Genomic DNA, 280,449 nt, shown 5'->3' on the forward strand with positions numbered 1-280,449 from the left:
TTTAAATTATATATATCTCTATATATATACACACACACACATACACATAACATATACATATATATACATGATTTAAAGATCAAATATAGGGATGCCTAGGTGGCTTAGCAGTTGAGAGTCTGCCTTTGGCTCAGGCCATGGTCCTGGGTCTGAGATCCAGTCCTGCATCAGGCTCCCCACAGGGAGCCTGCTTCTCCCTCTGCCTATGTCTCTGCCTCTCTCTTGTGTCTCTCATAAATAATAAATAAATAAAGATCAAATATGACTTTTAAATGCCTAAGAAGGACTGAATGGAAATATACCAAAAATATCAACATTGACTATCTTTAGGAAGTGGAATCCTGCATATTTTTTCTTCTTTCCATATTTAAGTTTCTTCTGAATTGTTCTTTTTTTTTCTCTCCCAAGATTTCATTTATTCATTTGAGAGGGAGAGAGAGCACAAGCAGAGGGGAGAGGCAGAGGCAGAGGGATAAGCAGACTCCTCACTGAGCAGGAAGCCCGACATGGGACTCAATCCCTGGATCTGGAGATCATTACCAGAGCCAAAGGGAGACACTTAACCATCTGAGCCACCCAGGTCCCCTTCTTAATTGTTCTAAGCATGTGCTACTTTTTTCCTTACTCTGTATTTTGAAAAAAAATTCAAATAAAAAAGGAAGTTCAATGAACTTCTATACACTCTTCATCTCAATCACCTACTATTCACATTTTGCCATATTTGTTGTATGTCTCTCACTATAGATATGTACATATTCTTATTTTTGATCATTTAAGGATAATTTGCAAACATCATGACTCCTTCACTACTATATGTTTCATGCATTTCCTAAGAACACAGATATTCTCTTACATTACAGAAATACGTATTTTTTTTAATCCCAAAGAACTTCAGTTTAAGAAAAACAAATAACTAGGGGTGCCTGGGTGGTGCAATTGGTTAAGCGTCCCACTCTTGGTTTTGGCTCAGGTTGTAATCTCAGGGTCTTGGGATTGAGCCCCAAGTCAGGCATCACACTGAGCGGGCCTCAGGATTCTCTCTCTCTCTGCCTCTGTCCCTCCTGCTTGTGCACTTACTCTCTCTAAAAAAATAAGTAAATAAAAGCTAAAAAAAAGAAAAAGAAAAAGAAAAACAAATAATTAGTAATAAACTAAGGCAAACTAAATATTTTCTGTTCTATTACCATGCACTGCAGGTTAAACAGCCTTTCCTTGCTCACTGAAGATCACTTGTCCTGTTTAATCCTTGTCTACCTGCCCAGTTTACCTCATCTCTGCTAGGGAACTTTTCACAACACTCTTGACTCCTTGACATCGCTGAGCCTCAGTTTCCTGTTAGCATTTTGAGTGTCTAAAGTACCAGTCTGAAAGCCAACAAGTTGCTTATTTAATTACCATAACACTCAGATTGAAGTTAGTATTTTTATTTTATTACTGTAATGGAGAATTTTAAATCCTAAAGATTTTAAATTATTTTTTCATAAAATCTCTCATAATTACAACTTAAGTAAACAGGGCCCCTCTTTCAATTTAACAATTTTTCAACTAAAATAATTTATTCATTGAACTAGTATTTATTGGGCATCTACTATATCTATCTACTATATCTTAGGCACTAGCACTTTTGTTTTTCGTTTTGTTTTTTAAAGATTTTATTTATTTATTCGTGAGAGACACACAGAGAGGCAGAGACACAGGCAGAGGGAGAAGCAGGCCCCATACAGGGAGCCTGACGCAGGACCCAATTCTGGGTCCCCAGGATCACATCCTGGGCCGAAGGCAGCACTAAACCGCCGAGCCACCAGGGCTGCCCGTAACTAGCACTTTTGAACAATTAACATTTGCCAGGTACTTCACCTGGGACACCTGAGTTAATCCTCACAACCATCACTATTCCCATTTTCCAGATGGGTAAACAGAGAAGTTAAGTAACTTGCCCAAGATTGCACAGCTAGCCAGGATTCTGACGCAGGCAATCTGCTTCTATCCAGAACCCATGCTCACAGGCAACAGGTGATAGAGCTGGGGGAGGCTCATTTGTGGGGCCAGCAAGAGCACCAGCACTTGTGAGATACAGCAGGAGGGATGCTTGCCTTAGATGGGATTGGCTGTGGTAGAGGGAGAAACCCAAAGGCGGTTCCATTTCCCCTGCTTCTGGGCTCTAGTAGATAAAATAGATAACAGCAAGAAAAGGATGCCTCTGTGTGGGTAGTTTTTTCTATAAAAACTGACAATAGAGTCTTGGCCTTATTTAGCTTGGCTTCCAGAATATTCTTGGTGTTTCTACTCCCTCTAGCCACTCCTCCCATCTCCTCTGCCAGCTTGGTCATCCTCTTTTACCCTGGCTTCAATGTCTCAAGGACTTGGGCTCTGGCTCAAGCCTTGATTCCCTCTCGTCCTACCCAAGGTTAAAACTACCATCTGGAGGGCGCCTGGGTGGCTCAGTTGGTTAAGCGGTTAGGCGTCTGCCTTGGGCTCAGGTCGTGACTCAGGTCCTGGTTGGAGCCCCCATTGGGCTCTCTGCTCAACGCAGAGCAGAGCCCGTTTCTCCCTCTCCCTCTGCTGCCTCCCCACCCACTTGTGCTGTCGCTCACTCGCTCTCTCTCAAATAAATAAATAAAACCTTTAAAATAAAATTTAAAAAACCTATCATCTGTGCTATGTATCTTCTGTTTGGCATAGCCTTTTGCCTCCTGCTCTGGGCTCTGAAGGTTGTCTTGGATGCACTGTATCAGGCTCCTTTCCCTGGGCTTCCATTTGAGTTTTGCAGAGAACTACAAACAAGGGACAAGGTAGAGAGAGAGGCCAGGGTATTTATTCATGAGGGGTCACTGAGCTTTGACAGTGTCACTTACAGAAGTCCACGGCTACTGGTAGGCCACCACATAGCTCTCACTCTGGAGTCCTGTAACTTCTCTGGCCTGGGGAGGAGTAAGGAGAATGGCTCCCTGTTTGCTGGTCCCAGGATGCTGTACCCTTTATAACTGATTTCGGCCAACTCTACCTACACCTTAATTAACAACATCCTCCTTACATTATCCGCCTGGAGCATGCCCTCTGCTTCCTGCAGGGTCCTCTGCCCAACCCCCAGGGACTGTCATATCAATATCCCCCATCCAGACCAATGTCCACTATCTTCTAGAGCTGTGTGTTCAGCTACTCCAACCTCTCTACCAGGATTTCTCACGGGTGCCTCAAACTCAAAACATACAAACCCAGTGTGGTATAATAAGAAATCTATATGGTCTTTGTCCCCTGTTTCTGGCACAGAGCTCCTAAAACCCTTGGAATTTCTAAGTGATAAGAGTGATAAACCACATCTTCTTGGTTTATGTATACAATGGAATATTACTCAGCTATTAGAAATGACAAATATCCACCATTTGCTTCAACGTGGATGGAACTGGAGGGTATTATGCTGAGTGAAGTAAGCCAGTCGGAGAAGGACAAACATTATATGTTCTCATTCATTTGGGGAATATAAATAATAGTGAAAGGGAATATAAGGGAAGGGGGAAGAAATGTGTGGGAAATATCAGAAAGGGAGACAGAACGTAAAGACTGCTAACTCTGGGAAACGAACTAGGGGTGTTGGAAGGGGAGGAGGGTGGGGGGTGGGAGTGAATGGGTGACGGGCACTGGGGGTTATTCTGTATGTTAGTAAATTGAACACCAATAAAAAAAAAAAAAGAGTGATAAAGGTGTCTTGATATTCATAACAAACCCCTTTGAACCACATCAGAGTTTATGTTAATGAGGTGACTTCTGGAAAGCACCTAAGGGTAGGTTGCCAAGGGGGACCAACCTTGTGATTAGCGAGTTGGAACTTGTCCTTCTCTCCACTGTGACCTGCAGGAAGGGAAGAGCAACTGGAGGTTGGTCACCAATGGCCAATGATATCATAAATCGTGCCTTTGTAATGAATTCTCCATAAAACCCCAAAAGGATTGGTATTCAGGGAGCTCCTGGGCTGGTGAACACGTGGAGATGTGGGGAGAGTGGTGCACCCAAAGAGGGCATGGAAGCTTCTTACCTTTCCCCCCATACTGTCTCTTCTATCTTGCGGCTCCTGAGTTCTATCTTTTTATAATAAACCAGTAATTTTGTAGGTAAAATAGTTCTCTGAGTTCTGTGAGCCACTTTAGCAAATTAATCCAACCCAAGGAGGGAGTAGTTGGAACTCCTGATCCATGGATCTATTGTCAGCCTGTCAGAGCACAGGTGTGCTTACAAGTGGCATCTAAAAGGAAGGGGAGGTGGGGTTAGGGTGTCTTATAGGACTAAACCCTCACTCTGCAGGATCTGACACTATCTCCGGGTAGATGGTATCAGAATTGCCTTATCAGACACCCAGCTTGTGTTCCGAAAATTGCTTGTGGGACATGAGGGCAAAAACCCTCTCCACACACTGGAATCAAGTCCAGAACCCAAACGAGGGGAAAGGGGATAACTATCAAAGGGTATGGGCATTCTATTTTTAAAGATTTATTTATTTATTCATTCAGAGAGAGAGAGAGAGAGGCAGAGACACAGGCAGAGGGAGAAGCAGGCTCCATGCAGGGAGCCCGATGCGGGACTGGATCCAGGGTCTCCAGGATCACACCCCTGGCTGCAGGCAGCACTAAACCGCTGGCGCCACCAGGGCTGCCCGGGTATGGGCATTCTATGGGGAGGTGATAAAAATGTTCTAAAATTAATGTTAGTGGGGCACCTGGATGGCTCAGTCAGTTAAGCACCTGACTCAAGTCATGACTCAAGTCATGATCTCACAGTCATGAGATTAAATCCCAAATTTGGCTCTGGGCTGAGTGTGGATCCTGCTGAGGATTCTCTCTCTCTCTCTCTCTCTCTCTCTCTAAAATAATAAATCAATAATTTAAAAAACATTTTTTAAAAAGCAAAATAAAATAAAATTGATCGGGGATCCCTGGGTGGCACAGCGGTTTGGCGCCTGCCTTTGGCCCAGGGCGCGATCCTGGAGACCTGGGATCGAATCCCACGTCGGGCTCCCGGTGCATGGAGCCTGCTTCTCCCTCTGCCTGTGTCTCTGCCTCTCTCTCTCTCTGTGTGTGACTATCATAAATAAATAAAAAAATTTAAAAAAAAATAAAAATAAAAAATAAAATAAAAAATAAAATAAAATTGATCGTAGTGGTTATTCCACTCTGTGGATATACTTAAAAAACAACAAATTCGGGACGCCTGTGGCTCAGTGGTTGAGTGTCCATCTTCAGCTCAGGGTGTGATCTTGGGATTGGGATTGAGTCCCAATTCTGGCTCCTTGCAGGGAGCCTGCTTCTCTTTCTGCCTGTGTCTCTGCCTCTCTGTGCATCTCTCATGAATAAATAAATAAAATCTTAAAAAAAAATTTGTACACTTCAAATGGATGAATTTTACAACATGTGAATTATATCTCTTTTTAAAAATATTTTATTTATTCATTCATTAGAGAGAGGGCGGCAGAAGAAGCAGGTTCCCTGTGGAGCAGGGAGCCCAATGTGGAGCTGGATCCCAGGACCCTGAGATCATGAACCTAAGCTGAAGGCAGATGCTTAACTGACTAAGCCACCCAGGCGCCCCTGAATTATATCTCAGTAAAGCTCTGTAGAGAGCAAAATGGAGTCTCTCATGCCAAGCAGGAGCCTGTGTCAAACAACACAAGCAGTTAAGGTACTGCAGCTAGGAGGTGATGCCCAGACCAACGTCAGCTGACACCCCAGGACTGATGGCGAACAGAACCAGAGGAGGTCTGCAGAGACCCAAACCTGATTAAGTCCCTTTAAAAAGGGAAAGATTTGAGGAGCACCTGGGTGACTTAGTGGTTGAGCCTTTGGCTCAGGTCATGATCCAGAGTCCTGGGATTGGGTTCTGCATCAGGCTCCCTGCATGGAGCCTGCTTCTCCCTCTGCCTATCTCTCTCTCTCTCTCTCTATGTCGCTCATTAATAAATAAATAAAATCTTTAATAAGTCAGTAAATAAATAAGTAAATAAATAGGGAAGGATTTTGGCAGCAAATGGTCAGACTCTTCAGACCTAACCCCTTCTTAAACCACTGAAAAAAGGGCAACTGCCACCCAAGGCTCTACCCAATTAATCTCAGAACAGAACCGAGATCCTTCAAGGCTTGAAAGAAGAAGCAGTAGGTGCTGAGAGCTGCCCCATACCCAACCAAGGCCTTATCTCAACTGCGCGCCCACAGACTGACTTCAAGTTTGGTTCGTTCACTTCCAGCCCCCTCCCTTATCCTGTTTGTTGTGTGGCTTGTCTTCTGTCCTGCTCCGTGTGCTGTGTAAGAAGCCAAGTTTAATTACATGGGGACTTGTCATTGAGTTTGGAATCTTGAACCTGCTGTATAATTGTGATTTCACTTTGCTTTGTGATTGAATAAAGCTAACATTGTGGAAAGACACAACTCATTTTTTTTAATCTTTTTATTTTTTAAAGATTTTTTTTACTTATTTATTCATAGAGATACACAGAGAGAGAGAAGAGGCAGAGACACAGGCAGAGGGAGAAGCAGGCTCCATGCAGGGAGACCAATGCGGGACTTGATCCCAGGACTCCAGGATCGCGCCCCGGGGCCAAAGGCAGGTGCCGAACCGCTGGGCCACCCAGGGATCCCCACAACTTGTGTTTGAGCCTTCATAGCGTGCTCGGGACAAGCTCTGACCGAAAAAAATTATTTATGTGACCTCCAGGAGCTGGCTTAATCTGGGCGTTGCCCCCTCATCTCCCTCCATGTTCGACCGCCTAGCTCCTGCAGATGTCTGGGCACCCTGGCCTCCTCTGGGCTTTTGCTTAGACCTCTCCTGGGCAGCCCTGGTGGCTCAGCGGTTTACTGCCACCTTCAGCCTGGGGTGTGATCCTGGAGACCCGGGATCAAGTCCCACTTCAGCCTCCCTGCATGGAGCCTGCTTCTCCCTCTGCCTGTGTCTCTGCCTCTCTCTCTCTGTGTATCTCATGAATAAATGAATAAAATCTTAAAAAAAAAAAAAAACCTCTTCTGAGAACTCTGTGTCCACTTCACATAGTAAATCCCTCTATGGTCCAAATCACTTTCTCAAGGAAACCTCCCTGCCCACCTACCCCACCCCACCCCCATGCCAGCCCAGGTCAAGAGCCCTTGCTGGGCCTATTGAGCAGCTCCCCTTTACCCAGCTCTCCAGCACGTCACTTTGTGATTATCTGAGCCATGTCTGTCTTCCCCACTAGACCCTAAAGCCCCAGGAAGGCAGCACCATGCCTGCTTTGATCACCGTTGTGTGTGAGCTCAGGGTCTTAGGCAGGAGGCCTCAGTGAGTCTTTGTTGAATAATAATGGAAAATATACAGCTATTTGCTGAAGAACTGGAAAACCAGCTAACAAATTATAGATGTGAGTCGCTTAGAGCCCCACAAATGACTCAATAAAAAGACATTCTTAGGCACTCCCAACTCAAAATTAGAAAGAGGTAGAAAACCCAAAGGACAAGGCAAGCTTATGCGGAATAGAAACACTGGCCGCTTCCCAGAAGAAGTTGACTCCCCAGTAGGCGAGGAACCAACTCTCTCAGCCACCCATTCTAGGAAGTCATGACTAAGGCTTGGTGCTGTTTTGCAAGATAGAGACTGATCCTCCAAGGTCCTAGGGTAAGAGAGATAGCGTTAACGGAATCTTGCCTCAACCCTATGGGCTTTCAACATAGGATGTTTGCTTTCAGCCAGTGGTCACAGACCTACTGGTCTCATTGCCTCAGCCTTGGGACACTGCAGTTCTCTGTCACCTTGAAGATACTTTGGACAAATGCAGGGAAGACACACACAAAATACCACAATGACAACAGAACATGTTATTATCATACAAGTAAGTATTAATACCATGATGTCAAGCTTCATCTGTGCCATCGTTAAATACGCTTTTACCTTCCTGCATCCCCTTTCCAGGGTTGTTTGACACTGTCCTAGGTTCAGAGCAGTTTTTTTATTCCTATATCTTTGTAGGGTTACAGCGATCTTCAGAACCAAAAGGAAAAATAGCAATGTCTCTGAGAAGCCAAGTTTCAGTTTCTGCATTGTAAACTACCTGATGCTGGACCAGAGAATGGACCTGGTCACTCTTTCCAACCCGAGCTTCCATTTTCTGTTTAAACCTGACTAGAGGAGCCCCTGAGTGATTGAGCGGTTGAGCATCTGCCTTTGGCTCAGGCTGTGATCCCACAGGGGGCCTCGGGATCAAGTCCCGGATCAGGTTCCCCTCAGGGAGCCTGCTTCTCCCTCTGCCTGTGTTTCTGCCTCTCTCTGTGTCTCTCATGAATAAATAAATAAAATCTTAAAAAAAATATATGACTAGATACATCAATAAGATCTTAAAAACCTATCCCTCGGAAGTTGGTGTCTCTCACTAAAATAGTGCTTTCTTCTAATCTTGAGTGTTTCCACAAATCCCACCATCTCATCATTCGAATATGCAGTATTGACCAGGTCTGTTACAATGATTAAAAATAATCCTTATCAGGGCAGCCTGGTGGCTCAGTGGTTTAGCGCCACCTTCAGCCCAGGGCCTGATCCTGGGGACCGGGGATCGAGTCCCACATCAGGCTCCCTGCATGGAGCCTGCTTCTCCCTCTGCCTGTGTGTCTCTGCCTCTCTCTGTGTGTCTCTTTCTCTCTCTGCCTCTCATGAATAAATAAATAAAATCCTTAAAAAAATAGACCTTATCATATCTCATTATGATGAACAGTGAGCTCCAGAAGCTACATCATCTCTCTGTAGAATATTTGGGTAATTCTAGGGCACCTGGCTGGCTCAGTCAGCGGAGCATGGGACTCTTTTTTTTTTTTTTTATAATTCACAACATGTGAATTGTATCTTTTTAAAAATATTTTATTTATTCATTCATTAGAGAGAGGGAGGCAGAAGAAGCAGGTTCCCTGTGGAGCAGGGAGCCCAATGTGGAGCTGGATCCCAGGACCCTGAGATCATGAACCTAAGCTGAAGGCAGATGCTTAACTGACTAAGCCACCCAGGCGCCCCTGAATTATATCTCAGTAAAGCTCTGTAGAGAGCAAAATGGAGTGTCTCATGCCAAGCAGGAGCCTGTGTCAAACAACACAAGCAGTTAAGGTACTGCAGCTAGGAGGTGATGCCCAGACCAACGTCAGCTGACACCCCAGGACTGATGGCGAACAGAACCAGAGGAGGTCTGCAGAGACCCAAACCTGATTAAGTCCCTTTAAAAAGGGAAAGATTTGAGGAGCACCTGGGTGACTTAGTGGTTGAGCCTTTGGCTCAGGTCATGATCCCAAGTCCTGGGATTGGGTTCTGCATCAGGCTCCCTGCATGGAGCCTGCTTCTCCCTCTGCCTATCTCTCTCTCTCTCTCTCTCTATGTCGCTCATTAATAAATAAATAAAATCTTTAATAAGTCAGTAAATAAATAAGTAAATAAATAGGGAAGGATTTTGGCAGCAAATGGTCAGACTCTTCAGACCTAAGCCCTTCTTAAACCACTGAAAAAACTGCTGACCCACCCAGGCTGCCCACAGTCAGTCTTTCTGTTCTTGTATAATTTCTACCTTTTTCTAGAACTATTCATCTCACAATAATTTCTTGTATTACCCTTTCATATTTGCACAGTAAAAAGCACAAACCTACTTACATATTATTTTTTTATTTAAAGATTTTATTTATTTGAGAGAGAGTGAGAGAGCACAAAGCACAAGCAGGGGAAACGGCAGAGGGAGAAACAGACTCCCACTGAGCAGGGAACCAAACACGGGGCTCAATCCCAGGACCCCAGGATCATGACCTGAGCCAAAGGCAAACATTTAAACAATTGAGCCACTCAGGCACCCCGAAACCTACTTATTTTTTTCAATTTGTATTTATTGACCATCTTTTATTGCCTAAAATCAACATATCTTGAGGGGGCACCCGGGTGGCTCAGTATGTTAAGCATCTGCCTTTCCCTTAGGTAGTGATCTCCAGGTCATGGCATGGAGCCCCAAGTCTGGCTCCCCACTCAGTGGGGAATCTGCTTCTCTTCTCCATCTGCCCCTCCCACTGCTGTGGATACTCTCTCTCTCTCAAATAAATAAATAAAATCTTTTTTAAAAATTAACATATATTTTCATAAATCATATATATTACCTTTTTTGTTTTGAGGTCTTTCACACACTTAAGTTATTTTAGTTCATCATAATTACTTTTCTCTTTCTAACGTCAAAATTATTGCAGTTTGGTCAGTGACTTCCTTACGCTTCCACCACTACTGTCTGAAACCCTTGTTTTCTAGGCCGCTTCTAAAGTTGCCCTGCTCCAGGATGGAGAATCATTCTCCAATAAGTCTCAATTCTTTTTAGTGAGAGCCAGAGGTCAGCACAAGCGCTGCTGTGGCTGGGCTACAGTCAGGATTCGAACAGAAGAACACATTTTTGTTAAGAGTCATGAGTTCACAGGGATGTTTCCAATCAAATTTACTTTTTTTTTTCCAATATAAAATCTTTTAGCTTACCTTCTTTACAATACTTCTGCTTCCAGTTTTTTATTCCTTCAACAATAATGCCATCACATCTCCTTCTGTTTTGTATTCCTCCTACACCTTGCCAGCCACCATCATGCCATCCCTTTGTTGACAATGATGTCTGTTGGGAGGACCCACCTGTCCTCTCTCCATTAACAGCAGGAAATACAAACCCCCAACACACACATATACGCACAAACACACACACACACACACACACACACACACCACACACATGGACCAGAGCCAGCATCCTTATGCACACTGCTCCCAAAGGCCTTCTGACAGCCAGACATCCTTTAAGACAATGACTCCTTCTGGAGTAAAATCATAACTGAGGGAGTTTCAGGGAACATTCGGTTTTTGTTGTTACTGTTTTGCTAAATTGTCATTTGGGAAGCTGACATTTATTCTTGCAGTCTATTTTAATTTAATTTTTTAAAACTATAGTTCTTGCTTTTTCTGATTTGAAAAGCTTCACACAAAGGAATGATAAAGAAGACAGTTTCCTTTCAGAAGTGCTGGAAACCACTGAAAAGCATAGATGAAAATGAAAATCACTCCAGTCTCATCACCCAGAAATAACCCCTGCTAACATTCTGAAATAAGACATGTTGACTGTAACAGAAAGGAATCAACATGAACCTGAAAGAGCTGCTCAGCCTTAGGCAAATATTTCATCTGAGATTTCTTAGAGTTTCTCCAAAAGGTTAAAAAAAAATGTGAGAAATAATAAGAGCCAGATGGGCCACTATGATTTTTTAATCCCCAGCCTTAAGAGTTCTAATGAAAAGCTATCAGTGATGTATAATCCTGATTTAAAACTATGTATTTGGGGGCGCCTGGTTGGCTCATTCAGTGAAGCATGAAACTCTTGATCTCTGGGTGGTGAGTCCAAGGCCCACATAAGATGTAAAGATTACTTAAAAATAAAATCTTTTTTAAAAAGTATGTATTGGGCAGCCCGGGTGGATCAGCGGTTTAGCGCCGCCTTCAGCCCAGGGCCTGATCCTGGAGACCCGGGATCAAGTGCCACATCAGGCTCCTGCTTCTCCCTCTGCCTGTGTCTCTGCCTCTCTCTCTCTCTCTCTCTCTCTCTCTGTGTGTGTCTCTCATGAATAAATAAAATCTTTAAAAATATATAGTATGTATTCTTTTTAAAAGATTTATTTATTTATTCAGAGGGAGAAAGAGAGGCAGAGACACAGGCAGAGGGAGAAGCAGGCTCCATGCAGGGAGCCCGACGTGGGACTCGATCCCAGGTCTCCAGGATCATGCCCTGAGCCAAAGGCAGCGCTAAACCGCTGCACCACCAGGGCTGCCCTATAATATGTATTTATGAGAAAACATAATCTTTACAATCAAAATGGCAGGATAAAAACTGTAGGATCTGAGGTTCTCAGGCCTTCCCTACTTTTTGTTTGTTTGTTTGTTTGTATACTATACTTTGGGGTTTTATTAATATAAATGATTCCAGGACCCAGGATCACACCCTGAACTGAAGACAGACGCTCAACTGCTGAGCCACCCAGGCATCCCATTAACACATGTTACTTAACAAGAAACAGTTGTTTCCAGGTAAACTTAGCTAACTGTCCCATAAAAATCAGAAAACCTGGGATACCTGGGTGGCTCAGCAGTCGAGCATCTGCCCTCAGCTCAGATCATGATCCCAGGGTGCTGGGATCGAGTTCCACAGCAGACTCCCCACAGGGAGCCTGCTTCTTCCTCTGCCTGTGTCTCTGCCTCTCTCTGTGTATATCTCATAAATAAATAAATAAAATCTTTGTTAAAATATTTATTTTTATTTAGAGTGGGGGAAGGGCCAGAGGGAGAGAAACCCAAGCAGACTCAGCACAGAGCTGATCCTGGGGCTCGAGGCCAGGACCAGGAGATCATGACCTGAATCCAAATCAATAGCTGAAGCCTTAACCAACTGAGCCACCCAGGAGCCCGCATGACCACCCTATTTAAAATGCTTACTTGGGATGCCTGGGTGGCTCAGCAGTTAAGCATCTGCCTTCTGCCCAGGGTGTGATGCTGGAGACCTGGGATCAAGTCCTGCATCAGGATCCCTGGATGGAGCCTGCTTCTCCCTCTGCCTGTGTCTTTGCCCCTCTCTCTCTGTGTCTCTAATAAATAAATAAAATCTTTAAGAAAAAAAATGCTTACTACCCTTCTTACTACCTTCCTCTCCCCTGCCACCCTATGTCCCCAATCTCTCTCCCTTTCCTTCTACCTTTTCTTTTGCTTTCGCGTTTTGATCAGATTCATGGTTTGCTGTGTGTCTGCATCACTAAAATATAAGCTCAACTAGGGCTGGAATTGTCCCATTAACTGATATATTCCAAGTCCCTAGAATTGTGCCTGGCACATGGTAGGCACCCGGTAAAGATTTGATGAAATCAGCCGGTGCTCATGCCATAGCAATTGGTAAATAATTTAAACACATCAGCTAAAAATACCCTATAAACACTATCCTTTAAAAAGCAGCCTAAGGGACACCTGGGTGGCTCAGCCGTTGAACGCCTGCCTTTGGCCCAGGGCATGATCTTGGAGTCCTGAGATCTAGTTCTACATCGGGCTCCCTGCGGGGAGCCTGTGTCTCTGACTCCCTCTCTCTCTATCTCGAATGAATGAATGAATAAATACAATCTTTAAAAAAATTTTTTTAATCTTTTTTAAAAATTAAAAAAATAAAAAGCAGCCTAAGGATAAAAGAAACAAAGAACATTATGGGAAAAACTATTGTGGTTAGCAACCATTATAAATCTAAAATGACTGAGTGTCTGGGTGGCCCAGTCGGACTCTTGGTTTCAGCACAGGACACGATCTCAGGGTTGTGAGATGGAGCCCCTCCTCGGGCTCCCTATTGAGCAGGAAGCTGGCTTGAGATTTTCTCTTTCTCCCTCTGCCCCTCCCTACTCTCTCTCTCATACACAAAAGAAAGAAAGAAGGAGAGAGAAAGAGAGGAGGGGGAAAGAAAGAAAGAAAGAAAGAAAGAAAGAAAGAAAGAAAGAAAGAAAGAAAGAAAGAAAGAAAGAAAGAAAGAAAGAGAAAGAGAAGAAAGAAAGAAAGAAAGAAAAAGAAAGAAAGAAAGAAGAAAGAAAGAGAAAGGAAGGAAGGAAGGAAGAAAGAAAGAAAGGAAGAAAGAAAAGAAAGAGAGAGAGAGAGAAAGAAAGAAAGAAAGAAAGAAAGAAAGAAAGAAAGAAAGAAAGAAAGAAAGAAAGAAAGAAAGAAAGAAAGAAAGAAAGAAAGAAAGAAAGAAAGAAAAGATCAGTCTGAAGTGGTTATACACAGAATGAGAATACCCACCACCCGCTGCCCTGCCACCCATGCCCTGAATTACCAGACTAAAGGAGGCATGGCCTTGCTGGTATAGAAAATGCTGCTCCTTCACGTTCATTTCAGAGTTAAAGCTTGCTTTATTTCAGATTGTGACTTTCTCGAACCTTTGGAAATTTCTAATCAGCTCTTGGATTTCCAATGCTCGTTGTCTTAGGATGCGGCTCTCACTCGAAATGTCTTTACCTAAAATTCTCAGTTGCAGTTTCTTACAGGCTATGTTTTCCTCTTTATTGAATTCTTCTCTTGTTTTGCTGGGGTTTCTCCAACACGTCGTATCAAATCAAGTGTTATTTGTTCCAGAAAGGGAGCGCAAGCAGTAAGCTTGCTGAGTCCCTCAGCCCGTGTGTCTCTTTTGTGCATGTCTAGAATGTTGTCGAGTTTACATTCCAGGTAACTGCAATACCACAGAGGCCACTCTTTGCCACCACAACTTCCTTCGTGGGTTGCTCAAGCTCCTGTGATCCCCATCTCCCTCAACCTCCCAGTGGCTGTGAAACTGCACAAGAAGGGTGGAAGCCAGCTTTCTGAGATAGATGACGTTCTCTCTGCTTGCAAGAAGTAGTGACATTCAGTATGTGTCCGTCCAGTTATATTATGAACTCATCAGCATGTCTTGCCATGAAAGCCTACTGTGAAGACTTTTATAAAAACAAATCACCCACAGGCGCGCAAAGTTGGCAAAGCACCTGACTTTGGCTCAGGTCATGATCTTGGGGTCCTGAGATTGAGCCCCATGTCAAACTTCCCACTGGGCAGGGAGTGTGCTTCTCCCTCTCCCTCTGCACTTTCCCCCACTTGTGTTCTCTCTCTCTCTCTCTCTCTCAAATAAATACATAAAATCTTTTTTTAAAAATCACCCACTGATTCATCGCTGGAGAATGTCTAGATTCTTATAAAGCAAACTTGGCTAGAGCAAAGGATAAGAGAAATAGCCAGAAATGAGGACCATTGATCCTTTCCATCAACAATCAAGATGTAAAAGAGCTGTAGAAAGTCAAGCAGAGGGGGAAAAATGAGACAGAATGTCAGGGAAATGGAGAAAAATTGAGAGACAACCTGGACGTAACATTCAAGCCTCAGCTTAAAAAGTAATGAAAAAAAAAAGAGGAAAAAAAAAGTAGCCTGTTGTCTTGTAGCCATTGATAGAATCAGTACAAAGAAATTCAGTGGGAGCCTTGGAAAACAGGAATAATGAATATCGTTTTCTGAATTAAGGTAGAATCCAGTACTACTCAAAGTCTCTGGTCTTGGTGGACTTAAATGCATAAAATATCAAGCATTTATTTAATCAGAGAAAAGTTAAAACTCTCAAAAACACAAAGGACAAATCATTTCCAGAAGGCCACACTGCATCTCTTGATTCCCTGTTTGCATTTTGGGAAACAGCAGATGACCCCACATCCCTCAGACAAGGTCTTCAGAGCAATGAGGGAACAACTTGATTGGAAGCCTTCTTTCAGACTGGCTGAACTAGCAGGGGCTCTTTTATCCCTTTTTTTTTCTCCCTGGCAGAGGCCTAGGCAACCACAGGCCCACAGCACCCTCTGCTGTTGAATTGCAAAGGATGGTGCCTGGCAAGACAGCTAACGGATTCCGGTCTCTGAGCAAGCAGCAAATTACAAGAGCAGAAATTTGAAATTTGAAATTAGTTTCCATGCGAAACCTCAGGATGAGTTCATCTTGTTGGGAACAGACAGCAAAGACAAAGCAAAATAAAACTGGACAACTGAACTTTTCCAGCAAGGCAGCTTTTCAGCCTTTCCCAAGCTGAGTGGAAAACCCCAATTCACCCACACCAAAGCTCCCGAACAGGGAAAAGATGCTTTTTCTAGTGTCGTTTGTGAAGCACATGTAAAACTGTCACCATAGAGATTGAACTCAGAGTAGCAGGGAGGGGGAGAGAAGTGGGCTTAGAATTAAATAGAGGAATTTAGGAACTTATCTTCTGGACCCACCCAAAGAATAAACCCCTAGGTTTTTGGTTCCAGCATTATAATGTACGTGCATGTCCTAACAGAGGTAAAATTAGAGGCTACGTGGCAATGTTATAATGGAAGGTTTTCACTTCTATTTGTAGATTGCTTAATTGATCCTTTTTCCTTGCCAAAGGCACCAGACAGCCTTAAAATCCTTAAATGTTCCCATCTTAAAATCACTTATTTAGGGGCGCCTGGGTGGCTCAGCGGTTGAGCATCTGCCTTCAGCTCAGGTCGTGATCCCAGGGTCCTGGAATCAAGTCCCGCATCAGCCTTCCCGCAGGGAGCCTGCTTCTCCCTCTGCCTATGTCTCTGCCTTTCTATGTCTCTCATGAATAAATAAATAAAATCTTTTTTTAAAAAATCACTTATTTAACCATGAGATACTAGCTTGTAGACAGATATTCATCACATACATAAATTTGTGTGACCTTTTAAATTATATTAGCAGAGAGCAGCTACACAGCAGATGGTGGTTATGGCAGATGGACTGGGGAGCCAGGCTGCTAGTTCAAAAACGTGCCCTGCCATTTACCAGCTGAGTGACCTCAGGCAAGCCCCTTAACTCTTGGTGCCTCACTCTCCTCATCTATGAAATGGGGATGACAATAGGCTCTATCTCATGGTTGTTACGGGAATTGAGTGAGCTGACATCTGTAAAGTGCTATGAACAATGTCAGCCAGATAAGTGTTGGTTTGATGTTGCCATGAAAGCCTACTGTGAAGACTTTTTTTCAAAGTTTTTTTTTTATTTTTATTTATTTATGATAGTCACACAGAGAGAGAGAGAGGCAGAGACACAGGCAGAGGGAGAAGCAGGCTCCATGCACCGGGAGCCCGACGTGGGATTCGATCCCGGGTCTCCAGGATCGCGCCCTGGGCCAAAGGCAGGCACTAAACCGCTGCGCCACCCAGGGTTCCCCTACTGTGAAGACTTTTATAAAAAGAGAGACCAATTAGACCCTCCCTGGTTTACCTGACAGGGCACCTGAGTGGCTCAGTCTGTTGGGCGTCTGCCTTCGGCTCAGGTCATGATCCCAGGGTCCTGGGATCGAGCCCCACATCAGCTCCTTGCTCAGCAGGGAGTTTGCTTCTCCCTCTCCCTCTGCCTGCTCTTCCCCCTGCTTTTGCTCTCTCTCTCTCTCTCTGTCGAATAAATAAATAAAATCTTTTTAAAAGGAAACAGTGCTTGACAATAATAAGAAGTGTGTGGTGGCACAATACCTGGGATTATAACCAGCAGAGGTTTTTATCAAGCATTCCTGCCCTGTGTTCATGATGTTTTCAACTGTGATGTCTTTGTCTTTTTTTTTTTTTTTCTTTAGGGGAGAGAGAGAAAATTCGTGCAAGAGGGGAAAACCAGAGGGAAAGAGAATCCAGAGAGAATATTAAGCAGGTGCCATACTCAGCATGGATCTCAACATGGGGTTCGATCTTGCCACCCTGAGATCATGACCCCAGCTAAAATCAAGAGTCAGACACCTAACTGACTGAGCCACCAGGGCACCTCCTCTTTGTCACCCTCTTTCTCCTTAGGTGCAATACAAGGTTTCCCTTCTGCTAATGGGAGAAAAGTGGCCTCTTAGGGTTGGAAAAAATGGCCCAGCAGCAGTGTGAGAGGTTCATTTGGGTGAAGAGCAAAATGAGCTTCATGTCCGTCTGATTTTCCTTTTTTTTTTTTTTTTCCTCCTCGTAACACCCAGATAAAATGCACCCAAAATATATATGGTCATGGATGAATCCAGCAGCCCCTTTAAGACCCTGGTCACCGTCTGGGGCGAGGGGACAATTCGCAGCTTTAGAATTTCTATAAAGGGCTCAGTGAGGGCATCCCGGGTGGCTCAGAGGTTTAGTGCCTGCCTTCAGCCCAGAGCGTGATCCTTGGGTCCCAGGATCGAGTCCCTTGTTGGGCTCCCTGCATGGAGCCTGCTTCTCCCTCTGCCTGTGTCTCTGCCTCTCTCTGTGTGTCTCTCATGAAAAAATAAGTAAAATCTTAAAAATAAAAATAAAAGGCTCAGTGAGGGCCATCTGGCTGGAAGGAAAACTAACAGAGTTGTCAAAACACACTGGTTTTGTTTGCCTGTTCAGCACACTGCTTTATCTGAGATGGCCTGGATGCTGGGGATGGTGAGGTGCCTACACTCTGTCTGCACCCCCCCCTTACTGCCACGACTCCCCCCTGCTCCCCTCCGGCATTATCCTCTTTTACTTCACCCTGTTCTTTTCCTCTGTGACTTAACAGAGTGTATAATTTTACGTTTATTTGCTTGTCTCTTTCCTGTCTTTCTCCTCCGCGGCTGCACATGCCGTAAGCATGGTGACCGCAGCTGTGTTATTTCCCGGTGCGGCCTAGTCCTTACGACTGTGTCCAGCACACATTACCTTCTCACCAAGTAGCCGTGGAATAGACGGACAAATGAATTCTGTGGTGGCTTATTATATGCACAAGTCAACAACCACAAAAAACGAGTTTGATGAGATGAAAGGAAGACAATGTGGATTCCTCCCTTAGGTCTGAAAAACTTGGCTTTGAGGTTGGTGTCTGAGGACGGATGGGGTATTTCCCAGCACGCCTTGACAGCAGGGTACTTCTCCAGAGTTTATGAAAGGACAAAAGAGAGGGAGAGAAAGCTGTCCCCATGGGAGCCCCTTTGCTCTGGACAGAAGACCCGCTCTCCTTCCTTCAGGTTGAGAGGCTGGCCCTCTGCCGGCTGTCGTCTGCACAGAAGGTACAGACTTTTCTGGAAAAAGAGAAGGAAATTTCTCCATCACCCTTTCCCGAATAGCCTTGGTTGCCCTCCATCGAGGACACTTTAGTCACCGTCTGGATCTAGTTCAGGAAAGGAATGGGAGACACAGGAGCTTTCTGCAAGAGTTTTTCACTAGGGGTATGTTGGGCCATCTGTTTTCCCAGTGAGGCCCATGAGTTTAAGTTCCTATTAAGGAGAAGACCTGGCATTCCAGCAGAGCTTGGCTGACTCCCTGGTTTCCGCTAAGAACTGGAGGACAGGGTGGGGCGACGGGACATGCAGGCATATCGCCTCCCTGGATTCAGTCTGTCTCCTGCTCTCTCTCCCTCTCTCATCTGACATCTTTTGTTTTCCATACTAACATCACACAGGAGCCCCTCACCTGGGGACGAGCAGCACCATCCACATCTCCAGCAATTCACTGGCACTTAGGTCATAAAACTTAACAAGGAAAAGGAGCCTCTTTTATTTCTATGCCATAAAAGTGGGTTACAGCAATGTTCCTGAATACGTAATCTAGGTGTATGTAAAACTCTCACATTTTGTGCAAATACCTTTTATTCTGCTTGTAATCATTTCATGTTACTCTAACAAATGATTCAATTCATTCTGCCTTGTTTTCTGTCACCAAAGACAACCAACCCTGCATTTTCCTAATGGAGTTATCCTGAAAGTTCCTTCTTTCTTAGGATGCTGTGTTCACATCCCTATTTTCAAGTCAAGAAACGGAAGTCCAGAGAGAATCTCAGCAGGGAGACCATCCTGGTTTGTGACTGTGGTTCTGGAGCACCCCTTTCATGCTTAGAGGTGTCTGACTTTGGGTAATAAATGATACGCTTACTCTGGGTTTTGTGAGCAGAGCCCACCTGAGTGATGGCAAGCAAGGGTGGTCTCTAGGCCACTGCTCTTCATACACCCTGATGAAGCAGAAACAGAGGACTAGACGAGATGTCACACACATTCACAAGAATACTATGGGTCTTTGCTCAAATGGGTCTTTGTTGAAAGGAATCCTGCCTGAGGCCTTCCGTAAACACAGAACCTTCTGTGAGGTATCATTTCCCCATCTCCCGCTAATGACTCTTTTGTATTGCATGACTTTTATACTATAGTTTTATCTTAAAACATGGCACTCACTTAACTGAGAAAAGCAAGATGCAGAGGAGTATGTTGCCATTTGTTTCAAAAGAGGGAAGATTCATGCACATCTGTGAAAAATACTACTGGAGGATACATAAGAGATTGATAACAGTGGTTGTCTCTAGCCAGGGAAATTGGGTAAGTTAGGGGCATGGTTGGAGAAACACTCTAAAAATATATTCAAAAAACTTTATTGGGGCACCAGGCTGGCTCAGTCAGTAGAGCATGCGACTCTTGATCTCCAGGTTTTGAATTCGAGCCCCACACTGGGTGTAGAGATTACTTAAAAATAGAATCTTTAAAAAAAAAAAAAAATCTTTTTTGTAAAAAAGTCTCTGACGCCTTCCATACCCCTAGGTGGCCTACTGATGCGGCATGAATGCCTAAATTTTGCCTCCAAAATTCAGATTCCCCTATCTTTCTGCCCCACCCCCACCAGGCAGCCCAGCTCTAATCTGCCTCCTGAGGCTGAAGTCCTCAGACTGGACTCTTTTCCTGACAAAGTAGGCTGCCTTGTGACTTTTGATATTACCAGAGAGCCATCTCAGCTTCATTCTCTTTGAGAGACCAATTAGACCCTGTCATGCCCTCCTCAGGGGGTCTTGACATGAGGGAAAATGATTCCTCACCAGAGCTGTTATCGACCCAGGGGCCCAGTGTACTTACAATTAATACTCAATTTGCAAGTAAAGAGGAACAGAACATTTAGGCAATCAAAAATTAAGTGTTCTTGGGTCATCTCAGGGAACACACAAGTGGTTCTCCTACTTAACAGTTGAATGTTAAGTACTGCCATTACTGCCACTTCACTGGTGACCAAACTGAAGGTTGAAAAAGCAAAAACACTTTCCCAAGGCAAGTGACAGAACCCAGAATTTTTTTTAGTTGTATTCTTATACGGTGAAATACAACATCATGGAATAAAACAGACTATAATGAATAACTATTAAATAAACAACTATGTAACTTCCACCCAGTCCAAGAACACTGCCGGCACCCCAGAAACCACCCTCGCATCCCCATCTCGGGTCCCTTCTCCATCCTTTTCACTTCTTTCCCCCAGAGGTAAACACTATCTTTTAAAAATGAATCACTTCCTTTTTTTTATTCCTAGTTTTACCACCCATGGGTGTACAATGCTGGGTCCACTCAGGTCTATGAATCTCTGATGTTCACGTTCTTAATGAGGTAATGCTTCCTGTTGTGCCATCAGTTACTGAAAGATCCATTTAAATCTTCCATCGAGCATGAATTTGTCTGTTTCTTCTTTTAGCTGTCAGTTTCTGCTTTATGTATTTTGAGGCCGTTATTAGATGCATGCAAATTTAGAACTGGTCTGTCTTCCTTTCATCACTACACTTCATCTCTACCAAGGATTCTGAAAGGCTCATGGTCTGACATGAATAATGCGACACTAGCTCTCCCTGGGTTAGTCTCCCGCGGTCCCTTCCTCCATCCCTCCTCTGCCTCCGCAACAGACAGGGAGTATCCTCCTCCTTCTGCATTTGTGTGGCCTCTTGACCTATGTGCAAAGTCACCGATACTTTTTAGTTATAAAACACAGGAGGAGGAGGAAAATCAGGACAAAAAGAAAACAAAGCAATATGAATGAATTAAAGCCCTACGCAGAGCCTCCAGGCTGACTTGCCCTTCCCTCAGGCAGTTGAATTTCCACAGGAAGTACAGTTGCAGCTGCTTTAGAGAAATTAGTACACTTTATCAACATAATGCTCCCTGGCGAGGGTGATGCCTAACAGGGGCCAGATTAGAAAGCTGTTTATTCACAAATACTCCTCACATAAACACACCAGAGAATACTGTACAAATCAGTCATATCCGTGTGGTACCGCGACCATTTCAAGTCAAACTATTTTATTGTCCAAGAGACTCTCTCTGTGGTCCTGAGAGGCCCATTCTCAATGGCAGGAGCCCCTGGGGGGTGGCAGAGTCCTCAGAGTCCTCACTCCTCAGCGCTCTGAGTGCTGATGTAGTCCTGCAGGAGTGCCTGCGCCTCTGCCCGCCCGCTCATCTTGGTGGCCTTGCCCTGGAAGCGGCCTTTCTTCCCAGCTCCTTTGCCCTCCAGGACCTCAGCCACCCTGGGGAGCAGAGAGACAGTCAGGGAGGAAGTCTTCAAGGGAAAAGCCACAGAAAAAACAAAGGCAGCCCTGAGTCTTTCCTCTAGGACTGTGGGGAGGGAAAGGAAGAGTAGATGGCTTCTAGAAACCCTTCTTAAAAATACCTGCACATGTGCACAGATACATATGTACCATGTTTATTGTAAGAGTGAGTAACTGGGGGAATAAAAAATGAACTAGTATTTGTTGTTCCAGGTATTAAAAAAAAAGAGAGAGAGAGAGAGAGTGAATAATTGGGACACAATAGAAATGTCTAGAGGGCACCTGGGTGGCTCAGGGGTTGAGCGTCTGCCTTTGGCTCAGGGCATGATCCTGGAGTCCTGGGATCAAGTCCTACATCAGGCTCTCTGCATTGAGCCTGCTTCTCCTCCCTCTTCCTATGTCTCTGCCTCTCTCTGTATCTCTCATGAATAAATAAAACTTAAAAAAAAAAAAAAAGAAATGTCTAGAAACAGGGGCCTAGATAAATCATGGTCACCTCCAGGAAACAGGGCAAGTGCCCACTAGAGGTAAGGGGCTACAGACACAACACCCATGAGGAGCAGCAGTGAAGCAAGCTGGGGGTGAGAAGGGGGGACTGAGGCAGAGGGACAAGCCTATCCTGTCTGAAGAAGGCAGTCACCACCCATTTCCTTGCAGCTACTGCCATGTGGGAATGCAGGCCTAGTCTTGCCAGAGTGTACCTTCTTTTCCTTTCTTGAGAAAAGCTAGAACTCTTTATTACTTTTATGTACAAATCCAATTTTAAAACGTAACATAATTTTGAAGATTTAAAATAGTACACAGGCCAAACCAGTCTACAGGCCACATCTGGTTGCCTGTCAGAGAATTGTGCTTTAAATTCTTATGTTTTCCTGGGGCACCTGGATGGGTTAAGTCAGGTAAGTGTCTTCAGCTCAGGTCATGATCCCAGGGTCTTGGGATGGAGCCCTTCATTGGGCTCCCTGCCTGGTGGGGAGTAATCTTCTCCCTCTGTTCCTTCCCCCAACCATGTTCTCCTTCTCTCTCAAATAAGATAAATAAAATCTATATATAAATAAATAAATTAAATTAAATTAATAACTAAATTTGTTCATTCGTTTGTTCATTCATTCATTCTTATGTTTTCTTTTCAACACATATTCATCAGAGCCAGCTGGGACTCTGAAAACTCTAAACATCAAAAAGAACATAGGGCACTACACCTCCGTATTTAATTTAAAGAAAATATCAACAATAATATGAGAATAAAGAAATGCAACAAAGTTCTAATTTTTCCGTAACAACTACATCAATGCCTATTTTTACTTAGTCTCAAAATCCTAATTTTTTTCTCTAAAAAAGTTGGTCTGTGTCTCTGCCTTGCTTGTGCCCTAAGCACCTGCTTCATCTTCCTCACGATAATCCAGCACCTGAATTCATGTATCATTTACACACTTCAACTCCTAAAAGAAAAACAGAAAGCACAGGAGATTTGGAGCGAGAAAGACCTGGGTTTGAGTCTCAGTTCTGCCACTGTTCTTGTGAGATCTCAGGCACATGAGGTGCTGTCCCTTATGTGCAAAATCAGAAACGATGGCAGTGTTATATCCTGCTCAGCCCACCTCACACGCCTGTGATGTGACTCAGAATGAGAGCGCAGATGTGGTGGCCCTTTTCCTCGGTCAAGGACTATATCCGCAGGTTAGTGCAGGCAGTCCACAGAAGATTACCTGGGGCCCAGGGTCTCCACGGCCTCAGCTGGCCCTGCCAGTAGGAAGAGCCCAGCACCTTTCTCATCGCCCACAGTTAAGAACAGGAGGGTCTCCTAGGAAGTAAGATAAGGAGATAAGCCCTGATACTTAAGAAACTGGGGTCAAACCCCCTAAACCCCGCCCTCTCCTCAGTCTCAAGTTCAGGTTTTTTGCTACTAAACCATGTGTAATGTTCCTGATAAGTGATAATGCAGCCCCTATACTCTAGCCTACCAAGACCAAGATACTTTTCAAGAATGACTATGGGAACTTATATTAAACACCAAGAAGCAGGCAGAAGGCTGCTATGGCCAGGTGCTAAAGCCATTTGTGATCTGACTCCCACCAACCTTTGCAACCTAGCCACCGCCTTCCCCCATGCACCCTGCGCCTGCCACTAGCTAAAGCTCTGTTTCCCTCTGCCTGGAGACCTCTGCTGCCTTGTCTGTCTGATGACCACTAAGCAGTCCTCCAGGGCCCCTGTCCTGAGGCCTCCCCACTCTTTCAGGTGACGTTCCTCCACCCCCAGCACTGACCACCCTCTATTAGAAATGTTGACAAACACATTTGCCTCCAGACTTGAGTTAGCTCCTTGAAAATCAGTATTCTCTACCTGGAATTATGAAGAGAGACATACATACTGTTTGGCCTGGAGCAGGGACCCTAAAAGGTGTTTTTTGGAGTAAATGCAAAAGAGAGACCTGGAAATCACGAAGTTGCAGACTGTCAGGATGGGCAGAGGCACTCGAAGCCAGAGGCAAAGGAAAATGGAAGCGACAGCCTTCAAATGGCCTACACATCACTTGTAAAACCAGGCTTTCAGCACACATAAATCTGCGTGGCTTGGAGGAGTTCCAGCTCTGATATGAGGAGCTCAGAAGCTAGTAAATGTTCTAGCCAGAAAGGTCAATATCATAGATCTAAGTCAGCACCTAAAACAGTGCTTGGCTCACAGCTACTGCTAAAAAAACAGTACTGAATTTCAATTCCCTGCTCTTCATGTATTCATGTGTATTCAGCTGAGCTAATGCCCCTCACTTAGATTTCTACTCAAGGTGGACGGAGAATCTCATGCTCCTCTTACCTCTGACCCAATCTCATTGGCGATGATATTCATGAACTCAGAATCACCCTCCTTCCTACAACAAAGGACACAGACGTGAGATCCAGCTCAAAGTGGGACTGGGAAACCACTCCTCCTCCTAAGGTCAGCCTTGCTGCTGTCTGTGCAAAGTCCCAGACTCCCTCAGCCAAGACAGATTAAGACTTTTATTTATTTATTCATAGAGACACAAAGAGAGAGAGAGAGAGAGAGGCAGAGACACAGGCAGAGGGAGAAGCAGGCTCCACGCAGGGAGCCCGACGTGGGTCTCGATCCCGGGCCTCCAAGATCACACCCCAGGCTGCAGGCGGCGCTAAACCGCTGCGCCACAGGGGCTGCCCCCTCCTCAGCAGTTTAAAGCATGCTTTGCATCTGTGTGTGCCTCTCCTAAACAAGATCAGCCAGGTAAGGAGAGATCTGGTAGATGGTGAAGGAGGTAAGGAAAGGTGATGATGAAAGTTATAGTTCACAGCGTTGCCGTGAAAATGCTCTGATCAAACCCAGGAAATCTGGAATCTGAAGGTAACACATCTCCTGGGGTCTGCTCGGCCTTGGGAAATCAGCGAGCAACCTGTCTCCTACTATGCACCACACACAGCGGAGAGGCTGAACCCCAAACCCAACACTCCCACACCCTGTCTCTCACCTATGTAACGTGACCACACCTCCCCAGTCCGGGCTGTTCCGAAGGCTGTGGGCAACGTGCACGGCCAGGTCTCTGAGTAGATTCAGGTTGTTCTGAAATGGACGCCATAGTTCAGAAGATCAAAGGACTAACAGGAGAGTTCACCATCTTCCCACCACTTGGCCCTCCCATCACTTCCCGCCCTGATGAACAACACAGCTGGTTGGGCAAAGGGGTTGGGTCTGGGGAGCCTATTCTAGGCAGAGCCCATGCCCTCTCCATTCTCTGTGGAATAAATCACCTTCTGCAAGAGCTTGGTAGAGTTCTGTAGCTTCTTCACTGCTTCTACGTGATCCTCCACTCCACATCTGCAAGAGAAAGGTGTGTGATCACCTGCCCAGCTTCCCAAACTGCTTTTGGTGTGGGCGTCAATCCATAATGCCTTTCTTGATAGTTTATCTCCCTCCAGATGAGGACCTGGGCACATTCCAAAAGGACTGAGGAAGAGGATATAAAATAAACCATTTTGTGTGGGTCTGACTACCTCTCCAAAGCGCTTTACCATTTATGATTGTATCTTACCCCGCTGAGCTAAGAGATTACTGTCTCTCCTCCAGGTAGGGAAGCTGAGCTTGGGGTGTCCAGGAACTAAGACAGGGGGCAGCAGAAGGGGGCATACTTAAGTAGTGCAGTGAGTGCTTTTTCAGTTCCATGGCTTCTCTCCATCCACTTCAGCACCCGGTTCCCAGCCAGAAATGCCAGGTTGGTTTTGTTCTTTTTCCCCTTTTCAATGCCCAGAATTTTAATAACCTATATGAGACAAGGGGGCATATGCATGAACCTCAGTGAGTGCTAGGCCTGAGTGAGGGCAGGCAATCCCTAGACCTGCCGCCCACCCCGCCGCCCCCCCGCCCCCCACCAGCTCGGAAACAATATTTTAGTATATGTGCTGCCGAAGCGAGCACGAGCTTGGAAACAATAAAGGAGCGACTTCACCTAGGCTGCCTCCACTGTCCCCTTCGATCACTCCCAGATCATGGTGATCCCCACTTCCCTAGTACCCTCTCTCCCAAACACTCAGGAGCCCTTCTTCACCTACCTGAAGGTCACTGAGATTGCTCACATGGGTCCCACAGCACATGTTGGCATCAACATTCTCAATGGTGACAACTCGAATGGGCCCCGCATGATCATCTGGCAAACCTCGGCCCCTCACCTGGAACATGGTGGAGGGAGAAGGGCTGGCTGTCTGAATTCTGATGAGGGTCTCACAGAGGGCCATTCTATAGAAGCCACCAGACTGTCTCTCCCTCACCTGCTCCACCTCAGGGTCATCCAGGCTCAGCTCCCGCACATTCACAGGCAGCCGGTCCCTGATTTTTTCATTGACGCTCTGCTCAATGGCGGCCACTTGCTCTATGGTCACAGAGGGGCTGTCCAATTCAATCACACTCCGGAGTCGCCCTAACTCCCTGCCGGAAGAAGTAGAGTAGTCACAAGATGCTGATGATGACAACAATAACATAAGACATTTGTATAAATTAACCGTATTTAATGCTCACAGGAATCCTGTAAGGTAAAGACTGTCATTTTTTTTTCATGAGTGAGGGGCAGGAAGGAATGTGAGCAAGATCATGTAGCCACAATTCACCCCCTGGGTCTCTAGGCCCCCAACTCCATGTTCCTTGCTTCTCCCATTCTCATGTTTCCCCTGAGACACACCCCATCCTAAGGTCACCCACCCCATCCTAAGGGGAACAGAACACAGCAGAGTTTGAACACTACCCTTTCTTTTCTCCTCCTACTCCCTGACCCATTACTGGGAAAGGAGCTGGTAGTTAGAGACCTGTGACCTACGGTTAGTCTTAAGCCCCCTGCTCACCATGATGTAGTCTTCAACCCAAACAGATGGTCCGCAACTGCTGTGATGAGATGCTGCCCTGAGCAGAGACAGGGAAGAGTGAGCGGTGCTGCCAGCCTCATATTCCCACAATATCATCATAGACATTCTTCCCATTGAAGACCTGCTGGGGAACTGGCTAGTAACTCTTGACAGATATTTTATTGAAAATCCTCATCTGGGGCACCTGGATGGCTCAGTCAGTTAAGCATCTAACCCTTGATTTCCACTCAGGTCATGATCTTTGGATCATGGGATTGAGCTCCATAGCCAGCTCTGCTGTACATGGAATCTGCTTAAGATTCTCTCTCTGAAAAAAAAAAAAAAAAAAATTCTCTCTCTGCCCCCTGCCCCTTCCCTTCTCGCACACTCATGCACTTTCTCTCGCCCTCTAAATAAAGAAATAAAGAAATAAAGAAATAAAGAAATAAGAAAATCCTCATGAGACCTCTACGAAAAGCTTTATGATGCCATTTCATAAATGACCTATCTCAGTGGTCTGGGGTAAAGACAATGAGAGCTGGGGCCAGGATGATTGTACTGACAGTGGAAGGAAGTGGAAGTGGAGAGGTATTTTTAGAAGATAAGTTGACAGGACTTCATGACTGGCTTTCCCGAAAGAGGTGTCTGTCCTGACTTTCAGGATTTGAGTAACTAGGTAGATGCTAATTGAAGATCAGGTCTGGAGGAGCCTTTTTAAGTCCATTTTGGACATACTGAATTTAAGAAGCCCAGGATATATCCAGATAAAAATAACAAGTGGGGGGCACCTGGGTGGCTCAGTCAGTTGAATGTCTGCCTTTGACTCAGGTCATGATCCTGGAGTCCTGGGATTGAGCCCCACATCAGGCTTCCTGCTCAGCAGAGAGTCTGCTTCTCCCTCTGCCCCTCAACCTGCTGGTGCTATCTCTTTCTCTCAAATTAAAAAAAAAAAAATTATTAAAAAAAAATTATTAAAAAAAAAGATAACAAGTGGGAAGTTGGTAATACTCAAATCCAGCAGTGATTCTAATACTCTTGTGTTCACATTGTTTTTATACCATTTATACCATTTATATACCATTTATCATATTGAATTGAATTGGAGCTGATTCTAAATGTTGGTCCTTTCCAAAAGTTTTAACTCCTAAAGAACCCAAACCACATCTCAATCACCATGGTACCCACATGTGCAGCAACTGCCTCTCCCTCAGGTCCCCCAGGCCACCTTGCCTACCTGAATGCTGCTGCATATGGTCAAACCGCCGCTCCCAGTCCACCCGGACCTGGACTTCGGTACCAGGGGCCAGGGGTGTCTGTGTGAAATGATCAGCCTGGGCCCCTCGGCGGGTTACTCGCAGCACAGAGATGCCATTGATTGTACCATGGTCATCAGGCTGGGGAAAGAATTAAAGCTAATCAGTGGTGGGAGGCAAAACTCATCTTAACTCCTAGATACAAAGACCCTCTAGGGAAACTGAGAAACACACCAGTAATTTAAGATTCCCTAAGGGAAAAGAGGCAATGGCAAGTGAGGTAGTCTACTCTGTTCTGTGAGAGACTGTTCTCACTCTGAACACCCATATATATAGTTCTTCAGAAAAAATAACAGAATTGAGACAAAGTTGTAACTACAACAACGAAGATTTTAGTAAAACCCAAAAAACCTTGTCATTCTCATTGCCTTAATTTAGATTCTTATCTTTCAATAGTTTTTTAAATGTTTTGAATTTTCCTCTGCTCCATCCTCCTCACTTCTACTAGAATTAGATTAAAAAAGATTCACTCATTTTAGGGATGCCTAGGTGGCTCAGTCGGTGGAGCATGTGACTCTTGATCTCAGGGTCTTGAATTCAAGCCCCACATGGGGTGTAGAGATTACTTTAAAAAAAAAAAAAACCCACTCGTTCATTTAAAAAAAGACCTAGTGCCAACTGCTTACAAGACACTGCAAACAAGAAAACTAAGCAAACAAGACAAGGTCCCTCAAGGAACTTAAGAGTCTGGAAAAGAATACAGACACACACAAGTCATTGCAATAGGATCTGCAACACGCCACAATGTAAAAAAGTATAATGCTCTAGAGGAGCTCTGAGGAAAGAGACCTAATAGTCTCAGGGAATCAGGGAAGACTTCCTGAAAGAAATGATTTATAAAGTGAGTCCTATAGTTGCCTGAGGCCACAGGTTTTCCTTCAGCAGAAAATGATGATGATGTGGATATGAAATAGAAACTTCCTCACTATCAAGTTTACTAAACATGTTCTCTTGTGTCGCTTCTTTGCCTAAGTACACTCCATGGCTCACCATAGCTTCTTTTCTTTTTTTTTTTTTCTTTCTTTCTTTTTTTTTTTTTTTTTTCTTTTTTGAGAGAAAGAGAGCAAGCACAAGCAGAAGGGACAGACGGAGACAGAATCTCAAGCAGAACGACGCCTGGGTGGTTCCAGTGGTTTAGCGCCTGCCTTCGGCCCAGGGTGTGATTGAGTCCCACATTGGGCTCTCTGCATGGAGCTTGCTTCTCCCTCTGCCTGTCTCTCTCGAATAAATAAATGAAATATTAAAAAAAAAAAAAAAAAAAAAAAGAATCTCGGGCAGCCCTGGTGGCTCAACAGTTTAGTGCCGCCTTCAGCCCAGGGTGTGATCCTGGAGACCCAGGATCAAGTCCCATGTCAGGCTCCCTGCACAAAGCCTGCTTCTCCCTCTGCCTGTGTCTCTGCCTCTATCTCTCTCTCTCTATGTCTCTCATGAATAAATAAATAAAAAAAAAAAAAAAAAAAAAGAATCTCAAGCAGACTCTGCACTGAGTGTGGAGCCCAACACAGGGCTCAATCCCACAACCCCGAGATCATGACCTGAGCCAAAACCAAGAGTCCAACACTTAACTGACTGAGCCACCCGGGCGCCCCTCACCACAACTTCTTGAATGAAGTCCACGAAGCTTAAAACATCCTCCGAGTCTCTGTGAACGGGCTCCAACTTACCTTTCCAAGGTCATCTCCAGCCTGCCATTAACACACACCATAGGCTCCAACTACAGTGGACCATTTGAAGTTAACTAAACTTGTCAGATCCTTCAGGTTTCCCTGCCTTGTGCTATTATCGCTGCTGGAAAAGCCTCTCCAGTAATGCCCACCTTTCTGCTTTTGTTACCCTCCTTTCTCGTGTGCACAATGGACTTTGTTCCTATCCAATCCCGGCATAAATAACTCTGTCTTCTGCTGTGCTTCTTCAGGGGAACCTTTTCCAGGCCCTGGCAAATACCCTAAACTAATTTCTAATCCCTCTGCACTTGCTGTTCTCGATGTCTAGAATACTTTCCTCTTCCCTACCAGCTCCATTAAATAATTGCAGTGGCTTACCCCTTAAATTCGCCAGGTCTCTACGGAAATAACCTGCCCCCTACCTAGGAGAACATCCCATCAACTGTCTCTCCCTCAAACTTTAATTTTCTTTACAGCACTCACTGTACCGGGCATTCTATTTTATCTATTCACCATTTTGTCTGTCTTCCCCGATAAGTATTCTACGTACGGACAGATGCTGCCTTGTTCACTCCTTATCCTTAGCCCCTAGAATAAGTACCCAACGTATGTTATGGCACGATAAACATCTCTTGGGTGAACAAATGACCGGCTTGAACTAACTTCCACCTGCATTCATCACGGCTGGGGCGGAGGAGCAGGAGGGCATTTCCCACCTGAGCAGAAAGGAATAAGGGGCTTCCCGGGAGAGGATCGGGTGAGGCAAGGGCCTGGTACCTGTCCCCCGCCCTCGGGGAAAAGCAGCGTGTCTTCCAGCACCACTTGGAAGCCACTCAGCACTTCCTTCTTGCCGTTGTTTCCTTCGGTCTGCAACTCCGCGGGACGGCAGGAGACCACTGTGGTGGTGAACTGCAGGGAGCAACGGAGATTAAGTCCGACCTCAAACCTAAGGCCACCGGGACTGACTCTCTCTCGGCACCTCCTCCCCGCGGCGCCCTCCGCCCGCCAGCCGCAGGTCCCCTCGCCCAGCCGGCCGCACCTCGCGGGCGTAGCTGTCTCGCTGACACCGGAACGCCATCGCCGCTGTTTCCCGGGACGCCGGGACCCGCGCACGCTGGACCGCCCGCGGAGCGACGGAGAGCCGCAGGGGACAATATTCACTGCGCGAGGGTCTCCGCGCAGAAGCACGAGGGCAAAGGATGGGGTGTGGCTTGGACAAACTTACTGCAAACGCGATTTGAGATTTGCGATCCTGCGGAAGTTCCCGGGTGCCTAGCAACCGAAGAGTTTGGAAAGGACCGGAAAACAAAAATAAAACTGCTAGCGGCCTGAACTTGTCAAGGCAGTCCATTTAGCCCCGCACAGTCTCAGCTGGGGAGAGGGGAGGACGGTACTGATTTAGATACAAGGCAGCGCTGGCCAGTGGAAATTAGTGCAAACCCCGTATGCTGATACTGTTGAAATCAACAGATCCAGAATATTATGTCATTGTGTGATAACAAGTGTAAAAATAAGTGAGATTTTTTCGGCACAAAATTTTCGAAAGCTGATGTGTATTTTGCACTTATAGCACATCTCAGCTTGCACTAGCCACATCTCAGTACTCAATAATCACATGCACTCAATAATCATAGGTGATTAGTGCTACTTAAATGGACAGTATAGATAAGAAACGCTAACAAAGTTACAAACTGCAATCAGTACCTTAAAACGTTAAACGGATTAGATGTTAAAATTAACTTTCTGCTCTCTTAAATCAGCTAATAATAAAGCTTGAAGACTCCAGGTGCTTCAAAATTCAGGATTTTTCAGATTTTAGGCAGTAATGCAGAGCATACCCCGTGTGTTATATAACACACTCCATTTGGAACTCTGGAGCAACATCATGTCATCAAACACATCATTTATGCTGAGAAATGCACTACATGGAATAAACATACTATAAGTAGCTCCACATCATTTTAAGTAAGGTTTTGCTGCCAAATGAGTTTTGCTGTCAGTTTTTTAAAGTGGGTTTTCAGAACTTTTTGGTTTTCAGAACTGTGGGTAAGAGGGATATATGCTATAAAAGTTCAAGTCCCAACTCTGCCACTTATTGTGACCTGTTCAATCACCTATGAAGAAAATACCTGATTATAAGATTAATATGAGGTTCAATTTTTTTTCTTAATTTTATTTATTTATTCATGAGAGACACAAAGAAAGAGACACAGGCAGAGGGAGAAGCAGACTCCCTGCAGGGAGCCTGAGGTGGGACTCAATCCCAGGACCCCTGGATCATGCCCTGAGCCAAGGCCAATGCTCAACAACTGAGCCACCCAAGCGTCCCAAAATTCAAAAAAATTTAATGAGATAACTAGAAAGATTTCATAAATTGTCAAGCACAATATGAATACAGCTTTGTATTCTCCAATTTTGTTTAAAGTTTAAGAACTAATGTTAACAGCAAAATGGGCAAAAGATATGGACAGAGCACCTTAAAAGAAATATCAGTCACTGATAAAAAATAAACAATGAACAATCATAGTTAAAAGTAAATTAAATCAGGTGCAATTTGTTATCCTCACAAATGTCTACAAAGTTTTGGAGAATGGAGAACTCTGTTGGTGGCCGCAGGAAGCTGTCCAATTTCATCTAAGAGCAACTTGGCAACAGCTATCAAAATGTTTAAATGTATCTACTCTTTGACTTGGCAATTCCACTTCTAGAAATCTACCCTACAGGTATTTTTGCCAAATATGTAACCATATTTAAATGTTCATTGCAGCACTGTTTGAAAATTGAAAAAAAAAAATGGGAAAAATCACCACCAACAATCTAAATGTCCCTCAATATGGGATTCCTGAGTGGCGCAGTGGTTTAGCGCCTGCCTTTGGCCCAGGGCATGATCCTGGAGACCCAGGATTGAATCCCACGTCAGGCTCCCAGCGCATGGAGCCTGCTTCTGCCTCTCTCTCTCTCTCTCTGTGTGTGACTATCATAAATAAATAAAAATTTAAAAATTTAAATTAAAAAAATAAATGTCCCTCAATAAGGAATCAGTTAAATTATGGAAAATAGGGACGCCTGGGTGGCACAGCAGTTGAGCGCCTGCCTTTGGCTCAGGGTGTGATCCTGGAGTCCGGGATTGAGTCCTGCATCCGGCTCCCTGCGTGGAGCCTGCTTCTCCCTCTGCCTGTGTCTCTGCCTCTCTCTCTGTGTGTCTCATGAATAAATAAATAAATATTTTTTTTTAATTATGGAAAATATATTCAATTGAATACCATGTAGCCATGAAAAAGATTTAGACCTGTGTATACTAATTTGGAAAGAACCCCAAGGCAATCCCTGGGTGGCTCAGCAGTTAAGCACCTGCCTTCGGCCCAGGGTGTGATCCTAGAGTCCGGGTTTGAGTCCCGCATCGGGCTCCCTGCGTGGAGCCTGGTTCTCCCTCTGCCTGTGTCTCTGCCTCTCTCTCTCTCTGTGCATCTTTCATGAATAAATAAATAAAACCTTTAAAAAAAAAACCCAAGATATATTAAGTAAAAAAAAGCAGGGCTCAAAATGTACATAGTATGATTCCAATTGTGTACACACACTGCATTTGCTTATGTTTATTAAATTTTAATATATACTATATATAAGTAATATACAAAACTATATGTTTGTATATGTATTGTATATTGCTTTACTTTTTTTTTTTACAAAAAAATATTTTAATTGCTTTGTAATTGGCATAATTGGCACAGATGGTACAACTCATTTTTTTTAAGATTTTATTTATTTATTCATGACAGACAGAGAGGCAGAGACACAGCAGAGGGGAGAAGCAGACTCCTTGCAGGGAAACTGATGCGGGACTTGATCCCCGAACCCAGGATCACACCCTGAGCTGAAGACTGAGCCACCAGTTGTCCCTAGATGGTACAATTCAAAGGCACATTTTTATTTAATACACTTTGAAACATCATGTTATAATTCTGATTGAAACAGTAATCATAATGGTTTTAAGTTTTACAAAATTACATGCAGCAGCAGCTGGTTCTGAAAGTTGTTTCATGAAATTAAAGATTGGGGCTTGAATAAAGAAAAACATCTAGAACATAAGGCAGAGTAAAGTCATCTACTATGAATATCTGAGGATTGTGCTTTCTGGTTTTTGAAGATCTTGCTACTTTATTAACAATCAAGAAGTTACAAAATTCTGGCTTATCAATGTAGCAGGGGAAGGGAGGCTATATAGATGTGCCTGGAAAATGTTTGGCAGGGATGGAAACCTCAAAGCCAGACCTCATTGAAACTGTGAACCTGAACTGGCCTTGAAGGAATTTCTGGGGAGCTATGAGATTCATTGGTCTTTGGTAAGAAATCACCATTAAAAGGATTATGGTAGAGAAGAAATCATAGCATTGAATTCTCATCACAGGAGAGCCCAAGGGAGAAAAGCTCAGAGCTTTCACTTTGGTGATTGTAGGCATCAGTGGCCACATTTTAACCTGGGGAAGGCATTCATGGGGTGGTTGGTGTTCCTGGGCATGATTCAAAACTAAATTTAGGAACACCTGGGTGGCTCAGTGGTTAAGTGTCTGCCTTTGGCTCAGGTCATGATCCTGGAGTCCCAGGATCGAGTCCCACATCGATGGAGCCTGCTTCTCCCTCTGCCTATGTCTCTGGCCTCTCTCTCTCTCATGTCTCTCATGAATAAATAAACAAAATCTTAAAAAAAAAAACAAAAACTAAACTTAATTCCTGGCTACTGATTTGATATCTGTTCTGTGGGAATGTCTGGATTTCTGAAATCCAATCCAAAGCCACTACCTGAAGTGAGCTTCTTATGTCAGACCCTAAGTACAGATGGTTTCTATCAACACATATAGGCATTGGCGTACTCTCTCCAGGTCACAAGGAGCATGGTTGTGCTGTAACACAGGGGATATCAAAATGGAGCGTGTGGTTAGTCTTCCTGGACGGGCCCACCGGCCGTGAGCCACTGCTGGTTCCCTACTGAGCAGATGAAGTAGATCCTGCTTCAACTGCATGTTGGAAGTCCATGGACATGCCCATACTTAGCTCTACCTGCTTAGTAGGGTTCAGCTTTTTACACAGCTCCTCTTGGAGAGATAGTAACATTGTAATGCAGAAGTCCGCATTTGGTCCTTGACTGAGATCATATCCAAAGCTTCGTATGGTCATCAGCTCCACGAATTCTAAGCTGGGGCACTTGGCATTCATGTGTTCCACTATAGCTACTGTCTCTGAAGGTAGAAGGCCACGTTTACTCTGCTCTCCACTGGTGTTAACCTGGTGTTAACCTGTTAATTTTTTTTCAAGATTTTATTTATTTATTTAAGAGAGAGAAAGAGAGAGCATGAGCGGGAAGGGGGGGCAGAGGGAGAGGAAAAGCAGACTCCCTGCTGAGCAGGGAGCCTGATGTGGGACTCAATCTCAGGACCCTGGGATCATGACCTGAGCCGAAGGCAGACACCTAATGGACTGAGCCACCCAGGCATCCCTGCTTTACATATTAGATAACTATATAATACAATATAATTATATAAGGTATAGGTATTAATGGAATTTATAATGTGTAGAGTGTATATACATATACATAGAAATTTATCAGAGAAACTGTTAACAGTGATTTCCTCTATTGAGGGAATACACATTCTACTTTAAATTTTATACCCTTCGGAGCACCTGGGTGTCTCAATCAGTTGGCCTTCCACTTGGGTCATTATCTTGCAGTCCTGGGACCCAGCCCCACATTGGGCTCCCTGCTCAGCAGGAAGTCTGCTTCTCCCTCTCCCTCTGCCCCTCCACCCCCAATTCATATGCACATGCTCGCTCTCTCTCTCAAATAAATAAAATCTTCCCAAAAAACTTTAATAAATTCTATATTCTTCTATACTATTTTGTTAAACTATGTCTCTATATTACCATTATAACCTTTAAAGTTCAATTATTTAAACAAACCTCAGTATTTTACCATGAGTTCAAGGGCAAAGTCTGGGTATGGCATTTTGTTTAAGGCACTCAAAAAATGTTTATGGATGAATGGGGTAGCTAACAAATAGAAGAGTAAACAGACGAAGGCATTATTAACTAATATAACAATCAGCTTTGAACATATAAAGAAATTTCTGAAGAATGTAGAAAACTGAGGTAGGTTTCTGGCTAGTTCTAGGGATGGCAGTACATACACAGTTCTAGGGGTGGCAATATGGCAAAAGGCTGGTTATGGTCTGAGAAACAGGAGTACTGATATGAATATGGGGAAATCCCCCAGCTTGTTACAAGCCTGCTTCCAACATCTTTCTGCTTTCAATCTCAACAATGAGGACAGGACCTGTGACACCCACCCTTCCCCTTGAGAGGAACAATAGAGGTAGAAAAGGTTTGCCTTCAAGTAGAAGAAGTGCAAGAAGGAAATAAGACAGAAAACAGTTCTTACAGATTTATTATAATCTACCTGCTGCTTCTTTGGCTTTTGCTCTACCACGTACACACACATGCTCAAATACTCAAGAGAGCCCTGATGAGTGGCCTAAACACAAGGATTACAGCCAAATGGGAGAAAGGAAGGAGCCCCAACAGTCTATTCCTCTCCTATCCTGCCATCTGATGCATCTAGGCACCTTCTTCCTCAGGTGCCTAGGAAGAAGAAATAAAATATGAAGAGGATCCTTAAAAAGAGCTTCAAAAAAGGGATACCTGGTTGGCTTAGTGGGTTAAGCAATTGACTCTTGATCATGATCTCAGCAGGGTCCTGAGACTGAGCCCATGTCAGGCTTCACGCTCAGCAGGGAGCCTGCTTTAGGATTCTCTTTTCCTCTTCCTCTGCTCCTCCCCCTGCTCACATGTGTGTGTACACACACTCTCTCTCAAATAAACTTTTTAAAAAAGAAAGAGCTTCTAGGAAAGTTCAGAGATCCCAGATCCCCACAGCTGAAGAGCTGGCAAAGACCCTGGCCCTAGCTTTTTGGAGCTACTGGATGATGCCCCAACTTCTTCCCCAGCTCTGCTGTCACAGAAGTTAATTACTTGTTGCGTCAGCGCTGTCAGAATCATCCTAGGGAAAAGAAAAAAATGACAATAGCACCTGTAGAATCTACAAACAGTAAACATTTGTGTTCACAAACTCTTCTCACTCCTTCCTGCTCTTCAAGTTTTCTTTTGTGATTTTCCAAATCACACAACTTCCTGGTAGGCTAATACGGAAGGATTTATACTTTGGAAAATAAAATCAACTCCTGGTGCTCAATAAACAATCCTGTGTTGAGCATCATTTGGTTTCAGAATTTCAATTCATGCTGCTGTTCATTACAGCTGTAAAGACAGTCAACAGGGCCAGGTCAGCTCCAAGATAGAGAAGGAGAGGGGAAATGGAGGGAGGAGGGTCTTGCTGGAGTTTTCTACAGCCTGCAGAAGAACATTCAGCTTCCTATGTCAAATTCAAATTTGACATGCACTGAGAAGTACTACTGTGTGCTAGGGACCACAGTAAGAGCTTTCTAGTCTCTTATTTTTTTAGGGCTAAAAGGAAACTGAAGGGCTGAAGGGCAGACTTTTTTTTTTTTTTTTTTTTTTCTCGAAGGGCAGACTTTACTTACATCCAGGTCATCCATGCCAGGGGGAGGTCTCTTGGTGCTAACCTTCTTCAAAAGCTAGTGGAAAGAGAAAAGTAATTACAAGAGAGAAGGGCCAGGGGAGAGCAACCTCTATATTGATGGACCACAGGAAAATGGTCCCAGCCCAATAATTGCCCTATCTTTACAGCCCCTCACACATCACTGGAACGAATTGGAGAAAATAAATTGATCCCCTTTTCATTTATTTTTACTTTTATTTTTATTTCTTTTAAGATTTTATTAAGTAACACCTGACATGGGGCTTGAACTAACAGTCTTTTTTTTTTAATAAGTATTTTTTTAAATTTATTTATTCAGAGAGAGAGAGAGACTGAGAGGCAGAGACACAGGCAGAGGGAGAAGCGGGCTCCATGCAGGGAGCCCGACCCTGGGTCTCCAGGATCAGACCCCAGGCTGCCTGCGGCGTTAAACCGCTGCGCCACCAGGGGTGCCCTCGAACTAACAGTCTTGAGATCAAGAGTCCCATGCTCTACCAACAGAACCAGACAGGTGCCCCAATCGCCTTTTTAAAAGGAAATTGACACACAATGGAGCATCCTTCCTTACTAATCCAGGTTAGGGTCTGTTGGTGTTTTTGCAACTTGAATAATTAGTACCTAAAATTCTAAAACCAAATAATGTATGGTAGGGTGCAACTTAATGGGATCTAGTAATTTGTTTTATGATGTGAATTTTTATAATGCTTCATTTGAGCTTCGGTGAACTTGTGTGGCTCAGGAAAAACATACACACACATAGAAAACAGAAGAAAGAACAAGAATTACAGAAGAGTTGGGAAAGGTTTTGCCAAACTTTCTCAGAATTCTGTTAACTTAGTGAGTAAAGGCATATATATGGCTTCACTAGTGTTCATTTCTCTTGTCCCACTAAATAAACGTTGCACAAAACATGTAAAGAATATGAGCACCAATGAGGGGCGCTCATATATGTCTGTCTAGCCCTGATGACAGTCCTCCAGAGAATGTGTGGAGGGAGACACAACAATGGGCAGGAGGGCAGAAAATGGTGTTACCTCTGCGTAATGTTCCACCTGAGCCAGCTCCACTTCTTCATCCCCTTCCCAGTCCCTCCAGTTATCAAAGTCCACAGATAACCACACCGGCTGCAGGAGGAAATCATAGAGCATTACAGGGCAGGAAGCACAGAAGTGCCAGAAGAGCATGGCCATGTGCACAGAGGTATGCTTGGGGAAAAGAAGGTCAGTGAGAGCACAGTCTTTCCAACAGCACCTCTTTGACTAATTCCTCTCCAGGCTGTTATCATCACCCTCCACAAAGATTTGTCAGGAACCTACTAAGTGCCAAGCACAATGCCAGGCATCATAGGGTCTAGAAAAGCATAGAAATTTGGCCCTCCAGAAGCCAACCAACTAGAAATAATACACCTAGAAAGACGTCATAAAGCATCATGGGAGTCAACCAAGCAAGATAGACAAGCTGCATTCCCTGGAGTCGAGAGAAAACCCTTGGAGGCCCATGTTCCAAGTTCCCACACTTAGGGAAAGAAGTCATTCACTCATTTATTTAACAGCCATTTATGGAACATATCCTATGGGCCAGACTCTGAGCTTGGCATTGGAATTACTAAAATGTTTGATATATAGTCCCAGCCATCATGAAGCAAGTAGGGAAGGGAAAACTAAATAAATCATTATAATACAATGTGGAAAGTGTGGTAATGGCTTACACAGGGGATACTATGGAAATCCAGAAGGGAGCTATAGGAACCTATGCTTCTTAGAGTAGCAGAGACTTCACGGATGAGCAAGGGTTAGGTGGGCACTGGTAGTGATGATGGAGGCTTTCCAGGAAGAAGGCCCAGCTTGAGCAAAGGTAAATTAGTGAGAAATAGACTGGTGTGTGCCAAAGAGCTGCAGGCCATTTGCTGTGGCTGGAATGTGAAGTTTAAGGTAGAGAGACTAATGGGATATAATGTTACAGAAGGAACGAATAGCCAGGTCATGAGCTTTTATGTCATGCTATGGTGCTTGATTCACTTCCAAAGGGCAGGAAGTGACAAACTCAAATGCCTGAAAGAGTTAGGGAACTAATGAAAGGGATTAAAGTGTGGTGTGCACACAGCTCTATCTAAAGCTCCAGCTCTAGGCATTTGGGAATTTGTTTTCTTAATAAATAATTGAAACTATTTATCGAGTCCTACATCAGGCTCCCCACAGGAAGCCTGCTTCTCCCTCTGCCTATGTCTCTGCCTCTCTCTGTGTGTCTCTCATGAATAAACAAATAAAATCTTTAAAAATATATTTTATTTATCAATTTGAGAGACAGAGAGAGATATCAAGAGAGAATACAAAAGGGGGAGGAGAGGGAGAAGCAGGCTCCCTGCACAGGGTTCCATCCAAGGACCCTGGGATCATGACTTGAGCCAAAGGAAGATGTTTAACCAACTGAGCCACCCAGGCACCCCCCCAATTTTCAACTTTTAGCCAGGAAGAAGCCACTGGAGGGTCTTAGGTGGAAGAGTAACAGGATCAGATGTGTGTTTTAGATAGACCATGCTGGGAGCATTGCAAAGGATGCACTGAGGGTAGGGCTACAAATATGCAATAAACCTCATCCAGTGATGGATAAGGCCTGAAGTAGGAAAAGATGAAATAATAGATTCAAGAATATTTAGTAAGTCAAATAGGACTTTGTGAATGATTGAACGTTGGTGGGAAAGGAGCCAAGGGTGATTCCCAGACCTATGTCTCCAGGTGCATAGGTAGCACAGGAAAAAGAATAGGTCATTCCCCAAACACCTACCTTGATATCTTCTTTGGTGAGTCGGGGCCAGGCCACCTTCTCCTTCCATTTCCTCACAAAGCAAGTAATGGAGCGACCAGAGCGCTTATCCTGGGAGTCCTGCCAGAGAGAGAGCCTCATTCTTAGGATGTGAGGTTTAGAATGAATCTCCAATTTTCCAGGCAGCCTTTTATTCAGACCTTGATGTCGCACCCCACAGTTACCTTGGAGTTCACCTTGGCATAGAATTCAATCTCGTTGTACAACTCCACTCCATCGGCATTCTTGCAGCTGAGGAGACAATGGAGCTGAGGCGATCAATGCAGGAGGCTGAGCATAGGGGAATCAGAAGGGAAAGGCTCCTGGAAACCAGGAGCTCCAGAGAGGTGGGCCATTACCTGAACACAATACGGTGGTCTTCAATGAGCACATGGACGTCGGTGCTGTCCTCAACACAAAACTCCATGAACACATACTTGGGCCGGTCGTACCACAGCGTCCGGGCATGCTGCCTGCAGAGGAGTTGCGGTGGGGCTTCATAGGGGTGGGAGAGGGGAGACTGAGGGCATTTGGGAAAGGTGGAAGGAGGGGAAAATTTAGGGACGTTTTATGGTAACGGGCTCTGTCAAAGTGGAGCTAAATAAGAAGGGGATGAAAGGTGAGTGATGGGAGTGGGGGTGGGGTGGGGGGGGTGAGGCTGGGAAGAATAGAGTGTCAAGAGTTGAGAGGCGGGGAGTTATGGAGAACATTCAGGTCACACTTTCCTCACCACCCCAAAGTTAGAGAGACCTGGAATCTGGAGTTTCCATGGGACCTCACAGGACCCAAAGCGCCCAGAAAATGTGGGACAAGCAATATCCAAGGAACAGGGCAACCGGAAACACTCACCTTGCCATGGCGGCTCCCGCTACCCGGTGGCATTTGGAGTCCTGAGGCAGGGACTGCTATCTTTAGATCCTTGGGACGCCCCCAGCAGCTGCCTCTCCTTATATGGTGGGGAAGGCTTTAGAAGAAGGGGGAACGTGGCCCTTCGGCCAAGGGATCTGCACTCCGGAGAAACAGGGGAAGAGCATAATCCCGGCAGCCCTTCATATCTCAGGGTCTCCAGAAACGTACAGATTAGGAACAGACGACCCACCCGCGGGGAGCCAGGACAAGGGCCACACTAGACGCACACCGAAGGTCTTGTCCCGGCTTCATTCATCCGTTTCCCCAACGCTTAGTGCATCCAGTGTCTGATTCACAATAGGCGCTCAATAAAAAATTATTGGCCCGATTTTATTTGGGAAGGCCCGCCTCTGGTGACCGCGAACCATCTGACGTGTAGCCCCGCCCACCCGCCCCTTCGGGTTTCCCGGACAGCGCGCCGTTGCCATGGCAGCGAGGGGGCGCGGCTGACGTGCGGCGGTGTTTCCGGGAAGATGGCGGCTGTCGAAGCGTCTGCTGAGCCGGTAAAGGTGGTGGCAGCCGTCGGTCCAGAGGCGAAGGACGAGGACGAAGAGGAAGAGGAGTCGCTGCCACCGTGCGAGGCAGTGCGCTGGGCCCCGGTGGGGGCAGTGGCGGAGGCCGGGCCTGGGACGGCCGCGTTCTCGGAAGAGGCTGCGGCGGAGGAGCCCGGCGCGGCCCCTGGCTCCCCTCCGGACTCGCCCGGCCGCACGCTGCGGCGGCTGCGGGCAGAGCGGCGGCGTCTGGACTCGGCGCTGCTCGCGCTGTCCTCGCACTTCGCGCAAGTGCAGTTCCGCCTGCGCCAGGTGGTGCGCGGGGCGCCCGCGGAGCAGCAGCGCCTCCTGCGCGAGCTCGAGGACTTCGCGTTCCGCGGCTGCCCGCACGTCCTGGGTTACGGGGGGCCCGAGGACCCCGCCAGCGACGATGGCGATGGGCTGCCAGGGGACCGGCCACGATTGCGGAGCGAGAACCAGGTAGCAGCCGGGCCCCGAGGGACGTGGGAATAGGGGGTTAGGTGGGTGGCAGTGCTGAGGGGGCGGAGGTAGCAGTGGCGTTTAGCCGGCGGGTCTCGGTGAGGACTACGCGCGTCCCAGACGTGGTGGTGAGACAGGTGTGCGAGGCTTGCTGCAGGGAAGGCGGACAGGCCTGGGAACCTGATGCTGAGGGGTGTCCACCTAAGGTGTGGAAAGACGTACAAGTCTGGTGACGTGCGGGACGGAAGAAGAGTGGTGAGCAGAGTGTTCAGAGGGCAACAGCAACCAACCGAAGCAGTGCTGCTCCCGCTCACCTTGCCATTGCTTCATAATGTACCTATGGCCTGAGCACATTTGCCGATAGAGTACCCCGACCTGAGGTTGAGAACATTGGCTGATGAAGGGCAAGTGAACTGGAATCCATGGAAATTTAGATGTACTGCCTGTTCCTGTTTCCTGGGAATTGGGAAAATGTCTTTAGTATTTGGACTTTTGTGTGGATGGGAGCTTCCGTGAACAGCAGGATCACTTAGTAATTAAAAGAAACACGACTCTTGGTTATATGCATTTCCTTACGCTGGGTTTTTTTTTTTTTTTTTTTGCATTTCCTCACGCTGGTATTTTAAACTCCCTTGCCCATCCTGCCTAATAACTAGGTAATTATAAATGATTATAATATTATAATATTTATAATTATAAATTATAATTCCCTTTGCTAACTGTGACAAGATCCTCCACTGAGTAATGAGAGTCAGTATGCCATGCCAAGGGAATATTTCCTTACAGTCTTTGAATCTCTGGAAGTGCACAGTCGCAGATAGCTTGTTGGAGGTATTGAAGAGACTTGTTGTCTTCTCCATCTTTTCATTCGTCAAGTTACAACCCATTTGTGCCTTTCTTCCCAATGAAATTTTAACCAAGAAGACTTATCAGTAGCAGATATTGGCTTATTTTAATCTGAAATGTTTCCAGTGCAGTCTTGTGTTTACTGTTCCACCCTTCTCTCCACATGCCCACAGCTCCTTACACAAGGAGCAGCCACCTTAAATTGCCAGACTCTTAAGGAATAGAAAGCATAGAAAGAATTCCTGTGGCCAGAGTCCTCCTCTTCAGGAGTGAGGAGCATCAAAGTTTCTTTGTGAATGTGGTGCTCTTTGGTTATTCATTTTCACTTTTGGAAACAGTACAACTTAAAAAAAAAAAAAAAAAAAGAAAGAAAGAAAGTGATAGAGATGCCTGGGTGGCTCAGTGGTTGAGATCTGCCTTTGGTCCAGGGCGTGATCCTGGAATCCGGGATCCAGTCCCACATCAGGCTCCCTGCAGGGAGCCTACTTTTCCCTCTGCCTGTGTCTCTACCTTTCTCTGTGTCTCTCATGAATAAATAAATAAAATCTTAAAAAAAAAAAAAGTGATAGCACCACTTTGGTACTACCTGATCAGGTGTCAGGCACACAAAATTACATAAAATACTTAAGTGGGGGCAGCCCGGTAGCTCAGGGGTTTAACACCGCCTTCAGCCCAGGGCATGATCCTGGAGACCAGGAATCGAGTCCCACGTCGGGCTCCCTGCATGGAGCCTGGTTCTCCCCCTGCCTGTGTCTCTGCATCTCTCTCTCTCTCTCTCTGTGTCTCTCATGAATAAATAAATAAAATCTTAAAAAAAAAATACTTAAGTGGGGGGACATGTTTGAGCCAAATGCTTTTACTTCTTATTAGTCCTAGTTTTTTTTAAAAGCAGTATTTATCTCACTGCATACTGGCCATGATTTCCATTATTCATTGCCTGAAACCGGAGCTCATTGTCTCCTGTTACCCTCATTTACCCCCATTCCAGTAAATAGCACACTGTAACCTCCATGGCAAATGACAGAGTTTGGCAGACATACTCGTGAAAACAGAATCGGAATTCATACCCTGTTTTTTTTTTTTTTTTTCTTCTTCTTCTTTCTTGGCTTCACAAAGTTGGGATACAATGAAAACAAAAACAGACTTTCCCTGTTCTTTCTCCTTGATCTGGCTAGACCATGTCATCCAGTCAGAACTCATTATTTGGAATGTGTCGTTCTGTGCTTGTTTTAGTTCAGTAGCATGTAGCAGATGTGTATTGAGAGCTTACCCTGTGCCAGACATGGTGCTAGGCATTGAGGGTGCAAAGTCAAGGCCTTTGCTCTAAAGGAATTCATAGCCTGGGGGACAGAATCCTCAACAAAGTATTACAAAGTGACTTGAGTAGGATGCCTGGATGGCTCAGCTGTAGAGCTTGGCTCAGGGCGTGATCCCGTGGATCCTGGGATGAGTCCCACATTGGGCTCCCCAGAGGGAGCCTACTTCTCCCTCTCCCTCTGCCTGTATCTCTGCGCTCCCCCCTCTCTGTGTCTCTCATGAATAAATAAATAAAACCTTAAAAAAAAAAAAAAAACGAGGAGACACAAGCTAGAGAAGAAGTATGAACAGAACACAGAGCGAGAAGTGGTCAGCCTTGCCTAGGGAGATCTAGGAAACCTGAAGGATAGCTAGGCACTCCCATGGTGGGGTGAGGAATAGGATTCTAAGAAACCATGACACTCAGAAAGGTATATCCTGAGGAAGTACCCTGAGAAAAGGCTTGCTTTCATATTGAATAGAGCTAAAGTAGGAAGATTGCTTTTTTAAAAATAGTTTGAACAAAAAAAGTAAATTTGTTCTTTTGCATTTGTTCTTTCATCTTCTGGAGGGCTTGGTAAGTACTATTTGAAGGTTAAATTTAATATCTTATAGACTGCTGGTTTAAAATGCAACCTTACACCCGCACGTGACTTGCTAGTTTTGCTTTGTTTTGTTTTTGATGCCCAAAGTTAAGGAAGAACTAGTATTTGAGAACGTACTAGCAAGATTACCACCCTGAAGGGTTTTTAATCATTTAAATGCAGGAACTACCCAGCAGCCAACAGTGGAGAAAGGACTCACTGGTAGGGAAACTTACCAGACCTTTTCTTTTTTTTCTTTTATTTTTTTAACATGGTTACCTTCCCACTCCTATTCCTTGGCTTTGGGATTTTGTTGTTGTTTTTTGTTGTTGTTGTTTTGTTTTGTTTTTTTGTTTTTCACTGCTCCAGGCACCTGCTTTAATTCTTTTGATTTTACAGAAGTCTATAATACATTGGAGGGGTTTTGAACCTTAAGAAAACCGGTTATGAGTTATAAATCCTTTCTCTACACCCTTATCTCTAGATTCTCTTGCAAATTTTGGCTGCAGAAAGTATTCAGGAGTTGATCTGTGGTAATTGGCTGTGGAGGATGGCATGTTTAGTTCCTGGGAGGCTGTCTTGGCTAAGATAAGTTGTCTTAATCCTGACTAGACCTTTTGGGCAGGGGGGTAGAAAAGCTGTCTTAACAAAGGCTTCATTATATTCATACTCTACTTCCCATGAAGGACAAGTATCTTCTTAAAACTTATTTAGTAAGTTGCCTTGGATGAAATCTTTATTCTCATTTTGAATCTATCTTATGAGTACTGTATGTCATTGGGATTATTTGGAAACATTATATGTTTCACTAGTCATTATTATAAGCTTGAGAGGATTCGTAATGTGCCCCGGTTTTTCCTTTTCCTATGAAATAGACCTAAGTATTTTCTTGTTTTAGAGTGAGCAGGAAAAACGAGAACGTCTGGAAACCCAGAGGGAAAAGCAGAAGGAACTTATACTACAGCTCAAAACCCAGCTAGATGACCTGGAAACGTTTGCTTATCAAGAGGGCAACTATGACTCCCTGCCACAGTCCGTGGTCTTGGAAAGACAGCGGGTGAGCAGACACTACAGGCGCCCCCACCACTAACCTAAGGTTATGTTGTCCTTTCTGGCATTCACGGGACGTTCTTTTTTAGCTTGTTCACCCTTGGCCTTAATGAGAATCCCTTTGCTGGCGCAAATCAAAGAGAAGTGGGACATGTCTTGATTCACACATGGAAACACAAGTTCCAAAGCCTTATAATATGATAATTGAGCTCTTTCTTTTGGGTGGTTATTAGTAAGAATAGTAATATATAATAATGACAATAATAATTTTTCATTTGATTGTTAAAACAGTTCCACTTGGGCACATCCTACAATGTAAATTAGCTTTTTTCCCCACCACTGGTTGATAACTATTCCAGGAATCCAGACTGTCTTTAATGCCCTATTTATTTAAGCAACACCTGGGTAGACAGGTAAGTCTGCTGGTAGAGTACAGCTACAGTCTCCCCTACAAACATGTTTGTCTCACTGTGATGTGGCTGTTTCTCTGGCTGAGCTGGAGTTAAATTATCTGGATTTCAAACTGTTCCAATACTGTCACCGGGATATTTTGGCTATAAGACACTGATGTTTAGCAGAGATTTTTATTTGGTTGCGTAGAGTAGGGCAGGAAGGGTGGAGGAGGACTAGAAACGAAAGGAAATCAGTATTCATTCTCTTGGAGGCCCTGGGAGAAGCTGTGAGCCTTTTTGGATCATCAGCCACTTTGGTTTATTTACACTGTTGTTCTCCTGAAAGTTACCTGGCCTGGTAGAAAATTTGCAGTGAGAGGAGCCATTTCTGTCTGAGAGGAACCAAGGGTCCTTGTTACTATAGGAGAAGTAGTCTGTACTCTCACCTTGATCAGCAGTTACATCATTTTCTCACACATTTAGGAGTTCTATCTTTGATTTCCATTTAAAGGTAGGGAGCATTTTTCTCTTGCAAATATTCTCCTTCTTCCTAACCGTCTCCCTGAAAATTCCAATGGGGGGATCCCTGGGTGGCTCAGTGGTTTAGCGCCTGCCTCTGGCCCAGGGCGTGATCCTGGAGTCCCCGGATCCAGTCCCACGTCGGGCTCCCCGCATGGAGCCTGCTTCTCCCTCTGCCTGTGTCTCTGCCTCTCTCGCTCTCTGTGTCTCTCATGAATAAATAAATAAATAAATAAAATCTTAAAAAAAAAAAAGTGAAAATTCCGATGGGAATTTCCAAATGCTCATTACTTGTTGTCTTGATAGGTAATCATAGATGAATTAATAAAGAAATTGGACATGAATTTGAATGAAGACATCAGTTCATTGTCCACCGAGGAGCTCCGGCAGCGTGTGGATGCAGCTGTGGCTCAGATTGTCAACCCAGCCCGAGTGAAAGAACAATTGGTTGAGCAGTTGAAAACTCAGATCCGAGACCTCGAAATGTTCATCAACTTCATCCAAGGTCAGAGGAGGGGATGGGAAGAGAAGGTGGACAGATGCCCTAATAATTATATGTAATCCAAGTACTGATACCTAAAGGTGCCAGTTCTTGATGGACTACATAGGAGGTTTGATCACTCAGTAAAGGAGGCAGCATGGTAGAATGGAAAGAAAAGAGATTTTATTTTATTTTTTTTAAGATTTTATTTTGGGGACATCTGGGTGTCTCAGTTGGTTACACATCTGCCTTCAGCTCAGGTCATGTTCCTAAGACCCTGGGATCAAGTCCCACATCAGGCTCCCTGCTCAGGTGGGAGCCACCTTCTCCCTCTCCTCTTCCTCCCTTCTCGTGCTGCGCCCACACACACACACACACACACACACGCTCTCTCTCTCTCTCTCTCTTGCTCTCTCTCTCAAAAATAAATAGGGCAGCCCGCGTGGCTCATTGGTTTAGCACCGCCTTCAGCCCAGGGCATGATCCTGGAGTCCCGGAATCGAGTCCCATGTCGGGCTCCCTGCATGGAACCTGCTTCTCCCTCTGCCTGTGTCTCTGTGCCCCTCTCTCTCTCTCTCTCTCTGTCTCATGAATAAATAAAAATAAAATCTTAAAAAAAAAAACGAAAATAAATAAATTATTTTATAAATAAATAAATATTTTACTTTTAAGTAATCTCTACACCCAGCGTGGGGCTTGAACTCATAATTCCAAGATCAAGAGTTACATTCTCTTCCAACTGAGCCAGCCAGGCACCCCAAGAACCAAATAGTTCAAATCCCAGCTCTGCCACTTCCTGGCCTCGGGTCCTTGAGTAGATTCCTAACTTCTTTAACCCCACTGTCCTCACCCATGAAAGGATGATTCATGCTTCCATCATTCAGCAAATATTTATTGAGCTAGTAAATGTTCCATACAAATAAGATGGTATTTATAAAAGTCTTATCATGTGGTAGGCACTAGGAAATACTCTTTTTCCTGTTCTTTGTAACTTCCGATTGCAGATGAAGTGGGAAGCCCGTTGCAGGCCGACAGTGCACACTGTGAGTGCAAGGCCAGTGGGAAGACAGGAAGTGGCTCCACTAGAACTGGCAGCAGCAGACTGCCTCCAGGAAATAGTAAAAGTAAGTACAGCTTCTAGAATGGGGGAATCTAGAGAGAGAAGCACTAGATTAGTGGTTTGCCTTGGGCTTAAGGGGTTGGAGAGAGTGGAAATGGGAAATGGTAGCAGTACAGGGTTTCTTTTGGGGATGGTGGGTACACAACTCTAAGTCTACTAAAAGTCACTGATTTATATACTTTAATGGGTTAATTGTATGGTATGTGATTTAGATCTCAATAGAGCTATAATTAAAACAGTTAAGTCCAGTAACATCCTAGGTGGCGTGGCTCTTGGCTTCATGTGGGACCCATACTGTAACTCAGAAGCAAGACTAGAACTCAGCTCATAACTTGTTGAATGTACCTCTGTGCACATTATGGCCCCAACTAATGAGTCATTGCATTTTCTAAACAGCAAAGGCAGAAGATGTGAAGAAGGTTCAGGAGACAGGGCTGCAACTCATGCGGCGTGCTCTGGCAGTGCTCCAGATCTTTGCTGTTAGCCAGTTTGGTTGCGCCACGGGCCAGATCCCACAAACCCTGTGGCAGAGGGGCCAGGCTGACAGGGACTACTCCCCCTTACTGAAGAGGCTGGAGGTATCAGTAGACAGAGTGAAGCAGCTAGCCTTGAGGCACCAGCCACACGACCACGTAATCACCTCTGCCAACCTCCAGGACCTCTCTCTGGGAGGCAAGGATGAGCTGACCATGGCTGTGCGGAAGGAGCTGACAGTGGCTGTAAGGGACCTGCTGGCCCATGGGCTCTACGCCTCCTCACCGGGGATGAGCCTTGTCATGGCCCCCATTGCTTGTCTGCTGCCAGCCTTCTCCTCGGCCCCCGAGGCCATGCACCCATGGGAGCTCTTTGTAAAGTACTACCATGCTAAGAACGGCCGAGCTTATGTGGAATCCCCAGCCCGGAAGTTGTCCCAGTCATTTGCCCTGCCAGTTATGGGAGGCACCGTTGTGACCCCCAAGCAGAGCCTACTGACAGCCATCCATGTGGTGCTAACAGAGCACGACCCTTTTAAACGCAGTGCAGACTCAGAGTTGAAGGCCTTGGTGTGCATGGCACTGAATGAGCAGCGTCTTGTGTCCTGGGTGAACCTAATCTGCAAGTCAGGATCACTCATCGAGCCCCACTACCAGCCCTGGAGCTACATGGCACACACAGGCTTCGAGAGCGCCCTCAACCTGCTCAGTCGCCTCAGTAGCCTCAAGTTCAGCCTCCCTGTGGATCTGGCTGTGCGCCAGCTCAAGAACATCAAAGATGCCTTTTGATGAGACTGTCCTGGCCCTACACCAGCACCTTCCTCAGTAGAGTAGGGGTAGATGGTTAGTCTTCTAGGATAGGAACAAAGAGTAGGAGGAGGGGTTAAAGACAATTTCCCTAGCCAAATGACTACAAAGTTTGTTTTCCCCATCAACTGAGCATCTCAGAGATGCTGGAGACCCTCTTGTTCAAAGGTTCCACCCTGGTGTATAACACATGGGCACATATATTTGAACTTAGGTAAATAAAATAAATCAACTATGGCATACAGTTAATGGACCACCTTGTTGTGCCACATCTGCTTTTTACAAAACCCAGGTTTCTCTAACCATTCTCTTTATGGTGATGAGTGACAACATAAGTGAATTGTTGGTCCCAGAAGACATTCAACTCAAGGCTCCTGTCAGTCAAGCTGAGAGCCCTATTCCTTCACTTGGAGCAGGTTTGAGAGTCATAAGGCCAGAATTTAAATTCCTTTATGAATACTAATGCCCCTTTCTTCCTGACCCTGAGGTAAGGAGAGGGTGTATATGTTCCATAGTTGCCTCTAAAACTAGAAATGGGGATATCTGAGAACAGCATTTCTGAGGAAGTTCACAAGTTGATTTTGATGTGAGCCCTTTTTTGTGGGTAAGAACTGAAATCTGTTCCTGACAAGGTGATCCTCTTCACAGCACCGACAATGATCTTTGGGTTTAGAGCTGGTTATTTATGAGTAATGACAGCCATTATTCTGGTACCACGTCCTCTGGCATATACCCTTTCCCATGCACACTTCCCACCAAGGCGCTGACACGATCTTATTGGAAGTAAATAGGCTAGAGGTATACTCCTCAAGAGATTCCTTGCCACCCAAGTCAAGTGTGAATGGGAATACACTTTAATGATCAGCAGCAACTCCTCCCAGGGTTGTGATTCCACTTGGCCTGGAGGATGGATGATGGAGGAGGTCTGATCACACAGTAGGTATTACAGCGGGGGTAGAACAATAGCAGATCACTGTCAACATACAAGGGACTGAACACTTCCTTTCAAAACTGACTCTAGAGTGATCCTATTTGGTCTTCAGTATTTTAGCCTTTTTAGTTCATATTTATCAGCTTGCATATTGCTCCAGGACTGACCAAAGATGGGCAAAGTGTATCACTTTCTGGAAAACCAAATGGGATCTCAATACTACTGATTCAGCATTGTTTCATGTATTAATTGCCAGCTGCACTTTGTGTCTGCACTATTACGTAGTGCATTTTAACTTAATTTTTTTCAGCAACATGTTATTTAAGGTGTATAATTGATAATTCATTAGAATTAGTCCCTCCCGCTGTGTGAAACAGGATAAATATAAAATGTGGAAAATGATATATCTGTGGTTGCTAATAAAATCATAGTATTTTATGTAGCTTCTCAACAAAGACTTTAGAGACTCTTGGCTTTCATTTATAAGTCTGTCTGCATTTTTAGCCCATCTTATCCAGATCAATATTTCCTTGAGTGATGTCTGGCACTTGGCCTTTCTGCCTCTTTTTGGCCCTCTACCCTGGATCAGCTCAGCTTTGGTGGTGTTTTCTTTCCCCCGGACATTATCCTCCCATCTTACCCAGGCCTATGGTCTCATGCCCACAGCACATCTCCCCATACATGTCATTTTTGGAGCTTGCATTTTTACTTTTAAATATTTATTTATTAGAGAGTGAGACAGTGTGCCAGGGTGGGGTGCAAAGGGAGAGGGAAAGAGAGTCTCAAGCAGACTCCACACAGCACAGAGCCTGACCTGGAGTTCAATCTCAGGACCCCAAGATCATGACCCAAGCTGAAACCAAGAGTCAGACACCCAACCAACTGCACCACTCAGGCGCCCCTGGAGCTGGCAGTTTTAAGTCCAGATATCATTTAGGGTGGATGATAACTGCCATAGTTCTATAGCACAGCCCTGGATCACCCCAGTAATACCTTTTTCTAATCCTCCGACTAATTTGTATCAAGGTTTTGTGCTAGCATCATGGGAAGCATTTTTAAGTTATACTAATTTATTTTTTTAAGATTTTATTCATGAGAAACAGAGGCAGAGACATAGAGGGAGAAGCAGGCTCCCTGCAGGGAGCCCAATTCAAGACTCTATCCTAGATCCCAGAATCACGACCTGAGCCAAAGGCAGACTCAAATGCCGAGCCACCCAGGCATCCCAAGTCATCCTAATTTAATTCTCACTACATATAAGGGCAATATTCTTCCGATTATATAGCTGAGTAAACTGAAGTTAAACATTTTGTTCGGATTTATGTGATGGAAGAGCTGAGATTTGAATCAAGTTGCCTGAATCCAAATGCTATGGTCTCAGGCAGCCCGGGTGGTGCAGCGGTTTAGTGCTGCCTGCAGCCCAGGGCATGATCCTGGAGTCCCAGGATCGAGTCCCACGTCAGGCTCTCTGCATGGAGCCTGCTTCTCCCTCTGCCTGTGTCTCTGCCTCTCTCTCTCTCTCTCTGCATCTCTATGAATAAATAAAATCTTTTTTAAAAAATGCTATGGTCTCTATATTCTGTCATGCTATCTCATTGTATCATGCTGCTTCCAGAACTTTTGTTCCTCTCTTTCCTTTATCTACCACCTCACTCCACCACTTTTTCCCACATACCCACTAGAAATTTTTTTTAAAGATTTATTTATTTATTCATGAGAGACACACACAGAGAGAGGCAGAAACACAGGCAGAGGGAGAAGCAGGCTCCACGCAGGGAGCCCGATGCGTTACTCGGTCCTGGGTCTCCAGGATCAGGCCCTGGGCCGAAGGCAGGCGCTAAACTGCTGAGCCACCCGGGCTGCCCCCACCAGAAATTTCTGCTGCCAAAGGACAATGCCATAAGGAGATGGACAGACAGCCACTGCTCTACCAAGTTCTTCACATAAAGGCAGGAGCACCTGGGTGGCTCAGTCGCTTAAGTGTCTGCCTTCATTTCAGGTCGTGATCTTGGGGTCCTGGAATCCAGCCCTGAGTCTGGCTCCCTGCTCAGTGGGGAATCTGCTTCTCCCTCTGCCTCTGCCCCTGCCCCCCTCCACTTGTGCTCTTGTGCTAATGGTGGATTTAAGAGTTGAGGGGGAAATAAAAGTTGAGGGAAACTTCCCAAAATAAGTTCTATAGATCATATGGCTCCACTCCAGACTGGAGTTGTTATCTCTTCGGTTAGAAATCCATTTTTCATAAACATAGCAAGCAATTCTGACGCACACAAAAGTCGGAGGAGGAGAAGAAAAAAATCTGAGGCTGGACTGGTTGGGGGCAAGCGGAAAAGGACATAAAAGACTTAAAAGGCAAGGAAAAATTCACAGGAGTTAGTACTAATTTGATTTGGAGAGTGTGAGAAGAGTCCAAGGCAATTACGAGATTTCATGATTTGGTTTCTGTTTTCCAAGAGAGAGCAAAAGAGGGAACAGCCTATAAGGAAGCTGGGACCAGACCATGGATGTGGAAAAGGGCAGGGTGGTGTGGTGTAGTGGGAAGAACATTGGACTGGGAATAAGAACTTGCTCTGCGTCACCATCTCTGTGACTTTGCTGCTCCAGAACTATCCTCTCAGAGGCCAGAACAGATTATCTCTGAGGTCCCTTCCAACTCTAAAATGTCATATTCCAAATTAAAAGATTTTAATTGAATATAGAAATATGAGGGACACCTGGGTGGCTCAGCAGTTGAGCATCTGCCTTTGGCCCAGATCGTGATCCTGGGGTTCTGGGATCGAGTCCTACATCGGGCTTCCTGCAGGGAGCCTGCTTCTTTTGCCTATGTCTCTGCCTCTCTCTGTCTCTCATAAATAAGTAAATAAAATATTTAAATAAAAAGAAATAGGAGTACGTAGTTACTGTGATAAACCATTGGAATGGGGTTGTGAGGGCTGCAGGGAAATGTGGTCCCTGGAGAGCCTTAAAAAGAGAATTGATGAAACCTTATTGTTTCTACATCTTGCCCAAGACCATCCCCTAGATCTTCAGTGTTCAGACAAGCAAAGGCTGTAAGATGGTTTTCCTTTCTCTTGAACTCAGATTTTTTTTTTTTTAATTCATGAGAGACACAGAGAGCGAGAGAGGCAGAGACACAGGCAGAGGGAGAAGCAGGCTCCATGCAGGGAGCCTGACTTGGGACTTGATCTTGGCACTCCAGGATCATGCCCTGGGCCGAAGGCAGGCGCTAAACCTGCTGAGCCACTCAGGGATCCCCTTCTCTTGAACTCAGAAGACAACTGAAGAACCATCTAAAAACCTCTTCCAGGGCAGCCTGGGTGGCTCAGTTTAGCACTGCCTTCCCCCCAGGGCATGATCCTGGAGACCTGGGATGGAATCCCTTGTCAGGCTCCCTGCAAGGAGCCTGCCTCTCTCTGTGTGTGTCTCTCATGAATAAATAAATAAAGTCTTTAAAAATAATAATAATAAATAAAAACACTCTTCCAGGGATGCCTGACTGGTTCTGTCGGTAGAACAGGTGACTCTTGATCTCAACGTCCTGAATGCAAGCCCCATCTTGGGCATGGTGCCTACTCTAAAAAAAATAATAATGATAAAATCACTCTTCCAGTGAATGATGGGAAATAATTCAGTTTGAGAACCAACTAGACCTGGGTTCAAACCTAGATTTGAATCTCATCTGTGCTACCGATTAGGATCAACCTCAGATAGGTAACTTAACCTCAATTTAAGGTTAAGGAAATTGGAATCTCAATTTCCTCATGTCTAAATGGTAGGAAAATACCCAAGATGCAGGCAGGGTTGGGAGAACCAAATGGGCTGTCAACTTACCTAAGAAGCCTAGCACAGAGTAGGGGCTCAGTGATTATCACCATCGTTGTCCTTCGCCTCCCTCACTGCTTATTCCAGTCGGTAATGTCTGTGACATCACTAGACTCTAAATATTGAGGTAAGCTCTCTTGCCTGACCTCCGTCTCTCCCTTCTTACGCCTCACAGTGCACAGTGACAGAAGTCCTAGGTTGCTGACTTTTCCAAAGCATAAAGGTCAATTGTAAACTGTGTCTCCTCCTAGCGTCCGAAAAAGGAACTACAATGAAGGGTGCCTCAGAGCAGCGGACTCAAAAATCTGCGCGCTTTCGAGCCTTCCTTGCTCTTCCAGCCTACGCGGGAGAAAGGGACCCCTTTGTTCTTGCCCACTGCTGAAGCTACTAATAAAGTTTGATTTGAATAAATAAGCTACCGAGGCCTGCTCTCCCCGCAGGAGCTTCTTCCGCCCGCAACGGATTTCGAGAGGCGGGACAAGCTTGAGGGGCGGGACCGGACGTGAGATCCACTCTCCCCCGGGGTGAAAGGTTAGCGGAAGTGCCGTTTCTTCCTTTCTGCTGTAGGCTCGAGTGGCTGGTGTCGGTAAGTAGAGGCTTGGGCAGGGTGTTCCAATCCGCCGCCATCCGCGGCCCGGGGGTTGAGTGACGGGGCGGCACCGGGCGCTTTCCGTTGTTCGGCTTCTGGCGGCTTCGTAGCGGTCCTGTCCTGCGAGCAGGGCCGGCGGGCGGCTTGGGCCGAGACGATAGGGACGCCGTCGTAGTTTCCTGGCCCGCAGTCTCGGCTTGCGGGTTTCAGATCGGACCCTTCTCCTTCCTCTGCAGAGATGGGCAAGTTCATGAAACCCGGGAAGGTGGTGCTGGTCCTGGCCGGACGCTACTCCGGACGCAAAGCGGTCATCGTGAAGGTAGCAGCCCCCCGAGCCTCTGCTGCGCGCTTGCATCTCGTGATGGGGCTACTTAGGGAGGGCCTGCGAGCTTGGAATCCAGGACCTAGCTTGGGGCATTAGTCCCCGAGCATTGCGGGCGGGAGAGGGCGAATGCGAGCGGACTCTTGAGAGAGAGGAAGGTGCAAGGTAAAAACAAATGTGAATGGAATCGGGCGCCTAACCCATAACGCGGCCTCTACCAGGGAGAGTGTAAAAAATAATCGTAGCCAGCGTGTATCGAGCGCTTCCATTGTGTCTGACACCGCTTTACAGGTGTTGTCACGTTCAGTCCTGACGTAACCCGTAGGGGAGTCTACTGAGATAAAAACCATCAGGTGCGGGACGCCTGGGAGGCTCAGGGCGTGATCCTGGAGTCTCATGATCCAGTCCCACATCGGCCTCCCTGCAGGGAGCCTGCTTCCCCCCTTTGCCTGTGCCTCTGCCTCTCTCACTCTGTGTCTCTCATAATAAATAAATAAAATAAGGTGCTGCGGCTGGGATTCTGTAAAAGGAGGAGAAATTGTTTCTAGTCAAAGCGATCACTTGGCGTATTCTGGCCTTTTGACATTGGCCTTCTGTCTACATCTTGTAGCCTCTTATGAGAGCTCCCCTAAGCCCTGGCAAGGTACACCTGCTTTGGGCTGTTGTGGGGCCACGGAGGGGGGAACAGCGCACCCGTGGGTTTGCCTTCCCCCATCTCTTTGAGACTGGTTTCTGGAGTTAGGCCACCAGTTTTGGGGTCCTGCTTCTCGTCCTTACTAGCAGTGCAATGGTAGGCGGAGTTAAGAGATGTAAAGTCCTAAGAACCAGTGCTCGATACAAAGCAAGCACTCCATTAATGTTAATATTTGCTCCTTTTAAATCTTTTACCTCCCAGGAGCCTTTCCAGATTCTTGTGGGGGTGAACACGGCCCTCTGTTAGCACAACACTCAGAATGCTAGAAGGTCTAGGACTAGCCTTGGGGGGTTTTTCCCATCGTGGGTCCCAGACTCTGGGAGTGGAGATGTTCCTTTCATACATGCCTCACATCTAGTAAAGGGCCTAAATAGGCCCTCAGTCAATAACATTTGACTCTTGCTCCTTCAGAACATTGATGATGGCACCTCAGACCGTCCCTACAGCCATGCTCTGGTGGCCGGAATAGACCGCTATCCCCGAAAAGTGACAGCTGCCATGGGCAAGAAGAAAATCGCCAAGAGGTCAAAGATCAAGTCTTTTGTGAAAGTTTATAACTACAATCACCTCATGCCCACAAGGTGAGCATTTCAGGAATGGGAATGAAAGGGTCTTATCTTTTCACTGCCTCTGTCCTGCTGAATAAGGAGACAGCCTTGTAGCCATTCTAGTATGGGGAAGAGCCATCATTTTTCCTGTATCTCTTACAAAGTGGTGGTGGTTTCCGGTGTTGCCTCTTTAATTCAACATAGAGCTGTGTTCTTCCATTTTCTGTGGTGGCTTACCTGACTTGGCCAAGCAGGATTTAAAAATCTCTTCTGGATCCCTGGGTGGCGCAGCGGTTTGGCGCCTGCCTTTGGCCCAGGGCGCGATCCTGGAGACCCGGGATCGAATCCCACATCGGGCTCCCGGTGCATGGAGCCTGCTTCTCCCTCTGCCTGTGTCTCTGCTTCTCTCTCTCTCTCTCTCTCTCTCTCTCTATCATAAATAAAAAAAAAAAATCTCTTCTAAGCTTGCTCCCTGTTTCCCCACCTGTAAGTTCTGTTAAGTATTGGATAAGAATCATTTGATTTGTTTGCATTTAGAGTAAATACAGGCATGGGATCTGGCCTGATCTCTACCACTGTTCCACTTCTTCTTAAGTTAGTTACTGGAGGCTTTCCAAAATGGTTGGTAAATAAAGCAAACCACCTCCCCCCCAACTCATTCCACTTGGTTGCCAAGCCCTTTAGTCCCTGGCCTTACACAGTGTTGTGCATCATACACACTATCTCGGTGCACCAGTTATATGGAAAAACAGCATTTGAGAGAGTCCTGAACAATGATTGCCAAAACCCAGCATTATGTGCCTTACAGTTCGCTGCTGGAGGCTGCATGTTTACCTTTAAGCTATCTTAAAAGGTTAGAGCTGTCTCTCAGGTATTGGGAAACGGTGAGACCCCAGCAACTAATCACCCAGCTTTCGCACTGTCAACAGTTAGGCTGCCCCTGCCCACACACAACTTGAACGAGGCTAAATAAAATGACTCAAGGGGTGCCTGGGTGGCTCAGTCAGGTAAGTGCCTGCCTTTAGCTCAGGTCATGATCCTGGGGTCCTGGGATCGAGCCCTGTCTCAGGCTCCCTAGTCAGTGAGGAGTCAGAAGCCTGCTTCTCCCTCTGCTGCTACTACCCCTGCTTCTGTGTGCACACATGAACTCTCGCAAATAAATAAAATGTTAAAATGCTCCAAATGGAAAGCTGGCCAACTGCCATAATCATAGTGAAGGAGATTTAATAAAGTGAAAGTCCTTAGCTAGAAAAATAGTCACTATAGAAAGTTGAGAATGAAATGTGAAGTATTTTGGTGGTTTGAGTCTATGTAAAGGAGTCTTCTTAATTGGGAATTTCCAAAGAATATCCTTGGGACTTTGCGAATCACTCCTATGGAGACAGACCCTAACACCCTAATGTCTGTCATGTCTGTCCCAGGAGTCCTTGGACTGTGTGAAGGCTCTGGCAGTTTGTGGGCTGATCTTACCTCCCTAATATTGTCGCCAGGTACTCTGTGGATATCCCTTTGGACAAAACTGTCGTCAACAAGGATGTCTTCAGAGACCCTGCTCTTAAACGCAAGGCCCGACGAGAGGCCAAGGTCAAGTTCGAGGAGAGGTAAATGGATTTAAGTGGTGGATTTTGGAGTATGGGGGCCCTTTTGTCCATAAAGGGAATTTGGCTTCACTGTTCTTCTCAATGGTGTCCTTTTCCCCCTTCTAGGTACAAGACTGGCAAGAATAAGTGGTTCTTCCAGAAGCTGCGGTTTTAGATTTCTTTCAGTCATTAAAAATAAATTAAAAAAAAAAAAAAAGATCCGTGTCTGCCTGCAGCATGTGTTAGACTGATCTGATGAGACATTGGGTGGTGGGTGAGAGGCTGTGGGAAAATATATAAGGCCTTTGTGAGCTTGGACTAGTACTGTCCTGAGCCTGATAATCCTTTCATCATTTGGACACCCTTGGTTGGTAAGGTGTGAGCTACTGAACTGTTTTCCAAAAAAGAACTACTGACATTCTCGGGTGCAGAGTTCTTTAGCATCTTTAAGCTGGCTTCAGCCTGTCACATAACCTAGAGAGAACTTGGGCCACTCTACTACTGCCTCTCCCCCCTCCCCCCAATTGGGAATGCCCACAGGCCCCTCTCAGTGGGCCCTGCTACTTTGGATTTAGAGCCACCAATCTGAGGATCTCAAACCAACCACAGAGTGCCATAGTCCCACTTGGATTTACTAGGTCAGAATTTGTAGCAGATTATCTGCTGATAACTGGTGCTGCTCTAGATAGGAGTGGGGACTAATGAAAGCCTGATCTCCCCCTTCACCCACCCATTCCTAGTGAGATCAAGAGGTCCCCAGGGCAGCCCCGGTGGCCCAGCGGTTTGGCGCCGCCTGTGGCCCGCGGTGTGATCCTGGAGACCTGGGATCAAGTCCCACACCCAGCATTGAGCCTGCTTCTCTCTCTCTCTCTCTCTCCCCTCTCTGAATAAATAAAATCTTAAAAAAAATAAAAAAAAAAAAAACAAAGGAAAAGATGTCCCCAAATGGCCTGGCTGGCAGAGATAAAAGATGTGATTCAAGGGTCTTGGCCATGGTTGGGTCACTAGTACTTAAGGATAGGTATTTGGCCCTTCTCTGGCATTTTACCTTTTACTGGATACCTATGACACTTACTGGTGAAATAGGCTCTCCAGCTGAGCTGGTCACTAGATGGAAGTAGGAGTGAAATAGGTGTGTTCACCAAGCATTGCACTTGGCATGCATCCACCTGAAGTGTGGGGGAAGGGTTAGGTCTGTAAATTACTTGAAAAATCCTGGACTGGAGATTAGGAAACCAGTCTACAAAGTCCTATGTCCTTTAATTTGATTTCTTACCCTTAAGTATGGTCCGTCTACCTTAAGTCTGTCTGGGGACATTCCTAAGTACCTTGCCTACTCAGTCACAAATGGAAGTGAATTTAAACCCTCTGACTAGAGGGCAGCCCTGGTGGTGCTGCGGTTTAACGCCGCCTGCAGCCCGGGGTGTGATCCTGGAGACCCGGGATCAAGTCCCACATCAGGCTTCCTGTATGGAGCCTGCTTTCCCCTCTGCCTATGTCTCTGCCTCTCTGTGTCTCTCATGAATAAAAATAAAATAAATAAATCTTTAAAAAAAAAACAAACGTGATACAACGTCCTCTGTGCTGGGTTATGTTACTATTTTTAAAAAATAATAAAAAAATAAACCCTCTGACTAGAAACAATGAGCAGCCCCAGTGGCTCAGCGGTTTAGTGCCGCCTGTAGCCCGGGGTGTGTGTGATCCTGGAGACCCTGGATCGAGTCCCATGTCAGGCTCCCTGCATGGAGCCTGCTTCTCCCTCTGCCTGTGTCTCTGCCCCTCTCTCTCTCTCTCTCTCTGTCACTCATGAATAAATAAATAAAATCTTTAAACAAACAAACAAAAAAAAAGAGTTCTTTCTACTCTGCCTCAAGGCCCAAATTCAAATACTATTCCACCCAGGTTTGAATACGTGGCTTGACTTCCCAGCAATATGACTTCGAGCAAGTTTCTACACTCCACTGCCTCAGAAGTTTAGAATCTCGTCCATAAAATGGCAAAAACAGAACTGACTTTGTGGGGTTGTTTGGAAGATTGAGTTAACTCGTGAAGCAGAACCAGTATTGGATCAGCTCTCAAACAAAATGGCTGGCTACTCGTACAGCTTTGCAAACGTGGAGAGGCCTTAGCCAGCCTGGTTACATTTCTCAATCTTAATTAGTTCTTATGCACCCGGCATCTTTCTGGGCTCCGGGGAAATAACAGTAGACAAAATTCTACCTGCCGGTTCCTACTGGGATTAATAGGCTGGGAATGAGTGGTTGATTGGGGCCTACATCCTGTTTGCAGTTATTTGTGGGTGGCTTCCCCTCCGGCCTCCAGGGGGTGAAGTCAACTTTCAAGACCAGAAAGGCTCCTCCCAGAGGTGGGGCAGGCGGCTGGGGGCGTGTCAAACCAGCAGAAGGGATTTTGCAGAAATGAAAGTGGAAGCAAAGCCTGCAGGCAGAGCCATCAGAAGTGCATGTCAGGCCCAGCTTGGAGGAGACTAAGACACCTCAGAAGGTAGAAGCAAGCGTTTCGTTACAGAGAACGCTGCCACTTTGCGCCCAGCTCTGAAGCCTCAGCCCTTGCCAACCAGACCCCAGGCTCATGTCAGTCTATGATGCGGTAAGTGAAGAGAGTGTTGGGGGGCGGTGGGAGAAGCAGAGGAGCATTCCTCTTGGCTGAGAATGTGCAGGTAGGTATCTCAGGGCCTGGTGGCCGAGTGTCTCTGCCCATCTCTCAGACCTGCTAGAGGTTGGGGGAGAAACACCGCTGCCATTACCTCTCCCCTAACCCATTGCCTCAGAGGCAGTTCTATATCCTGCACCTCAGGAGCTCCAGAAGTCCTCATGTGAATGTGCATTTTTTCTGAGCCAATCCACAGTTCTCTTTCGATACTCAAAGGGCTTTGTGACCCAAAAAGTTTAAGATTCATTCACACCCTGATCTCCTGAGATCTTGCCCAACAAACTTCCCCTCCTTATATTTCATCCTAGAGTTGAAATGGATAGTTCCACACCTTACAGTTCATTTCAGTTGAACCCTGGGCCCTCTTCCCGGTCACTGGAAGACGTGTTACTCCTCAAAGAGCTCACCTTCCCCCTGCGAGCTGTGGTCCTCTCTTTCCTGACCTGTGAATGCCCTGACTCCTGCTAGACTATGACTGGTCCCCTGTGTAGCCTGTTCACCTTTGATCCCTAGACATGCTAGCCCTGTGCCTGGCAGGCAGTCAGCACTCAATAAACAGCTGTGGGATGAATGAATTTCCTCCTCTCTCCAGCTTCTTCAGTCTTTCCCTCCCTGCTACTACCCCGTCTGTTATAAGTACACAGATGTCTCGCTTGGGAAATTTTCATTTGCACCCCAAGTGTATTAAGATCACAGGCTCAGAGCCCCTGGCTGGCTCAGTTGGTGGAGTCGGTGACTCCTGATCACAGAGTTGTGAGTTCAAACCCCACGTTGGGTGTAGAGATCACTTTTTAAAAAAAGAAAAATGGGGCAGCCTGGGTGGCTCAGCGGTTTAGCGCCGCCTTCAGCCCAGGGCGTGACCCTGGGGTCCCGGGATTGAGTCCCACGTAGGGCTTCTGCATGGAGCCTGCTCCTCCCTCTGCCTGTGTCTCTGCCTCTCTCTCTCTCTCTATCTCTCTCATGAATAAATAAATAAAATCTTTAAAAATAAATTTAAAAAAAAATAGAAAAAAGAAAAATTAGGGCATCTGGGTGGCTCAGTGGCTCAGTGGTTGAGCATCTCCCTTCGGCTCAGGTCATGATCCCAGGGTCCTATAATCGAGTCCCACATCAGGCTCCCCATGGGAGCCTGCTTCTCCCTCTGCCTATGTCTCTGCCTCTCTCTGTATGTCTCTCATGAATAAATAAATAAAATCTTAAAAAAAACTAAAGCAGGGCAGCCCCGGTGCCACAGCGGTTTAGCGCCACCTGCAACCCAGGGCGTGATCTGGGGACCCTGGATCGAGTCCCAGGTCAGGCTCCCTGCATGGAGCCTGCTTCTCCCTCTGCCTGTGTCTCTGCCTCTCTCTCTCTCTCTCTCTCTGCATCTCTATGAATAAATAAATAAAATCTTAAAAAAAAAAAACTAAAGCAGATAATCCATAAATTAATACACTAAAAACTTAGCACACTGCTTGGCAACTACTAAGCATACAATATGTGTTTGTTATTTATTTTTTAAGATTTTATTTATTTGAGAAAGAGCATAAGAGATAGAACATGAGTGGGTAAGAGGCAGAGGGAGAAGCAGCTCCCCACTGAGCAGAGAGCCTGTTGTGGGGCTCCATGTGGGGCTCCAGCCCGGGACTCTAGGATCATGACCTGAGCCAAAAGCAGGCCCTGAACCACCTGAACCATCCAGGTGCCCCAATATGTGTTTGTTATTATTGTTATTGCCAACCTTTCAGAATCCCAGTTCCCCAAGATTATCTTGATTCACCTCCATCTTCTACTTCTGCCAAAACTACTCCCTTGAAGAGCCTTTACATATTGGAAGGTAGATTCAGGAAACGCTTATCTTTTAATCACACTAAATTTATTATTGAGAGACAACCTCTGTTTATAACATTTTGCTATTTTCCCAGTTTTTTTATGCCTTTTTTTTTTAACTTTTTTTTTTTTTAACTAATCCTTACACCCAATATGGGGCTCAAACTTATGACCCAGAGATCAAGAGTCACACGCTCTTGCAAGACTGAGCCAGCCAGTCGCCCCCTATGCATTTTTATGTGTTAATAAATATCCTTATCAAATAAAACTTTTTCCAAAACATTTTTTTAGGATCTTATTTATTTATTTGAGAGAGTGCACAAGCAGGAGGAGCTGCAGGGATAGAGAGAAGCAGACTCCCTGCCAAGCAGAGAGCCCAATGCAGGGCTTGATCCCAGGACTCTGGGATCACGACCTAAGCCAAAGGCAGATGCTTAACTGACTGAACCACCCAGGCACCCGGAAATAAAACTTTTTAAGTCAACAGAATAGGATCATACTTTCTATACAGTTTGTATATCTTGCTTTGGGGGCTTATTGTGAGCATTTTTTCATATCATTAAATGTTCTTCTATATCTTTTAATTGCTACATGATATTTATTTAGCTATTCCTCTATTGTTAATCATGTAGATTTCTATTCGTTTGTTTTGTTGTTTTGTTTTTAATGTAAGCTCTACACCCAATGTGGGGCTCGAACTCAGACCCTGAGATCAAGAGTCATATGCTCTACTGGCTAAGCCACCCAGACACCCCTCTTTTTGTCTGTTTTATTTTTTTATTTTTAAGATTCTGTTTATTTACTTATTCATGAGAGACACAGAGAGAAAGAGAGGCAGAGACACAGGCAGAGAGAGAAGCAGCCTCCATGTAGGAAGCCCGATGTGGGACTCGATCTCGGGACTCTAGGATCACACCCTGGGCCTAAAGCAGGCTCTAAGCCGCTGAGCCACACAGGCGTCCCTTTTTGTCTGTTTTAAATAAAGCCACAATAATAATCTTTTGTATGTGAACTTTGTAAGGCTATTTCTTTATAAGTAGCACTGTTTTTTGTTTCTCAGTCTCGGGATTCATTCTCATTCCTCATCTTAGTTGGCCTGTTAGCAGCATTCGGCACAGCTGCTCCTCCTCCTTGAAACCCTTCTTCACACTCCTGTTCTCCCTCCAGGTTCACCTCCCCACCCCCCATGCTTCTCCCTGGCTGGTACTTCTTCTCCTGACCCTTTGTGTTAAATGCTCCAGAAATCAGCCCTTGGACCTCTCTATGTCTGTACCCCTGTCACTGTTGCTTTCATGTAGTTGTGTGACTTTTTTCATGATCTTCCTTAGTTTTGTGACTTTATCTTCCCTCCATGAATAACTCCCAAATGTATACTTCCGGCCTGGACCCCTTCCCTGAATACTGGATCCCTAGAAGAAACTGCTACCCTATGTCTCTGCTGGAATATCACATAGGCACTTTATACCTAATATGTTCAAAATAAACTCCTAATTTTCTGCCCTAAGTCTTTTCCACCCACAGTCCTCCCCATCTCAGAAAATGGCTCATATTCCCTCCATTTGCTCAGGCCAAAAAGCTTAGAGTCATCTCAGACTCCTCTCTTTCTTCCACACTCTACTTCTGATCCATCAGCAACTTCAATCAATCTAGACTCCACAGCTCCTCACCACTTCCATCCACCTGGTCCAAGCCAGCAACATGGCTTCCCTGGACACTGTAATGGCCTCCTTGGTGGTCTCCCTGCTTGTGTCCTTTCTCCACAGCAGTCTAGCCACACTATAGCTAAGTAATCCTGTTAAACTTTAAGCCTGTCTACGGCTTCCCCCATCACAACATGTCATAGGCTCTACGTGGTCCAACCCCATTTCCTCTGTGACTTCATCTCTGGCCACTATCCTCTCAGTTCCTCTGCTCCACCACCTTGGCTTCCTTGCTATTCCTCAAATACGCCTGACAAACTCCCTTCTCAGGGCCTATGTACTTGCTGTTCCTCTGTATAGAACTTCCCCGTGTACACATGGCTCCTTCCTGCATCTCCTTCATTTAAATGATCAAGTATCATCTCAGCTAGGCCTGCTCTGATCACCCCATTTAAAATGTACTCCAATGTTCTCTCTCTGCCCCTGCTTTGTTTTTCTCCACAATATTACCACTAGTATACGGTAGATTTTATTTATTCTCTTTATTGTCTGATTCATCCTCTAGAACATAAACCCCACAAGGAAGTTCTGTTTTGTTCACGATTGTGTCTCCAGAGCCTAGAACAGTACCCGGCACTTGGTAGATGCTCAGTAGCTAATTCTTTTTTTTTTTTTTTTAATTTTTTTTATTATTTATTTATGATAGTCACAGAGAGAGAGGGGGGGGCGGGGCAGACAGAGAAGCAGACTCCATGCACTGGGAGCCCGACGTGGGATTCAATCCCGGGTCTCCAGGATTGCACCCTGGGCCAAAGGCAGGCACCAAACTGCTGCGCCACCCAGGGATCCCTCAGTAGCTAATTCTTGAATGAGTATGAGCAAGTAGACATCTTACAGCCTCCTTTCCTTGAAGCTCTGCTTCCTCCCTCTTCCCCCTCTGTGTCTCTGACAGTCCCCAGTCCTGGCCCCAGCCCTCTTTATCTCTGACCAGCCCCCCCTTTTTTTTTCCTCTTCCATTCCTTTGTCTCCTCTGCCTCCTGACTAGGTATCCTCAAAGATTAGATTTTTAAGGCTCTGTCCTTCAAACAGTTCTTCCTTCCCTTGGCTTCTTCCATCACCACATGCTGTTCCAAACCAGAGTCCTTTCTACTAAGTCCTGTCCCTGACCCTGTGTGTCTTCAACGGCCTTGGGTTCGGCTTATTTTGGCCCATTAATTAACCCTGACAGACCTCAGGTTCTCCATCTATAACATGAGGATTAATAGGGGTGCCTAGGTGGCTCAGTCAGTTAAGCATCTGACTCTTGACTTTGGCTAAGGTCATGATCTCAGGGTTGTGGGATTCAGCCCCACGTTGGACTCCCTGATTAGCTAAGAGTCTGCTTGAGATTCTCTCTCTCCCTCTCCCTCTGCCCCACCTCCCTGGCTCACACATTCACTCTCTCTCTTTCTCTCTCAAATAATAACTCTTTTAAAAAAATAATAAAAGGAGGATTAATAAAATAGAAAACACTCGGGGATCCCTGGGTAGCTCAGCGGTTTAGTGCCTGCCTTGGGGCCAGGGCATGATCCTGGAGTCCTGGGATCAAGTCCCACATCGGGCTCCCTGAATGGAGCCTGCTTCTCCCCGCCTATGTCTCTGCCTCTCTCTGTGTCTCTCATGAATAAATAAATAAAATCATAAAATAAAATAAAAATAAAATAAAATAAAATAGAAAACACTCAACATAGCACGCATTATGTGTCAGGCACCTTTGTTTCCAACAAAATTATATATAGGTGGAAATTGCTATTATGCCCATTTTACAGATGAGGAAACCAAGGCACAGAGAGCTAAATAACTTGCTCATTGTCTTGCAGTCCTAGCTAGGAGGTGCTGGATGTGAGCCCTAAAGTTTATGCTTTTTTTTTTTTTTTTAAGATTTTGTTTATTGGGATCCCTGGGTGGCGCGGCGGTTTGGCGCCTGCCTTTGGCCCAGGGCGCGATCCTGGAGACCCGGGATCGAATCCCACGTCAGGTTCCCGGTGCATGGAGCCTGCTTCTCCCTCTGCCTGTGTCTCTGCCTCTCTCTCTGTGTGACTATCATAAATAAATTTAAAAAAAAATTTAAGATTTTGTTTATTCATGAGAGACACAGAAAGAGAGGCAGAAACATAAGCAGAGGGAGAAGCAGGATCCCCATGGGGAGCTTGATGCAGGACTCCATCCCAGGACCCCAGAATCACAATCTGAGCCAAAGGCAGATGCTCAACCACTGAGCCACCCAGGTGTCCAAATTCATGCTTTTAAACTGCCACCCAATACCCCTATGATGAGCATAGATAGTGTGAGATTTTTATCTTTATGGGGTAGTTAGGTTGTAAATTGGCAAGTAAGGCAGGAGCATAAAGGTAGTCAAAATTAACCTTAAATCATTTTTTTTAACCTTAAATCATTAACTCACCCCCAAAATATCCAGAATTTATAGTCTTTCAATGAGCTCTGTGTAGAATGGATTGCAGTTTTTTTCAATGGACCACCAGTTGCACCTTGGCTTGCATTTAGGAGATAATGTTATCCTGTCATATAAATAATAGCATATATAGTTGAATTCATGTAAGTGACTATGATTGGCCTGTGTTGTCTTTCAGAGGGTCCTAGAAGAGAGAAGTTTGAGTTTGGTGTTGAAGATAGGAGGCCATTTTGTGATACTTAAATTGAGTTGGCATTCAACTATGCCCCGCATCTAGCAGGCCCCCAGTAACCATCGGCTCTCTTCTTTGCCTGTTGGGTCACTGGCTGGCTGGCTTGCTTGCTTGCTTTAAGATTTTATGTATTTATTTGAGAGAGAGAGAGAGAACCAGAAAGATCACAGAGGGAGAGGGAGAAGCAGACTTGCCACTGAGCAGAGAGCCCGATACGGGGCTCGATCCCAGTATCTTGAGATCATGACCTGAGCCAAAGGCACACACTTAACTGATCCAGGTGCCTGGGTCACTGGCTTTCTACCAAACTCTTGACACCTAGGTCTGCAACCTCGACATCATCGTTTCAGTTTGTCCCCTCTGTCTCCTTAATATACACACCCGGAGTCCTGGAGCTTTCCTCATGAAATATGCTCACCCGCACATGCCCATTGCTAGACGCCCAGCCCAGCTCCTGCCACATCCATGGGAATTAGAAACTCAGTGTCACTTCCCAGTTCCTGATGCTGGAGTTCATCCTGCCATAGCTGCCAAATTGCTCCCTTAAACACTGTGTCTACTACCTCACACACCCCCAAAATCTTCACTAGTTCTATTTCCTACTGATATCAAATCTGAACTCTCCTACTTGAATGGTTCTTTGAAAAACTCTATATTTATTGGGGTACCGGGGTGGCTCAATCGATTGAGCAACCAACTCTTGGTTTTGGCTCAGGTCATGATCTCAGGGTCATGAGACTGAGCCCCACGTTGGGCTCCATGCTCAGTGGGGAGTCTACGTGAGAGTCTTTCCTCCCCCTTTACCCTTCCCCCCTGCTTATGCTTTCTCTCTCAAATAAATACATAAAATATATTTTTTAAATATTTTATTTATTTGACAGAAAGCAATAGAGCATAAGCAGGCAGAGTGGCAGGCAGAGGGAGAAGCAGCAGGCTCCCCGCTGGACAGAGAGCTCCACATGGGGCTCCATCTCAGAATCCTGGGATCATGACCTGAGCCAAAGGCAGGCACCCCTAAAATAAAATCTTTTTTAAAAATGGGAAGAGGCAGCTCTGGTGGCTCAGCAGTTTAGCGCCGCCTTCAGCCCAGGGCATGACCCTGGAGACCCAGGATCGAGTCCCACGTCAGGCTCCGTGCATGGAGCCTGCTTCTCCCTCTACCCGTGTCTCTGGCTCTCTCTCAGTCTCTCTCTCTCTCTCTTTCTCTGTGTCTCTCATGAATAAATAAATAAAATCTTAAAAAAAAAAAAAAAAGGGAAGATACAGGATCCTGAAACCACATTCCCACATGAGAAAATCTTGGCTGGAGCTGAGAAGAGGATGCCACTTAGGTGGGGACATGCTCTCTCCAGTTTGAGTTCCTAGCACTCCCTGTTATCCACACTGGCTTCCTGGACTCATTGATGTCATCTGTCCAGCCCCTAAAGTTCCCTTATTTATAGAAATATAAAGAACTGGGTGCCTTTCTCACTACCCATCAACCAGTGTTATTTGGTCAAGCCCTGGGTTCCTCTGTTTAAAATAAAGCAAACTCACACTGAACATCTCCAGTGCCCTCTGAAATATGCTCCCATCCTATCATTCATTCACCACATTCATTCATTCATTCAACACACATTTTTGAATGCCTGTTTTGTGCCAGGGACTCTGCCGAACACTGGGGACACAGAGATGGCTAGGATAGAGTCCCGCCTTCCCGAGTGAGCTCACACTTCTCTGAGCTGACCTTATTAATCAGGCCTCCCAACCACACAGTGAACTCGCCAGCTCACGTCTACTCCATCCCACAAACAAAGGTGCATTCATTCGTGTCCCTGGTGTCATTCCCTTGCCCATGTTGTCACTCTCTGTCTCTGGACTTGCTCCAAATCACACGCAGCCTGAAAGGCTGCTTAGTACAGCGGAAAGACCACTAGTCAAGGGACAAGCTGGGAGATGTGGGGGATGTCGCTCCCCCACTCTGGGCTATATTTCTTCACTGGAAAGCACAGATTGGAGTCAGACTGCATAGGGCCGAATGACTTTGGGCAAGTCACTTATCCTCTCTGAGCTTTGGTTTCCTCGTCTGTAAAATAAGGCTAAGGGAATTTATCTCATAGGGTTGTTTCCAGAATTGAGCGATATAATGCACATAGAAAGCTTGGCATATGGCCTGACATACAGTAAATGCTTCATAAATGTTAGCTAATAGTATGATGTGTTGCCATTCTAAGCCTGCATCCCCTTTGGAGGCCTCCCTAGTTATGTTAAGGCCTATGGGACAGTCCCTCCTCCATACTCCTAACATGCTTCACAGTGGGTCCTGTGGGTATGGTGTCTTGGGTACTGTTTCGTACAGACCCGATGGCTGGCCTCTTGTCCCCCACTACCCTGTGTCAGTGCTTGGCACCCTGCAGCAGGAACTCAGTTAGTGTTTGTTAAAGGCATAGTCTTCTGTAATGAACCAACTGTGGCTGCTGCCAAGGCTCCTCCTGCACCCCCCAGACAGTGGCTGAGATGAGGCCAGGTAAGTCCTGAGGAAAGTGGGCCAGGCCCAGCCCAGGGCTGGACTCTCCTTGAGCTGAGCACCAGCTCTGCTGTGGGAAAAGGCCTTCCACTGGGCTCCTTCTCCAGGAAGGCAGGTGGATGTCTGGTCATCTCCCCCTACTAGGCCCTCTGTGCGCTTGAGGAGGAGCAGACCAGACTGATGAGGAGGCTGCAGGAACTGCAGCAGCAGAGGAGAGAGCTCAGGGACATCCCCCCTGACCAGGTAAGCTGGGAGAGAGGGTGGCCTGGTAGAAAGAACTAGAAGTTACTCTCTCTCCTGGCTCCGCCACTTCTTTGCCTTGTGTGACCTCCAGTGTGTTACTTGAGCTCTTGGGACATGTGTTCTCATCTGTAAAGTGGAACTACCAGACTTGCTGGTGTGAGAACAAACTAAGATCTTGGGAGTAAAGTGCCAGTACAGGCTTGGCCTATGTTCATCCACTCATTTATCCAGCTCTTCTTTCAGTAAATGTACTTGTTCCTGGCATTGAGCACAAGGAACAATTTCCTCCTGGGGGGTGGGGGTCAGGCCTCTCCCGCCCCTGAAGGCTGCATCAGCCTCCCTGCCCTGGCCTCCAGGTCCCATTCTCAGTACCTGCACTCCCCCTGGTGTTCCGAGGACACACTCAGCAGGGCAAAGAGGTGCCCACGTGTTTGGTTTCCAAACTGCGGATCTGCTACCCTCTGCCAGGAGGTTCTGCTCTGGTCAACTTTGATGACCCCAAGGGTGAGCTCTCATGAGAAGCCCTGGGAGGGAGGCTGGGAGGCATCCCAGCACTGACCTTGCTGCTTCCTCATGCCAGTGGCTGAGAGGGTGGTACAGCAGAAGGAACATAAAATCGACATAGAGGAATGCCGGTTGCGGGTGCAAGTGGAAGCCTTGGAGCTGCCCATGGTGACCACCATCCAGGTGAGAGAACAGCAGGGTCCTGGGATGTGCAGGGAGTGCCATGGCACTTGGGCACTGGGAAGTGGGGCTGGACCTCTCCTTCATGTCTGCCCCAGGTGTCCACTCAGATAAGCAGGTGGAGCGTGCTGGTCAGTGGGTTTCCTGCAGGGCTCAGACTGAGTGAGGAGGAGCTGCTGGACAAGCTGGAGATCTTCTTTGGCAAGATCAGGAATGGAGGTGGTGAGGTGGAGACCCGGGAACTACTACTGCAAGGGGGTGTTGTTCTGGGTTTCACTAAGGACACAGGTAAGGGCCCTGCCCACAAGTTTCAGGCTGATGCATTAGACTGAGGGACAGCAGAGCCCTTGATGCCAGACGTCCATCCCTCTCTCTCCCCACAGTGGCGCAGCACCTGTGCCAGGTTGGCCAGTTCACAGTGCCACTGGGCAGGCAAAGTTTCCCTTTGAGAGTCTCTCCCTACCTAAGTGGGGAGATTCAGAAGGCAGAGGTAAGTGGGAAGGTAGAGAATCAGAGGCTGGGCAAGGAACCTGTCTGCCAGCCAGAAACTTGCCCAAAATGGGATCAGAGTCCCCAGACTCCACTGCCCTCCCCATTGCCAGCCTCTCCAGCCTCCTGGTCCCTCCCATACCCCCACGGTACCGCCTGTCCCTAGTCCCTGACTCTGGAGAGCCTTTTGCCCAGCTCCTGGCTCCTTTTCCAGATCATGTTCCGGCCGGTGCCCCAATCAGTGCTAGTGCTCAACATTCCTGATGTCCTGGATGGCCCAGAGCTGCAGGACATCCTGGAGATCCACTTCCAGAAGCCCTCTCGTGGAGGTGGAGAGGTGGAGTCCCTGAGAGTTGTGCCCCCGGGACAGCGGGGCCTGGCAGTCTTTACTGCCACATCGGGCTAAGAGCCTACCCTTCTCATTGCCCCCACCCTTCAGCCAAGCCTCTCTAACCAGGCTGGAGTCAGGTGCATTGGGTGCAAGAGATTGTGCTAGTCAACAGCGGCAGGGATTATGGGTTGTACAATGCTGCCCAAGAACAATAAAAGTGGCGTGACCTTCTTCTCATTGCATTTCCTGAAAGGAAACTTGACTTGAGCATGGAAGGAGGAACCCTAACCTTCCATTCTCAAGCACTGGCCTTCCATGAGCCCACCTTCCCCTCCACTCTCAAGAGGCAACAATCAGGACCCAGGGTTTGGCTTTTTATTGACACAAACACAAAGGCAGCTTCGGTAAACCGGGGTGGGGAGGGTTGGGGGGGGTACACGAAAAGCAGAAATCGCACTTCACACGTTCAGGCCTCATTTAGACAATGAAGAGGCTGAGCTCCTCACCTCACCTCCCACTGGCAGTGCCTGGGCAATAACCCAAAATCCACGTCGGAGGGCCGAGGGGGTTATACCCCTCCAGCCAGGAAGTCCCTGCTTTGGTTCCAGCAGCCCAGGTCCTCAACACCCCCTCCTCCTGACCGCCCCCACCCCCACCCCGTTCCATCTCCCCACCCATGTAAACAAAGTTTGGGGCTGAGTTCGAAAAGGCGCCCCCTGCTCTGAGAAGGCCGCGAGCCTCCCTTGATGACACAGGAAATGTGCTTTGATTTTTTTTTTACTTTGGTCCCAGAACAAGAAACAGATGGCACAGCCTCTCAAAGCTCAGGCTGGTAAATGCCACACTTATCTGCAAGGCTGAGAAAGTTTCCCTGCCTTTTTCTTTTCAACCAGCCACAGAGAAATGACAGCCCCAGAGACAGGACACAGCAGAGACCCCAGGAGGCTAGGGCTGGCCCCTGCCCCCCCACCCACTGGCACGCACACAGATTTTTGGCAGTGTTGTGGGACTGGGAGGCAGCAAAACCCCAGCTCCAGCAGAACAAGGAAGGCACTGGGGAGTACGGGGGTAGAGAAGGAGATGTGAGACAGGGACCCCCGCCCCACATGCAAGCACAGGTTTTCCGTTGCTAAGGCACTGAGAACAACTCCAGAGAACTCAGTGAAGGGGGAGGTGGGGGGGGCTGTGTCCCTCCCACAGTTGTGACCTAGGGGAGCAGGTCTGATTCCCACCCCTGTTGTAAGAGGCAACGTTGGTGGAGAGTGGCAGAAAACCTGGAGGTGGAAGCAGCCCAGTTGTGCTTGAGGAGGTGGGGGACAAGAGGCCGCAGAGTTCAGAGGTGGGCCCTGGTTGGCCTGGGCTGAAGGGACACGAGGGCCAGACGGGGACATGCTAGATTCACACAGATTGGCCCCATATCCTGAGCTGACATTTCAATTCTTTGGGGGGTGGGAGGGGTCGGTGTGGGGTAGGGGTGGGAGGGGAGATGAGGCAGAGGTGGAAGCACACAGAACTGGACGGAAAGGGATTGGCTAACCTTGGCACAAAAGCAGCACAGCGGGCCCAGGGAAAGGGTGGGGGCAGGAAGCAGCCGGCCTCCCTCTGACCCTCCCTGTCCCCTTGGCAGGGCCCAGACATCCAAGTGGTCACTTCCCAACCTCTTCCGAGGGCAGGAAGGGGGAGGGGGCAGCCCTGCCTAAGGAGACAGAACAGGGCAGGGGAGAGGTCATCACGACGGAGACCTTTCGGGGGAGAGAGGGCAGTGTTATGAGAGAGGATGAAATGTAAGAGAGTCTGGTGATCAACATTAACGCGGCTCCCCAGTGTCTCTCTTCCCGGGCCATGAGGGTCTCTGCCAGCCCCCCGCCCTAGTTCTCCTTCTCCGGTCCAGGCACCAGGAGGACTTTGCCCACATTCTTCTTCTCCTGCATCTGCCTCATGGCATCTGCCACCTGGAGAGGAAAACAAGACCTGGCTCCCAGTGCCGTCCAGCCCCTCCAGAGAGCCAGCCTAAAAGAGTCCCCCTCCTCTTCTCAGGAATCCCACCCCTGGGACCCCAGCCTTCAGGGCTCCCACCTTGGCCCTCCCTGCAGTCATCACACTCACCTTCTCAAAGGGCCACACAGAGTCAATGTGGGGTTTGATGTGGCCCTGGTTGTACAGAGCCAGGAGGCGGGCCACCACACCACTGACTAGCTCTACCTCACCCTCCAGGTAGCCCAGGTGGAAGCCACACACAGCTCGGTTGGCCGGCAGCAGCTGCAGAGCAGTCACGCTGAACTGATTCCACCATGTGCGTGCCAGGGCCATCAAGTTCCGCTTGGGGCCGGTCAGCAGGTTGGCCATTCCTAAGGGATGGGGAGACACGGCCTGTAAATCCCAGTACCAGGCATGTCCCTGTCCAAATCCATGCTCACCTGCCCTCTGTGGGCCTCTTAACATATCTACGGCAGCAACACGGAGTGCCAGCTAATCCCCCCACCTGCTGGCTGCCAGGCCTAAATGGTCTCCAGCTGACTCAAAAATTGCCCTCATCTTTATTTATTTGTTGACTTTTTTGTGAAACAGTTTTTCAAATGACAATGCAGCTTGCCCAAGAAGCCCAGGACGGTAAGACATAGGCAGGCCAACTGATGATGGATTTTGCATCTGGAATACTCCCCAAACGGGAGAACAGAAAGAACACAGAATTCACTGTGACTTGTAGGAAAAGGAGTGAATGAGAATGACAATAGCTCCACCCCGGAGGCAGCAATCTGCAAGCAGCACCCAACCCGGCTCACCCTCACCCAGATGCTTGCTTGAGCACCTGAGTCCCTGGGCCTCTACATCATGCCCTTTAGACCCACCCTGCTCCCCCTCACAGCCTGCTAACTCACCATAGGTGACCACTTTGCCCATGGGTTTGAGGAGATTGTAGCCCTTGGCAGTATCTGACCCACCCAGGGGGTCCATGACGATGTCCACTCCTGTCACAGAGTAGAGGGGGTGCCCAGGAACAGCATTAGGATCCACAGATCTGGTGCACCCCTCCCTGTTCTGGGCCACCCTGTCCCTGTCCAAACGCCCACCCCACCTTTGGGGGAGATCTTCTTGATCTCATCCACGTAGTCAGTCGTGTGATAGTCGATGGGGTGTGTGACCCCGTTCTCCTTCAGCACCTCGTGCTTGCTGGCCGAGGCTGTCCCGAACACCGTCACATTCTCCACTGTGCGGCACAGCTGCACGGCGGCCATACCCACACCCCCTGTGGCAAGATGGTTTCATGAGGGGGGATGTGGGGTCACCCCGCCACCGCCCCCTGTTCCTGCCTCTCAAGGACTCTGCTCATCACTTTCATTTTGCCTGGGCTCACGCAGAGGCTTTCTCTCCTCATAACAACATCCAATATCCATGATGGAGAACTGAGGGGAGGGTAGCTGGCAAAGGAGGGGGTGCTGGCTGAGGGCACGTTGCTATGGATAGCACGCCAGGCTGGACCTGGTGCCTGAGTGTTACCACGGCAACAATACTGCAGAGCCCTCTGGGAGCCAGAGGCCGAGGCAGCCTGGTGTTGCCATGACAACCGTCCAGACAGGCTGCAGGGAAGGGGCCCCGAAGGAAATGTGGGTGGGGTAAGGGGGGGGGATGAAGGGAGGAGGCCTGTCACCTGCAGCCATGTGTACCAAGACGCTGTGGCCAGGCCGTAGATTGCCGAAGTCAAAGAGGACCATGTAGGCTGTGATGTAATTGACCAGCAAGGCAGCGGCTTCCTCAAAGGTCATGGCCTCTGGCATCTGGAAGGTCTGGGCTGAGGGCACAGTCACCTCCTCCTGCCACATGCCTGACCGGATCAACACCATCACCCGGTCCCCTACCTTGAAGAATGAAAGAAGAGTATCAGTCGGTCCCTTGCCCGTTCACCCACTGGCAATTTATGACCTTCTACTACGTTCAAGGCCCTCTTCCTGGCAATGAAGTGGCAAAAGAAGCAGCCACAGTAGTCACAGTAATAGTAATAATAATACCACGGAAAATAATAACAACTTACCTTTACTGAGTGCTTACCAGAGGCCAGGCCCAACTCCAAGTGCTATAGTAAGTTTATTATATAAAAACACTCGATTAATCCTTCCCAGCTCTTTGAGGTAGATACTGTCTTTATCTCGACTATAGATTTATACTTCACTATTGTGTAAGATCCCTGAATGCAAGAAGCTTATGGTTAGGGCAGCATGGAGTACTGTTTAAGAGATCAAACTGTTTTGGTTTAAAAAAAAAAGTAAAAAAAAAAAAAAAAATGGGCTCTGCTGTTTATTGACAGTGTGACCTTGGGCAAATAAAAACTATTTAATCTTTTTGAGCTCCAGTTTTCCTGTCTGTAAAATAGGGCAATTATAAGGATTAAGTGGCAAAAAAAAATCATTTGGTAATTTTTAGCTCAGTGTCTGGCACAGAGTAAGCAGTTCAAAGTATCAGGTAATAATAATGATAGGGGGCCATAAAGATCTCTGAGCAGCTTGGCTGGTGCAATAACCTCACAAGAAGCATTTGAGCCAGCACTGGGGGCTCAGAAAACACCTTCACCCAGAGACAAGGGGTTGGGGTGATGTACAAAGACAGCCACACAGCACTAAACCACCAGGAAGAGGTATCCCCTCTCCCTACTCTGGACCCACCCCAGCCACCTGCACAAGAGCCTCACTGCAGGAGGGAAAGGGAGCTAAGAAAACAGAATCTTTCCCTGCAGCTTAGCATCTGGGGTCAAGAGGAGGGCAGAGGAAAGGGGGTAATCTCTGAAGAAAGCAAGGCCTCTCCTCACTCTCTGAAGGCCATGCAGAGGGAAATGTGGGTGCTATTCTAGGACAATCCTGGTCTGTTTTGGTCCCTGCCAGGAATGATGGGAATTCTGTACATTAAGGAGACTTGGGATCGATCCATGGAGAGAGGGATGGGAGTCCCACACACACCTCTTTTGTTTTCTTTTTTTTTTTTTAACATTTTATTTATTTATTCATGAGAGACACAGAGAGAGAGAGAGAGGCAGAGACACAGGCAGAGGGAGAAGCAGGCTCCATGCAGAAGCCTGACGTGGGACTCAATCCTGGGACTCCAGGATCATGCCCTGGGCCAAAGGCAGGCACTAAACCACTGAGCCATCCAGGGATCCCCAACACACACACCTTTTCATGTCCCCAAGTCCCCACACTCCATGCACAAGGAGGACTGAAGGCAGGCTGGCATCTGCCCTTGCCAGCACCGGCCTGAGATGAGGTCTGGGGAATGGAAGCATTCCACCCTAGGACTCAGGACTAGCAGACTCAGAAAGAGCTCAGGAGTGCCGGGAAGTGCAGTGGTTAGCCAGGGCTGTGACCAATCTGGCCCAGAACAAGGTTCATCTACCCAGGCTAAAGCCCACTCCTCTGCCCATCACAGGGCAGGGCCATGACCCCTCCTCCTTCCACATCTGGAGGGAAGGAGCGCTCTCCCCACAGAATCCAGCCTCTTACATCAGGTTCTTGCTCTGGACAGGATATCCTGTATTTACTAAGCGGAAAGTGTGGGGAGGGAGGTTAGGTGGGTGGCCTTCAAACATGAACTACAATTCCCCCTTCAACACACACACCAAATTCCTCATAGCACCTTCTGAAGAGTGGGATTACTTAGAAGTCAGTGGAAAGGGTGGAGCCAGAGCTGAATGGAGGCAGAAGCACTTTAAAAAGATGTTTGCATGCACAATAAATCCAAGAATTCCAGCTCTGGGATCTGGGACTAGCAAGAGGAAGGTTGCATCTGAGGGGCCTCTCTTGCAGGGAGCTGATTTAAAAAGAAATCCCCAAACAAATGACTGTGCAAAGGCTTCACTCTAAATCTCTCACAAAATTGCTCATTTGGAACTCTCCGCTGTCCGGGTTTGTGGCCAAGATTAATGATAAACGAAAGGAGAAACAGACCGGCAGAGCTGGGCCAACCTGCTCCCGGTGCCACACCCCCCCACCCCAATCCCCCAGTCCAAATGGGCACCGTCGGGGTTTCTGAGGCGAGGGTCCTCTGGGAGTAAGGAGGAGGCGTGTTCCCCACCCCCACCAACGCCCCCGCCCCCCAACGTTCCCAAGGGCAGCCTGGGGTCGCGGCCCCCAGGCTGAGTCACCGGAGGAGGAGATAGTGCAGTCACGGGATACAGAGAGCCTAAAACAAAGATCCAGAGACCCAATCTCGTCCCCGCCAACCCCAAGATCAGAGAGGCAGTGTCAGGCCGGTGGGAGAGCGGGTGGCAGGCTCCCTCTCCTCCATGATGGGCGTGCCTCCTCTCTTTGGCCCAGCTCTGGGAGGGGCCTCCTCACACCCCCACAGACCACGGGGCTGCATGTGACTGGGGCTCTGGCAGGGTCATGCGTCCCCGCCCAACCCGGACTACATAGGTCCCCAAGCTCCTCGGGGGAAAAAAGGCACTGATCGGTACTCAGGGTCACACACCACAATTACCCGGGAAATGTTTCGTGCCAGGGGTACAGGTGGGGTTTTAAGCTGGGAGTTGGCGGGGGGGGGGGGGGGCGAGGAGGGGGGGTAGTTGGTAAGGTCGTTGTGCGCATGCGCCCGAGTGCCTTATTGTATTTCCCCCCCACCCCCCCAAACTACCACCACCGCCGCCGCTTCTGGGCGGCGGCCACAATTAAAAATGGTCGGGGAAGGGACGATAACTCCATCTCCACTACCTACTCTCCAATACAGACCCAGTTCCCCAGCGCCCTCGACACACAGGTTCCCTTCCAACGCCTTCCACGCCCGTCTATCCGGTGCCAGTTTTCCTCCGCCCTGCCACACCCCCGGCCCCCGCCCACTCGAGACCCACTGCATGGCCTGGGCAGCCTCTCCCCGCCCTGCCAGGGCCCGCTCACCTTGCGGTCGTTGACTCCCTCGCCCACCGCGATCACGACGCCGGCGCCCTCCATGCCCGGGGTGAGGGGCAAAGGCGGCAGCCGGTCGTACAGCCCTTGCCGGGCCATAAGGTCGGCGAAGTTGAGCCCGCAAGCCCGGACGCGCAGCGTCAGCTGCCCGGGGCCGGGGGCCGGGGGCCCGCCCGGCCGGCTCTGCAGCTTCACCTTGTCGTAGCCCCCGAAGCCGGTGAGCACCAGGCACCGCAGCGGCGGCGGCGACGCGGCGGCGGCCCCCTCGGAAGTCGCGGGTGGTTGGGTGTCGCCAGCGGCCTCGGCTTTCGGTGGCTGAGAATGGGCGTCTTCTCCGGCCCCTGCTTCGGCCGCGGCCACCACGGTGGCCGCCTCGGCTGCTTCTCTCTCCGCGGACATGTCTGGGACTCCCGACGTGCGCGCAGCTGGACGGAGGGTGCACAGCTGGGGAGGGCGGGGCGCGCGTCGCAGGCTGCGGCGGCTGCGGACTCCGAGCGGGAGGGGGGGCGGGGCACCAGGCGGGGGCGGGGCCTCGCGCGCCGACTTAAAGGGCCAGGGCCATCGCGCGGGTGTAGCCGGAGCGCGGAACCAGGAGACCAGGAATGTCTGGAGAGACCCTGGCGAGGGCATTCTTAAGGTCGTCCAGACTGCGACTTAATTTCCGTATTTATTCATAATAAATCTATGCGAGTTAAGCAATATGTAAAGGACAATCTGAAGAACGATCCCGAAACCTGAGCTTCGGAAAGCCTGGGTGGCTCAGTAGTTGAGCGCCTGCCTTCGGCTCAGGCCATGATCCCGGAATCTGGAATCGAGTCCCGCATCGGGCTCCCTGCGAGGAGCCTGCTTCTCCCTCTATGTCTCTGCCTCTCTCTCTCAGTCTGTGCCTGTCATGAATAAATAAATCTTTAAAAAAACAAAATCTGAGCTTCTATCAGATTTGGGGAGCCAGAGCAGCCCGGGTGGCTCAGCGGTTTAGCGCCGCCTTCGGCCCAGGACGTGATCCTGAAGACCCGGAATCGAGTCCCACGTCGGGCTCCCTGCGAGGAGCCTGCTCCTCCCTCTGCCTGTGTCTCTGTCTCTCATGAATAAATAAAATCTTAAAAAAAAAAAAAGATTTGGGGAGCCAGCCACCTATGGACTAGAACCCAAACAACTAAGCTGTTCCTCAGGCTCTAACTGTACCCACATGTGACCCATTCGTGTGGTCTTGCATTGGCAACTTGGAGCAGGGAAGCCAACTCTAAAACTCTCCATCTGGGGCAGCCCGGGTGGCTCAGCAGTTTAAGGCCGCCTTCAGCCCGGGGTGTGATCCTGGAGACCCGGGATCGGGTCCCACATCAGGCTCCCTGCGGGGAGCCTGCTTCTCCCTTCTGCCTACGTCCCTGCCTCTGCCTTTCTCTGTATCTCTCATGAATAAATAAATAAAATCCTTTTAAAAAAATAAAAGTCTGTTAAAGCTCTGTGCCTCGACTTTTCCTTCTGTAAAATGGTGATGATATTGCTTGCGCTAAAAGATAAAATCAAACCGAGTATAACCTATTTAAAGAAGCGCTTTTCAGGATCCCTGGGTGGCTCAGCGGTTGAGCGCCTGCCTTCGGACCGGGGCGTGATCCTGGAGACCCAGGATCAAGTCCCACGTCCGGCTCACTGCATGGAGCCTGCTTCTCCCTCTGCCTGTATCTCTGCCTCTCTCTCATGAATAAATAAATAAAATCCTTTAAAAAATTAAAAAAAGAAACAAAGAAGCGCTTTCAAGTGTAAAGCATTACATGCAAACACAAAACACTGGTGTGATTATCGCTAGGCTTCGGATCAAGTCTTAAATGACCTTAGAGCTTGTCTCTGGCTCCGGCAAGGCTGTCATCGTGGACAGTTCTATTATCCTCTTCCTCCCCATCTCTGTCTCCCCAAAGTATCCACCAGAGGACGCAGTTCACCCGAAACTTTCCACCCTGGTCTCGGCTGGAGAAAAACTCAGTCCACACTTCCCTGCTAGTCCAGGCCCGCGGTGAAGCCACCCCGGCCCCAGACTATGACGTTCGTTGCCATGGGGACGGAAAGCCATGATGTCACCATTGACCGGGTGGGTGTGTTGGAGTCAATACCTTCGTATCCCCAAGACTCCCTGCCGGGACGATGAGAGAGAAGGGAGTAAGATCGAACCAAAAAGACTCCCTCCTTCCCCTGCCATCTCGCGTCCCCTCCTGTTCAGGAAGCGGATGGCTGCCCCCGCGCGTGTCCGCACTAGCACACCGGCGTGCACGCGTGGGCACGCACAAGGCCCGAGCCTCGCGCGTTTGCTTTCACCCTACCCCTCAGAACTTCACCGGAACTCTGCCCCGCGCCCCTCTCCAAAGAAGTCAAAACACTCAAATCAACCTGGCTTGGCCCGCCCCAAACCCGCAGGGGCTCCCCAGACCCCCCGCCCCGCGCGCTGGAACCCTGCTCCGGGCCCTCGGCTTCCCCGGGCCCCGCCCCACTCCTCTGGGCCCCGCCCCCTAGGCTGCGCGGGCGGGAGGCGGGGCCGGGGGCGCGGCTGTCGGGCTGGGGGCGGGGCGGAGGGGGGGCCGCGGCCCCGGGCGGGGGCTCGGCGCGGGCCCGCGAGATGCCGGTGTCGGCGGCCCGAGCGGCTGCAGCTGCAGCGGCGGGGGAGGCGGCAGCGGGGCCCCGGAGGGGGGCTGCGCAGGGGGCCGGCGCGTAGCCGGGACTATGGAGGGGCAGAGCGGCCGCTGCAAGATCGTGGTGGTGGGGGACGCGGAGTGCGGCAAGACGGCGCTGCTGCAGGTGTTCGCCAAGGACGCCTACCCCGGGGTGAGGGACCCGCGTCTTGGGAGGAGGGCGCTGAGGCCGCGAGGGTGGGTGATCAGGGCCCTAGGGGACGAACCGAAATGGGTGCCGGGGTAACCAGGGTCGAGAGAGAGGGGTTCGGAGGACCGGGGACCGAGGGAGGCGTTGGGGGCTCCGGGGGACTGCAGAGGATTGGGGTGGGAGGGATTTGGGAGCAGTGCGAGATGAGTGGGGTTTGGGAGAACCAGAGATCCAGGAGGGGACGCTAGGGGAATGTCGGGGGTCCTGGGCATCGGAGAGGGGAAGAACTAGGGGCCGAAGGGACCGGGAGGGGGTCTGGGAGCCTAGCAGACATTCCGCTGAGACAGCCGCTCCCGGGATCTCCTCTTTGCCCAACACCAGACCAACTTGCGTCCAGGGGCTGGGCTGGAAGATGTGTGGGAGTGAGGAGGGCATTTGTCTGGCTTGAAGACTGGAGGATCACATCTTGACCCATCCCTCTCTGCAGAGTTATGTCCCCACCGTGTTTGAGAACTACACCGCGAGCTTTGAGATCGACAAGCGCCGCATTGAGCTCAACATGTGGGACACTTCAGGTAGCCAAGTCCCTGGGGTCACCCTGACTTCCTAGGCTCCTACCCTCGCCCCTCCCTTGGCTAGACTCTTAGGCTCCAGGTAAGCCCAGCCCATCCAACCAATTTTAGGAGGAAGGAAAATCAATGTTCTGCTTAAAACCAGAGAAACTGAGGCAGAGTTTGCAGAGACACATAGAAACCTTGTCCTAAGGGAGAGAAAGCCCAGTATTCGATCCTCTCAGCTTGCTTACCTGGGAAAGTTGGGAGGAATGGATTTATTTTGGAACATGTTTCTCAGGAAATAGAGCTGGGTTTAGAAAAGACAGTTAGAATTTGTTTGAGGGGTGGGGAACTGCTTCTATAGACTGAAGTATAGAAATCTGAGATGTCCCAAGTGAGTGGGAGAGCTCTGCCCCAAAAAAGAAGGTTTTTGTTTTTTTAAATCTTGGCTCCCCTGGAGGGCTTTAGAAGACGTCTGTCAAAGCCCAGAAAGCACATGCAAACTTTTGAGAATGTGGAGAGATTTCATGAGCTTCTCAAAGACTCAGAGAAGATGAAGAATGATTACTTTTAAAGAAGCCCTTAGGGAAGTGGAGAGCTGTTCTCTGCCATCTAACCTCACCTTTGCCTATTCCCATCCTTGGAGAAACCCAGACTCCTTGATGGTATCAATAACTGACTGCTCTTTCCATTCTCCACTCCTAGCAACCCTTGACCAGGATTGGTAAGGTCTCCCATTCCTTTCCAGGCCACCCACCCACTCAGGACCCTCATCTGTCTCCTCCCTCCCTGTGTTCTCTCAGGTTCCTCTTACTATGATAACGTCCGACCCCTGGCCTATCCTGATTCAGATGCTGTGCTCATCTGCTTCGACATTAGCCGACCAGAAACACTGGACAGTGTCCTCAAGAAGGTGGGAGCCTGGGGAAGCAGGATGGTTAGACTCAGGGGGACCAGAAAGGATGGTCCTGACACAGCATGGGCCAAGAGGAAAGAGTGATGCCTGGGGCATGGTCATCAGCTGGAGAATGTGTGAAGCTCTCTCATCCTTCTCTATCCTGCCCACTCTTCCCACCCCCCGCTTCCTGGAAGTCTGCCCTCAGAGCTGGATTCAGCACCTGGGGGAGACAGAGGAGGACAGGGAGAAGAACTCAAGAGATTCCTTATCTATCCTCCCCATCTCCTTGGGTGTGGGAACACCAGATGGAGGGATTGGGAATGCTGCTTCAGGAGCTCTGGAGAACCCTGTGGTCTCCTCTCCAGGCCTCCATTTCCATGAGAAAAAAATGAGAAAAGCCCATGTTGAAAGGACAGAAGTCCACTAAAGCAGCTGTAGTGGGGGGGGGAGGGGAGGTGATTGGTCTGTTCTTGGGAACAAATTTGGGGAAGGGGTTGGGAATGGGAAGGTTTCAGGCTGGTAGACCCTTCCTGGTCACTGAGGTAGAAGCAGGACCCTGCGATCCAGGACCACAGTCCTTCTCTCCCTTCCCTTTCCTATACCCCATCCTGCTTCCAGCCCAGGCCCACCATTCGTACCTTCCTGCTCACATGGGAGAGTCCAGAGGGGTGCATGGTTTCTGCATGATGTGAGGAAGGGTGTTCTCCTGGCCCAGAGCAAGAGTTCACCGTGTGCCTCCTCCTATCCCTCCATAACTGTTTTCTTCCCCCAAATAGTGGCAAGGGGAGACTCAGGAGTTTTGCCCCAATGCCAAGGTTGTGCTGGTTGGCTGTAAACTGGATATGCGCACCGACCTGGCCACACTGAGGGAGCTGTCCAAGCAGAGGCTTATCCCAGTTACACATGAGCAGGTGGGACTCTTGACCTCTGACCTAGCCCCAGCCTGGACCTTTCACTTCTGCCCCTCTCCATCTCTGATTTGATAACATCCTACTTGGTTCATCCCTTGCTCAGCCTCTGACCTCTGACTGGATCCCTTGATAATACTTCCACCCCACCCCACCCAGCCTCCCTGCCCCTTGCCCCATAACTTCCTCTATTCACTCCATCCTTCCAGGGCACTGTGCTGGCCAAGCAGGTAGGGGCTGTGTCCTACGTGGAGTGCTCCTCCCGGTCGTCTGAGCGCAGCGTCAGGGATGTCTTCCATGTGGCTACAGTGGCATCCCTTGGCCGTGGCCATAGGCAGCTGCGTCGTACTGACTCACGCCGTGGACTGCAGAGATCTGCTCAGCTGGCAGGCCGGCCGGACCGGGGGCCCGGGACCGAGAGCGAGATACACAAGGATCGAGCCAAGAGCTGCAACCTCATGTGAGGGGCCAGGGTGGGGCAGAGTGTGAGGAGGGGTGGTGAAGGGCACAAGTGTTCCCCCTGCTGCACCTGGCTTCCTGACCGCCTGACGCTGGCAGGGACTTCAGGCCAGGCTGAGTGAGCGATTCTCCTGGGCAGGAGAGCTGGAGGCAGAAGGGTGCCACCATTCTCCACATCCTCACCCCCCTCCTCCCTACAGGAAGTGGAGGAAGCCAGCAGGACAGGCATCTGGGCTGGGAGCTGGGCTGGAGGGGGTTGGGGAAGCTGGCATCAAGCAGTGACTTTGGCTGAGTCTTAATATACGAAGGGTGCCTTCCCTCCCCACCCCCAGAACCCATAGCCTGGCCTTGGCTTCCTTCTCTAAGGAAAGTGTCCATCTGTGACCTTCCCTTCGCCTCTCCCCCTCTACCCCGTTCCCTCCCACGGCTGTTCTCACTCAACCTAACCTCCAGGCCACATGCACTAAATTAAAACAAGTTGAGGAACCCCTCCCCCACCAGCCCACCCCACCATCCTAGCTCTCCCTTGATCCCTTCCCCCAACTGTCCCCAAATAAAGCCCATGTCCATGGAAATCGGCTGTGGCTTTAGTTTTGTTGCTTTGTAAAAACCCACTCTACCACTTTCTAGCAGCAGGAGGGAAAAGTTAGGCTTCAGGAAGAACTTTTCTTGTCTCTGCCCATAGAGAAAAAAGGCCATGGTCAGATTAGCAGTGTCCTTTTGGGAACCAGAGGTGGGGGAGTGAGAGATTGGGGGAATATCTATCTCAATGAGCCAGACAATCCCAAAGCAATTAGGGGGTATTAAAGTGGTCTAACATGCAATCCAGGCCTCAGCCCAGCTGAGGCCTCCTGCTAGTGTGGGAGGGGTCCCGCTGAAGTGGTCTAGGCCCCTGGTACACCATCTCCAGCCCAAGCTTGGAATCTGCTGGTGCCCTAGGAGCCATGAGGGTAAGGAAAGTATCAAAATCCTCTACGTCACAGAAGCTGACTCTTCAGGGCAGTGAAGTTACCCAAGGGGACAGTAGTTTGATTCTGGGGTTTCCTTGGAGGTGAGGGTAGGGGTTCTCATTTCCAGCTTGAGCTCCTTGATGATTTTGGAGGGAACATCAGCTGTGAGTTAAGGTCACAGTCCCCCTACCCCAACCCTGGAGAGGAGGAAAGCCGGTGGAGGGGCTGGCCAGAGCTCTTGTTGTCAGGAAAGACAGTGCTGGTCTGTTTTCTTGGGAGTCTGGTTTCACATTGTCCTGTATTCCCTCCCTGGCTCTGGTCCCATTGGCCTCTTTTCGGTGACATTCTCCCCCAGGAACCATCCCTGGCCATCCCCTCCCCCAGCCCCAGCCAGTTCTCCCTGACACACTCTGGGCGAGAACACAAACCTCATCCTCCCATCTGCTGGGTTCCCCCGAATTCACAGCCCATTCTTCCCTCATTCATTCAGCAGATACGTACTGAGCAATGAACTGTGTGCCAGACACCGGCTTGTGGTTCTGAAAGGACCAGTCTCTGTGCTCTGGAGGCCAGCCCAACAGGGAAGAGAGGTACCCTAGGTATGGCAGGGCTTTCTTGTGGGAGCTCCTCAGAGCCTCAGGTGACCGTCCTCTGAGCCGGGTACTAAGGGTTGAAGAGGAGTTTGTTTACCAGGCAGGGGAGGGGTAGGAAAGGCATTCTGGGCAGAGGGTATAGCATGTGCAAACACGTGGCAATGAGAAAGAGTGTGCCATGGTGGGGGCGGCCATGGCAAGGAGGGCAGAAGATATGGCTGGAAAGGTACATCAGGGCCACTGCAAGGCCCAAGAAGGAACCAGGACTTCATCTTGAGGATGTGAGGAGGCACCAGGGATTTCAAACAGAGAATGAAGTGACCAGGTTTGGGATAGATAGGTATCTGCTGAGGTGATGAGGGCTGGGGGATTTGGCTTGGAGATGTGTCATTTAACACAGCTCCTCTTTCCCTATGCTACCGCCCCATCTTGAGAGGAAAGGAAATCCCAACCCACTGCTTGCTGGCTTATCAGACCACCCCCCTTTCCCTCCCTCTGCTACAGCACCCAGTCCTGGTCCATCTCAGCTAATCTCCCCAAGGGTTCTGGGACACCACTTTGAGGGTACTGGGCACCCAAACTGAGGTTAGAAGCTGACTCTAAGACCCTCTCCCAGGACCCCAAGTCCTGGATGAAGGGTGCTGGAGAGGGTTGGGGCCCAGCTAGGTGGCTCTCAGTCTGGTCCCAGAGGACTGACCCCTCACCCCCGCCAACACACACACACCCCTTCCCAGGGACCTGCCACACTATCAATCCAGGATTTGGGGCCATGGCTTTTTTTCTACACTTTGGACTTTGATACAAAGCAGATCCAAGCCTATAGCCTCCAAAGTGCAGAGCATTTGTGCCCCTCTCTTCTCCCAACTGCCCTCTTCCTGCCTCACTCAGGGAATGCAGATGCATTTCAATATCCGCCTAAAGCAAACATAATTAGGAAAATAAATCAGTGAGGGGAACCCCCAAAGTTTAATACATTTCTAATACCACCGGGAAGAGATTGTGGTCTCCTCTGCAGGTCTGGGTTGCCAGACATTTGATTTCTGGGGAGGGGGCTGTGCTGCTGGACCTAGTCGCTTGCTTGATGAGTGGAAGGAGGGAATGGGGGGCTGTTTCTAGATCCTCAGAGGCCCCTGCATGCTGGAGGGAGAGGACTTCACCTCCACCCCCACCCCCACCCCAGATGCAGGAGTCAGACCCAGCTTCCTCCTCTGCAGCTGTTTCCCCCACAAATTAGACACCCGTTTAGGAAACAATGTAGCCTCGTTAATCATTTAATGAAATAAACAACTAATCATGCTGTGATGCTGCCAGAGTTTCTTAACCCCACAATCAGCCTGCCCTGGAGGGAGGAGGGAGAAGGAAGGGGCGAGGGTAGGGGTGGTAGGGGACTTGGTCATCCCCTGGGGACTCCAGGCTTTCCCAAAGGGACCCTCTCCAGAAAGAAATGGAGATTTGGAAGCCGAGGGCCTGGGGTTCAGCTCTGCCATTTCCTCCCTGGGGAGCCTTCAGTGAGGTTCTACACCATCTGTACCTCAGCTTTCACACCTGGAAAAAAGCTGATCACCACATACACTGCACTGTGTTGTTGAGGAAGAGTCAGAGGAGAAGAGATGTAGAGGAGCTGTGACCCTCGATAGGTGGCTGAGCTGGTGTCAACCTTTATTCCTTACAGCTTTGACTTCCAGGCCAGACTGCTTCTGAGCCTGCCCCAAGGAACCAGGAAAGGCCTCTTGGAGGGGACTACTGGTGCTCAGGATTCAAAGGCTGGAGGCAGGCCAAAAGACAGGAAGGGGGAGGCCTCTGTGTGTTGTTCCCACATCTATCCTGAGGGCCAGAGGGAGCTTTAATGACTCCTCCAAAGGCTGAGGTCCTTTGCTCCCCATTTTTCTAAGCCCCCCCACCCCGCCCCATAAACTTTTCTGAAGTCTCTGGGTGAGAACCCCACGTTGCCATGGTGACCTCACCCCAGGTACACTCAGACTGGTCCTGCAGGCTGAGGGAAGTGAGGGGAAAGGACTCATGTTCCCAAGGTTCCCAGTGGGCACCAGGACCCTGGCAGACAATCCTGGTACCGCTGTCTCCACCTCCTCCACACTTGCTTCCACAAGAAAGGGGTTCTTGGGCTCCTCCACCCCACCCCTCCACCCAACCCTTTCCCTCTCTACCAACAAAAGAGTTCCTTCTACACAGTGCAGCCCCTCTCCCAACTTCCCCCTTCCAGCTGAATTCCCAGGTCTGTCTCCATCTCTAGTAAATCCTCTACACCCTCTCCTTGTGGGTGGGGGTGAGGGTCAGAGAGAGGGGAGGCTCCCCAGCAGCTGCCCACCCCCAGCAGCCCAAGGAACAAGGGGCATGTGCGTGAGTGCCCCTCCCCCCATGAAAATGCCTCTGCTGTTGACTCCTAAATAACAGATGTCTGTCTGCATATTAATGAGATTGGACGAATAATTGGTGAGTTTTTCATTCAGTGTCAGAATGAACCCGGAGGCCTTATGTTCGTACACACAGACACCCACTCACCCCCCCCCCTTCCCCCAGAGCACAATGAGACAGACGCAGATGCTGGCGAGTTTGACCCACAGAGGGGAGGGGCAGACAGGGAACCGGTGGCAGCAGGAGCGAGACCTCCAGGGTCTGGAGCTAGATTTGTTCAGGTTCTCCCTCTGGATTGGCCATCTCCCTGAACCCCCATGGGCCTAAGTTTGCATTTGTGAGATTTCACCACCAGGCAGAAGGGGCCCAGAAGAAGATGGGAGCCAGAAGGTAGAGAGGGTTGTGGGGAAAGGCAAGTGCAGCTTAGGGGGAGTGACAAAGCAGGGGGCTCCTTCAGTTGTGCCTCCCAGGAGCCCAGAATCGGTGGGCCCCGTACCCCGCTTTAGCCCCCATGCCAGGGTGTATGGTAGAAGAACAGGGATTTCTGAGTTGGATAGCTACAATTGCCAGCTGGGTGTTTCCCTCCGTGTTTTCCAACCTCTCTGAGCCTCTCCTACTCTTCTGGTCTCCAAGAACACCTACCTTGCAAGACTGAAAAGATGAAATGAGCAGAGGGGTGCCTGGGCAGCTCAGTAGGTTAAACGTCTGCCTTTGGCTCAGGTCATGATCCTGGGTCTTGGGATGCAGCCCCTGCCATTCCGGCTCCCTGCTCAGCGGGGAGTCTGCCTGTTCCTCTGCCCCTCCCCCCCAATTCATGCTCTTTCTCTTAAAATCTTTAAAAAAAAAGATGAAATGAGATAAACTATGTCAAATATCTGTCCTAGTGCCTGCTTTATAATAGGTCCAACACATATCAGTTCTCCCCCCCCCCAACTATCCCCCAAACACACCAAGACCATTTAAAAATTGCTGCATCTCCTGCCAGCCCCACCCTTGTTAGGGCAGGGGTTAATTAGAAGTTTAGTAATTATCCTGGCTGCCTGGAAATCGGGAAGGAAAGATCTGAAGAGGGGCAGGAACAGAGAGAAGACTGATGGCAGCCCAGGCCTGGAATAGAAGGGAAGGGACCACAGTGGGGATGCAGAAGGTACTGCAGGCAAGTGGAGGGAGTCCCCAAACGAAAGGCTAGAATCTAGGGGGTAGATTTCGAAACCCCAGTTCTGTCGTGAACTTGACCTCAGAAGCTTCCTCCCCTCTTCCTGCCTCAGTCTCCCCATCTGTAAAATGAGGGAGCTGGCTTAACTCTCTAAGAGCCCTGCTCAGTGTGTGAAAAGGTGAGTCCCAGGGGCTGGAGGGTGCAGGGGAGGGGAGGCGGCCACCCCCACCCCCACCCTCTCTGGCCCGTCGGTCACTCTTGCTCTGTGTCTTCACTGCCTTGGTAAATAGATCTGCTGCACCAGCACACAACTGTCCATTGTGTCCTAATGAGGGACGAGCAGGGAAAACCAATCACTTATGATGCAAATGAGCGGCGGCTGCAGCCTCCAGGCTTTCCCTGAGTGCCTCTCTTCTGCCCAGACCCCTGAGCTGCCCCGTTGGGCGCCTTTTTCCCTAGCCTCAGTTCCCATCTGGTCCTGGAGAAGGATTGGGGTGGGGGGCAGACCCGCCTTCCCTTGGTTGCTCACTGCCACTCCCTGCAGGGAGCCTTAGCCCTCATAGGGAGCCTGGGCGGCTTCTCACCCCACCCCCAAACGGCAACCAGAGCAGCGCAGATTTTTTTTAACTGGGGGGAAATTCATATAACATACAATTAACCACTTCGAGGTATACAGTTCCATGGCATTTAGCGCAGTCACCATGTTGCACAGCCACCACCTCTCTGGGCTTGGGTATCATACCCCTCTGCCCATCTCTGCACCCTTGGCCTCCAGTGGCACAGGGAGGCTGCTGAGGCCTCCACAGAGTCCAGGAGTCATGGAGGCTGGTGTTGGGCTAAAGGCTGAAAAGCCCAGGGCTGGCCTGAGATTGAAGTGACAAGGGACAAGCCCTGTGCTTTATTTAGCACAGAGGAGAAGACAGGAGAGATCATCTCTGCTTTCCCCAGCACAGCCCTGGGATCCTATCTTTGGGATTTTTTTTTTTTTTTTTTCTTAATGTCTCTGGCATTTGGTTTGAAACCAGATGTGGCCACAGCACAAATCTTTGTTTCCATGGCTTTTCAGAGCTTGGGGATGATCCCACCAGCAGGCTTCTTATCTTGGCAGCTGCAGAGGTCTCTGAGACAGCCCCCAGGATCCCTCAGGCCACTAGGGAGGGGCTCCCCTCCATGGGCCCCTGTGGAAAGATTTTACACCTGTGTGGCACAATTTATTTTATCTTTATTCTAAGAGCTGGGAAGACTCATATAAGTTGTAGTTTGAGCTCCTCTTGCTAATACACACAACCATTTGCTTCTATGTCGTTTTCGGGAGAAGAAGGCAGACTTCTGCTTACCTGTGTGTCTGTATTACCTTCAGATTCACCTCCTCACCCCCCTTCCCTAATCTAGGACATGTGGTAACGTTTTTAAAACAAAATAAGACAAAACAAAACTCTTTTGGAATTAACCAGTGTCAACTGCTGCAGCATTGCAGAGAAAGAAACCTTTACAGGGTCACAAACTTTCTTTTATCTTCTCTGGCCCCTATCCCCACCCAACCAGAGTCCACACTCCCTCTCTTCCAGACACAGTCCAGACAAATAATGAGGGCATTTCCATCTGTGTTCTAATGAATAGGGAGTCCCAGGCTAGTTAGTTCCAGCTCTGCCACCAATTCACTTTGACAAGGACCTCAGTTTTATCACCTCTAAAGTGGGAATAACAATTTTTACCCTGGCCATCTCCGAGGGAACAAGTGAGGCGGGAGAAATAATAGTTGTGCCAGTGCTTTGAACTTGCAAAGAGATGATCATGAACATCATAATTATGTCTCCAGTGATGGCGGCAGCAGTTTATCTGTCTTGACTGTCCAGCCTGGAGGGGCCCTTGCTGGAGGACGAAGGGGTAGGGGAAATGGATGTCCTCTGTCTGTGTGGGTGTTGGCTTGATTAATCACAAAGGAGTAGGCTTCATTGCAGGCAAGGAGGAAATCTGTAGGTGTGGGCTGAGAAGGGGAAATAATTCGTGGACGCTTAGATCTCTTACACTGTTTTTGGAATAAATCAGCGTTCTAGAAAAGTGAGTGGGAAGGATTGAAGGGAATTAGCACTCCTGAGGTCACAATGTGGTGGCTGGTTTTCCAGGGATCCTGGGGGGAACGGGGAGGGGGCAGTTGGAAAAGCCCTTCACTCAATGCATCCATTAATTCATCCTTGAACTCATTCATTCAGCAACTCCTCATTGGGTACGTAAAAAAGTATCTGCCAGGTATTGAGGCTGGGTGCCAAACAAAGATAAAATGATACTTACTAATCCTGCCCCCAAGGACCATCTAGTTAAATGGAGAAAATAGAATATATACGCAAATACTGACCGGTGGAAGATGTCATTAAAGCAAACTTCTGGGGATTTTCTACGGGGGGAGAGATTCTGGCCTCGAAGATTGGTGGAGGTTCTGTGGTCCTTAGGGACCTACAGGTCCCCATATTGGGTGGCCAGGGAGAGGGAGTAGCAGGTGAAGCATTGGAGAAGCTGGATTTCAGCTTGGGATGGCTGGTTTAGGAAAGCTAGGGGGTATTAGAGAAACATATCTGCAGAAGACTTTTCCAACTCTTTCTGGATCGGGTGCTCCTTCCCCCGGTTTTGCCAGCTGCAGGGTTCTTACTTGGGCCTTCTGGAATTTCCGGGGTTCCTTTTTACCCAGCCCAAACCCTACCCAAGCTCCAAGGATCAGCTTAAGATGCTTCACACAGAGGTCTGGCCACACAGCCCCCAGAGGGCTTCTGAACCAGAAGGCACAATTCTGTGAGGGTTTTCGGAGGCTTTCAAGCCTCCTGCATCAAACAGCAAGCAATCTGAAAGCCAGAAATGGATCTTTTCTCCCTCCCTTCCACAACCGCAGTGCACATGCGTAGAGGCTGCCATGGAACTGGGCGCATGGTCTTCCCTCGATCACCACCTCCTAAGATTGGTTCCCAGCAGTTTAGCCTCGCACAAATCTTTCTCTGAAGAGGGCTTTGCCACCTCTTTTTGTTGTGTGACCTTGGACAAGTTGCTCGACCTCTCAAAGTGTCACGTTTCCGTTTGTATGTTGGGAACAGTGCATGTCACTTAGTAGGAACGTGGCAAATGATAGTCATTAATGATTATTCCTTCTGTTGCCCTCGCAAACTGGCAAGATCAGATGGTCCACAGAAACGAGGGCTGGCTTTCCGTTTTTCCCCACTTCTAGCTTCTAATTTAGTCATCTTTCTCCTCCCATCTGCCTCCTTCTGTTTTTGTTGTCCCTCAGTCTTTCCTGTCCCCACTCGATGGGTCTTGCCTGCCTTTCTCCCTCCAGGCCAGCTGTCTCTTCTCCCCTCAGAGCCCGCTGCTGCCTGGCCGACCCTCGCTAGGTGAGGGTTTTCTATTCACTCTGCTCTCCATCCGTCAATAAAGATAAATTACAAAATCATTTGTTTTATTTGTTCTTGTTACCTTGCGGACTGTCTGAAATTGCCTTTCTTTAGAAAGCCCTATTTGCATATCTCTATGCTGGAGTCAAAGGCTGCAGCTGTGGTTTCACTGCAATTTAAATATTAATAAAATCTCTAGCTGTTTTTTTAAGCAGTCTGGCCCTTCTGCTCCTAGGCTGCTAATATAATTTAATCTTTGTACTTTGCTTTGTATTTATTTAAAGGGCCATTTTAGAGTCAACTGAAGCCAGCTGCTGCAATCTTGTAGATAAGAACCCCTAACCAGCCCACAAACCTTAGTTTTCCTTAAGAGGTCCAAGAGCCACCTCTCCTGGAGACAAAAATAGACCTTGGGTAACATTTTATACCAACCAGCAGCCCCTTATGCTAAACCGCTAAACCAGCAGTTCTCAAACAGTTTGAGAACAGCAGTTCTCAAACAGTGTGCTCCAGCATCAGAGGGCTGGGCACCACCGTTGGTTTCTGATTCAGGATGTTGGGAATGAGTCCCCATATCTACAGAGCTGACCGTTCCTAGTGGTGGTGTTATTCCCCATCCTCATTCTCCATCAGGGTATCAGGGTTTGAGAATCCCTGCACTAAGCTGCTTGCAAGACTGCCTTATCATTCTGGGTCCCTGAAACTAGGTCTCCAAAGTTCATCTGTGCCAGTCCCTCCCCATAACTTGGCAGGGAGACTCTCTCTCCATTTTTCTATTCCTTCCAGACCCTCAAGGAAGGTCTTGCTTCATTGCTTAGATTTTCCTGATCATTCAGACTCATTTGAGGGTCGCCTTCCCCCCTGCCTCTGACCCCCAGCTCTCCCCAAGCCCTGCTCTCTACAGGTGCTGGCTGTCTCCCATTCTCCTTAATTTTCTATTTGCCTAGATTCATTTATTTAATTTTCTCCTTGTTATGGGCAGATTTACGGGCTGTTTGAGGGAGCTAAGCATCACCGAGGTATGGTAAGGGGGCCTCTGGCTCACCCACTCTACAGCTTTGGATAAGCAAGCTCCCTGGGTCCCTGGCTAGCAAGCCCGATTCTCCTGGGGCTCTGCGGGGGGATCTGCCGTTCCCCCTCATGCTGCCCTTCCTTCCCGTGTGCTGCCTGCCTCTGAGGCCCTCTTATCTGCTCCTCGCAGCCTTCACAGGATACATTCTGGGCAGCCTGGCTCCTTCCGCTCCAACCACCCCAACACTGATTCCTTTCTTTTTTGTCCACCTGTATTTGAGCTGATACTTTGTTGATGATTCTAGTTGCATTTTTTAGGAGGGAGATAATCTACAGAGCTCTCCTCTAGACCTCTCCCCTGCACCTGCCTGATAATCCCCCACCTTCTCCTGCCTTTCCAGCTCCTTTGCAGAAGTTCATTTGTGACAAGAGATAAAGGCGGCTCAGGACCCAGTTCCCCACAGGCTGCAGTGCCGAGAGGGCCAGACTGTGGGATGGAAAAGTGGGAGGACGTCTTAAAGCCAGAGGTCAAAGGAACAAGCAGATTTACTTCAACATCAGATAAGACTCTAAAACCCAACCAAGCATCATGAGGCCAGGGCTAGAAGCAGACTTCCGGGAATGGTTATGCAGAGCATGAAAAACAGACGGGGGGATATTTGTTGGAAGACCTCAAGAGATAATTACAGAAAGCTTTTTATGTGTCATCCCTGCTTTCACCCAAGATTCCTGGGAAGGCTGAGGCCTGGCTCAGCCCCAGGGTCCAACAAGCCATGGCTTGTCACTGTCACTGAAGACTGTGCCAATGGCACTTGCTTCCCACCCGCTTTGCTGTTCCCACCAAGACCCATGGACTCCCTGGTGGGTAGATAGCGGGCTGGCAGGAGCCCAGGGCGAGGTGGTGCCTCGGTGAGCCTGAACTGGAAGTTTTTTTTTTTTTTTTTAAGAGTTTACTTTCAAGTAATCTTCACACCCAACATAGGGCTTGAACTCACAACCCAGAGATTAATGGTTGCCTGTTCTACAGACTGAGCCAGCCAGGTGCCCCTGAACTGGAAGGCTTTGGTCATGGCAAGATAAGCAGTCATAAGACGGAGGCCGGAGGGAGGTGGAAACAGGCAGCTATGAGCCAATCCTACCAGTTTCTACCCAGCGCTGCTTTTCCCAGGAGAGCTGCAGCTGGGAGGCAAAAACATGCTCTTGCCTCCCTCCAAGGCCAGCAAGAGTCTGGAGTGCTAGTTCCCCTAACAACCCGCTCCTCTCCCCAAACTACCCTGAGGCTTGAGCCAGGGCCTCTGAGTGGGGTCAGTGACCTGATGTGGCTGGGAAGCTGCATGACGAGCAGAAAGGGCATGGGTTTAGATTTCCAGGTTATCACTTAACTAGCTGTGCAAACTCTGAGCAAAATCTTCTCTTTCCTATTCTCCTTCTTCAAGGAGAGTGACAAATACCCACTTCCTAGGGCTGTGATGAAGACCGCATGAGACAAACATGTAATGATGTCAGTTCCTTCCATTTTCTCCACTCTTCTCTTGCCCACCCACCCTCCTTACAAACGTGGCAGTGCTAAATCGTGTGAGGACTTAATTCTCTTTTCCTCTAAGAGGACTCTAATCTCTGAACAAGTGAGGACCAAAAAATGATACAGATTTTTTTTTTAATTTTTTTTTTAAATTTATTTATTAATGATAGTCATACACACACACAGAGAGAGAGAGAGGCAGAGACACAGGCAGAGAGAGAAGCAGGCTCCATGCACCAGGAGCCCGATGTGGGATTTGATCCCAGGTCTCCAGGATCGCGCCCTGGGCCAAAGGCAGGCGCCAAACCGCTGCGCCACCCAGGGATCCCATGATACAGATTCTTATCTGTGGATTAAGTATGTTAAATAGGAGTGGCTGTCAGGAATCTCAAAATAACCTCCCCAGATTCCTGTCTCCTCGTTATTCAAACAAAAACGAATCTAGGTCCTGTTGTGAATGGGCTCTGCAGCTGCAATTCAGGTTATGGACCTTAAGATAGGGAGATCACCCTGGATTACCCGGTGGGAACAATTTAATTACCTGAGCCCTTAAAAACAGAAATTTCTCTGGCAAGAGCTAGATCCGGCAGTGAGACTCCAAACATGAGAAAGCTTTGACCAGTGTTGCTTGCTGGCTTTGAAGATGTAGGTAGGGGTTCATGATCCTAGGAATGCAGGAGAAGCTAAGGATGACCTCTATCCAACAACTAGTAAGGAAACAGGGGTTCTTAGTTGCACAACCTCAAGGGACAATCGGGCCAACAACATGAAATGAGCTTGGAAGCGGATTCATTCTCAGAGCCTTTGGAAAGGAACATAAATCTGCTGCCTTGATTTTGGCCTTGTGAAACCTGAAACAAAGAAACCAGTTGAGCCAACTTGGCCTTCTGACCTACAGAACTATGAGATAATAAGTGGATGACATTAGATTTGTGACAATTTGCTATGGCAGCAATATAAATAGCTATTTTGTTATTGTATTGCCTTGCTATTATATAGCAAATACAGTAGTACTGAGGTCTCCTCAATTAATCCTTGGAGTTGGTACTATTGTTATCCCCATTTTACAGATGAGACCTGAAACAGTGAAAGGGTCTGAGCAAGGCTGCAGCTGTAAGCCTCAAGAAGTCACACTTGGTGGAAGTGTTTGCTACCAAGTTTATTTGCTAGTGAATAGTACAACATTTACAAAACATTTTGTAAAATCAAATCTGTACTGCCCTCACATGCTGGGGGACTAAGGAAGACCCAGTCCTTCCAACAGTTCTAAACAGTCCCAGATAATGAGTTGATGAAAAACACTTTCTCTTCCTTCGGCAAACAAAATTATTTATGAAGCTGTACAGTTCAGCAATAGGAAGCAAAGAGAAAAAAAATTACCTCAAGGAAAGCAATAGCTCCTTTCCTGGTGGGATCCGTCATTTTACAGACATGAAATATTCATATGAGAGATCTTATGTTTCAAGAGGAATGGGTGACATATCAGAGCTGCAACAATAAATACTGTATCTATTTCTAATGGGGAATTAAGAGGACTTTCTTTGGACACCAGTCCTTGAAAAGATTCTGCTATTTCAGAGCACATCAGTGCTAAGAAATTCTTTTGAAATCCAGTGACTACAGCACAGACTTCTGGAGATGAGTGAGGGTCAGCACGATTCCCCTGTCCCCTAACCCTTAGGGTTCATATTGATATCTCTTACCTGCCTCTGGAAGCCTCCGCCCCCCCCCCGCCCCCATCTCCACTACAACATTTAAGAGCTGCCCATGGACTGTTCTGATTTTAAGTCACGTCACGGATTCCCCGAGCACTTGCTTTCCACAGAAGGCTCTGACTCTTGGCCTTTATGAACATGGGGTTTTAGAGAAGCAAACTTAGGGAAACCAGATATTCTCCTGAGGCCAGCCATTCTGTGCTTCCAGCTCTAAGCCAACATCCCCAGGACAAGAAATAGGGCTGATAAATAATGAATCAGCATCTTGCTCAATTGGTGGGGTTTATATGGTTTTAAATTATTTTCAGGTGAAAAATTACCACAATTTTGTGCTCATGGTAGATTTCAAAGGGAGACTTGAAGCAGAAAATCTTTAAGGGACACTTGCATAGCCAGAATTTCTTCTCAGGCTGATGCACATAAAATATTCAGTAACTGGGACTGTGGAAGGAGCTCTCAGGGCCTGGAAAAAGGCTCCTTCTTAGGATCATGTGTGGGGTCCTGCAGAGACAGGCCCTACATGTTACACGCATGGCTGGCTGGAGTCTGCAGCAGCTCTGGGAATCTGCGGGATCAGGTAGGTGTCCAGCTCCTGGCACTGGTAGAGGGCTACACTGTCCAGTACCCACTCTCGGGTCACCACAGGTGCCTCACACATCTGCCCAATCGCTGGAGACAGAGAACACAAGCAGAAATTAATGTCACTTAACATTTTCCCCACACCAGACTCTTGTCAATCTACTTTGGGGACCTGGCTGTGTGAGTTCATAGGGTTCCTCAGGTAGGTGCAACACTGTTGATCTTAAGTAATGCTTCAGGACATAGGACCTAATTCAGAAGCCTGAGGAGTGACTGATGGTAAAGCCTATATCCCCTGGCAACTTTAGTAACAGGAGCTCCAATCTGTTCATGGAAAAGTCACCAGGAGCACGGGGTGACTCAGTCGGTTGAGTGACCAATCTTGGTTTTGGCTCAAGTCATGATCTCAGGGTCCTGGGATAGACTCTCGAGTTAGGCTCTGCACTCAGTGTGGAATCTGCTGGAGATTATCTCCCTCTCTCTCTGCCCCTCCTCTGCTCACGTGCTCTCTCTCAAATAAAAATAAATAAAATCTTTTAAAAAGGGGCAGGGGTGCGCCCAGTTGGTTAAGGGTCTGCCTTCAGCTCAGGTCATGATCCCAGGGTCCTAGGACTGAATCTCACATTGGGCTCCCTGATCAGCATTGAGTCTGCTTCTCCCTCTCCCACTCTTCCTGGTTGTGTTCTGTCAAATAAATAAAATCTTAAAAAAAATAAAAAGGAAAAAAAGTCACCAGAGAACACAAAACAGCGTTGCAATTTAATGATTTTGCAACATCTTAAGTGAGAAAGCAAAACAGTATGATGAGCATGATCACATCTGTGCAAAATATATGCATGTACAGGTATATGCACACATGCCTGGAAGAATTTTACCATCACCATCTCTAAATGTATTACTGAGATTATTTCATCGTATTTGTGCTCATTTATATTTAGGTGATGAACATTAATTAATATTTAACCCCCACCAATGGAAATAGCTCAAGTATTACTTTTTTTTTAAAGATTTTATTTATTTATTCATGAGAGAGAGAGTGAGAGAGAGAAAGAGGCTGAGACACAGGCAGAGAGAGAAGCAAGGAGCCCGATGTGGGACTCAATCCCAGGACTCCAGGATCACATCCCAAGGTAGATGCTTAACCACTGAGCCACCCAGGTATCCCTCAAATACTACTTTTATAATACAAAATGTGCACACCACAAGAATTTTCGGAAGGGCATTTTAGCCATTCATTCATTCAAAGATTCACTGAACACCTAGAAGGTCCGAAGAACTGTGTTAATCAAACACTGGGTGATCTGTGGTGAATTAAACTCATCACATAGGACCCCATCTCTCACAGGCACATGCCCATGGCCCTCTGAAGCCCTATACAGGTACACCATCTACTCCAATTGATTGAAACAGGACATTTAGACTTAAAATCACCACAGTTATCTGCATACTTAATCTGGGCCCTTGCCACCCATGCTCCTCTGGACAAAGGCTTACAGCCAAGACTTACCATGGAAGCCACTGTCCTCTGTCCAGGCGTCCGGCTGCACGACTACCACTGGATGAGTGCCCTGAATCCCCGGGAAGGAAACAGCATCGAGGGTATCAGAACAGGACTTCTGGAACAGTCACTTCACTATTTCTTGATGGTGCGAGGTAGACTACTTTAGGTGCAACCACAGGGCACAAGGCAAAAATGAAGGGTCGGAGGGATAGCCTTCCCTTAATAAACAAAATAACTTAACTCAAATCTTTACTGATCCTCCACAGAGGGGAGTTTTCTAGCACTAGTACATGATCAGAGAAGGCTCAGGCAAAGAGAGGCTTCTGAGGCAGCATTCACAGGGATTGATGGGTACCAGCCTTGCTCAATCACAGGACAGATACTGCGTTGTTCCCCTCTGACAGACCATCAAACACTTACCTTGCTGAGGGTGAATAACGAAGGCTCCTTCACCACAGAAGCCCCACAGAGGTGCACCATCCACTCTAATTGATCTAAATAGCACAGAGAGACCTAAAATCACCACAGTACTCTACACACTTGACCTGGACCCTCTACCCCACACTCTGGTCGAAGGCTTACTGCAAGACTTCTAAGTAGGAGAGTCTCCGTCTTTGCTCCAAAACACAGAGAGGCCTTGAACTAGAATCTGTAATAGGTATGGATTCTAAGTCAATTTGCCACTGATATGCCACCTACTCTGGGTATTTATTGGTCCCCACAAGGCCCCTTGGTAGATAAGGTTTGACAGTCTCTCAAAACACTTTGAAAGCAAAGAATCCAAGATCCAATATCCCTTAATTTGCTAAATTGCTGGCTATGATACTGTGAAAAAATATCCACTTGCCTTCTCTCCCTCCCTGCCTAATTCTGTGTTGGTAATTGATAATCACGGCCACTGAGGGCACCACACTTGGAGGTAATTACTGTAAATGTCAAGAGATAGGAAGATAATTCATTCAGTCAAAAAATACACATCATCCTGAACAGAGACTCTGCACATCACTGGGGAAGGGCTCCATGCTGAGCTGGAATCAACAGACTTGGGGGAATAGAAATCAAAAGGGACTATAGAGACATTCCACTTGCGCCTGGAAAATCAGCAGAATGGCTTCTCGGCCTCTTTGGGTGCTCTTTCTCCTCAGCCTATTTCTGGGGATTGCAGAGGTGCTCCTGTTTGTTTAAGTGAACTGAGGTCAACTGACTCATCTCCAAAATGATACCTGCTAGAGACCTGGTTTCATTACACCAAAGGAAAAAAAAAAAAAAAAAAAAACTGAGAAATTCCCAAGTGGCACTTGGAAAAGTCATAAAAATCCAATCAATAACCAATAAAGAAGACAGAAGCAAAATTACTTTGCCAGGCTCTCTTGCTGCCACTCACCTGTCCCCGTCCAGATGCCAAGGTCATCTTTTGAGGGGCAAGAGAACCTGATCCCTGGGGCTGAAGTGGGCACAGAAGCAAAGGTGGGTAGACTTTGTTTTGAAAAGAACAAACCAAATCCATACATATGCCAGGGCCTCAGGGCCACATGATTCCAGAGTTGAGCGCCATAGCACTCCTAAAGATAACATCACATTCAATGTCAAAGTTAATTAGAAAATGTTCATCAGGGATCCCTGGGTGGCTTAGCGGTTTACTGCCTGCCTTCGGCCCAGGGCACGATCCTGGAGTCCCGGGATCGAGTCCCACATCGGGCTCCCTGCATGGAGCCTGCTTTTCCCTCCTCCTGTGTCTCTGCCTCTCTCTCTCTCTCTCTCTCTCATAAATAAATAAATAAATAAATAAATAAATAAATAAATAAATAAATAAATAAATCTTTTTTTTTTTTTTTTTTTTTTAAGTAATCTCCTGAGGCCAGCCATTATTCACAGAGAGAGAGAGAGAGGCAGAGACACAGACAGAGGGAGAAGCAGGCTCCATGCACCGGGAGCCCGATGTGGGATTCGATCCCGGGTCTCCAGGATCGCACCCTGGGCCAAAGGCAGGCGCCAAACCGCTGCGCCACCCAGGGATCCCTAAATAAATAAATCTTAAGGGGAAAAAAAAAAAAAAAGAAAATGTTCATCAAGAGGCTTTCCCTGCCTGCTCTGGGCCTGTGTGGGGCCTCAGGCCCACAGGGCTTATGTAGCTACTGTGCTTATTTTTCAGTATCAAATGAAGATGATTTAGGAAGAGCAGAATTCTTTCTTTACATTTATAAATCTGAAAGGTATCTTCTCCCTACCTGATTATTTCTCTCTTTTCTTAAACCAAAGGGTAGTAAGTCAGCTCCACCCCATGAGCACAGAACACTAGCATCCTAGAAGCTAACTTTTCATGGCCTTCTAGCTCTTGAGAAGGGGCACAGGGCTGTTTTTTTGATATAGGGTAATGTTTAGGTGTGGTTTTGTCTGGCAGATGGTAGAGAAACAGAATGACCTCTAGAGCACCTCACCAATCTGAGGAACCTTCTTAAGACAGTCTCTCCTGTAACACTCCACCATGTAAGGGAAAGGCTGCTGCTGGACTCTGCACTTCTCCCAGTCTCTTACCTGTGGGCATGTTGGTAAAGGGTCCATAGCAACAGATTTCTAGGCCCCTGAAGATCTAGAAGAAGAGTGGGACAGAGGGACAGAGGGATGAGAGAAAAAAATGCTCATTATAAAAGATGCATTTAATAAGAAACAATATAAAGATTCTCCAAAATGAAGGACTTTCTTTTTCATTTACCACCTGATAATTTCTGCTCCTTCCCAGAGACAATGAGTCTAATATCAGAACATCGATAGATTTTAGAAGCCCTTTTTTTTTTTAAAGATTTTATTTATTTATTCATAGAGACAGAATGAGAGAGAGAGGCAGAGACACAGGCAGAGGGAGAAGCAGTCTCTATCCAAGGAGCCCGACATGGGACTTGATCCCAGGTCTCCAGGATCACACCCCAGGCTGCAGGTGGCACTAAACCGCTGCGCCACTGGGGCTGCCCTGAAGCCTTTTTTTAAAAATAAAGTGTGTATATGTAGTTGATCCACTCTAACAGTTGATCCTGTTATTCACAGGTGGGGCATCCCACTTTGCCACCAATCAGGCCCAGGCTCCTTCCTGGTGACTTGTTGAGATAAAAACTGGGCCTTCGGGATCCCTGGGTGGCGCAGCGGTTTGGCGCCTGCCTTTGGCCCAGGGCACGATCCTGGAGACCCGGGATCGAATCCCACGTCGGGCTCCCGGTGCATGGAGCCTGCTTCTCCCTCTGCCTGTGTCTGCCTCTTTCTCTCTCTCTGTATGACTATCATAAATAAATAAAAAAATTAAAAAAAAAAACAAAAAAACTGGGCCTTCTTTATATATATATATATATATTTTTTTTTTAAATTTATTTATTTATTCATGAGAGACATAGAGGGAGAGGCAGAGACATAGGCAGAGGGAGAAACAGGCTTCATGCAGGGAGCCGGACGCGGGACTTGATCCCAGGACTCAAGGATCAGGCCCTGGGCTGAAGGCAGGTGCTCAACCACTGAGCCACCCAGGCGTCCCAGCCTACTTTATATTTAATAAAAAGTTTGGATGGCAAGAAATTCAAGCTATTAGTTGCAGTTGGTTTATCCAGAGATTTGGTACATCAATACTAACCATTACCCTAACTGGCACAGAAGTCTATGTTGATTTTACATGCTCTTTTTCTCCTGACTTTCTATTGGCTTCTGAACATCTGCTCCTACCTTCACACTGCTCTAAAAATGGCCATTGTTCCTTCAGGCAACCTAAACTGTTTTGTTTTGTATCTAGAAGTTAATCTAATCTAGAAGTGAAGCCTGGTTCTGCCTTTCCACACTGAGCTGACCTGACTGCCTGGTTTCCAAGAGACATAGATTATACTGCACCTTGAAGGTACCTCTTCTACTTACATACAAGTGCTTGCTAGCACCATCCAAAAGAACTTTCTGGGGGCATTTGGCTGGCTCAGTCAGTGGAGCATGTGACTCAATCTCAGGGTCGTGGGTTTGAGCCCCTTATTAGATGTAGACATTACTTACATAAGTAACTAAACTTAAAAAAAAAAAGAACTTTCTGTGATGATGGAAATGGTCTATATTTTTGTTAATAAGGTGGCCACAAATTACATTTAGCTACCAAGCTCCTGAAATGTGGTTACGATGAGTGAGGAACTAAACTTCGCATATTTTACTTAATTTAGTTATCTAGAATTTTTTTTTTTTTTAGTTATCTAGAATTAAACAGCCTCATGTGGCTCATATGATGGGCAGATTCTAAGACATGCATTCACACAGGTTCTTAGGCAAGCACTAGGTTATCATTTATTTTTTATTGTTTTTTAAAAGATTTATTTTAGAGAAAAAGAGAGAGAATGTGAGTACTGGTGCAGGGAGGAGCAGAGGGAGAAGGAAAGAATCTTTCAAGCAGATTTCCTACTGAGTGCAGAGCTCAGAGCTTAATCCCATGATCCATGAGACCCATAAGATCACGACTTGAGCCAAAACCAAAAATCATGTAAGGCTTAATCCCATGATTCATGAGACCCATAGATCACGACTTGAGCCAAAACCAAAAATCAGATGCTTAACCGACTGCAACACCCAACTGCCCCACTAGGGTATCATTAAAAAGAAATGTAAAGTTGTGTCAGTTGGCTGGATGTATATCATCTGGTGGGTAACCATCATTCTCTTGTTCCTCTTTCTCCCCTTCCACAAAAAAGAAAATTGCCTAGGCCTAGAACTCACTTCTTTTTAAATAAAAGAAACCGAGGTACAGAAAAATTAGTAGCTAAAAACTCACGACAGCCTTTTAGGAAATGAGTCTCCCTACTCCCATCTCCACTACAGTCACAGGAATAAGAGTGAACAGCAGAACAAGTCTGTTTCTGTTGTGACAGCGTCCATATATGCCATTCTTAGTATCTGTATGAATAAATTGCATCCCCAACCTGTTGACAGGACCTAGATGCTCATAATGCTAAAAGCTCTCCCCAGGCAGGTGGCTGGAGCCAAATGCTGCTGTGAAAAGTACAAAAGATTAGGAATTTTTATATCCGAACTGACACTCACTGATGAGGATGTCTAGTTATGAGATAAGGAATTTGAAGTTTCATCTCTACAAATACATTTATTTCTCTTTCGCAGGAAAATACTATGATGACATTTAGTATCTTCAGCATGTCATTACTTTGACCAGGCACTTTCCATCAGTGCCACCCCAAATTCAGGAAAAACCCAAACACTGAAATTTCCTTTGAAGGAGGCAGAATCTAGTGCTAATTCTGCCTTGCTTACAGTGGAATAAAAACAAATGGCTGGCTCACACAGAACTCCCCTGGGGTGAAGGCAGAAGCAGAAAAAGGGCCAGCAGCTTTCCTTGGCATCTGGAAGTTACTTGATAGGCGCAGAGGGTGGGGGTGGGGCTGACCCCAAGATTCAGAGCTTTCCCAAAGCAATTTTCCCTAGAAAATCACCTCTCCTGGTGATTTTGCTCAAGTTCTTTTTTTTTTTTTCTTGCTCAAGTTCCATACAGGGACAGGCAATGCTCCGTATGAGATTGTTCTGAAATGCTCAGCGGTGCACATTTAAAAAAGGAGAAAATGCAGACTAGGCATGTAAGCACTCAGTGACCTGAGAAAGCAGCCAATTCAGGCCCAACAGGCAGGTGTGAAGTCTTCCCTGGACTTCTCCCTGAGAGCGGCATCACTTTGGCTCAATCACCTGCTACAGTAGGACCTGGGAAAAATCACTGAGTCTTCCTGGGCCTCTAGTCCTTCATTTGTAAAGTTGTCAGACATTGACTACTTTTTCAGACTACAGTCGTCAAGAAACTATGGTACTATTTTTTTTTAATTAGAGTTTATTTATTTATTTAATCTCTACACCAAGTGTGGGGGCTCTAACTCACAACCCCAAGATAAAGAATTGCATGCTCTTCTGACTGAGCCGACCAGACACCCTTAAGAATGTTTTGTTAAGATTTTTATTTATTATTTTTAAAGATTTTATTTATTTATTCATGAGAGACACAGAGAGAGAGAAGTAAAAACATGGGCAGAGGGAGAAGCAGGCTCCCTGCAAGGAGCCTGATATGGGACTCGATCCCAGATCCTGGGATCATGCCCTGAGACAAAGGCAGTTGCTCAACTGCTGAGCCACCCCAGGCATCCCAAGATTTTTATTTCAAGTAATCTCTACACCTGACATGAGGCTCAAACCTACCCTGATATCAAGAGTTACATGCTCCACTGACTGAGCCAAACACTCCAAGAAACTATAGTATTGTTCAGAGCTCAGATTCTGGAGCCTGACTACATGTGTACAACTAGTCATGGGTTCCCAACTAGCTGTGTGAGCTGGGGCAATTTACTCAACCTCTCTGAGCTTTCATTTTCTCATCTATAAAATAGGTATAATTAGGAACACCTGGGTGGCTTAGTTGGTTAACTGACTTTACTTCACGTCGTGATCTATGTTGGGCTCAAAGCTCAGCAGGGAGTCTGCTTCTCCTTCTTCCTCTGCACCCCCTACCCCGCTTGTGCTTTCTCTCTGTCAAATAAATTTTAAAAATCTTAAAACAAAATTGGTGTAATTATAACACATACCTTATAGGGCTGTTGTAAGTTTTTTTTTTTTTTAAAGATTTTATTTATTTATTCATGAGAGACACAGAGAGAGAGGCAGAGACATAGGCAGAGAGAGAAGCAGGCTCCATGCAGGGAGCCCGACATGGGACTCGATCCCGGGATTCCAGGATTATGCCCTGGGCCGAAGGCAGATGCTTAACCGCTAAACCATCCAAGGATCCTCTGTAAAATTGTTTTTTTAAAAAAGATTTTTTTGGGTAGCCTGGGTGACTCAGCAGTTTAGCACTGCCTTCAGCCCAGGGCGTGATCCTGGGGTCCCAGGATCGAGTCCCATGTCAGGCTCCCTGCATGGAGCCTGCTTCTCTCTCTGCCTAGGTTTCTGCCTCTCTCTGTGTGTGTCTCTCAGGAATAAATAAATAAAATCTTAAAAAAATTTTTTTCTAAAAAGATTTTTTTGGAGAGAGAGAGCACAAGGAGGGAGTGTGCAGAGGGGAGAGGGAGAAGCAGACTCCCCACTGAGTGGGGGAGCCCCTCATGAGGCTTAATCCCAGGACCCTGAGATCATGACCTGAGCCAAAGGCAGACACATCCAATTTGCCACCCAGGCACCCCGGGCTGCTGTAAAATTGTTAAAATATGATCATGTGTTTAGAGCAGACCCTAGCATACAATATACATTATAAAGATGTTAGCTGTTGATTATCAATCACTGTCTTCTGTGCTTCCACAGACAGCACTGTGTACATCCCCCTCACGGTAATGACTATACTACTTTATAGAAAAACATCACAGTGATGTGGAAAAAGCAAAGGCCTTAAATTAACATCTATTTCATTTTTTTAAAAATATTTATTTATTTATTATTTATGATAGACATAGAGAGAGAGGCAGAGACACAGGAGGAGAGAGAAGCAGGCTCCGTGCCAGGAGCCTGATGCGGGACTTGATCCCGGGACTCCAGGATCATGCCCTGGGCCAAAGGCAGGCGCTAAACCGCTAAACCACTCAGGGATCCCCAACATCTATTTCATTTTTTTTTTTATTTTTTTTAAATTTATTTATGATAGTCACACAGAGAGAGAGAGAGAGAGAGAGAGAGAGAGAGAGGCAGAGACACAGGCAGAGGGAGAAGCAGGCTCCATGCACCGGGAGCCCGACGTGGGATTCGATCCCGGGTCTCCAGGATCGTGCCCTGGGCCAAAGGCAGGCGCTAAACCGCTGCGCCACCCAGGGATCCCCCCAACATCTATTTCAAATCCCAGTTCTGCCACTTATCAGCTGAGGTTTGAACCCCAGACTGAAATCCAAAGTACATAGCTTCCCTACACCTCTAAGTTCCCTCATTCATAAAGGGGAGAGAATACTTATTTACCTTGCTGGGCTAGAAGAACTAAAAAGAACCTAGGGATTGCCTGGGTGGCTCAGTCAGTTAAGCACCTGACTCTTGGTTTTGGCTCAGGTTGTGATTTCAGGGTCGTGGGATTGAGCCTGGAGATGGGCTTGAGATTCTCCCTCTCCCTCTCCCACTCATGCTCACTCTCTGTTCCAAATAAATAAATCTTTTAAAAAAAATTTCAAAAGGGGTGCCTGGGTGGCTCAGTCGGCTAAATGTCTGTTTTTGGCTCAGGTCATGATCTCAGAGTCCTGGAATTTAGCATCATGTTAGGCTGCTCAGTCGAGTCTTCTTGTCCATCTCCTTCTGCCCCTCCCCCTGCTTGGGCTTGGTCTCTCAAATAAATAAAATCTTAGAAAAAAATAAAAATAAATGAATAAGAATCTTTATGGAGGCACCCAGCTAGTGCTCTAGCATTGATTATGCAATGTCCCTTACAAGTGCATGAGACCATCTCCATGAAGGGAACTAGAATGCAGCGGGGTGGATAGGGTTTTGTCAACATAGCAGAGTGGGGCTTTACCTTTCTGTCTTGGGATTCTCTGTCCTGGGATTCTCTTGCTCGCTTCGGACCCTGGTGATTTCTTCCATTCACAACATCTCCTCTGACTTCAAAATCATGCTGGAAGAAACCCAAGGCAAACCACAGGAATCAGAGAAAGAAAAGCCTCCTTCAAAGGAAGTAGAGTAGATACATTCTATTAAGGAATTCAGTATTAGTGGGCAAAATTTTGACAACCCCACCCTTGCCTGAAAAATCATTCTTTTTGGTGGTCTGAATGAAATGACCAGTATCTCAGCTGCTGAAATTAATTCACTGAAGTAAATCTTTGTGGGCAGAAATTAACAATAGGCTTTTCACCTCATTGAGACTTAATGTATTTTAATTTTCAACATCTGTCTCTTCTCAAAACATTCACTTAGCATTGAGATTAAACTGCTAATGCTGTGCTGTTATAAAGGAAACTGGAGAATTCTTGATCTCTTAAACCAATTGTGTATTACCATCTAAAGAAACAAGGCCTTCTCAGATCTCCATGAAGAGAGTTACAGTTAATGAGACCAAAATGATAAAGCATACATTTAACACACTAAAGAAAGTTGTGCTTTTTCAAAATCACTCTTTTGGTTAAGTATGAAGAAATAAAGAAGAATGAGATTGGGGAGGTTAGAGCTTTGGGGAGAATTTTGGGGAAGAACGCTTAGGAACAATTCTGACCGCAAGGCCATTGTACAGAAGACAGTGTCACGAATGTCACCATAGGCTGTTATTAGAACAAAGAACACTTAACATTTCATAGCCACTTGAGTGAGAAGAGCCTAGTGCTAAAAATATGTTTGAAGCTGACCCTCCAATTCCTTGTCCTGATTATTGTACCCTCGTGCCTACTTAAGCTCCCTACCTGAAGTCTAATAGGAATCCCCACATCTGCACATCTAAAACTGAGCTCTTGACTTGGCTCCTGCCTCCCGTTCTACCCTCTTTCAGGATGCTCCTCCTCCATGTCCTCCTGGTCTGATTTACTAACAACCACTCCATTGTTCAGACCAAGGACCTAAGCCTTAGCCCCTCCAAATACCTCCCTTTACCTTATCCTTCAAATTTAACTCTTTAGCAGTCCTATCTCCAAATAGAACTCAAACCAATCTCTTCTTATCACCTCCATGCTGCCAATTATACTACAAACAGAATTCTAATTCCTTTCCATGATTTCCACCACATACTCCCTTGTCCACAACCTTCTCCAACCCCTGGTCCAACCTCCACTCCCTACACAGAATTCACCAATCATGACTCTCCAGTTACACTGGCTTATTTTTCTGTAATAAACCAAACTCATGGGATCCCTGGGTGGTTCAGCAGTTTGGCGCCTGCCTTTGGCCCAGGGCGTGATCCTGGAGTCCCAGGATGGAGTCCTACATTAGGGTCCCTGCTTCTCCCTCTGCCTATGTCTCTGCCTCTCTCTCTCTCTCATTAATAAATAAAATCTTTAAAAAAATAAAAAAATTAACCAAACTCATTCCTACCTCAAGACATTTATACTTGCAGTTCCTCTGGTTGTTAACATTTGTTCCCTACATTTTTCCAGGCCAATTCTTTGTTTTTTAGGTCTCTCGGCTCAAGCTTTTCAGAAAGCCTTTCCTGGTTTCCTTAGGTGGTCAACCTCTGTCCAGTCAGTTGCTAGTCTGTTGTTCTGTGTATTTCTCCACAGTAAATATATATGTATTTTTAATTATTTGGTTACTATCATTCTTTTTTTTAAAGTTTTTCTTCCATAGAATTGTTTTTCTTGTAAGTGGGCTCTACACCCAGCATGGAGCCCAACATGGGAGTTTGAACTCATGATCCCGAGATCACGATCTGAACTGAGATCAAGAGTCAGATGCTTAATCAACTGAGCCACCCAGATGCCCTTATTTATTTAGCATTTTAGATGCATCTTTATTTTATGTCTCCCCTCAATAGAATATGAATCCCCTCAGAGCAGGGACCTATCAGTCTTATTTACTGCTGTTTATTCCTGCAGCCCAGGACATAGTATCATATTAGGTCACTGAATCAAAGTTAAAACCAACAAAAATGTCATTTAATTAATCATGAATATGCTGAATAGTGCATAATAGTTTAAAACTGCTTTTGCAAAAAAAAAAAAAAATAAATAAATAAATAAATAAATAAAACTGCTTTTGCTAATTTTATTTTGCCTGATCTGTTGTTACTGGCAGCTCTTAGATGGCTCTGTTCTAAAATTATTCCTCTCCTACACTGTCTTATTTACCTCTCACTGTGCTCAGGATCATAAGGAGTAACATCTCTTTGAAGGCATCTGATTTTTAAGCAGATACACTTGCTTATTAATATGAAGGGTTTTTCTTCAATGACAGTGGACAACCAGTTTTCCGCAAAGGTCTACCCATGTAAGATTTAGGTGGGCCTGTTTCTTAGGCTTATGAATCTTTTCTTTCTGCTTTCTAAGTTCCTTTTCCTTCCTCCAAGGAAAGGATTGTTTCCACTGAAACTTAAACAAATGAGTGAGAACACAGAATTTCCTGGCTTGCTCTGAGTAATTCTTGATGATCCACATCTTTGGGGAAAGTCTTTGGAAAGCAGCACAAAAAAGGAAGCAGAGAAGCGTTTATAGTGATTTTGTGACTCAATGGCACCAAGTCTTTCTGATTCGTTTGTAACATTGAGTACCTACCTCATCTAGTATCTTTCTTTCTTTAATAGACTGGGTTACCCCTAAAGAGATGACAGAAAAGACAGGTCACACGAAGGCAGAGGAACATGCTCTTTTCATGGAGGTAGATGGTGAAGTGATTCATGTAATAGCACACAGGGCAAACTACTGAGTAGAGGTCCTCTCTTTATAAAGCCACAGCTCCCTAATAGATTTTCTTCTGGAGACACTTTGGTGGCTTAATTTAAACATTATAAAAAAAATAAATAAATAAAAATAAACATTATAAAAGTGCCTGCTGCACATGGATTTCTGCCTGGTATTAAATAAATCCTTAGTTCATATGCTAACATTGCTAAGAGCAGATTAGGTCCTATTAGTTATAAAAAGAAATTCATTTTCCCAAACATCACCAGCTTATCTCAACAAAGAGATATGTATTCAAGATAAAGCTAGTTTAGTGTTACCATTAAAGACCTTTTGGTAATTCAGATTCAGCATCAGCAAAAACCTTAGGTGTTAAAAAATGTTAGGTGTAAAAATGCAATTCTGAGGTGTTAAAGGGAGGAGGGAAGACATTATATTGTACTTACAGAAATAGCTAACTACCCATTTTCCTCCTGCAATACCCAGAAAATATTTCAGTGTTCGTTCGCACACAAACTCAGCATCTGCAGGATGAAAAACATCCAAAGGATTAGAAGTTGAAAACAAAAATCAGGAAGTTCTGCTGTAAGAAGCTAAAGTGCCCCTAGCTCCTTATGCTACTTGAGATCAATCCGGATTGATGATTCCAACAGCCCTGGCGACAGACTCAGAGGCTGGAAGCACACTCTTAATTATATCCAGCAGGTATGCATCTTTGGAAGTCTGGAAGAGGCTGATAGGAGGTTAAGACCACAGGAAAGGTCTGCTCTATCTTCTAGGTGTTTTTTTTTTTTTTTTTTTTAAAGATTTATTTATTTATTCATGACAGACAGAGAGAGAGAGGCAGAGACACAGGCAGAGGGAGAAGTAGGCTCCATGCAGGAAGCCCGACGGGGACTTGATCCTGGGTCGACAGAATCACACCCCATGCTGAAGGCGGCGCTAAACCGCTGAGCCACCGGGGCTGCCCTATCTTCTAGGTGTTAAGATGTCTGCCACTGTGTCCAAGAAATCCCCCAGGTCAGTAGTCCTGATACATGTGGATGCAGAAGATCTAATTCACTCGATAGCAAAATGTGAAAGATGAATATGTGAAATCCTGAATCTGAAATGTCCATGTAAGTGACAAAATTTCACCCCCAGAATATCTACTAGGGGAGTGCTAACCCCTTGATTCCCAATAAACACAGTAGGCTATTTGCCAGTAGAAGCAATGGCTAGTCTCGCTCTTAGAATTCTTCGCCAATTTTTAAAAATCTTTTTTCTTTCTTCAATTTTTAAAACTTTTTAACTATTGTAAAAGTTGATTTAGCATAGGCTTTATTATTTTTTTTAATTTTTATTTATTTGTGATAGTCACACGGGGGGGGGAGGGTGGGCAGAGACATAGGCAGAGGGAGAAGCAGGCTCCATGCACCGGGAGCCCGACGTGGGATTCAATCCCGGGTCTCCAGGATCGTGCCCTGGGCCAAAGGCAGGCGCTAAACTGCTGCGCCACCCAGGGATCCCTAGCATAGGCTTTAAACTCAGTATTCAATTTTAGTTCACTTTTAGTTTAAAAGTAGCAAATGTTGTATTGCCTTTGTTTAAACACTGAACTACTTTAGGTTTAATTTGCATTTAAAAGTTTTCTTTTCACCTTTCAGCAGCTTTGATCCAAAACTATAGTTTAAGATATATTAAACTTTAATGACATTCATCTCTAACATAGCACTTGGTTCAAAGTACCCTGTTCTGGCACCTGATTCCTGAGAGCATTATCCTCTGACCCTGTGGTACAGTGTTTGCACTGCAAAAATCTAAGATCTTAGAAGTTTGAAGGTACTGTGTCCCTGCCAAGGAGTCTGAACCCCTATGCTTAAGTGCCTGCAGCTGTGTGACAGAAGCACCCTGGAAAGGACCACTGTATTTCCAGAGTCCATTCTATTCAGAAGGTTTAAGACCTGAACCACAGTTTGCATCTTCTGTGTGCTGCATACACTGTCCTTTGCTTTCTGGAGCCCAACAAGCGGGTCCACCTCCTCCTCCAGAAAGCAGCTCTTCAAACACTGGAAGACAGCTGGCTCCTTCCCTTCAGTCTTTGCATTCCTTCCTCTGTTCTTCAAATGACACTGCTTTGACCTCCATTCTTCCATCTTCACCATCTTACCTCTGGAGAAATGCTCTAGAGTTTGTCAGTGACCAGCTTAAAAAGAAAGCAGGATGCTCAAAACAGAACCCATTATCTTCCAGGCAGTCACTCCCGCAGAGGATGCAGTAGAGGGGGTCAGAATCTACACTTTGCTTGCTCTGGACACTAGACTTACACTCATAAGGCCTGATTTCAAATGAGCTCTTTCAGCAGCCCTGAAATGTTTACTTAGATTTAGCTAAAAGCCTCTGAGGTCTCTGTTATCATACAAGTCATAATTAAGACAGAAAAAGAGAAAGTGTAGGACAAATGAATTTTCCCCTTCTCTTTTTCCTGTTTCATATGCTAGGCTACCTCAGAGGTGACAGTGGACTTGCTTCCTGAAAACCTGTCAACCACATTCAAACCAGGTATGCAAGTAGAGCTAGGACACAGAGTAGACACGGGGCTAGTGTTTCCAGCTGCCCTGATTTTGAGTGCAGACTCACTTCATTCCCCTCTTTGCCCCATATGTTCCTTCTGGATTTGGGCTCTGTCTTATCAGACAGTCCTTCACACGGTGTGGTTGAGGCAGGGTGGACTAGAAGAGGTTCGTCGTTCTAGCTCACTACTCTCCAAATCTTAACCCAAACAAAAGGGGCTCAGGAATAGCAAGACTATTATTTTTCTTTCATAAATAATTGATCAACTGCTGGAAGACTGTCATCCATGCTTTTTGCTTAACAAATAATCCCATTTCTTCATGTAGTTTTATGCAACGGACGCAACATGCTCTATAAGGGCTCTTGGTGTACCTGTTTTCATAATGACATGAGTTGTCTCTTCAGAAATTAGATTAGTTAAAGAGATGTGGTGTTTTCTGGCAAACTTGTGCACAAGCATCTGAAATAAAATCAAATATCATATTATAATCAATTGCCTCTAGTACACAGTTTAGACTATTACCCTAGCTTTGAGTCTCCACTTTCCTCACAAAAGGTACATCCCTTTTATTCAAACATGCCTGAAGTCCCAAAATAAATAGTAATTTAATAAAAATTATGTAGCAATCTGAGGAAAAAATTCTAAAATAGTCTGTGCTCACAGACATGGAATTACAACCCAGGATTCAAAATAATTTTTCCCTTTAATAGCAGCTATCATTTGATTCCTTAAGACAGTTTCTTTGCAGAGTGACACTTTAATATAATTTAGATTTATCAGCCTACACTTTATAAGCCAAGAGGTAACCAGCCTATTCAGAAAGTCATGCCACAGATATGTGGCTGAAAAACAAGGTTCAACCCTCTGGTAGTTTCAAAACATTCAAGTCAAGATGTTTCTAAAGGTCAGTGCAAAAACTATCAATTCACTTAAGGATAAGGATTAGAGGAGACTCAGGTGATGCCCAAAAGAAAGCTCACACCTTCTAGCTATTATCTATCAACCAAATAAAAATCAGTAAGTAGCAAAAAGGATTAACCAGATCCATTACGGACACAGTTGACATAATCAGTAGTTTCTGTTTGTTAAACAACTTTGCTTACCAAGGGCCATCATGTACTAGTCATCACCAACCATGCCAATATTTCTGTGCTGTGCAATACTGCAATGGAGAACGGCATCTTTCTTTCAAGCTGCCTTGCTCTCTACTGCCACAGGGCACTGCAAAAGGGAGGCTAGAAAAGCTAATGACATTCTCCCCCTTTTGCCACTGCCCTCTGTCAGGATCATTAGCAATTCTGAACTGATTAATTGCTGAAATCCCAGCCTTGAAACAGTGTTCAGTTAGAAGAGCAACAGCTGAAAAGATCATCTTAATATGGGCTTCGGAATTAATCATGTGTACTATAGTCAGCAGCTTTCATAATAAATTTATCACACTTCAGCAAGTCTGAATGGAGCTGAAAAGTTTTCTTCTTGGCTTGCCTAAAGACAACACGTACCCAAGTCACTTAGAGTCTAATCTACAGCTCTGAATTGTCCATGGCCAGAAAAGATTAGATCATTTTAGACTCTCTGAAAAGCTGAACTCACAAAACAAAGGAAAAGGAATGCTAATTTTCAATGAGTAAATGGGAATTCTAGATGTACAGGCAAATGATCAAGAGCAATATAAGCAGACAGAGTATGAATTTTCAGAACAAACAGCTGATCTGGACACATGGTTGTAAGATGGGAATTCTGGCATTACAGATGAGAATTTATTCACTGTATCTACTAAGGCAGACAGAGGTTACTTTGCCCTCTGTGTTAGTTGTGTGATACATTTGGCACACAGAGAATGAATGTTATGCAGAGGGACACCTGGGTGGCTCAGTGGTTGAGCATCTGCCTTCGGCTCAGGGCGTGATTCCGGGGTCCCAGAATCAAGTCCCATATCGGGTTCCTTGCATGGAGCCTGCTTCTCCTTCTGCCTCTCTCTCTGTGTCTCTCATGAAAAAATAAATAAAATATTTAAAAAGAATATTATGCTGGAAAAGGCGGGGGGGAACCCTGGGTGGCTCAGCGGTTTAGCGCCTGCCTTCGGCCCAGGGCACAATCCTGGAGTCCTGGGATCGAGTTCCGTGTTGGGCTCCCGGCATGGAGCCTGCTTCTCCCTCCTCCTGTGTCTCTCTGCCTCTCTCTCTCTCTATCATAAATGAATAAATAAATCTTTAAAAAAAAAGTTGTTGGGATCCCTGGGTGGCGCAGCGGTTTGGCGCCTGCCTTTGGCCCAGGGCGCGATCCTGGAGATCCGGGATCGAATCCCACGTCAGGCTCCCGGTGCATGGAGCCTGCTTCTCCCTCTGTCTGTGTCTCTGCCTCTCTCTCTGTGTGTGTGACTATCATAAATAAATAAAAAATTTAAAAAAAAAAAATAAATAAATAAAAAAATAAAAAAATAAAAAAATAAAAAATAAAAAATAAAAAAAAAGTTGTTTAAAAAAATGTTATGCTGAGACACTACTTGTAGAAAGGACGAGAAATGGTTCTTAGCCTAGGAAGGATATATTAAGAAAAATACCTAAGAATGACTGGGTCATTTCTCAGTGTGCAGTAACTGGCACCCACTATTGCATCCATCTGATGCGCTGATGTGTTGTCTTATGATTCTAAAGAAATAGTCATTCAAAAAAAAAAAAAAAAAAGAAATAGTCATTCAATTACTTTATTATGAAAGGAGAGCAATGGTGATTAATTATCAGGGAGGTCAATTTCCTATGATGTCTGAAATCTACACTCAGCCCAAGCAGAAACAAAATTCCAAAGGTCTTAATATTTTAATGGAAATTTCTTTCTTTTTTTTCTTTTTTCTCTTTTCTTTTCTTTTCTTTCTTTTTTCTTTTCTTTTTTTTTCTTCCTTCCTTCCTTCCTTCCTTCCTTCCTTCCTTCCTTCCTTCCTTCCTTCCTTCCTTCCTCCTTTCCTTTCCTTTCCTTTCTCCTTTCCTTCCTTCCTTTCTTTCTTTCATAAAGATCTTATTTATTTATGAAAGACACACATAGAGAGAGAGGCAGAGACACAGGCAGAGGGAGAAGATGGCTCCATGGAGGAAGCCTGACGTGGGATTTGATCCTGGAACTCCAGGATCATGCCTTGAGCCAAAGGCAGACACTCAACTGCTGAGCCATCCAGAAGTCCCCGGATATTTTTCTACAATGTGAAACAATTCTTATTTTTGGTACCGGGACCAACAACTTGTCAAAATCCTAATCGGGGGTGGGGTGGGGGGGTGCTATAGGGCAGAACTGATAGAGTGGGCTATTGAATATGTTATAGGCCAGGATAAAGACAAACACTGGTGAAATGTCACTATCTGACAGTTTGCTTGGAAGCACTTTGGGTTTAGTTAATTACACTCATAAGTTCGCTCATATGTAAACCAAGGTGTTTTCTCTGGGGAGTAAAACTATACTTACTTGCTTTTTTAGATAAAAAGAAAATTAAAATTAAAAAGCTCTATATTATACACAAAACTATATCCTTTCTACTAATATATATATATTTAAGATTTTATTTATTCATGAGAGACACACAGAGAGAGAGAGAGAGAGAGAGAGAGGCAGAGACACAGGCAGAGGGAGAAGCAGGTTCCATGCAGGAAGCCTGATGTGGGACTCGATCCTGGGTCTCCAGGATCACACCCCGGACCGAAGGCGGCACTAAACCACTGAGCCACTGGGGCTGCCCCCTTTCTACTAATATTTAAGTTATTTTTTATTTTTTTTAAGATTTTATTTATTTATTCATAGAGACAGAGAGAGAGAGGCAGAGGGAAAAGCAGGCATCATACAGAGAGCCTGACGTGGGAGTCGATCCAGGGTCTCCAGGATCACGCCCTGGGCTGCAGGCGGCGCTAAACCGCTGTGCCACCGGGGCTGCCCTTATTTTTTAAAGTAAATATATACAAAATAAAAATAAAGCTTTAGCTTTATCTAGGTCCCAATTTTCAGAAATTAGTAATGGAAATTAAATCACATAGAATTGTTCTTGGTTCCTAGATTTCTCCCAATAGGTTATTCATTGCTAGTACCTACTTAAAACTATTTGTAATATGTTAAGAAGTCTCAGTTGTTAGGGAGATATATAAATACACTCACAAATTCTTTTGGGGTCAAGCCTGATGCCACCATAGATATTCTTTTGTTGACTCCTCTTGTTGAAGATATCACTTCTGGCTTTTCTATGCCCACACTGTCTTCGCTTTTATTATACCCAGCAGTACTAGCAATATGGACAGCAGCTGTACTCTTGGCTGATTCTTCGACCTGAAATTGGGGTAATTTCAACGCAGAGGTTGAAGTTGGCATGCTGCTAACATGAGCCAGCTCTGAGGCTCTGTGTGACGAGGGATCAGACTCAGGGTCATCAGAGAAAAGGCTGATTCCAGATTCGAGGTAAGGGGCTCCCTCTGAAAGGCACAGGGGAAGAAGTTTAACCCATATGACAATGAATCTTGAATTACCAAAGAATTCATCATGACTCTTTATTTTAAAAATAAAAGTATAAGTCAATTGACTAAAGAAATATAGCAGCATTTTATCGCTAATAACAGGAATACAAATAACTTTAAATATCTCAAAATCTTTAGTACCTATGTTCTCCAACTGTTTTATGACCATAAAAAACATGGTACTTTTGTAAGAAGGAGAACAATTTTAAAAAACGAGACAGGGATGCCTGAGTGGCTCAGCAGTTGAGCATCTGCCTTTGGCTCAGGGTGTGATCCCAGGGTCCTGGGATCGAGTCCCACATCGGGCTCCCTGCGTGGAGCCTGCTTCTCCCTCTGCCTATGTCTCTGCCTCTCTCTCCGTGTCTCTCATGAATAAATAAATAAAACCTTTAAAAAGAAAAAAAAGAAAAATGAGAAGTTTTTTGTCTCAAATTGATTTTTGTTTCTTTTCTTTTTCTTTTCTTTTTAAGATTTTATTTATTTACTCATGAGAGACACAGAGGGAGAGAGGCAGAGACATAAGCAGAGAGAGAAGCAGGCTCCATGCAGGGAGCCTGATATGGACTCGATCCTGGGATTCCAGGATCATGCCCTGGGCTGAAGGCAGGCGCTCAACCGCTGAGCCACTCAGGCATCCCAAGATTTTTGTTTCTTTATCCACAATTTTATCATTGTCTTTTTGATTTAATAAATTATCAGATATCATTACCAAATTAAAAATAGATGACCATTCCTGAAACACTTCAGAAAATGTCACTCTATCAGGAAGTAAGCATAGCTAAAGAGAATGTGTGAGATTCCTATCTATCTATCTATCTATCTATCTATCTATCTATCTATCATCTATCTATCACAGAGAGACAGACAGACAGAGGCAGAGACACAGGCAGCAGGAGAAACAGGCTACCCACAAGGAGCCTGATGCGGAACTCAATCCCCGACCCCAGGATCACGCCTGTGGCAAAGGCAGACACCTAACCGCTGAACCACTCAGACATCTCTCCTAAGGTGACCTTAATGAACATTGGCCAAATACCACATTTAGGTGCCAAAGAGCACATTTTATGATAATGTGTTTTTGAGGACTAATTTAAAACTTTTTTTTACTGATTAAAACTTTGATTTATAAGCCATAAAACATACCATCTGTTTAAGGTGATTTATAAGGCTTAAAATATAGTCATTTATATTCATTAATTCATAAAATAAGAGCTTACTTTGGAGATCTGACTCATTTTTCAGTAAAGGACAGGCTGAAAACTTTATTCGAGGTCCCTAGAATTCTTTGTTTTTCACCTTTTATTTTTAGGAGTCACTATGCCCCATGTGGGGCTCGAACTCATGACCCCAAGATCAAGAGCTGTATCCTCTACTGACTGAGCCAGCCAGATGCCCCTAGGGCCCTAGAATTCTTACTTTACAGTTTAAATAAAATATTTAGAGCACACAAGACTCTCCCATCCTCAAAACTGTCAGTTAAACCAATAAAGACAGATTAAGAACTGCAATAATTTTCATGTAAATTTGGATTAATATTCAAGCTATTTTTCTAAAATGGGTTTAAGTATAAGAGAAGCATTCATTACAGATTAGACATGCTAGACATCTGAAAAGTTGATTAACCAAAATATCTTTAGGTAAGAGTCAAACAGAAGTGTTTCCCCCATCAGAACAGATGATGCATTACCCAGATCTGGTCTTGACAAATAAGATTGCTCCATGAGATCTCTTGCTTCTGACTCAGTTGGTTGTTGCTCCTCCATACTGACAACCTTAGTGAGCTCCTTCTGAGATGGGCAGTTAGTGTCCTGAAGACTCCTTGGGCAGCTGTGTACATACCATCTAGTATCTAACAACCGGGACTGTGAAGGGGAAGACCTGGAAGAATGAAGGAAGAAATGCTCCATCATGGCTTATGAAAGGGCTCATCATACTTCCTGTGCGGCCAAAGCATAAGTGGAACAGCTCACTGTTAAGAGAGGTGGGGAATGACTAGCGAAAAATCTAGAAGTCTGGAGTTGTGATGCCTCCCAGTGTGTCAGGGCTACATACAACAGCTCCCCTTAAGGCCTGGGCTGAGGTGGGATATTTTTCAGCTGTTCAAAAAGCATGTCAGCAAATTTCACCAAATTTCCCACTGTCATTCACTCACTCTATACACTCTTCCACTTGAGTCCAAATGGATGTATTAGAATCAGATCTCTCATGAAAACAGAGAGCTGATTAATTCTGACATTTCTATACTTATTCGTTCTACCCAATTTTAGCAGAATTCATTGAATCATCCCTACGTCCTGCCTTTTCAATGTCCAAAGCCATTCTTTTTTTTTTTTTAATATTTTATTTATTTATTCATGAGAGACACACACAGAGAGAGAGAGAGAGAGAGAGAGAGAGAGAGGCAGAGACACAGGCAGAGGGAGAAGCAGATTCCACGCAGGGCTCCCCAGGACCACGCCCTGGGCCAAAGGCCACGAAACTGCTGAGCCACCCAGGCTGCCCATCCAAAGCCATTCTTAAAACAAAAGCCAGCTATAAAGTACTGTCAGAAGAGCACATGTGGCCAGTGATTCAGTCCTCCACTCTTTCAGGTGTTAGGGCTTCATAAAGGATACTTAGCAACATATTTAAAGGATACTTATTAGATTTGAGGACTTCATCCTCAAATGCATTTATAGTATCCTTTAAATAAAAACAATGGGGGATCCCTGGGTGGCGCAGCAGTTTAGCACCTGTCTTTGGCCCAGGGCGTGATCCTGGAGACCCGGGATCGAATCCCACATCAGGCTCCCAGTGCATGGAGCCTGCTTCTCCCTCTGCCTGTGTCTCTGCCTCTCTCTCTCTGTGTGTGACTTTCATAAATAAATAAAAATTTTAAAAAATTTTAAATAAAAACAATTATCATAATATACAATTATAATGGATTATTTAGCAAAATAAGATATAACAATATATACAATAATATAATTAATTAAAATACATTAAATAATTGTCAATTAAACAATTACTGGGTGTTTACTACAAGTCAAGCAATAAAAGTAGGCCCTAGGCATTAAAGATGAGCAAAACCTGAATCGCTGCTCTTGGGTAGTCTGGTAGAGAGTGGACATTCATCAATATGTCGGTTCTTTTTTCTTTTTTTAAAGATTTTATTTATTTATTCATGAGAGACACAGAGAGACAGGCAGAGACACAGGCAGAGGGAGAAGCAGGCTCCAGGGAGAGAGTCCGATGCAGGACTTGATCCCAGAACTCCAGGATCATGCCCCAGGCCAAAGGCAGGCGCTAAACCATTGAGCCACCCAGGGATCCCCCCTTTTTCCTTTTCATATGTATACATATATAAAAAATATATGAATATATGTTATATGTAATATATACATATTTTATGTAGACTCCACACCCAGCTTAGAGCCAAGTGTAGGGCTTGAATTCATGCCCCTGAGACCAAGAGTCAGATGCTTAATCGTCTAAGCCACCCAGGCACCCCAACGTGTAGGTTCTTTAATAGGGTACACTGGGGAAGAGGAGGAGGTCAAGGAATATTTAGTCTCAATATTAAATGGCTGGTTAGCTCAACTGGTTAAAACATGGCAATGAGGTCATTCCAACTAAACATGGGCTAGTGCCTATGGAGACCAGATCTTTGCACTCTGTCGAGCCAAAATGTCAGTCACCCAGCCTTTTTTTTTTTTTTAAAAGATTATTTATTTATTTATTTATTCATGAGAGACAGAGAGAGAGGGAGAGGCAGAGACACAGGCAGAGAGAAGCAGGCTCCACACAGGGAGCCTGATGTGGGACTTGATCCCAGGACCCCAGGATCACACTCCGAGCTGAAGGCAGGCACTTAACCTCTGAGCCACCCAGGAGTCCCAGTCACCCAGCCTTAAAAAATATTCAAGAGGCTTGAAAGATAGTATGATTAGACTATCAGCAACTGATTACTATTTTCAGAAAGATAAATAAAAAATAAAAACATATGTACACACAAGTAGGAGCTCAATAATATGAATTCCTCTTTCTTCCTAGAGCAGTGAGATGGAGGACTCTAATGGCTCTGAGGTTCTGCTCTGAACTATCAAATATTACCAGTCCCAACTTGTCTTTTTACCCTCATATCATTGCAAAGATCCAATGAGGAAGCAGGCAAAGTACTTTATATTCATATTTGAATTCATATTTTTATTCATATTTGAAAATATGAAGTGCTATACAGTCTTATCTCAATGATGATTTGCATAGACATCCCTGAAAGAGATTCTGAATTTTCTTGGGGTAAATCAATATCCAAACTTTTTCTAGAGAGGCAAAAACTTCAATTAGGGCAAGGGCTACTTTGGAGAAGCCTACTTCAGCTCCCAGGTTTATTTAGGTTTCAGTTCTATATTTTATCCTGACCTTCAAAAGGGACAGATCTACTATACATTTCTCATCTCATAGCTCATGCCTTGTATAGATCTAGAAAACCTATATGCAATTAAACAAAAGAAGTATCTTAGAGCAATGAAAGGTTAGAAATGGCTATTTATAAAAAAACTAGAAAAAGGATGGTGAAAAAAATTTAATAATAAAAGTTCAATAGAAGTAAAGATGTTACTTAGAGACCACAACTTGACATTTATTACTTCTTACCGTATCATTCCTGGTTCTCCATTTTTACTGGTGGAACTATCCAGAAATACTTGAAATTTGTCAGTAGAAAGGCTTTCGGGATTCTGGCTTATAGGAGAGTCACTACTTTTCTCTGAAGTTAATACTGCGTTAAATGGAATGAGAAAACAAAGAGATCTACTTTACTGCTTTGTCCTGATGATAATTCAGGTGAGGATATTGATTTTTCTAAAAGGAGCAACCTGTGACAATCAAATTGGTTTTTAAACAAGTATATCAGACAGAATTTTGTAAACATAAGTGATGCAGCACCAGACAAAACTAAATGACTCAAAAATAATAAGGACAATGAAAGGAATTACTTTAGGACAGAGTAAATGAAGATACTTGGCTGAGACGAGGCTGGAAAAAACATACATTTTTTGGGCCCTGAATGATAAGGAAACAAGAACAGGAAATGAATTTTTATCTCTGCAGCAAAATAAATTATTCTGAAATCCCCTTAGATAACAGGGAAGAGAAAGTACTGGAAAGCCCAAAGCACATTCTCTACTGCCTCCACATCAAAGACTGTAGAGGATGGGGATTTGAGCTTTTTGCACGTGTGGGGAAATGAGGGGTGTGGTCGGATGAGAAAGAAAAAAACAGGTGACAATTTTGCTTCCCATTTTCAACGACTAAGGAAAAAAACAAAACAAAAAACCAACCCACACACCAAAAAAATGAGGTGCAGACTGATAAGGAACCTTGAAGTAATCCATGGTACTGATAATGAAATGGCATAGGAAAAGGAAAACACACACACCAGACCCAAGGCAAAGTTCTGGCATGTTAGTACATCTTTTTTATTTATTAATTCCTCCAAACGTATTATTGTATCACTGCTTTCTAGGAAATGCCTTCAAGGCAGAAATCTTTTTTTTTTTTTAAGATTTTAATTATTTATTCATGAGAGACAGAGAAAAGGCAGAGACATAGGCAGAGGGAGCAGCAAAATCCATGCAGACAGCCGGATGTGGGACTTGATCCCCGAAACTCCGGGATCACGCCCTGAGCCTAAGGCAGACGCTCAACTGCTGAGCCACCCAGGTGTCCCAAGGCAAAAATCTTAAAAAAGCAAAAACAAACACTTAAAATTACAAATGTCTTCTACCCATTAAAGTCACTGATGATTATAATTTCTTTTGAACTTTTTAAAAATTTTGAGCTTTTATTAGAAAAGCTCAAATGCATAAAATCAAGGCAATTTAAACAAAAGGCTGTATTAATTAAACTGATTTTTAAGTCACTGGATAGCTTGGGGGGGAATAATCATTGGTTTCCTGAGTTATTCCTCAAATATTTTTAGTTTCCTTTATTTAGTTTATTTCCTAGTTTAGTTTCCATTATTTTCCATTATTTTTAGTTTCCTTTATGCCCATCTTTTCTGGACCTGTGCGTTTCTAAGAACACAGGAACTCCTAACTGCTGAAAGTAAGGAGTCTTACAGTGAACCAGCAGGCTTTTCTTTCAACTGCATATGTATCATTTCACCCCAAATACAGGGTGATAATTGATAAAAGATAATCTTCAGTCTCTAAGGAATCACACCCAAAAGAATTAACCACTGGAAAGGGTTAAAAAGAAAAAAAGTGAAAGGGTGCAGGGGGTAGGAGGGCGGAGAAGGAACCTCAGACAGAAACACAGATATTAAAGTCATTACATCATCTAAACATTTGGCATATGAGTTGTTCTTTTCTTTTAAAAAATATTTTATTTGAGAGAGTGCATGTGAAAAGTGAGGGGTGGGGAGGTGGTGCAGAGAGAGAGCGAGGAAGAGAATCTCAAGCAGACTCCACACTGAGCACAGAGCTTGATGCAGGGTTCAATTACAGGGCCCTGAGATCATGACCAGAGCCAAAACCGAGAGTTAGATGCTTAAATGACTGAGCCACACTGCTCTTTTCAATACAACAAGGTTCAAGCTACAAAAAGAAATTAAGCTACAATGAGTTGGATTTGATAACTCAATAGTATACAAAAAACACAGGGCAAAACTTTTCTGCTCTTCTTCCTTAATCCTTATTTCATAAAGCAGAATCCAGAGCCAAAGTCCTGGAACAGTTTCTCTTAAACCACCCCTCCTCTTCTGGGTATCTTAAACTGTTATATTCTTCATGGGTAGAGAATATGGGCTAAAGCAAACATTTAATAAACTTACTGCCTAAGAATTATGCAAAATATTGGAGGGGGATCAAAGGAAAAAACATCAGGGAAGAAGGAAAGATATTAAGAAATAAAACACTATGAAGTATAGGACCTAAATGAAATTCAGTTTTCATAACCCACCCACCCCAACTGATTCAGAATTTCCAGGGAAGGAGCCAGGAATTGAACATACTGCAGGACAGAAAAGCTCAGATGTGTCTGAAAATCACTTCCACTGTAACGGACTGTGATCTTATAAATGCTAATGTTTGGGATCCCTGGGTGGCGCAGCGGTTTAGCGCCTGCCTTCGGCACAGGGCATGATCCTGGAGTCCCGGGATCGAGCCCCACATCAGGACTGCATAGAGCATGCTTCTCCCTCTGCTTGTGTCTGCCTCTCTCTTTTTCTCTCTCTCTGTGTCTCTCATGAATAAATAAAATGTTTAAAAAATATATAGTGGTTTATGGTGGATATTATTGAGAGGCAGCATTTGAGCAATTTGTACAACATATTTCAGTTATGCTAATGTAAGAGGTCATGGAAGATGTTCTCTGTGGAATTGGGAGAAAGTACTTTTTTCTTTTTTTTTTTAAGATGTTGGACTTGATCCTGGAACCCCACGATCACGTGGCGGGCCGAAGGCAGGCGCTAAATCACTGAGCTATCCAGGGATCCCTGGGCAGTCCGCTTTGTATTCTCTCCCTCCCTCTGCCTCTGTCCTTCCCTCCCATGCACATTCTGTCTCTAAAATAAATAAGTAAATCTTAAAAAGAAAAAAAAGGGGGGCACTTGGGTGGCTTAGTCGGTTAAACATCTGCCTTTGGCTCAGGTCATGATCTCAGGGTCCTGGGATCAAGCCCCATGTCAGGCTCTCTGCTCAATGGGAGTCCACTTCTCCCTCTCCTTCTGTGCTTTCTCTCTCTCTTTTTCAAATAAATAATTTTTTTAAAAGATTTTATTTATTTATGATAGACATAGAGAGAGAGTGAGAGAAAGAGAATGGCAGAGACACAGGCAGAGGGAGAAGCAGGCTCCATGACGGGAGCCCGACGCGGGACCCGATCCCGGGACTCCAGGATCGCGCTCTGGGCCAAAGGCAGGCGCTAAACCGCTGAGCCACCCAGGGATCCCCTAAATAAATAAATTTTTAAAAAGAAAATAAATTAAAGTGGGTAGCCCCGGTGGCCCAATGGTTTAGCACCACCTTCGGCCCAGGGTGTGATCCTGGAGACCTGGGATCGAGTCCCACAAAAGGCTCCCTGCATGGACCTTGCTTCTCTCTCTGCCTGTGTCTGTCTCTGTGTCTCTCATAAATAAATAAAATCTTAAAAACAAACAAACAAACAAACAAAGCAGAATGCCAACTGAGCACAGAGGCCAACTCAAGTCTCGATTTCAGGACCCATGAGATCATCCCCTAAGCCAAAATCATGAGTTGGACATGCAATGGGCTAATAAGCCATCTAGGCGCCTCACACCTTTTTTCTTTTAAACCAAGAAATCTTCATTAGCCTCTTGTCTCTCCTCTCAACATTTGTCCACCTATTTGAGAACTCTGAAGATGCTATAATTTCATAAGAAGACCATGAATAAGTTTACTATAAAAGACAGTAAAAGCTCCTGACAAAAATGTTATACAGAGACTCAGAAGAAGTTTTCTTTTTCTTTTTCTTTTTTTTTAAGATTTTATTTATTTACTCATGAGAGACAGAGAGAGAGAGAGAGAGAGAGAGAGAGAGAGAGGCAAAGACACAGGCAGAGGGAGAAGCAGGCTCCATGCAGGGAGCCCGACGTGGGACTTGATCCCGGGTCTCCAGGATCATCCTGGACCAAAGGCGGCGCTAAACTGCTGAGCCACTGGGCTGCCCTCAAAAGAAGTGTTCAAAAAGGTTTTCAAATCCACAATAAAGCATAATGCATAAAAATACAGCATTTATGAAATTTTAAAATGAAAGAAAGAAAGCCATAAGAAATGTTTGTCTGCAGATTTTGAGGAAAAAATTAATGTGCACACACAACACTCTAAAAAGGAGACAGCATATTTACACACACATTCAAAGCCAGACAATAACATTTTCTATGTTGTGCATTAACAGGGAAAGTCTAATCTGTTTTTAGAACTAAGATGGTGAAAGCACCCTAAAGAAGAGAACTGTGCTGGGGACGAGACTTTAGGCTTCATTATCTGGGAGATGAACTAAATGAAGGTACCGTTACAAAGAAAGCATTTTAAGGAAATACATTTTGAACCAGTGCCATAGCAACAGAGTCCCCAGCTTCTTATGCATGAGCTACTGTTTCTCCCTGAACACGAAAATACTGCAGGGCACATTCTGGGACCAGGGCCACACTATTCTGGAAAATTAAGACTTGAATTCCTAGAAAGACAAAAAGGCAGGCCCTGTGGTCCCCAGCAGGGCTGGGGAAAGGAGCAATGAAGAAGGAACATTCATACTAAGTTAGCTGCGTAAGTGTCCGGAGTCAGGAGTGAAGAATATTTTGGGAGGGCTCAACACACCTGCCAGTCCGTAAGCAGGTCCCCCTCCCCGCCCCCCCGCCCCACCCTGCACCCTGACTGTGGAACATGGGCCTGCACATAGCCTCTCACCTATGTGTCTATGGACCTGCCCCCATTAATTAAAACTTGCCTAATGTGCTGTCTTTCCCAAGGAGGAAGGAATTGTTTTTCTCCAATTAAAAACTCAAAGCTTCAGCTCACTTTCCTTCATTTATGCCTGCTTTCCTTCATTTATTCCTCAGCTCAGTGCCCTTCCCCTCTTATAGGAAGTCAGCTCTGATCATTCCAATCTGACTGGTTACTAAAAATGACTTCTCTCAGAATAAAGCGCCCCACTCTCCTCATAACTGGGCTTTGTGGCTTATGGTACAATTCCTAACACTTAGGACATCTTTCTCTCTCTCAAAACCAGAAGGCACGTTAAATAGTGCTTTGGTGGGACCCCTGGGTGGCTCAGTGGTTGAGCATCTGCCTTCAGCTCAGGGCATGATCTTGGGATCTGGGATTGAGTCCCACATTGGGCTCCCTTTGAGGAGCCTATTTCTCCCTCTGCCTATGTCTCTGCCTCTCTCTTTCTGTGTCTCTCATGAATAAATAAATCTTTAAATAGATAGATAGATAGATAGATAGATAGATAGATAGATAGATAGATAGGGCTTCAGGACCTGACATGACTGTTTCAAGGTCTGTTGTTTTCTCTAAGTTTTCTGGAATGAAGGGTTGCCTATTCCCAGTCTCCCCCATCACATTCAGTTTCCTATGGGCTGTTGTTTTCTCTAAGCTTTCTGGAATGAAGGGTTGCCTATTCCCAGTCTTCCCTATCACATTCAGTTTCCTATGGGCTCCTCATAGCATCTCCTCATTGTGGGTACTCAGTCAGACAATGACACTTCATGACTGGTCTTGGTTACTCTGTAAGGTAAATTGTGAACAGGGACCAGAAGCAAGGCTCTAAATAAAATTACCCATGGAATGATTCAGCAAACTTATTCTGAGCAAAGAACATAAAATGTTGGATTAGGCCCATACTTTTTAAAGATTTTATTTATTTGGGAGAGAATGTGAGTGCTTGTGAGCATGAGCAGGGGGAGGAGCAAAGGGAGGACAAGCAGACTCTGTGCTGAGCATGGAGTCAGATGTGGGGCTGGATCCCAGGACCCGGAGATCATGACCTGAGCCAAAATCAAGAGTCAGGGGCTTAACTGACTGAGTCATCCAGATGCCCCAGGCCCACACTTTTTAGAAGGATAAAGGCTTAGGGAGGGGAAGAATTTTGCTTAACATATCAGAGTTTAGCCAATATTACAAACCTCTTTCTGATGCGTTTTGTTCCGGATTCAGCAGATCTTCAGGCGAACAAGAATCTGCTATAAGGGAAGGGGAGCTGTTAGAGGGCTGGCTCTCATGCTGCTCTAACACAGCTTCCAGTTCAGCCATTTCCTGCTGGAGCTTTATCAGGTTATCTTGCATGGTATCTCTCTGCTGTAAACAGAAGAAATGACACCAAGAAAGTCACACTCTTTTAGCAACTTGCCAGAGAGCAAGAATATGTCACACCAATTAATTTTAACATGGGAATCGAAATCATCTAGTATGGAATTATGAGTTCTGGCTGAACACTTTTTAATCCAATCATATTCCTGCAATTAATGACCATGAAATGACTTCAGAATGATGTTAGAGTGGGGAAAAAACTCCTCAAACTCTCCCACATAGACTTGCTTTATTGTTTTGTCCTTTCAGAGCTGGTTATTTTCTTTTAAAGCTAGGAAGCAAAAAAACCCCAAAAATCAAAAACCAAAAAACAAACCACACACACAAAAACAAGGTACTCACACATGATATTTAAAATTAGAATGATTCTGTTAACATTTTGCACAGGCTGTGTTTCACAGATTTGGTACTGTGGGACTCATAAGAGATCTGGATTTCTGGCTGGTGAGGATTCTTCCTTTTCTGGGATTCTTTAAACATTTAGTTTCAAAAAGAGAGAGCAAAGAGCTAATCCACTGATTTATCGATTTGTTCATTCAACAACTATTTGCTGACCATCTATTATATGTGAGGCACTGTTCTAGTGCTGAGGATTAGAGCCCTCATGGTGTTGCCATTCTGGATGCGGAGAGAGTACCTAGAGGTCACCTGTTGGAGGGAAGGATCTAGCAGAAAGAGCCCTGGGAAATCCTGTAAGGATAGTTATTGTTTTCAATTCAAGATAATGGGCTCTTCTTGCCTTTTTTTAATAGAAATTTTAAAAAATTGTTTTAACTTATTTTATTTAATTTAATTTATTTATTCATGAGACACACAGAGAGAGAGGCAGAGACACAGGCAGAGGGAGAAGCAGGCTCCATGCAGGAAGCCTGACATGGGACTTGATCCCGGGTCACCAGGATCACGCCCTGGGCTGAAGGTGGCGCTAAATTGCTGAGATGGGCTCTTCTTGCTTATGCGCCTTGCTGATGCTTACTTATCTATTTCAAGAAGAAATCTTGCTAAGTCTTAGGTTTTTGATAAAGCAAAGTACTTGGTAAGTAAAGGGCTTTCCAAAACACACATTTCCTCATCACTGGTAGAGGAACATCAGTGGTTGCCAGTGAACCCCAGGGAAACAGACTGTTTCACCCTCCATTGCTTCTGATCCTTGAAAATGACTTTGCCCTCTACTAAAAACAAGCCATTTACTTTCTCCTGCGACACTGAGTTCACAGTTTTCAGGCTTTTATGACCAGAAAATGTATTCCCAGTGTCAAAAAGGCTTCTGCTGCTGCCCTGAGACTGCCCTGCTGCCAATGTCTGCAGCAGCGCCATTGCCACCACGTGGTGCTTGTGGGTAGTTCTGTTGCTGATCAAACAGATCAGCTGGCCCTGGGGCTGCCTCGGTAAATCTGGAAGTAAACCACACACAGATAACTACTAAGCTTCAGAAGCTCTATCTGTCACTTCTGGCACGACCATCACATCTAACCTCTCTGTGGCCATTAAGTAGGTTAGAAAAGCAGGAAAAACAGTAACAGGAAAACTGTAATTAGATAACTTTACTTTGGGTTTTCTCAAAGGAGTTACTTTATAAACTAAATTCCCTTGTAGGTAATTGCCTAGATACATTTGTGAGACTAAAACCAAATTGCTTACTAATGAGTTTTTTTTTTTTAATTCTAATTCTTAAGTGTTTCTGGAATTAGCCCTATTTTTCTTTTATATTCCCAACATGCTTCTCTGATCTCTTTTAATACAGCTGCATTACTGTGGAAGTTCTTTAAAAGCCATGTTTACCATGCCTCTTTCTTCCATAAGGACCTTAGTGGCATACCACTGCTCAGATGTTAATACTTTCTGGACACTATGTAATTATCACTCATTACTGCCCTCAGGATAAAGTCCAAATTCCTAAGCATAGCATTCAAAAGGCTTTTCACACACTGATCTTTTGTTTCTTCCCTAAACCATCCATATGCCCTGTTTTCCATCATATAGGAAAACTCTGTGCTTTCTGGACATTTCATGCCTCTGTGTCTTTGCCTTGACTGCTGCCTCCCTTCCCTTTCTACCTGGGAAAATTCTTCTCATCTTTCAAGGCCCAGCTCAAATGAGGTTTTTGATAAAGCAAAGTACTTGGTAAGTAAAGGGCTTTCCAAAACACACATTTGTGGACTCCTTCAGGAGTCCCCACCATCCACATCTACTATCAGGAACAGACAATCGCCCCATTACTTCACTTATACTTTTAATGCATTAGTATATGGAAATGGAACACTGGACCCTTCTCAATGGGAGGAATCCTTCCTTCATCATTTTTGTATTCCCAATGCCTAGCATGTAGTAAATACTTAGCAAATGTTTAATGTAGAAATGAGTTAATGAATGCAGTTCATCGCTCTTGGATTAAAAAAAAAAAAGATACTAATAGTACCAAATTAGAATTTCTCTATCTCCTATATACTTTTTTTTTTTAAAGATTTTATTTATTTATTCATGAGAGGTAGAGAGAGAGAGAGGCAAAAACACAGGCAGAGGGAGAAGCAGGCTCCATGCAGGGAACCTGACATGGGACTTGATCCCGGGTCTCCAGGATCACATCCTGGGCTGAAGGTGGCGCTAAACCGCTGAGCCACCCGGGCTACCCTCCTATATACTTCATAGTTCTTTTCAACAGTGGGAAAAGACTCTGCTTCAATCATTTTGCCTGTCTCTGCTACTCTAGATTTAAGTTAGCCAGGAAATCTGACTTTAAGTCTGTTTTGTTTAAGAAAAATTTAAAAATTAAAAAAATATTTATTCATAAGAAACACAGAGAGGAGCACCGACACAGGCAGAGTTCTTGAAGAAGCAGGCTTGCCGCAGGGAGCCCAATGGGAGATTTGATCCTGGCACTCCAGGATCACGTCCTGGGCCTAAGGCAGATGCACCCAACCACTGAGCCACCCAGGTGTCCCTCTCATGAATAAATAAATCTTAAAAAAAAAAAAAAAATCAGAAACTGGAACCTACAACCTTAAAACACAAGGGACAAAAAAGTGAAAGGCATCAGTGAAAGGATGACAGAGCCCCAAATCCACACTCAGAAAGGAGCACAAGAGTTGCAGAGAAAAGGCCTCCTTAGTCTTTTTGTTCATTTAGTCACCATGGCAATCCCGTAGGTGGGGAGAATACTGGTGGCAACTTGGGTACAACACAGGTCCCTGTCTCTCAAAGCTTTCTTCCTGACTCCAGCAAGTTTCAGTTCTAGAGGGATTCGCTCTGCCTAGAAAATGGGCAGAAGATAAGCCTTTTCTTTCTACAGCTTTCACAGTAATGCCAAGAATTATAAGATTTTAAAATTGGATCTTGTGTTGGCAAAGGAACAGGGAAATGGGAACCATTAACGGTTGTTAGAAGAGAGCTGTTCATTATTTTTTGTTTGTTTGTTTGTTTTTGTTTTTTTTTTTGTGTTCATTATTTCTGAAGAACAATCTAACAGTATGTATCAAAGACCAAAAATTCCAGTTCTAGAAATTTATACTAAGGAAACCACTGGGGACACAGGGAACTATTTAGCTATCAAGATCCTACTAAAGGGGTGCCTGACTGGCTCAGTCAGTAGAGCATGCAACTCTTGATCTTGGGGTTGAAAGTTCGAGCCCCATGTTGGGTGTAGAGATCACTTAAAAGTAAAAAATTATTATAGTACTGTACATAATAGCAAACTGTGTCTCTTACCCGCAACCCTCATAGTCAGCAATAGGTGGAATAAAATCATGGCTTACCCAAGATGGAATACAATGCAATAATTAAAAATTACTGAAGAAAATTTAATGACATAGAAAAAACATTATAATGTAAGTACACGGAATATTAGATAAATATTTTTTAAAGATAAAGTGTACAAGGGATAAAGATGTTTAAAGATAAAGTGTACTGTTGTACACATACATGAAGAAGAATGGAAGAATATGTACCTCAAGTTAATAATAATTATTCCTGGGTAACCCACAGAATCTTTTACATAATTAATGTAAGCACATGATATAAAATTCAAGGCACAAAAGGGTATTCAGAGAAAAGTAGGGCTTTCTCCTTCTCCCAGTCTTCTATTTCCCTGGTCCCAGGACAACTACTATTACCTGTTCTGTGAAGATGATGGAAGTGTATGGAAGTGTTAATCTTTAAATGCTGTGATAGAGAGTGCTTTTCCGAGACTATTCTTTCTGCAGTACTGAAACATTCACATTATCAAATGTCGTAGATATAACAATACTCTTATCCCCTTCATAAGTAGCCCCAATATTGTCCTGACCACAAGACACAGGAAGTAAATTTGTGTACTTTCTTTTTTAAAGAAAACAGAGGACTTACAGGCACCAAAGAACAAACAACTAGCAGGTTAGAAGAGAATGAACAAAAAGAAATCCCCAGAAAACAACAAAAGGCTAGATAGTCTCTAACAGAAAAAGAACTCTGTAGGCTCCAATTTGGTCCCAAAAATAAACATAGCCCTCTCTTTGATACTTTCATAGGTATTTCTGCTATGAGGAAAATTGGTTTTGAAGGTTTAAGTTATTCATTAAATTCAGGATTGAGTGTTCTACAGTGAGCCAGATAGTATATACGTCTGTGTGTGTGTGTGTGTGTGTGTGTGTGTATAGAAATAAAAGGTAGCATGAGTTCCGTTCAGATGCTTACAATCTACTTTGAGGAGGCAAGGTACCACATACAAGTGTTATACCGTTAATTCTAAAGGATGATACAAGCCAATGTCAGGATGTGGAATGCATGATATTGAATGCAGAGGACACAACACACACACATACACATGCACATGCACACACACACACGTTTTTTACCTGAGTGGTTAAAATATCACTCTGAGAGGACAACCTGGAACAGTCTTCAGAGAGGCTCGTTTCACTCTCATATCCAGATGCCACTTCACCTTAAATGATGATAAAAACAGCTTCAGATGTAAAAACAGCACATACCACAACTTGCTGTACCCATGTTTTCTCACTGACAGGACAAATTTCACTTTCATGTTATGCAAAATGATTACACTTCTTGTTTTGGGACACCCAGATTTCCTCTTGGAAATCATGAGAACCAGAAACAAGTTTACCAACAATCAGATCTCATTCAAACAGAGATGTTCTAGCTGGGTAAAGGACTTTTAAGGAAAGGCACCTTAAGAGGAATATGTGTAAAGTTTAAGTGGTGACTTTAGTTGCACTTGGAAACTTGTAAAACGTGCTCCCCCACAAGGCATCAACAGTTAGCTCATTTCTATAATATGGACGGGGGCAAACACAAAAACCTGGTTCCAATACCTAAGTCTGAATCCACACTCTGCTCTTCTTGAGGACTATCCTCTTCCAGGCCAGGTTCCCTTTCATCATCATCATCTGAAACCAATTCCTTGTCATTCAGAACGTCCAGATTTTCAGACTGATGCCTCACTTGTTTGGAAGTAGGATCAAACATCGAGAAAGGATCCTGGGTATTTGTATTTACAGTCAAGTCTTCCAAAGCACTGCACTGTGAAGAAAATAAGCTGCCAGAACATCTTGCTTCCTCACTAAGGTGATGTTCCTGGGATGCCTTTGCTGACGGTACCTGGTTACTGATGTCACTTAAACTATTCTTCAATGAGTCTAGGTTCTCCTCTGTTTTGTTAGATAGACCCTCTGCGGCAACTGCATTGTGACTGGTAGACTGAGAAGGCATGTTGGTTACTTTACCAAATATTAAGTGTTGGAAGCAGGGAAGCTCTTCCTCCTCACTAGACATGTTCTCTTCTGAGGACTCTAATTTCTTGGCCCGTCTCTGGTAACCCTGGGCCAAACGTGTATGGTCTGAAGGGCTAGGGCTTCTGCTGAACTCTCCACTCTGGACACTTTTGCTAAACACAGCAGATCTTTCCTTAATGTCACTTTCAGCAAAGCTGACTTTTCCCTTTATTTTGTCACCATTTAATAGGTCATCAGGTGTCTCAGAACAAACCTGAGAAGACCGACTACTTCCCATAGGTTGTTCTGGGTTATCTGAAATCAGACATGGAGAGAAATCTGCACTAACAGACAGAACTGCTCCTTCACTTTGTCCTTGCCATTTCATTTCTGGATGTTTACAATTACTTAAAGAAAGGCTTTGCTTACAGACTTCAGGTTGCATAAGACCTAATCTGAGCATAGCATTTAATTTAGGTCCTCGGTTTCTACCTAGTTCTGCTTGAATGTTTTCACCACTGGAACCTACTTCATTAACACTAGAGCCTACTTCATTAGTACTGGAAACTACTTCATTAACACTGCTTGAGCCGACTTCTTTAGAAGCACATTCTCTAATGTTATTTTGGCTAATTGTGCTCACTGTACTTTGAATGACTCTCTCATTTCCCACTGCTCTTTCGGGTGACATTGAATGTTGCTCAAACTTTTCCTCTGACAGGTTTTCCTGACATAGAGTTTTAACACATGATCTGATGGGAGAAAGTGGTGGTATATGATAAGGGTTTTGGGAAATTCCATGGTAATTTGCAATAAGGAGTTCAGTTTCCTTGCCTTTGAACTGAGATGACAGACAAAGCCGAGAGACTCCCTTTATGCTACATTTGGCAAAATCGCCTGGCTTCTTAGCTTTCTGACTAACTGCAGAAAAGCCTGCATTTGTATGAACTGCCTGCACATGTCTGATTTCAGACTCTTTCTTTCCCTGACTTTCTTCTTTCTGTCCACATTCTAGAGTGACTTTTGGACCTTGTTTTCCAAAGGCCCCAGAGCGGGGACAGACTGTTACACAGTCCTCTTCCGGATCTCTTGGATATGAAAACAGAGCAAATGACTGACGCTTTGAAACCTTGAACATATTGCGTAAGCACTGCGTGTCAAGTTCACTCTCTTCCATTTCTATGCTTGTCTCTTGAGTGTGGTTATCTTTGCACGTCAATGGAACTACAAAACCCTCTGTGTCATTTCTAGTGTCCTTAGAACAACCATGGATAGGTTCCTTGGGGTTCTCAATTGTTGCACACAGATTCGCCTGTTGATTTGATACTGTTTTTGCCTTCCTCAGGGTGTCAGCTTCCAGTAATGAGATACTGTCCTGTGTACCATAATCAGTATCAAGTACCAATGAGATACTGGTACTCTCTACAGATCTCTCAGTTTGCAAACCTCTTCCTCCACTCAATACCAGCTCTTTGGGATCTCTGGTACTATCAGACACTTGAGTCATTCTTCGGCTCTCTTCTATTTCTTCTCTTCGAAGGCCAGGGTTGATGCACTCTTGAGGCTTACTAGAACTTGAATAGTTAGCAAAAAAACCAGATACATTTGTTAAAGTTAGCTCTGGAAAAGCATGGCTGGCGAGTCTCTTATTTATTTGTTCTCCTGGCTTACTACTTTTCTTAGCTCTACCTGCAGGTTCTTTATCTTGCATGAGCTGAAGTGTTTTGTTGTGTCTGACTGGTACTTGGTCCAGATGCTGTTTCTTCATCTCTTCACTGCTAGAACAACTTTCAATCTGTAGTTCACTATGATCAGGTGGGTTTAGATTTCTATTGACTACGAATTCAAGGGCACAAGTGTGCCTGGCAGAGGACTTCCTCCTCAGCCTGTTCTTCTTAGGTGCTTTTGAACTGGAGCTATTTAATTCCAGTTCCATATTGCTTATCCTGCTGCTCATTGGTTCAGTTTTGGTTCTAAAAGCAGATTCTTTTTCCAATGATTCTGTTGGGTTAGCATTTTTCTCTTTCTGAACATAATCACCTTCTGTTTCATTCTCAGGACCATTATTTGTAATATTTATCACATGACCATCTCGCTTGATTTGGTTGATTTCCTCAATTAGCTTTTCAGGAGTCTTTGGAACAATGCCTAACTCTACTTTCTTGATAAAATCCTCAGGATGAAGGCTAGATGTAGTTCTCCTTTTATGCTCTGCTTTATTCATGAAGGGATGGGTTTGCATTGTCTGAGGTTCTATAGCACACGCTCCTATAGTTAGAACTTCAGTTGTGTGGCTCACCTTAGGGAGGCTTGCCTTCCTCCGATAGGTTTTTCCAAATATTTTATCTTCGATATTACCTCCTACTGGCTTGGTGTGGACTCTTTCACTTTCACATATGAAAGCATCCTGAGGATCACTGGCCATTAAGTCTATTTTCTCAGAAGAACCAGAATATTCACCCACTTCATTTGGAACTTCTACTGCACCACCTACTTCAGTATTCAATTCAGATCCTCTGTCATGTGAATCATCAGAAGTTAATATTTCGTCACTTCTGGAAAACCACTCATTAACTTTCCGTATGCTACTATTCAGTGTTATCCAAGGAACATCTTGGGAATCTCTAGGACTATCAGAGCGTGGAGGTTTCTGTTTATTCAGTTCTTTTCTCCCACACAGGAGATCAGCATTCACAACTACCTTTTTCTCTGTGCTGGGAATCTGCCTATCATTACATGTTTCCTTACTTTCAGCCCATCTGCTCTGTTGGCTCCTTGCTAAGCCAGGCTGTTTGCTGTTATTACAGATTTCAGCCTTTTCTACATTCATTCTGTGTTTAGTGAGTAATAAACTGCTGTTCTCATGCTGTAATGAGCTGGCATGAGTATTTGTGCCACATGGCTCCACATGCAAGTTTGAAACAGAAATACCCTGATACTTTTCTGGATGCTTCTTAGTTGCATGCTTCTCAGTGGTGGTCAAATCTTTATTACCGGATTGATGATGTTCAATATTTGTTATGTCCCCAGAAAATTCACAAGCAGCTGAAAGTATACAAAAACAACAAGGTGCTTAAAAACTGAATTATCATGAAAAAATATGGACACTTGATACAACTTGGGGAGTGGAAATAAAGCACCTATTTTTGGAGAAACTAACCACATAAACCACCAAGAATCCTGAGGATGTAGCTCATGTACTTTCACATAATTCCTAGTTATCTAGATTCTCATTATTTCCATTCAAGACACTTAGATTTTTAATTCCAGAATTCTATTCTTAACTACACCTATTTCCCTAACCTCTGACAGTGAACTAAAAGCAGCATCAGACATACAGTGCTCTGTTCTATCCTCAGACTCATACTCCCTATATTTAAATACCAGTGTACAAAAGATGAAACACAAACACATCAACTAAAAGTAAAAGGCAACAACCAATTATATAGGGCACTATTATAATCACATCAGCCTTGTGTCATTGAAACAGATCAGCCTGTACCATGACATCTGAGAAAGAAAGATATTCTAACTCTACCAAGAGATGTTCTGAATTATAAATGTCCCAAATGGTCTTCAGAATAATCTAACCACAGCATGGAATCTACCCATTTTCTCTTCAGTGCCCATTAAGTTGGAAGTCTTGTCATTACCCTTTTTTGCAGGATTCAAACTGGCTTCAGCCCTGGCTCCTTGAGAGGTGATTTCTAACTTGTCATCTCCCACACTATAGAGAAAAGACAGAACCTTAATGAGAAACACTAGTTATACATTCAGAGTTGTCAAATGAGCAAGATCAAGTATTTTAGCTCTTCTAGGTATGATTGCAGTAAGCTGATCAATTTGGTTCACTTTTTGAAACCTACACTTTGCTTTAGTAACTTCCAGTCAAAGGGAAATGGTCAAAGACTGAGGAAAAAGAGTCACAAAAATCAGAGGAGTAGCATAGATACACTACTTTATGGAAGGGCAACAGGACTAAAATTTAAATGGTAGCCAGGGGATCCCTGGGTGGCTCAGCGGTTTAGCGCCTGCCTTCAGCCCAGGGCCTGATCCTGGAGACCCGGGACAAGTCCCACGCTGGGCTCCCTGCATGGAGCCTGCTTCTCCCTCTGCCTGTGTCTCTGCCTCTCTCTCTGTGTCTCTCATGAATAAATAAAATCTTAAAAAAAAAAAAAATGGTAGCCAAATAATTGCCCAAAGGTAGTAAAAGAAATAAAACAACATAATTTAAAAGTATATTTTAATGAGAATGCAAGAGCAAAGATACTTAAACCAAGGGAGCACTGGGATGGAGCAGACACTCCAATAGGATGCAACACTGCCGCTGTGCTTCTCCTCCAGCTAAAAATCCTTTCCTACTAATTGAGAGATTAGGAAAAAGACATTTGCAAACAAGATCTGACTGGCAATGGCACCACCATAGTTCAGGCAAGCTCTCACAGATCTTTAGGTCAAGCAATAATCCCTAAGGAAAGTAACTTGAGGGCAGCCCCCGTGGCGCAGCGGTTTAGCACCGCCTGCAGCCCAGGGCGTGATCCTGGGGACCCGGGATCGAGTCCCACGTCAGGCTCTCTGCATGGAGCCTGCTTCTCCCTCTGCCTGTGTCTCTGCCTCTCTCTCTCTCTGCATCTCTATGAATAAATAAATAAAATCTTTTTTTTTTTTTTTTATGATAGGCACACAGTGAGAGAGAGAGAGAGGCAGAGACACAGGCAGAGGGAGAAGCAGGCTCCATGCACCGGGAGCCTGACGTGGGATTCGATCCTGGGTCTCCAGGATCGCGCCCTGGGCCAAAGGCAGGCGCCAAACCGCTGCGCCACCCAGGGATCCCAATAAATAAAATCTTAAAAAAAAAAAAAAGGAAAGTAACTTGACAGGTAAAGCAATTGGGGGTGGGTGGTTTGTAGATTATTATATAATTTATGTAGATAACACTTGAGAGAGAGATGGAATTAAGAAACAGAGAAAGCATTGAAAATGAAGTCCTTTAATATTCTCATGAGCCAAAATGACCACTGAGCCCATACTACTGTGCTTGAGGAACTAAGTTAGACACAGTCATCTGCTGGAAGCAAGTCTGAGCAGACTTCTGTTATTCTAAACTCTTCTAGACTCTACCAAGACAGGTTTTCTCACCTATGAAAAGCAAAGGACCTTTAAGGTCTATTCCAATGCTGTGATTCTAGCCTAAATACTAATCCTTGCTATTAATTAAACACAAAAATGCCAGCTTCACAGATAAAGGCTCTCTTTAACTCACCTGCAAGAACTTGCCTTATTAACTGTATCTTCAGAAGAATCAGACCCTAAAAAATTCCCCAGATAACAAATCAATAAAAGGATTTTTGTTGAAAGGGTTAACATCATAAATGTACTTGTTGCACAACAGATATTCATTCAAGAATTATTACTGCACATTCACTATATATAAAATCTGCAGACACAATGATATGGCAGGTACAATGATAAAAATGGCAGGTAACACAGAGAAGTGGTTACCAGCACAGGCTCTGACACCAGAATTCCTAAGTTTGAATCAGAGCTCTGCCACTTGCTAGCTTTGTTATCTTGGCAAAATGTCTTAAGCTCTATGTGTCTTTATTTGCTCGTATATAAAATAAGTATAATATTAACAACCTCAGGGGTTTGCTGTGCACCTTAAATGAATTATGCAAGTAAGGCTTAATAGTGCCTAGACCTCGGTAAGTACTCCTAAATATTCGCTATTATAGTTATTTTGATTATTTTTATGACACAAGACCTGTTGTCTCAGAACTTATTATCTTTAAGAAGGGAAAAGACACACAGGTCATTTTAGGAGAATCTGATAAGTGCTATGGTAAATATATGGTGGTGCTTGAAAGCCCAACGAGGGTCACTCTTTCCAATTATAAATACATTCTATTATAAAGAGCTGTTTGAACTGAGCTCAGCTCTTCTTAAAAGTCTTCCTAGTCTAATACAGTGCATCCTTGACCCCTCCAAATGCTATGGCTATCCTATCATGTTATTTCTTATCCCTATTTTCCATCTTCCAAAGCATGTTTATATATGCTATAATCAGACAGTCTTCCTTTTACTCTCTATAAAATAAGAGTCTTGTCTTTTATACACCATAAGGCTGGAAAAATAAAGTTATTTTATTTTCACTTTCCAAAGTTCCTTGCCATTGTATATAAGCTATGAGGCTTTTGGTATAACAAAACATTATTATAAAACATATAAAACAATTATAAACATTATAATTATAAAACAATAATCCAGCAACTATTATTCTAAACTTACAAAATCTGTGTCTCTTACCCAATTCAATGTAGACAGACTTATTCTGAGGCTGTATCTGCTGCTTTGTCCTCAGAGATCTCACAATTCCAAGGTTAGAGAGTTGGACACTAAGACTGGTTTCCTGATAAGCAGTACAGTAAAAAATGATCAACTAATTGCTGACCAGTTCTGTGTTTCTTTTCTTGAAGAGAAACTCCAGGCCATGGACAAAACAGACCATCATAATTAGCTAAAATTTGAACCTAGAAAAAACACTTGGCAAACTACAAACCAAAATGTATGTAATGTGTGGTTTGAATATTTTTCCTCTCTCTGTTGTTTTAAACTTTTATAAACTGAATATACATTCTGATGCAATTTTTTTGAAGAAAAGCATAGTTTGAAGCTAAAATTTTGTTATAGTATAGAAAGGGAATGAGATTCATTGAGTACACATTTCCAATCACATCTGATAACAGGGGTATGAATAAAAACCCAGCAATCCTAAGAACATTCAGTACAACAAAGAATAAAAATGCAGCATTACTCTGATGAAGCTTTCCTTCTTTTCGAGTCTTTCAACATCTACTGAAAAACGAATGCTGGTACGATGAGAACTATTATTTTTAAGATCTACATTATTCATGCAAATGCCAAGTAACAACAGAGCAAATCACTGAATTTTCTTTGACAATTATACCTATTAAGCTGAAGCAATTTTCAAATGGTAAAAACTGATTTTTCCCCCCCAGGCAACTTTTCAAAGAAAATAAATTAGAATATATTTCCTCATGCCTGGAGAATTGCCATGAGATGGTTATTTTAAAAACTAGCAAACTCAAACCTTAAAACCATCAGTGACCATCAGTGACCTCATGGCTATTTTAGATAAACATCAGAAATAAAGCACTAAAAGCAGGGGATGGGGCCAGAAGGTCTCTCTTGCCCACACTAGGTATATGGGCCTTCCCTCAGCTCTTCTAACTCTTGACCAACCACTTAATTTACTATCTAACCTTGTTTACTGACTTTTTATATAAATCCATGAACATCCAGCACCTCCCCTAATTCACAATGCTCAATGAAGAGATGTTACCAGAATAGATGAAAATGGCATTACCAAGGTAGGGTTTTCAGGTTCACTCTGTCGAAGTCTTTTGGCACGGTTTCGATAGCCCATACTTTGGATAATAGAAACTTCCTCCTTTAGATGCTCAGGAGAGTTATTTTCCTTTTTGGAAAAGTTATAGCTGTCTGCAACTGTGAATGTAATTCACAGGAAAAATATTATTGTTATGGTTAGAAACAATATAGTAACTGCATCAGAGAACCAAAAGAAACCCTGTGTATGCTCTCTCTGGTTTGTTAAGACAATACATTAAAGCTTACCTATCGTTTGTTTAATATACTTTGGAAATTCTCCTAGGAAACATACAGACCGTCAAAATTATTTCTAATCTTTTTTTTCCCCTCAACTCAAAACTACTAAAATTGCCTACAAATGCCATATTTCACTGAATCCAAGATACCAGTGATACAAGATGCACTATCATTTTCTGTGCCACTTAGAGAGAAAACACACTATTAACAATAGCACACGAGAGGTAGTAAATTGCTCCCAATTTTGGAGATGCTAAAATGTGAAAAATATGCATCTCTGGACCTATAAGGTAATATGTGAAACCAGTGGGAATGATTTAAAAAATGAATCACAGGGCAACCCCGGTGGCTCAGCGGTTTAGCGCCGCCTGCAGCCCAGGGCGTGATCCTGGAGACCCTGGATCGAGTCCCACGTCAGGCTCTCTGCATGGAGCCTGCTTTTCTCTCTGCCCCTCTCTCTCTGCATCTCTATGAATAAATAAATAAAATCTTTTAAAAAAATAATAAATAAATAAATAAAAATAAATAAAAAATGATTCAGAGATAAAGAGTTAAAATTAACCTAGACCAAAAGGTCTTACTGCCTATTCACAGAATAGCTGTGAAAACTTCCTTAGTTTTAATGAACAGCCCCTTCCTTGAGAGCTGGCCGCTGGGGCTGTGGAACACTTACACTGCAATCCTGTGTCCAGCTCAAAAGCATGAATGATTTTCAACAACTCTTCAACAAGTTGACTAAATCTTGTACTTTCTTGTAGGCTCCTGAAATTAAATTGAGAAACACACTCAGCAAAGGATTATTAATTTCTTAAGAACACTAAAATAAGGAAAGATGTGTAAACAAAAAATAGATGTAGCAACAGTAGAAAAATTATATTCAGAGAACAGAGCTATTAGGGACGTTACACTATAATCAAAACATCGTTGACATCAGAACAAACTGTGGTAGCATTGGTTGTTTTCATATATATATGAATATATATTTTAGTCCTTTCAAGTCTATCAAAAGCCCTTAACTATCTAAAATAGTGGTACTCTGAATCCATAGTAAATACAAATCCACTGCATAGAAGACTAATCATTCTTAACACTCGAACCCTATCCACCCAACCTAACTTGAGCTCTCAGGGATTTCTGTGAAATGATTATATTACTTCAAAAGCACACATAGACTGATGTAGGAAAGATGTTAGGGTTCAAAGCTAAGAATTCTTGAGATGTCTGATGTCTTTGGTGCAAAAAGGTGTTTTTGTTTTAAAGATTTTTATTTATTTATTCATGAGACACAGTGAGAGAGAGAGGCAGAGACACAGGCTGAGGGAGAAGCAGACTCCTTGCAAGGAGCCGGATGTGGGATTCGATCCCGGATCTCGGGATCATGCCTTGGGCCAAAGGCAGACGCTCAACCGCTGAGCCACCCAAGCATCACAAAAAGGTGGTTTTATTAAAACATGGGGACAGGACCCATGGGCAAGAAGAGCAGCACTGGGGTCATGAGGAGTGGCCCATTATAGATTTTCAAGTCGGTTAGGGACAGCATAAGCCTAAACGTATTTTGGAAGCAAAGTTTTCAGGATCCTGAGGAAGCTAGCTATTTTTAGGAAAAGGTCATTTATTACTGTCTAATAAGACCCTTCAGATGTATATCGGTGGGTCATATGCTTGGGGGGTGTTTACCAACATGTGTCTTGTGGGGGTAGAGATAAGGAGATTTATCCCTGCTAGAGATAAGGAAATTTCCAAAGGAATTTCAATGTTAAAGTAGACCTACAGGATCCTGGGAATCAGGCTAACATTGCCTTTTGCCCTTAGAAAAGTGTCAACATGGAGGCAGCTGAGTCCCTAGAGGAATATCACTCTGCCTGTTTCAAGGACTTGTCAATGGGCTCTAAGTAATAAGGAAATTCTAGTAATTTTTCTTCTGCCTTTGTTTCCCACATCATAGATGATAATGTCCAAGAGATTTTGGTTTAGGAAAGTTGTAGGACAATATAATTCATTTATTCCTTTAAATCTCTGAGTGACTACTATGTGCCAAACAATGCTGAAAAAAACAGCATTGACTGAGACAGAAAAAGCCAGTGTCCTAACATCCCAGTGGAAGGGACCCATGATGTATAAACACACCATATGTGTATAAGTAGAAAGAAGTGCAAGAAAGAAAAATAAAAGCAGGACTTGGAGACAAGAAGGGCAGAATGGTATGGTCCTACTTTAGATAAGACTGCAGGTTCTTGGGGCACCTGAGTGGCTCAGTTGGTTAAGTGGCTACCTTTAGCTTTGGTCATTATCCTACTGTCCTGGGATCAAGCCCCACGTTGGGCTCCCTGCTCCATGAGGAGCTTGCTTCTCCCTCACCCCTGCTTGCGCTCTCTTGTGCGCACTCTCTCTCTCAAAAAAATAAATAAATAAAATCTTAAAAAACAAAACAAAACAAAACTGTATGTTCTTACGTCACTCAGAAGCATTAGAAAGAGGCAATGAATTACTAATACCTTCATAAGACAGACTTACCATAAAACTTTCAAGAAAATGACTTCGGAAATAATTTACTGTCAGCGGAACACCCGTTTATACATTTTTCTACTGATGAATAGTTTGATAGAAATACCAGCTCTGTCATAAAGGAATTTCTACTTTTCCCCGCTGTCATGCCCAACCTCCCATTACCACCCAAATTAGATACCTTTTGGTTATATCGTTCTTACACAAAGGACACTGTGAAGGCCCCTTCCTCTGGTTGAGAAGTTTCAGCATACAAAATCTATAAATTATAAAGAATGAAAGAACAGTTCAAGTTACTTTTTTTTGTAGATAGTATTCAAAAGGCAAATAGCCATGAAAAGATAATCTCACAACTGCCCTTAAGAGCCATTTTAAAGGCAACAGCAGGTGAATTGCAACCAATGGCTTTAATCATTTTTAGATGCTGCATAAGCAGAAAACCAAACTACATAAGCAATGATCTATGAAAACTGAGCTTACATGCATATGGCTGTTATGATCAAATACAACTTATTAAAAAGTTAATATGGCATATTTAATGATATATTCATAATTATTTCATGCTGCATAATCAAATAGAAATAGTAAATACTTTAAGTAAAGTGATTATAATTAGTTTAAAAACTCCACATATTACTACAAAGCTATAGTAAATCAAGACAGCATGGTCTTGGCATAAGGACAGACTTATACAACGATGAAACAAAACTGAGAGTACAGAAAAACCCATGCATCTAAGGCTAATTGATTTTCATTGTTGAAAAGACAATGAAATAGAAAAAAACAATGAAATGGAAAAAGAATAGTCTATCAACAAACAGTGCTGGGACAACCAAACAGTCATATGCAAAAAGAAGCTAGCTTCTGAGACACCTGGGTGGCTCAGAGGTTGAGCATCTGCCTTTGGCCCAGGGCGTGATCACAGTATGCTGGATAGAGTCCCACATCGGGCTCCTTGTGGGGAGCCTACTTCTCCATCTGCCTATGTCTCTGCCTCTCTGTGTCTCTCATAAATAAATAAATAAAATCTTAAAAAAAAAAAAAAGAAAAAAAAGCTAGCTTCTCCTAATGCACACAATCCAAAAAAGCTAATTCAAAATGGGTCACAGAATTAAATGTGAGAACTAAAACTATAAACCTTTGTGACCTAGGTTAAGCAGTGATTTCTTAAATGCACAAAGAAAAAATAGATACATTGGACTAAATCAAACTTAAAAACTTTTGTGCTACTATTAATACCATGAAGAAAGTAAAAGGCCAGGGGTGCCTGGGTGGCTCAGTTAAGTGTCTGCCTTTGACTCAGGTCATAATCTCAGGGTCCTGGGATCAAGCCCCATATTGGACTCCCTGCTTAGCAGAGTCTGCTTCTCCCTCACCCTCTGCTCCTCCCCCTGGCTGTGCTCGCTCATTCTCTCTCTTTCTCTCTCAAAATCTTTTTTTTTTTTTTTTTTTTTAAGATTTTATTTATTCATGAGAGACACAGAGCAATAGAGAGGCAGAGACACTGGCAGAGGAAGAAGCAGGCTCCATGCAGGGAGCCCGACGTGGGACTCGATCCCGGGTCCCCAGGATCAGGCCCTGGGCCAAAGGCGGTGCTAAACCTCTGAGCCACCCAGGCTGCCCTCTCTCTCAAAATCTTAAAACAACAAAAGTGAAGGGCCAATCCACAGAATGGGAGAAATATTTGCAAATCACATACCTCGTAAGAGACTTGTATCCAGGATATATAAATTACTCTTACAACTCAATAACAGAGAAATAACCCAACTAAAAAATAGGCAAAGGATTTTAATTTTCTCCAAAGGAGATATACAAATGGTCAATAAACACATGAAAAGATGCTCAATATTATTAGCCATTAGGAAAATGCAAACCAAAGCCATGATGAGATGTTACTTTACATCTACTAGGATGGCCATAATAAAAAATAAATACTGCAGAAGATGTGGAGAAACTGAAATCCTCATTCATTGCTGGTGGGAATATAAAACAATACAGCTGCTTTGGAAATTTGGCAGTTCCTCAAAATTTTAAACACAGAATTACCATATGACTTTATAAGTCTGTTCCTAAGAGTTCTTCCCAGAAGAAATGAAATAAAAATATAAATCCACCCAAAACTTGTACACAAATGTTCATAGCAGCATTACCCATAATAGCCAAAAAGCAGAAATCAATTGATGAATGAATAAACAAATTGTGGTATATCCACAATAGAATATTATTCACCCATAAAAAAACAAACTATTGATATATGCTGCAATATGGATGAACTCTGAAAACATCATGCCTAGTGAAAGAAGTCAGACACAAAAGGCCATATATTGTATGATTCCACTTACATGAAACATCCAGAATAGACAAATCTATAGAGATTTGTGATTGCAAAAGAGGACGTAGGAGGGGGGAATGGGGCTTCTTGGTATAGGTCTTCTTTTTTGGGTGATGAAAATTTTCGAAACTTAGATTATAGTGATGGTTGCACAACTGTGAATATACTAAAAACAAACAACCCTGAACTATATATTTAACATGGGTGAATTTTATAGCATGTAAATTACATTTCAATAAAAATGTTTTTAAAAGCTCAAGGCAGGGAGAAAATGTACTCATTTTCATATTCACAACATGTGCTGTGGCATCTGGCATAACCAAGTTGCTCACTAGAAGTCTAAGGAATGAATAAGGCTCCAGCGTTCTGAGACAGGTGGGTTTTTACAGTAGCACTGGATGGAGAACAATTCTGGTGGTTGTCTCAGACAGTGAATATGGCTAAGAAGACATGAAGGACACATGCAACATATTCTAGTAAGTCTGCTTCCTTAAAAAAAAAATTAAAAAAATATATATATATACCATTCCCATTGACTGATGGTGTCTATAAAGATCTATGTTCCCTTAGGAAGACAAAAGTCTTTTCCCTGAGGGAAGAAAGGTAGAAAGGAAAAAAGGGAAAGGAGCAGTAGAGATAACTGTGGGGATGATAATTATAAGCGGGGATTCACTCATAACACTGATCTTTATTACATTTCCAATACTGTTCTTGATATGGGAGATTCAGCGGAAAAGCAAAATAAAATCCCTGCCATCATAAAGAACAGAATATTCTGGTGGAGGAGGTGACTAGGGCAGGGGGCAGGGAGCAGATGTTAGCAGTGAAAAGAACCACAAAGGAAAAGGCAGTGGGAATGGTGAGCCAGCAGACACAGAGAGCACTTTTTATTGGCCAAGTCATCTCTTAATCTATACAACAATCCTGATGTATTATCTTCATTTTACAGTACAGACAGGCCCCAGGTATATGGTCAAGGAGACTAGGGTCCTTCTTTACCTATACAGATGCTTACTGACCATGTTGTGCTCAACAACAGTTCTATAGTGTAGGGGACACGGGTATCAAAAAGCTACTTGTATTGTATATAAATCCCCTTTAAAGAGCCACTGACTAGGCTACCACTCTGAGAAGATGCAAATCCTACCTATACTCTACCATAATGGCCCTTGGAGGCATCAATGCATTATAATGGCAAATGGTACAATTTAACAGTTCATAGGAGGGATAGAGGGAATCTCCTGAACAGAGTACTACAACACACAGTACCTAAGCCATAGAGTGACAAGCTATGTTAAAGTGTTATAGCCCATACAACAATTACACAAATAATTCAGGGGAACTAGGTAAGTAGAGATCAACCAAGATACAGGTTTCAATCTTTCCTTATGCTAGAAAAAGAACAGATACCTCAAGGTTGTTAACTCAACTCAAAAGAAAAAATGAACTTGTACATGACTTGAAAAGACTAAGCTAAGCAAAGTACCAACAGACCAACAGAACACTGGTATATCTTTCAGGGCTGAGAATAATTTGTTAAATTCTGTTTAGAGCTCTGGGGAGCCTATGTGATGCTCCAATTAAATGAGAGCACACATATATAAGTTCTACACGAGGTTCTTAGTAAAAATGTCTGAGTTTTCTTCTTTTTTTTTAAGATTGCATTTTTTAGTAATCCCTACACCCAATATAGGGCTCAAATTTACAACCCCAAGACCAAGAGTCATATGCTCTACTAACTGAGCCAGTCAGGCACTCCAAGTTCTCAGCCTCTTCCAATTTCTGAAGCCCAAAGCTTAAGGAAAGACAATACATATTTTAAGCCAAAGTACTATGTTTTATGAAGGGTGGTGTCAGATTTTTAAAGAAACAGTAAAATTACAGTGACACAAACTAATTTGGGGGGTACTTTCAGAGTACTCATTTCTGGGCACTTCTGTACCCTGAGCAGGTTAACAATATTATGGAAATTCATTTAATTTTGAGCTGCTGGTCCAAATCTATCCTGGCAAGAAGCAATAAATTAATAGTTCTAAGTCTGGGCAAAATAAGGGCAGGATGATTTTTGGCTTCCTACAATTACATTGGGTACCCTGGATTCCTCTGAAAAGAGCTAAAATCATGAACCAATATGGTCCCTAGTTAAAGGAAATAAAGACCGGAAGAGAGAAAGAAAGCACATGTGCATATAAGTACACATAAGTGCAGCAGGGGGTGGGGAGGTGGGTAGAGGGAGAAGAGAATCTCAAGTAGATTCCAGGCTTAGCATGGAGCTGGTTGTGGGGCTGGATCTCACGACCTAGATGAAACCAAGAGTCTGACGCCCAACTGACTGCGCCATCCAGGGGCTCCGCTTTTCAGAGTGGATAGTTTTTGCATTCTTCATTCCCCATCTTTTTACAATCCCCCAAACCCAGTAAAGGACAGATAGCGTCTAACATCATCATATAAAGCATTTTAACTTAAAAAGATAAAATCTAAAGAATAAGTGGCAATAGGGGGATCCCTGGGTGGCGCAGCGGTTTGGTGCCTGCCTTTGGCCCAGGGCGCGATCCTGGAGACCCGGGATCGAGTCCCACATCGGGCTCCCGGTGCATGGAGCCCGCTTCTCCCTCTGCCTGTGTCTCTGCCTCTCTCTCTCTCTCTGTGACTATCATTAAAACAAAACAAAAAAAAAGTGGCAATAGGGGTGACTGGGTAGCTCAGTTGGTTAACTGTCTGCCTTCGGCTCAGGTGATCTCAGGGTCCTGGGATTGAGCCCCACATCAGACTCTTTGCTCAACAGGGAGCCTGCTTCTACCTTTCCCCCTGCTTGTTCTCTCTTGCACTGTCAAATAAAATCTTCTTTTTTTAAAAAAAATATTTTATTTATCCATGAGAGACACAGAGAGAGGCAGAGACACAGGCAGAGGGAGAAGCAAGCTCCCTGTAGGGAGCCCAATGCGGGGCTCGATCCCGGGTCTCCAGGATCACGCCCCCGGCCCAAGGCAGGCGCTCCACCGCTGAGCCACCCGGGCACCCCAGCACTGTCAAATAAAATCTTAAAAAAAAAAAAGAATAAATGGCAACAATTCCTTTCATGCTCCCACTGCTTTTCAAACTCTCATGTACAGAAGAATTTCTTGACTCTTGTTAAAATGCAGATTCTGGGGCACTTGGCTGACTCAGTTGGTAGAACTTGCAAATCCTGATCTCGGGGTTGTAAATTCGAGCCCCATGTTGGATATAGAGATTACTTGAAAATAAAATGCTTAAAAAATAGCAATAATAAAATAAAATAAAATATAGATTCTGATTCAGTATGTTTGGGGTAGGGCTGAGATTCTAGCAAGTTCCTATGAGATGTGGTTGCTACAGGCCCATGAATGCCTCTTTGAGAAGTAAGTTCTTGGTGCTATATTGTCTAATACAGCAGCCACTAGCTATGTGTGGCTGGGCACTTGAAATGTGGCTAGTTAGAACTAAGATGTACCAGAGGCATGGAAAAACATGAGTTTTTGGAAACTTACTGCAAAAAATATCAAATATCTCATTAATAATTATATATTGATGGGGCGCCTGCGTGGCTCAGGGGTTGAGCATCTCTGCCTTTGGTTTAGGTAGTGATCCTATAGTCCTGGGATCATGTCTTGCTTCAGGCTCCCCAGGGGAAGCATGCTTCTCCCTGCCTATGTCACTGCCTCTCTGTGTTTCTCATGAATAAATAAAATCTTAAAAACATATATTGCTTATATTAAGAAATGACAGAATTTGATAATTAAAATATACAAATATGCAATGACAACTGCACTCTTTCTTTTTAATTATGAGACTAGCAGAAAATTTAAGTTACTTTTATGGCTATCATATCTCTTTTGGATGATGTGGTTCTAGACCTTCCAAAAAGTATTACACATTTCATTTGTTGTGTAGAAACTACAAGCTAACACGTGGGATGGCCTAAGTAATTTTTTCATAGATTGGTACTCTTATCTTTTTTGTGTGTCTCAGGAAAGATTTCAAAACTAGAAGCTCCCCCTAGTTAATAAAGCGGCTTTATCATTAGCAATTAGAATTCATCCCAAGGAAATACGATGAATACAATTAATGCTGAGTCTTTCCCCCAGCTTTGCCATCACAGAGATCAAGGTGTTACTCAGATTACAGAGGTATTACAGAGGAGATTGCATGAAAAAGTCAATCGAACATATAGGCATTATGCTAAACCTTTGATTTTAATATACCATTTAAAATACTGCTGGTTCTTCTGCTGATCATACTCTCCATATCGGGAGACACAAGCCTTTCTCAGTCTCCCACAGTTACCAACCTTAACCCTCTTGGTCTCAATAGCTGTCTCCACCTCCAACTTCATCGAGCTCAAACTCTCTCAACAACCTCCCTACCCTACCTCAAAATCTTGCAGAATTTTGTCCAGAATCACTGTCCTCTTCCTTCATTACTGTTCATAAAGAAGAACTCTTTCTTGCATCTATTTGCTATTTCCAATCCCTTCTTCCCGTCTCCTCCTGGACTTTCTTTCACTTGCAAAATGTCCTCTCCCCCCTGAGGGCTCCTTCCTCTTCCAACACAACTCCTATATGTGTATGCAAAGTTAGTTTCTCCCCTCCCCCATGACAGTCTACTTCCTTTTCTTCATACCTTTGCTCATATTATTTACTCTGCCTGTAATTTCCTTCTTCCACAAGCTCTAAAGTAATGAATGTTCACAATATAATCTCTTTTTTTACTCACTTTAACATTATATATTCATTACTCAAGGCTACAGGAAAGCATACAGTAGATTTCAGAAAGATTCTCATAAAGAAACAGTGAAAGTCCCAGCATTTAAAAAGTTAATTTTCATCTATCTAGAACTTTTTAAATCCTGGGACTTAATTAATTTATTTTTTAAAGATTTTATTTGACAGAGAGAAACAAAGAGCTCAAGTGGTAAGAGGGGCAGAGGGAGAGGGAGAACCAGGCTCCCTGCTGAGCAGGACTCAATCCCAGGACTCCAGGATCATGACCTGAGACAAAGGCAGCTGCTTAACCAACTGAACCACCCAGGCACTCCAATTCTGAAACTTAAATTTTTTTTTTTTTTTTACAAAAGTATCAATCTTAAAGAAGCCAGTTCTATACCACAACAGTTTGAGAAGCTTCCCTCCAGCGGCCAAAAAACTAAAAATTCTTTTTTTTTTTTTAAACTAAAAAAAAAGCAGAGTGATAATGCTGTGCTACCTTGGTACCCAATGGTGAGAAGGGCCTCAGGAATCAGAAAGAAAATCATGGGAGCAGACCTAGGACAGTGGAGTGGCATGGGAAAGGGGTGAGAGGCAGTGGGAATGGGCTCCATCCCTTGTTGGGACAGATGAATAGGAAGAATAAGGTAGAATTCAGAGGAAGGAAGGGGCCAGCTAGCTGGTAGACTTGTGTTCAGATATCCCTCCAGAGGGAACAGGTGTCCTTCAGTTTCAGCCAGTTCTCAGTATCCTTATTACAGAAGCTCTTCACGTTTTTTATGTTATGGAAACATTCTAAGAATCCGATGAAACTTATGGGCTGTCTTTCCCAGAAAACTGCACATGCCTAGAGCTTTTAATACAATTAAATTTAAAACTGAATATAGGGCAGCCCGGGTGGCTCAGCGGTTTAGCTCCGGTCTTCAGCCTGGGGCATGATCCTGGAGTCCCAGGATCGAGTCCCAGGATCTTCCTGCATAGAGCCTGCTTCTCCTTTTGCCTATGTCTCTGCCTCTCTCTCTCTCTCTCTGTGTGTCTCTCATGAAATAAATAAAATCTTTAAAAAATAAAACTGAATATAACTCTTGGACGGTCATGAAAATCATTAACAAACCCCAAGTTAAAAACTCCTGAATTTAAAAAATTCCTAAAAATAAATAAATAAATAAAAATTCCTGAGGGCTCAGTCAGCAGAGCATGCAACTCTTGATCACCAGGTTGGACGTTTGAGCTCCATGTTGTGTGTGGAGATGGAGGGAAGGGAGAAGCAGTGGTCTTGGGATAGGAGGGAAACAGGCTCTGCATCATATAACCTTTTGTGCTAGTAAACTCATTACCATGGACATGGGCTTGCTTTTCCAATTAAAAAAAAGGAAAAATACCTAAAAACCGATTAGTTGGCATTCAGAGCAAGTCTCAATCACAGCCTAACAACAGGGAGAGGATAGAACCTCCCCCTTGTTCTAATCATTTGGTAGGTGTTCTCAAATCACCCAAATTCTTTCATCAAGAAACATTTTCAAAAGGCAAGATCCTTAAAAATGTAAATATAACTTGAATCGTTGGTATGAATGAATTTCAGCCTAACTATAAACTGCTATCAGATGCTCGCCTTGCTTCACAGGGGATTACGAAGCCGGCAAACATTGAACCTTACAAGGGAGAAAGCAGAGGAACAGACAGAAAAAACAGAAAGGGGAAACCAGGAAGGCTGAAGCACAATTTACTTATTGCACAATAGCTTGCAATCTACTTTCACCCATGGACACAAAAACAAACAACTGTGCAAAATGATTTCATAGCCCACCAGTTAAATATGCCAATATTTTCCCAGGAACTATGGTTACAACTGACTTCCGATGGCTTGCTAAGTACTCTGAGGCAGAATTACAGAGTTAGATTTTTCTTATTCACTTAACCTTAGTAGCTAAAGCTTCTCTAAAATTAGATATTTCCTGTGTTGTGGCACAAAAGCTAATAATGGAGCCACATCAAACATTCAAACTTACTTGCAAAATATGTGATCACACTTTGTAGAAACAGGCTCTTTGATCAACTCCAGACTAGAAGGATAGGGGGGGAAAAAAAGAAAGAAGCCTCAGTAATTCATTTCAAAATAAATACATTCTTGGTAAACAAGCACAACTTTAAGCTGCGACAACTGAGTCAAAGTACGGCTTTAAATTCATATAATAAATATTTATTAAACATCCGCTGCACTTAGGAGCCAAAAATAGAGCAGAGAATATGATCCTTATTTTCCTGAGCTTTCAGCTATCAAAACAGAATTTATAACTCTTTTCATTACTCTCTATTATCTTTAGCATTTAAAAGGTTAGCCAACATTAACTACTTTTCATTGATACAATTTTTTTTTTAGCTATCTTTGGGGAGGGACATCCTATATTTTAACTAAACTTTACACTCCATGAAGACAACAAACTTCTTTTATTTCTTTTGAATTCCCTCACAGAACTTTTTTTTTTTTGCGTGTGACTGTCTTTTTATTTATTTTTTAAGAGTAATCTCTACACCCAATGTGGGGATCAAACTCATAATGAAGAGCTGCATGTGCTCTACGGATTGAGCCAGCCAGGCACCCCTTAAGTTTCTTAATACAGAAAACTTCAAGCATTCACACAAGTAAAATAGTAAAATGAACTCCATGTGCCATCACTCAGTTACAATGATTATTGACTCAAAGCCAGTCTTTTTTTTTTTTTTTTTTCCAAAGCCAGTCTTATTAAATCCATATGAACACCTGGCTAAAAAAAAAAAAAAAAAAAAAAAAGAACACCTGGCTAAACTCCAGATTATTTAAAAAAAATCCCAAGGGGCAGCCCGGGTGGCTTAGTGGTTTAGCGCCGGCTTCAGCCCAGGGCCTGATCCTGGATAACCGGGATCGGGTCCTGCATCAGGCTCCCTGCGAGGCGCTAGCTTCTCTCTCTGCCTGTGTCCCTGCCTCTCTCTGTGTGTCTGTCATGAATAAATAAATAAAATCTTAAAAAAAAAAAAAAAAACCCAAGAGTCATTCATTTTATCCATATTTTCAGAACATATTTTAAAGAAAACAAAGATAGGGATGCCTGGATGGCTCAGTAGTTGGGCGTCTGCCTTGGGCTCAGGGCAGACGCCCTGAGGCATGAACCTGGAGTCCCAGGATCAGGGAGCCTGCTTCTCCCTCTGTCTATGTCTCTGCCTCTCTCTCTGTGTCTCTCGTGAATAAATAAATAAAATCATAAATAAATAAATAAATAAATAAATAAATAAATAAATAAATAGACCAAGATATTTTTAAGATGACCATGAAACCATTATTACTCTCAAAAAATAATTTCCTTTAGGGGTACCTGGATGGCACAGTCAGTTAAGTGTCCAATTCTTGGTTTCAGCTTAGGCTTTGGTCTCAGGGTCATGAGATTGAGCCCCACGTCAGGCTCTGTACTCAGCATGGAGTCTGCTTAAGACTCTCTCCCCTTCTGTGCCTCCCTGCCACATTCTCTCTCAAATAAATAAACTTTTTAAAAATTATTATTTCCAGGCAGCCCAGGTGGCTCAGCGGTTTAGCTGAGGATGTGATCCTGGAGACCCGGGATCAAGTCCCATGTCGGGCTCCCTGCGTGGAGCCTGCTTCTCTCTCTGCCTGTGTCTGTGCCTCTCTCTCTCTCTCTGTGTGTCTCTTATGAATAAATGGATAAAATCTTTAAAAATAAATAAGTAAATAAATAAAAATAATTATTTCCCTTAATGTCATCTGATATTACAACATTCCATTTTCCCTCACTGTCTCTTAAAATTTAATAATTACATTTAGATCAGGATTCAAACAAGATCCATGCATTGCTTTTGGTTGATATGTCTCAAGTATCTCTTAATCTATAGATTTCACCTCCTTTTTCCACCTTGTCATTTATCTTAAAAAGTAGGTCCTTTGATCTGTACCATTTTCCACATTCTGGATTTTACTAATTGTAACCCTATGATGTGGTTTAACATATTCTTTAGCCTCTATTTCCTACAAACCAGACCTACAGGCTCAATCAAATTCAGGTTCAATTTTTTGGCATGAACACTTTATAGGTGGTACTATGTTCTAGGACTTTTATTATGTTACTTTAGGAGGTACATGATTCTTGGCTTGTGATTACTGTAAAAAAACCAATGTAATAAATACTGAAAAAACTTTAGAGAATAAAAAAATTTAGAAAACTATTAAAATTTGGGAAAAGGAAATTCGTCACCCAAATTCCTATCCTTACTGGTCTATTCACAAAAATCTTAGTGCCTTCCTGAGATTATTTCATTTGCTAATAGAACAAGGGTTTATTGGCCAGTTACTATATGCAAGTACTGTTCCTGGAGATGTAGGTACAACAAAACAAAGCCTGTCCTCATAGATCTTCCATTCTAGTTGCAGTAAGACAGTTAACGGAGAATTAAATGAGAACATATGGGAATAAGAGCTAAGGATAAAAATAAAGCCCAGTAACAGGGATGGGAACTGCTGTGTGTATGTGGAGGGGGGTTGTATACAGATTAGCCAGAAAAGGCCTCACTAAGAAGGTGACATTCGCAGACAGTTGCATGTGAGGAAACACACTGCGCAACAATTGGGGAGAATTACATTCCAGCAGAGGGAGCAGAGAGGGCAGACTCTGAGTAGGACCCTGTCTGGTGTTTCTGAAGGTCAGCGAGCAAGCTGTGGGGTAAGCACTAGTGGAAGAGGTCAGACAGGCAGGTAGGAACCTATAGTTCATCTTAAGTCTTCATCTTTCATTCTGAATAAGAGCTTCAGCAATAGCATTTTGGTACAGTCCTGCCAGGATATCAAAGAACAAGCAACCTGTGTGTGGCAGGAATGCGGGTCTTTTCATTATGTGTTTCACTTTTTAGAAAAGGAGTACAAGAAAAGATGGGGGACAATAGCCTTGTTGTGAAAGGTTTGGTAACACAACTCTTGTGATCCCAGAGCTTCTGACGCAGCACAGGTAACCAAGACGAAAATACCACATTAAGTCAGAAGGCTAGGTTTCTACTACCAGTTCTCTTTTTTTAACTGAATGATCTCAGGCCAAGCCCTCAACCTGAACCTAGGGTTCCTTCTCTGTCACCCATTCTACCAGTCTCTTCAGGTTATTGTCAGAATAAAAGTAAATGCTACTTGGGAAAATGTTCACAATCTGAGATGCTCTGTACCAATGTGAGAATTATTAATCCAGACCTAATGTGATTTTAAAAAGAAAAACCACCGACAAAAGAGAACTCTGATTTGCTACTAAATCACTATTCCTCAGATAAGCTACATATCAAACAAATTCTCAGTAAAGGCGAAATTGGATTCAGCTATGATACCAGATGGCTTTCATTCTCACCACTGACTCAACTCTGAAATAATTATGTTTCAGTATGGTAATTATAAGCCAAGCTATACAAACATTCTGTAAACATAAATTTTAAGAAGATGAAAACTTCAATATGTGAAAAGGTAAGGACTGTTGAAAAAAAACTTGAGGAAATGAGAATGAAAAGAAAAAGGTCCTCTTCTAGATCCTGATGAAAGTAAATGTTTACTATGAAAGTCATTCAAATATTTTAAACATTTTTCATGTCAGGCAATATTTTAAACTTACCGCGTATTTGCATTTTGGGTTTCCAACATGGGTAAGTGACTGGAAAGAGAAACTGGGTTAGGTACTCACCAGGATACACATTTTAGCAAACTCTTCTGAAAGTCAAAAGTCTTATATAATCATGTGTAAAAAGTTAGAAAGAACTACCAATAATCAGAAATAAACACCAATGGTAATTTAGTTAGAGGCCAGCAGAAGGTATTTTAGCTGGAAAGACCTCAAAGAAGCGGAAAGCCTACCCTCTAGCTATCGTAACACTCTTTCTGGGCAGGGTTTTTTTGTTTTGTTTTGTTTTAATTAATTAATTTGAGAGAGAGAGGAGCCCAGCAGGGGGAGGGGCAGAGGAAGAGGGAGAGGGAGAAGCAGACTCCCTGCTGAGCACAGAGCAGACACGGGGATCATTCCTAGGACCCTGAGACCATGACCAGAGCAGAGGTCAGATGATCAACCTACTGAGCCACCCAGGCGACCCAAGGGGACTGTTAAGCAAATAAACAAAAAGTAGACTAGGTGTAATTTCCATCCTAGAACTTTCCATTTGAACAAGTTTAAGGTTTAACAACAATAGAATGAAAAGTTTTAGGTTAGGAATGCCTGGATGGTTTATTTTATTATTTTTTTTAAAGATTTTATTTATTTATTCATGATAGTCACAGAGAGAGAGAGAGAGAGAGCAAGCGAGAGAGAGAGAGGCAGAGACATAGGCAGAGGGAGAAGCAGCCTCCATACAGGGAGCCCGACGTTGGATTCGATCCCGGGTCTCCAGGATCGCACCCTGGGCCAAAGGCAGGCGCCAAACCGCTGCGCCACCCAGGGATCCCCTGCCTGGGTGGTTTAGCAGTTAAGTGCCTCCCTTTGGCCCAGGGCATGATCTGGAGTCTCAGGATTGAGTCCCACAATGGGCTCCCTGCAAGGAGCCTGCTTCTCCCTCTGCCTATGTCTCTGCCTCTCTATCTCTAATGAATAAACAAAATCTTTAAAAAAAATTTTTTTAAAGAAAAGTTTTAGTTTAAAAGTCTAAGTCTTTGTTGACATAAAATAGATTTTTAAAAATGAGCTGGAAAACACAATAGCTAACTGAAAATGAAAATTTAGCATTAACTTTCATTCTTGCATCTGTACTTTTTATGTATCTGGGTTTTTTAACTGATGGTTTAATTTGCCAGAATGAGAAAGAACATTATGCTTTTATGACTGAGTCTCATGGAAACGTAAAATAAATGGACCCCAATGCCACACTATTGAGGACTTTTTGATCACTCTTTGTAATCATCATGAGTTAAGTTTTATGCTTTTTCTAAAGCAATTTTTTTCCAGTTGTCATTTCCTGCTTCTCTGGCTCTGATGATTCATAAAGTAAGCTATAAATCTCCTTTAGCTCTTGTTTTTATTTAGCTGAAATGTTGAGGGATAAGGGAAAGGAGGGTTACTTATAAATCGTGTATCTCTCTGGAAACACAACTTGTATTTTCTTTAATCTTATTTACTTGACTCCAAATATGACAACTTTGAAGTACAAAGAGAAATATACTTGAAGTTACTCTCCTTTATTGAATGTAAGGGGCAATAGGTGCAGCTTTCCAATTTATTTTTTGAATATCACCCACCACCAACCATCACCATACTAAAAAACATTAAACTATCAAAGAACCAATTTAGCTTATTATTTTATACCTTTGACAAACGTTTAGTGAGTGGCTACTATGTCCCGGGTGCACTATTCTAAGGAGACAGAAGTAAACAAAACAAACCCCTGCCTTCATGGAATTTAAGTCCTATAAGGGTAAAAAGAAGAATAAATTTTACAGAATGTTAGATAAAAGCTATGCGGGGGTGCGGGAGAGGGGACAGGAAGGGGAAATAAAGAGTGTGTTGGGTGTAATGGTGTTGCCATTGTCATTTTAAATAGGGTTGTCTGGAAATGCCTCTTTTAAAAGGTGGTATTTTAATTAAGATCTGTAAGCCATGCAATTATCAGGGGCAGAACTTTTCAGGCAGAGGGAACAACAAGCATAAAAGCTCAGGCAGGAGAGTATGTTTTATGTTGAAGAGTTAAGAGGCCAGAATGACCATGAGTGCCTGAATGGCTCAATCAGTTAAGTATCCAACTCTTGATTTCTGCTCAGGTCTTGATCTTAGGGTTGTGAGTTCAAGCCCCACATTGGGCTGGGTGTGGAGCCTACTTAAACAACAAAAACAAAAACAAAAAAACCCAAGAGGCCAGACTGACCAGAGTAAAAGGAATAAGATAGAAAAGCGTAGACAACAATTTTTCTAAGGTTCCTTTAGGGCTTTTCACCAAGACACTCTGAGGTATTGTAGATTTAGCAAATGCTATAGATATCATCTCCTGACTGCTTGGAGTTCATAACCTTTGTTGAGCCATAGACTCCCTTTGGCAGCTGATGAAGCCCATGAATATCCTTCTCAGGGTAATGCTTTTAAATGAGTAAAATAAAAAATATAAAATTATACAAGAAACTAATTATAGCGAAATAAAGTTCTAGCCATAGGCCTCCAAAGGTCACAGAGGGTCAGCAATTAAAAGCTCCTGAATACACACAAGAGAACTTCCTGGAGTGATAGAAATATTCTATATCTTTTTTTTTTTTTTAATTTTTATTTATTTATGATAGTCACAGAGAGAGAGAGAGAGGCAGAGACACAGGCAGAGGGAGAAGCAGGCTCCATGCACCGGGAGCCCAATGTGGGATTCGATCCCGGGTCTCCAGGATCGCGCCCTGGGCCAAAGGCAGGCGCCAAACCGCTGCGCCACCCAGGGATCCCAAAATATTCTATATCTTGACTGCATTACCCAGATATATACACTTTGTCAAACCTCATTGACTTGCACACTCAAGATCTCTGCATTTCACTGTATGTAAATTATGCCTCAACTCAAAAAGAAGCCTTTGATGATTTGCAGTATTCTGTTTTGTTTTGTTTTTTTAAGATTTTATTTTTAGGGGCTAGTTCAATCAAAGACCCACCCACTCACAAGCACAAATCATTTGTGATTTTACTTTGCTATTATTAACTATGCCCATTCTAAGTGATTGAGTTGTTTTTAGAGGCTGGATGAAAAGGTCAAGTGCGGGACTCCTGGGTGGCTCAGTGGTTGAGGTCCGCTTTGGCTTAGGGCAAGATCCTGGGGTCCTGGGATTGAATCCTGCATCAGGCTCCCCACAGGGAGCCTGCTTCTTCTCCCTCTGCCTATGTCTCTCATGAACAAATAAAAATAAAAAAAAAATTAAGATTTTATTTATTTATTCATGAGAGACAGAGAGAGAGAGAGAGAGAGAGAAAGAGAGGCAGAGGGAGAAGCAGGCTCCATGCAGTGAGCCCGATGTGGGACTCGATCCTGGGTCCCCAGGATCACACCCTGGACTGAAGGTGGCACTAAACCGCTGAGCCACCTGGGCTGCCCAAAATTTTAAAAATAGGGAAGGGAATGGAATGGAAGGGAAGGGAAGGGAAGGGAAGGGAAGGGAAGGGAAGGGAAGGGAAGGGAAGGGAAGAGGAAGGGAAGGAAAAAGGAAGGGAAGGGAAGGAAAAAGGAAGGGAAGGGAAGGAGAAGGGAAGAGAAGGGGAAGGGAAGGGAAGGGAAGGAAAAAGGAAGGGAAGGGAAGGAGAAGGGAAGGGAAGGGAAGGGAAGGGGAAGGGAAGGGAAGGAAAAAGGAAGGCGGGATCCCTGGGTGGCGCAGCGGTTTGGCGCCTGCCTTTGGCCGGGGGTGTGATCCTGGAGACCCGGGATCGAATCCCACGTCGGGCTCCCGGTGCATGGAGCCTGCTTCTCCCTCTGCCTGTGTCTCTGCCTCTCTCTCTCTCTCTCTCTGTGACTATCATGAATAAATAAATAAAATCTTTAAAAAAAAAAAAAAAAAAAAAAGGAAAAAGGAAGGGAAGGGAAGGAGAAGGGAAGGGAAGGGGAAGGGAAGGGAAGGAAAAAGGAAGGGAAGGGAAGGGAAGGAGAAGGGAAGGAAAAAGGAAAGGAAAGGAAAAAAGAAAGAAAAGAAAAGAAAGAAAAGAAAAGAAAAGAAAAGAAAAGAAAAGAAGAAAAGAAAAGAAAAGGCCAAGTGCCACTTACTCCAAACCAGATCTCTGCCCCAAAGTAGAATCGATCAAGACAATCCGTAAGCAAAGAAAGATAGGAAAGGAAAGATGGGGGGCTGAATAAGTTAAGGGAGTAAAAAGGGAAGAGGCAGAGTGGAGAAAAAGAGTAATATCCTGGATTTCCAAAGCTCCTGAGTTAAGAAAAACAACTTTAATAGTCTAATCTTCATAGATATTACAATTTTTTCTCCTTAATATATGCAAGGTCAATTCTACTTATTTGCATAGGATATAATCAAGTAGGGAAGGATCTTAAAGTAATAAACTCTTCTGTCTACTTACCATATTGGACACTCTAAGATTTTCTGCATAGCATTAAGAACATTTTGTACTTCTTCAACACGATCCGCAGATAAATCCATTTTTTCCTGTTCCAATGAATTTTAAAGCATAAGCTTAAATATCTATGTGTATATTTGCATGCCTACACACACATCACTTCAAAAGGTTTATAAGAACAGCCTAGTTTCATTAGATGTCATTTTTAAATAAGAAATGTAAGATTGGAGTACTTTAAAATTATACCAACCACAGAATTAATGACAAAATTTCATTTCTTTTACTTTGAAATGTAATTTTTTTTGTAATTAAGACCATTTAAATTCCCTCCCTCGCCCCCACCGCCCACATAAAGCCTGCAAACCACTTCCTTTTGGTCTTTTCCTCTCTCCAAGAAAAAGAAAGCCACGGTGGGGTGACTAGGTGAGTAAAGGTAGTCTCATCTTTCTCCAATCATCCTGGCTTTTTTCTTTTTCTTGCTGAAAACCAAACTCAACAAAAACAAAACCAACTCCAACCAACGCTCCCCACCTCTGCCCTTCCCCAGTGTTTCCCACTGGTCTGCATTCATCTCAGGATCCTCTTTCGGCCCGTCCACGCCAGTAGCATCTGTGACTACCGACACCCCTCTACTTTCTTCTTGTCCCTTCTCAGAAGCGCGTATGAAGCCAGTTCTTTCTTAAGGACTCTCCCTCCCACAAAATCCAGCCTACTCTTATTCTCAGACATATCCCTGCCCTTTCCTTCCTCAAGATCTCCATCTCACATATACCAGCCTGTCATTTTATACTATGATGTTACCCTCAGGATACATTCCAGTTCTTGCCATTAGGATTCCCCCTCGGACACACCCTGCCCCCCTTGCCTTATCCTCAGTGCCTCCCCTGCTCAGGGACCCACAAAGTGCCCCTGCCCCCTCGATTTCCCCAGACTCAACGTCTTGGGCTTCTCAGGCTCCACCCTCTGCCTGTCCTTGCCAGGTAATACCCATCTTGTTCTCCCACACTCCACACCTGTTTCCTGCCCTCGGAGCACCCCGTGGGTCCTCTCCCTTCCTGTGGAGTCTCTCACCTTCACCCAGAGCGAAGCGTCCGGGTTTCCCAGGCCCAGAGGCCCAGTTCTATGAAAAACCCCCGGACTGCCCTCACTCAAGAAAGCCTTAGCGAGCTCGCGCCGCGCAGTCGCACTTTCAATTTGCCTGTAATTCCCGCGCTTTCCTGTTGCCACGGAAACTGGCCGCAGCCACTCAGCAAGAACCTCTCAGAATCAGAGATCGAAACACGTTGCGGAAGGGCGGAGCAGAAAGAGCCGAGAGTCTCTCCGGGCTCTCGATTGGTCATCAATTCTTTCCCTGAGTAACGTAATTAGAAAGAGACGGAAGAGAAAGAATTTTTCCCAAGTTTTCTATTAGGCCCCTGCCCCCTCACCTTGGGTTTCCACTCTGGGCTTATCACGTCACAGAGATGGCTGGAATCACTGCCTGAGGCCCGAATATGAGCGCAAGATAGTGCCTGAGACAGTCGCAAAAAGGGGCCCTGTTCCCTCACCATTTCCGCCGCAATGGAAGGCTCTAGTTTAGGTAAATAAAAGAATTGTGTGGGGAAAAACTACGATTTCCAGCATGCATTGCGGATCGAAAGGCCTTCGCCACGGTGTTCCTGGGAAACTGTAGTCTTTTGGAGAGGCGCTTGCGACAGCGGAAGCGGGCGCGATTCTCACGGCAAGCCAGTAGATAGCTTGAAGAACTGCGTGCGCTTACGCACGTCAACAGATATGGATTGGAGTGTTAGGTTTTCGTATCTTGAGAGCGGCGAATAGGCTAAAGAACTTACAAGTCCCAGAAGGACTACAATTCCCATATAGCCACGCGAGTCTCGGGCACGGAGTCCACTAAGGTCAGTGACCTGAGGGAATGCGGTGGGCGCCGATTTTACCTGGGAAGGGGAAATGGGCTCTGGCTCATGACTGCGCACTCGTAGTTCCGCCCCTCTGCCTCAATGTTTGTTGTTGTTGTGCTGTTCTGGCAGCTCTTGCCCCACCCCTGCCACGCAGGCTCGACCAATCAGTGGGATGGTAGTGTTGAGGGACAATTGGTAAGAGCCAATCACCTTGTCGGAAACTCAGAAACTGGGGACTAGGCCCTATTTCTGTCCGCCATGTTAGATTCGCCCCGCAGGGATAGCAGCAGAGCTGGCAGCGAACGGTTCTTGCACTGGCCTCCGGCAGGCGCCCCCCGGGGGCGGGGAGCTGGTAAGGAAGCAGCTGCGGTTACGGAGGGGTGGGAACACATTCCCATTGAGACGGTTGGGGAAGCTTAAAGAAGGAATCCTGCAAAAAAGGGACTTTTTCCGTGTCTGGGGGCAGCCAGTCTTGTCAGTGACCAGATGAGAGAGCCGTTCGGGCCGAGTGGCCGAGGGAGCGGACACTGCCAGAAGGATGAGGGTCCGTGGCTCAGAACGCTCGGCATCTGCTGATGGAAGACCGAGACTCCCTAGCAAAAAGGGGGCCCAGGCAAAAAAATGAGAGAGTCCTCAGAGGGTGGTGACACTGTTTTGGGGACGAGGAGTGCTTGGAAACATTAACTGGAAGACTAGGATAAAATCTGCAAGAAAAAAAAATGACATTGTCACACAGCCTCCCAGTCCCATCCCCCTCTGCTTGTTGAGAATCTCATAAAAAAAAAAAAAAAAAAAAAGTCTCCTTAGGGATCTCTGGTATTGGAAAGACACCGTTTTTGTTTTTTGTCTAACACCCGGCTATTAGTCACATATTTTAACCCCCGGATAGCTTGTCAGGCCTTCGGCAGAGAGAGTAACCAAAGCTCGGGTTCCCAGGTCTGCTTCATTAACGGGATTTCTGGCATCCTGAAAAACCGATGTAGAGGAAAAACTGACATGTGCCAAGTAGAGGTGAGCCAGTGGCGTGAACTTACAATAATGGCAGTTTTGAAAGCCGAAGGCCTTGGTCCCAGCCACCTGACTTTACTGGCTTTAAACCTACAAGGACAGATGGTGCTAACCGTAGCTTTGGTATTTCTACAAGTTCAAGATTAATGCTCTTGCTGAAAGAATTTTCACATAAAAGCCAAAAAGAAATAGGCAATTCTTTATGAAGACCTGGATGTGATCCAGCTTAGCTAGAGTCCCCCACTTCCTGTTTTCTCTCATTAGCTTACCAGCTGGATGAGCTCCAAGGCATCTAAACTAATTTTAATTGTGTAATTTGAGAAAAGGGGAGTTAGATTAGTTTCCTTCCTTCTGGACTCTCAAAAGTGTGGAAGTGTTTCTCAGAAGTTGAAAAGTGAGAATGTGTTTCAGAATACCCACTTTTTGGCTGACTGAATCAATTACTTCATTTCCCTAATATTTTTTGCCCAAGAATCTGGGGAGTTGACAAAATCTGTCCAAATTTTAAGAACCGGAAGAATTGCATTCTATATGAATGAATACTAGATGACGGCAGATTAGTGCTAGAAACTGGTAATTCTTTTGGTAGTGAACTTGGCTCTAGGTTTTAAAAGACAAAGAATGAAAAAACTGGAGGGTAATTGTTTGGAATCAAAAAAATCCCAGATCCTCAGAGTTCAATGTCCTTTTTTTTTTAACTTTTTCCCAATGTCCTTTTTAAGGACAATCTCAATTTTATTGTTCCACACAGGCCGGTGCATATGGCTTCTAAAGACTGATTTATTGTAATAATTTTTATATTTGAGTAACATTTTCAAAGAACTAGGTTTTAAAAGACAAAGAATGGAAAAATTTGAAGGGTAATTGTTTTGGGATTTAAAAAATCCCTGATCCAGAATCCCGGAGTGGCTCAGAGGTTTAGCGCCTGCCTTCAGCCCAGGGCATGATCCTAGAGATCCAGGATCGAGTCCCACATCAGGTTTCCTGCATGGAGCCTGCTTCTCCCTCTGCCTGTGTCTCTGCCTCTCTCTGTGTGTCTCTCATGAATAAATAAATAAAATCTTAAAAAAAAAAAATCCCTGATCCTCAGAGAGTTCAATGTCCTTTTTAAGTGCATTTGGCTTCTAAAGACTGGTTTATTGTAATGATTTTTATATTTGAGTAACATTTTCAGAGAACTTGGGCACATGTTTTTATTTGACTCATTTTACAAATTGAGCTAAAAGTTCAGGTGTTAAATTATTTGCTCACTGTTACAGCTCTGACACATTACTAGCCATGTGTCTAGAGCCCAGCTTTTCTCAACCCTTTTGCTCCCTCCCCCATTAGGCTGCAAACTCCTGAGACTTAGTCTTGTTCATCTCCTACCCCCTGTGCCTAGAGCAGAATCTGGTTATTTGAAGAGGTTTTTTTATTTTATTCTTTTTAATTTTTTTTTATTTATTTATGATAGTCACAGAGAGAGAGAGAGAGGCAGAGACAGGCAGAGGGAGAAGCAGGCTCCATGCACCGGGAGCCCGACGTGGGATTCGATCCCGGGTGTCCAGGATCGTGCCCTGGGCCAAAGGCATGCACCAAACCACTGCGCCACCCAGGGATCCCCTGAAGAGGTTTTTTTAAAGATTTGCTGATGAATGTTTAAAAGATTACCTTTTTCATTACAGCTTGGGTTTAGATTTTAACAAATGATTTTTTCATAAAGTCATAAGAACAAACCAATCTAACGACTCATCAGTAAGTAAAACTTTTAATTAAAAACAATGACAGGCGCCTGGCCAGCTCAGTCAGTAGAGTATGCAGCTCTTGATCTGGGGATCGTAGGTTCAAGCCCCATGTTGGGTGCAGGGACTGCTTAGAAATAAAACCTTTAAAGAAAAAAAAAACTGACCAGAGTAGACATTCAGTTACAGAATTCCTAACTTCTTAGGCATGATGATGGGATTATAGTTTTCAAAAAGTCTTGGTTTTTTTAAAGACTTAATATGCTCAATTTTATGGATGAAGTAATAGCTGTCTGTCAAAATAATCCAATAGCAAACGGGTATAGCTATAATAAGATTAGTCATTTGTTGATGATAATTATGGAAGATAGTTGATGGATCCTTAGGAGTTCATTGTATATTATTCTTCTGTATATGTTTAAATTTTCCCGTAATAATTTTTTAATTAGATTACTACAGTTTGGTTAAAAAGATAACTGGGATGCCTGGGTGGCTCAGCGGTTAAGCATCTGCCTTGGCTCAGGGTGTGGTCCCTGGTCCCTGGTCCTGTCTTGGGCTCCCCACAGGAAGTCTGCTTCTCCCTCTATGTTTCCGCCTCTCTCTGTGTGTCTCTCATGAATAAATAAATAAAATATTTAGAGAAAAAAAAAAAAAACAGTTAACTACTGTCAGTCTATATTGGGGGGATTAGGTGGAGGCAATACAGATGTATAGATGAAATGAGGGTAGCCTTGAATTATTTATTGTAGTCATACGTCCATCACTCTCCACTTTTATGTATGAAATTCTCCATAAAAGAAAAGAAAGTAAAACTATTTTAAAAAATGAACTTGGATGAAAGGTGTAGTTTCTTGGCTAGTGTTTTAGCCTCTAAATTGTCCAAACTGATCTAATAGGGAACCTGGGTTGCTCAGTTTAGGAAAAGGCTGCTTTCCCAAGAAAAAAATGTAGAATGTCATTTTCAAGGTATGAGATTGTAAAGTCCCTGAGGGCAGAGATCTATGGGTCTTATTCTTTGTATCCTGCTACTAGCAGATATTCAGTAATATGTATTGAATTAACTAATAATAAGTTCCATAAAATCCTAGAGGATTTTACAAATGTTAAATGATTTCTGTGAGTGTGGCCAAAATTTACAATGTCTCAGCAAAATTTACTAGTGAGATTTGGGGGTGCTTGGATGGGTGTCCGTCTCTTGATTTCAGCTCAGGTCTTGGTCTCTAGGTCGTGGGACTGGTGGGACTCCCTGCTCAGCGGGGAGTCTGCTTCCCTCCCTCTTTCCTCCCCCACCACATTCATACTCTCTCTAAAATAAATAAATCTTTGAAAAAAAAAAAACACAAAATAAAAACAGATTTTGGTGGTAGCCACCGAACAGATTATAAATAGCAGAAGAGGGCAGCCCCGGTGGCGCAGCGGTTTGGCGCCGCCTGCAGCCTGGGGTGTGATCCTGGAGACCCAGGATCGAGTCCCACATCGGGCTCCCTGCATGGAGCCTGCATCTCCCTCTCCCTCTGAATAAATAAATAAAATCTTAAAAAAAAAAAAAATAGCAGAAGAGCAGAGGCACTTCTTCACTGCAGTGTCTTCCTAGCCTAGGCTGTATAGATCTTCACAAGCATTTGTTGAATGGCTGTTTATGCAGTTTATAGAACTGTCTCTAATGTGTGTTCTGTCTTTCCTCCATCTCTTAACTCTAGCCCCACAGCATGGAACCACAGGTTACTCTGAATGTGACTTTTAAAAATGAAACTCAAAGCTTTCTGGTTTCCGATCCAGAAAATACAACATGGGCTGATGTTGAAGCTATGGTAAGTGTTACTTTGTTTCTCCATCCTTTAAGCCTACTTTTCCCGAAAGATAGCTGTCTTTGCCTGTGTTGTTTGATAGCTCTTATATTTACCTTTTCTAGGCCTTTTGGAAAATTACTTTTGATACGGTTTCAGTATTCATATAGGAAAAATGCACCACCACTATCACCTCCCTCCAGGGCACAAATTCCTTAATTTGCAGCTGGGACTTAGGAAAGCTGTTAATTTTAGAAACAGTGTGAGAAATGAATTGGTGTGGGCCCCACCCTAATCAGCCCCAGAAAAATGTTCTCCTGCCTGAGAGCAGTTGTGTTTCTGTGGTTTGTGAATCACCCAGGGTATGATTTATGTTTTGCAAGCTGATCATTTTTTATTGCTAGGTCAGAGGTCAAGTACCTGAATGTTTTGCAGTGGGGTGCCTGGGTGGTTCAGTTGGTTAAGCATCTTAGCTTAGGTCTTGTGATGTCACGCTGGACTTGGATCCTACTTAAAAACAACAACAACAACAACAACAACAAAAAAAAAAACCTTGAGCAGAAAAAGAACTACAGGTGCTTAGCAGCTCATCTGTTTTGTGTTGTTGTCAATGCCTTTCCTCCTCTTGGTTTGCCCTTTGTACTCTTCTATTTTTGTTTGGTTTGCAGTAGAGTGAATGTTTTACTTCCTGTGTAACTGTGTTTATCCATCAAAACCTTTTGGTAAAAGCCTGCTTTTATTTGGTTATGTGGAATGATAACTAAAAAGGAAAAAAAAATGATGAGGAAACGTCACAAGATGATCTGATCTAGTTCTGTCTTCCAGCAAATATTTCTTTATATTGTTGTAAATAGGTGATTATCCAGAAAGTTTGGTCTATTTGTCAAATGACCTGAATATCAAACACAGTTCTTTTTCTAGTAGTTAGATTAACTGATAGTTTGCCTTCTTTATTGTAAATTTTAAATTATGAAGGGGTAATACATGCCCATTATAAGAAGTAAGACAATCCAAACATATATAAAGAAAAAGTTACTATTCCTCTACTCCTTCCTCCTTTTCATCCACTGTTCCCACATCTCTGGGGTAACCAGTGCTAACAGCCCTGTGTAATACGTAGGCACACAGATTTCGTCCTAGGATCATACTATAAACATAATTGTGTACCTTATTTTTCCCCGAACAGTATATTATATACAGTTCTCAATCAATAGATAAGGATCTGAGCTCATCTTTTTTTTTCTTTTAAGATTTATTTATAGGACAGGAACAAGAGCACACAGATGGACAGAGGGAGAGGGAGAAGCTGACTCCCTGCTCAGGGCGGAGCTCAATCCCAGGACCCTGGGACCATGACCTGAGCTGAAGGCTGACACCGACTGAGTCACCCAGGCGTGCCCCCCCCACACACACATACACTCCAGCTCATCCTTTTTATTTTATTTTTTTAAGACTTTATTTATTTATGAGAGAGAGAGAGAGAGGCAGAGACAACAGGCAGAGGGAGAAGCAGGCTCCATGCAGGGAGCCCAGCAAGGGACTCGATCCCCTGTCTCCAGGATCACACCCTGGGCTGCAGGCGGCACTAAACTGCTGTGCCACGGGGGCTGCCCAGCTCATCCTTTTTAAAATTATGGATTAGGGGCAGCCCCGGTGGCTCAGCGGTTTAGCGTTGCCTTCAGCCCAGGGCATGATCCTGGAGACCTGGCATGATCTTGGAGACCTGGGATCAAGTCCCACATCAGGCTCCCTGCATGGAGCCTGCTTCTCCCTCTGCCTGTGTCTCTGCCTCTCTCTGTCTCTGTCTGTGCCTCTCATGAATAAATAAATAAAATCTTAAAAAAAAATAATAATAATAATAATAAAGCTATGGATTATCCACAGTATTTTGATGTTGTCATACCATAATTTAACCATTTCTTACTTAAAAAAAATTTTTTTAATTGAGGTATAACTGCCCTATAACTTTATATAGGTTTCAGGTGTATAGCATAACAATTCTATATTTGTATATTTTCCAAAATGATCATAAGTCTAGGAAACATCTGTCACCATATGTAGTTACCATTTTTTTCTTGTGATGAGAACTTTTAAGATCTACTCTCTCAGCAACTTTCAACTGTACAGCACAGTATTAACTGTATTCACCATGCTGTACATTACATCCCCAGGACTTACTTATTTTATAACTGAAGTTTGTACCCCTTTGAGACATTTACCTGTTTCACCCACCTCCCACACCCTCTCTCTGGTAACCAGCAATGTGTTGTCTGTATCTATAAGTTCATTATTGTTATTTCACTTACTCAGTGCCTTCAAGGTCAAAAGGGTTTTGTTGTTGTTGTTTTGCTTTTGACCACTGTAAGTAGACTATAAGAGAGGTCTCCTTGTCTATATAACCTATGCACTGTTCTGTAGGATGAAGTTGCCAAAGAAACATTAATGAGTCACAATGCACATATTTTTAAATTATAATAGATCCTGCCAGGTGCTTTGCAGAACAATTGTAGCACCTCATAGAAATGTATGACAAGAAGCCCCTGGGTGGCTCAGTTCATTGAGAGTCTGCCTTCAGCTCAGGTCATGATCCCAGGGTCCTGGGATCAATCCCTGCATCTGGGCTCACTGCTCTTGCAGGGAGTCTGCTTCTTCCTCTCCCTCTGCTCCTCCCCCTGCTCATGCTCGTCACTCACTCTCCTAAATAAATAAATGAATGACTAAATAAATAAAATCTTAAAGAAGAGAAAGAAATTATGACAATGCCCTGAATTTTTGACAACATTGGATGTTATGGCTTTAAAATTTCTTTACCATTCTGTTGAGATGGCATCTCATTGTTTAAATTTGCATTTTTCTACCTACCGTTAAGGTTGTTGAATGTCTTTAAATATATTTTTTCTGATTTCTCTTGTATGAAATCTCTATACATTTTTGTCCACTTTACCTGGGTTGTTAATCTTAACGATTAGCAGTTTTGCAGATGGTCTTTGCGTATTATAGATAATGGGCCTTTGTTATGAGTTGTAAATATTTTTCCTCGTCTATTCTTTGTCTTTTGACTTTGTACATAGTTTTCTTCTTTTATGCCATTTAAATGTTTAATTTTTATGTAATAGGCCCATCTTTTCTTTTATTTCTGTTATAACCTGCCTTTTTGATATCTTGATCATATAGGATGTACATTTCATTTGCAGGTAAAAGTTTCATTTGATCTGACCACTATTCAAATAAAATACCTGGATGAGGAAAATGAAGAGGTAAAGTATATGATGATACCCATGGCTAGTTATCCTGAATAAGGATCTTATTTCTCAAGAGTGACGGCAGATAGAAGAGTTCAGACTAGTGTTTTTCTTGTTTGTGTAGTACTTTAAATGTACTTGATAATTGACGTTCCGAGCTGACTGTGGCATGTGAAATAGAGTTGAGAAATAAGCAACATTGAGGAAGGAAATTTGAGAGATAACTTAAAACTTTATAGTGATATGGTTCAAATATATCACAAGCTGTCATTTAGCTTATAATAAAAATAATGGCAAACCTTTATTGAGTGGTTACAGCATGTCAGGCTAGCAACAATACTATGTATTAGGTATTATGTTATTAGCTGTCTTTTACCTTTGAGGAAACTGAGGCCCAGAGAGGCTAAGTAACTTGCCCAGAAGTGCAAAAGCTTGGAAATAGCAGAGTAGGGGTTCATTCCATACCTTCTGGCTCCAGAGCCCAAGCTCTTATCTGCTGTATTATGCTGCCTCTTAATATACCTGAAATAAAAGGCAGATACAGTACTTAAGCAAAAAAAGTCCTCAATTATCATTCACAGACAGTTCATGATTCTGGAAAAGCTGAACCCCAATCTGAGATTCTACACCTTATCTGTGTGAGGCTGGTCCTAGTAATAAAAATGGTCAATTATCGGGAAGTTTATAATGCACTGTTGTTTTGTCCTTTTACAGGTATCCATCAACAGTCAAGGTGAGTTCCTGAGAAGACTGCTCAGCTTTATTTATAAGCCATAGTCTGTTCATGAGCATACACATTTCCATTTACCCTCAGATCTTGCTGCAATATTTATTTTAGAGTGGAATTTAGTATACAGTAAATGGACATTGCACTCAGCCATGGGCATTAGTTACATCACAGATTTTTATTTTATATATAGATTAGTGCCTTTGATGGGAACCTAAGGACAGCTTTAACGGAAGATTCTCTTATATTAAGATGCTAATCTTCTGAAAATATGCCTCCCAGTTCAACATATACAACTCCATTCTGGTGTTGCCTGTGTCCCTGACTTCGTATATATGTTAATGTCAACTTATGAACATGCAAAGTGGTATTCTAGAACTTTTTTATAAGATGGTTGTCAGAGCTTGGAGCACCTTTTCCGATAAGAACAATATTCTATTTGAAGGTTAGGTTCCCAGGCTAGCCCCTCAAAAGCTTATTTTAACCAGCTTTAATGACAGTTTTTTTTTAATATATATATATTTTTTTTATTGCACTTTGCTTTATTATGCTTTAAGATCCTCCTTTAAAAAAAAAATTTTTTTTGAAGGTTTCTGGCAACCCTGCATCACTTTTTCCAACAGCATTTGCTCACTGTCACATTTTGGCAATTTTCACAATATTTCATATTTTTTCGTTTTTATATATTTTATTATCTGTGATCAGTAATTATGACTTGCTAAAAGCTTAGATGATAGCATTTTTTAGCAACAAAGTTTTTTTTAATTAAGGTACATATCTTTTTTTAGATTTAATGCTATTACATACTTAATAGATTTCAAGTAATATAAGCATAATTTTTATGTGCCCTGGGAAACGAAAAAATTCGTTTTACTTTTTTGCAATACTCGCTTTATTGCGGTGGTATAGAATCAAACTTACATATGTTTGAGGTCTGTCTATATTAATACTACCTATGAACTCCCTTGTGTCCTGAGCTTCATTCACTAAACATAGTACAAGGCAGCTGGATTGAGGTTTCATAGCTGGAAGGCTCCAATAGCAGAGAGGGAAGGGACTTAAGAGGGAGAACTAATCTACAAGTAGTTTCTATTTGCAATGGGATGGGAAGGGAGTTTGTCAGCAAAAGGGTAGTAGTTGTTCATGTATAAGGATTATAAGCAAAATATTCTTAAAAGTAAGGGTTGGCTGTACTTAGAATCTTTTGGGCTGGTGAAGAAATATCACAATCTATATTCTTTGTCTTTTTAGGAGAATATGAGGAAGCACTTAAGGTAATGGTCATTTCATCTTTCAAATAATTTTAAAAATATTTATTGACTAAAACTTGAACCTGAATTCTATTAGCCATGGGGAGAAACTAATGAAATACAGCAAAATGGATTTTTAGAGAGATTGTGAGTGTAGGGCATACCACTCAGCAAAAGGCAACCCCTGATGTAAAGGTTCTTTCTAGTTACTGTTCTCTGTCATTTCTGGTCTTAGCCTCACCATCATAGCATTTAAAAATACAAAGAAGGACACCTAGGTGCTTAGTCATTTGGGTGTCTGACTCATCTCAGCTCAGGTCTTGATCTCAGAATTGTGGGTTCCAGCCCCACACTGGACTCCACACTGGGTGTGGAGCCTGCTTAAAAAAAAAAAGTTAAAAAATAAAAATAACTGTGAAATGATGCTTTCTGATTCACATTTTTCATCTTCTTTCTTTAAAGTTTCATTATCTTTATGAACTTCTAGTCCTTGACTCAACTCTTTTCTATAATCACTTTTGGGTTAGGGAGGGAACAACAACAACAAAAATTTTTTTTTAAGGTAGGCTCCACGCCCATTGTGGAGCCCAGAGTGAGGCTTGAACTCACAAACCTGAGATCAAAATCTGAGCTGAGATCAAAAGTTGGTCAAATGCTGGGACACCTGGGTGGCTCAGCAGTTGAGTGTCTGTCTTTGACTTAGGGCATGATCTCAGATGCCTAGAATCGAGTCCCACATCGGGCTTCCTGCATGGAGCCTGCTTCTCCCTCTGCCTGTATCTGCCTCTCTCTCTGTGTCTCTCATGAATGAATGAATGAATGAATGAATGAATGAATAAATAAATATCTTTTTAAAAAAAAGTCGAATGTGTAACTGAGCCACCTAGGTGCCCCAAGGCAAGATATTTCTTTTTTTTTTTTTTAAGATATTTCTTTAATTGGGAGTTGGATTTACTCTTTTAGTTGCCCGGTCAAGGGATCCCTGGGTGGCGCAGCGGTTTGGCGCCTGCCTTTGGCCCAGGGCGCAATCCTGGAGACCCGGGATCGAATCCCACATCGGGCTCCCGGTGCATGGAGCCTGCTTCTCCCTCTGCCTGTGTCTCTGCCTCTCTCTCTCTCTCTGTAACTATCATAAATAAATAAAAATTAAAAAAAAAAAAAAAATAGTTGCCGGGTCAAGAATGCCATTGTGGGTGCCACTTGATTCAACAGTTTAACCAGTCTTGTTTTTTACTAAGAAATCCTTATTTACCAGCTAGTCTCTTCATTTTGGACATTCAGGCCCTTCCTTGGTTTCTCTTAGTTGAGATACTTATCTCTTAATAATCTCGTGCTTCACAGTTTCCTTCTTCCCCAGTTTCCATGTGGTCTTCCTATTTCCTCTTTGGTTTTTTTTGTTTTGGTTTGGGTGTTTTGTTTTTGTTTTTGTTTTTTTTTTTTTTTTTTTTGGGAGAGAGAATCTTAAGCAGGTTCCTCCCCCCCAGTGCAGAGCCCAACTTGGGGCTTGATCTCACGACCCCAAAATCAAGAGTTGGCTGCTTACCCAGCTGGACCACCCAGGCACCCCATCTCTTCTTTGCTTTTAAGCTGTTGTAACATGCTGTCCCCCACACACTTTCACCCTTGTCCTACTCCTGGCTTTTCTCTTTCTCTATTCTCAGAAGCTACAGTAGTTTCACTAAAAAAAAAGTCTTCTACAGGCTTCCTCTCTTTCCCATAATCACTGTTTGCCTGTTTAGTCAGCAACCTCAGACCGCAGGGGGTGCCTAGGTGGCTCAGTCTGCCTTATGCTCAGATCCTGATCTCAGGGTGCTGGGATCCAGCCCTGCTGAGCACAGAGAGCCTGCCTGTCACTCTCCCTCGGCCCCTCCCTCCACCACCCTATTCACATGCATGCATGCATGCAACTCGCTCACTCTCTCTAAAAAAAAAAAAAAAAAAAAAAAAATCTCAGACCTCTGGAATCTAGATGTTTTTTGTTTTTTTTTTTATTTTTTTTTTATTGGAATCTAGATGTTATATAAGCCTCCCTGTCTCAGGAAGCAAGACTTTTGGGGATCCCTGGGTGGCTCAGCGGTTTAGCGCCTGCCTTTGGCCCAGGGCGCGATCTTGGAGTCCCGGGATCGAGTCCCACGTCAGGCTCCCTGCATGGAGCCTGCTTCTCCCTCTGCCTGTGTCTCTGCCTCTATCTCTCTCTATCATGAATAAATAAATAAATAAATCTTTAAAAAAAAAAAGGAAGCAAGACTTTTATGGACATTTTTTTTAAGGAAATTTTCTCTTTTTTTAAATTTTTATTTATTTATGATAGTCATAGAGAGAGAGAGAGAGAGGCAGAGACACAAGCAGAGGGAGAAGCAGGCTCCATGCACCGGGAGCCCGACGTGGGATTCGATCCCGGGTCTCCAGGATCGCGCCCTGTGCCAAAGGCAGGCGCCAAACCGCTGCGCCACCCAGGGATCCCTTTATGGACATTTTTACATAGTATTTGCTATATGATACTTAAGATCCCATGTTTATATTTTGACACATTTCATTGTAGTGATTTCTTGAGCAATTTTTTTCCACAGATGTACCATACACTTTACTACCAGCTTCTTGGCTTATGGTCTAGAATAAGGGTTGGCAAACTAGCCAGTGGGCCAGCCATATGCTTTTGTAAATAAAGTTTCAGTGGAACCCAGCCATGCCGACTACATACTGTCTGTGGCTGCTTTTGTGCAGACTTGAGCAGAAACCATATGGCCTGCAAGCCTAAAATATTTACGTGACCCTTTAAGAAAATTTGCTGATCCCCATCTTAAAATAATACCTTTCAAACTTTTTGGCCATAGAATGCTATTTTTAAATGGAAGCTTAAAAGTCTGATGTGTAAAAATAGATAAAAGAACTGTTCTCCTTATCACTGGCTTACAAAGGGGGAGAGCTAAAACTGATAGACTTGACCCCTAATCTCTTTCTGGACACTGGAGAACCTTCATGGAACCTCAAATGTACTTCAAGTAGAGTTTTCAAAATAGGATTTTTAAGAAGATGCTCTTTCAAAAGAGGTAACCACTCAACCACTCAACCATGCTTCCCGAAATACTATTGGAAAAATAAATGCTTAGTTATAGGATATAACTTTAAGTTTCTTGGGTTCTGGTAGTCTAGGATTGATTTTTTTTTAAAGTTGGAATTCAAATCCATAAGTGGGGTCCTACATAAAAACCAGTTTAACAGAAAAGTATTAACCTAGTCAGTGAGAATATCTCACATAATAAAGTGCTATCCTAAATCTACTTTTGTGTTTTTGATAATAAAACCATTCCTAGTTAACATTTTGGGTAAAAAACAGTGGGCTATTACATGTTATATACCATGTGATTTAATAAAGGTGAATCCTGGTATTTTCAGCATAATTCACCATACCTGTTCTGTTTAAATGTCTTTGAGATTTCATTTGGGAAAGAAGAATCACACAATGTTTTTATTTCATACCATTTGCTTTCAGATGGCAGTTAAGCAGGGAAACCAACTGCAGATGCAAGTCCACGAAGGCTCCCGTGTTGATGAAGCCCCACCACCAGCTGTACCAGAAAAACGGCCAGTCTTGAGGGCAGGGAAGAAGCCACTTGCACATTATTCGTCACTAGTGAAGGTCTTAGGATCAGACATGAAGACCCCAGAGGAGCCTGCAGCACAGGTATGAAGGGAACAGGACCTGTCTCTACAATTTTTCTAGCCTTCTGTCTCATTGTCTCCGGTATAACATTTGAATTGTGCATTAAAGATTTGGGAATTATTGTTACCATCTCTGCCTGACTTTTTTTTTTTTTTCTTTTTTAAGATTTTATGTATTTATTCATGAGAGACCACATAGAGGCAGAGACACAGGCAGAGGGAGGAGGCTCCATGCAGGAAACCAGATGCAGGACTTGATCCCAGGATCCTGGGATCATTCCCTGAGCCAAAAACAGATGCTCAACCGCTGAGCCACCCAGGCATCCCTTTTTTATTTTTTTTAATTTATTTATTTATTAATGATAGAGTCAGAGACATAGGCAGAGGGAGAAGCAGAGCCTAGTGAGAGACTCCATCCCGGGACTCAGGGATCATGCCCTGAGCCAAAGGCAGATGCTAAACCACTGAGCCACCCAGGCATCCCTTAATTTTACTTATTTATTTGAGGGGGAGAATAGAGAGCACAAGCGGGGAGGGCCGGAGAGAGGGGCAGAGGGAGAAGCAGACTCCTTGCTGAACAGGGAGCCCAATATAGAGCTTGGTCTCAGAACCTCAAGATCATGTCCTGAGCCAAAGGCAGATGCCCCTCTGCCTATTTGAAACTGGTAACTGGGGATGCCTGGGTGACTCAGTCAGTTGGGTATCTGCCTTCGGCTCAGGACCCTGGGATTAAGCCCCAAGTTGGGCTCCTTGCTCAGTGTGGAGCCTGCTTCTCCCTCTGCCTGCCACTCCCCATTGCTTGTGTTCTCTCTCTCTCTGTATCTCTGACAAGTGAATGAAAAAAAATCTTTAAAAAAAGAAAAGAAGGGCAGCCCCCATGGCGCCGTGGTTTAGCGCCGCCTGCAGCTTGGGGTGTGATACTGGAGACCTAGGATGGAGTCCCATGTCAGGCTCCCTGCATGGAGCCTGCTTCTCCCTCTGCCTGTGTCTCTGCCTCTCCCTCCCTCCCTCTCTCTCTCTCTCTCTCTCTCTATCTCTCTGTCTCTCTATGAATAAATAAATAAAATCTTTAAAAAAATAAAAATAAATTAAATAAAAAAGAAAAAAACTAACTGGTTACACTTCTGGAGAGAGGGCAATAGGATGATAAACTTTATTTTCCTTGTATGCTTCTTCATACCTTTTAAAAATATTTTATTTATTTTCTTAATTTGAGTGAGAGAGCACAAGTGGAGGGGAGGGAGAGGGAGAAGTAGGCTCCCCACTGAGCAGAGAGCCCCACATGGGGCTTGATCCCAGGTCTCTGGGATCATGGACCTGAGCTGAAGGCAGACACTCACTGAGCCAACCAGGCATCCTTTATTAGGTTTTTTTTTGCCATATGTTTATATTATTTGACAAAAAAGAAACCTCAAAGTACTACATTTCAGGAAATATTTTTTTCAGGAAAATTATTTTAAATAGGGTGCCTGGCTGGCTCAGTTGGTAGAATATGCGACTCTTGATCTCAGGGTTGTGAGGTCGAACCCCACATTGGGTATAGAGATTACTTAAAAAAAATTTAAAATCTTTTTTAAAAAATAGTTATTTCAAACAGAAGAAAAAAATATTTTCTCTAAGATCTTGGGTTGTGTTTCCTTGCAGCGGTTTCCACTTGCTCCCCGCGACACAGACCAGCCTCAGGACAAGCCCCCAGACTGGTTCACAAGCTACCTGGAGACAGTGAGTGTTCTCTCTGGAGTAGGCTTTAGCAGCTGTGTTGGCACAGGTGAAGTGTGGGAGAAATAGAAAGCTCAACCCACACGGCTGCTGCCTCTGGGGCAGATGAATGAAGAGTATAGCTTATCATTTCTAAACTAGAGCAAATCTAGTCCAGAAAGTTCCTAACTTCTACAGGGATGTATCAGAAAAAGAGGGAGCCTTATTCTAAGGATGTAAGGGAAAGGAACAAATCTCTGTGCTTAGGTAAGAAGGAAGGAAGAGGTTAGAAACCTACTCATCACAATGATTTTTTCTGGTATCCTCAGTGTACCCATGGAAAGAATAGACCTTCTTTTGTTACATTTCTGTCCATTTGTTCAGTAGTTAGTAGCTGTTTATGATGTTCTTACACCAGAGATGGTGAGGTGTCTGGTCTATTTGGTATCTTCAGACTTTTTTCCAATGTTGGAACTGAGGTTTTTTTCCCGTTAATCTGTTCTGTATTCTAGTTCCGAGAACAAGTAGTTAAAGAAACGGTTGAGAAACTTGAACAGAAATTACATGAGAAGCTTGTCCTCCAGAACCCGTCCTTGGGTTCCTGTCCATCAGAAGGCTCAATGCCCATTTCAGAGGAAACGCTGTTTTTGCCAGAAAACCAGTTCAACTGGCGTATTGCTTGCAACAGCTGCCAAAGGAGGATCATTGGTGTGCGCTACCAGTGCAGGTAAGCACTCACTTTGGAATGCATACATGTTAGAAGACCTCTGAACAGGCCTTCCTGGCATCTGGAGAGGTAGCAGAAAATTGGGCATACTCTGTCTCTGGATATCACACATAGATACCTGCTCTGGATTAGAAATAAGCTGTTTGTCACCCACAAAAAATACTATACAAAGGTTAACTATTCAGATTGTTGTTGTATTCACATATGCATTTGAACTAACAGAACTAGACAAATTATGTTCCCCAAGGCAAAATTACATCATCAGGGATTATCACCCTGTTATTCCAAATGCTTTCATATTTTGCTTCCTCCCATAGATTGTCCTTTGAAACAGATACATGTTAAATGCTGTTACTTTCATTTTATTAATAAGGAAACTTGAGATAGAGCATGGCCAGGTGACATGCTCAGGTTACCACACCCAGCTGATAATACAGCCAGTATGGAAGTCTGGTCTCCTGTCTCACCAGGACTTGTCATGCTTTTCCCCACAGCCTGTGCCCATCCTATAATATCTGTGAAGATTGTGAATCGGGGCCATATACCCATGACTCCAACCACATCCTGCTGAAGTTGCGGAGACCTGTGATGGGTTCTTCTGAAGCGTTCTCTCACCCAAGGTTCCCTGGCCCTCGTCTTCCCGCTGCTCTGGAACAAGCCAGGTAAAAACATAAGTACACAGGAGGCTTGTTCTCTGATGGGTGTCTCCATTGTGATGGGGCAGGGATCAAATTGCAGACAGTCTACTTAGTTCCTGTGCATTTCTAGTTATGTGTGATAATGGGGACAATGAGCTGAAGCTAATGAGACAGAAACGAGAACTGTAGAAAGAAGTTAAGCTAGAAGCTGGCACTGATGGAGGCTACCAATGGCTCAAGATAGCTTCAATATTTGTGAGGTTTTGGGTTTTTTTTTTTTTTTTAAGACTTTTTATTTGTTACCTCACAGGCTCCAGAAACAGGTCGACAAGAATTTTCTTAAAGCAGAAAAGCAAAGGTTGCGAGCGGAGAAGAAACAACGAAAGGCAGAGGTCAAAGAACTCAAAAAACAGCTTAAGCTCCACAGGAAGATTCATCTGTGGAGTTCCATCCATGGACTCCAGAGCCCCAGGTCCCCTCTAGGCCGATCCGAGAGCCTGCTGCAGTCAAACACCCTGATGTAAGCCCAAGGGTGGGGCACCTAGGCTGGAGGTCCAGCCTTCCGAAACCAGAACTTCAATCAGGTTTTCTCTTACTTATCTGCAGCCCCTAACACCCAGACTCAAACTTCCCATTCTTGGGGTGCCTGAGTGGCTCAATCAGTTAAGCATCCGACTTAGCTCAGGTCAGAATCTCAGAGTCTTGACATCGAGCCCCTTATCAGGCTCCTGCTTCATGGGAAGTCTGCTGAAGTTTCTCTTTCCCTCTCCGTGTACTCACTAGTGTGTGTACACATGCTTGCTCACGCACTCTCAAATAAATCTTAAAAAAAAGAAAGAATTAAAACTTCCCATTCTCTGATCTAGCATTCTAAAGGGTGGTTTGATAGTCATTGTTGACACTTAGAGCAGCCAATGAGGTTCCATACTGGCTGATATGACCTTTCTTCACTGGAGGCAGTTGGGATTTGAAGAGCCTGGCTCTCCAGTTCTCTTATTTATGGACCATTACTCTTACCAAAGCTTTTTCACTTCAGGAGTGAGATTTGTCTTTTTATTTTTTTTAAGATTTTATTTTTAATTGTGGTTTGTTTTTGTGTTTTGTTTTGTTTTGTTTTTAAGATTTTATTTGACAGAGAGTGAGCTGAAGCAGGGGGAGTGGCAGGCAGAGGGAGAAGGAGAAACAGCCTTCCCACAGAGCAGGGAACCCGATGTGAGGCTTGATCGCAGGACCCTGGGATCATGATCTGAGCCAATGGCAGGTGCTTAACTGACTAAGCCACCCAATCGCCCCTAAGATTTTATTTTTAACTAATCTTTATAACCAACATGGGGCTCAAATTTAAAACCCAGAAATCGAGAGTTGCGTGCTCTACTGACTGAGCCAGCCAGGCACCCAAATCTGTCTTATTCTTTATTTTTATTTATTTATTAAGATTATTTGGGCAGCCTCGGTGGCTCAGCGGTTTAGCACTGCCTTTGGCCTGGGGTGTGATCCCAGAGACCCGGGATCGAGTCTCACACCGGGCTCCCTGCATGGAGCCTGCTTCTCCCTCTGCCTGTGTCTCTGCCTCTCTCTTTCTGTGTCTGTCATGAATAAATAAACTCTTTAAAAAAAAAAAAAAAGAGGGATCCCTGGGTGGCGCAGCGGTTTGGCGCCTGCCTTTGGCCTAGGGCGCAATCCTGGAGACCCAGGATCGAATCCCACATCGGGCTCCCGGTGCATGGAGCCTGCTTCTCCCTCTGCCTGTGTCTCTGCCTCTCTCTCTCTCTCTCTGTGACTATCATAAATAAATAAAAATTAAAAAAAAAAAAGACTTTATAAAAATAAAATAAAAATTAAAAAAAAAAAGATTATTTATGGGTGCCTGAGTGGCCAGTCAGTTAAGCATCTGACTTCAGCTCAGGTCATGATCTCAGGGTCCTGGGATTGAGCCCTGTGTTGAGCTCTGTGCTCAGTGGGGAGTCTGCTTCTCCCTCTCCATCTATCCCTTCCTCCTCTGCTTGTTGTGCACACATGAGTGTTCTCTCTCTCAAAATAAAAAAAAAAAAAAAAAAATAGGTTGGTTTTTTTTTTTTTTTTTAGGATTCCTTTTTTTTTTTTTTTTTAGGATAGTCAGAGAGAGAGAGAGAGAGGCAGAGACATAAGCAGGCTCCATGCACCGGGAGCCCGATGTGGGATTTGATCCTGGGTCTCCAGGATCACACCCTGGGCCAAAGGCAGGCGCCAAACCGCTGCACCACCCAGGGATCCCCAGGATTCTATTTATTTATTCTTGAGAGACACACAGAGAGGCAGAGACACAGGCAGAGGGAGAAGCAGGTTCCATTCTAGGAACCCAATGTGAGACTCAATCCCGGGTCTCCAGGATCACACCCTGGGCTGAAGACGGTGCTGAACCACTGATCCAACAGGGATGCCAAAAAAAAAGATTTATTTGAGAGAGAGAGCATGTGTGCATATGTGGGGGATTATATTAGTACTATTTTTATAAGGTTTTATTTTTAAGTAATCTGTACCCCCAATGTCAGGCTCAAACCTACAACTCCTAGATCAAGAGTCTACTCTACTGACTGAGCTAGCCAGGCACCCCCTATTAGTATTATTTTTAGGCAAATGCATTAGTACATCAAGAGTTACTCTCAGACTCTTGAGCCATAGGGTTAAATATTCAGAAGCCATCATACCCAACACAAGTGACTATCTGAATTTCTGTTCAGGCTCCCTTTGCAGCCCTGTGCCCCAGTTATGCCAACCCTCAGTGCAGCATTTGTGGATGAGAATTTGCCCGATGGGACTCATCTTCAGCCAGGAACCAAGTTTATCAAGCACTGGAGGATGAAAAATACAGGAAATGTCAAGTGGAGTGGAGACACAAAGGTAATTTTTTTCCCCCACAGAATAAAGATGAGGTAATTTGAAGTGGCAGTGCTCAGCTGACAAGCTGTTTTTTTCTTGTCCCTGTTCTTTTCAGCTCAAGTTCATGTGGGGAAACCTAACCTTGGCTTCTACAGAAAAGAAAGACGTTTTGGTTCCCTGCCTGAAGGCCGGCCATGTAGGGGTGGTGTCTGTGGAGTTCATTGCCCCAGCTTTGGAGGGAACATATACTTCCCATTGGCGTCTTTCTCACAAAGGCCAGCAGTTTGGACCTCGGGTCTGGTGCAGTATCATAGTGGATCCTTTCCCCTCCACAGAGAGCCCTGAGAACATTGAAAAGGGCATGGTTCACTCAAGCAAAGCCGATGAGCTCTCCTGCCAGCAAGAGGTGAGCATTGGAAGGGGAGACTAAAGCTACAACAGCCCTCTCACAGCTGGTCGTTCCTCCAGAAATCAGGAAAAGGGTAGCTCCTCCCCCTAACACCAGTATGCTTACTTATATTGGGCCCATTCCTTGGGCTTTGTTTGCGTGTCCTTAAGATCTTGGTACAGCTGTCCCTTGGTGCCTTTGTATCCCTTCATAATGATGTTTTGGCCAGCCTCTGCTCCACGAGGGAAGACAGGGCTGTTGAACAGCTGGACTGATGGCTTTGCTCCTTAACACTCATCTCTCCTGAACATCCCATGCATATGTTCCCTAAATACTAATGAAGTCTTGCTCTTGTTTTTAGTTGCTGTAGTTTGTTTAAGCAACTTCTCATTATTAGGGGGTAGTATTTTTTTTCTTCCCCCCTCACCTACCCTCACTTGCAAAAATTTATTTTGCAACTTTTCTCTAAATCTAAAATGATCTCAAAATAAACTTTAAAAAATGTAGAGGTGCCACAGTGTTTTGGTTTTTAGGGAGGCAACTGTACACTTACCTTCTGAGTTCAGTTGAGGGCCTAAAATTTGTCCCAACGGTTTGTCTGTACAGGAAACTTTTCTTCTGGCTAAAGAAGAAATTCAGCTTGATGAAGTGACTGAGCAGACCAAAGAGACAGGAACCTGCATCCCACAGAAGACAAAAAATGTGGCCAGCGAGAGAGAGCTCTACATCCCATCTGTGGACCTTCTGACTGCCCAGGTAGAAGATTGAACACTTTGGGGGGCAAGGGACAAAAGATTGTGGAAAAAGAGTCCTTACCCTCTTGAGGAGAAGGTGGTAAAGCCACAGGGCAGTGTCCCACAAGTTAGAGATTGGCCCACTTCGATCATATGCCTCGAATGGCAAGGGGATCGCCTGTGGAAGCAAGCCTCTTAACTAAATGTTTCTTCTCTGAATCAGGAACTCCGTCTTGGGCTTCCCCACAGCTTCCCTTTAGTTGCCTCTGCATTTCTGCTTTTTGAGTTCACTTTGACCCCCACTGCATTTTCTCTCTTTCCTGCCCCTTGGGTATTTGAACGTCTCATCCCCATCCCTCTTTTCTTGATTTCCCTTGACTGAGGTGAGGCATGAATTTGAACAGAGTCCAGGAAAGTGTGGAGCTCAGTGACTTACAAGTCCCCTCAAGACAAAACCTGGCTCAAGCATCCACTGCAGGTAGCCTAACATTGCCCTTTTTGTCCTTAGGACCTGTTGTCCTTTGAGCTGTTGGATATAAACATTGTCCAAGAGTTGGAAAGAGTGCCCCACAATACTCCCGTGGGTAAGAATGTCATTCAACCCATGTTGTTTATTTTATTAACAGACACAAAAGTGCTACAGCCTAGACTCTAGTAGTGAATGTCTTATTCTGAGGTAATACATGGCAAGGATTTTTCTTACCATGAGACATTAAAACTGCACCCATGGGTCCATTTTCCTTCTTTTCCCTGTCCTCTATCAGAGTCAACAATACACGTTTGTGCAAGACTTCCCCACCATAAGGGCTCCTGGCTGGCTCATTTGGTGGAATGTATGGCTCTTGGTCTCGGGGTTGTGAGTTCAAGCTACATATTTAGTTTAGGGATTACTTAAAAAAATACAGTTGGGGGGGAGCCCTCCTCTCCATTTTTCTTTAAATTGTTATTTTTTTTATTCCTTTACATTCCTGGTCCTGTGTCTTGGCCATGGTTTCTCAGGCCAGATGACTTTGATCCTTCCTGTATTTATTGATCTGAGTTACTTCCACACCTAATGGTCTGGAGAAATTCTTTACAACAGGCCTCGAAGCATACCTAGATTGATTTCAGTCCTGTAAGAGGCAAGAAGTCTGTGAGGTGCTGTTTCTAGACACTGACTGTTGATGATATGATGCTTTTTTTTGGTTGATGGTTCCTCTGTCTTCATTCTCCAGATATGACTCCCTGCATGTCTCCTCTGCCGCATGACAATCCTTTAATAGAGAAGCCAGGCTTGGGGCAGATTCAGGAAGAGAGCGAAGGGGCGGGATTTAAAGTGCTTCCTGGTAAGGGGTTAAATATTTGACAAGTATTTGTATTGTCCCCTTCCATATTATACCATTTTCACACATACTCCCTCCTACCCTTACTTTAGCATGTGAGTGGGTTTTCTGTACCCTCTCATTTTGTGAAGTCCCCTCACCTTCACATGGCACAGATAGCAGCTGTCCCATGGCATGGGATCAGTATGGATACGTGACTGTGGAGGAAGCTCCTCAACACTCAGGGATCCCTGGGTGGTTTAGCGGTTTGGTGCCTGCCTTCGGCCCAGGTCCCAGGATCGAGTCCCACATCAGGCTTCCTGCATGGAGCCTGCTTCTCCCTCTACCCCCCCCCCCCTCTCTGTGTCTCTCATGAATAAATAAATGAAATATTTTTTTAAAAAGAAAAGCTCCTCAACACCAAGTGCAGACAAGGTTTGTGTCTTTCAGATCCCACGGCCTCAGTAAAGAGGAAGCCTCAGAATGTCACCTCAGTGGAGGAAGCAGAAGATGATCTGAGTGGGACCCAATTTGTGTGTGAGACTGTAATCCGATCCCTCACCTTGGATGCTGCCCCAGACCACAACCCACCTTGCAGACAGAAGTCCCTGACCAGTGAGTGTCCCTGAGTCCTCCCACCCAGCAGGGCTGTATTTGAATTGTGACTACCCAATCTGAGTAGGAAGAAGTGCTCTTCTTCGCTGAGAATGGAGGTTGAGTGATCTTTGTTAGAATTTGGATGATCATGGTGGTTTCTTTAGACTCCACACACACTACCTGACTATTTTAATTATAGCCTCAGGAGCAAAGTAGCTACCATAACCTGTTTTCGCACTCAGGGGCAGAATTACAGCTACATAACTCAGAGGAACAGCAGCTACTTAAGCTGCCTGGATTTTGCAGTGAGGAGTCTTCCTGTAAGTTGACAGAGCTTTTTCAGCAGAGACCTCCATTGCAGCTGAGTTGTGTCCTTTCTCCAAAGATACAGTCCAGGACAGGGTGCCTGGGTTGCTCAACTGGGTTAAGCATCTGCCTTCAGTTTAGGTCATGATCCTAGGGTCCTGGGATTGAGCCCCACATGGCATTGGGGTCCTGGTTTAGTAGGAAGTCTGCTTCTTTCTCTCCCTCTGCTCCTCCCCCTCTGCTCCTACACTTTCTCTCTCTCTCAAATAAATAAAATCTTTAAAAAACAAAACAAAGACAGTCCAGGAATAGTGGGCAGAAGCAGGAATACTAAACTAAGTTTCCGGGGCAGCCCCTGTGGCGCAGCGGTTTAGCGCCGCCTACAGCCTGGAGTGTAATCTTGGAGACCCCAGATCGAGTCCCGCATCAAGCTTCCTGTATGGAGCCTGCTTCTCCCTCTGCTTATGTCTCTGCCTCTGTGTGTGTATGTGTGTGTGTGTGTGTGTGTGTGTGTGTGTCTCAATGAATAAATAAAAAATTTTTTAAAAATAAAAAAATAAACTAAGTTTCCCAAGGTTAAATTCTGCCAAAGTCAGGGCGGCTGGGTGACTAAGTAGTTGCACATCTGCCTTCAGCTCAGGGCATGATCCTGGGATCCTGGGATTGTGTCCTGTATTGAGCTCCCCATAGGGAGCCTGCTTCTCCCTCTGCCTATGTATTGCCTGTCTCTGTCTCTCTGACTTACGAATAAATAAGTAAAATCTTTTTTTTTTTTTTTTTTTTTTAAAGATTTTATTTATTTATTCATGATAGTTACACAGAGAGAGACAGAGAGGCAGAGACACAGGCAGAGGGAGAAGCAGGCTCCATGCAGGGAGCCCGACGTGGGATTTGATCCCAGGCCTCCAGGATCACGCCCTGGGCCAAAGGCAGGCGCCAAACCGCTGCGCCACCCAGGGATCCCAAATAAGTAAAATCTTTAATTAATTAATTCTGCTGTAGTCAATTTCCTTTACAACAGAATTTTTTTTTTTAAGATTTTATTTATTTATTCATGAGAATACACAAAGATGAGAGAGAGAGAGGCAGAGACACAGGCAGAGGGAGAAGCAGGCTCCATGCAGGGAGTCCAACGTGGGACTTGATCCCAGGTCTCCAGGATCGTGCCCCAGGCCAAAGGCAGCGCTAAACCGCTGAGCCACCTGGGCTGCCCTATAACAGAAATTTCTAGATATAAGATAGGTAGAGCCCATACTGTGTATTTCAAGAACTATCTGAAAATTCAAATTCTAGTTCATCAAAATAATGTGGGAAAGTTTATGTTTATTATAATGAAATTTTATCTATACCTTTAAATACTATATTTGTCTCACTTTTGTTGAAAATACACACACTCCTTTCCCCCACACATACATTCATTTCTCATACACACACACACGCTTATGTACATATGCATAACAAAAAATGTTCACGGTAGTTATCTCTGAAAGGATTATAGATATCTCTTTATTCCCTCATCCTTACTTTGCCAATTTTCTGCCATGACTATCCGTTACTTTGCAAAGAAAAGGAGGAAAGTAAGCGTATAGCCCTATGGTACTAACCACTTAATGTTTTCTCTTGTTATAGCTCTGTTAGCTAATGTATCAGTTTTGATTTGTTTTTAAGATTCATGGTGCTTCTCAGAGGCCTTGGTGTTTCTCTGTACCTTGTGAGCTTGGTTCTTTCTGGCTTTGCTTAGGCTTCAGACTTTTAATGTGGCCACAAGTGGTTCTAGCAGCAGCCCTTCCCTCTGGCCATCCCTCTACTCTGGCTTTCATGATTGTAGCTTATAGCTGAAAATTGATTGCTCTCATCCTCTAGTGAAATCTGCTTCCCCTGAAGAGGGACCACTTGGAGATGAACAGGAGGATGTTGTCCATAACACCAAAGAAGTTGTCGTGGAGGAGGAGGAAGAAGAGGAGGATGAGCTCAAAGATGAAGTTCAGAGTCAGTCCTCTACTTCTTCAGAGGATTACATCATCATCCTGCCCGAGTGCTTTGACACTAGTCGTCCCCTGGGCGACTCCATGTACAGCTCTGCACTCTCACAGCCAGGCCTAGAGCGAGGGGCTGAAGGTGAACCTGGGATTGAGGCTGGGGAGAGGCTTGCTGAAGGGGAGAACCAGTTGCAGGGGCAGAGCATCAATGACATCCTCATGACCTCACAGACTCTGGACACAGTACCTCTGACCCCAGAGGTGGTGGGGCCTCCACCACAACTGTCCAGGTACCATCCACACCCCACTCAGCTGGGCTCTTCTTTACAGGTGGAATAGAGAGGAAACAACTTGATCTCAGAACCTGTTTTGTTTGTCAGAATGGGAAGGGATTATTTCCCATAGGAAAGTCTGAATTTAGATGAATAAAAGTTGTATTTCCCAGAATTTGTGGATCCTGAATTTAAAGCTGTGCTTATTCTTAATTATCTTTGTATAGTCTGTCTACTTCTGTTTTGATTGTTGAGAGCCAGTGTTTGGTTTGGTTTGTTTTAGGGTTTTTTTTGTTTTGTTTTGTTTTTTTTCTTTTGCTGTTGAAACCCTGGATCTAAGAGAGCCAGTTTTGAAATACATCCCTGGACCTTCCTTCCCCACTCTATTGACGCATGGATAAAGACAGCAAAAATATATTTTCTCGTTAACCCAAAGTATAATAGGATGTTTAATCTATTATAAAAAATACATATATTCTAAAATGAGAGTACAATTATTTTTCATTATCAATTTGTGTGTGTCATTGCTCTGTTGTGGCATGGCAGATGGTGGAGCCTTAACTAGGATTTAAACCACTCTCGGGGAGCTAAACATTTCCCTTTATTAGTACCACTTGATGTAGGCGTGGAGCCACCCAACTGAAGCTGGTCTCTCTCCAGGTTGACTATGACTGAAAAGGAAAACCAGTAGAGTGAGCCCTTTCTACCTGATCCCTACCTCAGACATGAGATCTGGATCAGAAAAGTGAAGCCTTTATAGAGAATCTGGTACTGCTGTGCCACGTGCACTGTTTCTCCAGTGTTCCCATAGGTGCCTTTTCAACTGACTTTCAATATTGTGTCTTTCTGAAAGGAGCTCTCCTTGTGCACAGCCTGATGGTTCCCCGGGAGTGGATTTACCTGTTATCATACCAGAAGTTTCTTCAGTCCCTGATCAGATCAGAGGAGGTAATGACCAGCCTGCACTTGATGTCTTTTTCTGTGCTCCTGTCTGATGACACCAGGCATAAATAGGCATTGTGTCTTTGTGATTCTTGGCATTATTCAGAAACCTGCCCTTGCTTTTTTCTGTGGCCCTCCCTCCTTTTCTGTTCTCCAGCTTAATATTTATTAAATGAGGGATCCCTGTGTGGCGCAGCAGTTTGCCGCCTGCCTTTGGCCCAGGGCGCGATCCTGGAGACCCGGGATCGAATCCCACGTCGGGCTCCCGGTGCATGGAGCCTGCTTCTCTCTCTGCCTGTGTCTCTGCCTCTCTCTCTCTCTCTGTGACTATCATAAATAAATAAATAAATAAATACCTTAAAAAAAAATTAAAAAAAAAAATATTTATTAAATGAGACCTCACAGAGGTGGGCATTGTGCTACAGTGGAAAGAACACAGACTGTGGTGCTAGACTAGTCTAGGTTTCAGGCCCACCTTTCCACACTGTGTGACCTTGAAGCAGTTCAGCACAGTCATAAAACCTACAGGGGTGTTTTCTTATCTCCAAATTAAGGAGAATAGCACCTTGAAGTTGTTAGTAAACCTTCAAAGTCACTTCCCACTCTTAATCACAAAAACAAAACCCCAAAAGTATTTTGAAACTAATAAATGGGTTGATAAGATTTTAGACCAAGTTTTTCTGGCTCAATAAATAGTCACCTTGCATCGCATTCTGGAGAGTTCTTTCTTATCACTTAAAGCCACTTGCAAAATCCGACCCCCAAAAAAAGACTTAAGTGCTGTGATCAGATTGCTGCTTGCCTCTCAAAACTAGCTTCACTCTGAGTTAGAAACAGTAGGCACTTGTGGATGCTGCTTCTAACCAATAGCTCTTTTGCTTTTAGAGCCCAGAGGCTCATCAGGACTTGTAAACAGCAGACAGAAGAGCTATGACCACTCAAGGTAACTGGACCTTGTGCAGCCTCTTCAGAAGCAGGTGGATATCCTAATACTGCTTCTGCTTAAATAAGCTTCTCAAAGCATGTGCCACCTCCAGAGGGCAAAGGAGAGCCATCATTCCTTGTTCTTATTTCTTCTGATGCTTGTGAGCAACACTGAACAGAGGGCTACAGTTACATTTAAGAGTGTTCACATTCCAGGATACCTGGCTGACTCAGTCTGTAGAGCATGTAACTCTTGATCTTGGGTTATGAGTTTGAGCCCCACATTGGGTGTAGAGATTACTTAAAAAAATAAAATCTTTGGGGAAAGAAAAAGTTTCCATATTCCAGACCAGTGTTCTCAAATTCAGCTCACCTTAGTACCAAAAGAGAAGGCAGGAAGGTCAAGCCCACTGTGCATCTTAGTAACAGTTTCTTAGACACACCTGCCTCACTGCTCCCAGTCATCTCAGATCACTGGTAAGATGGACTCCTCCCTCACTACAGTGCCCAGAAAATCACATTTCCTTTGGGGGTATATCCTCTAAGATGGTTAACTGAGCAGACTGCTAAATACCCCCTCTGTGCCCTTGACCACATAGTTTTCAGCTGGGACAGAAAGCTGGTATACTCACCAGAGGGGGTGTGTTTTCTGTATGCCCTTATTTTGCAGCAGTAGAGCTGAGCTCCACATCTAACCAAGGTTCGTAGCTGTAAAACTAATAGAAAAACGGTCACATTCTCCCGGGGTCACACCCCAGGGAAATCCATTTTCTTTCAAGGATTAGAGCCCAGATTATCTTGTAGGAAGATAATGGTTTGTGGTTTTTAGGGAAATAATGTGGTTTTCCTCCCCAGGCACCACCACCATGGGAGCAGCATTGCTGGAGGACTGGTGAAGGGGGCTTTATCTGTTGCTGCTTCTGCGTATAAGGCCTTGTTTGCTGGGCCACCAGTCACTGCCCAGGTCAGTGTATGTTTTCTTTTCCTGTACCAAAGCCACGTCACCAGTGACAATGATGCTCCCTGTCTGGGTTGGAGAGTAGTATGGCATTCTGCCACTTTTTAGCTGTAGAACTTTAGCCAAGTTATTTAAGTGAGGAAAGGAAAAAGACCTAATGTTTGTAGAAGACCTATTATGTGTGGGGGGGCTCTTCCAAGTACCAGTGCTACAAGGTGAAAAAGACACCAGTCCCTGCCCAAAGACTGTGGGACACAAACGTGATAAACAGTACCATGTAAGGTTCTGCGCCAGTGTTCTCCCATGAAACACCTCTCTGTGGGCCTCTGCATGGGCCAGAGAAGGCTTCCTGGTAGGATGATGCCTGAATTGAGTCCTTAAGGACAAGATGAGGGCAGCTCGGGTGGCTCAGCGGTTTAGCGCCACTTTCAGCCCAGTTCGTGATCCTGGAGACCCCGGATCGAGTCCCATGTCAGGCTCCCTGCATGGAGCCTGCTTCTCCCTCTGCCTGTGTCTCTGCCTCTCTCTATGTGTCTCTCGTGAATAAATAAATAAAATCTCTTTAAAAAAAAAAAAAGAAAAAAAAGGACAAAATGAGTATGTGTCAGGAAAGAGGAATAGAAAGAGCATTGTGACAGAGACTGGCTAGTAAAAAGAGTTGGAAATGTTAGCTTGAAGGTGAATTTGAGGGACACCTGGGTGGCTCAACAGTTTAGCGCCTGCCTTTGGCCCAGGGTATAATCCTGGAGTCCCAGGATCGAGTCCTGCATCGGGCTTCTTGCAGGGAGCCTGCTTCTCCTCTGCCTATGTCTCTGCCTCTGTGTGTGTGTGTGCCTCTCATGAATAAATAAATAAATAAATTTTTTTAAAGGTGAATTTGGGCTGAGAAGAAGGAAAAAACTCAATTTATGTAGGTGGGGTGCTGTGTTAAGTGGTTTGGATATTATTTTAAGGCTAGTGGGAAGGGCCAGTGAATGGGCTATAGGAAAATAATTAACATTAGATTCGTACCCCGTAAGATAACTCCACTACAGTGTGAAGGTTGAGGGGAGCCCTAAGGAAATCCATTTGAGAATCCATGTGTAGATGGAAGAAAAGGGTAGAAGAGAAAGAGAAATAGCAGATCTTGAAGACCATGATTAAGAGGCTGGAAAGAAGTCAAGGAGGAATCCCAAGTTTCCGGCTTTGGACAGTGGATAGTACCATCCATTAAGAAAGATGTACAGGAAGAAGGATCTATTTGGGCAGGAGAAGAAGAAAATTAGGTCCATTTGGATGGTGTGGAATTTGAGGCATATCCAGCTAAAATTACCTAGAGTGCAGCTGGGCACATGCCTGTGGCTCACAGAGGAAAGGTTTGACCTGGAGGAGGTCAGGTCATGTGTATACAGGTTCTAGTAGAAGCCGTGTGATTGGGTAAGAGTTTCTGGGAAGATGAGGTCTAAAGCAAAAAAAACAGCCTTGAAGGATCCAGGAAAGAAGAAGGGCCTTGTCCAGGAACCTGAGACATAGGAGGATGTTCTGGAGCCAGGGAAGGGAGCTTGAATGAGGAGGAGGTGCCAACACCCCCAGAGAAAGAGAGCAATTAAGGAGGACTTGGGGAGTGCTTGAGTACTGTCACGTTGCTGGAGCACACAGGGAATGAGTTAATGGTCAAGGTGAGAGAGGATAATTCACAGAAAGAGATTTCTGAGGTAGTGAGAGATCACGAGATAGCAAGCAATGGACTTGTGGAAGGATTATCCTGGAAAGGATGGATAATCTATTCTGAAATGAGAGTGAAGAGAGGGGGTGATCCCTGGGTGGCGCAGCGGTTTAGCACCTGCCTTTGGCCCAGGGCGCGATCCTGGAGACCCGGGATCGAGTCCCACGTCGGGCTCCCGGTGCATGGAGCCTGCTTCTCCCTCTGCCTATGTCTCTGCCTCTCTCTCTCTCTCTCTCTCTCTCTCTCTGTGTGACTATCATAAATAAATAAAAATTAAAAAAAAAAAAAGAGTGAAGAGATGAACAGTGGAGTTGGGTATAGAGAGAAATGCCAGAGATTGTGCTCGACATACGTACACAGTCTTGTCCTAATCCTCTCAACTAGCCTACCAAACAGGAGGTATTTTATATCTCCATTTTCCTACATAAGAGAATTAATTGAGGGCAGCCCAAGTGGCTCAGCAGTTTAGCGCCTGCCTTCGGCCCAGGGCATGATCCTGGAGACCTGGGATCGAGTCCCACATCAGGCTCCCTGCATGGAGCCTGCTTCTCCCTCTGCCTGTGTCTCTGCCTCTCTCTCTCTCTGTCTCTCATGAATAAATAAATAAAATCTTAAAAAAAAAAAAAGAATTAATTGATGGTCAACACAGTTGGGAAGTAAATGGTAAGAGTTAGTGTAATCCAAGAATGAAATCTTGCCATTTGTAACAACGTGGATGGGACTAGAGGGTATTATGCTGAGCGAAATAAATCATAAAAAGACAAATACCATAGGATTTCACTCATCTATAGAATTTAAGAAACAGATGAAATTGGGGAAGGAAAGGAAAACAAATGAGAGGGAAACAAACCATAAGAGACTCTTAACCTCTAGGAAACACACTGAGAGTTACTGGAGGGGAGGTGGTTGGATGAGGGGTAACTGGGTGATGAGCCTTAAGGAGGACGACATGTGATGGAATGAGCACTAGGTGTTGTATGCAACTGATGAATCACTGAACTCTACCTCTGAAACTCACATACTATATGTTAATTTAAAACAAAAAAAAAAGATAAACCAAAGTGTTAGGATTTGGGAAGGTTATGTGTCCACTCTAGGGCTTGGCCCAAAGAGGGAGGTAAAGGAGTGTTAGCTCCCTCTTTGGAAGATTATTTCTGTTCTTTACAAAGAAAAAGGGAAAAAAATGCCAAGAAGGTCGCCCAAGATGTCATTTCCCAAGCAGTTTCTTGTTCAGCTCCTTTGCATAGCTGACCACACTCTCCTAGTAACAGTCTCTGCTCCTGCCTACACTGGCCCCATCCACACAGTTAACTTTATCTTCACAGAGTTTCCAGTGCTTGTTTGTATCTTTTCCTTCATTAGGCCAAAGAATGCCTCCTTCCAAATGCCCCCTTTGGAGCTTCCTCCTCCTCCTAGTTCTGAAGATAGTTCATTAGTTGCCCAGTTTCGGATATAAACCTACAGAATCCAGAGCTGGGCATCCCCAGTCCTCCCTCATGGGCCCAGTAGTGTCAGGTGGACAGGAGTGCCATCCATACCCTTGCTTTGAATTCCCTAATAAATAGATCTGGAAAGATTTGTGTGATTTGCAAGATAACAATTTACGAGGCACATAAATGATTCAGAAAATGTTCTGCTTTTCTTGACTCTACACAGCCAATAGTTTCTGAAGATCAGACAGCAGCTCTGATGGCCCATCTCTTCGAAATGGGATTCTGTGACAGGCAGCTGAACCTCAGGCTGCTGAAGAAGCACAATTATAACATCTTACAGGTTGTGACAGAACTGCTTCAGGTCAACAACAATGACTGGTACAGCCACCGCTACTGAGGAGTGGCCTTGTATTAAATCACTTTGCCTGCTGCTCAGAGATGATCTTTATTCTGTCCTGGGAGCGTAGGGGAGAAGCCCTGGATGATTTTTTTAATCTGATGAATATATAGAACCCATTATTGAACTACCAAGACAGTACCTGCATTACAGTATTTTCTGGAGCAAATCAAAGACCAGAACCGAAACAGAGACATTGGATGAATTGTAGGAAAACTTTTTCAGTTGATTTGGACAAAGCTCCTGTCTCCATTTTAGTGCATTGAAGAGCATTAACTTGAACTTCCTATAGAACCATTTTTCTTTCTGCTTGTATCAAAGTTGAGTATTTTTCTTTGGTTAAATGTGGATGTTTCTATGGGGATATCTGTTGTCAGTTTTTAAAAGAAATTAACCTTGGAAGTTGTTTTCAAGAATTCTTACAATTTTTCTAGCCTACCCCAAGCCTCATATCTATGTGGTATTGAAATGACACCCAGAGCCCCGTCTTGTTAATCTTCCTTGCTCAAGGACAAGTCATTTCCCTGTAAGACGTAGTAAATCAGCACTGTTTTCTAAAGACCCCACTGGTACATTCAAGAAGATCCACTTTCTAGGTCTCTACACTTCAGTGAGAGGAGGAGGGAGTGTGCTCAGTTAACCCACCAGCATCTATTGAGCAGTGTTTACTGTAGTAATTTTGCATACATTTTTCTTTGTTTAAGGGAACAAATTTAAGTAGGTAGTGTGAAATATTTTGCTAATCCTATAGAGAAGGGGAAAACTATTAAAAGGAAAAGAAATGTAACAGTTACCTTTTTTCTTAATGTCAGGGCAGATGTTACAGTTGAAAGAAGAAAAGTGAAAGGCTCTTAATCTAGTAAAGTTAGTTCTGGGGTGGGCAAATGTGTGTGAGGCACAGGAAATGCTGATGACTTTTTGAATGTCTGAAATCTGCTCAAAGGTATCTAGCCTTAGTCTAGAACAGGAGGAGGCTGTTTTGCAAGACTAGGATGGGAACAGACTCTGAAAAAGGTTTGGGTTAACCCCAAAACGAATGAGAAAGCTTGTTGCCAGGGGCCCAGGTCCTCATTCTGTTTACAGAAAGGAGTCTTGGGTATAATGGGTGAAGGAAAGGTAACAAAAAACACTAAAAGCTACTACTATCCATGAAAGTGACTTGCAGAAAAAGAAGACTCAACCCTCATCCAGAAGGGGAAGGATAGTAAACTAGTATTATTTAACCTGGTTGGTATTTATAATGAATGGTGATGTTAATTAATCATTAGTCATCATGATGTTTATTTACAGTATACTTCTTGATCGCTATTAAATAAACCAAGATTCAGACTGCAAGCCAACCAGGCTGTTCATTTATTTAAAACGTTTTTATCCGGGCTTCTGGATAGAGGCTGAGCGGCAGGGTGTGTGTAATTAATTGGGTTGATTTCGGGCGGGACCTGCTCTGACCTCCTGAGTCGTATTGTAGGGGTCCAGGAGGACCCTAAGGTCCAGTCGTCCGTCCGGTTGTACTTGTACCTAACCGCTTCGAGAATGGTGAAATAAAAGTTCTTCGAAAGTCCTACCTGGACGGGCTGGTGCTTGCGAAAGTGGCGTCCGGAACCCGGGCGGTCTTGGAAGAGATGAGCTCTTCTCCGGCCAATGTAACGGGAGGGGGCGGGTCACTGGGAGGGGGCGGGTCCGGAGAAGCTGGGGCGGAGCCTCCCTAGACGGAGTCAAAGCTTGGGGCGAGCTTCTTGCCTCCCGCACTTTCGATTCTGCTTGCAGCCGTAGACGTCCTGCTGACCGCCCGGGGGTGGGGTAAGGCTTCTCAGATCTTCCTTTCTTTCCCTTTGGGAGGCAAGGGTCGAGGGACCTTCATTGCCTCCTAGTCTTACGCAGGCATTCGCGGGTTAACAGGCTCCACCAACGGCCTCGGGTTGCCTGGAGTTGAAATTCTTCAATGAAATCGAGCTTCTGTGGCTGCTCCTCCACTCGGGACCCTGGCCGAGCCCAGGAGTAAGGGCTGAAAGCAGCTTAGCCTTCTGGGGAGGCCGAGGTAGCTGCTCCCCACTCTCTCCAAAGCTGTGTATTCGCTCCCCCCAGGACTCTGCTGAAGGGGGCCGGTAGCCTGGCCAGCCCCAGTCCATGGCCCTTTGTTGGCCCTGCCCAACAAGCCCTTCTCCCCAAAGACATTTCAGAAGGCTCACTCTTGGCTGACCAGTGCCCTGGATCCCCAGACCTGAATCAGGTGAGACTCTTAATTTTGACCCAGTAAGGTCTGAGTACGGCTCACCTTGGACTCACCTTGCCTACTCATTCTGCCACCACTCCTGAGCCTTTGAAGAAGAATCTGGAATTTTTTTTTTTTTTTAGCCTTTACCATTCCTTAATGAAGAATAGACCCTGACCATTGCTCCCATCCTTCCCCAAGCATTCTTTCCTTCCCCACAGAAAGCAGAGAAAGAGGTTTCTCTGCTCCCTTTTAGGGCTATTTTAAGGTTTTTAGGCACACCTGTGGCCAGCCTAGCTGCCTTTCCCCTGTTTCAAAGAATCCCTGCTTCCTTATTAAGCCAGCACCTGCCCAGAGGCTCAGGAATGGAAGCTTTCCTTCCACTCCCAGGCTGGAAGATCGCAGGCATTTCTGCTTGGGTGTCCTAGACACCTCTTCAGAGTCCTCTTGTTGCAGAGGGTGAAGAGACTGGACTGCTGCCTCCCCCACCTCGCGCCAGCACTATCCACTTCCTTCCCTTGAAGCAAGTGACAGCTCAGCAACTTTCCCAGAACAAAAACAAGTGTTCTGCCATTCACTTCTGGAAGTCCCTTCTAGTGAAATAACTTCTGCTTTTCTTTTCTCTTCCCTCTTGCAGGCAGTTTGAGCTCCCCTGCAGTAATGAAAAACATGCTGAGATTTCTGATCCCAGAGTCCCATATAACTGCTCAGTTTTTCGTATCCTAGCTTCCTTGGGTGGGAGCTTGCTGAAATCGGGGTGGCACTCCTTGCCAATCTTGAGAACCCCAAACCAAAGTAACATCCGGTGTCTGTGCTAACAAGCTTAGCACCAAATTCTGTTCTTTTCTCATTAGCGAAAACCCCCTGAATGATGGGTGAGACGTTCTCCCACTTGGGCTCTCGGGAGGAGAACAAGTCCATCCTGCCCCGAAGCCCAGCCACTGGCAGCAAGGCTGCCTGCTACTCCAGCACGCGAAGCAGCAAGTCTTTTTGTTTTCCCGTGCCTTGTGAAGGGGCTGCCAGTGCCAGCTTTGTGACTTGTCCCACCTGCCAGGGCAGCGGGGAGATCCCTCAAGGTGAGTGGCCCAAGGCTTTAGAGATAGCCTGGAATCCAGAAAAAGCTCTTAGCAGCCAGCTGGTCAGGCCCGTCTGAGCCTCCTTGAATGGGGTTGGGTCTCCCAGTTCTGGGTCCATCCCCCCCCTCCAGGTCGGCCAGCAAAATGTTAACTTTTAATCTGCCCTCGCTGCAGAGACACCTGCCCCCTGCTGCCCCTCCTGCCCTAGTTGTTCTTCCCAGCCCAAGGGGTCTCCAGCCTTCCTGCTCCCTGGGTCTTAGGATTCAGGAAGTTACAAATGACCTCTCCAAAGTCTCATTTGCTGGTGCATTCCGGAAATTCACACCTGTTAATGAAAAATCTCACCTCTATCTTAGAGCTGACAGAGTGGAGTTGCCATCTCTGTCCAAGGTCTCCAGTCCTGCCCTGGGGCAGAGGTGGCACGCTTCTGACTCTGTGGAGTGGAGGGGTCCTTCTGGATAGCTGGCACAGCAAACAGTCCTCATGCATACTTACTTCTTGGCCCTCTCACCTTCTTTCTCTCTACAGAGCTAGAGAAGCAACTAGTGGCTCTCATCCCCTATGGGGACCAGAGGCTGAAGCCCAGGCACACGTAAGCCCTTCTTTTCACCTGAGCTCCACAGGGGCTGTACTCATTGTCTCTCCCTTTCTGCCTCCCCACCCCCATTCCCAATTCTTCTCCATTGGAAGCCTCCCTGAGTTCGGATATACTAGATCATTTCCGGGGTTTTTTCCTGGTTTAAGAAGTTTGGGGCATAGCAGATGCCACCTGAGGGCACTTGGGTGTCCTCCTGAGCTTTGGTGCTTCCAAGAAGCGTGGCTCCCTTGTGAAAACGGAGAGGATCCCTTGACTCTGCAAGTACTTTCAGGAGGGAGGGAGTGGCCTTGGCTGTAGTTCATTTGGGGAAGTTATTTTTCCTGCGAGCTTCTCTCTGTTGTGGCAGTTCAGACCTGCTTGTTCTCTTCCCAGTTGAGATGGAAAACTAGCTGCTCCCTCTTCTGAGATACTTCAGAACCTCAAAGGCAGCCCTGGGGTTTCACTGGAGGGAGAGGCAGGTCATGACCCTGTTTGTGCCACCACCCTGCCCTCCCTGACCACTGAACCAGCATCTGAAACTGCCAGTGCCCCGCATAAGATACTAACAAGGTGTTGCCTCACCTTAATGCAGATTCCAGTTTTGAATTAGAAGGACAGACGATGTCCTGAGTATTAATTTTAAAATTCAGAACTCTCAAGTTCATGTGGACATGTCTTCCAGTGATAATAGCTGGCATTTGTTGAGCTTTTGTTATGTGCCCAGAAGCTGGCTTTAGTGCTTTTTCTTGCCTTAGTCCATAACACATTCTGTGAGGTAGGTCCAGTTCTCTCCATTTTACAGACAAGGAAACTGAGGCCTAAAGAGGTTAAGTGGGTTGCTCAGAGAAATGGTCCAGTGGGTAAAGAGAGGTGGGATGGAAGCCAGGCTGCTTGCCTCAGTCCTGAGCTCTGACTCACTTGGGGCTGCATCTGAACCTGGGCTGGTCGTCCACATCTGGGGAAGTAAATGTGCAGTCACAAGGGGCTTGCGCAGGGGAGAGCCTTGTGTAGGGACTGGAGTGTCCATCTCTGCCCACATTTCCGTGGTACTCAGACTTCTGCACTGCTCGACCCCGGGGCCTGCTTTCCCACAGGAAGCTCTTCGTGTTCCTGGCAGTGCTCATCTGCCTTGTGACCTCCTCCCTCATCGTCTTTTTCCTGTTCCCCCGGTCCATCGCCGTGCAGCCTGCAGGCCTCAACTCCTCCACAGTGGCCTTTGACGATACTGATATCCACCTCAACATAACGGTGGGTGGATGCCCACACCCCTGAGCTCCATGCTGCCTTGCCGGCAACTCCTCTTTGCCCTTGTCCAGTGTTGCAGTCCTGGACATAGGTAGCCAGAGATCTTATGGCACCCAGAGGGTATAAAAGCCTGGGGAGAAGCAAGGAGACACCACGGGCCGCGTAACAGATTGTGCAGGATGAGGATGGTACACAATGAAGGGTCAGAATCGGGGGTGTAGGGGGAGAGAAAACGCAGGTGTGGGAGGCAGGGCATGTCTGAGACTCCCTGGGTGGGCAAAACCGAACAGAGGCGCCTCACAGGATGAGACTGGATCCTGTGCCAGCTTATTGTCTCCTCCAAGGGACTCCTGGCACTGGGCTTCAGCAGCTGAGACCCACAGTGGGAGTGGGGCTCAGTCAGGCCGGGCCCGGGGGGGGGGGGGGGGCGGCGGGAGGCAGGCGTTTGGGAAACTACTTCTTTTCAAGGATGGTGATCCTTCCCACTTTCCTTTCCCTTGTCTTCCTCCTCAGAATATCTTAAACATCTCCAATAGCAACTACTACCCCATCACTGTGACTCAGCTGACCATCGAGGTTCTACACCTGTCCCTTGTGGTAGGGCAGGTCTCCAACAGCCTCCTTCTCCACATCAGCCCTTTGGCTAGTGAACAGGTGATTCCCTTTCCATGTGCTTGAACATGGGTGGTGGTCGGAAGGGGCGGCTGGGGCTGAGGCTCACCCTGTGCTCATTTGGTTGACAGATATTTTATGCAGTGACCAACAAGATCAAGGATGAAAATACATAGTAAGTATACCTTGATCTCTTCTCTCTTAGCCTCTTTCCTGTTTGGAAACCCAGTCTTCATCCCTACTAGACTTCCTGACTGCTTAACAAACCCTGCAGCCAGCATTTGGCCTCCACTCTTGTGGCCAAGACTGCAATGTGCAAGGAATTCAGGGTCCTCCACCTGTTTGGACTTAGGTTGGAATGAAAACAGGCCAGAATTTGGTTAATTCTTACAATATGTGACCTCAGGCTCTTAAGCCTGAATCCCTGAGAAAATGAATGTCTTGTTTTCTGTTGAGGGGGAGGGGCTAGTACACACCTGGGCCAAGCCTGTGGGGCTTGGAGAAATGCAATTGCAGCAAGGGTGACATGCTCACCTTAGGCAGAGGGAGAAAGAGTGGGAGTGGCATTTGGGGGCCCTGATGGGAAAGAGCCCAGGAGACGACACTGGGGCCTGCAAGGCTGCCAGGCTGCTCAGTGTGAAACGCGGTCCCGTGTTCTTTCTCTCTCAGCAAAATCTGTTCCTGGATGAAAATCAAAGTCCACCATGTGCTTTTGCACATCCAGTAAGTAGGGCTTCGAGCCCAGGGGTCCACTCTCCCACTTCTCATCCCAGTCTCCCCTCTACCTTGTGGGAGGAGTCATTCAAAGCTAACTCCATTGATCTTTGTGGCTCTTGGGAGTAGCAGGTCCAGCCCTGCACTAGATCCCACCTTGCTTATAAGTCACAGAGCTGTCTTGATCACAGGTGGGACAGCTGTCCCAGGCACCTTGGTAGAGTAGGGAGTGGAAGGAAGAGCGTGGAGTGTTTGAGGGAGCCCACCCTCCCCAGACAGCAGAGCAGGGCCAGAGCTTCCCTCTTCCTCCCAGACAGAGCAACAAAGCCTGTTTCCTCTCCAGGGGCACCCTGACCTGTTCCTACCTGAGCCATTCAGAGCAGCTAGTCTTCCAGAGTTATGAATATGTGGACTGCCGGGGGAACTCATCGGTGCCCCACTTGCTGCTGGCCCCTCACCCACCATGACCTGTCTACTGTTCCCAAACTCCAGGCCCCTGCCAGCCTGGACTGTATATCCCAGTGCCCAAGGAAGAATTACACAAATTACAGTGACTTTGCCAAAGGAAAAGCCCTGCTTTGTTTTACCTCACCCAACCACACACCCCCTCAGCACAGGGAGTCCTACGTGGAAGTTAACTTGACACACACATGCACGCACACATGCTATTCACATCCTCTGATTTCCACAGGAAAAGAAGTCTGGTTCTCCTAGCAGCCAGCACCAGGCTTTTGGAAAGTCTGACCTGATATGTATCCAGAGCTGCCTTAGATTTCCCAGAGTGGTCCCTGCCCTCTGTGTACTGAGCACTTTAGTTGCCTAGTGCCTCCAGGGCTGGCCTTCCTGCCCTTCTTGCCTGAAGGGGAGAAATCTTTAATTTTATCTCACTTTTAAAACATGGATCTTTTTCAAGTTCTCCACCCAGGGATGGGAAAGTGACTTGAGGGACATCCATGCTGCCTCGTGCCTTCCTGCTTTTGTCATGTGACAAAGTGATGGTGATGATCTGCTTTTGTCCTGGTAACTTGTGCCCTGACAGCAAGATTGGCAAAGCCCTTTGGCTCTGCATCTTCCCTGGTCAAAGACTGTTCCAGTTTCTAGGAAGACAGAGCTGTTCTCTGGCTAAAGCTTCTCTCCAACAAAGTTCTTTTATTCTGGTCACAGCAGAAGCAGAAGTAGTAAGGGAGGAGAGGAGACACCTCTCCTATACAGGGAGGCACCCTCCACCTATACAGGAAAAACTGAGATGAAGCCAGAGTCATTTGGAAAGAAGTTTATTGAAGTTAGGTTTCTGGCTGGTGGTGAGCTCCCACCCCTGAGCCCATGTGAGTGGACACTGGTAGGTCAAACGGTGGTGCCAGCTGCTCCTCCATGATAGCCTGCAGAGGGGGAACTGTCAGGACTTGGCCAAGCTGCTGGGCTCTACAGCATCCCTGGCTTAGTTCCAGGGCCCATCTTCTTCCAGAGGCGTCTGCTTTCCTTCGGGTGTTGACAGGATGAAACTGCACTTGAGTAGGGACTGGTCTCAACCTCTCCTCTCTGCTGTCACTCAGATGAAGCAAAGTCCCAGATGATGGAGGGTCCCACTGGGCTCCAGATGGAGGCGGTTGGTTGTATTGCTGAGCAGGAACTGAAGGTGGCTGTGGTTTTCCTTGGGCTGGGAGATGAACTTAGGTGGTGGGGAAAGCTGAGTGCCATTTTGGATGGATGGAGAGGAGGCAGTGGTGACAGCACCTGGCTAGCTGGCTGAGCAGACAGGAAGAAGGAGGAAGGAGGCTGTCCCGTCCTGTGTCCCCGCTTTCATGCCGGAGTGAGTAGAGTCAAGAAGGTGCTGGCAGGAGCACCAAGTCCAAAAAGGCCAGGCTGGAGTTTCTGCTGTGTGTAGGTTGCCAAATGTAAAGGATATCTATTGTATTCAATAAACTATACTTTAAAAAAATAAAAATAAAAAAATAAACTATACTTAACAATGTTAAAAAATAAAGTCGGGATCCCTGGGTGGCGCAGTGGTTTAGCGCCTGCCTTTGGCCCAGGGTGCGATCCTGGAGACCCGGGATCGAGTCCCGCGTCGGGCTTCCGGTGCATGGAGCCTGCTTCTCCCTCTGCCTGTGTCTCTGCCTCTCTCTCTCACTGTGTGCCTATCATAAATAAAAATTAAAAAAAAATACACTGTCAGTGGGAATGTGAGATGGTGCAGCCACTGAGGGGAAACACTATGTCTCAAAAAAAATAAATAAATAAATAAATAAAAATTAAAAAAATGTCTCCTGTGAGTGGGAGGAGAGCTGGAAGACACTCCCAGCCTGTTTCTGAGCTTCCGAGTGAGTGCCAAGCTCTTTCCCAGGCCCTATGCCCCTCTGCTAACCTGTCCAGCTCTTTTTGCTTCTGAGAGCTTGCTCCCAGGAGCTGGCACTCTCCCTTTCTCATTGTGTATCTCTGAAGCCCTCTCCTGGCTTTAATATTCCTGGTCCTCAGGAAGCACTCCATACAAGGGCCCTGGTCCCTGGCAGTTGGTGTGGGGGCAGTCTGTGTGGGCTTTGATGAAGGGCCCAGGCATCACCTGTCTAGCCCCAGGTGCAAAGGGGGGCAGGCTGTGGGCCTAGGTATCACCTTCAGGAAGTGGTAAGGGCGGGTGCCTGGGGCCTTTGCAGCCTGACACCTCTGAAAGGCTGAGGTGGGGGAAGGGAGAGGCCTGTGGGTTTTGTGGGCAAGTCCTCCTCCCCTTCCCAATATCAGGTGTCCTGTGCTTGAGGCTACAGCCCCCCTTTCCTCTGAGCTTTTTCCACCCCTGCCTCTGATCATCCATGCCACACCTCAGAGCCCACAGTGGGCCAGGCATTACACTGGACTTGGTGGGGCCCTGCCTGCCACCTGTAACTGCTCCAGGCCTGCTCCAGTATGATGCAAACCCTCCTTCCCCAGCTGCATCTCAGTAAGCACTGGCCTTTGGGGAGGGGTGATGGTTCCAGTCAGAGTCTTAAACCTAAAGTACCAACAGAGGCGCCTGGGTGGCTCAGTCAGTTAAACATCTGACTCAACTCTTGATTTTGGCTTGGGTCATGATCTCAGGGTCTTGGGATCAAGCCCTGCATCAGGCTCTGCGCTTAGCAAGGAGTCTCCCTGTCCTCTCCCTGTGGACATACATGCATTCTCTCTCTCTCTTTCTCTCTCTCTCTCTCTCCCTCCCCCCTCCCTCAAATAAAGAAAATCTTTAAAGCCCCCAACACACCTGACATTGCTAAATAAGAGCCAGCAATGGAGCCATAGACTTGGGAAGGCCAAGAGCAAGTTCTCCCATTGGCTTTGCCTACAGAAGCATGGAATCACCTACTTTCTTCTCCCACCACCCCCTCCACCCCCTTCTGGGTCCTCATGCCCCCTTCTCTTCATCCCCATCTCACAGAGCTGACCAGCCTCTTGATTCTTTTTAGGAGGAAATCACATTTTATTCTCAGCTTGCCTTCTCTTCTAGAGTGGATTAGGAGGGGGTCACATTTGGAATGGAGATGCTCCGAGGTGAAAGAAGGGTAAGAAGGCATTCATCTGGTGTGTGGGGGGGCGGTTTGTTTTTTGTTTTTGTTTTTTGCTGATGCCCAGTGGGGTTGAGGGTCTATCTCTGGATCACCACTGCTGTGTGTAATTCGTTGACTGAGAAGAGGGAGAGAGAGGAGGCAAACGGTTAGTCAGCTGTTTCTGGGCCTTCTGTTCCAAAGCATTGGATCCAGAACATTTATGCCAGAGGAATCAACAAAATGAAGCAGCCCAGTCCTTATCATCAGGGTTTCTCATCCTTTGCATCTATGTCAGAGAAACCTTCTTTCCAAAGATTGTACTATGTCATGTCCTTCTCATCAAAGTGACTGCTCTGGGCTTGCAGGCCTAGATTGAGCCAGGTTCTAAACTGGGGGTTTATGATGCCTTCTCTTTCAATTGCCACATTCAGTGGTCCTGACACTTCTATTAAGGAAGTGGTATTATCATTCTCATTTTATGGATAGGGCAGATGAGGCTGAGATGCAATCACTACTGGGAAGAGGTGATCCTGAGACTTAAAGCCTGACTTCATGCCTTGCCTTCCTCCTGCTCCAGCTGCCTCCGCCCCAATCAGCACTTAAAACACCCCTCTATTTTGCTTCTCTGGCAACTGTCCTGTCTGAATAGATTTGTCAACCCCTCCATTTCGTTGTGTTTTTTTTTTTTTTTTTTTTTTAAGATTTTATTTATTCATGAGAGACAGAGGCAGAGAGAGAAGCAGGCTTCATTCAGGAAGCCCGATGTAGGACTCGATCCTGGGACTCCGGGATCACACATTGAGCCAAAGGCAGAGGCTCAACCACTGAGCCACCAAGGCATACCAACTCCTCCATTTCTGCTTAGTGCTGAGCAAGAGGCCCTCCTAGACATTTTTTTGAAGGCAACAAATGGAGAAATAGACCATCCAGAAATGACTATATAATTGCATCTAAAGGGATGCCTAGGTGGCTCTACCATTGGGTGCCTGCTTCAGCTCAGGTCATGATCCCGGGATCCGGGATTAAGTCCTGCATCTGGCTCCCTGTGAGGAGCCTGCTCCTCCCTTTGGCAATGTCTCTGCCTCTCTCTGTGTCTCTCATGAATAAATAAATAAATCTTAAAAAAAAAAGACTTTATGGAATTGACTTTATAAAATATAAATAACTGCAGCCCTTCACCAACAAAGCCTTCCTAGATTACACACACACACACACACGCACACACACACACGGTCTACCTGCCTTTCACACTGTCTCACCGTGAATCGTGAGTGCTCCGTGTATTTATCTGGATTAGATTGGAATGATTTCCTGAAACCTGATGATAAAACAAAGCACACGTTACTCATCTGACAGTTTCTGAAAAATGGAACATGGCAGAGCTGGACTCTCTACTATGTGTCTGGGAGGCAGGTGGCAGCCCCTCCCTGGGGCAAGGCACAGACTGAGCCCACTCTGAAAATTCACAACCGGGAAGCTGCACTGTGATTCCCTGTTCCAGACTTCCCATGGCTCAGTACATCTCTTGTTGCATCTGCAACTCAGATCCCACCCTCACCCCTCTGACACCCTCGCCCCTGAGACAGGGCTGCCAACATCACAGCCACTCCCCGCAAAAGTCAGCAGCCTCCTTTGCACCCCCAGAGTGATGCAAACGTCTCGGGGGGGATACCCCCCAAACAAAGGCCAAGGGTACCAGGGAGAGTCTGTGACAGTGGGAGGATAGCTGTGGATTCTGGATGTAGGGCTGGGGTGAGAGCAGGGAGCTCCCCCTCACCACTTGCCCTCCCAGGTGTTTCACTTACTAGGGCCTTGCAGGGGTTTTGTTCCTCCTAAGAATCTGTTAAGATTGGATTGCTCTCCTGCTTGATGGGTCCCTACTGAGCCAAGCTGGGGACCTGGCTTTGAAGAATCCTGCAGACTGTGCACAAAGGTGAGAGGCTCTTGGGCATTCTGTTGCCTCGACTGAGGTGGCGGCGGCATCTGTGACTCTTCGAGGAGCTGTGGTTGCGCTGGTGGTGGCCTGAGTGACAGCTGCTGCTCCTGTCGCAAATCCCGTGGACGCTGGGTTTTTCTCTCAGATTGCAGTTCCTCCTCTTGGAGTTTCCCCAGTTCCTGACAAGAAGCCCCTGGCAAGTGGCATCCTTCTCCCTCCCCTCCCAGTCACCCATCAGCCAGAGACTCTGCAGGGAGCAAGGCAAGCAATCACTGGAGATGCAGAGGTGGCAGAGGGTCTCTGTTCCCTGGAGTTGGAGGCTGGGCTCTCTCCCTTCACCCTCCATGAAACCCGAGAACTGTTTCATGTGACAGTACCTCCTAGCACAGCCCCAGCCCTGAAAATGGCAGACTCTGAGCACCTACCTCCTACCTTGATAGCTGTGCACTGAATACAGTTTGCACTGCTGGAGAATAAAGAATACTTTCCTGCAAACACTCTGAAACGGGGGGCAGGGGGAGTGGTCCGGGGTGGGTCAATCAGTTAAGTCTCTGCCTGCCTTCAGCTCAGGTCATGATCTCAGGGTCCTGGGATCAAGCCCTGCATAGGGCCCTCTGCTCTTCAGGGACCCTGCTTCTCCCTCTGCCCTTCCCCTCGCTCCTGCTCTCTCTCTCTCTCTTTCAAATGAATAAATAAACCTTAAAAAAAAAAAAAAAAAGCAAACCTTTGAAACAGCACTGTCCAATAGAAATAAAATGCATGCCACAAGTAATTTAAAATCTTCTAGTAACCATATAAAAAAGTAAGAAGAAAACAGGTGAAACTAATTTAAAGATAGGATAGTTAACCCAATACATCCAAAGCATGTAATCAATATCAAAGTATTAATGAGATAGTTTATATTCTTTGTTTTTGTACAAAGTCTGCAAAAAACAGCATGTATTTTATGTTTAACAGCACATCTTAATTTGGATATCACATTTTGATAAAAAATACTTGCTTTATATTTAGATGTCATGAAATCTACAGTTGAAAAATATTTACGGGGCACCTGGGTGGCTCAATGGTTGAGTGTCTGCTTTAGCTCAGGTTGTGATCCCAAGGTCCTGGGATTGAGTCCCATATCAGACTCCCCTCGGGGAGCCTGCTTCTGCCTCTCCGTCTGCCTATGTCTCTGCCTCCCTCTGTGTTTCTCATGAAAAAATGAATAAAAAGAAAAGAAAAATATTTATATATCTAAACGTACTGTTCTAAACATACAAGAAAGCTTTCCCATACATAAACAGTATCTGTTTTTAACAGGGATCCCTGGGTGGCTCAGCCATTTAGCACCTGCTTTCATCCTAGGGCATGTCCTGGAGACCTGGGATCGAGTCCCACGTTGGGCTCCTAGCGTGGAGCCTGCTTCTCCCTCTGCATGTGTCTCTGCCCCCACCTCTCTGTCTCTCATGAATAAATAAATAAAATCTTAAATAAATAAATATAAATTAATTAATTAATTAATTAATTTAGATTTACTGGGCAGCCCAGGTAGCTCAGTGGTTTAGTGCCTGCCTTCAGCCCAGGGTGTGATCCTGGAGACCCGAGGTGGAGTCCTCCGTTGAGCTCCCTGCATGGGGCCTGCTTCTTCTGCTTCTGCCTGTGTCTCTGCCTCTCTCTCTCCATCTCTCAACAATAAATAAATAATTTTTTAAAAAATTTAGATTTAAATTTAATTAAATGTTTAAATTTAAATTGATAAATTTAAATAAATGTTTAAATTTAATTAAATGTATTTAAAATTTTACATCCAGTTCCTTGGTCTTGCCACATTGCAAGAAGGGCTCAATAGCACACAGGCTGGTGGCCACCTGAGAGAACAGTGCAGCTTTAAAATCTCTCAGGCTCAGGGGATCCCTGGGTGCCTCAGCAGTTTAGTGCCTGCCTTCGGCCCAGGGCTTGGTACTGGAGTCCCAGGATCAAGTCCCGGGATCGGGCTCTCTTCATGGAGCCTGCTTCTCCTTCTGTGTCTCTGCCTCTCTCTCTCTCTCTCTCTCTCTCTCTCTATTTCTGTGTGTGTGCCTCTCATGAATAAATAAGTAAACCTTAAAAAAAAAAATTCCCGGGATCCCTGGGTGGTGCAGCAGTTTGGCGCCTGCCTTTGGCCCAGGGCGCGATCCTGGAGACCCGGGATCGAATCCCACATCAGGCTCCCGGTGCATGGAGCCTGCTTCTCCCTCTGCCTGTGTCTCTGCCTCTCTCTCTCTCTCTCTCTCTCTCTCTCTCTGTGACTATCATAAATAAATAAAAATTTAATAAATAAATAATTAATTAATTAATTAATTAAAAATAAAAAATAAAAAAAAAATTCCCTCAGGCTGGACCGGCCAGGAGCCCCCTCTGGGCCTCAGCATTGTACAAAGCAAAGTTGAGTTACCCTAATAAACACACACCCACACACGCACACACACACACACACACACACACACAGTCCACCCAAGAGAACATTAAAGGACCTTTCTTCCTACATTCAGCAAAACAATATTGACCAAATCACAGCTTCCTAGGCATCTGTCTTCCCTCCCCACTCCCTTCTGGGAAGCTCTGCAAGGAACCTGATGAACCTGGCTCCTCTCATGCACCTGCTCTTCCTGCTGCTGCTGCTGCTGCTGCTGCTGCTGCAGCTCTTCCTGTTCCTTCTGCTGTTGCTGCTGCTGAGCCATCAGCCACCTCCTCCGGTCCAAAGCCATCTGCCTGCGACGGGCCTCCCAGTGGTAAGCGCTGCCCATGATGGTGGGGGTGACCAAAGGCCTCAGAAGGGGTGGGGGCAGATGGAGCCCAGGATGCTGCCCCCACCTCCTCTGTTTCCTGTCACTCCCTCCCCACTCCCTATAACCAGAACCACCTCACAATGGGAGGAGGAGGCAGGGTTTTCCTAAGTTGCCTAGGGATTGTCTGTAAACTACCTTTCTCTCCAAGCCCTGTGAATGTAGAAGACACCTTTCCACCTGCTTTGAGTTTCCATGCGCCCAGGGACAGCTTCCGAGTCGGCTGGGTGTTCTCTCTGATTTCTTCCTCCCAGCCTTCCCAGGATTCCACCATCATCATCAGGCCCTCTGCTGTGCCCTTCCTCCCCACCACCAAAGTTCTCTGGACTTCCCCTTCCCTCAGTCTTCCATCTCCTCCTGCTGTACTGAGTCAAGAGGACAGAAAATATAAAACCCAACAAACCCTTACTGGGGTCTGACCCCCAAAAAGGCAGGGTGGCTAATGAGATTTAGAACACTGGGCTCAAGCCTGGGATCTACCTCTTCCTCTGACCCCAGAGAGCCTACCTAACATCCTGGGCCTCAGTCTCCTTGCCCGTAGAATTAGAAGGGTTTTACTTGTTACCTCCTTTGCAGGACTGGTATCAGGACTAAGTGGATTAATGGGTGAGGAATATACAAGACAAGGCAGAAAATTATCCAGCTACAGGCTGGTGTTTTTTTAATTCTCCTACCTGATTTTCATCCTCAGTAGGTGGAATGGCCAGGGGAAGGTATCATTCCTGTAACCCAGGAGCAGGTGCTGGGTAGGCTAATGACTGCGAGGCTACCTCCTACAGCCACATGCCCTTACCCACAGATAACAATCTTTCTAGAAGCTGCAGAGCCTGAGTCCAGCTTCAGGGCTGCAAACCCAGCCACAGTTTCAAACACCATGCTGGTGGAAAGCAGGGTGAGGTGGGAAGGTGACAAGGGAGAAAAGCCCTTGAACCGGAGAACAGGTTCCCGAAGAACCTGTCAATTCGGGCAGCTGGTTGAGTGGAGTCAGCCTGGGCTGCAGAGTCCAACACACTCAGGCTGAATCCTGTTTGTGCCACCTCCTAGCTGGTGGTACTTGGGTAGGTCACTCAGTGTCTCTGAGCCTTTCCTGTGAGACTTTTTGTGTGGAGGCCACCTTTAGACAACAGGCTTGAGCAACTGTGAGCCACCACCAAACTGAATCCGGACAGGCTCATGGGGTGACCCGCCTCAAACTATCCATTGGCCCTAACTAACCAGTGGGCTACTTCCAACCAGGCACAGTTACCAAAAAAGGGAAATTCCATAGATCCCCACACCTCCTCACCTTCCCTCTTTAAATACAGCCACCACTCACTACCTTGCAGACACTCTCTGCTTTCCTGCCCCCCACCCTTGCAGTGTATTCAATAAAATTCTATCTCCTTTGTTGTGCCTCAGGTGAACCCTTTCACTGCCCCCACTACTGGCCCCCACCGGATGGGGACCCCCTACATTTGAGGGCCCCCATCCGATCTGGGAGAGACACCACATTTTGGAAGATCCCATGGAATGCTTAGAAAGGGCCTGCCCTCACAGTGAGCAGGAGTCAATGCTTCTGCCAGAGGAGAGATTTTCAAGGTGAATCCGACGACATCACGCCCTTCCCCTCCCCTGTGCACACTGCCTCTCCCAACCCCTACCTCTGACCTCAGACTTCCCTCCAGCTGTGGGATTCTCCTCCACACACCACTACACTCCTTTTAGTCTGGGTTTTAACTCCTCTTGGCCCTCAGGGAACTTCCCCTTACCTGATTGTAGCTACTTGCTCATTTGAAGTTTTAAATAAAGCTTGTTATTATCCAAAGCCCGGATCTTTGTTGTGAAAGGAATAAAGTATATTTAGAAGCATTGGCCAGGTAAACCCTGTGAGATGCCAGCTGTATTATCATGTGTACAAATGTGGCCTAGTTGCTCTGATCAGTTGACTCACCTGCAAAATAGAGATAATAATACCTCTCTATCCAGAAAGTGTTGTGATGATTAAAGGAAATAATCCACATAGGCACAGGATTCAAACAACAGAGGCTTTTACATCCCAATCAACCCATCGTAAGTTGAAAAAAAAAAATATCTAGGTCGAAAGTGCATTTAATGCACCAGCATACAAACCATCATAGTGTTACAGAACAATCTATCATAGCTGCTAATTCAGGAAACAAACAGGTCCGCCCTGGCACTCTCTCCTGGGGAATTTGGAGGGGGCTGGACAAATCAAAAGCATAGCTCCTGGCTGGGTTTGCCAACACAATTACCAAACAAACTCGGATAAATTCTTCCCTGGAGAAGCCAGTAACTCAAGAGAGGAGGGTTTGGAAAAGAGAAAGGGAGAGATTTATTTCTGGTGCTAGCCGCTAAGGAAGGGAACAGGCTCAGGCCTTAATAACGGACTTCTCCGGGGGCAGCTACCCTTGGCGCAGCGGTTTGGCGCCGCCTGCAGCCTGGGGTGTGATCCTGGAGACCCAGGATCGAGTCCAGCATCGGGCTCCCTGCGTGGAGGGAGCTTCTCCCTCTGTCTGTGTCTCTGCCCCTCTCTCTGTGTGTCTACGAATAAATAAAATCTTTTAAAAAATAAAAAATAACGGACCTCTCCAATGGCAAGATGGACACTTAGAGGTTTATCAAGGTTCAGGAGGGTACATGCAAGAGAAAAGGCAGAGAGCATATGATCATGGATGGGGGTTGGTATGTGTTCAGCCCATGATTATGGGCATGGAAGGGAACATGTGAGGTGCAGTCTTCTAGACACTCCACTGCTATCAGGGCTTTTTTGGTCTGGCAATGGGAATGCTCCAGTCACTGTCAATGCCTTAAGAAAATGCAGTAAGAAATAACCATTGAGGTCTGTGGTCAATCAAGAGGGTTCGCTGACAATAGCTTAGCCTAGTCTACCTTGGGTGTGCTCAAAATATTACCTAGGATGCAAAGGGAACGTATTCAAATAAAAAGTCTGAAAGCTATCAGCAAATTGAGGAGGGGAAGAGACAAAAGCAGGGAAAGGATGTGTTTTGTTTTGCAGGAGCAGTTCCCCACTAGGAGACACTCAGCGGGCTGTTTCACCTGATAGCCCCTTCCATGAGCCGGTCTGAGCTGGATTGGAGCCAAAGACCTGGGAAGAAACCCTCCCTGAGTTGTCCTGAAGTTCCCTTTAGCTCATTACAATACTCCAAGATCTCCTCCTATAGATGGAGTTTTCTGCCATTTTTAAAAATATGCTGTGTAAGCACTAGCATGTTGACATGCTAGGCATGGCCAATGGAACTAAAGTGCTTATGTGAGGTCCCTGCCCCTTCCCCCAGTACACTGAATAAAAGCTTCCTATCAAGCAACAAAACACAAAGGTCGCCGAGGGAATGGAAGAAGATATTTACAAATGCCATATCTGATAAAGGCTTCGATTCCAAAATCTACAAAGAACTTATCAAACTCGACACCCAAAAAAACAAGTCAATTAAGAAGTGGGCAGAAGACCCAAGTAGACACTTTTCCAAAAAAGACCTCCAGCTGGCTAACACACATGAAAAGATGTTCAACATCACTCATCATTAGGGAGATAGAAATCAAAACCACAATGAAAGAAAAAATAAAAACCACGATGAGATACTGTCTCACACCTGTAAAGATGGCTAAAATTAACAACACAAGAAACAACAGATGTTGGTCAGGATGAGGTTCAGAAAGGGGAACCCTGGTACTCTGTTGGTGGGAATGCAAAATGGTGCAGCTACTCTGGAGAACAGTACGGAGGTTCCTCACAATGTTAGAAATAGGACTACCCTAGGGACGCCTGGGTGGCTCAGCGGTTGAGCGTCTGCCTTGGGCTCGGGATGTGATCCCGGCTCTGGAGATCGAGTCACACATCGGGCTCCATTGAGATCCAGCAATTGCACTACTAGGTATTTACCCAAAGGATACAAAAATACAGATTTGAAGGGATACGTGCATCCCAATGTTTGTTTGTTTGTTTGTTTGTTTGTTTGTTTGTTTGTTTTTGATAGCAGCATTATCCACAATAGTCAAACTATGGAGAGAGCCCACATGTCCAACACCTGATGGAGGAATAAAGAAGATGTGCCTACACACACACACACACACACACACACACACACACAGGAATACTACTCAGCCATCAAAAAGACTGAAATCTTGCCATTTGCAATGACACGGATGGAGCTAGAGCACATTATGCTAAGTGAAATAAGTCACTCAGAGAAAGACAAATACCATGTGATCTCACTCATGTGGAATTTAAGAAAGAAAATAGACAGGAGTGCCTATGGGGCTCACTCAGGTAAGCATCTGCCTTCAGCTCACATCATGATCTCAGGGTCCTAGGATCTAGCTTGGCATCAGGCTCACTGCTCAGTGGGGAGTCAATTTCTCTTTCTCCCTCTGCCCCTACGCCCACCTATTTTCTCTCTCTCTCAAATAAATAACATCTTTTAAAAGAAAAACAGATGAATATATAAGAAGGGGGTAAAGAAAATAAGAGACTCTTACCGACAGAGAATAAACTGAGAGTTGATGGAAGGATGTGCGTGGGGGAGGGGCTAGATGGGTGATAAGTACAAAGGAGGGCGCTCCTTATGATGAGCACTGGGTGTTGTAAGCAAGTGATGAATCACTGAATACCACTCCAGAAACTAATATTGCATTGTATGTCAACTACCTAGTTTAAATTTGAAACAAATAATACAAATTTTAAAATTAGTTAATTTTAAAATCAATTAATCTAAAAATTAATTAATTCATTAATTTTTATAAAGCTCCGGTACTAACCCCAGGAGAGACAGTGCCTTTTTTTTTTTTTTTTTTTAAGCCAGCTCTATACCTTACGTGGGGCTCAAACTCACAAGTCCAAAATCAAGAGTCTCACACTCCACCGAGCCAGTCAGACACCCCATTGCTTTGAGAGCTATACCCCCTGCCTCCTTACTTGAAACAAGTAATAAACAAGTAATAAAACATTCTTTGCTGGGATCCCTGGGTGGCGCAGCGGTTTGGCGCCTGCCTTTGGCCCAGGGCGCGATCCTGGAGACCCGGGATCGAATCCCACATCGGGCTCCCGGTGCATGGAGCCTGCTTCTCCCTCTGCCTGTGTCTCTGCCTCTCTCTCTCTCTCTGTGACTATCATAAATAAATAAAAATTAAAAAAAAAAAAAAACATTCTTTGCTTTCAATAGTTCCTTGGATTGTGCTCAATTACATGCATCCCAAGCAGCAAACTCCTTGAGTTTGGTTACAAGAATACTTGTATTAGTTACAGTTGGGCAAGGTCATCTAACCAAAAGCCTACTTGATAACAAAGTGTTGACTATCTCGAATATCTCATGTAATTTATATCGAATACTGTACTGAAAGTGAGAAACAGGATGGCCGTACAGGTACAGAATGGTTGTCAGGGTATCAGTTGTTTACCCTCGAGATCCTGTGGTTAACTGGGAGCTGTGGCTGCCTGCTACCCAGTATCATGAGAGAGAATTGTACCATATATCGCAGGCCCGAGGACAGATCCAAATTCAAAAATCGAAGTACAGTTCCTACTGAATGTGTATCATTTCATACCATGGTAGAGTCAAGAAGGTGTAAAATGTATCATCATAAGTTGGGGACCATCTGTACAGTATTTTATAAATTTAAGATGTTATCCATTGAGATTTTATTTACTTACGGAGGGAAGAAAGAGAAAAAGATGTGCAGGCACGTGTGAAAGAAGAAAGAGAAAGAAAAAGGAAGGAAGGAAGGAGGGAGGGAGGGAGGAAAGAAGGACAGAAGGACAGAAGGAAGGAAGGAGGGAGAGAGGAAGGAAAGGAAAGAAAGATCCCAAAATGAAGTCACTTGCCCCTAAGAAAGCAAATCAAGACTTAATTGCAGGAATGAGACTTTTAACCAGTCAGTCTGGAATTTTCTGATCAGCACCAGTGTGTAATCTGCAGGATGGCCCTCCAGCCTTTCCCCTCAAAGGCAGGCGACCTTGCCTGAAACACTCCTTTCCTCTTTTTTGGTAATGACTTCCTGCCCGTTCCCAGTTCTGCCTATAAAAGTTTTCCATTTTGTACAGCTCTCCTGAGCCCCTTTCTACGTGCTATGTGGGATGCTACCTAACTCGTGAATCAGTGAATAAGACCAATTAGGTCTTCGAATTTTGTCAGTTGATTTTTTTTTGTTTTTTAACACATTTACTGGCAGTGACCAAGCAAACTTCTGACAGCATTTGAGGATGAGAAACAGGCGTGGCACCCGTGAAGCTGTTGTTTTCTCTTTCTCGCTGGTCCTGTGGGTGGTGGGTCAGTTCTGAGTCTGAACTCTGCTCTCTCTGCATCAAGCTCGAACCGAATTTACTTTGCACAGTTCCTTATTTGGTTGGAAATCTCAGCCCTTGGTTTTGTCCCAGATTCCATGTTGGGGACTGCTGGTGGCCACTGCAGTCCACCATTTTAGAATCAGTCTGCGGTCCCCATTCTTTGGGTGTGCCGGTCAGTCCTTTCCCCAGTCCCAGATTCCACACTGGGAACTGTTGATGGTTACCAATTGGAGTCCAACTGGGTCCACCTTAAATTGAAGTGGATCCAGTGAGTAAAAGCTATTGGTAATGGGAATCTTGGAAGCCAAAGAAGCCACAGACAGAGGGCATGGGTGGAGAATTTAACAGCTGTTAGGGAGTGCCTGGCTGGGTCAGTAGGTGGGACATGCATCTCTTGATCTCAGGGTTGTGAGTTCAAGCCCCACATTGGGTGTAGAGATTACTTAAAATAGTTAAAAAATAAAATAAAATAGGGGCACCTGGGTGGCTCAGCGGTTGAGCTGCTGCTGCCTTTGGCTCAGGTCATGATCTAGGGATCCTGGGATTGAGTCCAGCATTGGGCTCCCCACGGGGAGCCTGCTTCTCACTCTGCCTATGTCCCTGCCTCTCTCTGTGTCCTTCATGAATAAATAAACAAAATCTTTAAAACAAAATAAGATAAAATAAAACAGAGATCCCCAGGTTAAGATAAGTTGGTCATAGAAAGAATTAGACTGACACTCACCCACAAACCCACAAACCCCAAGGAGATTTCTGTGTAAAATATCACACAATCCCCAGCCCTGCAGCACATCACTCTTAGGTATTAATCTGGCACCAGGGGATCCCTGGGTGGCGCAGTGGTTTGGCGCCTGCCTTTGGTCCAGGGCGCGATCCTGGAGACCCAGGATTGAGTCCCACATCGGGCTCCCAGTGCATGGAGCCTGCTTCTCCCTCTGCCTGTGTCTTTGCCTCTTTCTCTCTCTCTCTCTCTCTGTGACTATCATAAATAAATAAAAATTAAAAAAAAAAATCTGGCACCAAAACACCCAAAACGACTTCGTTAAAGGAAATAGATCTCTTATTTACTTACTTTAAGGTTTTTATTTAAGTTCCAGGTAGTTAACAAAATAGGACCCTTTAAATATAAAGAGCTAAACACGCCATCTTCCAGCAAACCTGCTTACTTTGTGTCTAAAAACCAGAGTCCTGGAAGCTGTAGCTATCTACAAAAATGGCAAAATCTTACTAAAAACCTAGAATTACAGTGACCATTCTAGGGAATGTTTCAATCAAAAAAAAAATCATTTATTTAAGAAGTGCACATGAAAGTAAGGGTTCCTGAATTAAACAGAATAGCATACTTATTTGGTATGCAGAAGTTTCTAAAAGGCTTCAAGATTCCAAAATAGCTTTATTAAAAGATTCATTACAGCGCAGCCCTGGTGGCTCAGTGGTTTAGTGCCACCTTTGGCCCAGGGCCTGATCCTGGAGACCTGGGATCGAGTCCCACGTCGGGCTCCCTGCATGGAGCCTGCTTCTCCCTCTGCCTGTGTCTCTGCCTCTCTCTCTCTCTCTCTCTCTCTCTCTGTATGTGTCTCTCATGAATAAATAAAATCTTAAAAAAAAAAAAGATTCATTACAAAAAGCCAATGAAGGGCACCTGGGTGGCTGAATAGGTGAAACACCTGCCTTCCACTCTGGTTGTGATCCCAGGGTTCTGGGACCCAGCCCCACATCACTTAGCCCCACTGCTAAGCGGGGAGTTGAGCCTGCTTCTCCCTCTGCCCCTCCCCTTGCTCGTGGTTTCTCCCTCTCTCTCAAATAAAAAAATAAAATCTTAAAGAAAAAAGAAAAAACAACCAAAGAAAGAGCCAATGAAACGTTAAAGACCTAAGAAATACCAAAAATAAAATACAGTAAGACAAACATAACTCCTACTGTTCCCTTCTAACCTTCTTTATCTGAGATCTTGCTTGTTTTGCCGCTTAACTGCCTTTCTACTCTACCCTAAAGAGACTGTTAAAGTTACCTTTTCTATAGGGGTTTTTGTTTGTTTTTTGGTTTTTTAGAGATTTTATTTATTTCAGAGTCAGAGCGCATGAGCAAGTAGGGGGCAGTGGTTGGGAGAGGGAGAAGCAGACTCCCCGCTGAGCAGAACCCATGGGCTCTATCCCAGGACTCTGGGATCACAAGGCAAGCCCAAGACAGAGGCATACCCGACTGAGCCACCCAGGCACCCCTTAAAGTTACTTTTTAAGATGAAACTCCCCGGGGCCCCTGAGTGGCTCATGTTGGATCATCTCAGGTCATGATCTCAGGGTCCTAGAATCAAGCCCCACAGCTGGCTCCCCGCTCAGTGGGGGAGTCTGCTTCAGATCCTCTGCCTCTGCCCCCCACCCCATCCACTTGTGTGCATATACTCTCTCATAAATAAATAGATAGATGATAGATGATAGATAGATAGATAGATAGATAGATAGATAGATAGATAGGAACTACCCAAGGATTCAGAAGATCCTACTCAGTGTCTTTCTCTCCTTAGTCAAAGGCTGAACTTAGTGTCATAGATAAAGAGTTTCCTAAGCCTAGGGAGGACCCCCACAAGTTTTTTGAAGAATTTTGTCATTATGGGGGCCTATGACCCTGGGCTGCCAGATATTTATCATTTATGTACTTGTTGAAGGACCCAGCAAAGGTCAAAAATAGACGCAGGAAAGCAAAATGGCAAAACCCCACGTTTGGCATTCAAGATCTTCAGTCTAGAACCTTCAATATGTTCTCATAGATAGAAGAACTTGTAAAAAAGCAACTGATCTTTGACAAGCCATTCCGAGAGTTTTCCATAGTTTGTACTGATTACTCTGTTATTCAAATATGCAAACAGGGGCATCGGGCTGGCTCAATAGGAGGAGCATCCAACTCTTGATTTGGGGGTTGTAGGTCCAAGCCCCACACTCTGTGTAGAGATTACTTAAAAATATAAATCTTGGGCAGCCCGGGTCCCTCAGCGGTTTGACGCCACCTTCAGTCCAGGGTGTGATCCTGAAGACCCAAGATCGAGTCCCACGTCGGGCTCCCTGCATGGAGCCTGCTTCTCCTTCTGCCTGTGTCTCTGCCTCACTCTCTGTGTGTCTTTCATGAACAAATAAATAAAATCTTATAAATAAATAAATAAATAAATAAATAAATAAATAAATAAATAAATAATAAATAAAATCTAGGGACCCCTGGGTGGCTCAGTGGTTGCGCGTCTGTCTGCCTCCGGCTCTGGGCGTGATTCCGGGGTCCTGGAATCCAGTCCCACATCAGGCCCGCTGCGAGGAGCCTGCTTCTCCGTCTGCCTGTGTCTCTGCCTCTCTCTTTCGCTGTGTCTCTCATGAATAAATAAATACAAATCCTTAAAAAAATATTGAAAATAAATAAAGCTGGGAGACTTTAAAGCTGGTTTGGAAGCTCTCTTCCTCAGGTCACTGAACCTGCTCTAGCTGCCCTGTTTGTAAGTGGATTATCTCCAGATTAGTGGAGGCTAGAAAGGCAGAAGAGAAGATGGGAGGGCACCAGTCTGACTGAACTCGTGACAATAGTTGAACACTCTGAAAGAACTTTGGAACAGGATTGTAAACCAAGACCCACCACGCTATTCACTTTATAGCTACAGCAGCTCCAAGGCCAGGCATCTATTTTTTTTTTAATTATTTTTAAAGATCTTATTTATTCATGAAAGACACACACACACACACACACACACAGAGGCAGAGATACAGGCAGAGGGAGAAGCAGGCTCCATGCAGAGTCCCATGTGGGACTCCATCCCAGGATTCCAGGATCACACCCCGAGCCGAAAGTAGACGCTCAACCACTGAGCCACCCAGGCGTCCCTTAGGCCAGGCATCTAAAAGAACACCTTATCCTCCCACATTGCACCCTTCTCCTTGGGCTCCACCATCAAAACACAGGCCCAAGGATTGATGTCTCAGTTGTAATCAAATCGAATCCCACATCGGGCTCCCGGTGCATTGAGCCTGCTTCTCCCTCTGCCTGTGTCTCTGCGCCTCTCTCTCTCTTTCTGTGACTATCATAAATAAATAAAAATTTTAAAAAAAAAAAGAACAATACAAACTCATAACTTAGAAAAGTCAGATCAAAATGGTTTTTCTGGTAAACAGGACTTTTTCTATTAATTTTTGTGGGGAAGACATTGAAGATTTTTATTTGTCCTTGACAAAGTTCCAAATGACCTTTCCTCCTTATTTTTTTTCTTTTTTTTTTTACATTTTTTTTTTAAGTTTTATTTACGTTACTCCCTTAAATAGCTAAGGGGAAACTACAATTAAATTAATGGGTTTGTGCAGTACGGTCAGAAATAGTCACTATTTGTCCTGGCTGAAACCTGACAAGATAGTTGAAAGGATTCAATAACACCATGATCACAAATTTGGCCAACTGGAAGCCAATATTCAAAGCCTGATAGGAATTTTTGTAAGACGTTCTCCCCTAAGCTAAGTACCTAGAGGGGGGACATCTGGGTGGCTCAGAGGTTGAGCATCTGCCTTTGGCTCAGGGCGTGATCCCAGAGTTCCAGGATCGAGTCCCACATCGGGCTTCCTGCATGGAGCTTGCTTCTCCCTCTGCCTATGTCTCTGCCTGTGTCGCTCATGAATAAATAAATGAAATCTTTAAATACATACATACATACATATCTAGAGGGAAGAAAAACCTTCCAACCGATGATATCACTTAGGTGGCCACCCATTCTTTAAGGAATTAAAAATAGCTGTCCCTGGGACATCTGGGTGGCTTAATGGTTGGGTGCAGGCCTTCAGACCGGGGCGTGATCCTGGAGTACTGGGATCCAGTCCCACATCGGGCTCCCTGCATGGAGCCTGCTTCTCTCTTTGCCTGTGTCTCTGCCTGTGTCTCTGTGTGTCTCTCATGAATATATAAATGAACTCTTAAAAAAAAAAAAAAAGCTGTCCTTGCTTTACAGATCTTACAAAGCAAAGCCTACTTGCTGGATGGCTCCAGAATTGTTATTCAAAGTTCATCTAAAAAAAAAAAAAAAGTTCATCTAATCTTTTTATCAATTCCCCTGCCTCCCCTATTTATCTCGAAAAGTATGTAGGAGCTTGCATTTCTTTCTCCCTGTGCCTTTGAGATGTAAATGTTCTACTAGGGTAGACAATCTTCCTGATGTACAAACTTCAGGGAGGTAATTCTTATCAAAAGAAAAAAAAAGGGATCCCTGGGTGGCGCAGCAGTTTAGCGCCTGCCTTTGGCCCAGGGTGCGATCCTGGAGACCCGGGATCCCACGTCGGGCTCCGGGTGCATGGAGCCTGCTTCTCCCTCTGCCTGTGTCTCTGCCTCTCTCTCTCTCTCTGTGACTATCATAAATAAATAAAAACTTAAAAAAAAAATGTAAAAAAAAAAAGAAAAAAAAAAGGAGGAAAGGTCATTTGGAACTTTGTCAAGGACAAATAAAAATCTTCAATGTCTTCCCCACAAAAATTAATAGAAAAAGTCCTGTTTACCAGAAAAACCATTTTGATCTGACTTTTCTAAGTTATGAGTTTGTATTGTTCTTTTTTTTTTTAATTTTTATTTATTTATGATAGTCACAGAGAGAGAGAGAGAGGCGCAGAGACACAGGCAGAGGGAGAAGCAGGCTCAATGCACCGGGAGCCCGATGTGGGATTCGATCCCGGGTCTCCAGGATCACGCCCTGGGCCAAAGGCAGGCGCCAAACCTCTGCGCCACCCAGGGATCCCATGAGTTTGTATTGTTGTATCTAATTCATGGTAATAGTTTTTTTTTTCTTTTCTTTTCTTTTTTTCTTTACTCTGCCCAGCTTGATATATTTTTTCTAAATAAACACTACCCCCAATCTGGAACTTGAAAAAATGACCCTAAGATCAAGAGTCACATGCTCTGCCAACTGAGCAGGACAGGCACCCCCAGGGCAATCATTTTTAAAATCTATCTATCTATCTATCTATCTATCTATCTATCTATCTATCTAAGAGAGAGGGAGAGAGAGAGGAACACAAGTAGGGAGGAGCAGAGAGAGACAAGCAGACTCCCTGCCAAACACAGAGCCGGACTCCGGGCTGATCCCATGATGCTGAGATCATGAGATCGTGACCTGAGCTGAAATCAAGAGTTGAATGCTTAACTGATGAAGCCACTGCAGCGCCCCATGGCAATAATTTTTTTTGGGGGGGGGGGGGCAATAATTTTTAAATGCAAGTCATAAGGTCTCTGTTTACATCTTTCATGTACTTCTGTGTATGTGCTATAGACATGTGGTATTTGGGGGCACATGTTGGCTCAACAGTTGAGCATCTACCTTTGGCTCAGGTCGTGATCCCAGGGTCCTGGGATCAAGTCCTGCATCAGAGTCCCTTCAGGGAACCTGCTTCTCCCTCTGCCTATGTCTCTGCCTCTCTCTGTCTCTCATAAATAAATAAATAAATAAACAAACAAACAAACAAATAAATAAATAAATAAAATCTTTGAAAAATAAATAAATACAACAATTTAGCTCACATATTACGGGCACCCTCCTTTTCTCTGTCTAACCGCTAGAAGATTCCAGAAACTGCTTTGCAGACTCTCCTCAGAGGTTTAGAAGGTAAGGGTGAGAAAAAAAATAGTGAGGAATTGGGTTGCATATATTGGTAGTGAGAGCTGAGATCCTGAAAACTGTTTGCTGCTGCTCCCGTCTCTCTCCCTCAGTCATCAAGTCCTGTAGCAGAACGCTCGTCAACCCGGAAGGTACACGTGCGTTCCAGGAGAGTCTTGTTAAATACTCTGTGGCTCTGCATTTCCAACATGCTCATGGGACCCTGGTGCTGCTGGGGTAGGGACCGCATTTTGAGCAGCAAGGTGGCAAACTGTCCCACCTCAAGTCATTTTTTCAAAATTATTTGTGGGACGCCTGAATAATTGGCATCAGCGGCTGAGTGTCTCCTTTCGGCTCAGGGCGTGATCCTGGGATCCAGGAGCAAATCTCACGTTGGGCTCCTTGCAGGGAGCCTGCTTCTCCCTCTGCCTGTGTCTCTGCCTCTCTGTGTGAGTGTGTCTCATGAATAAATAAATACAATTTTAATAAAATAAAATTTTTAAAGATTTTATTTATTTCTTCATGCAAGACACAGAGACATAGGCAGAGGGAGGAGCAGACTCCCTGTGGGGAGCCTGATGTAGGACTTGATTTCAGAACCCCAGAATCACAACTTGATCCAAGGGCAGACTTTCAACCACTGAGCCACCCAGGCGCCCCATTTTTTTTAAGATTTTTATTTGGGGGACACTTAGGTGGCTCAGCAGTTAAGTGTCTGCCTTTAGCCCAGGACGGGATCCTGGGGTCCCAGGATCGAGTCCTGCATCATCTCCCTGCATGAAGCCTGCTTCTCCCTCTGCCTATGTCTCTGCCTCTCTCTCTGGGTCTCTCATGAATAAATAAATAAAATCTTAAACATCAAACAAAAATGGCTCAAGGTGAGGGGTGCCTAGGTGATCCCATTTGGTTAGGTGTCTGCCTTTGGCTCAGGTCCTGATCCCAGGATCCTGGGAATGAGCCCTGACTTTGAGCTTCCCACTCAGCAGGGAGTGTTTCTCCCTCTGCCCCTCCCCTTCCATTCATGCTCTCTCTCTCTCTCTCTGTCTCTCTCTCAAATAAAATCTTTTTTTTTAGCCACTTTTGAAACAAGGTATCTTTCACTAGTCTCTCCAGCCAGGTCTCTTCCACTAGTTATGAAAGCTGGGGTGATGGAAAGAAGCTGATGCAGCCATGCAAGGGGACAGTGAAGGCAGGGCTGCCACAGGACCAGGCAAAATATATGCAATGGGGCCTGGACTCGAGGGTGCTGTCCTCCTCGGCTGGTGGGGACTCAATGCCCTCTCAGATCCGAGGACCGAGCACAGGAGCCCCTGGAGTCGGCAACCATGGCACCAACAGATGTTCTCTGGTTGTGCATAGGCTTCCCCAACAGCTGGGTGAGGAGTGGATGTGGCTGAATGGCGGCAGAGAGGAATGGAAGAGCATGAGCATGGCAGATGCCCCTTGTGACCAAGGACAAGGTCACATTTACCTGTGTGATCCCGGGCCCGCACAGTGACAGGTGCAGAGCAGGTGCTACACCGAAGAATTGGGTGGACCAAAAATTTCATTTTATGTTATTATTTTATTGAAAGACTTATTTATTTGAGAGAGGAAGAGAGGGAGAGAGGAAGAGAGGGAGAGAGGGACAGAGAGCATGAGCAGGAGGGGCAGAGAGAGGAGAGAGAATCTCAAACAGACTCCAAGCTGAGCACGGAGCCTGATGTGGGGCTTGATCCCAGGGCCCTGAGATCAGGACCTAAGCCGAAACCAAGAGCTAGATATTTAACTGACTGTGCGACGGAGGTGCCTCTGAATCAACAAATTTAAAAACAGGTTTTCAGGGCAGCCCCGTGGCTCAGAGGTTTAGCGCCACCTTCAGCCCAGGGCCTGATCCTGGAGTCCCGGGATCGAGTCCCACATCGGTCTCCCTGCATGGAGCCTGCCTCTCTCTCTTCTCTCTCTCTCTCCCCCCATGTCATGAATAAGTAAATAAAATTTAAAAATAAAATAAACGAAAGAAAAATAGGAAAGAAAGGGAGATCCAGAAATAGATCTAAATATATATGAGGACTTTTTGGTATGATAAAGGTGGCATCTGAAAATGATGATTAGATGGGCTCTTCCATATATGATGCAGGAACCACTGGGTAGCCATCCAGAAAAAATAAAGTCAGATTAATACCGGAACTTATATACTGGGACAAATACGAAGCGCGCCAGAGATAGAAATGCAAAAAATCAACAATTCTAAGGACAGTGAGCAAAGAATATGAACACTCAGTTCACAGCAAATAATAGTGGATGTGAAGCACATGGAAAGATGAACAATCTGGCTTATGAAGACACCACTGCATACGATGCAAGAGTTTGATAACAAGACGGTTGGGCAAGGCCGTGGGGAACATGCATTGGATGAGAAAGCTAGCTGTACCCTTCAAGTCTCTGCCCCTGGCTTATCATTCCCGACTCCCTTGAAGCGATAGTAAGTTGGACACTTGGAAAGGGCCTGACCGTCACACTTGCTCTAACTTTGCAGGCACTTTGGTCTGTGCCCATTGACGTGAGCAGGCTAAGGGAGACCCATACTAACCAAACACACGAGAAGCTGGTGTGTGAACTAGAAGGGGAAATCATTGTTTATTTTTATTTTTTAAAAGATTTTATTTATTTAATCATGAGAGCGAGAGAGAGAGAGGCAGAGACAGGCAGAGAGAGAAGCAGGCTCCATGCAAGGAGCCGGACGTGGGACTCGATCCTGGGTGTCCAGGATCACGCCCTGGGCTAAAGTCAGTGCTAAACAGCTGAGCGACCAGGGCTCCCCGAAATAATTTTTGAAAGATTTTAGTCATTTATTTGACACAGAAAAAGAGAGAACACAAGCAGGGGGAGTAGCAGAGAGAAAGAGAGAGAGAAACAAACTCTCCACTGGGCAGGGAGACCAATGCAGGGCTCAGACCCAAGACTCCGAGATCATGACCTGAGCCAAAGGCAGACGCCAAAGCGACTGAGCCACACACGTGCCCCGAGAAATCATTTTTTTAAAAATTGTATTTATTTATTTTTAAGTAGGCTCCACGTGCGAGTGGGACTTGAACACAGGACCCTGTTCTAGAGCTTACATGCTATGAGGCTAAACGGCAATAAATAAATGTATAAAATGTCAAGTGACGCCGTGCTGTGGAATACAGGAAAGCCAGGTAAGGGAGAAGCAGGGGCCCTGGGTGGATGAGGGAAGATGAAGCACAGGACTCTCTGCCAGCTGTTGATAGTCTCCCTTTCCAGACGAGGAGGCTACAGAGAAAGGACCTGCCTGACAGGTTTTGGCCTGCGTCTGGTTCTCACCGATATACCGATATACCGTATGCGGAACATGTGTCGTGGGCCACCTGGGTGGCTCAGCGGTTGAGCTTCAGTCAGTCTGTGGCCCAGGTGGTAATCCCGGGTCTTGGGATCGAGTCGTGCATGGGGCTCCTGGGAGGGACCCCGTCCCTCCCCCTGCCTATGTCTCTGCCTCTCTCTCCCCCTCGGTCTCTCATACATACATACATACATACATACATGCATGCATGAAAGAATGAATGAATGAATGAATTGAATCTTAAAAAAAAGAAAGAAGCCTGTATCCTTACTGCTAATAATCATGTCTGATAAGTTGTCATCTCATCATGTCCCGGTTTAGAGATGTCAGATGGAAGGGTTGACGGAGGAGGCCAGGTGACTCGCTAGGTCCCACAGGTCCGCAGGGCTTAGCGCCCACGCACGCCAGCTCCACGCTCCGGGGCGCACCCGCCCCACCCCCCACCCCCGCCCGCGTCCCGTCGGCGGAGGCAGCGGGCAGAGGACCCCAGAGGACCCGTGTGTCAGCATCGGCAATGCTCAGTCTCCTCGTGGGCCTGACTCAGAAGAACCATTCCTCGTTTGTCGGCGCCCCCGGCTTCCTCGGCCTAGCCTGCCCCTTGCACTCGCCAAGCTGTGTGGTCTCGGGCCAGTTGCCTAACCTCTGCCTCCACCGCTCCTTCCCTCCTTCCGCAGGTAAACTCTGCAAGTTGGACGCGAAGAGAGCGCTGAAGAGCGCTGAGCGCAAGTCTGGCCCAGCCGAGGAGAAGCGTCTGGCTACGGTATAGCGCACGCGGCTCACTCGTTTCGCTGTCACAGGCACGACGCCTCCACTGGTACCTCGTGGCACCTAGGACCCACATCCTGGACCACTCAAACCCCCAGGTCAGGTCACGAGCTACCTCGGCCTTCCCTCAGTCCCACGAAGGAGGGAACGTAGGAAGGTGGCCACTTCTGCCCTGGGGAAACGGAGGCCCAGGGGGTTAGGTAGATGCCCAGGGAGCCCTCCCGATGGGGCGGTAGGGAGGCCACCCGTTCAGGGCCCGGTCTCGGGTCCCAACTGGTGTCTGGAGCCCTTGGCAGGTGACGCCAGCCAGGCGCTTCTGGGCTCCCCACGCCCTGGCCCCAGCCAGCCTGTAGGGTCCCGCAGTGACGACGTGAGGAGCCTCCTGGGCCCTGGGACGACTCAGCGCCAGCCCCCGGCGCCAGCCCCACGCCCGGTTCCACGGCCCTCCCCCGAGGCGGGCCAAAGCGGGAAGCCGAGGGCGCCTGGCCCGCAGCCGGGTTCCGCCGCCCGCCGCGCCTCTAGGGCTCCGCGCGCGGAGGGGCGGGCCATTCAAATTAGGAAGGGCCTTGCGGGGCCGGCGACGACGCGACGACGGACGCATCGTTTGTCTTTTAAAAGGAAGAGACTTTACAAGGCCTCAGGAGAGCCTAGCGGCTAGTGCCGCCCGTGCCACGGTGGGAGAAGCGGGGGGAGCGGGACGTGGGCGGAGCGGGAGCCGAGTCACCGTGAGTGTAAGGTGGACGTCGTCGGGAGGGCGTGCGCGGGGGGGTGCGCGGCGGTATCGCTTCTCGGCCTTTTGGCTAAGATCAAGTGTAGTATCTGTTCTTATCAGTTTAATATCTGATACGTTCTCTATCCGAGGACAATATATTAAATGGATTTTTGGAGCAGGGAGATGGAATAGGAGCTTGCTCCGTCCACTCCGCGCATCGACCTGGTATTGCAGTACCTCCAGGAACGGTGCACCCCCTCGGGGAAACACTGGGTTGTCAAAGACAGAGCCTAAGTTCTCCGGAGCCGCGCTTACAGAGGCTCTCTGCCGTTCTCGGGGAGGGTTGGGAGCGGGGCTTAGCGCAAGAAAAGAGCTCAGGGCGAGGCTTGAATCGAACTTGACTTCTTGTTTTCTTTTTTTCTCCAGCTCTGCTAACCTCAGCCGCACTTTCACGGTTTGTGGGAGCAACTGACCGTTGTACTACTGTTTTTCTCTTTCTGGTTTAAGTTGTTCATTTCCCTAAAGCTGTTTTTAAGTTTTAGTTTTACCTTTTTTTTTTTTTTTTTTCCTTAAGTTTTCATTTACTTATGAAAAGCAGAGAGAGAAGAGAGGGAGAGAGAAGCAGGCTCCATGCAGGGAGCCTGACGTGGGACCCGATCTTGGATCCCCAGGATCACGTCCGGGGCTGAAGACGGCGCTAAACCGCTGAGCCACCCAGGCCTGCCCCCTTAAAACCCTTAAGACACCTGGGCGGTTCAGGGGTCGAGTGTCTGCCCTCATGAATCTAGGGCCTGATCCCAGAGTCCTGGGATCGAGGTCCGCAAAGGGCTCTCTGCAGGGAGCTTGCTTCTCCCTCTTCTTCCTCTGCTTAGGTCTCTACCTCTCTCCGTGTTTCTCATGAATAAAGAGAATATTTAAAATCAATAAGGGATCCCTGGGTGGCGCAGCGGTTTGGCGCCTGCCTTTGGCCCAGGGCGCGCGATCCTGGAGATCCGGGATCGAATCCCACGTCGGGCTCCCGGTGCATGGAGCCTGCTTCTCCCTCTGCCTGTGTTGTGTCTCTGCCTCTCTCTCTCTCTCTCACTGTGTGCCTATCATAAAAAAAAAAATATATATATATATATATATATATATATATATATAAAATCTTTTTAAAAAGGATCTCTTATAAAATTTGCCAGCAAGGAAAATACCTCGGCGTGAGGCAGATTTTGTCTCCTGTCTCATGAAGTTCTGTGGGTAGTCTGAATATAATTTAACAAAACAAGTAAATCAAATACATACGAATAGGATAAAACGTTTTTAGATGAACTGTTTTTTGTGTGCCTACAATGGAATGTTTCAGCTCTATTGTTTATTTAAGTAATCTCCACACCCAATGTGGGGCTGGAACCCGCGACCCAGAGATCAAGACTTGCATGCTCTACCAACTAAGCCAGCCAAGCACTCCTAGGTGAATTATCATTATTATTATTTTTATTTTTTTACTTTTTATTTTTTTACAATTCTATGTATTTATTTGAGATAGAGTGTGTGTGAGAGAGCATGAGCAGGGGGCAGAGGGAGAGGGAGAATCGGACTCTGCTGGGCAGGGAGCCTGACTCAGGCCTTGATCCCAGGACCCTGGGATCATGACCTGAGCTGAAAGCGGACGCTCAACCTAACTGACTCCGCCTGAAACCTTAAAGTTTTGCTAAGCTAAGCTAAGAGATGAGTTACTTTCGTTAGATATCCGGATCACATCCAAATAAGATAATAAATGAAACATTGAAACATCGATTACTGAACAAAAAAAGTGGCTTATCCGCTCTTTGCTTTTTTTCTTAAATAGAGGAATTGAATATATTTGGATCTATTAATAAACGTGTTTAGTGCCACAGTAAGAAATGTACATGAGAAAGCATGTGTTTCTAGAAATTACAAAAGGATAAATCTGCCAAGCCACAAAATGCTAAGATGGTTCACGGTGGCTTGCTTCTTAGTTTTCACTGGAAATTAAAGATTTCTAAGAGTTAAGCATCCTTGGGATCCCTGGGTGGCGCAGCGGTTTAGCGCCTGCCTTTGGCCCACGGCGTGATCCTGGAGACCCGGGATCCAATCCCACGTCGGGCTCCGGGTGCATGGAGCCTGCTTTTCCCTCTGCCTATGTCTCTGCCTCTCTCTCTCTTTCTCTCTCTCTCTCTCTCTCTCTCTGTGTGACTATCATAAATAAATAAACATTTAAAAAAAAAAGATTTATTTATTGATTTGTTGGAAGGGAAGGGAGGGGAGGAGCAGACGGCGAGAGAAATCTAAGCAGACTCCTGGCTGAAGACTCACCCCGCTGTGGGGCTTCATCTCACGATCCTGAGGTCACGACCTGAGCAGAAACCAACAGTCGGACGCAGCTGACTGTGCCATCCAGGTGCCCCCCACTTTGGATCTTAAACAATGGGCCAGACTCCCAACATTCTGCTCTTGGGAGCGTGTTTTCCAGCTTCTTAAATCAGTGCGTGCCAACGCAACCCCCGCCCCGCCCCGCCATGCCATATGCACCTGAGTCTGTTTCCGCGTCTAGTTAGCTCAAATCTCTTTCTGAAGCTCAGTTTTCCCATCTGTTAAGTGGAGATCATAAACCCTGACCCACGTCCTCACATGGTGGATGGGAATAAGGATCCACCGATAACCAAGATGTAAAACAACCAGCCAAGAGTAAGGGTCCCCTTAATTCTGTGAGAGGAGGAAGAGGAAGAAAGCTGAATGAAGATATTGGGCGGTGGTCCTTGGCAGCCTCGATTTCTTCAGGTGAAAAACATGATAGATAACATTTTCCCTTTGGGATTGTGGAAAGACCAAAACAGAAAACGAAGGGATTAGCTGGCACACAGTTGGTGCTAAATAATGGCAGGCAACTTGTGAAGCCCCGTTCTGGGTTCTGAGTCTCACTAGTATTACAGATCTAATCTAGCGGGACATGAAACTTGCTCTCCAGCACATAAGCCCTGCTATTTTAGTCCCAGGATCCTGAATATATTCGGGATGAGAGGCTGGGGGCAGGCGCTCTGTGGGCCCATGCACTGCCTTGACCACCACGCGTAACATCCTGGGCTTTCAGGCTTGGATCAACACCGACACGTGTCAAAGAAACGCAGGGTGACAGCTCCACGCTTCTTTGTTCGTCTCTCTCCAGGAGCATTAAGGCTTTTTTATTATCCCAGCCACAGTTCTCGGAGGCTCTGAGTCACTAACAACTTAAAAAGAAAAAACGAAACCTTGCCTCCTGTGTTCTGGGCACCCTCCTTTTCTCTGTCTGACCACCAGAAGATTGTGGAAACTGCTTTGCAGACTCTCCTCAGAGGTTCAGAAGGTAAAGGTGAGAGAAGAGCGGTGAGAAGATTGGGTTGCGTATATTGGTTGTGAGAGCTGAGATCCTAAAAACTATGTTTGCTGCTGCTCCCGTCTCTCTCCCTCAGTCATCAAGTCCTGTAGCAGAACGCTCGTCAACCCGTAAGGTACACGTGCGTTCCAGGAGAGTCTTGTTAAATACTCTGTGGCTCTGCATTTCCAACATGCTCATGGGACCCCGGTGCTGCTGGGGTAGGGACCACACTTTGAGCAGCAAGGTGGCAAACTGTCCCACCTCGAGTGATTTTTCTAAAGATTCTATTATTTTTTTAAAGATTATTTATCTATTTATTCACAAGAGACACAGAGACAGAGGCAGAGGGAGAAACAGGCTCCTCGCAGGGAGCCCGATGCAGAACTCGATCCCAGGATCCTAGGATCAAGACCTGAGACGAAGGGAGATGCCTAACCAACTGAGCCACCCAGGTGCCCCGATAAACCATTTTTTAAAGTATTTTAGGGCAGCCCCGGTGGCTCAGGGGTTTGGTGCCTGCCTTCGGCCCAGAGCGTGATACTGCAGACCCGGGATCGAGTCCCACGTCGGGCTCCCTGCATGGAGCCTGCTTCTCCCTGCTTCTCCCTGTGTCTCTGCCTCTGTGTGTGTGTGTGTGTGTGTGTGTGTGTGTTCTCATGAATAAATAAATAAAATTTTTTAAGAAAAATAAAAAATAAAGTATTTTATTTAAGGGCACCTGGGTAGCTCAGTGGTTGGACATCTGCCTTTGGCTCCGGGGGTGATCCCGGATCCTGGGACAGAGTCCCGCATCCGGCTCCTGGCGAGGAGCCAGCTTCTCCCTCTGCCGTCTCTGACACTCTTTATGTGTCTCTCATGAATAAATAAATAAAATCTTTTTCTTTAAGTATTTTATTTGTTTATTTTTCATTAGGCTCCACATCAGGCGTGGGACTTGAACTCATGACCTCGATATTAAGAGTCACGTGCTCGGAGGACCCAGCCAACCAGGTGCCCCCTACAATAGGAAATCACTACTTCACGATGATAAATATTCCTTTTCCTTTTTTTCATGTACATTTTTTTAAAAAAATTATTTATGATAGTCACACACAGAGAGAGAGAGAGAGAGAGAGAGAGAGGGGCAGAGACACAAGCAGAGGGAGAAGCAGGCTCCACGCACCGGGAGCCCGATGTGGGATTCGATCCCGGGTCTCCAGGATCGCGCCCTGGGCCAAAGGCAGGCGCCAAACCGCTGCGCCACCCAGGGATCCCAAATATTCCTTTTCCTTGACAGAACATGCATATCTGCAATCCAAAGCACCTCATTCTAAGATGAAATGCTACAAAGCTAAATTGGCGAGCACAAGATGGCCTTAGGAGCGTGGAAGGGAGCGGAACTATACTAGAACCCAGGCAGAGTCATGATTACGACAGGCCCAGAGGTTGGCTAGTCACTTTCTATAGGTACGGGTCACATTATATAATATTTACTGATTCATTTACTCAATGAAATATAGTCAGCGTATGCCACGTTCTGTTCGATGGAAGCGCTGGAGGTATAAATGTGCACCAAACAGAACAAGCTCCCCGTTCTAGAGCTTACATGCTATGAGGCTAAACGGCAATAAATAAATGTATAAAATGTCAAGTGACGCCGTGCTGTGGAATACAGGAAAGCCAGGTAAGGGAGAAGCAGGGGCCCTGGGTGGATGAGGGAAGATGAAGCACAGGACTCTCTGCCAGCTGTTGATAGTCTCCCTTTCCAGACGAGGAGGCTACAGAGAAAGGACCTGCCTGACAGGTTTTGGCCTGCGTCTGGTTCTCACCGATATACCGTATGCGGAACATGTGTCGTGGGCCACCTGGGTGGCTCAGCGGTTGAGCGTCAGTCAGTCTGTGGCCCAGGTGGTGATCCCGGGTCTTGGGATCGAGTCGTGCATGGGGCTCCTGGGAGGGAGCCCGTTCCTCCCCCTGCCTATGTCTCTGCCTCTCTCTCCCCCTCGGTCTCTCATACATACATACATACATACATACATACATACATACATGCATGCATGAAAGAATGAATGAATGAATGAATTGAATCTTAAAAAAAAGAAAGAAGCCTGTATCCTTACTGCTAATAATCATGTCTGATAAGTTGTCATCTCATCATGTCCCGGTTTAGAGATGTCAGATGGAAGGGTTGACGGAGGAGGCCAGGTGACTCGCTAGGTCCCACAGGTCCGCAGGGCTTAGCGCCCACGCACGCCAGCTCCACGCTCCGGGGCGCACCCGCCCCACCCCCCACCCCCGCCCGCGTCCCGTCGGCGGAGGCAGCGGGCAGAGGACCCCAGAGGACCCGTGTGTCAGCATCGGCAATGCTCAGTCTCCTCGTGGGCCTGACTCAGAAGAACCATTCCTCGTTTGTCGGCGCCCCCGGCTTCCTCGGCCTAGCCTGCCCCTTGCACTCGCCAAGCTGTGTGGTCTCGGGCCAGTTGCCTAACCTCTGCCTCCACCGCTCCTTCCCTCCTTCCGCAGGTAAACTCTGCAAGTTGGACGCGAAGAGAGCGCTGAAGAGCGCTGAGCGCAAGTCTGGCCCAGCCGAGGAGAAGCGTCTGGCTACGGTATAGCGCACGCGGCTCACTCGTTTCGCTGTCACAGGCACGACGCCTCCACTGGTACCTCGTGGCACCTAGGACCCACATCCTGGACCACTCAAACCCCCAGGTCAGGTCACGAGCTACCTCGGCCTTCCCTCAGTCCCACGAAGGAGGGAACGTAGGAAGGTGGCCACTTCTGCCCTGGGGAAACGGAGGCCCAGGGGGTTAGGTAGATGCCCAGGGAGCCCTCCCGATGGGGCGGTAGGGAGGCCACCCGTTCAGGGCCCGGTCTCGGGTCCCAACTGGTGTCTGGAGCCCTTGGCAGGTGACGCCAGCCAGGCGCTTCTGGGCTCCCCACGCCCTGGCCCCAGCCAGCCTGTAGGGTCCCGCAGTGACGACGTGAGGAGCCTCCTGGGCCCTGGGACGACTCAGCGCCAGCCCCCGGCGCCAGCCCCACGCCCGGTTCCACGGCCCTCCCCCGAGGCGGGCCAAAGCGGGAAGCCGAGGGCGCCTGGCCCGCAGCCGGGTTCCGCCGCCCGCCGCGCCTCTAGGGCTCCGCGCGCGGAGGGGCGGGCCATTCAAATTAGGAAGGGCCTTGCGGGGCCGGCGACGACGCGACGACGGACGCATCGTTTGTCTTTTAAAAGGAAGAGACTTTACAAGGCCTCAGGAGAGCCTAGCGGCTAGTGCCGCCCGTGCCACGGTGGGAGAAGCGGGGGGAGCGGGACGTGGGCGGAGCGGGAGCCGAGTCACCGTGAGTGTAAGGTGGACGTCGTCGGGAGGGCGTGCGCGGGGGGGTGCGCGGCGGTATCGCTTCTCGGCCTTTTGGCTAAGATCAAGTGTAGTATCTGTTCTTATCAGTTTAATATCTGATACGTCCTCTATCCGAGGACAATATATTAAATGGATTTTTGGAGCAGGGAGATGGAATAGGAGCTTGCTCCGTCCACTCCGCGCATCGACCTGGTATTGCAGTACCTCCAGGAACGGTGCACCCCCTCGGGGAAACACTGGGTTGTCAAAGACAGAGCCTAAGTTCTCCGGAGCCGCGCTTACAGAGGCTCTCTGCTGTTCTCGGGGAGGGTTGGGAGCGGGGCTTAGCGCAAGAAAAGAGCTCAGGGCGAGGCTTGAATCGAACTTGACTTCTTGTTTTCTTTTTTTCTCCAGCTCTGCTAACCTCAGCCGCACTTTCACGGTTTGTGGGAGCAACTGACCGTTGTACTACTGTTTTTCTCTTTCTGGTTTAAGTTGTTCATTTCCCTAAAGCTGTTTTTAAGTTTGAGTTTTACCTTTTTTTTTTTTTTTTTTTTTTTTCCTTAAGTTTTCATTTACTTATGAAAAGCAGAGAGAGAAGAGAGGGAGAGAGAAGCAGGCTCCATGCAGGGAGCCTGACGTGGGACCCGATCTTGGATCCCCAGGATCACGTCCGGGGCTGAAGACGGCGCTAAACCGCTGAGCCACCCAGGCCTGCCCCCTTAAAACCCTTAAGACACCTGGGCGGTTCAGGGGTCGAGTGTCTGCCCTCATGAATCTAGGGCCTGATCCCAGAGTCCTGGGATCGAGGTCCGCAAAGGGCTCTCTGCAGGGAGCTTGCTTCTCCCTCTTCTTCCTCTGCTTAGGTCTCTACCTCTCTCCGTGTTTCTCATGAATAAAGAGAATATTTAAAATCAATAAGGGATCCCTGGGTGGCGCAGCGGTTTGGCGCCTGCCTTTGGCCCAGGGCGCGCGATCCTGGAGATCCGGGATCGAATCCCACGTCGGGCTCCCGGTGCATGGAGCCTGCTTCTCCCTCTGCCTGTGTTGTGTCTCTGCCTCTCTCTCTCTCTCTCACTGTGTGCCTATCATAAAAAAAAAAAAATATATATATATATATATATATAAAATCTTTTTAAAAAGGATCTCTTATAAAATTTGCCAGCAAGGAAAATACCTCGGCGTGAGGCAGATTTTGTCTCCTGTCTCATGAAGTTCTGTGGGTAGTCTGAATATAATTTAACAAAACAAGTAAATCAAATACATACGAATAGGATAAAACGTTTTTAGATGAACTGTTTTTTGTGTGCCTACAATGGAATGTTTCAGCTCTATTGTTTATTTAAGTAATCTCCACACCCAATGTGGGGCTGGAACCCGCGACCCAGAGATCAAGACTTGCATGCTCTACCAACTAAGCCAGCCAAGCACTCCTAGGTGAATTATCATTATTATTATTTTTATTTTTTTACTTTTTATTTTTTTACAATTCTATGTATTTATTTGAGATAGAGTGTGTGTGAGAGAGCATGAGCAGGGGGCAGAGGGAGAGGGAGAATCGGACTCTGCTGGGCAGGGAGCCTGACTCAGGCCTTGATCCCAGGGCCCTGGGATCATGACCTGAGCTGAAAGCGGACGCTCAACCTAACTGACTCCGCCTGAAACCTTAAAGTTTTGCTAAGCTAAGCTAAGAGATGAGTTACTTTCGTTAGATATCCGGATCACATCCAAATAAGATAATAAATGAAACATTGAAACATCGATTACTGAACAAAAAAAGTGGCTTATCCGCTCTTTGCTTTTTTTCTTAAATAGAGGAATTGAATATATTTGGATCTATTAATAAACGTGTTTAGTGCCACAGTAAGAAATGTACATGAGAAAGCATGTGTTTCTAGAAATTACAAAAGGATAAATCTGCCAAGCCACAAAATGCTAAGATGGTTCACGGTGGCTTGCTTCTTAGTTTTCACTGGAAATTAAAGATTGCTAAGAGTTAAGCATCCTTGGGATCCCTGGGTGGCGCAGCGGTTTAGCGCCTGCCTTTGGCCCACGGCGTGATCCTGGAGACCCGGGATCCAATCCCACGTCGGGCTCCGGGTGCATGGAGCCTGCTTTTCCCTCTGCCTATGTCTCTGCCTCTCTCTCTCTCTTTCTCTCTCTCTCTCTCTCTCTCTCTCTCTCTCTGTGTGTGTGACTATCATAAATAAATAAACATTAAAAAAAAAAAAGATTTATTTATTGATTTGTTGGAAGGGAAGGGAGGGGAGGGGCAGACGGCGAGAGAAATCTAAGCAGACTCCTGGCTGAAGACTCACCCCGCTGTGGGGCTTCATCTCACGATCCTGAGGTCACGACCTGAGCAGAAACCAACAGTCGGACGCAGCTGACTGTGCCATCCAGGTGCCCCCCACTTTGGATCTTAAACAATGGGCCAGACTCCCAACATTCTGCTCTTGGGAGCGTGTTTTCCAGCTTCTTAAATCAGTGCGTGCCAACGCAACCCCCGCCCCCCTCCCCCCCGCCCCGCCCCGCCATGCCATATGCACCTGAGTCTGTTTCCGCGTCTAGTTAGCTCAAATCTCTTTCTGAAGCTCAGTTTTCCCATCTGTTAAGTGGAGATCATAAACCCTGACCCACGTCCTCACATGGTGGATGGGAATAAGGATCCACCGATAACCAAGATGTAAAACAACCAGCCAAGAGTAAGGGTCCCCTTAATTCTGTGAGAGGAGGAAGAGGAAGAAAGCTGAATGAAGATATTGGGCGGTGGTCCTTGGCAGCCTCGATTTCTTCAGGTGAAAAACATGATAGATAACATTTTCCCTTTGGGATTGTGGAAAGACCAAAACAGAAAACGAAGGGATTAGCTGGCACACAGTGGGTGCTAAATAATGGCAGGCAACTTGTGAAGCCCCGTTCTGGGTTCTGAGTCTCACTAGTATTACAGATCTAATCTAGCGGGACATGAAACTTGCTCTCCAGCACATAAGCCCTGCTATTTTAGTCCCAGGATCCTGAATATATTCGGGATGAGAGGCTGGGGGCAGGCGCTCTGTGGGCCCATGCACTGCCTTGACCACCACGCGTAACATCCTGGGCTTTCAGGCTTGGATCAACACCGACACGTGTCAAAGAAACGCAGTGTGACAGCTCCACGCTTCTTTGTTCATCTCTCTCCAGGAGCATTAAGGCTTTTTTATTATCCCAGCCACAGTTCTCGGAGGCTCTGAGTCACTAACAACTTAAAAAGAAAAAACGAAACCTTGCCTCCTGTGTTCTGGGCACCCTCCTTTTCTCTGTCTGACCACCAGAAGATTGTGGAAACTGCTTTGCAGACTCTCCTCAGAGGTTCAGAAGGTAAAGGTGAGAGAAGAGCGGTGAGAAGATTGGGTTGCGTATATTGGTTGTGAGAGCTGAGATCCTAAAAACTATGTTTGCTGCTGCTCCCGTCTCTCTCCCTCAGTCATCAAGTCCTGTAGCAGAACGCTCGTCAACCCGTAAGGTACACGTGCGTTCCAGGAGAGTCTTGTTAAATACTCTGTGGCTCTGCATTTCCAACATGCTCATGGGACCCCGGTGCTGCTGGGGTAGGGACCACACTTTGAGCAGCAAGGTGGCAAACTGTCCCACCTCGAGTGATTTTTCTAAAGATTCTATTATTTTTTTAAAGATTATTTATCTATTTATTCACAAGAGACACAGAGACAGAGGCAGAGACATAGGCAGAGGGAGAAACAGGCTCCTCGCAGGGAGCCCGATGCAGAACTCGATCCCAGGATCCTAGGATCAAGACCTGAGACGAAGGGAGATGCCTAACCAACTGAGCCACCCAGGTGCCCCGATAAACCATTTTTTAAAGTATTTTAGGGCAGCCCCGGTGGCTCAGGGGTTTGGTGCCTGCCTTCGGCCCAGAGCGTGATACTGCAGACCCGGGATCGAGTCCCACGTCGGGCTCCCTGCATGGAGCCTGCTTCTCCCTGCTTCTCCCTGTGTCTCTGCCTCTGTGTGTGTGTGTGTGTGTGTGTGTGTGTTCTCATGAATAAATAAATAAAATTTTTTAAGAAAAATAAAAAATAAAGTATTTTATTTAAGGGCACCTGGGTAGCTCAGTGGTTGGACATCTGCCTTTGGCTCCGGGGGTGATCCCGGATCCTGGGACAGAGTCCCGCATCCGGCTCCTGGCGAGGAGCCAGCTTCTCCCTCTGCCGTCTCTGACACTCTTTATGTGTCTCTCATGAATAAATAAATAAAATCTTTTTCTTTAAGTATTTTATTTGTTTATTTTTCATTAGGCTCCACATCAGGCGTGGGACTTGAACTCATGACCTCGATATTAAGAGTCACGTGCTCGGAGGACCCAGCCAACCAGGTGCCCCCTACAATAGGAAATCACTACTTCACGATGATAAATATTCCTTTTCCTTTTTTTTATGTACATTTTTTTAAAAAAATTATTTATGATAGTCACACACAGAGAGAGAGAGAGAGAGAGAGAGGGGCAGAGACACAAGCAGAGGGAGAAGCAGGCTCCACGCACCGGGAGCCCGATGTGGGATTCGATCCCGGGTCTCCAGGATCGCGCCCTGGGCCAAAGGCAGGCGCCAAACCGCTGCGCCACCCAGGGATCCCAAATATTCCTTTTCCTTGACAGAACATGCATATCTGCAATCCAAAGCACCTCATTCTAAGATGAAATGCTACAAAGCTAAATTGGCGAGCACAAGATGGCCTTAGGAGCGTGGAAGGGAGCGGAACTATACTAGAACCCAGGCAGAGTCATGATTACGACAGGCCCAGAGGTTGGCTAGTCACTTTCTATAGGTACGGGTCACATTATATAATATTTACTGATTCATTTACTCAATGAAATATAGTCAGCGTATGCCACGTTCTGTTCGATGGAAGCGCTGGAGGTATAAATGTGCACCAAACAGAACAAGCTCCCCGTTCTAGAGCTTACATGCTATGAGGCTAAACGGCAATAAATAAATGTATAAAATGTCAAGTGACGCCGTGCTGTGGAATACAGGAAAGCCAGGTAAGGGAGAAGCAGGGGCCCTGGGTGGATGAGGGAAGATGAAGCACAGGACTCTCTGCCAGCTGTTGATAGTCTCCCTTTCCAGACGAGGAGGCTACAGAGAAAGGACCTGCCTGACAGGTTTTGGCCTGCGTCTGGTTCTCACCGATATACCGTATGCGGAACATGTGTCGTGGGCCACCTGGGTGGCTCAGCGGTTGAGCGTCAGTCAGTCTGTGGCCCAGGTGGTGATCCCGGGTCTTGGGATCGAGTCGTGCATGGGGCTCCTGGGAGGGAGCCCGTTCCTCCCCCTGCCTATGTCTCTGCCTCTCTCTCCCCCTCGGTCTCTCATACATACATACATACATACATACATACATACATACATGCATGCATGAAAGAATGAATGAATGAATGAATTGAATCTTAAAAAAAAGAAAGAAGCCTGTATCCTTACTGCTAATAATCATGTCTGATAAGTTGTCATCTCATCATGTCCCGGTTTAGAGATGTCAGATGGAAGGGTTGACGGAGGAGGCCAGGTGACTCGCTAGGTCCCACAGGTCCGCAGGGCTTAGCGCCCACGCACGCCAGCTCCACGCTCCGGGGCGCACCCGCCCCACCCCCCACCCCCGCCCGCGTCCCGTCGGCGGAGGCAGCGGGCAGAGGACCCCAGAGGACCCGTGTGTCAGCATCGGCAATGCTCAGTCTCCTCGTGGGCCTGACTCAGAAGAACCATTCCTCGTTTGTCGGCGCCCCCGGCTTCCTCGGCCTAGCCTGCCCCTTGCACTCGCCAAGCTGTGTGGTCTCGGGCCAGTTGCCTAACCTCTGCCTCCACCGCTCCTTCCCTCCTTCCGCAGGTAAACTCTGCAAGTTGGACGCGAAGAGAGCGCTGAAGAGCGCTGAGCGCAAGTCTGGCCCAGCCGAGGAGAAGCGTCTGGCTACGGTATAGCGCACGCGGCTCACTCGTTTCGCTGTCACAGGCACGACGCCTCCACTGGTACCTCGTGGCACCTAGGACCCACATCCTGGACCACTCAAACCCCCAGGTCAGGTCACGAGCTACCTCGGCCTTCCCTCAGTCCCACGAAGGAGGGAACGTAGGAAGGTGGCCACTTCTGCCCTGGGGAAACGGAGGCCCAGGGGGTTAGGTAGATGCCCAGGGAGCCCTCCCGATGGGGCGGTAGGGAGGCCACCCGTTCAGGGCCCGGTCTCGGGTCCCAACTGGTGTCTGGAGCCCTTGGCAGGTGACGCCAGCCAGGCGCTTCTGGGCTCCCCACGCCCTGGCCCCAGCCAGCCTGTAGGGTCCCGCAGTGACGACGTGAGGAGCCTCCTGGGCCCTGGGACGACTCAGCGCCAGCCCCCGGCGCCAGCCCCACGCCCGGTTCCACGGCCCTCCCCCGAGGCGGGCCAAAGCGGGAAGCCGAGGGCGCCTGGCCCGCAGCCGGGTTCCGCCGCCCGCCGCGCCTCTAGGGCTCCGCGCGCGGAGGGGCGGGCCATTCAAATTAGGAAGGGCCTTGCGGGGCCGGCGACGACGCGACGACGGACGCATCGTTTGTCTTTTAAAAGGAAGAGACTTTACAAGGCCTCAGGAGAGCCTAGCGGCTAGTGCCGCCCGTGCCACGGTGGGAGAAGCGGGGGGAGCGGGACGTGGGCGGAGCGGGAGCCGAGTCACCGTGAGTGTAAGGTGGACGTCGTCGGGAGGGCGTGCGCGGGGGGGTGCGCGGCGGTATCGCTTCTCGGCCTTTTGGCTAAGATCAAGTGTAGTATCTGTTCTTATCAGTTTAATATCTGATACGTCCTCTATCCGAGGACAATATATTAAATGGATTTTTGGAGCAGGGAGATGGAATAGGAGCTTGCTCCGTCCACTCCGCGCATCGACCTGGTATTGCAGTACCTCCAGGAACGGTGCACCCCCTCGGGGAAACACTGGGTTGTCAAAGACAGAGCCTAAGTTCTCCGGAGCCGCGCTTACAGAGGCTCTCTGCTGTTCTCGGGGAGGGTTGGGAGCGGGGCTTAGCGCAAGAAAAGAGCTCAGGGCGAGGCTTGAATCGAACTTGACTTCTTGTTTTCTTTTTTTCTCCAGCTCTGCTAACCTCAGCCGCACTTTCACGGTTTGTGGGAGCAACTGACCGTTGTACTACTGTTTTTCTCTTTCTGGTTTAAGTTGTTCATTTCCCTAAAGCTGTTTTTAAGTTTGAGTTTTACCTTTTTTTTTTTTTTTTTTTTTTTCCTTAAGTTTTCATTTACTTATGAAAAGCAGAGAGAGAAGAGAGGGAGAGAGAAGCAGGCTCCATGCAGGGAGCCTGACGTGGGACCCGATCTTGGATCCCCAGGATCACGTCCGGGGCTGAAGACGGCGCTAAACCGCTGAGCCACCCAGGCCTGCCCCCTTAAAACCCTTAAGACACCTGGGCGGTTCAGGGGTCGAGTGTCTGCCCTCATGAATCTAGGGCCTGATCCCAGAGTCCTGGGATCGAGGTCCGCAAAGGGCTCTCTGCAGGGAGCTTGCTTCTCCCTCTTCTTCCTCTGCTTAGGTCTCTACCTCTCTCCGTGTTTCTCATGAATAAAGAGAATATTTAAAATCAATAAGGGATCCCTGGGTGGCGCAGCGGTTTGGCGCCTGCCTTTGGCCCAGGGCGCGCGATCCTGGAGATCCGGGATCGAATCCCACGTCGGGCTCCCGGTGCATGGAGCCTGCTTCTCCCTCTGCCTGTGTTGTGTCTCTGCCTCTCTCTCTCTCTCTCACTGTGTGCCTATCATAAAAAAAAAAAAAATATATATATATATATATATATAAAATCTTTTTAAAAAGGATCTCTTATAAAATTTGCCAGCAAGGAAAATACCTCGGCGTGAGGCAGATTTTGTCTCCTGTCTCATGAAGTTCTGTGGGTAGTCTGAATATAATTTAACAAAACAAGTAAATCAAATACATACGAATAGGATAAAACGTTTTTAGATGAACTGTTTTTTGTGTGCCTACAATGGAATGTTTCAGCTCTATTGTTTATTTAAGTAATCTCCACACCCAATGTGGGGCTGGAACCCGCGACCCAGAGATCAAGACTTGCATGCTCTACCAACTAAGCCAGCCAAGCACTCCTAGGTGAATTATCATTATTATTATTTTTATTTTTTTACTTTTTATTTTTTTACAATTCTATGTATTTATTTGAGATAGAGTGTGTGTGAGAGAGCATGAGCAGGGGGCAGAGGGAGAGGGAGAATCGGACTCTGCTGGGCAGGGAGCCTGACTCAGGCCTTGATCCCAGGGCCCTGGGATCATGACCTGAGCTGAAAGCGGACGCTCAACCTAACTGACTCCGCCTGAAACCTTAAAGTTTTGCTAAGCTAAGCTAAGAGATGAGTTACTTTCGTTAGATATCCGGATCACATCCAAATAAGATAATAAATGAAACATTGAAACATCGATTACTGAACAAAAAAAGTGGCTTATCCGCTCTTTGCTTTTTTTCTTAAATAGAGGAATTGAATATATTTGGATCTATTAATAAACGTGTTTAGTGCCACAGTAAGAAATGTACATGAGAAAGCATGTGTTTCTAGAAATTACAAAAGGATAAATCTGCCAAGCCACAAAATGCTAAGATGGTTCACGGTGGCTTGCTTCTTAGTTTTCACTGGAAATTAAAGATTGCTAAGAGTTAAGCATCCTTGGGATCCCTGGGTGGCGCAGCGGTTTAGCGCCTGCCTTTGGCCCACGGCGTGATCCTGGAGACCCGGGATCCAATCCCACGTCGGGCTCCGGGTGCATGGAGCCTGCTTTTCCCTCTGCCTATGTCTCTGCCTCTCTCTCTCTCTTTCTCTCTCTCTCTCTCTCTCTCTCTCTGTGTGTGTGACTATCATAAATAAATAAACATTAAAAAAAAAAAAGATTTATTTATTGATTTGTTGGAAGGGAAGGGAGGGGAGGGGCAGACGGCGAGAGAAATCTAAGCAGACTCCTGGCTGAAGACTCACCCCGCTGTGGGGCTTCATCTCACGATCCTGAGGTCACGACCTGAGCAGAAACCAACAGTCGGACGCAGCTGACTGTGCCATCCAGGTGCCCCCCACTTTGGATCTTAAACAATGGGCCAGACTCCCAACATTCTGCTCTTGGGAGCGTGTTTTCCAGCTTCTTAAATCAGTGCGTGCCAACGCAACCCCCGCCCCCCCCCCCCGCCCCGCCCCGCCATGCCATATGCACCTGAGTCTGTTTCCGCGTCTAGTTAGCTCAAATCTCTTTCTGAAGCTCAGTTTTCCCATCTGTTAAGTGGAGATCATAAACCCTGACCCACGTCCTCACATGGTGGATGGGAATAAGGATCCACCGATAACCAAGATGTAAAACAACCAGCCAAGAGTAAGGGTCCCCTTAATTCTGTGAGAGGAGGAAGAGGAAGAAAGCTGAATGAAGATATTGGGCGGTGGTCCTTGGCAGCCTCGATTTCTTCAGGTGAAAAACATGATAGATAACATTTTCCCTTTGGGATTGTGGAAAGACCAAAACAGAAAACGAAGGGATTAGCTGGCACACAGTGGGTGCTAAATAATGGCAGGCAACTTGTGAAGCCCCGTTCTGGGTTCTGAGTCTCACTAGTATTACAGATCTAATCTAGCGGGACATGAAACTTGCTCTCCAGCACATAAGCCCTGCTATTTTAGTCCCAGGATCCTGAATATATTCGGGATGAGAGGCTGGGGGCAGGCGCTCTGTGGGCCCATGCACTGCCTTGACCACCACGCGTAACATCCTGGGCTTTCAGGCTTGGATCAACACCGACACGTGTCAAAGAAACGCAGTGTGACAGCTCCACGCTTCTTTGTTCATCTCTCTCCAGGAGCATTAAGGCTTTTTTATTATCCCAGCCACAGTTCTCGGAGGCTCTGAGTCACTAACAACTTAAAAAGAAAAAACGAAACCTTGCCTCCTGTGTTCTGGGCACCCTCCTTTTCTCTGTCTGACCACCAGAAGATTGTGGAAACTGCTTTGCAGACTCTCCTCAGAGGTTCAGAAGGTAAAGGTGAGAGAAGAGCGGTGAGAAGATTGGGTTGCGTATATTGGTTGTGAGAGCTGAGATCCTAAAAACTATGTTTGCTGCTGCTCCCGTCTCTCTCCCTCAGTCATCAAGTCCTGTAGCAGAACGCTCGTCAACCCGTAAGGTACACGTGCGTTCCAGGAGAGTCTTGTTAAATACTCTGTGGCTCTGCATTTCCAACATGCTCATGGGACCCCGGTGCTGCTGGGGTAGGGACCACACTTTGAGCAGCAAGGTGGCAAACTGTCCCACCTCGAGTGATTTTTCTAAAGATTCTATTATTTTTTTAAAGATTATTTATCTATTTATTCACAAGAGACACAGAGACAGAGGCAGAGACATAGGCAGAGGGAGAAACAGGCTCCTCGCAGGGAGCCCGATGCAGAACTCGATCCCAGGATCCTAGGATCAAGACCTGAGACGAAGGGAGATGCCTAACCAACTGAGCCACCCAGGTGCCCCGATAAACCATTTTTTAAAGTATTTTAGGGCAGCCCCGGTGGCTCAGGGGTTTGGTGCCTGCCTTCGGCCCAGAGCGTGATACTGCAGACCCGGGATCGAGTCCCACGTCGGGCTCCCTGCATGGAGCCTGCTTCTCCCTGCTTCTCCCTGTGTCTCTGCCTCTGTGTGTGTGTGTGTGTGTGTGTGTGTGTTCTCATGAATAAATAAATAAAATTTTTTAAGAAAAATAAAAAATAAAGTATTTTATTTAAGGGCACCTGGGTAGCTCAGTGGTTGGACATCTGCCTTTGGCTCCGGGGGTGATCCCGGATCCTGGGACAGAGTCCCGCATCCGGCTCCTGGCGAGGAGCCAGCTTCTCCCTCTGCCGTCTCTGACACTCTTTATGTGTCTCTCATGAATAAATAAATAAAATCTTTTTCTTTAAGTATTTTATTTGTTTATTTTTCATTAGGCTCCACATCAGGCGTGGGACTTGAACTCATGACCTCGATATTAAGAGTCACGTGCTCGGAGGACCCAGCCAACCAGGTGCCCCCTACAATAGGAAATCACTACTTCACGATGATAAATATTCCTTTTCCTTTTTTTTATGTACATTTTTTTAAAAAAATTATTTATGATAGTCACACACAGAGAGAGAGAGAGAGAGAGAGAGGGGCAGAGACACAAGCAGAGGGAGAAGCAGGCTCCACGCACCGGGAGCCCGATGTGGGATTCGATCCCGGGTCTCCAGGATCGCGCCCTGGGCCAAAGGCAGGCGCCAAACCGCTGCGCCACCCAGGGATCCCAAATATTCCTTTTCCTTGACAGAACATGCATATCTGCAATCCAAAGCACCTCATTCTAAGATGAAATGCTACAAAGCTAAATTGGCGAGCACAAGATGGCCTTAGGAGCGTGGAAGGGAGCGGAACTATACTAGAACCCAGGCAGAGTCATGATTACGACAGGCCCAGAGGTTGGCTAGTCACTTTCTATAGGTACGGGTCACATTATATAATATTTACTGATTCATTTACTCAATGAAATATAGTCAGCGTATGCCACGTTCTGTTCGATGGAAGCGCTGGAGGTATAAATGTGCACCAAACAGAACAAGCTCCCCGTTCTAGAGCTTACATGCTATGAGGCTAAACGGCAATAAATAAATGTATAAAATGTCAAGTGACGCCGTGCTGTGGAATACAGGAAAGCCAGGTAAGGGAGAAGCAGGGGCCCTGGGTGGATGAGGGAAGATGAAGCACAGGACTCTCTGCCAGCTGTTGATAGTCTCCCTTTCCAGACGAGGAGGCTACAGAGAAAGGACCTGCCTGACAGGTTTTGGCCTGCGTCTGGTTCTCACCGATATACCGTATGCGGAACATGTGTCGTGGGCCACCTGGGTGGCTCAGCGGTTGAGCGTCAGTCAGTCTGTGGCCCAGGTGGTGATCCCGGGTCTTGGGATCGAGTCGTGCATGGGGCTCCTGGGAGGGAGCCCGTTCCTCCCCCTGCCTATGTCTCTGCCTCTCTCTCCCCCTCGGTCTCTCATACATACATACATACATACATACATACATACATGCATGCATGAAAGAATGAATGAATGAATGAATTGAATCTTAAAAAAAAGAAAGAAGCCTGTATCCTTACTGCTAATAATCATGTCTGATAAGTTGTCATCTCATCATGTCCCGGTTTAGAGATGTCAGATGGAAGGGTTGACGGAGGAGGCCAGGTGACTCGCTAGGTCCCACAGGTCCGCAGGGCTTAGCGCCCACGCACGCCAGCTCCACGCTCCGGGGCGCACCCGCCCCACCCCCCACCCCCGCCCGCGTCCCGTCGGCGGAGGCAGCGGGCAGAGGACCCCAGAGGACCCGTGTGTCAGCATCGGCAATGCTCAGTCTCCTCGTGGGCCTGACTCAGAAGAACCATTCCTCGTTTGTCGGCGCCCCCGGCTTCCTCGGCCTAGCCTGCCCCTTGCACTCGCCAAGCTGTGTGGTCTCGGGCCAGTTGCCTAACCTCTGCCTCCACCGCTCCTTCCCTCCTTCCGCAGGTAAACTCTGCAAGTTGGACGCGAAGAGAGCGCTGAAGAGCGCTGAGCGCAAGTCTGGCCCAGCCGAGGAGAAGCGTCTGGCTACGGTATAGCGCACGCGGCTCACTCGTTTCGCTGTCACAGGCACGACGCCTCCACTGGTACCTCGTGGCACCTAGGACCCACATCCTGGACCACTCAAACCCCCAGGTCAGGTCACGAGCTACCTCGGCCTTCCCTCAGTCCCACGAAGGAGGGAACGTAGGAAGGTGGCCACTTCTGCCCTGGGGAAACGGAGGCCCAGGGGGTTAGGTAGATGCCCAGGGAGCCCTCCCGATGGGGCGGTAGGGAGGCCACCCGTTCAGGGCCCGGTCTCGGGTCCCAACTGGTGTCTGGAGCCCTTGGCAGGTGACGCCAGCCAGGCGCTTCTGGGCTCCCCACGCCCTGGCCCCAGCCAGCCTGTAGGGTCCCGCAGTGACGACGTGAGGAGCCTCCTGGGCCCTGGGACGACTCAGCGCCAGCCCCCGGCGCCAGCCCCACGCCCGGTTCCACGGCCCTCCCCCGAGGCGGGCCAAAGCGGGAAGCCGAGGGCGCCTGGCCCGCAGCCGGGTTCCGCCGCCCGCCGCGCCTCTAGGGCTCCGCGCGCGGAGGGGCGGGCCATTCAAATTAGGAAGGGCCTTGCGGGGCCGGCGACGACGCGACGACGGACGCATCGTTTGTCTTTTAAAAGGAAGAGACTTTACAAGGCCTCAGGAGAGCCTAGCGGCTAGTGCCGCCCGTGCCACGGTGGGAGAAGCGGGGGGAGCGGGACGTGGGCGGAGCGGGAGCCGAGTCACCGTGAGTGTAAGGTGGACGTCGTCGGGAGGGCGTGCGCGGGGGGGTGCGCGGCGGTATCGCTTCTCGGCCTTTTGGCTAAGATCAAGTGTAGTATCTGTTCTTATCAGTTTAATATCTGATACGTCCTCTATCCGAGGACAATATATTAAATGGATTTTTGGAGCAGGGAGATGGAATAGGAGCTTGCTCCGTCCACTCCGCGCATCGACCTGGTATTGCAGTACCTCCAGGAACGGTGCACCCCCTCGGGGAAACACTGGGTTGTCAAAGACAGAGTCTAAGTTCTCCGGAGCCGCGCTTACAGAGGCTCTCTGCTGTTCTCGGGGAGGGTTGGGAGCGGGGCTTAGCGCAAGAAAAGAGCTCAGGGCGAGGCTTGAATCGAACTTGACTTCTTGTTTTCTTTTTTTCTCCAGCTCTGCTAACCTCAGCCGCACTTTCACGGTTTGTGGGAGCAACTGACCGTTGTACTACTGTTTTTCTCTTTCTGGTTTAAGTTGTTCATTTCCCTAAAGCTGTTTTTAAGTTTGAGTTTTACCTTTTTTTTTTTTTTTTTTTTTTTTTTCCCTTAAGTTTTCATTTACTTATGAAAAGCAGAGAGAGAAGAGAGGGAGAGAGAAGCAGGCTCCATGCAGGGAGCCTGACGTGGGACCCGATCTTGGATCCCCAGGATCACGTCCGGGGCTGAAGACGGCGCTAAACCGCTGAGCCACCCAGGCCTGCCCCCTTAAAACCCTTAAGACACCTGGGCGGTTCAGGGGTCGAGTGTCTGCCCTCATGAATCTAGGGCCTGATCCCAGAGTCCTGGGATCGAGGTCCGCAAAGGGCTCTCTGCAGGGAGCTTGCTTCTCCCTCTTCTTCCTCTGCTTAGGTCTCTACCTCTCTCCGTGTTTCTCATGAATAAAGAGAATATTTAAAATCAATAAGGGATCCCTGGGTGGCGCAGCGGTTTGGCGCCTGCCTTTGGCCCAGGGCGCGCGATCCTGGAGATCCGGGATCGAATCCCACGTCGGGCTCCCGGTGCATGGAGCCTGCTTCTCCCTCTGCCTGTGTTGTGTCTCTGCCTCTCTCTCTCTCTCACTGTGTGCCTATCATAAAAAAAAAAAATATATATATATATATATATATATATATATATATATATATATATATATATATAAAATCTTTTTAAAAAGGATCTCTTATAAAATTTGCCAGCAAGGAAAATACCTCGGCGTGAGGCAGATTTTGTCTCCTGTCTCATGAAGTTCTGTGGGTAGTCTGAATATAATTTAACAAAACAAGTAAATCAAATACATACGAATAGGATAAAACGTTTTTAGATGAACTGTTTTTTGTGTGCCTACAATGGAATGTTTCAGCTCTATTGTTTATTTAAGTAATCTCCACACCCAATGTGGGGCTGGAACCCGCGACCCAGAGATCAAGACTTGCATGCTCTACCAACTAAGCCAGCCAAGCACTCCTAGGTGAATTATCATTATTATTATTTTTATTTTTTTACTTTTTATTTTTTTACAATTCTATGTATTTATTTGAGATAGAGTGTGTGTGAGAGAGCATGAGCAGGGGGCAGAGGGAGAGGGAGAATCGGACTCTGCTGGGCAGGGAGCCTGACTCAGGCCTTGATCCCAGGACGCTGGGATCATGACCTGAGCTGAAAGCGGACGCTCAACCTAACTGACTCCGCCTGAAACCTTAAAGTTTTGCTAAGCTAAGCTAAGAGATGAGTTACTTTCGTTAGATATCCGGATCACATCCAAATAAGATAATAAATGAAACATTGAAACATCGATTACTGAACAAAAAAAGTGGCTTATCCGCTCTTTGCTTTTTTTCTTAAATAGAGGAATTGAATATATTTGGATCTATTAATAAACGTGTTTAGTGCCACAGTAAGAAATGTACATGAGAAAGCATGTGTTTCTAGAAATTACAAAAGGATAAATCTGCCAAGCCACAAAATGCTAAGATGGTTCACGGTGGCTTGCTTCTTAGTTTTCACTGGAAATTAAAGATTGCTAAGAGTTAAGCATCCTTGGGATCCCTGGGTGGCGCAGCGGTTTAGCGCCTGCCTTTGGCCCACGGCGTGATCCTGGAGACCCGGGATCCCATCCCACATCGGGCTCCGGGTGCATGGAGCCTGCTTTTCCCTCTGCCTATGTCTCTGCCTCTCTCTCTCTCTTTCTCTCTCTCTCTCTCTCTCTCTCTGTGTGTGTGACTATCATAAATAAATAAACATTAAAAAAAAAAAGATTTATTTATTGATTTGTTGGAAGGGAAGGGAGGGGAGGGGCAGACGGCGAGAGAAATCTAAGCAGACTCCTGGCTGAAGACTCACCCCGCTGTGGGGCTTCATCTCACGATCCTGAGGTCACGACCTGAGCAGAAACCAACAGTCGGACGCAGCTGACTGTGCCATCCAGGTGCCCCCCACTTTGGATCTTAAACAATGGGCCAGACTCCCAACATTCTGCTCTTGGGAGCGTGTTTTCCAGCTTCTTAAATCAGTGCGTGCCAACGCAACCCCCGCCCCCCCCCCCCGCCCCGCCCCGCCATGCCATATGCACCTGAGTCTGTTTCCGCGTCTAGTTAGCTCAAATCTCTTTCTGAAGCTCAGTTTTCCCATCTGTTAAGTGGAGATCATAAACCCTGACCCACGTCCTCACATGGTGGATGGGAATAAGGATCCACCGATAACCAAGATGTAAAACAACCAGCCAAGAGTAAGGGTCCCCTTAATTCTGTGAGAGGAGGAAGAGGAAGAAAGCTGAATGAAGATATTGGGCGGTGGTCCTTGGCAGCCTCGATTTCTTCAGGTGAAAAACATGATAGATAACATTTTCCCTTTGGGATTGTGGAAAGACCAAAACAGAAAACGAAGGGATTAGCTGGCACACAGTGGGTGCTAAATAATGGCAGGCAACTTGTGAAGCCCCGTTCTGGGTTCTGAGTCTCACTAGTATTACAGATCTAATCTAGCGGGACATGAAACTTGCTCTCCAGCACATAAGCCCTGCTATTTTAGTCCCAGGATCCTGAATATATTCGGGATGAGAGGCTGGGGGCAGGCGCTCTGTGGGCCCATGCACTGCCTTGACCACCACGCGTAACATCCTGGGCTTTCAGGCTTGGATCAACACCGACACGTGTCAAAGAAACGCAGGGTGACAGCTCCACGCTTCTTTGTTCGTCTCTCTCCAGGAGCATTAAGGCTTTTTTATTATCCCAGCCACAGTTCTCGGAGGCTCTGAGTCACTAACAACTTAAAAAGAAAAAACGAAACCTTGCCTCCTGTGTTCTGGGCACCCTCCTTTTCTCTGTCTGACCACCAGAAGATTGTGGAAACTGCTTTGCAGACTCTCCTCAGAGGTTCAGAAGGTAAAGGTGAGAGAAGAGCGGTGAGAAGATTGGGTTGCGTATATTGGTTGTGAGAGCTGAGATCCTAAAAACTATGTTTGCTGCTGCTCCCGTCTCTCTCCCTCAGTCATCAAGTCCTGTAGCAGAACGCTCGTCAACCCGTAAGGTACACGTGCGTTCCAGGAGAGTCTTGTTAAATACTCTGTGGCTCTGCATTTCCAACATGCTCATGGGACCCCGGTGCTGCTGGGGTAGGGACCACACTTTGAGCAGCAAGGTGGCAAACTGTCCCACCTCGAGTGATTTTTCTAAAGATTCTATTATTTTTTTAAAGATTATTTATCTATTTATTCACAAGAGACACAGAGACAGAGGCAGAGGGAGAAACAGGCTCCTCGCAGGGAGCCCGATGCAGAACTCGATCCCAGGATCCTAGGATCAAGACCTGAGACGAAGGGAGATGCCTAACCAACTGAGCCACCCAGGTGCCCCGATAAACCATTTTTTAAAGTATTTTAGGGCAGCCCCGGTGGCTCAGGGGTTTGGTGCCTGCCTTCGGCCCAGAGCGTGATACTGCAGACCCGGGATCGAGTCCCACGTCGGGCTCCCTGCATGGAGCCTGCTTCTCCCTGCTTCTCCCTGTGTCTCTGCCTCTGTGTGTGTGTGTGTGTGTGTGTGTGTTCTCATGAATAAATAAATAAAATTTTTTAAGAAAAATAAAAAATAAAGTATTTTATTTAAGGGCACCTGGGTAGCTCAGTGGTTGGACATCTGCCTTTGGCTCCGGGGGTGATCCCGGATCCTGGGACAGAGTCCCGCATCCGGCTCCTGGCGAGGAGCCAGCTTCTCCCTCTGCCGTCTCTGACACTCTTTATGTGTCTCTCATGAATAAATAAATAAAATCTTTTTCTTTAAGTATTTTATTTGTTTATTTTTCATTAGGCTCCACATCAGGCGTGGGACTTGAACTCATGACCTCGATATTAAGAGTCACGTGCTCGGAGGACCCAGCCAACCAGGTGCCCCCTACAATAGGAAATCACTACTTCACGATGATAAATATTCCTTTTCCTTTTTTTCATGTACATTTTTTTAAAAAAATTATTTATGATAGTCACACACAGAGAGAGAGAGAGAGAGAGAGAGAGAGGGGCAGAGACACAAGCAGAGGGAGAAGCAGGCTCCACGCACCGGGAGCCCGATGTGGGATTCGATCCCGGGTCTCCAGGATCGCGCCCTGGGCCAAAGGCAGGCGCCAAACCGCTGCGCCACCCAGGGATCCCAAATATTCCTTTTCCTTGACAGAACATGCATATCTGCAATCCAAAGCACCTCATTCTAAGATGAAATGCTACAAAGCTAAATTGGCGAGCACAAGATGGCCTTAGGAGCGTGGAAGGGAGCGGAACTATACTAGAACCCAGGCAGAGTCATGATTACGACAGGCCCAGAGGTTGGCTAGTCACTTTCTATAGGTACGGGTCACATTATATAATATTTACTGATTCATTTACTCAATGAAATATAGTCAGCGTATGCCACGTTCTGTTCGATGGAAGCGCTGGAGGTATAAATGTGCACCAAACAGAACAAGCTCCCCGTTCTAGAGCTTACATGCTATGAGGCTAAACGGCAATAAATAAATGTATAAAATGTCAAGTGACGCCGTGCTGTGGAATACAGGAAAGCCAGGTAAGGGAGAAGCAGGGGCCCTGGGTGGATGAGGGAAGATGAAGCACAGGACTCTCTGCCAGCTGTTGATAGTCTCCCTTTCCAGACGAGGAGGCTACAGAGAAAGGACCTGCCTGACAGGTTTTGGCCTGCGTCTGGTTCTCACCGATATACCGTATGCGGAACATGTGTCGTGGGCCACCTGGGTGGCTCAGCGGTTGAGCGTCAGTCAGTCTGTGGCCCAGGTGGTGATCCCGGGTCTTGGGATCGAGTCGTGCATGGGGCTCCTGGGAGGGAGCCCGTTCCTCCCCCTGCCTATGTCTCTGCCTCTCTCTCCCCCTCGGTCTCTCATACATACATACATACATACATACATGCATGAAAGAATGAATGAATGAATGAATGAATGAATTGAATCTTAAAAAAAAGAAAGAAGCCTGTATCCTTACTGCTAATAATCATGTCTGATAAGTTGTCATCTCATCATGTCCCGGTTTAGAGATGTCAGATGGAAGGGTTGACGGAGGAGGCCAGGTGACTCGCTAGGTCCCACAGGTCCGCAGGGCTTAGCGCCCACGCACGCCAGCTCCACGCTCCGGGGCGCACCCGCCCCACCCCCCACCCCCGCCCGCGTCCCGTCGGCGGAGGCAGCGGGCAGAGGACCCCAGAGGACCCGTGTGTCAGCATCGGCAATGCTCAGTCTCCTCGTGGGCCTGACTCAGAAGAACCATTCCTCGTTTGTCGGCGCCCCCGGCTTCCTCGGCCTAGCCTGCCCCTTGCACTCGCCAAGCTGTGTGGTCTCGGGCCAGTTGCCTAACCTCTGCCTCCACCGCTCCTTCCCTCCTTCCGCAGGTAAACTCTGCAAGTTGGACGCGAAGAGAGCGCTGAAGAGCGCTGAGCGCAAGTCTGGCCCAGCCGAGGAGAAGCGTCTGGCTACGGTATAGCGCACGCGGCTCACTCGTTTCGCTGTCACAGGCACGACGCCTCCACTGGTACCTCGTGGCACCTAGGACCCACATCCTGGACCACTCAAACCCCCAGGTCAGGTCACGAGCTACCTCGGCCTTCCCTCAGTCCCACGAAGGAGGGAACGTAGGAAGGTGGCCACTTCTGCCCTGGGGAAACGGAGGCCCAGGGGGTTAGGTAGATGCCCAGGGAGCCCTCCCGATGGGGCGGTAGGGAGGCCACCCGTTCAGGGCCCGGTCTCGGGTCCCAACTGGTGTCTGGAGCCCTTGGCAGGTGACGCCAGCCAGGCGCTTCTGGGCTCCCCACGCCCTGGCCCCAGCCAGCCTGTAGGGTCCCGCAGTGACGACGTGAGGAGCCTCCTGGGCCCTGGGACGACTCAGCGCCAGCCCCCGGCGCCAGCCCCACGCCCGGTTCCACGGCCCTCCCCCGAGGCGGGCCAAAGCGGGAAGCCGAGGGCGCCTGGCCCGCAGCCGGGTTCCGCCGCCCGCCGCGCCTCTAGGGCTCCGCGCGCGGAGGGGCGGGCCATTCAAATTAGGAAGGGCCTTGCGGGGCCGGCGACGACGCGACGACGGACGCATCGTTTGTCTTTTAAAAGGAAGAGACTTTACAAGGCCTCAGGAGAGCCTAGCGGCTAGTGCCGCCCGTGCCACGGTGGGAGAAGCGGGGGGAGCGGGACGTGGGCGGAGCGGGAGCCGAGTCACCGTGAGTGTAAGGTGGACGTCGTCGGGAGGGCGTGCGCGGGGGGGTGCGCGGCGGTATCGCTTCTCGGCCTTTTGGCTAAGATCAAGTGTAGTATCTGTTCTTATCAGTTTAATATCTGATACGTCCTCTATCCGAGGACAATATATTAAATGGATTTTTGGAGCAGGGAGATGGAATAGGAGCTTGCTCCGTCCACTCCGCGCATCGACCTGGTATTGCAGTACCTCCAGGAACGGTGCACCCCCTCGGGGAAACACTGGGTTGTCAAAGACAGAGCCTAAGTTCTCCGGAGCCGCGCTTACAGAGGCTCTCTGCTGTTCTCGGGGAGGGTTGGGAGCGGGGCTTAGCGCAAGAAAAGAGCTCAGGGCGAGGCTTGAATCGAACTTGACTTCTTGTTTTCTTTTTTTCTCCAGCTCTGCTAACCTCAGCCGCACTTTCACGGTTTGTGGGAGCAACTGACCGTTGTACTACTGTTTTTCTCTTTCTGGTTTAAGTTGTTCATTTCCCTAAAGCTGTTTTTAAGTTTGAGTTTTACCTTTTTTTTTTTTTTTTTTCCCCTTAAGTTTTCATTTACTTATGAAAAGCAGAGAGAGAAGAGAGGGAGAGAGAAGCAGGCTCCATGCAGGGAGCCTGACGTGGGACCCGATCTTGGATCCCCAGGATCACGTCCGGGGCTGAAGACGGCGCTAAACCGCTGAGCCACCCAGGCCTGCCCCCTTAAAACCCTTAAGACACCTGGGCGGTTCAGGGGTCGAGTGTCTGCCCTCATGAATCTAGGGCCTGATCCCAGAGTCCTGGGATCGAGGTCCGCAAAGGGCTCTCTGCAGGGAGCTTGCTTCTCCCTCTTCTTCCTCTGCTTAGGTCTCTACCTCTCTCCGTGTTTCTCATGAATAAAGAGAATATTTAAAATCAATAAGGGATCCCTGGGTGGCGCAGCGGTTTGGCGCCTGCCTTTGGCCCAGGGCGCGCGATCCTGGAGATCCGGGATCGAATCCCACGTCGGGCTCCCGGTGCATGGAGCCTGCTTCTCCCTCTGCCTGTGTTGTGTCTCTGCCTCTCTCTCTCTCTCACTGTGTGCCTATCATAAAAAAAAAAAATATATATATATATATATATATATATAAAATCTTTTTAAAAAGGATCTCTTATAAAATTTGCCAGCAAGGAAAATACCTCGGCGTGAGGCAGATTTTGTCTCCTGTCTCATGAAGTTCTGTGGGTAGTCTGAATATAATTTAACAAAACAAGTAAATCAAATACATACGAATAGGATAAAACGTTTTTAGATGAACTGTTTTTTGTGTGCCTACAATGGAATGTTTCAGCTCTATTGTTTATTTAAGTAATCTCCACACCCAATGTGGGGCTGGAACCCGCGACCCAGAGATCAAGACTTGCATGCTCTACCAACTAAGCCAGCCAAGCACTCCTAGGTGAATTATCATTATTATTATTTTTATTTTTTTACTTTTTATTTTTTTACAATTCTATGTATTTATTTGAGATAGAGTGTGTGTGAGAGAGCATGAGCAGGGGGCAGAGGGAGAGGGAGAATCGGACTCTGCTGGGCAGGGAGCCTGACTCAGGCCTTGATCCCAGGGCCCTGGGATCATGACCTGAGCTGAAAGCGGACGCTCAACCTAACTGACTCCGCCTGAAACCTTAAAGTTTTGCTAAGCTAAGCTAAGAGATGAGTTACTTTCGTTAGATATCCGGATCACATCCAAATAAGATAATAAATGAAACATTGAAACATCGATTACTGAACAAAAAAAGTGGCTTATCCGCTCTTTGCTTTTTTTCTTAAATAGAGGAATTGAATATATTTGGATCTATTAATAAACGTGTTTAGTGCCACAGTAAGAAATGTACATGAGAAAGCATGTGTTTCTAGAAATTACAAAAGGATAAATCTGCCAAGCCACAAAATGCTAAGATGGTTCACGGTGGCTTGCTTCTTAGTTTTCACTGGAAATTAAAGATTGCTAAGAGTTAAGCATCCTTGGGATCCCTGGGTGGCGCAGCGGTTTAGCGCCTGCCTTTGGCCCACGGCGTGATCCTGGAGACCCGGGATCCAATCCCACGTCGGGCTCCGGGTGCATGGAGCCTGCTTTTCCCTCTGCCTATGTCTCTGCCTCTCTCTCTCTCTTTCTCTCTCTCTCTCTCTCTCTCTCTGTGTGTGTGTGACTATCATAAATAAATAAACATTAAAAAAAAAAAAGATTTATTTATTGATTTGTTGGAAGGGAAGGGAGGGGAGGGGCAGACGGCGAGAGAAATCTAAGCAGACTCCTGGCTGAAGACTCACCCCGCTGTGGGGCTTCATCTCACGATCCTGAGGTCACGACCTGAGCAGAAACCAACAGTCGGACGCAGCTGACTGTGCCATCCAGGTGCCCCCCACTTTGGATCTTAAACAATGGGCCAGACTCCCAACATTCTGCTCTTGGGAGCGTGTTTTCCAGCTTCTTAAATCAGTGCGTGCCAACGCAACCCCCGCCCCCCCCCCCCGCCCCGCCCCGCCATGCCATATGCACCTGAGTCTGTTTCCGCGTCTAGTTAGCTCAAATCTCTTTCTGAAGCTCAGTTTTCCCATCTGTTAAGTGGAGATCATAAACCCTGACCCACGTCCTCACATGGTGGATGGGAATAAGGATCCACCGATAACCAAGATGTAAAACAACCAGCCAAGAGTAAGGGTCCCCTTAATTCTGTGAGAGGAGGAAGAGGAAGAAAGCTGAATGAAGATATTGGGCGGTGGTCCTTGGCAGCCTCGATTTCTTCAGGTGAAAAACATGATAGATAACATTTTCCCTTTGGGATTGTGGAAAGACCAAAACAGAAAACGAAGGGATTAGCTGGCACACAGTGGGTGCTAAATAATGGCAGGCAACTTGTGAAGCCCCGTTCTGGGTTCTGAGTCTCACTAGTATTACAGATCTAATCTAGCGGGACATGAAACTTGCTCTCCAGCACATAAGCCCTGCTATTTTAGTCCCAGGATCCTGAATATATTCGGGATGAGAGGCTGGGGGCAGGCGCTCTGTGGGCCCATGCACTGCCTTGACCACCACGCGTAACATCCTGGGCTTTCAGGCTTGGATCAACACCGACACGTGTCAAAGAAACGCAGTGTGACAGCTCCACGCTTCTTTGTTCATCTCTCTCCAGGAGCATTAAGGCTTTTTTATTATCCCAGCCACAGTTCTCGGAGGCTCTGAGTCACTAACAACTTAAAAAGAAAAAACGAAACCTTGCCTCCTGTGTTCTGGGCACCCTCCTTTTCTCTGTCTGACCACCAGAAGATTGTGGAAACTGCTTTGCAGACTCTCCTCAGAGGTTCAGAAGGTAAAGGTGAGAGAAGAGCGGTGAGAAGATTGGGTTGCGTATATTGGTTGTGAGAGCTGAGATCCTAAAAACTATGTTTGCTGCTGCTCCCGTCTCTCTCCCTCAGTCATCAAGTCCTGTAGCAGAACGCTCGTCAACCCGTAAGGTACACGTGCGTTCCAGGAGAGTCTTGTTAAATACTCTGTGGCTCTGCATTTCCAACATGCTCATGGGACCCCGGTGCTGCTGGGGTAGGGACCACACTTTGAGCAGCAAGGTGGCAAACTGTCCCACCTCGAGTGATTTTTCTAAAGATTCTATTATTTTTTTAAAGATTATTTATCTATTTATTCACAAGAGACACAGAGACAGAGGCAGAGACATAGGCAGAGGGAGAAACAGGCTCCTCGCAGGGAGCCCGATGCAGAACTCGATCCCAGGATCCTAGGATCAAGACCTGAGACGAAGGGAGATGCCTAACCAACTGAGCCACCCAGGTGCCCCGATAAACCATTTTTTAAAGTATTTTAGGGCAGCCCCAGTGGCTCAGGGGTTTGGTGCCTGCCTTCGGCCCAGAGCGTGATACTGCAGACCCGGGATCGAGTCCCACGTCGGGCTCCCTGCATGGAGCCTGCTTCTCCCTGCTTCTCCCTGTGTCTCTGCCTCTGTGTGTGTGTGTGTGTGTGTGTGTGTGTTCTCATGAATAAATAAATAAAATTTTTTAAGAAAAATAAAAAATAAAGTATTTTATTTAAGGGCACCTGGGTAGCTCAGTGGTTGGACATCTGCCTTTGGCTCCGGGGGTGATCCCGGATCCTGGGACAGAGTCCCGCATCCGGCTCCTGGCGAGGAGCCAGCTTCTCCCTCTGCCGTCTCTGACACTCTTTATGTGTCTCTCATGAATAAATAAATAAAATCTTTTTCTTTAAGTATTTTATTTGTTTATTTTTCATTAGGCTCCACATCAGGCGTGGGACTTGAACTCATGACCTCGATATTAAGAGTCACGTGCTCGGAGGACCCAGCCAACCAGGTGCCCCCTACAATAGGAAATCACTACTTCACGATGATAAATATTCCTTTTCCTTTTTTTTCATGTACATTTTTTTAAAAAAATTATTTATGATAGTCACACAGAGAGAGAGAGAGAGAGAGAGAGAGAGGGGCAGAGACACAAGCAGAGGGAGAAGCAGGCTCCACGCACCGGGAGCCCGATGTGGGATTCGATCCCGGGTCTCCAGGATCGCGCCCTGGGCCAAAGGCAGGCGCCAAACCGCTGCGCCACCCAGGGATCCCAAATATTCCTTTTCCTTGACAGAACATGCATATCTGCAATCCAAAGCACCTCATTCTAAGATGAAATGCTACAAAGCTAAATTGGCGAGCACAAGATGGCCTTAGGAGCGTGGAAGGGAGCGGAACTATACTAGAACCCAGGCAGAGTCATGATTACGACAGGCCCAGAGGTTGGCTAGTCACTTTCTATAGGTACGGGTCACATTATATAATATTTACTGATTCATTTACTCAATGAAATATAGTCAGCGTATGCCACGTTCTGTTCGATGGAAGCGCTGGAGGTATAAATGTGCACCAAACAGAACAAGCTCCCCGTTCTAGAGCTTACATGCTATGAGGCTAAACGGCAATAAATAAATGTATAAAATGTCAAGTGACGCCGTGCTGTGGAATACAGGAAAGCCAGGTAAGGGAGAAGCAGGGGCCCTGGGTGGATGAGGGAAGATGAAGCACAGGACTCTCTGCCAGCTGTTGATAGTCTCCCTTTCCAGACGAGGAGGCTACAGAGAAAGGACCTGCCTGACAGGTTTTGGCCTGCGTCTGGTTCTCACCGATATACCGTATGCGGAACATGTGTCGTGGGCCACCTGGGTGGCTCAGCGGTTGAGCGTCAGTCAGTCTGTGGCCCAGGTGGTGATCCCGGGTCTTGGGATCGAGTCGTGCATGGGGCTCCTGGGAGGGAGCCCGTTCCTCCCCCTGCCTATGTCTCTGCCTCTCTCTCCCCCTCGGTCTCTCATACATACATACATACATACATACATACATACATACATACATGAAAGAATGAATGAATGAATGAATGAATTGAATCTTAAAAAAAAGAAAGAAGCCTGTATCCTTACTGCTAATAATCATGTCTGATAAGTTGTCATCTCATCATGTCCCGGTTTAGAGATGTCAGATGGAAGGGTTGACGGAGGAGGCCAGGTGACTCGCTAGGTCCCACAGGTCCGCAGGGCTTAGCGCCCACGCACGCCAGCTCCACGCTCCGGGGCGCACCCGCCCCACTCCCCACCCCCGCCCGCGTCCCGTCGGCGGAGGCAGCGGGCAGAGGACCCCAGAGGACCCGTGTGTCAGCATCGGCAATGCTCAGTCTCCTCGTGGGCCTGACTCAGAAGAACCATTCCTCGTTTGTCGGCGCCCCCGGCTTCCTCGGCCTAGCCTGCCCCTTGCACTCGCCAAGCTGTGTGGTCTCGGGCCAGTTGCCTAACCTCTGCCTCCACCGCTCCTTCCCTCCTTCCGCAGGTAAACTCTGCAAGTTGGACGCGAAGAGAGCGCTGAAGAGCGCTGAGCGCAAGTCTGGCCCAGCCGAGGAGAAGCGTCTGGCTACGGTATAGCGCACGCGGCTCACTCGTTTCGCTGTCACAGGCACGACGCCTCCACTGGTACCTCGTGGCACCTAGGACCCACATCCTGGACCACTCAAACCCCCAGGTCAGGTCACGAGCTACCTCGGCCTTCCCTCAGTCCCACGAAGGAGGGAACGTAGGAAGGTGGCCACTTCTGCCCTGGGGAAACGGAGGCCCAGGGGGTTAGGTAGATGCCCAGGGAGCCCTCCCGATGGGGCGGTAGGGAGGCCACCCGTTCAGGGCCCGGTCTCGGGTCCCAACTGGTGTCTGGAGCCCTTGGCAGGTGACGCCAGCCAGGCGCTTCTGGGCTCCCCACGCCCTGGCCCCAGCCAGCCTGTAGGGTCCCGCAGTGACGACGTGAGGAGCCTCCTGGGCCCTGGGACGACTCAGCGCCAGCCCCCGGCGCCAGCCCCACGCCCGGTTCCACGGCCCTCCCCCGAGGCGGGCCAAAGCGGGAAGCCGAGGGCGCCTGGCCCGCAGCCGGGTTCCGCCGCCCGCCGCGCCTCTAGGGCTCCGCGCGCGGAGGGGCGGGCCATTCAAATTAGGAAGGGCCTTGCGGGGCCGGCGACGACGCGACGACGGACGCATCGTTTGTCTTTTAAAAGGAAGAGACTTTACAAGGCCTCAGGAGAGCCTAGCGGCTAGTGCCGCCCGTGCCACGGTGGGAGAAGCGGGGGGAGCGGGACGTGGGCGGAGCGGGAGCCGAGTCACCGTGAGTGTAAGGTGGACGTCGTCGGGAGGGCGTGCGCGGGGGGGTGCGCGGCGGTATCGCTTCTCGGCCTTTTGGCTAAGATCAAGTGTAGTATCTGTTCTTATCAGTTTAATATCTGATACGTCCTCTATCCGAGGACAATATATTAAATGGATTTTTGGAGCAGGGAGATGGAATAGGAGCTTGCTCCGTCCACTCCGCGCATCGACCTGGTATTGCAGTACCTCCAGGAACGGTGCACCCCCTCGGGGAAACACTGGGTTGTCAAAGACAGAGCCTAAGTTCTCCGGAGCCGCGCTTACAGAGGCTCTCTGCTGTTCTCGGGGAGGGTTGGGAGCGGGGCTTAGCGCAAGAAAAGAGCTCAGGGCGAGGCTTGAATCGAACTTGACTTCTTGTTTTCTTTTTTTCTCCAGCTCTGCTAACCTCAGCCGCACTTTCACGGTTTGTGGGAGCAACTGACCGTTGTACTACTGTTTTTCTCTTTCTGGTTTAAGTTGTTCATTTCCCTAAAGCTGTTTTTAAGTTTGAGTTTTACCTTTTTTTTTTTTTTTTTTTTTTTTCCCCTTAAGTTTTCATTTACTTATGAAAAGCAGAGAGAGAAGAGAGGGAGAGAGAAGCAGGCTCCATGCAGGGAGCCTGACGTGGGACCCGATCTTGGATCCCCAGGATCACGTCCGGGGCTGAAGACGGCGCTAAACCGCTGAGCCACCCAGGCCTGCCCCCTTAAAACCCTTAAGACACCTGGGCGGTTCAGGGGTCGAGTGTCTGCCCTCATGAATCTAGGGCCTGATCCCAGAGTCCTGGGATCGAGGTCCGCAAAGGGCTCTCTGCAGGGAGCTTGCTTCTCCCTCTTCTTCCTCTGCTTAGGTCTCTACCTCTCTCCGTGTTTCTCATGAATAAAGAGAATATTTAAAATCAATAAGGGATCCCTGGGTGGCGCAGCGGTTTGGCGCCTGCCTTTGGCCCAGGGCGCGCGATCCTGGAGATCCGGGATCGAATCCCACGTCGGGCTCCCGGTGCATGGAGCCTGCTTCTCCCTCTGCCTGTGTTGTGTCTCTGCCTCTCTCTCTCTCTCACTGTGTGCCTATCATAAAAAAAAAAAATATATATATATATATATATATATATAAAATCTTTTTAAAAAGGATCTCTTATAAAATTTGCCAGCAAGGAAAATACCTCGGCGTGAGGCAGATTTTGTCTCCTGTCTCATGAAGTTCTGTGGGTAGTCTGAATATAATTTAACAAAACAAGTAAATCAAATACATACGAATAGGATAAAACGTTTTTAGATGAACTGTTTTTTGTGTGCCTACAATGGAATGTTTCAGCTCTATTGTTTATTTAAGTAATCTCCACACCCAATGTGGGGCTGGAACCCGCGACCCAGAGATCAAGACTTGCATGCTCTACCAACTAAGCCAGCCAAGCACTCCTAGGTGAATTATCATTATTATTATTTTTATTTTTTTACTTTTTATTTTTTTACAATTCTATGTATTTATTTGAGATAGAGTGTGTGTGAGAGAGCATGAGCAGGGGGCAGAGGGAGAGGGAGAATCGGACTCTGCTGGGCAGGGAGCCTGACTCAGGCCTTGATCCCAGGGCCCTGGGATCATGACCTGAGCTGAAAGCGGACGCTCAACCTAACTGACTCCGCCTGAAACCTTAAAGTTTTGCTAAGCTAAGCTAAGAGATGAGTTACTTTCGTTAGATATCCGGATCACATCCAAATAAGATAATAAATGAAACATTGAAACATCGATTACTGAACAAAAAAAGTGGCTTATCCGCTCTTTGCTTTTTTTCTTAAATAGAGGAATTGAATATATTTGGATCTATTAATAAACGTGTTTAGTGCCACAGTAAGAAATGTACATGAGAAAGCATGTGTTTCTAGAAATTACAAAAGGATAAATCTGCCAAGCCACAAAATGCTAAGATGGTTCACGGTGGCTTGCTTCTTAGTTTTCACTGGAAATTAAAGATTGCTAAGAGTTAAGCATCCTTGGGATCCCTGGGTGGCGCAGCGGTTTAGCGCCTGCCTTTGGCCCACGGCGTGATCCTGGAGACCCGGGATCCAATCCCACGTCGGGCTCCGGGTGCATGGAGCCTGCTTTTCCCTCTGCCTATGTCTCTGCCTCTCTCTCTCTCTTTCTCTCTCTCTCTCTCTCTCTCTCTGTGTGTGTGTGACTATCATAAATAAATAAACATTAAAAAAAAAAAAGATTTATTTATTGATTTGTTGGAAGGGAAGGGAGGGGAGGGGCAGACGGCGAGAGAAATCTAAGCAGACTCCTGGCTGAAGACTCACCCCGCTGTGGGGCTTCATCTCACGATCCTGAGGTCACGACCTGAGCAGAAACCAACAGTCGGACGCAGCTGACTGTGCCATCCAGGTGCCCCCCACTTTGGATCTTAAACAATGGGCCAGACTCCCAACATTCTGCTCTTGGGAGCGTGTTTTCCAGCTTCTTAAATCAGTGCGTGCCAACGCAACCCCCGCCCCCCCCCCCCGCCCCGCCCCGCCATGCCATATGCACCTGAGTCTGTTTCCGCGTCTAGTTAGCTCAAATCTCTTTCTGAAGCTCAGTTTTCCCATCTGTTAAGTGGAGATCATAAACCCTGACCCACGTCCTCACATGGTGGATGGGAATAAGGATCCACCGATAACCAAGATGTAAAACAACCAGCCAAGAGTAAGGGTCCCCTTAATTCTGTGAGAGGAGGAAGAGGAAGAAAGCTGAATGAAGATATTGGGCGGTGGTCCTTGGCAGCCTCGATTTCTTCAGGTGAAAAACATGATAGATAACATTTTCCCTTTGGGATTGTGGAAAGACCAAAACAGAAAACGAAGGGATTAGCTGGCACACAGTGGGTGCTAAATAATGGCAGGCAACTTGTGAAGCCCCGTTCTGGGTTCTGAGTCTCACTAGTATTACAGATCTAATCTAGCGGGACATGAAACTTGCTCTCCAGCACATAAGCCCTGCTATTTTAGTCCCAGGATCCTGAATATATTCGGGATGAGAGGCTGGGGGCAGGCGCTCTGTGGGCCCATGCACTGCCTTGACCACCACGCGTAACATCCTGGGCTTTCAGGCTTGGATCAACACCGACACGTGTCAAAGAAACGCAGTGTGACAGCTCCACGCTTCTTTGTTCATCTCTCTCCAGGAGCATTAAGGCTTTTTTATTATCCCAGCCACAGTTCTCGGAGGCTCTGAGTCACTAACAACTTAAAAAGAAAAAACGAAACCTTGCCTCCTGTGTTCTGGGCACCCTCCTTTTCTCTGTCTGACCACCAGAAGATTGTGGAAACTGCTTTGCAGACTCTCCTCAGAGGTTCAGAAGGTAAAGGTGAGAGAAGAGCGGTGAGAAGATTGGGTTGCGTATATTGGTTGTGAGAGCTGAGATCCTAAAAACTATGTTTGCTGCTGCTCCCGTCTCTCTCCCTCAGTCATCAAGTCCTGTAGCAGAACGCTCGTCAACCCGTAAGGTACACGTGCGTTCCAGGAGAGTCTTGTTAAATACTCTGTGGCTCTGCATTTCCAACATGCTCATGGGACCCCGGTGCTGCTGGGGTAGGGACCACACTTTGAGCAGCAAGGTGGCAAACTGTCCCACCTCGAGTGATTTTTCTAAAGATTCTATTATTTTTTTAAAGATTATTTATCTATTTATTCACAAGAGACACAGAGACAGAGGCAGAGACATAGGCAGAGGGAGAAACAGGCTCCTCGCAGGGAGCCCGATGCAGAACTCGATCCCAGGATCCTAGGATCAAGACCTGAGACGAAGGGAGATGCCTAACCAACTGAGCCACCCAGGTGCCCCGATAAACCATTTTTTAAAGTATTTTAGGGCAGCCCCAGTGGCTCAGGGGTTTGGTGCCTGCCTTCGGCCCAGAGCGTGATACTGCAGACCCGGGATCGAGTCCCACGTCGGGCTCCCTGCATGGAGCCTGCTTCTCCCTGCTTCTCCCTGTGTCTCTGCCTCTGTGTGTGTGTGTGTGTGTGTGTGTGTGTTCTCATGAATAAATAAATAAAATTTTTTAAGAAAAATAAAAAATAAAGTATTTTATTTAAGGGCACCTGGGTAGCTCAGTGGTTGGACATCTGCCTTTGGCTCCGGGGGTGATCCCGGATCCTGGGACAGAGTCCCGCATCCGGCTCCTGGCGAGGAGCCAGCTTCTCCCTCTGCCGTCTCTGACACTCTTTATGTGTCTCTCATGAATAAATAAATAAAATCTTTTTCTTTAAGTATTTTATTTGTTTATTTTTCATTAGGCTCCACATCAGGCGTGGGACTTGAACTCATGACCTCGATATTAAGAGTCACGTGCTCGGAGGACCCAGCCAACCAGGTGCCCCCTACAATAGGAAATCACTACTTCACGATGATAAATATTCCTTTTCCTTTTTTTTCATGTACATTTTTTAAAAAAAATTATTTATGATAGTCACACAGAGAGAGAGAGAGAGAGAGAGAGAGAGGGGCAGAGACACAAGCAGAGGGAGAAGCAGGCTCCACGCACCGGGAGCCCGATGTGGGATTCGATCCCGGGTCTCCAGGATCGCGCCCTGGGCCAAAGGCAGGCGCCAAACCGCTGCGCCACCCAGGGATCCCAAATATTCCTTTTCCTTGACAGAACATGCATATCTGCAATCCAAAGCACCTCATTCTAAGATGAAATGCTACAAAGCTAAATTGGCGAGCACAAGATGGCCTTAGGAGCGTGGAAGGGAGCGGAACTATACTAGAACCCAGGCAGAGTCATGATTACGACAGGCCCAGAGGTTGGCTAGTCACTTTCTATAGGTACGGGTCACATTATATAATATTTACTGATTCATTTACTCAATGAAATATAGTCAGCGTATGCCACGTTCTGTTCGATGGAAGCGCTGGAGGTATAAATGTGCACCAAACAGAACAAGCTCCCCGTTCTAGAGCTTACATGCTATGAGGCTAAACGGCAATAAATAAATGTATAAAATGTCAAGTGACGCCGTGCTGTGGAATACAGGAAAGCCAGGTAAGGGAGAAGCAGGGGCCCTGGGTGGATGAGGGAAGATGAAGCACAGGACTCTCTGCCAGCTGTTGATAGTCTCCCTTTCCAGACGAGGAGGCTACAGAGAAAGGACCTGCCTGACAGGTTTTGGCCTGCGTCTGGTTCTCACCGATATACCGTATGCGGAACATGTGTCGTGGGCCACCTGGGTGGCTCAGCGGTTGAGCGTCAGTCAGTCTGTGGCCCAGGTGGTGATCCCGGGTCTTGGGATCGAGTCGTGCATGGGGCTCCTGGGAGGGAGCCCGTTCCTCCCCCTGCCTATGTCTCTGCCTCTCTTTCCCCCTCGGTCTCTCATACATACATACATACATACATACATGCATGAAAGAATGAATGAATGAATGAATGAATGAATTGAATCTTAAAAAAAAGAAAGAAGCCTGTATCCTTACTGCTAATAATCATGTCTGATAAGTTGTCATCTCATCATGTCCCGGTTTAGAGATGTCAGATGGAAGGGTTGACGGAGGAGGCCAGGTGACTCGCTAGGTCCCACAGGTCCGCAGGGCTTAGCGCCCACGCACGCCAGCTCCACGCTCCGGGGCGCACCCGCCCCACCCCCCACCCCCGCCCGCGTCCCGTCGGCGGAGGCAGCGGGCAGAGGACCCCAGAGGACCCGTGTGTCAGCATCGGCAATGCTCAGTCTCCTCGTGGGCCTGACTCAGAAGAACCATTCCTCGTTTGTCGGCGCCCCCGGCTTCCTCGGCCTAGCCTGCCCCTTGCACTCGCCAAGCTGTGTGGTCTCGGGCCAGTTGCCTAACCTCTGCCTCCACCGCTCCTTCCCTCCTTCCGCAGGTAAACTCTGCAAGTTGGACGCGAAGAGAGCGCTGAAGAGCGCTGAGCGCAAGTCTGGCCCAGCCGAGGAGAAGCGTCTGGCTACGGTATAGCGCACGCGGCTCACTCGTTTCGCTGTCACAGGCACGACGCCTCCACTGGTACCTCGTGGCACCTAGGACCCACATCCTGGACCACTCAAACCCCCAGGTCAGGTCACGAGCTACCTCGGCCTTCCCTCAGTCCCACGAAGGAGGGAACGTAGGAAGGTGGCCACTTCTGCCCTGGGGAAACGGAGGCCCAGGGGGTTAGGTAGATGCCCAGGGAGCCCTCCCGATGGGGCGGTAGGGAGGCCACCCGTTCAGGGCCCGGTCTCGGGTCCCAACTGGTGTCTGGAGCCCTTGGCAGGTGACGCCAGCCAGGCGCTTCTGGGCTCCCCACGCCCTGGCCCCAGCCAGCCTGTAGGGTCCCGCAGTGACGACGTGAGGAGCCTCCTGGGCCCTGGGACGACTCAGCGCCAGCCCCCGGCGCCAGCCCCACGCCCGGTTCCACGGCCCTCCCCCGAGGCGGGCCAAAGCGGGAAGCCGAGGGCGCCTGGCCCGCAGCCGGGTTCCGCCGCCCGCCGCGCCTCTAGGGCTCCGCGCGCGGAGGGGCGGGCCATTCAAATTAGGAAGGGCCTTGCGGGGCCGGCGACGACGCGACGACGGACGCATCGTTTGTCTTTTAAAAGGAAGAGACTTTGCAAGGCCTCAGGAGAGCCTAGCGGCTAGTGCCGCCCGTGCCACGGTGGGAGAAGCGGGGGGAGCGGGACGTGGGCGGAGCGGGAGCCGAGTCACCGTGAGTGTAAGGTGGACGTCGTCGGGAGGGCGTGCGCGGGGGGGGTGCGCGGCGGTATCGCTTCTCGGCCTTTTGGCTAAGATCAAGTGTAGTATCTGTTCTTATCAGTTTAATATCTGATACGTCCTCTATCCGAGGACAATATATTAAATGGATTTTTGGAGCAGGGAGATGGAATAGGAGCTTGCTCCGTCCACTCCGCGCATCGTCCTGGTATTGCAGTACCTCCAGGAACGGTGCACCCCCTCGGGGAAACACTCGGTTACAAAGGATAGGTTTTGTTCTCTTTTTTTGTCTTGGCGTGAGTTGAGGTGCCACTTGTTCGGTTTCGCGGAGGAAAGCGGCAGTTGGGTGTTCGGTGTTCTCTCTCTTTTTTTTTTTTTCCTCGCGTGTGTCTTCTAAGTTATTACCCATGCTCTTTGGCTGTGCGGGTCTCTGTTCTCTCTCTCTCTCTCTTTTTTTTTTTTTTTTTTTACTTCTTAAGGTGTTTTTTTGTTTACTAAAGAAGCGTGACAGGGCTAGAGTCAATCTCCGTGCCGGGGTCGCACTGGGGGACTAGATCCGGTGACGCCAGAATCATGTCAGAAGCCTTAGGCAGACGCTGAACCGCTCATCCACTCAGGCGTTCCCCAGTCTTTTAAGATCTTGAGGTTCTGGGATCCCTAGGTGGCGCAGCGGTTTGGCGCCTGCCTTCGGCCTAGGGCGCGATCCTGGAGACCTGGGATCGAATCCCACATCGGGCTCCCAGTGCATGGAGCCTGCTTCTCCCTCTGCCTGTGTCTCTGCCTCTCTCTCTCTCTCTCTGACTATCATAAATAAACAAAAATTAAAAAAAAAAAAAAGATCTTGAGGTTCTTTGGCAGGAAGCCAGTTGTGGGGCTTGACTCGAATTGACCTCCTGCTTTTTCCTGCTAGGCTACACCCAGGAGGAGTTTCACTCTTCTAGGAACCTGACGGCTTGAGGGACCAACAGGCAGCTCCTCTCTCCCTTACTACCTCTCTCTATCTGGTTTATGTAGTTGACTTCTCTAAAACCTTTTTCAGGCTTAAAAGCAAGTATGTGATGGAGGAGTGCAGACACGTGACACATCTGCTCCTTAATCCTGCTTTTTACCTTCTGACTGAGGGGGTAAATGTTTAAATTTCATACTTAACCGTGGAAAAGGAGGATGACAGGCTGTCTCTCTAGAGGGCCAGAGAGTAAATAGTTTAGGCTTCATGACCCCGAAAGGTCCCTGTGAGCTCTTTCTTCTGCAACCCTTGAGAAATGTAAAATTCGTTCTTGACTTGCAGTATAGGAGAACAGAGGGGCCGACCTTGCTGGCTGGCTGTAGTCCGCTGACCCCTGGACTAAAAACACCTAATTTAGGCTGCCTGGGTGGCTCAGTGGTTGAGCGTCAGCCTTCGGCTCGTGGCCTGATCCCAGGGTCCATGGGGCTCCTCGCGGGGAGACCTCTGCCTTTCTCTATGTGTGTTTCTCACCGATAAATAAAATATTTTAAAAACTAAAAAGTAAAATAAAAACATCTGCTTTGTGTATTGTCCCACAGAAGGGGGCCCCCTTCAGGCTTCTGGACAGTCTGCTGCCTGAACTCAAGAAAGGCCTCCTTGATGCTATGTGCCAAGACCGAAATGAAAGAGACAGACAGGCTTCCTACCCCGAGAAGTCTTTTCTGTCTTTTAAAGTTTGATTTAGGGCAGCCCCGGTGGCACAGCGGTTTAGCGCCGCCTGCAGCCAGGCGTGTGATCCTGGAGACCCGGGATCGAGTCCCACGTCGGTCTCCCTGAATGGAGCCTGCTTCTCCCTCTGCCTGTGTCTCTGCCTCTGTGTGTGTGTGTCATGAATAAACAAGTAAAACAAAATCTTTAAAAAATAATAAGGTTTTATTTACTTATTCATGAGAGACGGGGGTGGGGTGGGGGGAGAGGCAGGCCTCAAGCAGGGAGCCGGATATGGGACTCCATCCCGGGACTCCAGGATCACACCCTGAGTGGAAGGCAGACACTCAACCACTGAGCCTCCCAGGCGTCCATACCCTGAGAAATCTTAATGGTTTCTGGCAGAGAAAATGGAGCAGCAAATCGTCATGGGTCCAGGACCGGCTCCTGGACTGAAAAAATTTTAAAAAATTTAATTTATTTATTCATGAGAGAGAGAGAGAGAGAGAGAGAGAGAGAGACAGGCGGAGGGAGAAGCAAGGCTCCATACAGGGAGCCCAATGTTGGACTGGATCCCGGGATTCCAGTATCACACCCTGAGCCAAAGGCAGACGATCAACCACTGAGCCACCCAGGCGTCCCTGAACTGGAATATCTACAAACCCTACAAGGATTTCTTCTCATTTTTTTCTCCTCTGCAGGCAGAGTGTACCCGGGACTGAGGGATGCAAGGCATCTGTTTCTGTGCATCCTGTCCACCGGTCTAGGAGATACGCTAGGAATTGACACAGAACAGTTGAATACACGACAGAAAATAGGCGAAGCATAGACACTGTGTGCGGGAAGGGAGGAGGGGGACTCGGGACGGGAGAAAAACACAGGTATGTGCTGACATCTGGCCCCGAGCAACATTACCCGTCTGTCCCCTCGAGTCTCTGCACCAAAGGGCCTGGGGCCACCCGCTCATGCCGCGGACCCTAGGATCCATACGGTCCCTCTGTGCCATCACTCCAAGAGGCAGGATGAGCTGGGGGAACAGGCGCACCAGAGGCCATCAAGAGCCTCAGTCACTCCCGTCACACACACACACACACACACACACACACACACACACACGGATCAGAGAAGAAGGTAAATCCTACAGTGAAACAGTGTAGCACGATGTTTAGGGGCTCCTGCTGTCGGGGCCGGCCAGGAACATCCCCTCCAGAGCCCAGAAAAATTGCTTCCTCTTTATACCTCCGACCACGGAGCTAGAGGGAAGCCCAGGGCCCCGCAGGCCTCTTGCGTTCTGGAAGCAACACATTCCACACCCAGACACCGTGCTTGGGCTGACGCCCTGGGTGACGGGGAAGACCCTCAGCTCGGAGGCTGGCCTAGAGCCTTAAAGAGCTCTCAAGCCGAGTCAGGGGCAGCGGGGGCAGCCCCGCGTTTGGGCCCCAGTATCCAGCGGACCCCAGGGTGTTGGTGACAGGGGGTGGGTCCCTGAAGGAAAGAGATGCCCTGTGGAGTATATGGCAAGTGGGGGCTGCAGAGGATCACAATGGGGCCCCTCCCTGGGGGTCCTAGCAAGGGCTGCTAGAGACTTCTCCACCTTCTGAAAAGCAGCTCCCGGCACACTGCTGGGCCTTTGAGGGGAACGAATGTTTACAGAGGGACAGTCAGGGACCGGGGCTCCGGACTGCCCAACAGACCTGCAGGTCAGGATGTCAGCTGGGTCAGCAGCAGCGGGCCCCCCTAGGAGAAGCGTGTGGTGTCGGGATGGAACCCGAGCAGGAATAAGAGACACCGGACAGCCAGCCAACCCGTCGGCCCCGCAGGCCTTTGTTGGCCACCCCAGACCTGGCAATATGGGCATGGGAACCGTGGAGCCACAGGGGTGTCCGGGGAGGTCCCACACCGGCAGGTGCTCCTTGGCTGGGGCTCTCAGTTCTGAGCTCGTGGGGGTACTGGGGCCGGGATGCAGGGATGCGGAGCTCCTCTGGCCTGCCGCCCTTGTTCCCAGAAACCTCCCTGGGACTGGTCCAGCCTCTGTCAGATCCCATGGGGCCCTGAGGTTCTCCAGGCTCACATCTGCCTCCCCTCTCCTTTCAAAGCACCCCACCCCACCCCACCACCAATGAACCTCTTGCACTCCTCGCTCTGTTCCTGTAACTTCTTCCCAGAGGACCCAATGCCACCTAGGACTCAGACTCCAGTAGTCTAACTTTTACAAAACATTGGTGCATTTGAATATGTAACACTCATGTCTGTCTAATTTAAAAAAAAGAGAGAGAGAGAGAGAGAGGTCAGCCCCGGTGGCTCAGAGGTTTAGCGCCGCCTTCAGCCCAGGGTGTGATCCTGGAGACCTGGGATCCAGTCCCACGTCGGGCTTCCTGCATGGAACCTGCTTCTCCCTCTGCCTGTGTCTCTGCCTCTCTCTGTGTGTGTCTCTCATGAATAGATGAATAAAGTCTTTAAAAAAATAACAGAAGAAAGAAAAAAAAGATAAAGAAAAAGAACGAAACTGGGAATAAATATTTGCCGGTCGATCACCGGCGGGACTCATCTACAAATTTTTTTTTTAAGATTTTATTTATTTATTCATGAGACAGAGAGAGGCAGAGACAGGGGAGGAGGGAGAAGCAGACTCCACGCAGGTTGCCCACGGGAGACTCGATCCTGGGACTCCAGGATCACGCCCTGGGCGGAAGGCAGGCGCTCAACGGCTGAGCCACCCTGGTGTCCCCCCCTTTTTTTTTTTTTTTTTTTAGGATTTTATTTTCCTCAGTTCCTCAGGCTGCAGAAACAGATGCTGCCGGGGAACCCTCAGGGTGCAGTTCCTCGAGTCCCCATCCCGGATCCACGGCTCGGGCAGGGGTATCGGGCACCACCGGGGTGCGACACCTTGGTGGGGGCGCATGGTTCTTGGGCAAGGGTGGCGCCAGCCCTAGCTACCCGGGCACCGCTGTCGGTGTCTGGGGATTTCTGGGTCCTTGGGGCATGGCCGGGAGGGGTTTCTGACGCCAGTGCCCCTGGAGTCCCTGAACTCACAAGAGGCCAATGCAGGTGCTAGAAGGTGAAGTAAGGAAGTCCTCTTCAGCGGGAAGCACTCCTTTGCAAGCAGTGGAAGCGTCTGAGGGTCAGACTACCTGGGAACCCGTAATGGGATTACTGAAGCCCCCCTCCCTCCCCCAGTAAGCAGAGAGGTCTTGGGCGGGAGGGGCCGGAAGGGCCATCGCTCGAGAACGCTGTGCCAGGGGCTGGGTAAGCCGGGTTGACACATGACCTGATTTAATCCTCTCTCTCATCGGTTCACTCGTCCCCTCAACCGATATTTAGATGCTGGGCAGCGGTCTAAGTGCCCGGATCAGAGAAGTGGAAAAAGCAGTCCAGGTGGGGGATCTTTCCAGCGGCTCAGAGCTGGGGCGGCGGGGCGGGGGACGAAGCTCACCCGGGACAAACCCCGTCGGTGCAGGGCGGGCCCTAGGAGAGACTCACGACCAGCTTGGGGGCCGAGGGGGGCGCCTCGCGCGCGGGCAGGGAGGGGCGGAGCGGAAACGGGCCCCACGTTAGCTTTTATTAGGACCTGGCCGGCCGCGAGGAGATGACCGTCACCTAACTCGCTGTTTGGGCCCGAGGGTTCGCTGCTCCGGGGCTGACTCCCGCCGCGCATTTCCACAGAGGGCCTCCCGTCCGGACCAGGACTTCCTTAGGGACCCTCCAGACCGCGCGCCACCCGAGCACGAGGGCGGGAGAGATCATGCCACCCCGACGGCCGAGAGGGCGAACCCGGGCCGGGAGAGAGTCACAGGGCCGGGAGCTAAGACAGGGGCGGGCCGGGCGGTGACCGCAGACGTCCCCATCGTGTTACCTCCTGCCGACCCAGGCGCGTCCGACCAGCTGCCCTCCCCGTCTCCCGGGTCCGCGTCCGGTTCTCGGGGCTCTCTGCGCTAGGCTCCGTCACTTGGAACGGCCCGCGCTCCAGGCGCGGGCGGCGTCTTGGGACAGGGCGACGGCGGCAGGGCACCGGTCTCGGTTACACCGCTGTGAAGTGAGGATGGGAACAGCTTCAAGTCGGCCTGGGGTCCTGGGGAGCCACACGGATAGCAGAGCCCGCAGGGCAGTGCGTCCGGCGCGCGGCGGCGGGGCGATCCGGGTTCTTTCCCCGCAGGGTTGACGCCCCGGAGAGTCAGTCGGGTTGAGGGGCGAGCGTGCTGGTCCAACGAGCCTTACGGCCGAGCGTGCAGGCTTTGCGGAGAATCCACCGTGGAATGGAACAGACGCGGGCCCGGGGCGGGGGTGTCTAGTGGCGGGAGGCTGGAGAGGAGGGGAGGAGGGCGGAGGCCGGCTCCCAGCCACACTCACACGTTCCTACCCCGGGGGCAGCTCGCTCCCCGCCCGAGGTCCGGGCCCTGCGCCTCCCGGATGCCCGGCGTCGACCCCGCGGCTCTCTCGGGAGCACGCGCACCGCTCTCGTCCCTCAGCTCCCTGCCACACGCCCCCTCCCTGCTTCGGCCGGCCGGGGTCACAGTTCCCAGGTGGGAGTAGTTCCCGGGACCCGGCGCGCTGGCGCAGGAGGCCCAGGGGCGTGGCGGGACCGCCGGGGGTCGGGGACGGGCCGGGGGCACGCAAATCGCTGGTCGTCCTCTAGGGAAGGACGCGAGGGAGCGGAAAGGGATGTGAAAATCGACCAGGAATGCGGGGGATGGCTGCAACCGTAACCGCGTGTGGAGCGGACCACCGCAGCCGAGTGGGCGAGAACGTGGCCTGAAGGTGACCTGGCTCACCGTGGGCGCAGTGAGGACGGTGGCGGGGCGGTGCCGGCGAGGGCCGGGGGCTCGGCGTCTCTTCCCGGTATCTTGGCTCGGGTCCAGCGTAGTGGTAGTGGTGGTGTTGGTGGTGGGGGGTGTTTCTTCTCGGCTTGGTTACTGTACTTTTTCTAAAGAGGGATCTATCTTACCTGCTTTTGCTTTTTTGCTTTTGCGTTTTACTCACTTGGTGCTGAGAGAGGCAGAGATGCAGGCTGAGGCAAGCAAGTTCCCAGGTAGATGCCCGGTGCCGGGGGAGGGGGGGCTCGTGTCCCGGGGGTCCCAGGAACTCTGGGCCTGAGCTTGATCCTGACCCCAAGGCAGGCGCTCAACCGCTGAGCCACCCAGGCTTCTCTCTTACCAGTGTAACGGCTGCTACGTGACCTACGCTATAAAGGCTGACTGGCTCTGGTGGGCTCTTTTTGGTTTTGCTTTTTCGTTGTGTTAGCGCTGTTTTTCTTAGGAGCTTCCCTTCTCTTCCTTCCGGCAGCTTTTCTCTTCACCGCTTACCAGGTTGCTGCTTTGTGGCCCCGAGGGCAGAGACGGAGAGAGCCGGCCAGTGGGAAGGAACTGGGCTCCAGCGGGGCCCGGCCTGAGTAGTGGAGGCTCCACCTGCTTCCAAGTGGGCGGGCGCTTGGCTGACCTGTGTGCCACCGGAATCCGTCTCCGCGCTTTCCTGCGGCTCCGGGAAGTCCTGGTCTCCGCCTCTCCCCTTCGTGCCTCCACCTCTTTTTGTGTCTTGAACCCTGTCACTCACTCCTCTGCCAACCCCCCCCCCCCACCGCCACCTCTTCTCCAAGCCTTCCCCGCACTCCTTCTGCCTGCTTGAACTTTGCCCTCCTCCAAACCGACGGTTTGGTGAGGAGCAGTGTTTGATAGGAATGAGGAATAACGGGATCCCTGGGTGGCGCAGCGGTTTGGCACCTGCCTTTGGCCCAGGGCCCGATCCTGGAGACCCGGGATCGAGTCCCACGTCGGGCTCCCAGGTGCATGGAGCCTGCTTCTCCCTCTGCCTGTGTCTCTGCCTCTCTCTCTCTCTCTGTGACTATCATAAATAGATAAAAAAAAATTTTTTTTAAATTTAGAAAAAAAAAGGAATGAGGAATAACGCCTGCGCACGAGTGACTGGGGCTCCGGCTTAGAGGATTTAAACCCGGCTCCTTCAAGTAGCTCTCAACTCGCTCTGCCTGCCTGACCGACCGCCCCCTTACCCTTCTGGAACAAAAGTCGGGCAGATGGGGTCAGAAGTACACAGGTCTTCCTCGGTAGGGATGGAAAAGTCCTTCTTCCAGATCGGTCTATGGCAGCGTTTGAGCACCCTGGTGGCACACCGGAATCTCCTGGTCCCAGCACGGCCGAGGAGCAATCGAATTGGAGTCTCCGGGGTGGGGCCGAGGCTGCTGTACTTCCCAACCTGCCAGACGTTCCTGTTGCACGGTGTGCCTCCAGAAGCACTCCTTGGAGCACCTGGGAAGATGCCGCCGGTCACCTTGTCCTGAACCCTGAATGCCCTGTGACAGACACGGAAAGCAGTGGATGCGCTCCTGCAAATCCGGGCATGAGTCGCTTTAGATTTATTTTTTTTTTAATTTATTTATGATAGTCACAGAGAGAGAGAGAGGCGCAGAGACACAGGCAGAGGGAGAAGCAGGCTCCATGCACTGGGACCCGATGTGGGACTCGATCCTGGGTCTCCAGGATCGCGCCCTGGGCCAAAGGCAGGCGCTTAACCGCTGCGCCACCCAGGGATCCCTCATGAGTCGCTTTAGATTTTTTTTTTAAATTTATTTATGATAGACATAGAGAGAGGGGGGTGGGGCAGAGACACAGGCAGAGGAGAGGGAGAAGCAGGCTCCATGCCGGGAGCCCGACGCGGGACTCGATCCCGGGACTCCAGGATCGCGCCCTGGGCCAAAGGCAGGTGTGAAACCGCTGAGCCACCCAGGGATCCCCCATGATTCGCTTTAGGACAACAGTCTCGGACTGGCGTGGTGTTTAGCACACCGTAGGCACTCGGCGTACCGAAGAGGAAATAACGGATTCCCTGGTCCTGGCACAGACAGGAGGCCACCCAGTCTAGACTGTGGGGAGGCCCTTGGACCCTATACGGGAATCTGCGGAGACCCAGTGCCAGACGGAGCTGCTGTGCTGCGCTGCTGCTCTGCGGAACCGGATGGGCACCGCCCTTCCCAAACCCACCCTCCAAATTTGTTTTAGATGTGGAGACTGATGACACCACCCGTGAGGGGATGAGAAGGTTGACAGCTCACATAATGAGGCTTTCCAGGGAGACCGAGGTGGCTCCCAGGCAGATTCAAAAAGGGCTTGAGAGCAAGGGGTCAGTCAGTGTGTTTATGGTGGTGAGTGGAGGGCCTGGGATAAGGCTTTTTATCAGCTCCATCGACCAGAGGGAGGTCAGGAGGAGAGGAGGGAATGGCAAGGCTTCAAAGCTGTGGGCAGTCAAACGTCCAGACCAGGTCAGACTCTCCCACAAGCTGCTTTCTCCTCTAGGGAATGGGGATGGGAAGCCGCCTTCCATGGGCACGGTACAGATGACTCGGGACCTTAAGTGATCCTGCCTTCGTGCCTTCCACGGTGAGCAATCAACAGACGTCCATTGGATCAGAGTCTGATGTAATGAGAAGGGGGCGGGGTGGGGGGGCAGGGGAAGGGTTCAGGTTCCCGTGAGAAGCTGAACCTGCTGGCCAAGTTTGGGGTACGAATGAGCCTGTGAGGGAAGGGACACCGGGGTGAGGGAGCGATTATGGTAGGCAAGAGCCCACCCGAAGCAAGCATCCCCCCCGGGGCAGTTCTGAGGCCCAGATCACAACTTCCAGGTGGCTGGGGGGGGGGGGTCAGCCTGAGGCAAACTGGCCCCCTCCCCAAGGCCCCCCACTCTTGCCTCAGACTGCAACGTCCCGGGTTCCTCCCTCCTGTCGACATGTCCTGAAATTCTGACTTGCACTGAAATTCTGACCTGAAGCTCCCCTAAGACGTCGGGCAGGCCTTCGTGACTCAGCTGGCTTTGTGTTCCATCCCACCTTCTCATTTATTGAGTAAGCCTCTCAGGCTCCTGGTCGGGACACAGAGCCACGTGGCTCGAGAGGCCTTGGACCTCAAAGGGGTCATGGCCAGGTGGGAGCCACAGCCTGGTGTTCCTCTCTCACAGTCCCCTGCACAGGGATCACGGCGTTGTGGCCATTTGGCCACGTGTCTTATCCAGTCCGGTCCTGCCCCCCCCCCCCCCCTAGGGGGCCGGGAGGAGACAGGAATCCTGTCTGGCTTCTCTCTACTCCCAGGACCAAGCCCCGCCCCTGGTGGGTGGAGTCGCAAGTGATAAAGGACTGTTGGTTACGTTGGAACCGGTGGTGATGGCAGAAGGCCCAGAGTCCAGTGGGGTGGGATCCGGACCCCAGCTCAGCCGCTGGCAGATATGTCCTCCTGGGCAGATCCACTTACTTCCCCAGGGTAAAACAAACAAGCACACATGCTTTATCACTGGGCCTCCTGGTCTGAGGGTCCGTCCACTCTGTACTGCCTGTCGCTTTCCAAAGGGGCATCCATTCTCTTGAGGATTCTCCGTGCAAGTCACCATGCACCACCACCACCACCATCACCACCCCTCCCCCAACCATGAATCCCTAGTGGGCAGGAATCAGATCACAGTCGCCTTTCAGTGTTGGGCTCTGTCTGATTCAGCGTGCCCAGCCATCATCTGCGTGGAACGGATAGGTCAGTCCTGTGGCCTCAAAGAACCAAAGGTGGTTTCTTCAATGTGTTCTGCTCTTTCTTTCTTTCTTTCTTTCTTTCTTTCTTTCTTTCTTTCTTTCTTTCTTTTTTTTTAAAGTAGGCTCTTGGCCCAATGTAGGGCTTCAACTCATGACCCTGAGATCAAGGATCTCACGCTCTACCAACAGCCAGCCAAGCACCCCTGTTCTGCGCCCCCCCCCCGTTTTTTTGCTTGTTTGTTTGTTTTTAAGATTTAACTTATTTGAGAGAGAGCGAGAGAGCTTGTGTGCAGGCACACGTTAGCGGGGAGAGGGGCAGAGGGACAGGATCTCAGGCAGACATCCACCGCCCACACCCCCACCCACCTTCTCCCACTCTGAGCCCAGAACCCAAGGCGGGACTTGATCTCAGGACCCTGTGATCTTGACCTGAGTCCAAATCAAGGGTCCCACGCCTAACCCACGGAGCCACCCAGGCGCCCCCCTGCTGTGCTACTTTTGAAAAAACATCCAAAGGCAGGGGGTGGGCACCCGGTTGGCTTCGTGGTAGAGCACCGAGAAATTACTTGAAAATCAGATCTTTAAAAAAGAGACCAGGAAAAAAAAATCCAGGCATGTTACAAAAATGTACGTGTGGTGCACTTTAGGATCGGAGGTGGCCTCTGATACACTGTACTGCAAGGTAGACACCAAATGGCTGAAGATTTAGGTGTTGAGAAAGAAGTAGAAAAAGACCTAAGGGAAGATGTGGGACATTATTTTATAACCTCATGGTGAAGTCCTTTCTTTTTTTTTTTTTTTTGGTGAAGTCCTTTCTAACGCTGACTCAAGGTGGAAAAACTATTTACTTAAAAAACGGATCGATGGGATGGCATGAAAGAGGACTTTTTAAAAGCCTACTTAGGGGATCCCTGGGTGGCGCAGCGGTTTGGCGTCTGCCTTTGGCTCAGGGTGTGATCCTGGAGACCCGGGATTGAATCCCACATCGGGCTCCCTGCATGGAGCCTGCTTCTCCGTCTGCCTGTGTCTCTGCCTCTCTCTCTCTCTCTGTGTGTGACTATCATGAATAAATAAATAAAATCTTTAAAAAAAAAAAGTCCACTTAGGTATTTATTTAGTAATGTCTACGTCCAGCGTGGGGCTCGAACCCAGGCCCCGCCCTTCCCACTGAGCCACCGGGCGCCCCCGAAAGCTACCTTTCAGTGGGTGAACCTTCGGCACCTGGCATCGTCTCCCTACGCAAGGCCCGGAGACGGCTGTGCAACAGAAGAAAATACTCCAGGCTTCGATTACAGACGCGGGGCCAGAGCCCTGAATATGTAAATGACAGATAGAAGCCGAATCAAGGACCGAGCCAGGAAGGGGCCGGAGTCCCCGACCCGAGAGTTCAGAGAGAGAAAATAAGCTTGGCTCTGACCCGCGCACACGCACGGGAGGAGACGCTCGGCGGGAGGAGGGAGGCGCAAGTCAAGGTTGCGCTAAGGTCGTCTTCCTCTTCTTCTTCTTCCTTTTTAAGATTTATTTATTCATGACACACACACACACACACACACACACACACACACACACACACACAGAGGGAGAGACACAGGCAGAGGGAGAAGCAGGCTCCATGCAGGGAGCCCCACGCGGGACTCGATCCCAGGTCTGCAGGATCACATCCCCGGCCAGACCGAAGGCAGGCGCCAAACCGCTGAGCCACCCAGGCATCCGCTAAGACCGGCCCTCACCCTGCTCCTCGCTTGTCCCCCTCCCCCAGAGAACCCAACTTTGACGCCACGCGGGGTCGCCGGCGAGACGGGGGAAGTAGATGCTGCCCGAGAACGTCGGCCCGCGCTCTCGCAGTCACCGTCCCTGGCTCCCCGGAATCCAAGGGACCCTCGCGGCGAGGGTGGCCGGCACCGCGACAAGGGCGCACGCACCGGGAGGGCACAAGGGCTCACGACAGGCCTCGGCAGATCGCAGTTTGCAGGCGTTTGGGTGCGTGCGTTGGACCGCGCGCGAGGAAACGGGGGTGGTTCTATTCCGTGAACGCGACCCCGGGGACATCCCCTTCTCGGGACGGAACCGGTCGCGCGGGCTGGGACTCTGGGGTGGAAGATGGCCCGAAGGACGCGGACGCGAGCAGAGAAGAGCCAAGCAGGGAGAGAGGGAGAGGGAGAGGGAGAGGGAGAGGGAGAGGGAGAGGGAGAGGGAGAGGGAGAGGGAGAGGGAGGCGTGGGGTGCTGGCTGAAGAGCCGCTTCGCCGTCGCCGTCGCGGTCGCGACGGATACTGGCTGGGGGTGCGGGAGGCGAGAGCTCCTGGGCTGAACCGCTGTGGAGTGTGCGGTGCGTGCCGGGGAGGGAAAGAGCGGTGACCGAAACCTCTCGAGAGGGCAGCCCCGGTGGCACAGCGGTTTAGCGCCGCCTGCAGCCCGGGGTGTGATCCTGGAGACCCGGGGTCGAGTCCCAAGTCGGGCTCCCTGCATGGAGCCTGCTTCTCCCTCTGCCTGTGTCTCTGCCTCTCTCTCTGAATGAATAAATTAAAAAAAGAAAAAGACACCTCCCGAGAGCCCCGGGAACTGCGGCCGTGTCAGCCGTCCCTCCGCGGTGCCCGGCAGTCGCCGCGCCTCCTCCGGGGTCCTGGCGCGGGATTTGTCCACGCGGGGAGGTGGGCCGCTAGCTGGGTGGGCTCTGGCTCTCGGCGAGCGGAGGCGGTCCGGAGGGCGGAGCCGGGCCTGGGTGGCCGCACCTCTTCCGGCAGCCAGAAGGAGGCGGGGCATGCAGATGCAGATTAGAAACGGCCGTTCGGCGCGGGCAGGACGGGGCAACCAGGGACATGCGATTTGCCGCTCGTAGTGAAGAGGAGGAAACATCTACCCCAGAGTCTCGCGCTGGGGACGGCCGTGTTGTGGACGACGTGAAGGAAATCAGGCCGGGAGCGAGGGTTAGGCTTGTCACCGTGAGTGAAATAGGGATGGTGGGAACATGGTACCCCGGTGGCCCGGGTGCCCGGTATCGCTTCTCGGCCTTTTGGCTAAGATCAAGTGTAGTATCTGTTCTTATCAGTTTAATATCTGATACGTCCTCTATCCGAGGACAATATATTAAATGGATTTTTGGAGCAGGGAGATGGAATAGGAGCTTGCTCCGTCCACTCCGCGCATCGACCTGGTATTGCAGTACCTCCAGGAACGGTGCACCCCCTTTCACTTGCGGTTTCCGAAAAACAGACTTTGCTTTTGGTTGCTGTTTGCGCTGCGGTCGTGAGCTTTTTTTCTCCGGGTTCGGCGGCTCCGCCGCGGGGGTCTTGTCTCGTCGATTTTTTTTTTCCCCGTCGTGCTTAGGCTCCCCCCGGCTTTAGGGCGGCGGCTCCGTTCGTGTTCGCGGGATCAGCTTCTCCCTTTTTCCCCCGCCGCTCTCCTTGCCTCTGCTATCTTCCGCCGCTTTTGCCTGCGGAGGGCGTGCGTCCCTGCGCCCTCTGTCAGGTAGCGCTTCTCTCTCCTGCAGCGGGGCTTCGCTCCGCGTTGTTGTCCCTTACCCCCCCAGCCTCAGCCCTGCAGCCTGCGCCCCCGCTTCCCTTACAGGCTCCAACGTTCGGCAACCTGGCCGCCTGTCTCCCCAACCCACTCGCGTCGTTCCCGGTGATCTCAGCAGCCGCTCCGCCGATCCCTCCCGACACCTGGC

At 46.6% G+C, this 280,449-nt stretch overlaps 11 protein-coding genes, 3 long non-coding RNA genes and 8 other non-coding genes across 45 annotated transcripts in view; 16 read left to right on the forward strand and 6 right to left on the reverse strand.

Annotated features, from left to right (window-relative positions):
* Positions 1-20,574: 20,574 nt before the first annotated feature.
* AARSD1 (alanyl-tRNA synthetase domain containing 1) lies at positions 20,575-31,346 on the reverse strand. Of its 5 annotated transcripts, none has more exons than XM_077853370.1 (12): positions 31,187-31,346; positions 30,925-31,056; positions 28,405-28,564; positions 27,171-27,228; positions 26,604-26,760; positions 26,388-26,504; positions 25,968-26,098; positions 25,590-25,656; positions 25,310-25,401; positions 24,646-24,700; positions 23,541-23,635; positions 20,575-21,810 (listed from the first exon to the last, which is right to left on the reverse strand). In XM_077853370.1, the coding sequence occupies exons 1-12, from the start codon at positions 31,223-31,225 to the stop codon at positions 21,675-21,677; spliced, it is 1,239 nt and encodes a 412-aa protein (XP_077709496.1). In that variant the 5' UTR covers positions 31,226-31,346; the 3' UTR covers positions 20,575-21,674. The 5 variants fall into 5 exon arrangements, with proteins under 5 accessions (XP_077709496.1, XP_077709499.1, XP_077709500.1 ...); XM_077853371.1 differs by lacking the exon at positions 20,575-21,810 and adding an exon at positions 23,071-23,273; XM_077853374.1 differs by lacking the exon at positions 23,541-23,635 and having other exon boundaries at positions 21,570-21,810.
* A 5,219-nt stretch (positions 31,347-36,565) lies between these two features.
* On the reverse strand, positions 36,566-42,162 carry PTGES3L (prostaglandin E synthase 3 like). 3 transcript variants are annotated; one of them, XM_077853379.1, is made up of 7 exons: positions 41,405-42,162; positions 40,915-41,075; positions 40,741-40,807; positions 40,538-40,636; positions 38,788-38,877; positions 37,737-37,790; positions 36,566-37,195 (listed from the first exon to the last, which is right to left on the reverse strand). In XM_077853379.1, exons 1-7 carry the CDS (start codon positions 41,435-41,437, stop codon positions 37,160-37,162), a joined length of 540 nt encoding a protein of 179 aa, XP_077709505.1. In that variant the 5' UTR covers positions 41,438-42,162; the 3' UTR covers positions 36,566-37,159. The 3 variants fall into 3 exon arrangements, with proteins under 3 accessions (XP_077709505.1, XP_077709506.1, XP_077709507.1); XM_077853380.1 differs by having other exon boundaries at positions 40,915-41,028; positions 41,405-42,159; XM_077853381.1 differs by having other exon boundaries at positions 40,915-41,050; positions 41,405-42,158.
* RUNDC1 (RUN domain containing 1) lies at positions 41,898-51,391 on the forward strand. The gene is made up of 5 exons (XM_077853369.1): positions 41,898-42,435; positions 46,060-46,218; positions 47,429-47,627; positions 48,608-48,727; positions 49,120-51,391. Exons 1-5 carry the CDS (start codon positions 41,938-41,940, stop codon positions 49,983-49,985), a joined length of 1,842 nt encoding a protein of 613 aa, XP_077709495.1. The 5' UTR covers positions 41,898-41,937; the 3' UTR covers positions 49,986-51,391.
* Positions 48,475-55,973, reverse strand: LOC144286661 (uncharacterized). The gene is made up of 2 exons (XR_013354619.1): positions 54,763-55,973; positions 48,475-48,755 (listed from the first exon to the last, which is right to left on the reverse strand). It is a non-coding gene; the product is annotated as an uncharacterized LOC144286661 (long non-coding RNA).
* On the forward strand, positions 55,198-58,703 carry RPL27 (ribosomal protein L27). Its single transcript, XM_077853382.1, has 5 exons — positions 55,198-55,339; positions 55,579-55,661; positions 56,770-56,939; positions 58,397-58,507; positions 58,613-58,703. The coding sequence occupies exons 2-5, from the start codon at positions 55,581-55,583 to the stop codon at positions 58,659-58,661; spliced, it is 411 nt and encodes a 136-aa protein (XP_077709508.1). The 5' UTR covers positions 55,198-55,339; positions 55,579-55,580; the 3' UTR covers positions 58,662-58,703.
* Positions 58,704-60,881: 2,178 nt separating this feature from the next.
* IFI35 (interferon induced protein 35) lies at positions 60,882-71,773 on the forward strand. The gene is made up of 7 exons (XM_077853377.1): positions 60,882-61,093; positions 69,940-70,038; positions 70,395-70,542; positions 70,619-70,725; positions 70,821-71,010; positions 71,106-71,212; positions 71,426-71,773. Exons 1-7 carry the CDS (start codon positions 61,076-61,078, stop codon positions 71,615-71,617), a joined length of 861 nt encoding a protein of 286 aa, XP_077709503.1. The 5' UTR covers positions 60,882-61,075; the 3' UTR covers positions 71,618-71,773.
* A 130-nt stretch (positions 71,774-71,903) lies between these two features.
* On the reverse strand, positions 71,904-79,074 carry VAT1 (vesicle amine transport 1). Its single transcript, XM_077853375.1, has 6 exons — positions 78,421-79,074; positions 75,192-75,399; positions 74,619-74,789; positions 74,422-74,511; positions 73,649-73,890; positions 71,904-73,494 (listed from the first exon to the last, which is right to left on the reverse strand). Exons 1-6 carry the CDS (start codon positions 79,057-79,059, stop codon positions 73,411-73,413), a joined length of 1,434 nt encoding a protein of 477 aa, XP_077709501.1. The 5' UTR covers positions 79,060-79,074; the 3' UTR covers positions 71,904-73,410.
* A 1,985-nt stretch (positions 79,075-81,059) lies between these two features.
* Positions 81,060-84,634, forward strand: RND2 (Rho family GTPase 2). The gene is made up of 5 exons (XM_077853378.1): positions 81,060-81,243; positions 81,728-81,815; positions 82,598-82,707; positions 83,469-83,603; positions 83,810-84,634. The coding sequence occupies exons 1-5, from the start codon at positions 81,142-81,144 to the stop codon at positions 84,062-84,064; spliced, it is 690 nt and encodes a 229-aa protein (XP_077709504.1). The 5' UTR covers positions 81,060-81,141; the 3' UTR covers positions 84,065-84,634.
* Positions 84,635-96,179: 11,545 nt separating this feature from the next.
* Positions 96,180-162,987, reverse strand: BRCA1 (BRCA1 DNA repair associated). Of its 11 annotated transcripts, XM_077853386.1 has the most exons (25): positions 162,348-162,786; positions 160,924-161,009; positions 156,529-156,567; positions 152,908-152,961; positions 144,024-144,101; positions 142,011-142,099; positions 141,078-141,217; positions 139,997-140,099; positions 138,954-138,999; positions 137,344-137,417; positions 133,292-136,735; positions 132,815-132,903; positions 127,802-127,973; positions 121,807-121,930; positions 118,859-119,049; positions 116,819-117,129; positions 113,053-113,140; positions 110,574-110,651; positions 110,002-110,042; positions 107,322-107,420; positions 101,372-101,426; positions 99,419-99,485; positions 99,257-99,330; positions 98,843-98,903; positions 96,180-97,425 (listed from the first exon to the last, which is right to left on the reverse strand). In XM_077853386.1, the coding sequence occupies exons 1-25, from the start codon at positions 162,468-162,470 to the stop codon at positions 97,407-97,409; spliced, it is 5,745 nt and encodes a 1,914-aa protein (XP_077709512.1). In that variant the 5' UTR covers positions 162,471-162,786; the 3' UTR covers positions 96,180-97,406. The 11 variants fall into 11 exon arrangements, with proteins under 11 accessions (XP_077709512.1, XP_077709515.1, XP_077709510.1 ...); XM_077853389.1 differs by lacking the exons at positions 99,419-99,485; positions 162,348-162,786 and adding an exon at positions 162,855-162,987; XM_077853384.1 differs by lacking the exon at positions 99,419-99,485 and having other exon boundaries at positions 162,348-162,773.
* Positions 162,342-195,409, forward strand: NBR1 (NBR1 autophagy cargo receptor). 3 transcript variants are annotated; one of them, XM_077853396.1, is made up of 21 exons: positions 162,342-162,815; positions 167,248-167,358; positions 170,529-170,591; positions 171,291-171,309; positions 172,555-172,577; positions 176,047-176,238; positions 177,861-177,938; positions 178,427-178,641; positions 179,136-179,303; positions 179,590-179,799; positions 182,000-182,159; positions 182,254-182,544; positions 183,133-183,282; positions 183,769-183,844; positions 184,475-184,585; positions 185,012-185,176; positions 187,328-187,733; positions 188,569-188,663; positions 189,543-189,600; positions 190,437-190,545; positions 193,901-195,409. In XM_077853396.1, the coding sequence occupies exons 2-21, from the start codon at positions 167,257-167,259 to the stop codon at positions 194,072-194,074; spliced, it is 2,865 nt and encodes a 954-aa protein (XP_077709522.1). In that variant the 5' UTR covers positions 162,342-162,815; positions 167,248-167,256; the 3' UTR covers positions 194,075-195,409. The 3 variants fall into 3 exon arrangements, with proteins under 3 accessions (XP_077709522.1, XP_077709524.1, XP_077709523.1); XM_077853398.1 differs by having other exon boundaries at positions 162,343-162,499; XM_077853397.1 differs by lacking the exon at positions 162,342-162,815 and adding an exon at positions 163,015-163,170.
* A 311-nt stretch (positions 195,410-195,720) lies between these two features.
* Positions 195,721-208,710, forward strand: TMEM106A (transmembrane protein 106A). 5 transcript variants are annotated; one of them, XM_077853399.1, is made up of 10 exons: positions 195,721-195,874; positions 195,974-196,304; positions 197,141-197,362; positions 197,891-197,954; positions 199,034-199,187; positions 199,698-199,838; positions 199,928-199,971; positions 200,466-200,519; positions 203,942-204,037; positions 204,509-208,710. In XM_077853399.1, the coding sequence occupies exons 3-10, from the start codon at positions 197,155-197,157 to the stop codon at positions 204,561-204,563; spliced, it is 816 nt and encodes a 271-aa protein (XP_077709525.1). In that variant the 5' UTR covers positions 195,721-195,874; positions 195,974-196,304; positions 197,141-197,154; the 3' UTR covers positions 204,564-208,710. The 5 variants fall into 5 exon arrangements, with proteins under 5 accessions (XP_077709525.1, XP_077709529.1, XP_077709526.1 ...); XM_077853403.1 differs by having other exon boundaries at positions 204,514-208,710; XM_077853400.1 differs by having other exon boundaries at positions 195,974-196,112.
* Positions 203,932-208,834, reverse strand: CCDC200 (coiled-coil domain containing 200). 2 transcript variants are annotated; one of them, XR_013354620.1, is made up of 4 exons: positions 208,580-208,834; positions 205,828-206,205; positions 205,282-205,340; positions 203,932-204,158 (listed from the first exon to the last, which is right to left on the reverse strand). XR_013354620.1 is itself a non-coding variant. In XM_077853405.1 (4 exons), exons 1-4 carry the CDS (start codon positions 208,724-208,726, stop codon positions 204,132-204,134), a joined length of 543 nt encoding a protein of 180 aa, XP_077709531.1. In that variant the 5' UTR covers positions 208,727-208,833; the 3' UTR covers positions 203,932-204,131. The 2 variants fall into 2 exon arrangements, 1 of the variants encoding a protein (XP_077709531.1); XM_077853405.1 differs by having other exon boundaries at positions 205,828-206,137; positions 208,580-208,833.
* Positions 208,835-226,552: 17,718 nt separating this feature from the next.
* Positions 226,553-226,743, forward strand: LOC144287354 (U2 spliceosomal RNA). Its single transcript, XR_013355195.1, has one exon. It is a non-coding gene; the product is annotated as a U2 spliceosomal RNA (small nuclear RNA).
* A 6,472-nt stretch (positions 226,744-233,215) lies between these two features.
* Positions 233,216-233,406, forward strand: LOC144287333 (U2 spliceosomal RNA). The gene has a single exon (XR_013355171.1). It is a non-coding gene; the product is annotated as a U2 spliceosomal RNA (small nuclear RNA).
* A 6,504-nt stretch (positions 233,407-239,910) lies between these two features.
* On the forward strand, positions 239,911-240,101 carry LOC144287340 (U2 spliceosomal RNA). The gene has a single exon (XR_013355179.1). It is a non-coding gene; the product is annotated as a U2 spliceosomal RNA (small nuclear RNA).
* Positions 240,102-246,593: 6,492 nt separating this feature from the next.
* Positions 246,594-246,784, forward strand: LOC144287341 (U2 spliceosomal RNA). The gene has a single exon (XR_013355181.1). It is a non-coding gene; the product is annotated as a U2 spliceosomal RNA (small nuclear RNA).
* A 6,505-nt stretch (positions 246,785-253,289) lies between these two features.
* On the forward strand, positions 253,290-253,480 carry LOC144287342 (U2 spliceosomal RNA). Its single transcript, XR_013355182.1, has one exon. It is a non-coding gene; the product is annotated as a U2 spliceosomal RNA (small nuclear RNA).
* A 6,496-nt stretch (positions 253,481-259,976) lies between these two features.
* Positions 259,977-260,167, forward strand: LOC144287343 (U2 spliceosomal RNA). Its single transcript, XR_013355183.1, has one exon. It is a non-coding gene; the product is annotated as a U2 spliceosomal RNA (small nuclear RNA).
* A 6,495-nt stretch (positions 260,168-266,662) lies between these two features.
* LOC144287349 (U2 spliceosomal RNA) lies at positions 266,663-266,853 on the forward strand. Its single transcript, XR_013355191.1, has one exon. It is a non-coding gene; the product is annotated as a U2 spliceosomal RNA (small nuclear RNA).
* A 1,611-nt stretch (positions 266,854-268,464) lies between these two features.
* Positions 268,465-274,127, forward strand: LOC144286666 (uncharacterized). The gene is made up of 2 exons (XR_013354621.1): positions 268,465-269,146; positions 273,546-274,127. It is a non-coding gene; the product is annotated as an uncharacterized LOC144286666 (long non-coding RNA).
* A 4,871-nt stretch (positions 274,128-278,998) lies between these two features.
* The window catches only part of LOC144286667 (uncharacterized), a 2,340-nt gene continuing 889 nt past the window's right edge, over positions 278,999-280,449 (forward strand). The window contains exons 1-2 of the long non-coding RNA XR_013354622.1: positions 278,999-279,724; positions 280,350-280,449. The exon at positions 280,350-280,449 is cut by the window's right edge and continues 30 nt beyond it. This is a non-coding gene — a long non-coding RNA (uncharacterized LOC144286667). The remainder of the gene's footprint in view (positions 279,725-280,349) is intronic.
* On the forward strand, positions 279,780-279,970 carry LOC144287344 (U2 spliceosomal RNA). The gene has a single exon (XR_013355184.1). It is a non-coding gene; the product is annotated as a U2 spliceosomal RNA (small nuclear RNA).

Source organism: Canis aureus, chromosome 16 (assembly GCF_053574225.1).
Source record: "Canis aureus isolate CA01 chromosome 16, VMU_Caureus_v.1.0, whole genome shotgun sequence".
In the NCBI taxonomy this organism is placed as follows: Eukaryota; Metazoa; Chordata; class Mammalia; order Carnivora; family Canidae; genus Canis; species Canis aureus.

Bases quoted from the DNA above. Each gene is read 5' to 3' on its own strand.
- AARSD1 (XM_077853370.1), bottom strand. From the start codon at position 31,225: ATGGCGTTCCGGTGTCAGCGAGACAGCTACGCCCGCGAG. The intron at 26,761-27,170 runs GTGAGCAGGGGG...TTCTTCCGGCAG, and splicing joins GGGTTGAAGACTACATCATG to GGAGTTAGGGCGACTCCGGA. The intron at 26,099-26,387 runs GTAGGTGAAGAA...TGTCTCATATAG, and splicing joins GCAATCTCAGTGACCTTCAG to GTTATTAAAATTCTGGGCAT.
- TMEM106A (XM_077853399.1), top strand. From the start codon at position 197,155: ATGATGGGTGAGACGTTCTCCCACTTGGGCTCTCGGGAGGAGAACAAG. The intron at 199,972-200,465 runs GTAAGTATACCT...TTTCTCTCTCAG, and splicing joins ATCAAGGATGAAAATACATA to CAAAATCTGTTCCTGGATGA. The intron at 204,038-204,508 runs GTAAGAAGGCAT...TTTTATGGATAG, and splicing joins TGCTCCGAGGTGAAAGAAGG to GGCAGATGAGGCTGAGATGC.
- NBR1 (XM_077853396.1), top strand. From the start codon at position 167,257: ATGGAACCACAGGTTACTCTGAATGTGACTTTTAAAAATGAAACTCAA. The intron at 177,939-178,426 runs GTGAGTGTTCTC...TCTGTATTCTAG, and splicing joins TCACAAGCTACCTGGAGACA to TTCCGAGAACAAGTAGTTAA. The intron at 182,545-183,132 runs GTGAGCATTGGA...TTGTCTGTACAG, and splicing joins AGCTCTCCTGCCAGCAAGAG to GAAACTTTTCTTCTGGCTAA.
- CCDC200 (XM_077853405.1), bottom strand. From the start codon at position 208,726: ATGGGCAGCGCTTACCACTGGGAGGCCCGTCGCAGGCAGATGGCTTTG. The intron at 206,138-208,579 runs GTGCATGAGAGG...GCTTCTTGTCAG, and splicing joins AGCAGCAGCAGGAAGAGCAG to GAACTGGGGAAACTCCAAGA. The intron at 204,159-205,281 runs GTGAGACAGTGT...CCCTCTTCTCAG, and splicing joins CGGAGCACTCACGATTCACG to TCAACGAATTACACACAGCA.
- RND2 (XM_077853378.1), top strand. From the start codon at position 81,142: ATGGAGGGGCAGAGCGGCCGCTGCAAGATCGTGGTGGTGGGGGACGCG. The intron at 81,816-82,597 runs GTAGCCAAGTCC...GTGTTCTCTCAG, and splicing joins CAACATGTGGGACACTTCAG to GTTCCTCTTACTATGATAAC. The intron at 82,708-83,468 runs GTGGGAGCCTGG...TCCCCCAAATAG, and splicing joins TGGACAGTGTCCTCAAGAAG to TGGCAAGGGGAGACTCAGGA.
- IFI35 (XM_077853377.1), top strand. The intron at 70,039-70,394 runs GTAAGCTGGGAG...CCTGGCCTCCAG, and splicing joins GGGACATCCCCCCTGACCAG to GTCCCATTCTCAGTACCTGC. The intron at 70,543-70,618 runs GTGAGCTCTCAT...TCCTCATGCCAG, and splicing joins CAACTTTGATGACCCCAAGG to TGGCTGAGAGGGTGGTACAG.
- BRCA1 (XM_077853384.1), bottom strand. From the start codon at position 162,470: ATGGTGAGGGAACAGGGCCCCTTTTTGCGACTGTCTCAGGCACTATCT. The intron at 141,218-142,010 runs GTAAGTGTTCCA...TTACATTCACAG, and splicing joins GCTGGACACAGGATTGCAGT to TTGCAGACAGCTATAACTTT. The intron at 101,427-107,321 runs GTAAAGCCCCAC...CTCTTCTTCTAG, and splicing joins GAGAATCCCAAGACAGAAAG to ATCTTCAGGGGCCTAGAAAT.
- RUNDC1 (XM_077853369.1), top strand. From the start codon at position 41,938: ATGGCGGCTGTCGAAGCGTCTGCTGAGCCGGTAAAGGTGGTGGCAGCC. The intron at 42,436-46,059 runs GTAGCAGCCGGG...TTCTTGTTTTAG, and splicing joins GATTGCGGAGCGAGAACCAG to AGTGAGCAGGAAAAACGAGA. The intron at 48,728-49,119 runs GTAAGTACAGCT...TTTTCTAAACAG, and splicing joins GCCTCCAGGAAATAGTAAAA to CAAAGGCAGAAGATGTGAAG.
- RPL27 (XM_077853382.1), top strand. From the start codon at position 55,581: ATGGGCAAGTTCATGAAACCCGGGAAGGTGGTGCTGGTCCTGGCCGGA. The intron at 55,662-56,769 runs GTAGCAGCCCCC...TTGCTCCTTCAG, and splicing joins GCAAAGCGGTCATCGTGAAG to AACATTGATGATGGCACCTC. The intron at 56,940-58,396 runs GTGAGCATTTCA...TATTGTCGCCAG, and splicing joins AATCACCTCATGCCCACAAG to GTACTCTGTGGATATCCCTT.
- VAT1 (XM_077853375.1), bottom strand. From the start codon at position 79,059: ATGCCCTCGCCAGGGTCTCTCCAGACATTCCTGGTCTCCTGGTTCCGC. The intron at 75,400-78,420 runs GTGAGCGGGCCC...TCATTCTTCAAG, and splicing joins AGGGAGTCAACGACCGCAAG to GTAGGGGACCGGGTGATGGT. The intron at 73,495-73,648 runs GTGAGTGTGATG...TTTCCTCTCCAG, and splicing joins CTGTGTGGCCCTTTGAGAAG to GTGGCAGATGCCATGAGGCA.
- PTGES3L (XM_077853379.1), bottom strand. From the start codon at position 41,437: ATGCCACCGGGTAGCGGGAGCCGCCATGGCAAG. The intron at 41,076-41,404 runs GTGAGTGTTTCC...AAATGCCCTCAG, and splicing joins GCGGGAGCCGCCATGGCAAG to TCTCCCCTCTCCCACCCCTA. The intron at 40,637-40,740 runs GTAACTGTGGGG...TCTCTCTGGCAG, and splicing joins ATGCCAAGGTGAACTCCAAG to GACTCCCAGGATAAGCGCTC.